Genomic DNA, 232,929 nt, shown 5'->3' with positions numbered 1-232,929 from the left:
AAGGCAACTGTAAGCCTGGCACCAGGTGTGTGTAAATCCCTCCTCCGCAGCCTGCTCATGAGAGATTGTGAGAGCTCTTGCTACACAGAAACTTATATTGGCTAGAGTGACGGCAGCGGGAGAACAGTGGCAAAGCTGCTCACCAGAGTCAAATTTATAAAAATACAGGGGGTGCCTCGTTCCGCTCAGTTTCAAAGGACTTGGGCACTTTCATCCATATTTAAAGAAAGCTGGCCCTTTGTTCATATTATTGCAAACTGCCTAAAAAAATTGCCTTTAAAATAACTATATTGTATAATGGCCTTTGTGGAAAAGATGATGTTTCATCCTATTGTCTTTCGTCTCCACGCCACCAACCCAGACCAGAGGAATGTGTCGGCTCCTTTAATCCAGAATATGTCGACCATCTCAGAGGCACTGCAAGCAGGATCACTTAATTCGGGGCAGGGACAGCCCACAGTTCTGGGCTGGCACACTGAGAAACTGCAGGGCTGTGGCCCAGGAGAGGGCCTCACAGATACCATCACCACCCAATAACCCTGCCATTGTGCCATGAGGCCCCATTGAGCTTAGCACTAGGAACAAGAGCATCAGAGCTGCTGTTATGGTCTTCCAAAGAAGGTACGCGGGTTTACAACCCAACTCTGCCATTTTGGCAAATTTCACCAGTGATAATTCAGTATAAAATACTGCAGCCAGACCAGGCAACCCAGTTTGACCAGGACAGACCTAAAATACTGGTATTGTCCTGACAAAGTCTCAGGTATGGCATTTCTACCAGATTTGAGAGGGGCATTTTTCCACTCTCCTCATCAAAAGTCACAGCCTTAGGAACGAACCTTAGCATCCAACTGCATTGCAGGAGACAAGAAATCGAAGCCCTAAATCTTGCAGAGGGTCACTAAAGGGCATACATTCTGAATCATATTGCCCCACTCCTCACAAAATACTTCCCACCTTAATGTAACAATTTCTCTCCCCTCAAAAATTGAGTGAGAAAGTAAGGTTAGTGTCCCAAGCTGAATACCTAATGTCACTGTATCAGAGGCACAATCACACAGAACAAATTGGGTTCTTGATAACATCTGTTCTTTGCAGATAACATTGCTGTGACACTGGTCTTGCTGCTATTTCAGTCTTGATTTCCACTATAAAGTTTATCCAGAGTCATCAATATAATCTCCACTTGCCCTCTAGCAAAACTGTTAACAGAAACTCATTAATGCAGTCCTGATTTGAAGGAACAGATAATTGTCAACTCCTCACTCTTGCGGATTTTTAGTGGTATTGCTGATTTCATTGATTTCTTTCTGGACTCCACTTGAAAACAAGAAGAATGGTAAAACTGCACGAGATATAAGATGGAAGATGTTAACACAGCAAGCACTGGAAGAGCAGAGTTCATGAAAATGTCACCTTTCAAATTATTATAATGGGTTTCTAGAACTCAGAGAAATGAAACTGGACTAAAGAAGATATTAGACAAGACAGAAAGTCATTTGACTGTAAACACTGTGGTTGTTGGACACACAAGGAGCAGCAATACCCAATGTTAGAAAGAACTGGGAAGCAATGGAGTGGAAAAATTGCATTTGCTAGATTGTGCTTTCCTCTGAGGCAACCCAAAGGAAATGGAAACAGCCACATAGGTAAGAAGGAAGAGCAGGGCAGGATGAGGAATACTCAGCTCAGTAAGTTAACAGAGAGGCAGCACCCCCATGCAATGTCAGCTCAAGTGACAGCCACAGCAGGCCAAGAGTAACTTGTCACTCACAGCCCTTTAACAAGAACAGGATACAAAATCAGATTAGATACCCATGAATAGCTCTTGGGACCTGCAGCACAGCATAAGTCAAACCTTTATATTTTTTTAAAAATCAAAGGCTAATAACCATCTACAAGCAAATTCCAGAACCAACATCACATGAAGAATGGGGAGGGATTTTCTTGGACTCCCAGGCTGGGCTCTGACTTGCCAGGCCAAACAGCAATCTCTTGGGATTTATTTTCTGGGATTTATTTGCTAGTCATGTTTTGCTGTGGGATCTTGTCCCCCTGCCTTTCGCAGGCCTGTCAGAAACATGCCATCCCCTTGCAGACACGCTAAATGTCACAACGTACTGGCCAGACTCAGCAGACTCTGAGTCCCTAACCCCCAAAAATCCAGCTTAACCCAGAGACACAGTTCTGCCCCTGAGGTGGCTGTCCCTGCAGCTTACAGGAGCCTCATGTGCCCTCAGACTACACAATCTCCAGTCTCAGGGGGATAAGAAGGGAAAGAGAAATCTGTAACATGAGGATTTCTAACCTCCAGTGCCGAGGGACAGGGCAAGGAAGGAGGAGGTCTGGTATTATGTGCACACAAGGAACATGCTCCCTCACCTGCATAGTGCTGGAACAGACTATTCCCACTGTACATGATCAAATCAACAGCGTCAGGCCAAATTCATGACCCAGCTTTAGGAAATTTTGATGTGATTCTTTCCTGATGTAATTTTGGTGTAAGTGGGGAAATCAGTTTTTCTTTTCAGGCTCATTTATATAAACCATTGCCTTACGAATATGAAGCAAGACCTGCTTTCCTCCACTGGAGAAAACACATGCTGGCCTATTACTGCAGGATGCCAGCCAAGAGGTGGGTGGATGCCCTGATTTTTTTTTTTTTTTTTTAATACAAAAGCAAATAGTTATTTGTCATGAAAGGAAAGCCCTAAACCCCCAGGGGACAGGCTCTGGGTGCCCAATACAAATGGATTCACTGGAGCCACAAATTAGCTCAGCCCTCAGGTGTGCGCGGGGTGTCTGAGGAAGCAAGAGCAAGGGTCTCATCCAGACATTTCCTGGATGTCGACTGCCATGTCATGATAGATGGGATCCGACTCCTCCAAAATGCCTGAGTCTGTGCTGTGAGCTCTACCTCGCAGGGACACGCTTCAGTACCAAACACACCCGAGCGCAAGACGCAGCATAGGAACAGCACACATGAAGAAACATCCACACGTTTTGCAAAGAAACATAAGATGGTTCATTAAGCTTTCAGACTAACAAGCCCCACGATATCCCTCATTAGCAACCCCATGCACACACTGCGCTGCTGCTACATGAAAGGCAGCTCCAATAACACCACCACTTGTTTACCAAGAGAACAATTCTGCTATTGACTGACACCTGCCCATGACAGTGCGACCACGGGAGGAGCAGGGAGCTGATCAGATGACATTGGCCATTCAAACCAGGCAGCAAAACGCCTGGCACTGGCCGGAGCCTCCGAGCAGCTGCTGAGGACCAGCCATACCACCTCAAACAGAAAGGCTTTCACTGACGTTACTGAGGGCTGCTGAAAATAATGCCATCACACAGCTATGAGATGGCATGCAGCCCTTCTGTTCGAGGACCAGCAGGCTGAACAGAGCAGACACTGAGGAAGAAGAACGCTGGGCTCCATCCAGTCGCTTCTGGTTTATTTAAATTGCTGTGAAGTCAAATGCCATGAACCTGGTGTGAGCTGAGTGTGGTGGGGCAGGGCAGATGAGGCTTATCCAAGTGACAAGAGGACACACTCCTGCTGCACCGTGATGGTTAGGAGGATCCCAAGCAAATCAATGTGACAGCACTGGAGTGTACACAGAAAACACATCTCTAACTTGCTCGCCTCTGTGGGCCTGGTCTGGGCTTCTGAAGTGTCAGCCTCAGGGCTGCCGGCAGACTAGAGCAGATCCAGAGTGTTCGGCTGCTCAGTGGACCTGGAGTCCTTCCCAAGCATGTGCCTGGATTAACTGCCCAGAAAAAGCACCAAGTCCTGTTAAATAACTGTCCTCTCTGATATCCACTTCCCTCATAAATACACAGTCTGCCAAGGGCTCCTTTCAAGGGGAAGAGCTCTCTTTAAAGCAAGCAGACAAGCAGCAAAGGTATTAATCTTAGGAGCAAGACACGAGCAGTTTCCCTTCTGCATGCTCCAGCTAAGGGCTCCAGAGCACTGCTCCGGCTGCGTTGCAGAAACCATCTACGCAGTTGGGACTGTAAGCGTAACTGCTGGGAGACGAGAGATCATCTCACACAGCATCTCTCTTGCTCTCCTGATGACACATTCTTGCTCATCTCGGCACTGTGCAATCACAGCAGCAAGGCTTTGCGGCACACCAGCTGCATCACTTGAAGTGTAACCTCCGCTGCCTTGATTCAGCCCACTGCCTACAAAACAGGGCAAAAAGCAGCTCCTGAAGGCTGGGATGCTTCTTCCATAACTCTCTGATCCTAGCTGGTACCAGCTCCTCTGAGCATCTATAGGATCCTAGAAGTCATAAACCACCCTGACATTTTTTACAGCAGGCCTTGGCCAGAGGGAAATTACTGTCGGTCCAGATGGGCATTTCCAATACTGCTTATCTACATTTCCAGGACTTCACTTAATACCCAATGCAGAGACTCAGGAGAGCTTTATACTAAAAGGAAAGCACAGCCAAGGGGACCACGTACGTAGGGCAGGCAGATAGCAGATGCCTTTGTGACTCATATTTCACCTGAATATATAATTAATGTACTATGTAATTTATTTGAAAATAAAAGTGGATCTAAGACTGCAGGATCTAAAGAGACTTCATGTGTGTACACATCACAGCAAGAATGAGCTCAGTGCGGCAGGCAGGATTAGAATAGTTCCCACACTGAGGAAATAGCCAGGAGACATTACAAAAGGCTGAAAGCAAAGCGACTTGCCTGGGAAGCAATCTTAAAAATAATTGCAATACAAACTAAAGCAGTAAAAGGCCTGGCCTGCGCTCTCATGTGCATTCACATAGCTCCAAACACCAGGGGTCTGCAAGGAAAAATGAAACATAGTCACATAGTCACTGGAGCCCAGACCACATCTGTACTGCCATGGGCTTTGCCCCACAGAAAGCAGGAGGAAGACGTTAAGCCCTTGGAGCCTCTTTTCCCACAAATGGAGCGGATCGTCTTTTCCCCTCCCTTGCTTCTGCACTGAGAATGTCCAGAGGTCAGCGGGACGGGCTCGCTCCCCATGGCCAGTCTCCAGGAGCTAGTACTCATGATCCTGCAGTTTATTTGCTCAGCCTGCGCTCCCAGCTCCTGGTTCCCCTGCCAGGAGTCATTCTGGGAGAACAGCACCAGCTGCCCCGGGTGGGGTCAGGCAGAGACAGGCCATCCCAGCTCCATACGCACACCCTGGACACACTTGATAACGAGCTTCAAAACAAATAGGGCACTCCCAAAGTCCCCAGGAAGAGCAAAGAGCTGAGCTGAACAAAGCTGCCAAGCGAATGACCTCAGCTCTCCTGCTCCTTGGCTCCCAGCAGTGCAGCGACTGCAAGGCACACAGGGACAGGTCAGCAACCGCTGCTCCTCTATCGCCATCAGCTAACTTCAGGGTGAACATTTCAGACCTGGCAACAGCTGAGGTGAGTGAAAAACTGGAGTTAACTTCTATTAAGGGCCTCCCACCTCTGACTGACTTATAACTACACTGGCTCACACCCTACAGTCTCGAGTAGGGTGAACCACAGCCCAAGATCCTCCAGCACACTGCACTTCTCAGCATTAGCCCTGAGCCTCCCTTAGACCTCACCACTATGGCACGGCATCAGGCTGATGCAATCTGAAGGCTGCAAAGCTGCATCCAGAGAGGTTTCTGCCATCTCGAGCATCCCTGCACTGCCCTGCACAGCGTAGCTACATCCCTCTTCTAGAGCTGAATTTCTGCCTCAGCTTCTCTTCTTTCTTTTGACTTCAGGAGTGCACAGCTGTACTAAAGCCTGAAATGAAACCATTCTCCTCCCTCTCTTGGCATTAACACCCTTGCAGATGCTTGTGCAGGGTTTCACTTCCTCTTCAGCTCTTGGCCAACACTTAGCCAAGCTTTGCTCATCAGCAAGCCAGTCCCCGCAGCCCTCCAGTGCGCTCTTCTCCCAGCCACCTCCAGCACGTGGCTGCTGTGACACTGCTGGAGTAACAGCCACGAGGGTAGGGGCTGGGAGTGACAGACAAAGGGAAGGCACAGCAGTCTAGAGCTGAATGTTAGCAAGCCATAATAGGATTTCAATGAATGCACTGGAAAGACACTCACACAATAGAGAAGGAATTAAGAATATTAACCCATTCAGCGCTCAAATCAGAAAGGATCCTTACTGGAGTCAGGAGGGACAGGAAATCTCTCTTTCTGCAGCCCAGCCCCTACAGGCAGCATTGCACATACAAACCCTTCCTCTCGGCACACCCAGTGCCACCTTCCACTATTCATTTTAAGCATGTTTCTGGGATACCAAGTCCTGGATGAACAGCAACACACGTGCTGCTGAGGAGCACGTGTTTTGGGATCTGATCCCAGCTTTTCTGACGCACCACACACAAATCCAGCTCCTGAACACCCTTGTGGGAACAAGATGACTGCAAACCTCTTCACAGCTCCACAGACAACTCTCTGGGAAAAAAGGAATGTGTAACAGCAGACAAACATTTTTTCCTGCGCTTGGAGGCTAACCACATTGTAGACATACACACACACACACAGACAAAATCCAGCCCATGTGGGAATTATTTCAGTGTGCTATGAAAGAACTTGCATACGCTTCACAAAAATTTGAAGTCACACAATGTATTAGAGATGCCACATGTTTCTTTCATGAGTATTAGAGGATTATTCTATGTGGTTTCACTGTCTCAGGGAAATCTTTGCCTTCAGCAAGATGGGGACAAAGTCTTAGTGTTGGTTAGACAAGAAAGCCGTTCAGGTAAGCGAAGAAGGTACTCTCTAGTTTATATTCTGCTATCCAGGAAAAAAAGTAATACAGAAGCCACGTGAACTGGAAGAAAAACAACAGGAGAGAAACCCTCTTGGCTTAGCCAAGAGATATCTCAGCAAGAAGTACTTGAAGTATTAAAGGTGGAACAGAGCTCTCCAGGCACGGTTTCAGCACATGTGGGCAGCAGCTGGAGCATGGTTATCAGAGCCACCACTGTGGGCAGTGGGGTGTCCCAAAGCTGCTAGGGAAACCCCTTGGACTGAATATTTAAAACTAATTTGGCAAAGCTCTAAAGATACACAGCAGAGACCCAACCTGGCCTGGCACAGTGAGCAACCAGCTGGCTGAACGTGGAATCTCCCCTGGATTTCCAAGATGTCCATTTTATTGGGTATTTAGTGAACAGCAACTTAGACTGAAACAGGATGGGCAATAGGGGCTCTAGAAGACACTGAACTCCACCAGCTGTTTCTCTCTCTAGGCTTGCCTTTCCTCAACTTTTGCAGGGAACTGTCACAACCCCCTCACATTTATTGCTAGAACAATCAAATGAAGAATGCATCAGTGTGAAGCCAGTGTCATTTGTGAGAGCATTAAAAGGTTGTAAGAGATTCCTTGACTTCGAAGACTAAAAGCATCCAGGGACTGGGTTTCTCCTTATTTGGATGGCAGCAACATTGTCACTTCTGCAGTTGTGAGCTGCCTGTTGTAATGCTCCAGCAGGCTGCAACCAGCAGCTGAGCAAGTGTCACAAGCATCTCTTGGGGTTAAGTGAAGGTTGTTCCTCCTTCGTTAGCATCGGCAAGGATCAGGCCACAACATCTGTCGCACTTACACATTTGGCTAACACACCTGAAACAGCCCTGCGTAATTCACACAAGAACAACAGAGTTTTGGACTCGCATACAAGTAGCTGAACAGCTCATGGAAATTCAAGGGACAAAAATCCCTGTACAGGAAATGCTTTCTTCTCCTTTTCATAAACTGCAGATTGTTACTCGCACTAAGAGGGCTGAACCTCTCCCCTGCCCTGCACTAACAACCATTTTATCCATTTGGAGCATAAATAATTGAAGAGAGACATCAGCAGCAGCAGGAGGCAGATTCTGTGCCCAGCTCTCCAGCAGTGCTGTTTCACCATGCAGTCCATGTGCTGACCTCCTTTTACAGCCCTTTTCCAAGAAGCCAAGCAGACAAAGAAGGGGGAAAAAAAAACCCAACCCAAAAAAACCTGACCCCACAAACCCAAAAGAAGTCAAAGTGCCCAGCATGGACTTCCCTCGCCAGCCCAGAATAGCCCATCTGTGTGACACAGGGGCCTCCTGCAGTAGGATTGTTTAGACAGATGCACAGCAGAAGGACAGGCAGGGCTGAACCTCTTGACCTGCTGCAGTCCCACCCAGCTCCTGACACACAGTTCTGAGCACTGAGCCTTTGCCCAGTTTGGAGGGCAAGGGACCAACGTTGTCTTTTGAAATGGGCCAAAAAAAATTAACGAACCACACAAGGCTTTTTACAGAGAAGTAAAAGCTTCCACTCCTATGCTACGTCTGGCCAAGATACACTGGGGCATCAGAAAAACAAGCAGAGATGTGCTGCTTTAAGAGCATTTCCAGTATTTACCTCCAGATTCTGTGACTAATTTGCTACTCCCTTTCTGGCAGACACATCTTGGTAGCCAGTATTCAAGACCAGGGTTGGAAAACAGAGAAGTTGGAAGAGACGTTAACATGGGGAGTCAAAGAGAAACAGCCTCACCCAGGGCGATCTGTGACACAGTGAGACTATCCAGCTGTGGTGAAATATCCCACTCGCCAGCTGCAAACATAATTTTGCTTTCTCCTAGCGGAAAAACCCTCACCACAACCACCCTGTCTGAATTGATAGAGAGCACAACACACAGCACAGGAACACTGATCCATATTGCCACTCCCAATGACTCAAAGAATCATGACTATAAAAGAATTGGTGTAAGTCTGAGAAAATTAAAAAAGAAAGTCAGTGGTACTGTGTCTGCCTTCCAAGTTCCATACTTTTCCGTACAAACATAGGCACAAGAAAGAAGAACTTTCCCCTAGTCACAAGATTACAAGAACTGTTAATTTAAGGAAAACAGTTACATGAAAGATGACAATGATGTAAATATATAAAGCAGGTAGAAATCCTCCAAGCTGCTCCAGCACAGACTTTGAGGGGACTCTGTAAAGACCTGGTGTTCATTGTCCTATTGTACAAGGGAACCTGTCATGCACATGGTACCTTTCACAACGTATCTCACAAAACTCAGCTAATCAATTTTCACCACATAGGTATCTACACAGAAATTGAAGGTCACATTAAGGTCATCCTCGACCAGCTCAAGCCACAGGAATCTCCACCCCTTCCTCCTCCTCATCTGCTCTTTCTCATCAGCAGCTGCCTGCCTGGAGTGGTCATCAGTCTGTCAAGGCCAGCATCTAGAAATACCTTGGGTATCTCTGCACTATGCAGGAGGTACTGCCTTTTCAGGAGGTACACATTTCTTATAAGTCCACCTAGGCTTCTTCTCTCCAAATGCGCAGTAGAGAAATGGAGAAGGCAGTTCAGCAGGCATTAACAGGGAATTAGGGGATTTCCACCAGCCAATGTCCTCTGGTAGGCAAGGCTAGGGTTGAAGGTTGACCTTAAAATGATGCTGTATTGGCATGGTTGCCATTTTAGATGGAAGACATCTCTGCTCTTGTAATATCTACTGTTCCAGAAGTGATGGAAATCTCTGCCTCTTTCTTTTTTGCTAAGAAGAAAGCAAAGGAGTTTGAATATAAGTTTTTAAGATATAAACCCCAGATTCTCAAAAACTGAGACACAAATGCAATGAATTCAGGAGTTCTCAATGCCAGAAATCACACCGAAACCATTCCTCCAGCCAAACTAGCTTTTGCACAGCATCTTCTCTATACACAGTACCCACCATATATATTTTTAATGACAAGCAGACCACTTCAAAATACGCTGAAGTAGAAAAAAAGGACCAAGCTGAATGCTAAAAGCACAGCCCTGTAATTTCAAACCCACTGAAAGAACAGGATCCACCAGATAGTCTCTGCTCCCACACCCAAACAACTTTGCAAGTTGATGGGGCGGGGAGAGATCAACTTGGGAAGGAGAGGTTCCCATCCTCCTGATTTAAAAAGGAACAATGACTTCAAAGAACATTAGAGACACGGGCCTCAGTGAGCTGGAGCCAGGTTCAGACACATGGCAAGATAACACCCCAAACAAACACCAACCAGCTAGGAGGCATGTTCTGCGGGAGTGTGCCAGGAGACTCCAGTTTAACTAGGTATTTGGGAGGTTTCACCTGTACTCCTCCCACAGCAACACCTTGGGCTTTGGCAGAGTGTCCATCCGCTGCACTTGCCCTGTTTGGTTCTCAGGTCAATACTCTTTTGACAAATTGCTAGGTTTCCCTTACACGGGGCCTACTCTTCTGCACATGGGACATTAGTCATTGCTTTATTTCCCTACCCAGCTTCACCACGAGAATCCCTCCTAGCACTCCAGCGGTATGTAAATTGCTAGGAGAGAAACCATCCCTCCTTGAGAGGTGCTGAACCGAGTACAGTGAGACTGAGGAGCTTGGTCTCACCAGGCAACCTGCTGTAGAGTGTCAGACCAGAAACTGATCCCCTCCAGCCCACAAGCCTTCCCCTTGGAAAGGTGGATGCTCTGCCCGTGGATACCAGTATCAAACCTCCACTGTCTTCAATGGCACATGAGTTCTGTGCCAAATACACCAATGAAGAGGTCATTCCTTGGAAACCAGCGAGGTGGGGAATCTACCATTATTTTCTCTTCATAAATGGTAGCAATTAGGAGTTCAACCTGCACATCAGAGTCCCCTGGACCCAGACAATGCATCAGCCCTGACTGCACTATGAGGGAAGATGAAGACACTTTCTTTGACACCACGTTCCATTTTTTGGACTCAGCAAGTCATCAATATTATTAAGATATTACTGAAGGCTACCCTACGCTACTTGCATACAATCTATTGTACTGCCCACTCAGACGCTCGATTTGTTTCTCAACTATTTATGAAAAATAGCTTTTATAACAAGTTTCAAAAAATTGGTTCAGGCAAGAATCACAACTTTAGTAAACCTTTTTAATTGTTACCTGCTGCCAGATGCAAGTGGATTGGAACAAGGAGGTACAGGAAGAAAATCCCTGCTCTCAAAGGATGCTAAATAAAGATAATTTGTGTTTTTGTATGCTCACTTTAATTTTAACAGATTGCTTTGTATTCACAGCTTGGTTTCCCTCCACCACAAGTAACATGGCTGGCACAAATTCATAATGAGCTGTGCTCTGTCATGCAAGACCCACTCTACACTCCTAGCATAAGATACGCAGATACGCACACACCTACGCATTTGAGGAAAGACCTCCTTTGCCCCAGCAGAACACTACACTCTCCTGCAGACACGAACTCTTTGGGGTACGGACTCCAGCCCACTCTTGCCTATGCAGTGTGATAAGGGCCTTCAGGAATTATGGTAATATCTACAACAGAATTCTCTGATCTCTACCTCACTTCCTCCCCTGGGGAACAAGTAGAAAGGAGCCTTATGCATAATCTGCTTCCCTCTTTATTTAAAAACAAATGAATTAAAGAACACCATGCTTTTGGGGGGTCACAAAGCTCCTCTCCAGTTCACAGCTTGCACCAAATTTTCTAAAATTTCAGAACACATTCTGGATTGTTTCCCTCTAGAAATAAAAAAAGAATTAACAGCAATACTCACAAATAACTACAAAATACTAGCAAAACTCTAAGTAGCTTGGGAAAAAATGTACCTAATGAGCCCATTGTCCTATTACCCACTGATTTACTTTGTTCCTGTCATCACCACAATCAGCAGCTCACAGAAATGCACAGGTATCTTTTTCACAGTGCCCAAGTCTACATTATATAGAGAATCTGCATTATATAGGGAAACATCATCTCCTGCAGTAGTCAAGTGAATGCCCAAGTTGCTACAAAGCTAGTTTGCTTTTCTGTGGTCCAGAAAGGCTGTGCAGTACCACTGTCTCGGCAGGTAAGGCTGCATAGAATTAGAGCCTCAGAGAAAGACCGGACCCAAAGGCAAGTGCAAGCCAGGCAGGGAAGGGGTGGACTTCTTCCCGCTGCAGGGACCCATCGCAGTGCCCTGCTGTGTTAACCATCGCTTTCATAACTACCTCTATGAGACAGAAAAGCTCTTCCATATACAGCAGACACTGCCTACATCATCATGATGGGTACTAAGGAACATATGGGACTCTGCTGATAACCCCTTACCTAGATGTTCAAGCTCAGCAGAGAACGATTTCTCTTCCTGTCAAACACCCTAAACCCCTCCAAATACCAAACAAAAAAAACCTGTCGATGTCATCTGATTGCATCACCCCCCTCTCTCTCCAGGACTCAAAGGCATGTCTCCAAATAGCTATTTGCTTTGCAAAGCAAAACAGATGTTCCCTAACGCCCAAGTCCTGGCCGCCTGCGAGGTGGTGACCTGCTACACCAACAAGGAGCGGCGAGTGGCAGGACTGGGTCTGTGCCTGCGCATCTGTGCTGCGGAGGGAAGAGAGAGTGATGGGGAGACGTGCTCCTAATACTGAAATGCCTCTGCCAGCCCCTGCGCTGCCTTTCTCCATCCGAACCTACCCGACACACCCAAAGGCACTGAAAAAACCAGAAACCCAACCCAAAATCCACGGAGATGAAGCAGACAAAACACCTATTTCCCGGATGAATCCAGCTAAAAAAGGGCCAGCATGCAAAGCCCCGGGCTGAAACGGCGCTGTTGCCCAGGTAGCCGGACACCACCCCGTTGCCGCATCAGCGCGGGAGAGCTCCGGCCGAGCAGGGCCGGGGCTGCAGCCGGCCGTACCGAGCCGTGCGCGGCGGGGGAGCTCACCTACCTGCTTCTCCTCTGCGGGGCAGATCGACGAGGGCGGGATGCCCGCGGCGGGAGCCGGCAGCGGGGAGAGAAAAGAAGAGAGAGTGAGGCGTGAGGGATGCGCCGGGCCGCGGGGCGGAACGGCCGCGCGTCCCCGCCGCCTCACCTGGGTTGACCAGCTTGCTCTTGTACCGCATGCCGGTGCTCATGGTGTCGCCGGCGGCCCTGCCTTCCCGGGAGCCGACAATACCGCCGTGTGTGTGTGCGTGGGGTGTGTGTGCGTGTGTGTGTGTGTGTGTGTGTGTGTGCGCGCGGCCAGGGCCGCCCCAGCGCCGCCGCGGAGGGGCCGGGGCCGGCCCGGGGCGGCCAATCCCGGGAGCCCGCCCCGCCCCGCGCCCGCCCCGGCCCCGCCGCCCTCCTCTGCCCGTGTGACAGCCGGGCCCGGGGCTGGAGGGGTGACCCCCGCCCGAGCGCATCGCTCGGCGGCTGCAGCACCGCACCAGCGTCTCTCCCGCCCGCCGCTGTCACCGGCTGGGCCCATGGCATGTACAGCAGTAATTGCCCCGAACCCACCCGGCATCATGCCTGCGTACACCTAGCTGAGGGCTTACACGCTGTAAAAGGAAGCACTCCCTACTCTCCAACAGAAAGAAGGAATACACCATTTAAAAAAAATAAACACAAATGGAATAAATAGGAAGTGTGTTTCCAGATTTAGCATCTCAAAATACAGTGGGAAGTCTTGAATCATACTGCAACCGTACTGCACAAAGTAGGAATGTATGCTCGGTTTCCATTAAAACATTTTAAAGAGGTGATATGGAAAGTTATTTTAGGTAAAAGCCACCAGTATAACTTTTTAAGGAAAGGCAGGAGAGAAATGAATTTTAAACAGTCCAAAAGTAGTCGTAGCACACAATTTAAGAACAGCTCATAGGAACCTCAACTCAACAGTAAAGGAGCAAAGAGAGAGGGGTGTGAAGCCTCAGGACACCCAGATCCCTCCCCAAACTTCTGCAGCTGCGGGGAGGGGTCATGCTTTCCACTTTTCAAGGACACATAAATAATCAAACTTGAAAGTCTCCTGAAAACAGGACAGGATCAGCTTGGCATGGTGATGGCCTCACAAGTGCAAGGACACTCCCCTACTTCAGAACAAAAAAACCTGACACTGATGCCACAGTGCAAACTTTTCAAATCCTTGCAGTCATCACAGCATTTATCTTGCCATTTCTTCCAGCTTCTCATTTAAAACATCCCTCAAATCAAAACAAGGAGACACTTCCAAGACTAGAGGTTGGCAATCCCAGGCACGTATGTTTTAAAAACCCATTAACTCATCCTGAGTTCACTTTTAGCCATTGATTCAAAGCATCAGGAAAAAAAAGTAAATAAGGTAATTGTCAGTGTATTTGCTTGTTTTTAAATGCTAGAGAGCCACAGACAATTACAAACTCTACACCACAATTAAAGGCCCCAACAAGCCAATCAACCTTTCATGAGTTGTTTTATCGTCTGCCAGTGTTTTAAATCTAATAAAGACCAAAAGGACTGCAGTCACCTCCTTGATCCTGCTGAACAGTGGTTAAAATAGTTACATGTGGGCATTACATGCTGGAAAGTGTCAGCCCAGAGAAGGCCGGGGTGGAATTCAGAAAAAAGGACTTGTCTTCCATGGCCCTGGCACTGCTGACACAGATGGGAATGGAAATGCAAGGTCAGAAATTAGGCTCTAGCCAGAGTCCTCTCTCCAGAGATCTTCACAGTAGCAAAGACTTAGTTTAACAAATATATGTTCCCATATTAAACTGTGAAATATTTTAACAAAACCGAGTTCAAATGTAACTGACGATTAACATCAGACAACATCAAAGAAATGGTAGAGGGCATAAACACTGAGCCTACGTTGAAAAGAAAGCACTCGGGTATGGTATCAGCAGTACTACAAGCCCTTCTTGGACTATTATTCAATTAGATCTCAAGTTTTGAGCCAAAACGCTCCAGCTGGAATTCACAAGTTAGAAGGAGGCAAAGTGTATTGATCAATAAACAGTATCTGCTAGTGAAAGTCTGTTCATTGCGGCTTCACACACACAAGAATTGACAGTGACTTTAGGTGCCTTGCTTTGAAAAGGGGGAGAAGCTCCATTTTTAATAAAATTAAAAAATTGAAAGTCTGTTTCCCCATTGTCCTAGTTTGCTTTGAAAGATGAAGCTTTCGTGTTACCTTTGTTCAGAGCACTAATCCAGTATGTAACCAAGGTATGTAGTATGTAACCAAAGTCTTGGTTTCTCAGGAGACGTGTGGTTGTCCTGACCTTCACAAACACAAATGGACAACATATCATTTTAAGAAGGTTGCAAAATATGATGCAAAATTCTGGAAGAAAACCAGTAAGAAAGGTGCACACAATTCATGAGCAAGTGTTTACCATTAAATCTCTCACCTTGGCCTGCTCAACAGACATGCTTACAATTCAAATCTTCATAAAACCTGAAGAGACTTTGTAGAAACACAAATCTGTCACTCCATTTCTTCTTTCAAATTCATTATAGCAGCCACTGAGATAACAATGTAATGTCCATTTTATGCAATTCAACAAACAAGCCAAATATGCATCCCTGTAATGCAAATCATTTGTTAATCCTCTCCTGATGAAACACTCATTGCTAGACAGCAAAATTAGGGCTAATCATTACATGAAAGACACTCCAATTTAGTACAGAAGACAAAGAGTCTCAATCCCATATTTGCAAAAGAATTTACGCTTATGCATATATAATACACACAAGACTACAAAAGCATGCAGAAGAGAGCTATGCAATCAGTCAGTAATAACAAAGGAAACAGCAACATTCATGAATTTATAAACTAAGGTGTGCGATCAGATTTTCCAAGATATTCATACACCTAACAGATGTCAGTAGGTGCCTAATGAACTTTGAAAAATAAAAAAATGGATGCAAAGTCTTGCTACCTAACTTCCAGTTAAAACACTTTTAAAGTTGTTTTGAAATTAAATCAAAGCAGTTTGTACGTCTTACAATATCTCACGCATTAGCTTAAAAAAGCCAAAAGCCAAAAAAACCAACAAAAACCACCCCAAAATCCAACATTTTCCACATTCAGACAATTTATTACAAAACTTCAATGAAAATTAGTGTTATGGTATATCAAAAGTTCAGTACATGCCATCGCTCAGCTGACAGATAAAAATGCCTGTGATAAATTCTTGCAATCAATACTTGAGACCCAAAGACAAATCTTCAGAGGCATCCACAAGAAGTTGTTGGCATGCTTAGTGTTTATGGTACGTTAAGGCACGATGATTTAGAAAAGTCAGCTTCTTTGCATCACTGGTGAATCGGTGTTTTGTATGTTTTCTCATACATTACACAAATATAAATCACCAGAGATGAAGCTTCAAAAGTAACCAAAGCACAGAGAAAGTTATGAAAAACCGATAGGATACACAATGACTTAAGATGGCAAGTGAAAGTTATGATACCGTGCAAACACACATACGTCTACTGTAAACAGGCCAAAAAGTCTTTTAGTATCACGAAACTGTCCAGAATAACCTAGCAGATACACGATTAACTCCTTAAACCCATCACAATGACTAGTCCAAACAGTGTACTATATCAGTTTTCGTATAAAAAGGTATAGGAAGAATAATAAAACCACATTTATAAGTATGAAGACAGTGTTACCAAAAGAATCAAAAAAGATACAATATAACTTGATTAACATTGAATATATAAAACAAGCCGTTTTACAACATGATCTTCAGACTTTGTGTTTGTTTTAACGCAGGTCTTGATCTGCGGCATCCAGCTTTTGCATTTGAACGTTACCATTCGGTCAAAGAAAACAGAGCACCCATCCACTTAGAGAACCGTATACTGCTGCGAACAGAAGTGGAAAACAAAGAGCATTAGAAAGGACAAACTCTCATCACTCTCAACACGTCAGAGTGTTTGGGGCAGCCTGAGCCCTTCCGAGCAAAGCAGTGTAATCCTGGGAACAGGGCATTTCAGTTACTGCATTGCAGGGACCTATGTTAGAACTAGATCAGCTGAGTCAGATGCAGTTTGGCTCCAAATATTTATCAGAAATGTCTAATAGAGCACGTAAGTGAGAATCTGTTTTTAGTTACGTACGTACTTAAGCACGAATACAAGGACTGCGTTACAGCTCATCTCAACAGTAATGCACACAAGAAACCAACGTCAGTCAGTCTGGTATACGAAGCGTTACTTCTGGTGAGGAAAATGAAAACCATTTATCTAAACAGGGCTAAAAGTAAGCAGTGAGTTTGATGTCATGCACAAACAACTTTTACAACACTGCTTAGGTAAAACAGGAAAGCAAACAGATTTTTTTCAAGTATTCACGCAGCAGTATTCATATGGCTGAAAGAAGGGATACCGGTTTGTAATTTCAAAAATAACTATCGCTTTTGGATGCCTCTATAGCTACTTGCCAATCAACAAGGCTGCTGCAAAGAAAGCAGAATTCCAGCTTTCCCTGAAAATTAGGCCCTGCTTAAGAAGCCATGTCAGATTTGGAACTCGGGAGACACCTCAAATTCTCCAGTCACAGAAATACTCATTCCCAACAAGAAAAAAATAGCTTAATCTAAGCATTCACCTGGATAGAAAAAAAGAAATATCCTAGAAAACATTGTTGTGTCAACTCATTGTAAAGTACAGTGCACCACTCGTCCAGACTACATTTGAGGTAAGGAGCAAGGGAAGCTGACAACAGGGTCCTTTGCTCTCTGCCATTCTCACAGAGGGAATTCTGTTCAACACAGTTACTTAACATTTTAAGGAGGCCATCACTTCCCATAACCAGAACAAGCGAGCCAGCATTAAGGCTTTAAAGCCAGAGTCCATACATTGCTAATCAAATTCAATATTCAAATTCAAAATTAGCCGGTTGTGCTACACTGCTGCTTCAAGTATGAAAAAGAAACTAGATTTCTGCCACTGCCTGCCTAACTCTAATCTGTTACAGAAGATACCTCAACATGAAACCATAACTGATGTTTCAGACTCACAAAAAGACCGGAATTTCCAATAAACATGAAGGCTCGGGTTATTGGCGCAGCTGTGCACTGATGTTACCAGCATTAGCAACACGATATCGACATTTTATATGCTCTTAGAACATACTTGGGCAAAGTATGTTTTGCATTTTCAGCATGGATTCATTTCACTGCTCTTTCCTCCTAATCTCCTTAGGAGACAATATTTTAGGATGCATTAGATTGATACCGTTCTTTACAAATTTGATCTCCAGTTTTATTAGACTAACCTCACAGTCCCCCATAGTCTTTTCACCAATACCTAGCTTTAATAAATGCCTCCATCTGCACTGTGAATTCATACCACTATTTAAGAAAGACAACACATTTCTCCAGTACGCCATTAAAACAAAGCTTGCTCAGTAACGTAGCTAGCACTACATACGCCTGCACTCTGATGTACATGGTCAGACAGCTCACAATCCTGTATTTGTAAAGGTGTCAAAACCCTTTGGAAGGAATGGGTTTGCCTCCCCCTCAGCTGCTTCCAAGACCACCACTACAATGCAGGGCAACCTGACATCCCTCTATCTACACTTCTGAATTCCTAGCGAGAGAAATTTGTTTTGTTAGCAGTTACATTTTCTCACTGACCTAAATTTTTTTTCTTCAGATAGCACTCATTTTTTGTTGTAGCTACAGCCCTTTGAGTGTCAAATCATTAGCAAGAACTTTGAGAAATGGCATCTTTCAAAAAAGAATGACTACTGGATGACACCAATGTCATGTTGTTGGCTAGTTTTGACTCATTTTATCACTCACACTCCTAATATTTTGGTTTTCTGATATTTCAGTCATTCTGTTGACTTCACTGCTTCAAGTTTGTTCCCCTTCCTTTTGCTTGTCTGTAGCAACACCTTATTCTGCCCCATGGCAAACGTCATCAGTCAAGTGTATACACTAAGTAACAAAACTGGGCTTTGAACTGCTTTCCAATGTTTATTAGTTAATTTAATATGCTAATAGGTTTAATATCCACTGAGTCACACATACACACCAGGCTGCAAGCTCCAGACCTGTAAGAAATGTTTCTCTGAAAACGTTTATTCAGTAAAAGGTGGCCTGAAGCATTTACAGGTCGCCTGTGATGCCACGCCAGGCTCTGGCACGGACCTGGTAGGTCTGTGTACTCCACTCCTCAGGCCCACTAATGCCTGAGAAATTCTGGCAGCAAGCACCTCTCCTCACTCCCTGCATCCCATATGCATCCAACAGCTGTACTGGATTCAGCCATGTGTCACAGCCACAGGAAGAGGTGGAATATGTCACTGTGTCATTCCTGGGTAATCAAGCCTCTCAGAGGCAGAGCGCAAGGTGCCACTGCACGTATTCACAAGAATTGAGAATGCCACTGTAGCCGCTGCACTGCGGACTTCGTTTTTCCCAAGGCATCGACACATTACTGAAAAGCAAATAAATATACTTCCACTCACCCCTGACAATTCCCCACAAAACAAGATTTCTGCAGTGACCCATTAGGAATTTTATATTCTCTGGGATCGCTCAGCAAAAACTGAATCAATTTGCATTAATCCATTTGCTGACAGAATTTATTAAGATACAGTTTGGGCAATTACGTGAAAATATCAGAAAAACTTGCTATTGGGTGTTTCAATACCATTTGTGTATACCATAAAATGGTTTGCAAACATTGTGTCATTCCTTGGAAAGCTTTTAAGTCTGCAAAGTAGAGTGTATTTGGGGGTTTGGGAGGTGGGGGGACCATTTCTCTCTCCTCTATAAGTATAGCAGTTCTGGAAATTGGTCTCAATGGGAATGTGCTTTTCAAGATGCATAAACCCTACAGTGTTAGAAATGGTACACCGCTATTTCTAGGTGAGAAGTACAACAACGTCTTTATTACGTTCTACTTACAATCCAGTAACACAACTGTTTCACCAACTGAGAGCAGTATGAACTAACAGGGAGATGTAAGATACTATTTTTAGATTAACAACGTCAAATGAAAGCATTATTGTTCTATACATCAAGGATTAAAAGCCGTAACATGACTCTGTCATCTGGCTCTCGGCACATTGTACACAAGGGCAGGTGGGCACCAACTACGAGGTGGCTCTTGAGGACTCTGCTAAGACCTTGCTATACAAGTTAATTTCCAGGTCCCATGGAGCCACACAAGTTCAGCACTTCAGTTGTACAGTAGCAGAGGAAAACCAACAATTTTATCAGAAGCCTACTCTTTAAGGGAAACAAAAACTTGTGCTAGCCCATCAAAGCAGGGTTTGCTGAACAACTCCACAGTCAGAAGAGCTGAAAAGAGCTGGAGAACGATGGTGCTCTTCTAGTCTAGTTTCTGGCCATGGAAACATCCACTGGCAGTGCCAGGCAGCTGTTCCAAATGCTACAAATTTGCCCAAACTTCGCATTCTCTAGGCTCTCAATTTTAGCTGCCAAAAACTACAACACGATCTTTACTTCCTCAAATGACATTTCTCATCAGATCAATTCAGCATTCAGCAGCATCGTTTTAGAAAGCTGGTTGCTATGACAATGCTTTGTGTTGTTCTGTTACATGATGTCAATTCATTGGTAGAAAGAACTAGCTGTTTGGTTCCTCTAGTACTGTTCTTATCAAGAATCAGAACTGTCAGTGAGCTCAGGAGGCTTTAAAAATACTTGTGGAAATCATGAGCTGTACTAAAAGAATTTTCAACATCCTACAGATATTAAGTGCAAGATGCTTGGGTTTTTTTTCTGAACACATTTCCCTAACCATAACTACATTTCCAGCTGGCTATATTTGTTTTCCATAGCCTGGCTTCTGTTACTGGTTTGTCCCAGTATGATCTTGATGCTTAGCAGAAGACAGACAATCCAGATTTGTAAGAATAACAAGAGGAAAACAGATTGCAAAGAGCCATGCTTTCAGAAACAGAGAAGGAAAGGGAAGAAACGCCCATCAATAACCATTTCATTTGAAAAAATAATTCCAGCTTTTCATAATAGTTGCTCATCTGAGATGGACAAGTTGAGAAACTAAAAAAATATGCTGTTAGAATTACTGCAGGCTTATTTCAAAAGCATTTTGTATTGGAGTATCCACATAAAACTAAATCTGTTTTAGTTTTTGGTTACTTGTTCCACCCCTCCATCTCCTTCCTCTACAGTCCTTCATTTGAACTGTCAAATATAAGAAGCAATAAGCTCCTACACTTTACAGCAGTGTCTTGCATTTTGGAAGCAAAAAATCTGAAAAATCAAGCTTGTCTTGGAAGTCTTTACCATGCTTCACATGGACCACTACCAACACCTCCAACATGCACTATTTGTACAGAGAAGCTATGAAATGTTTAGAGGAAACAGAAAAGTGTAGGTCAACAAACCTTTGTCAGGGCTGCTCTCAAAAGCTCATAATCACCACCATCATGTAGAGTAAGCCTGTACTCACAGGCTTTTGTCAAAGACTGCAGCTGGCACACTGGTCACTACCATTCCCAAAATCATCTTCCCTTCCTCCCTCTAACCCAGTCCCCACCAACGCCCCTCTTCACTCCCCTTCAGGTTTCTACTTTTCCACAGCAAGAAATCTGTCCATCTTCTTTGGAAACTGAAGATATTCCCTGCATGTAATCTTTGCCTTTGTCACTCCCCTTATGCTTCTTTTTCTCTAGCCTTGAAAGTAAAGGAAACTGCTTGAAGTAAATTCTACCCTTGCTCTTTCTATAAAACCTTTAAAGATGCCCCTATTCAAAAGGGATCAGGCAAACCAGACCTTCCAGTCATCCCATCTGTGTAGCACTTTACAATAATGCAAGCTCGCCAGTCTTTTTGGCAAGGATTTGAGTTTAGCGCTTCTTAATCATTATGCAACGCCAGACTCTTTCCAGAAAACCCCAAAGCATTCTGCAATCTTCTCCCCACTCCGAAATACATCTGAAACCAGAAGTGGTTATTTCACATATTTGGATATCACCACATTTCATTATCCTGCTGTTTACTTTCCAGCTCTTATCTATGAAGGCATTTACACCATACCTCTCTTTTCCCAAAATGTCTGAAAACATCTTTGTATCTGTGCTTTTTGAAAGGGAAAATATTTTATGGTACTTTTGAAGGAAAAAAAAAATATCAGTAAATACATATTTATCCAAAATAAAAAGAGTGAAAGTGTTAATTTTTTACATAAATTACCCATCAAGTTACATATTTTTCTCAGCACAAAGATAAGTAAGGGTGTAAAAGAGCAATTGGAGGAAAGACCATGCTTTCAGGAACAGAGCTGATCCTTTAAAGTTCTTGTAAAACTAGAACCTGAGAGATGCTCAAGATAAGCTGTGATAGAAAAAAAGATTGATATCAAGTATATTTAAATTTGTCGGTAGTTTGGTTCTGTTAACTACTGTGCTAATTACAAGTTTCCTGGCTTCTCTGGAAATAGCAAGTTCAATAAAATACAGCAAATACACCTGACAGGAATGCTGGAGGTTGACATTACCATTCCTCCTGAACTGCAAAGTCCGTTAACATGCGTGAGAGAAACTTCCCTAAGGCTAACTTCTAGGTGAGGATTCACTTCAACATGCTGACAGCATCATACAGCAGCACTCTGGTTTAGCAGGACTGCAATTGCAGTTCTGACTGTGCCTATTAGCCAACAAATTATGCTAAAAGTCTATCAATCAATATCTCAAGGGTAGCAAAAAAGAAGTTCAAAATTCTTTTCTGAAAGCAATCTGTCAAACAATACAATTTCCATAGTAGCTGCAGAAACGTAGTTCAGCAGATTCCAAGGAAACAGCAGGACCTCCACATATGAAGATCTCATTCAAATCCTTCTCAGATTTGTTCACTTTCAATATTTCAGGCCAACTAACTTTAAGCCTTAGTTCAAACTAAATCAAAACAAGATCATGTGGATGCTGAGTTAAATCTGCAAAGCTCTCCTGCTGAACACATTCAGCACTTCAAGATGTATTCCAGATTAGCAATGTAAAGTATCTACAAAATAACATTTCACTTGGATGCACTTGAGCATGCTCAGAAATCTGTTTACTTATGTATCCATGGCTGCAAATTCAGCCTGGGACAAACCATGCTCCAATTTGTTTTTATAAATACCACATCTAGTATTGCCAGAAGCTGTGAAACACAGGGAATTCTGGTGCCATTACTAGCTAACTACTAGTGGAAATACGGCATCCTATTAGCCCTCAGATACTCATTTCACAGCAAATCCAGTATCTAGGAACTGAAGAAAGAGCTCTGAATATATCTGTATCATTTGGCATCCTGTGCTCTGCAAGCAACAACTATGGACAAGCCTGTTAGATTTAGGGTGATTCTTTTTTCTTACCAAGTATCAGTTTTAAAGGATGTCATGTGATTAAATGTGATTTGTAAGCTGCAGAAAGAATTGAGCTCCTTTGCAAAGAACACTAATAATAATTTACACTACATAAGGTTTCCTACATCAAACAGCCATTTTCACAAGTGGTCAGAGTTTGGCCATATGATAACAAAGCCAGCATGAAAACTTGGGACCTTCAGTTCAGACTAAAATATTTAACAGGATGCATAATTACCAGCTCCTGTCTGGGGAAGTAAGAGCTTTATATCAGACACTGCTATCGCATACACTGCATGGTCAGCCACAAAATTATCCTCAGTGTTTAGATTTCCAACTCTGGGAAAATATGTCTTAGTATGGAAGCTGGAAGACATGATGTGAAGACTTCTCTATCTGTAAGACTTGGAATTGTGACAGTAAGAAACCTGAGTTTGAATTACTTTTTTCCCCCCTTAACTACTTCACTCAAAGATCACAGTGCACATACAAGTAAAACTATTAACATCTGCTTAAATAGGAACCCAGTGAATAAGTTTATTCCTTAGGAGATTTTTTTCTGGGGTTGTTTGGGGTTTTCTTGGTTTTTTTCTTGTTTTTTTTCTTTTTTTTTTTTTAAATATAAACAGGAAGACTGAAGGTTCAAATAAAGGCAACAAAAAAAATCTCCTTATTTTAGGCTTGGAATGTTGGCAGCTGCCACAAGGTCATAAGGGATAATATAATCCATTTTATTCAAGCTTTACATTCCAGAAGACCAGCAATCACAACTAGAGTATTAAACTGCAGTATTAAGCAACAAGACTCCTCATATCCTTTTGTTTTTTATTCTTGCATTTAAAAGAGAAATTATGCCAGAAGAGCTGCATTCTGAAGAAAGCATGAATATTTGCCACAAGAATTTTTTTTTTCTTCACTCACTCTGATCCCACCTAACATATCATAGATGATATCAAGGGAGTCTATATTCAGTACCAGTAACCAGTTTGTCTAAAATTTTGTTTGGTTCTTTGAAAAAACTGCTGTACATTCAGCAGCCTACATACCCTCAAACACCCTAACTTTTGTTGATATATAGTCAAATTAATTTTCTCAGCAGCTTTTGCTAACAGAAACAAAGCCAGATGATCCAAAAATAAGGCATTGAAGATAAGCATTTACAGGTCTTAAAAACAGCTGGAAACGTAACATCTGCAGATTTTTTCTACTTTACCCAGAACATCACTCAATTTTTTTCTGTAAGTACTGTAAAAGCAAGTCCAAAGTGCAAAATTAACAATAATCATTGTGAAAATCTTACGTAAGAAGAGTAAACAAGTCAGAAAAGTTGTACCTGATGCATCCAGATGTTAAGCATCTTAATCATCACCAGGCTTCATCCTCATTTGGGCTTGCATCTGTGCAATCATCTCCTGCATGCGGCGCAGCTGTAAGATAAAACCACCCATGTGTTTAAAACAATTTCATAAGGAATCCAAAATCCATGAAACTTTAAATCTTTTTCTTCCATGGTAGAATGCAGATTCAATTTGCCTCTTTATGAATTGGAAATTTTAGATTAATTCACCTGATTGAATACGTTCTTTTACCCATCTCAGATTTTTTAATGCACTACATCTAACTTTCACAAAAGATTTCTAAAAATACTTATAATGGAAATTAAGCAATAAAATACAAATCTTTTGAAGTTTGCAGACCTGTGAGTTAACATTTAATCTACAATAAAGAAAACATGCCCTTTACGTGTGTACAGAAATACACCACTTGAGAGCGCCGAGGCAGCTTTGTCCTGATACAAGTGCTCAAAGCACAATACTCATCTTGTGGCTAACCAGATAGATACTGTTGCTAATAATTTGCAGAGTTAACAGCTGAACATGCAGACGGAATTTAAAAACTACTTCAAAAGCAAAATAGAAAGATGTTTACAACATTTGGAAAGACAGACTAAACATATTAAGCACCAATATTTTTTACATCTAAACAATGACCTTTCTGGAAATAACTGTTTTCTTAAAGGCATTTTTCTTATGACATTTATAAGTTAATTTCCATCTCATAAAAGGCCAGTTATAGAAAATGCTTTTTTTTTCCTCTTTAAAAATTAACATTTATTTTATGTTCCTAAGAAAAAAATAAGAAACACTAATATAGAATTTCAAAATGTATATGCAAATACTTCTGATTTGGTTTACAAATGACTAGGTATTTCCTTCCAGATGCAGGTGGAGAAGCTCCACATACACAATTGCAAGTGCCCTGTCTTGCAAAGTGAAAAGAAATAGGCTGCAACTTCCATGCACATTCCATAAAATACGAGTCCATCTCAAACTAGAGATCATGTAATAATCTCAGGCTTGTATAGCAAGTTTTCATTATTCTAAGAATAATTGTGTAGGTTTTAATATACTGAGCTTTTTTCTCCTTTAGGAAAAAGTAGTTAAGAGAATTGCTCTCATTTATTTTCTGGGGAAAAAACAAACCAACAAAACCTCTTCAACTCAAAAAGAACTGCTACGTTTAAGCAAGTATATTGTATTTTCACCCAGTCAACCACATTAGCTATTGTGATTCAATACAAAAGAATCTGTGATAAATGCTTGACTACATGTATGTGGTGTTGAGCTGTCTGGGCTTTAAAAAAAAAAAGCTGAAAACAGGGAAAAATTAACTGCAAATGCCTATATCACTTTTTCTTGCCTGACCTCAGATACAGATTTGGGAAAGAGAAGAAACTGAAGTGCAGAGCTTGCAGCATAGCCAGAGATAACAGAGCTTGCCTAAAACTAGCTGGCATATATATACTGGTACCTATCCTCTTGCTGCAGCACCACAGGGTTCAGCAGAGGCCAATTCAGGTTCCTGTGACTGCAGCGTAGATACGCTCTGACAAAAGGAGATTCACACAGGAACAGCACGAGATACACCTAAGTCTGTAATGATTATTATATACCCATCTACACCTTCCTGCTGAACACTTAAAAAGCTTCTGATGAAAAAGATGGCATAATGCTGCAGGAAGGAGAGAAAAAAAAAGCAGAAAGTGTCAGAAATGAGAGTTGCATTGATTCCATGGTCAAAGAAAAAAGTTCCAAAGATCAACTTGTAAAAATGTAAGACACCTGGTCTTTTGAACTGCCTCTGCAGATTTACCATCGGAATAAAACTAGCTTTTTGGAAGCTCGCCTACTTGAGCATTCCCAAGAGTACTCCAAGCTGAGCCATGAAACATTCCCAAAATAGAAACCATTCAGTAATCACAGGGGAAGATACTGCTGCACATGTATTATGGTGATTGCTCAAATGTAGCATTCTGCAAATAGCCAACATCATATTTTAAGACTTAAATACAGCATCAAGTCTCATATTTTCTTAACCTTAATTGATAAAAATATGCCCACACCATGAAAGAAATCAGATGCTGCATATGACTCAAATGTAAGGTAGGACAAAAGCACTAGGAGACCTACTCTGCTCTAACATTACGATTGTAAGAAGATTTTCCTTTTCCATTTGATGTGGTATTTTGAGATCTGCTGGTGGAGTGTCAGTCTCATCCATTAGCTAAATAATGACAAGTTTCTAAAGCTATTTTAGCATAATTCAGCAGAAAAACTTTCAGGCACAAAGCCTGTTAAAAAAAAACTAGGCACGTTGCTGTCTCCTATGGCTATTAGTAGGTATGTTGTCATTGAAGCTTCCTTTTCATAAGGAAAGTTGGCAAACAAAGTAAAGAAAACAAAAATAAAAAGGTACTCAAGCACACCTATCTCTTCCACTGCATCCTGGGCTGCATCAGCATTTTATTTTGTTTTTGTTGAACATTTGATATGCAAACAATCCATAATGGTTGCTTTCTGCTGTAAAACTGTGGCTTCTCAGGAGCTCTAAGCAAACTCACAGCTATCAGTTTCGTAACCATATTCTTAGCAGACAACCCATGAGTAATGATAGATATCACACACTAAAACTAACTACAGGGCTAAAGTTAGAGGTAATAACTGAACTTAGGGAGAATGCACACAAATATCTTGGAGAGAAAATCATTTGAACAGTAAGAATCCTGTCAGCTCAAGTGTAAAGTTAAAATTAAAACTAAAAAAAGAAGAATCAAGCTGTATTGTACTCAAAGTGATAACCATGCCAGCCTCTTCCACAATTCCTCTTCAAGTAGAGGACGGGACATAAGAACCATTCCTACACATTACAATACAAGCTAAAAACAACTTGTGTGTCTTCACCTTACTAGACCTACAGCATAGACAGAAATAATCATTCCTCTTAATAAAGGTGAATATAAAAGATCATGCAAAAGACTGAAATTGATATCATATCAACATCCGCGTTCCCTTCACTGTTGGGAATTGCAAGCATCAAGGGCATACCATGACTTTGATCTTGCTCAGCAGTAAACCCTCTTGCTTGTAAGAGCAGTATTAATATATTCTGCAGGGAACTGTCATTCAAGGATACTACAACATGATAGCATAGGGTCAATGCCCATGATGAAAAGGAAGCTAGGAAACAATGTTTGGAAATCTGTTAAGACTAACAATTCCAGTGATGTCCCAGATAACAGAAATCAAAAGACTAAATTTAACCTTGGTATAAATGCTACTTAGTTTACTTATGTCAGGACTAAAATTTACTTCAAACTGTCATGTAACTACTGAGTAGTGACTACACATAACTACTGTAGCAACGCAGAAAGCAAAGAAACATTTAAAACAAGAGTTAAGGTTGCACAGTTAAAAGTGAACCACACAGCTTCCTGATGGCTTCCACACCATTGACAGAAATCACAGATACACAGCATTGCTTTACCTACAAGATTTCATATGTAGTATGGTTTGCCCAGAATACCAACAAGTACTTCTCCTGTCTGAACAGGGTGAGCAGCTTTTCAGTGACAACCCTACAGATGTCACAGGAAAAGCAATGTTCAAAACTGAACAATATCTACTTCCCACTGGCACACTTCCCCTCCTCACACCAAGTACGGTTATTTCTGCCCATGCCTTTACATAAGAAAGTTCATAAGGGAAGAGGCTGCAAGAATAGAGCAAGATCGAAAACTGTAGGCAGTGGATTTTCCATTACACCAGGACGTTCCCACGACAGCGGCTATTGGTTAAAAATACTTCCAATACCACAGAGTACAACCAGTCTTGTTAACTGGAGAAAAATACTCTTGACAAAGTTACTATATTGGAAAAGGGGCTACCATAGACATAAATGTCTTTCATAGGACACATTGATGTTATAAATACCAGAAGTCACTGTGGCCACAGCCTTCACACTACATGGGCAGCAAGCACTGTTCCTTCAAAGAACAACTCAGAAGGACAAAAAAAAATTACTCAAAAAAAGTTATTCTTCATTCCAGCTTCCAAGGGATTCCCATTCCTAATTGCTTATTACAGGTTTTCTTCTCATGATGTTCTCTCAGGACTGAGACTACATCACAGAGGAAGGCTGAAGCAGTCTGCACAAAGCATGCCTCCTTCCCCTGCGCTAGGCAATAGCATTCCACAACACAAACCTTAAAACTGTTTTTATTTCCCTCAGGTCTGCAGACCTTCATCAGCAGTCATGCTGTCGCTCCACATAAAAGTTCTCACCTTATCTTTCAAGAAAACACTTACACAAATACCTGCAATACCAGGCAGCCACCCACACACATAAGCGTTCGTCACATCCTTGCCTACCTGCAGAACTGCTGCTAGACCCCGGTTTGGCAGCCCATCGCTGCAGGCTGTGCCCCCACTGACTCCCACGCTAAACCAGGCTTCTTCATCTCATCAGATAAAGGGTTAAACTCATTCAGAAAGTTGAAAGACAAAGAGAAAACAATTTCAACATTGCAATTAATTCTACCGTATTCAGCCTACTGCTGACCAACCCCACTGAAGAGAGCAGAGCAAAGGGATTTGCCCAAAGCCTCAGGGTAGCTCACTGGAAAAATCAGAGGAAGTTTGTTCCTTGCCATTTCATGTAATCATGGCCTTAACATTTTTCTAGAAGTATTGCCTCTCAAAACTTTGAAAGGCTTTTATTATGAGATTTTTTTCAGAGTAGGAAGAGTATGGCACAACACTACAAACTTTTAAGTTTGTGCCCACAACATCAAAATAATTTGAACCGCGGCATATTTACAGTAAGGAACATGGATAGCTTTTTTCTTATTTTCACTTCCCAGCTCAGAAAAACAGGTCATCACTTGCAAATAAGCAAAGAGCACAACCAGACTGAGCAATAAATCCAAAATGATAGATTAGCAATTCCAAATTGCTGAACTGGGGACCACATCCTTTGGCATAATAAAAGATCATTTAGCAAAAGTGATGCCTTGATAAAGATGATCCTGGCACTAGCCCAAGCATTCATTCCTTCCAAGGTTATATAAACCTCACAAAACTGTAAATAGAACTCCAAGCACCGTTACTGATGGGAATGCAAAACAGGAGGGGAAATGGATATTTGTTTTCTCTGCAAAGGCCATGGAATGCAAGCCCATTTCCTCTGTGCCTCTTTCCTCCCAAGATTTTTCCCAGTCTGAACCTTAGGGATGATATGGAGATGAAGGGATTTCATACCGGCTTATCTACAGAAGATTCAGCAAAGCCTCTTGATCTCTTTGGGACAATAGAATGCAGAAGTTAAAAATCTATTTGTTTTTTCAAGTTCTAACCTAATCTTCTGCAACTTCAGCAGCAGCTATTCAGAGATGATTACTCCCAGAGGAAGCTTCCAGAGACTGTCCTCCAAGAAATTCAGTATTTCATCCCTTAGCCATATTATATATATAAAAAAAATTACATACGTATTTATATATAAAATACTACATATACATTCACACAAGAGTGATCGGAATAGACCAATATATAACAACGTGCCTGTTATATCAACAGTTTCTAGGGGAAACAGTTACAGTAGAATTTTTTCAGACTTAAGTAGTTCTACAAGGATACCCCAGTTTCTACTTAACTACCAGACATGTACAATTTATATAGTTCAAAAACCAGGAGAAACAGTTATGACTTAAATTCTCTAAGTCTACTGCCTGAATCTTGGAAGCATTAAAGAAAAAAAAACCACAAAAAACATTTCCAAACAACACTCTTGACATTTTCAAAGCATGCAGTATTCCTGGCTATCAACTGATGGTCTACTGTTGTTTTACACACACATCAGTAAATGGGAAGCAGTTAATTTGTGTACAGAATTCCTGTAAAAGTTCCACTCTCATAAGTGCATGGCCATCAAGTGTGCTTATGTTGCTGAAACGAAGCTATACAGTAACAAGCACACAGCTCATTTCATGTCCAATAATTCATATTATTAACCAGTAGTTACGGTGATAATCAGTTTTCCTTTTAGGAAAATTTTTTGCTATTTATGTCAATATGCCAGGGTTAGCCAATAGCTAACCAGGGTTAGTTATTTTTAAATATGGATGCTATAAAGGAAAAAGGAAATGCACAGGCTGAAGTAACTGTATTACAAAAATTTCCATGTACGGGAGTCTGAATCTTTCACCTCAGAAACACATAAAACTGCTTGAAGTTTTTTATTTCTTATGCCAAATCACTGCATATATGCATTGATCTTTTAAATCATGCCTTCCTCCATTTATGGACTTGGATTCAGCTGAATTGGATAATAGAAGGATCAACAGAAAAAACACTATCTTCCAATTGGCAGCAAGTCTTAAGTTTTCACAATGCAAGCAGTCATAAGCGTTGGCAGTGTACTACTTGAATTTAAGTACTAGGCTAAAAATCTCTGAATCTTTAGAACTTTAGCATAAAAATGTTAAGTCGAAAGGCCCAGTAATAACTTTAAACCAGGGTAAGAAATGACAGATCAAAAACATCAAATCCATAAGTTGACTGGTACAACAGAAATACTACGAATTTTGCTGCAAGTCAAGATTACGATGCGAAAACATGCACATTAATTATATTATGGGATTTTTAAGACTCAACAACCTTTTTCTACTTCATAGCCGCAAGATGTAAGAAGAAATTTACAGGTGACATGCTTGTAGTAAGCCATGCACATCTGAAATGATGTTAGACTACCCCAACATACTAAGGTTAAAGCAGCATATGTAGTTGACAAACATATATTGATTTCAATACCTAAAAAATAGCAACTATCCTTATGGAAAATTAGCATACAAACTGGAAGTGATAAATACCCTGCCTACAACCAGGAGTCCACATGCTACCTACCATCCACAGTATGCAAGTGACTATCAAAAAAATACTTTGTACAGGCAACTTGTATGTTCAGATTAGGTCTGTCATTTTTCAGAACTCAAATCTTACACTCCATAGGCAGTAGTTGACGTAGAATACTGAAATTGGAACATAGCGTGCTATATTAAAGAACAACAGTTTTAGAAGCTCCCTCTTACCTCAGCCTCTTTCTGCTGGAGGATTCTATCCTTGTCTACCACTTCTTCTTCAACAGGCCTATTAAACAAAAGAATGCATTGATGGTATAAGATACAGAAGTAAAAATCTCCAAGAACAGATTCAAAGCTCATATTTCAGCTAATATAACACGGAAAAAAATCTGCAGTCTGCACAGGGGAAATTAGGACATTCTTAAACCCATGCTTCCCTTCTGCAAAATGCCATTTTTACCTCATAGACTCCTGCTATTCACACTGTTTCTTAAAATTAGATTTCGTGGTACAAAAATCAACCATTAAAGCAGCTATGTAGGCTATTTCCTTCCTTCTTTAAGATCAAAATGCTTGGCTGAATACTTAAAGAACAAGTAAAGTGGAGACAAGAATAAGTTGCTATCAAAAAAGATGCAGCACAGGTAGATGCAGATTTTTTGCATTAATTTGCCAAGGACAGAAATTTTACCAAGGAGAGAAAAAGAAAAAAAAAAAAAAAAAAAAAAAGAGATGCAGCACAAAAAAACCTCACACACATTACCAAAAAAAAAAAAATAGATTGTTCGGTCTAGATTTCTCTCTCTAGCTCTATACAAAGGAGCAAGAGAACAGCCACCATGGCAGTCCTGCAATAACTGGAGAAGGAACATCCTGCCTAATCAGATAGGCTGGGACCTATTTAAAAACATGCCCACTAAAGTTTATTTTTTCCAACTAGGCATCATTAAATAAAAACCTATGTTGCTTGCAGCCAACTATTACTTTATGCACATTGCGACTAAAAGCATTCCCAAAAGGGAATGGATACAAAACCAAGAACAGCTGTTCGTATGCATGGCACTTCACTACATATTACTCCTCTTCAAGAAGAGCATTTCATACAAATTTCAGTAACTCCATAGATTGAAATCTCCTGAGAAACAATTAGTTACAGGTGGGATTAGTTAGGAGGAAGAGAAGTCCAACCTCACAGTGGAAAAACAAGAGATTCATAGGCAGCAGAGCCCAAAGGCACACACGTACTTACTTGCCAGTTCGTTTCAGCCTCTCCGAACGGAAGTTCTCGTAGTGCAAATCTTGGGTCACCTCCTGCAGGTCCTGCATGTGCGTTCTAGAACAAGCAAAGGGCTACTGAACACTTTGTCCTTCTTGTCAAAGGGATGGAAAACACCCTTTTATCTTCTATTTTTGTTTTATATAGAGGATGTATTTACTGGAAGAATAATCCTTACAGACCAGGCCTGCCATAAAGCTAGCCAGAACATCGCTTTCATGTTTATTGGTCTTTAATTCATACTTAAGTGCCCTCCCACCAATATTCTTCAAAGACCCAAAGTATGCTGTCCTCCTCTTGTTCACTATTTACTTTATAGGAGTTATTTATACCAGTCTTTGTAGTGTTAAGAACCTTGCAAAGGCAGTTATTCAGAAAGATACTTTAATTCCTAAAGTATTTTTTTTACTCAAGTGGTATTAAGTATAATTTGTAACTGAGAACTAGGTGGAGCTCCTTGGCTCACATAACAGCTGACATTGCCTAACAATTTTCAATCGTCAAAAAAAAAAAAAAAAAGGAAAAATGCTTGCTGCCAATGACCAGCAGAGGGCAATCCCTGCCCAGGAGAGACCAAAATCAGAAATGCACAACTGAATTCAATTTCCAACAATAGCAAGATGTCATTAAAAAAAAATAAATCACTTAAAACCATCTACACAAGCAGAATATCAGCTGAATTCATAAAGGGGCAGGGTATTGTATTTAACATAGGACTTCCTATACGGCCAAGAAAACCGAGCTCTGCCTTTAGAATACTCTTCACAGTTGAATTAATCACTTAGTATTTTAAAAGCCTCTCTCTACCCCACCCACTGCCCTATAAGAAAACTTCAGTTTATACGTAAAGCCATCAACTCAGTTCACGTAAGGCATAAAAACCATCATGTATATCTGACAATGTAAAATGTAGAATATATTTTCTGAAGTCAGAGATTACAGCAGCAAAACATGCTTGGGAAAGTGCACACAATGAAAAGTCACTCTACACTGCCATCAGAGCTAGTTTTGAATTAAGGTGTTCATGTTCTTGTAACTCTTTAGTCATAGTATCAGTTACGTCACCACAGGAGATGGGATAATTTTATCATTACTCACACCAGCATTGTGCGCAGCTTAAGGAAATCATTGTGCTCTGGATTTTCAACTTCAACAACTCCCCAGGGATACAGACGGCCTCTGATTTTTTTCCCTTTCACCTCAATAAGTTGATTGGATCCAATAACAGCAAAGGGAATGCTAGCCTAGTTGAGAGAGAGAAAACAAGTTACTGTTTTGATTTTTGACTCATTACTTTTTTGTGTTTTGTTTTTCTTTGAAAGAAAGCACAAAGGCTTTTAAGTAACAGACAGGAGAGGGGGAAAAGAAATGTTGACAAATGCACTCTACTAAAATCTTTCCACATCAGAAACCCAACAAATCCTATCCTAGTCAATGCAGCCTTTCATAATTAACACCTGTAGTTTTGTTAGGATCAGTTTGTCTTAACAGAGGCACAAAAGGAAATGACGCTTTGCTTTAGGAACACTTGACTGTTGTTGAAGTACAGTTTGGGCATAATGTGTCATCTGACATAAGATCATACATGGAAAGCAGCCAACAGAAACATACTTCAGATACAGATTAAAGTAGCTAGAGAGAGAATTTCAGATACATTCTTCAGGCACCTTTGCAAGTACCACAGCACAAATTTGACAGGAAATTACTTCAGTAAAACCTTTATTATCTGCTCTAACAAGAGGAAAGCTGTTAATTAGTATAGTAACTATAACACACATTCTCTCTTTGCTTGCATGTTAAAAGGTTGAGTCAGAAAACAGACTGCAAATTACAGTTCTTGGTGAAGAGTTGCTTACATTTAAAAGAGAAAAGAAAAGAGAGTCACAACACACTACATTTGGAATTGTGATGAAGCAGAGACTGGGGAAAAAAAAGGATAATTCAGAGTCAACATCCAAAGAAAACTTGAATTTTCAATATGTTATAAAGGAATAAAGTACCTTTAAACATACTGTAGGCTTGAAGAACTACTGCAGCAAAATAATAAATCAGGAGTGAAACTTGCCTTTAAAACTCTGGTTTGTTCTTTAAACTCCTCATCTTCATCAGAATCTGCATCAGGGAGCTGATAAATCCTAATGCCATGTTCAGAAATCTCATCCAGAACCTGAAGTTTACAAAAAAAGGAAGAATAATAAATTCTTATTTCATTGAGGAGGTATTAGGTTAAAAATATATATAATTGATTTACTAGTCTGTTGCATCTAGAAAACTCAGAGTGTTTTTCCGCTTTAAGTAGTTTGATAATGCTTAGAAAAAATCGTTAGCAGAAATTGCCATTACTTATGCTTTGAGTTTACGTACTACCAAATTAGTTTATGTGCTACAAGACTACCTTACATGGCATTAATTTCATTCTACCTATGAAAAAAAAATCTCCACCATTTTACTTTTTTCTTCATTCAACAGACTGGAAAGAACCATTCAAGGTGTAAAAGCACTCAGCAAGCAACCTACCTGTTTTGAGATGTAAGAAAGAAATATTAAGTGGGAAATCAATCGCATCCTTAAAATGAAGAAATGAAACCTATACTAGACCTGGTTGGATTTTAAAGATTTTGGTTTACTATTGCAAAAAAAGTATCTTAAAAATAATGCTGAGATTCGCTAACTACAGAGGTTCTCTTTTTAAGAGCTTAGTAACGGGCATTTTAAAAAGCCAAAACATTTGCCAAGATTACCTCTGGATTAAGCTGTTTGCAATCTATTGGTGATACAATTTGCAAAATCAGATACAGCTAAACACAAACAGCAGCTCACCTGTCTGTCCACTCAGGGACAGACAGGCTCACTAACTAAATGCATTTTGTGACATTCCTAATATATGTTTCTTTGCATATGACCTTAACTAGCTTATTTTTGTATAGTGATACAGAGATAAAGATTTAAAATAAACATATCAAGATGCCATCAAGACCTTCAGGCAACAATCTGTAGCTGTATGTGGGGAACAAACATCAGAATTAGAACACTATTTGCTACGAAAGTTAGTCGCGTAACTAATAAAATATTTGTAATACAATGCGCTCTTGCAGGGCACTTTTTGAAGACTAACATATATGCACTTGACTCAACATCCAAAGTGCCAAATAACACAGGCTTAAAGATTTTTTAAAAAGCACAAAAGATAAATGCATTTTTAGAAAACATAGCAAGTATATCATTAAAAAACCCAGAAGATTTACATGGAGCACAATACAGAAGCAGACAAAACCAAAGTGAAGTTCATATGAAAAAATAAGTAAAAGCAATGAATTTGTAGAAGGGATTCATTAGTTACAGCATCAAAACCACGCAGCTCGTGTCAAAGTATATTTTTGTGTATTTAATATGTACAAAAAATTAAGACAGTGCCTATTGTCTCTTGAATCAAAAAGATAAAAGCTTATTATCCACTTAAACTGGTGGAAGTTATTCAAAATCCACTAAGAGAAAAGCCATCCATAACCAGTTTTCTTCATTGTCACTAATGTCTCAGATTAACATGTATTGCTGTATACATTCTTTTCCTAATGAAATCACTGCAGGGGTAAGCAGCTAGCATAATTCCAGGCCTCTGGCAGTTTCAGAAGGTGGTACAAGTCAATCCTCTCTTCAAAACTGAAGAGAATGCTTCTATTGCCATACTATTAAAAATATTTAAGTCAGAAATCCCATCAAATGCACTGACAAGATTTTCTTTCACTAAAGAAAGTGTGGTGGTATGAGGAGAGCATGAAGAATGCTGAGATTACACAGTAATTCCTCCAAGGGATCTTGGATGTCTCTGCAGAAAAAGGTTAACCGTGCAAACTTCCCAGATTATTATCCCCTAACGAATAGCAACTGTAACTCCACTACCAGCACATGAACCAAGCAGTAGCACTACTGCCATAGTGAACTCTTACAGTAGACAGAGTTTGGGAAAAAATGGGTGGAAGGTTTTGATGTAATCATAAAAACACTCAGAAAGCCTATGTAAGGACTTGTGTTGTCATTACTACATATATAACTGGACATTAACTTGATAATACAAACACAATCAAACTTCAAATGGACATAGTGGTCCTAATGAGCCTTCTCAGAGGATCAAGGAACCCAACAATACTATGTCGTGATGGCAACCAATAGCTACGGTATAAATAAGACTTGTCCAACCTGAGCTTGATTATTAAACAGCTGTTTAAAATAAAACAATCCTTCACACCATTACAAGTGGAATGACCAAGTATAAGCCACAGTTATTCCCATGACAGTATTTTCCTGCCAGGTATATAAACATCCCCCGCACTCACACACGTGCACACACACTGAATAAAATATGAGCCCACACCAACACAGAAAGCAATATTTTTAAAAGAAAAAAAGACATTTAGGAATAAGTGTTGCAATGAAAAGTTATATTCACACAATCACATTTAATTCAATGCATGTTGTTATTGTTTTGCAAAATGGAAGATAACTAAATTGTCACCAAATGACAATAAAAGATGCACAGCTGGGATAGGTGGAGCAGTGCTGCACTGCGATGCCTTTAAGTAGCTGCATAAAACAAGAAAGGACATTTAACCTGGCTGAGATCTCAAAGATAAAATGCAAGTGAAACAATAACGGGAAAGCCAACAACAAGGGGTGCTAGAATAATATATTACAGCTGTTAAACCTAGTGCTTTCCTGAAAGGAAAAAGAATTGCAATAAAAACAAACTGTATTTTATGGTCCTAACAATGAAACAGCATTTTGCTTCTTCAAATCTGAATTTTATTGGCCTCAGAGGATTCTGTGTTCCTAAAGATTAGCCTTCCCATGGGAAATTTAAAAAAAAGTCAAAATATTAGTTCCCCTCTCATGAAGTCATTCTTTTAAGCAGGTTTCCTTAGCAGCCTTGCATGGCACAGCTTGTGAAACTGCCTTGCATTTCTTCCCACTCAAGAGTTTTAAAAAATAACTTTGAATTCCAGAAAGACCAAACAGGAATTACTCCAAGCTGGGTTTCCTTTGCAAGCACCACAAACTGATCTTGCTGCTTAGTCCAAAGCGGCAAAACAAAAACATTTTACTTTAGATTGATGGCCAAATGGCAGAAACATCTAAAAAAACTAAGACTTCAAGCTGCGTCACCAAAGCAAGATTTTGATTCTTATTCTTGATTAGAGATTCTGTTAGCCAAGATGCTTTGAGTTAGAACAATATACAGTAGCTAGATTTTCAAAGCTTTGGAACCACATTATACATTTGACTTCGTATAAACTCAGTTTGTAGAGTGACCTTTGCCAACAGTACAAAAATAATGAAGATTTGTTTACCTGTTTCCTAACCACTCCCTCAAGCTACAGAATAAGTGCCATTCATCTCGTTATATTTAGCCAATGCGTAAATGTGGTGTCCATCTATGTAAGTCAAGACTGTTTTAAAGACTAGTTAGTTAAAAGTAATTTTGCTCATACTAGAAAGAACTAGACACAGATCAGCACCAAATATGATCAAGACAGGTTGCCTTTAAATTGATCTGTTCATCACAGGATATGTAACCTGTGATTCATCTCCAGCCTCCACAATAAACATACACCATAAACCCTCAATCTAACATCACTTACAGCATTGTACTGAAAATAAGCAATTCAAAATTTACACTGGGAAACACGTTTGCTTGCGCTACTGCCACATTTCAGCTAAAATCCAGTGTTAACAATACACAGAAGCAAATGTCAAACAGCACGTGCACTGTGCTATGCTTCACGCTAAGAGAGGCCACCAAGCAGCAGATAAAAGGAGTGCAGAAGAAAGAGTTCCAACATGATTACAGCAAGTATTAAAACCTGGTAAGAGTATGTTCCTCATCATTTCACCTAAGAACTGCTTTTGTGAAAGATGACTGTAGCTAAAACCTGTTTTCTGTCGGTTTATGTATTTGAACTGGCAAAGCAGAACATTCAGATTCCCAATGAATTATACAGTCAAATAATTAACATTCGACTTAAACACCTGCTACAAATTTTTCAACATCATTCTGCTACCAAATGCTCCATCAAAAAATAAGTACCTATGAAAACTGAGCCTGAAGTACACGGCTCAAAGATCAGATATAATTTCTTTATAAAAAGTAGCAGCTCCACAAACAATATATTTATATATTTTTTATATATATTAGCCTATCTGCCCCGCCTCTATATCAGTGTCTTAGTTTGTATCATGGGTTTTAGTTTGTATCCTGGATGCACTTATTAAGCAAGTTTCCAATTACCCCAACTTAACATTTTGCTACAAACCACGCAGCAGTTACAGTACGCAAACCAAGTTTCTTTTGGATGAAACTAAACCTAAAGATACACTCTCAGGACATACCTAATGCACTCCCATCACTAACAGGCATTCAGTCCACTGGACTAAACGAGAGTTGGTCTGAAACATCTACACTACATGTACTTCAGGATGATTTGAGCCCTCCTTACAAACCGTTTTGCTCAAAACCTGCTCTATTGGGATGCACTGCTTGCTAAGACAGATGAAGCCAAGAATGGCCAGATTCTCAGCAAGTGTAACTGGTAGAGCACATCAGACTTCAGCAAAGATTTCCCACCTCACACTTCCTGAAGATTAGGTCCTTGGCCAATATCATTCACCCCTCTTCAGTTTGAATTTACTTTATATTTGGCTTTAACATTTTACTGGTGGCATTGTTCTCAGGATCAAGTGTTAGACCTACTCTTCTCTTCAGTCTTTCTCTCTCCTTCAGCGTCAGTGTGTCAGCCTTGGCAATCACAGGAACAATGTTGACTTTTCCATGAAGAGCCTTCATGAATTCTACATCTAATGGTTTCAGCCTGCCAAAAAGGGGGTGGGGGGGGGGAGAGAGAGAGAGAGGAAAGAAAGAAAAAATGGGTGGGTTTTTATTTGGGTTGTTTTTTTTAACAGACCAAATGTATTAAAATTTTTTTTTCAAGTATCTACATAAATAGTATCTCCAGAATAAATTAAGCCAGATCACTTGCTTATCAGCTTGGTTGTGTAAAAGCTGAATTGCAATTAAAATTGTCATTATAAGATAAATTGGATATTATAAGCTCTTATGTTTCTGGGTGATAAACAACATAATACTGACTGCTTCAAAACAATATTAAATGCCAAAAAGAGGACAAAGCAGTGGAGAGCATTAATCCCCAAAGACCATTTTAATTGCACTGGCTAACTGACAACGTAGGAAGCAACTCAATTAACATTAAAGTTAAGTTTCCAGTTCAAGTAATGAACAGACTTATGAACACAATATAACACCCTAAAATACAAGAGCTCAAGAGCATTTTCTTACCCATGCCCAAAGGGAGAGATGAAGTAAAAACAGCAATGGACTCTGTTGTCTATAATGTGGCGCCTGTTTAGACCGCTCTCATCATGAAGGTATCTTTCAAACTGGTTGTCAATGTACTGGATAATTGTTTTGAAGCTGTGGTATGGGGGGGTAGAAAGAGAGGCATCTTAGATCAGCTTTAAAATAATGAAAAGAATCATGAAAAGATAAGAACAGAAGGAGGAGAATCACGCTTTTATTAAGAACATTTATGTTACAAAACATTCAGCTTCCTAGCATTGTATCTACTACTGAGGAAAAGTACTTTGATAATGCAAAAAGATATTTTCATGGCAACCACCAAGCGTCTATTTATGCCTGAAGCTACTTTCAAGTGTTGCTCTGTCCACTGGATAAAAAGTTCAAGTGCAAGCTCAGAAAAAAGCACTCAGTGCTGAGACAACACAGACAGGAACAGAAGATTGAGGATTTTTCTTCTTATTTTCTGGGGGTAGAGGGTGAGGACTTGTTTTTAAACCAGCTGACAAATGACATATCCTGGATATCCTCTTGATTTACAACCCTAACCTTAGAGCTAGGTTTCTATAGTTACCTATGAAAATTCTGGTATTCTAGTCTGTCTGAATTAAGTACAAATACATTTGCAAGTCATGCACTAAAGCATCACATGATTTATTAAGCTATTTTTGCTACCTTACAGAATCCTTTTCTGTTGGCAAAGGAAAGTAATTCCTACTTAGTTCAAGGCAATTTAAAATATGCCCTGCAAAGTAGTAAAGCAACACAAAATTTGATCATATAGATTAATCAGATACAACGAGCAGTGACTAGAGAGAGAAAAGAAAACACAATGTGTTACTAAGATTGTTTTAAGAGTTTCCAGAGCATGTAGACACCTGCAAAAAACATTAATATAAAAGGACACTTTATATTAAGTACTGCAGGGGAAAGGAAATGAACACACTGATGAAGATAAGATTAGGCAGATGATTGTCTGTCATGAACATATCTTAAACTACTTGGAGAAAAACTGAGCAGAAAGCTTAACTTGAAAAATAGTATTCCTGTGGTTGAGAAAGTACAAATTTGACTGGAGAAATTTAAGGAGGAAACAAACAAGAGAACACAAACAAAGAATTAGTAATCTGGAAAATGAACAGAGTGACGGCAAGTACTGTGACAGCCAGTGAAGTTTAACCCTGGGCTGTGTGGCTGTAATGAAGATAATGAAAGAATGATGGAAGAGATCCTGGAGGGAATTTGACTTTCCAAAGTTGAGTAAGCTGTTGGATCAAGGAGGAATACATTCATAGTGGAGCAGGTATACATACATTTATATCTTTGGAAGATTTGCACTGTTCTAAGTCATACTACAGAAGACGACACAGCAAAACGTGGAATTTATGGGGTTTTGACCTTAGTGCTGCTTAGGTCTTTAAGAACTAGCATCTTAATACCTAAATACATCAAAAAGGGACAACATGGTTTATGTTCCTGTTGATCTCAGATACTTTCTCCTCTTAGCTGGTGAAAGGTAACGAGACTGAAGACGTACAAATATTGAGACAGAAACCTAGCACAAACAATGGGAAAGCAACTATCACACATTTCTCTGGCAATGTAATTAGTTTACGTGCAGCCTTCTAGCTCTAACAGCTATAATTTTCCCTATAAATATGGCGTTAGTGTCCTGTACCTCCTGACTTCCGGGAAACACCTGGCTTATACCACTGCGCTATCATTACTTCGGAGATAGCACATCCTGTATTGTAACAGCAAACAACACAACAGTTGCATTTAAGCCCACTGGGGGAAAATGAACAATATTACCAAGCTGCCAAAAAATACAAAATACAACTTAACATAAGCCAGTAAAAAAAGAAAGTTAGCAGCAGCCAGAAAGCAGTTATCAAAGAATGACCTGCAACACTTCAACCAAGATGAGAAAAGGTGTACGATCAGCAGTATCTAATAAATTAATCTGTAAACTGTTTCCGTCAATCATCCTTGTGAGATCAGATTTGATCCCAAATCTGTGCATGAAGAAATTTTCTTCTCGCTCTCCTTAGATTCTTTCTGTCTGATGAAAGATGTTAGGTTAAGGACATACTTCTCTCACGATCCCAATATCCTTATGCATGGAAGAGACAATCTACACTTCAAACCTCCCACCATAAAGAATTTTGCTGTTCTCCAAACACACACCTAAACTGATGCCAAGAGCATTCCTAGGTGTAGTTTGATTCTAGAATACAAAACTCCAGCTAGCACTAAAGCTCCACACAGAATCTAAAAAATTATCACTACGGTTAACTGTGGTTAGCATCCACCTTTTTTTACAGGCTGCTTTAAGTATAATAGCATTTGGAAAACAAAAAATAATCTACTATAGAGAATGTGTTGTGCTAAATCTATAACAACTCGTTTCCCAATCCAACACTGTTATTCTTCCAATCCAGGAGACCCCCTGGACAAACTCCTGACAACACAAAATCCTTACTAGCACTTCTTCTGTGATGGAAAATACATAAAAATTGATCCCAGCTCCCATCCTTGAAAGTCAAACTCTAAAATTAAGCCCTTTCACCAATCCAATGACAGAAACCAAAAGCCATTAGGAAACGTACTCAGGAGAAAGATATTTGAAACAGGATCAATGATTGCTGCCTCCTAGGGACATTGTGCCAGTCTGATTTACCTCTGTTCAAAAATAACCATAGTAAAATTAATCACCCTGAAAAGCAGGTAATCTGCATGAATTCCAGCTTTCCAAAAAAAAAAAAAAAAAAAAAAAAAAAGCTTTATAAAACTTGGATCAAGATCAGCACCATCTACCGGTTAACCATAATTGCAGTAAATGCTCCTGAACACAAGCCTAAGTTCAAGAACACAAACTTGCTGCTTCCTCTGAACTAACAAGGAAGGAAGGTAATTGCACTGGGTTAGTCTTGACTGCAGTTTGAAACAAAGAGTCTATCCATCCAAGTCCCTATGACATCCTGTAAAGACAAACAGACTTTGTCAAAGTGACACGGATGGCTCAAAGTCTTTCCATGTGACATAAGTGGCACGAGAGAGAGACAATTTAAATTAACTGCAACTTTCTATTTTATAGTATGAAAGTACTATTTGTTCCCATAATGTATTTTGATGTTTAAGATCTGTCACAGAAAACCAAGTATAAACCAGTAAATTGTTCTACTGGGTCTGAATCATCATGGAATGACTCTATTTAGTAAGTCTCCAAAAAGAAAGGGGAAAAATCTGAACACGTAGGTCCCTAAGAAACATCTTAGCAGAATAAACAAAGGGCATTAGAACACAATCAACAGGAAGAGCTCTATGTAACACAATACACAGGCTGCAGAGCTCTTAGCTCCAGCGGAAGGAAGCTCTAGTCAACAGTGCACAAAATAAGCAAGACCATGCTGCGATCCAGAAAGATGCCTTAGTGTTACTCTAAAAGTTCATTTTTTTCCAACGTAAAAAAGTAGGCAAAGTGGGAGGAAGATAAAAATAAAAATCCCACTACAGCTTTACTTTCAAACTTCCATTTAGTATATTATATAAATTCACTGCCTTCGCTTTTGCTGTGTTTCTACAGTACACCACAGAAAGAAAAACTATGTCTGATAATCACGTTCTTCAAAATCCTCCAGGCAACACAGCATTCTGTCAAGAAAAGATTACAAAACATTCTATTAGCATTACAGAGGTTTATTTTATCAGCTATTTGCTTCCTTCCTGATCTTTAACTTATACTGAAGAACCCAAATCAACCAGTATGAGTTTTATGCTCCCTTTCTCTGCACAGTGACATTTTGTTTGCCTTAGGATTACTACCACCACCACAAAAAAAGTGTCAACAAAAATTAATGGCTAAGCAAAAATAAATATTGTTAGCACTTCTTAAAAGACAACCTTGTGGAAATTCAAAGTTTAGCTTCTACTTGCAATGGAATAATTCAAGCATCCTAGTAAGCACATTAATATATCTCATCTTTATTTGAAAGACATTGTCACAAGACCAGTTTTTTTTAAAGAAAAGTGCATGATGATGATGATTTGGAAATGACATTTATGAACAAACTGTTACAGACTGCCCAATTCCTTCATAGCTATTTTACCATTTTCTTTCTTCATGATCTTCATGCTAAAGTAATTACATATCTTGTACAGCGTATCTGCAGACAATTATTTCAGTCATTAAAGATTATCAGCGATATTTACACAAGAGCCAAGTAGTAACTCCATGATTAAAAAAATGCAGTTCTAACCAAATTTCTAGTAGTACATATAAAGGACAGGGAATGAATAGTACTGTCTTAAGAACAAGGAAACTGGATGGGCCAGAGGCACAGAAAGTAAAAAGACAAACAAAAAATTTCCCTCTGCCAGAATCCTGCCCTATCAGAGCAGCTATGGAGACGGAAAGTTGACAGCAGTTGTCACAGAGAACCTTACTGGAGGAAAGTCCATTAATTTTGAGGAAGAATCATAGATAGCCTAGAGAACACTAACCAAACCTTTTAAAAACATAAAAGTGGTTAGAAAACTGAAACAGAAAGTTGTACAAAGTAATACAGTTTTACTAGAGATGTGTATTTTAGGCAACAAAAATTATAAGAGAAACTTGATTTGAAAGCTCACACAAACCAAATGATCGCATCACTGATGATACGAAGATGAGCACCCAGAACATAGAAGTGCTTTGAAAATTGTGCTTAACTGCAAGGACTCAGAAAAGACCTTGAATTCAAGATAAGACTCCATTAATGTTAAGAATAATGAACCTATTGCATCCTTTTAGTACATCAAAGTTATCCAAAGATCATTAGCTGAATCACTTAAGTTCAGACAGACAAACACACTACAGGAGTGTCTGCATAAGATACAAACTCTATCAAGCAAAGCAGTATTTACACACATACCAGTCCTGGCTGTTAATGGCATCTCCATATCCTGGTGTGTCAACTACTGTTAAACGCAGTTTCACCCCTCGCTCCTCTATCTCTACTGTAGAAGCTTCAATTTGAACTGTTCTCTCTATTTTCTCTAAAATAAAATAATATATTGATTGTTATTATGCCTATCAGTTGCTGCAGAAACCCCTGCAGGAGAGAACAACAGAGGAGGAAATGCAGTCTGAAGTGTATTGTAACCTATATGACAAAAAACAAGCTAGGTAGTCAAAATTTAACACCACATTTTTGTAAATAAACAAGAAGCAATGAACAAAAAAAGGGGGGATTTACTCATGAAAATATGCAAAAATAGAATTATAATACTCAGAAGCATGCAAAATTCTTGTCAAAAGGTATTTACAGCTCTAACCAGGACTGAAGGTATTACAGGCAAAAAACATTAGAGGAAATGGGAGTTAAAGCAAAACCACATTTAGGTATATCGACACCTATAGGGTTTTGGATTGTTTTTTTTAAATAACAATTGATGAAGAACCAACGAAAGCTGAGTCTTTGAAAGGAAGTATAAATGAGAAAAATGACAGCTCAAAAAATTATAATTTGGAGGATTAAAATACATCTAGACATTGTGAAGAAAGAGTCTCATGAGTGAAGTTATCAGCATGAAGCAATGTTAACTGAAAGAACATGAAATTTCATAGGGTATGCGTTGGAGGAACTGCAAAAGCACATTTACCTGCAGCTCCAGGAATATAACGTTCTGGATAAAGATCAGTCAGGAACAGACTGTTAATTAAAGTGGATTTTCCCAAGCCAGACTCACCTACAAACAAAATAATTCAGGTTATTAAGCATATACACCTTTTATTTGAGGCTTTTTAAAGCACCTCCTCTTTCCCCAAGCTCACATTATGGAGGAAAAATAATTTGTTCATCAGGATCCACCCTAGTTTTTGAGATAAAAACATCAAAGGTTCAGCTAAGCACTTTAAAAAACACAGGAAAAACAAGCCTCTAGTGGTTTTTTAATAAATGTTACATGAAAATGCTAAGTTTAATAGATTCATAATAAAAGCTGAAAGGTCATACAGCACTGACTATAGATCTAGAGATAGGTTACTTCAGGGAAATAAAAGCTTTCCCCCCGCCATTTAAACTTACAAAACCAGGAGCTGTAACTCTCCTGCTGAAAATTTCTGAGAGCTTTAAGGTTTTCCTAAGCTAGAAATTGAACCTGGAACACTGCTAGGAGGGAGAACAAATAAAGCAATCCCAAACAGTCGAGCTTTGCACCCTTATAGTTAGGACATACACATCCTATGAAACATGAAGCAGAAAATCTTAAGAAAATTATTCAAAATTCACTTGAGAAGTTCCATAATTCTAGAACTTCAGGTCATACAAATTCTGTCCTATGTCAGAGTAATAGAGTTAAACCTGTAAATGCAATTACTAAATCTGAATTTCAAAAAGGCACTTTTTTCCTAACCCAAGGAATCAAAGGAGTCAGTCAGCATTTAGAACAACTGGCTATGTCATTTTAGATGCTACTAGCCTAATCTTAGAGATGCAGATTTATCACCACAAACTACATGAAATAAAAAATTCTACACTTATCACAAATTACCTATTTATTTTACAGACATTTTTGAACCCTCAGTCACCAAATAATCACAAAGGTTACTACAGAGCACAGGGAATAAGAAGGAAGTGTTATGCATCTCTCTTCATTTTCATTTTTCAGTAACATGTAATTCCAAGGTTAACTACTACAAAAAGGTGATAGTACTGTGGACTCCCTTTGCACTTGTGTAACACTAAACTGATTCAATGCAAGTGTAATTCAATGTGTCACTTAAAACAGCTTTGTGCCTCAAGGACTTTCCAGCAAAGACTCCTACAGGTGCTCGTTCACAGAACAGGCAAATCAAAAATTTAGTTATAATAACAGGGTAAGTCAGTATAGAACAGCAGAAAACACAAGAATAGCATCACCACTCCAACAGCAAGACATTCACTGTGTGCGTTCATGCCTTTAGTTGGGGAAGTGGGAGTCAGACAAAGATTAAGCAACTATCCCTACCATCTGATCATGAGTCAGGAACACAAGAATGTCCTCTTGGCTCAAAGTCATCATCTTTAATCACTACAAATACTCCCTCCCACCAAACATGACAAATAGTAAGAGATTTAATTGGAGAGTATATAGATGTTCAAAACTTTTTCTTCTGCATAACAGTCAATTGCTAAGTAGGAAGATACATACATCTATGTGCGAAAATTTTTTTGTTATTGTTTACCACTCAAAAATACTTAAACAAGTCACTTACCAACCACCATCAGTGTGAATTCAAAGCCCTTCTTCACAGATTTCCTATGAACCTGGTTGGGCAGATTAGCGAACCCCACATAGCCTGCTGAGTCAGAAAACTGACAGGAAAACAAAAGTTGAGTATAAATGAGATCCCCTTCCCCCTAAAAAGTTGAAACAGAGTTCTGTTAATGCTATACAATAAAGTGCAGAGGTATATAAAGCACATGGAAAAATAGAGAATGAAACAATTTTTCGCTGCTATAGCAAGGCAGACCTTGAAACAGGCCCATTTACCAAGCAGTCTGATATAAATAGAAATCTGATAAGTACCTTGGGCTATGCCATAAACAAAAGTCTCTCCTTGGATTAAAAAAATAAATAAAACTGCAAGCTTGCAAGAACACTCTATTATCAGTCTTAAGCTGTAAACATAGCTAAAAATCCCAAACATTTTAAGCTAGCAGTCAAAAGTTTGGTTTCTGCTGCTACTGTATTCTATAAAAATAAATAATGCATACACTCACATGTAGAAAAACAAGAACATTGTATAGAAATGCAGGGATTATAAAGATACATTCACAGAGAGATCTATCTTCTGCTTGTTAAGCTGTTCACCTATCTTCACAATGTTCAACTTCTAACAAAAAAAGCAGGAAAAAGAAGTGTGCCTGCATAACTTATCAGAGAGATGTGGGCTATAAAAAGGGCAGTCTGCTTTACCATCTGTTATCAATTGACTGAAAACCTAATAGGAGCCTAAACAAGAACAGCAGCCACTTGATTTAGGGACCTATGAGCTAGCTGGAACCAAATGTTTTCTTCACAGCTGAGTTCACGATGAGAACAGTTTTTATACAATGCTGTACTTCCAGTGGGGTGGGGGGGATACAGGGGAAATCACTTAAAAGGCAATTAGTTATTTGTTACCAATCCTTTTAAAAGCCACCAAGATGGGCAAAAACATTAGAAATGAAGGTTTGTCAAACGAAATTTCCTTAGGTAAAGGCATCATTCTAAATGTGTAAGCAAACACTGAATGTCTGGCAAACATCTGAGAGCCTATTACTAGAATCACATGCAAGCTCTGTTTCTACTAAACAGTTACTTTTAAGATACGCATCTCAAGCAATAAGGTATTGTTTATTCACTATTTTACCGCTTCAGTAAAGGCACAAGTATTTTCAGAAGCTGAAAAGATTCTAAACAAAATTTTGGCTGTGCAGCCATGTCTTTACCTTTACTTTTTCACCTGATTGAGACATGTTTCGTCACTCCAAGTTTCAGACACTGGAAAATAAAATCCATAGTGCACATTAGCTGTTTTAAAATGGAAAGATTTTTTAAAAACTCAAAATACTAAAATTCAGTATCCTTAAAGATTTTTCATCCATCCTGTCTTTAAAGAAGGAAAAATATGGTTTACAAATAGGTGAATGTAATCTGTTGTCCAAAAAATTATATTTGAGAATTATGACTAGATACAAAAAATATCCCGAGAACAGGAGACCTATGGGATTTCCAGGTAAAGTTTATAACATTATTTTCAGTCACTTCAAAGTACTATTGCTGAATGTGAACACTACACTGAACACTGCAGAACCTTGGCACTTGGCTAACCCACGCTGGACATGAAAATTCACCCTGATCTGAATGAAGGACTACAAAAAAGATTTGTTCTTTAGTTCCAGACACCCAGAACAGCTGGGCTTTGGCAAGCCCTTATCTTTTAGTCAAGGATGTTAGTTGTGCTATAGATTAGTTATCACAGCAATAGCAAGGCCCTTTTATTTAGAGCAGCCACAGAGCACTGACAGGAAACACAGAAGTGGCAGGAGCACTTCACAGCTTGGTTTGTTGACAACACAGCTCTTGGCCTGGGAAAGCGGGGAAGTGACCTATGCAGGCACCTGTGTGTTCAGATAGAAAAGCCTTCCTGTTGGGTAGCAGGAGTCATTCTAGCAGGATACAGTCCAGTTTCTGACACCAGCAGTTTGACAGTCAAATCTTAGCAGAGAAATACTAAGCTTTGGACTAGAGGAAAAGTCGACATTAGCATAATTGCAACTTGGAGTTGTAAAGAAAACATGTCTTCAGCTCAAACAGTATTTCATTTGCCCTGAAGCAGGTATTTCAAATCCTGGCAGCTGTGTAGACACCAGCCACCCGGTCAGCAAGGAAAGAGTTTTTTTCTCCTCCAACTACTTTTCCCCCATATCTAGTTCATTTGCTTACTAGTGATGGCCTAATACATCCATTGCCTGGAAAACAGGGAGGTCCTGATCCTAATCATCTTATGACTGCCTCTAATTGGGTATTCCTCAAATCAGCCTAGGAAACTTCCCTTAAGAATGGTTTTGAAAAAACAGAGCTTATTTTTCTTTGACCAACATGCAAGGGCTCATTCCAGTCTCCAGCCAATCAGTGTTACAGATCCCTAAAGACACTCACAGCCTCACTGACCATGTAACTCACTGCTCTGTCCACATCTTGTTTCTACGTTTGGAAACCTCTGTTGTCACCTTTGTCTATAAATTCAGTAACGTAATTCAAGAGTTTAGAAAAGTTCATAAACAGTCACTGTCTGAGAGCTGATGTAGACAGACCTTTGAGCCCATTTCTCATAGTAATGCCACATGAGAAGCCACCCACAGCAGCTGCCCATAGTTACAGGTGAGAAAGCTGCCTATAGTTAAAGGTGAGAAGGGGGAACAATTCAGATTTAAATATGTATGGCAAGTTGTCCAATTACTCTGCTTTAAACTGACAGTATAGTCACATTCATTGTAATATTACTCAAGCTACCTGATTAAAAAGCGAAGAGTCAAAACTGTCAACTGATTATGGCATATCTGGCTTCAAAATTAGCCTGTCATCTCATAAAAAACTAAACTTACAATAAATCATTCCACAAACATGACTTACAAAGCCCATTTCCTACTGGGCAAACCACATTCACCTTGTGTCTTACTCTGACCAAAAAGTTGCTGTAGCCAAAGCTGCAAGACAGCTGCCCTGATCACACTAAGACTGCAGCACATGCTTAAATGCCTGTGTACAACAAGCATCCTGTTAGTTACTTCCCGCTGTATTTTGCTAGAATAGAAATATGCTAACTAAAAGTTAGCTGGGAAAAAAACAAACAAAACCCACCCTGCTGTTCCACAACACCTAAATAAGGCACTGAGGTTCCAATGAATCCTCAGTTATTCAGCTTCAATGCATTTTGCAATTCATAATGCTGCCCTCATGAGGTTTCCTAGAAAATTATTCAACCAGCCAACTTCCCCAGATGAGCATGAGCCGCCTTTCTGAAGCTTTACTGTATCATTACAAATCAAAACCTTGTAATTAGCAAAATACCGTATGTTACATCTTCTTACAGCACCCAATAACCACAGAGCTTACAGCATTGCTTACAAGTGATAACTTGTCAATGGACCAGACTACGCTACGCATCAATGACTGCTGAAATCCTGAAGTCTGTCTGTGCAAACAGTAAAATAACGTGAAGTTGAGTGTCTGACTAATACTCTGGATAGTGCCGCATCTGGAAACTGTAATGTTTCCTTTTTCATCAGTTTTCCATAATAAAATTAAAAAAAAAACCCAAAACAACCAAAAAACAACTAAGGCAAAACAGAACATGCCATAACTGTTCCATTTTCATTAGATTTTCAAAGGAGTATTTCAATCATTATGAGACAAACAAAGTAGCACATGCAAAATATTCCAAAGAGAAAGGAAGGGATAAGATACAATTGCATTAACTTGCAAAAAGCAGTGAAGCTTTATTTGCAAATAATTGTGGGCCCCATTTAGCAGGTCTAGCAGAAAAAAGGGACACTATGCTACAGTATAGGAATGCTCAAATCGGTTTTTGAACCTCAGATAACGTAACAAAGTTTCATTTTGGATCCCTACAAATTCCTATCCTAAACAAGGGAGCAGATCACCACTAAATTCAGTTATGGTTGCCTCCTCTACAAATACAGAGGCCGGGAACATGCCACCCTACTGCTTTCTGCTAAGAAAAGTATTCCAGTGGGAGAAAGAGAGAGGGGAAGGAAAATGGGTCATTTCCTTTGTTCCTGTCAGGATGCAAGAAGTAAACTGTTAGGAACAGGCAGGCTGGGAGCTTCTTAATAGGAACTAGCACAAAGAAAACGCTATGAAAAATGTACAAAGAGTGTTTCCATATAAGGATATTAAACAACATTTTAAAATAATCACTTCAGAGTGACCTTAACAACCATCTCTACAAGCAGAACAGCCCTCCTGATTTATCAAGTGAGGCCTCTTTCTTTCCATCTGAGATTATATAACTCCAATACTTTTTAAAAAGTTTTTAATAACTTAATAAGTCTTTACTGCCTTCTCTGGTTCCTTACGTAGGTTTCCAAGTGCTGGAAATGGTCTGAACAACACTGGCATTCTGTGTTGTGTCATTTTCAGACTTAAAGCAAACAGAGAAACACCAAGAGTATCTCAGTATAATACCAATATTTGTGGTTTCTCACAAGAACAGCTACAAAACCCCACAAAGAAATGTCAGAGTCAAGTACTGAGACACATAAATAATTTTTAAAAAAGTTTAGAACATCTCCAAGTGTCTTGCATACAGAGTAGCAAGGAAGTTTTGTGAAAATTAAAAATTTCCTCACTAAATTCCAAACTGGATATAGAGGTAGTATTCAAATACAAAGCAGTTAACTTTTTTTTTTTTGGTAGCTTACGCTATCACAAGTTGTATGAATCACCCAACTCTATCAAACAACAGCAGGTCAAGCAGAGCCTGTTCCCTCTGTCATGCTTTGTTCATAGCTAGTCCTCACCTCTGGTTGGAAACCCCCTCCCAGAAGCTCCCACGGAGAAGCATCACTCCCTCCATATCAACAATCCCAGGCAATTCCATTTTCCTCATTAGAAACAGATGTTATCAGTTGAATGAATCCTCTCTTACACATTAACAATTGAATACATTTCTGCATTACACTTATTCAGGAAGATGACTGTACCACTTCCAACAAACACAGAATTTAACAGTAAATGCAACAATAAGAAACCGAGCTGTGGCACCCGCAGGTAGACCAAGCTGAGTGTACGCCACTGCTTTGTCTTTGAATTAGTATGCAGTGTTCGCAAGTTTTACAGACTTAGTTTTGATAATGTATTTGAACCAATGACACACAATATAGATTATTATTGCAAATGCCTTGCTGTTCATCAAAACTAGTCACATTTCTGTGTCCTTAAAAATTCTGTTATACTTTGGTGACGTGACAGCACACATACGCACAGCAAAGGGAGACAAGGACTAAGCAAGTAAGAGAGAAGAATCACATATGAGCACTGTTCTTAAAAGGAAAAGGTCTAAAAAAACCCAATGCATTAATCTAGAGCTCTAATCCTAAATATTTTATTTAAAGTTCCATTTCAACGTTAACATATTACTCTAGACAACTTTCTTACAGTTATTTCAGTTCATACAGTCACAGAAAGCAGATAGGCAGCAGTGATACCATTCATATTAACAATGAGTCTTAGCAATTATGTACTTCCTACCCAAGCAGCTTTAACAGTATTTTCCCAAAGTTACCATATCAGAGAAAAATACTGTAAAACAGACTTGCAAACATGAAAAACAGGGGCTTTCTTTACATTAAAAAGCAAAGCACATTAGCCACGATCAGTCACCAGGAAACAGGCAGCTCTGCCTCACACCCACAAAGCTTAACTATAATTGTGTACATACTGGCAATGCATAGCAAACAGTGCTAAGTTAGTATTTTAAATCACTTCCAAATCATGCTTAAATCCCACGATTCCGTGCAGTCTCTAACCTGCATGTGAATAATAATTTAAGACCTAAAAAAAAAAAAAGTGTAAAGCAATTATTCTGTCTGTTGCCAAGTCAGGTATGCATCATTCTGTGCAGCGGTGGGCTCTGCGTTGCTCCCGCAGCACCCCCTGGTTCCTAACAGCTGCCCACGCTCCGTGTTGCAATTTTAAAAACATCTGAGGAATGCCCACTGGAGACAGAACTTTCCCGCATCTCTGGCTACGCTATGCCGGGCAGACCCCAGCAGCACAGAGGCCTGGTCCCCATCTCAAGAGCAAGGCGTGCTCTTGAGTGCTCAAACGGGTGCGTGAAACGGCCCGAGACCCGGCTGGGGGGTTTCTCGGGTTCTGTCCCGACACGCTTCTCTCCTCCTCACACATCATCTTCAGAAACCGCGCCCCGGGCAGAGGAGGAAGGCCGGAGTCAGGCCGCTGGGCCCGTGCGCGGAGCACACACCGCCACCGCCGCGGGCGAGTTCCGGGACCGAGCCGGGCCGGGCCGAGCCCGTACCGCCGCCCCGCTGGCGGCTGCAGGCAGGGCCGAGCCCGGCCCAGCCACGAAACGCGGGCACCGGCCAGGCGGAGCGGTGTGTGGAGCGGTGTGCGGGGCGGAGGCGCCCGCCGGAGGACCCAGCCCGGCCCCCCCAGTGCTTACCTGAGCCCGCGGCCGCTTCCGCCTGTGCCCTGGCTGCCAGGCCCCAATCCGCCACCTCCCCCGCGGAGCCCTCCCGCATCCCACACGCCACCGCGGCCGAGCACCTACCTGCCTTCCGCACGACTCTATGGTCTAGGCCGCTTCCCAGGCTAGCAAAGAGGCGCGGCTCTGGGACGAGCGAGAGGAGGGATAGAGCGTCGCCCGCCCGCTTGCCTGAGTGGCAGCGGGGGGAGCCGGCCCGTGCCGCGCGGGCGGGTCGTGAGGCGTTGCCATGGCGACCTTCCCCCCCCCTAGGGGCCGCCGTCCCGGTCGGGATGGCGAGACGCGGTGTGGGAGCCGTGACGACACGCGTGGGTCCGGCACAGGGCCGCCGGGAGGGGGAACGGCTCAGCGGCGGGCACTTTTCTGTCGGGCCGTCCCGTAGCTGGGTTCCTAACAGCGAGCGCGGTCCCGGTGGGACGGGCTTGAAACCCCCCGTGCGGGGATGGGCGAGCGCCTGCCCTCCCCAAGGATCCCGGCCGCGCTCGCCGGCCCCTCGTTCCCTCAGGAGGGAGCGGTGCCGCCGCACTGCAGCCTGCCGATGTCCCCGGGCATTCTGCACCCAGCACCCGGAGCCGGTCTCCTGCTTTGGCCGAGTGCCCTGCTCCAAAATATGGAGCATCTCCTGATCCTGCTGACTTCCCAAAGGGAAAAAACGTGGCAAAAGGTTCGTCTGACAGAGCCACCCCTCATGGAGGTCACTGCGCTCTGACTACACTACGTGGTAGCCAGTGCTACGCTGGTAAGACTTAGAAATGATACAAGTCTGTCTCACTACCCCGACATCCCGTCCCGCCAGCAGCATGCTTGGGTATCTGTCCTGTGCTAACAGTCGTGGCCTGGAGGTACGCACACGAGTTAACCTTCCAGAATGAAACACCGTCGGAGCCCGTTCTGCATAAAGTATCCCTTTCTCAAATGGTTTGATCCTTATTTCCTACCCAAATGCTGCTGACCTTTCAGGTTGCCTCCACCTACAGCAGGTTTTAGCAATACTCCTCAGGGTGGAAAAGCTTTTGGTATGATAGGTGTAACAGCCAGGGAGAAATCTAGCTTAAACTTCGGACTGTTTGACTGTAATGGAGTATGTAATATAAACCTGTTTGGTTTTCAGCTGCTCATCCACACAGGAAGCAAATTTCTCTCCCAAACATTGTGCAAAAAGAGCAATGTACTCATTTTATCTACACTATTGCTATTTTCTCTTTCATCACGGCGTTCCCTCTGGTTAAGTGAGAGCTGTTTTGCCTTGGTCAGTGCCATCACTGAAGGGGTGAGTAGGATTCTCGACGGTGAGTTCTCTGAGGTATCAGGGACTCCAGCAGACACAAACCTAGACTGTAAATGATACCTGCAGTCAGATTACAGAACCAGATCACTTTCTCATGGTGAAAGTGTTACATAGCTCAAACACTCCATACAAGGCTGACACAAAGCATTATCAGCAGAAGTTCAGGAAAGGCTTTTTCCAACCTTCCTGCTGCAAGGACTGGGTTCAGGAAATTTCCCAGTAATCCATCCAAACATTTTGCAAAGGGCAGTTTGTATGTGCATTCTAACAGCAAATCTTTTGATGTACAATCTTGAAGCACATTTCTATTTTGTCTGCATTTTCATCCATTAAGCAAACAGGGTTGCAGCTTACAACAGGAAAATGTGGAAGTGAAAACAAATGCCGCTGAAGGCAGGCTGGCATTATTCACTAACTTACATTATCAACCGAGCATTGATGTGATCTGAGTAAGAACAAGATAAAAGCCAATGAAAGCGTAACCAAGTTCCATTTCCTAGGACAAAGTATAATGTTATAACACAAAGTACTATTGTACACTACCTTCTTGGAGGATTTGAAAGATGGCATCCAGTCTTCTGGAGAAATTAAAGTCTTATTTTAAATTATTCCATGGATACCCATATAGGTTTTGTACTATCACCAAAGGAACAACAGTGGCAATTCTTCTTTCTTTCACTAATTTAGAACACTGTGATGCACACAATATTTACACACATAAACCACTATTACAAATAACTATTTAGCACTTGAAGAAATTACAAGAGATTAGTAGGGATGATGCCAAACTACAGAATGGCATCAACACAGAGTCTCATGGAAGTTAGTGCCTTCCCATGACTGTCACGCCTTTCCTTCGGCAGGATTTAGTGCAATAGGTGAAACACCCTCCAGAAATTTCAAATGCCTCACTATTGAGGCATACCAATAATTTTTCCAAGTCATGGGTGAATCAGATGGCTGACCAACTGTTACACAAAGTGTTCAGGGAAGTCACAATCCTCCCAAAACAGTCCCATTATGTCAGAAAGTAACATAAGGAAGGGCACTTCGGGTAAGAGCAAAGGTCAGTTCTAGCCAGTGCCCTGCCTCTGCGGTGCCCAGTAGCAGATGCTTAGGAACAGATAAAAGCAGGACCGTGTCTGTATATCCTCCCAGCTTCCGGCACTCTGGAGCTCAGCAGCTTCCTGAGCCAGAAGTTTTATCTTGATAGTTTTCTCTTCCATGAATTTTTCTCGTTGCTTTTTGAACCCATCTTGACTTTTGGCATTAAGAGCATCCCGTGACAATGAGTTTTACAGTATGTTATGCACTTGGTGCAAATGTACTTCTGTTACTTTCGAAACCTGTTATGAGACTTGTTATGAAACTGCAGTTTGCAGGATCAGCGGGCAGCAGAACTATTTGGTGCACATAACTGAGAAATGCTGCATTGCAGAAACCTACGGAGAATGCATGGCCACAAAAGACATACTGCATATTTATTATTTCTTACATTGGTATTAGCAGTGCAAGTAGTCAAAATTGTTGTATTGAAGAACACTCTTCCTCTTAAATGGTTAAATACTCTAGAAATGTTAATGCAGTGAATGGCAGTCTGACTGTGAATCACTAATTCCCATAATTATTATTTCTGAAAGAATTTTGTTTTATTCTTCCCATGGAAGCTCAAATGCCTTTTATAAAAGTTCCAAGACATCTAGGTTTACATTCTCAAAAGCACAATTAGAGTCCTTCCTTGAATTCAAATCTTAACTTTGTATGGAGTCACGTCTTAGCAAGTTAGAAATACCTCATCCATTCAGCAAAAGACATTATGTATTTTTTGTTCTGCTCCTTAACAGAGAAAATGGTATGATACTGATTATAATAAAATAAATACCACCATACAACTGAAAAACTAAATTCAGTTTTGATAGATAAAACAACCCTGTGTTCCTTGGCATTATTTCTATTAAATTAAAACAAAATAGAAGATATGCTGCTTAGATAAAACTGTCTTTTTTTCAGTTATGAGATCCCTTTAAACTTGATTTTCTTTCAATTGCATCTGTTCCTCACATAGCTGAATATTTGGAATTTGAGCCTAAAATTATGTGTGATTGCTGTAATGGCTACGCTATAAGAGTGTAATTCATGGATATTGGCTCACTACTATAAGACACTGAGCATCTTAAGCTCTCCCAATCTTCCTTGGAGATAAAATTACTCAAGTCCTGATTAAACAACTTATTCTTAAGAATATTCATAAATCCTTTTCATTTCCATAAGATTTAAATTTGTGTTTGATTCAGAAAGCATAAAACAAATAGTATGCTTTGCTAAATTATAGTACATGGCTCCAGGACCAAAACTTTTAGAAATAAATACATCAGAGCTGCACATTGTGGGTGACATCCTCTTTTAAAGGGTTACCAGAGAAAAAAGTACTTTAACTAGTGTGAGTATTGGATATTGTAATTTAGATATTTCCTGGGCTAATTTTTAGTATTTGGGTGTGGTGATAGAAATTTAAGGGCAAACTTCCCATTCTCTGTCAGTATTTGGTAAACTGGTGATTTGATCAAAATACTCTTCTGTGTAGTGCTTTATCTATGGAATCACTAATGGGGTGAACCATTCTAACATCTCATATCTTCTGTGGTTTTGCAGACATACTGCATCAGGAATTGAAAATGTCAGATGCACTGAAAGCTGGACTCACTGCTAAGCCGTGAAAGTGTGCAGCTCAGAGCTGGAGCTCTGGTAGTATACAAACAGTAAGCCAGCGTCTGTGGATGCACCGGGATTTATTGACACAAGCTACTTTACAAGTTATTTAGTAATCCGTAAGAAAATCTGCAACACCGAAATATTTTCCCTTGCTGCAAAAAAGATAAACACATTTTTAGTGACGCACTACAGGAAATTAAGGTTCTGTTTGAATTATAGCAGTCTCAGAGGAATAGAAGTCTTTCTTTTGCATTTACAAGCACACACAAGCCCACCTTTTCAAGATGCTAATTACGGTAATGAAGAAGCAGTAAGAACCTAAAAAGTTTCTCTGGAGTAAGAGAGATTTTGCACCTTTTCACCAATAACAGACATTTTTTCCTCTTACTGGAAACCAGCTTCACTTTGAAGAAGGGAATCAGGATTGACAAAACAGATGCATGCTATTCCCAAAGACAGGGCTTGCCTCAGACGTATCTTGTTAAGAATAGGAACGGCACTGCTGAGAATTAATCACTCGCATAATCAGAGCAGGTGTCCCAAACCTCTCACCTCTCAGGAACGCAAATTTCCTGGGACACTAGAGAAATGTAGTATGTTTCCCATCACTAGCCCTGAACAGTTTTCAGTAACTTTATAGGCATGTCTTTATTAATTACTTTCAACATCTGCAATGTATATTTAAAACAATGGCATTTGTCCTTGTTGACGCTGTTCTGTAATTTCCCAACAATTACATAGGAAAGAGATCTACCAGGATCCTGGTACACCACAATCTGTGGAAGGAGGCTAACTTTGGAATAGGACAAAATTAAACTGCAGTTCTCCTGATAGGAAACATGACATAGAATAGACCCTTAGGCATGAAACAATGTATATTTCCTATACCTTTCCCCCTCTTTGCCTGTCCAAGCTTTAATACATTCTCAAGAGCTGTCCAGAGCATTAAAGAGAAGTATTTGAAGTAACATGGCCTAAGTGTGTATTCAGCGTAGTCTCTTGGCGAGTGGGATGATCAGGCTGTTTAGAAGCTCATCTACAGATGGGACATTCTAAGCTTTGGGAAAGGGCCATCATCCACCATATTAACTGCCCTGAAATGCCATTAACACAGGGTTAGGGCTGTCCAGTGACATCCCAGTATCCTCTTGAAAGCCAAATTCAGAAAACAAGGTGCTGAAGTTAGGTGCACAGCAGCTTGCTAGTGCAGCCCAGCCAGTCCTGACAGCGGTGACTGGAAATATTCCCAGCGGGGGGATGTTTTAAAAAGACAGAGAGTCATGAAGATCAATTCCAACCAAGGGGAAGTTTCAAACCAGAGGTTTGTGTGTAGAGGAATTTGAGCAGGGCGCCATGGAACTCAGTTCTAATGGTGGTTTAGCCCAATTAATTTCCTCATTATGTGAGGAAATCTCGTAACACTGTCTCAGTATTGCCACCATGTGTACGTCAGCCAGAACCCCCAGCTCCTGGTGCCCCCAGTGGGCAGTTCACAACAAGCAGCCCAGGCAGAGGTGTGTGTAAAGTGCAGACTGATAGAGGGCTACAGTAACTTTATTTGGAAAGGGATATACAGCAGAAAATGTACGAAGACTGGAAGCAGATTTGTAACCTTTTTTCACTGGTTTTCCAACTACATATATCCGTTTCCTTCCTTTCTTCTACGTGAGTCTTGTCACATCGCCAGTCAGAGGGAAGAGTAGCGTGGGCATTCATTTCTCAATCCTGAAGGGCAGCAGCAACACTTTTCTTAAAAAAGCTGTTGGATCCTACATCATTAAGACGAGTCATAGAGCATTACTGATTCCTCTTGCAAAATCCTAGTGCTGCTTTTAAATCATTCATTGCTTTGCTTTGTTCAAAAGATAGAGAGGAAGTGATAATTTCATGTTAACCACTTCAGCTTGTTTCCAGAAGAAATGATCTTGAGGTAAATCCTGTGGTGAAATTGTGCACTTTTATTTTGTAATAACCTGTTTATTTGACAAGGACTCATTCCTACATGTCAGTCTTCTGATGTGTCATACTGGTCTGAAGACATGTTGGCACTGCTGACATGGAGGCACTTTGTGGAGGCCTATTGTACTGTGGAAGATGGTATGTGCACTCAAGATCAAACTAAATCTCTTCTCTTGGGAGAAACAGTTGCATTTTAAAGGATAATTCAGAAAGGAGTGATCTTCACTGAGAAAACTCAAGCTTTCTAAATAAAGAAACAGCCCCTGCCTAACAACTCTGTATTTGCAAATCCCCTTGCCTTTATTTCAGCACTAATTAGAAGTCAAAATGTGGCACAAAATCTGTCTCTAATAGGATTCCTGATTCTTCACCTTTGCCTATGTTTGATCACTGGCCTTTTAATTCATCTTTTGACTCATACTCTGTCTTATCCACACAAACAATATTAGGTTTGTGCATAAACTTGCTACCAAATGGCATTTTCCTCTCTGTCTTCCAGATGCTTAACATATTAGGGATGAGAAGGAGCAGAAGCACGTAGGTAAGGAACACTCCACAAGTTATAAACCAAGCATGCTCTGCAGACTACATTTCAGGTCCCAAAAGGAAAATCTATCTAAGCATTGCTAGTGGGACGCTTTGGGGCTGAGCAAAGCCCTAGCAAGCCTGGAAGGCTGGGCACAGCAGTTCTGTGCCATGGTACAGGGCTCATACACCAGGACAAGGATTGCTGGTAAGAGCCTGGACCCCCCCTTAGCAGCCCTCCCAGTAACTCTGTGCCTGCTATTTGTCCTGATTTTGTCAGGAAAAGAGGGAAAATACAATCACCTTTAATCCCAAAGCCCCTCTTGCTATAGTATGGTTTCTGTGCAATTGTTCTCAGCTTGAATACCACTTCCGCCCATTTTCACAGGCTGCAAAGCCCCCCTGTGTATCCCCCCTAGAATAATTTAATAAATACATAGCTGGAGCAGTAATAGATGTAATGACATTAACGGTCATTTGTTACTGACTTACTTTGCTGGAAGAACATCATGCCTTTGAATTGAAAGGAATCTAGACTTTACCAGCAAGGATTTAATTTATTAAATAGCGATTTCTTTACTTATCATCCCAAGAAAAACATCATGCTGATTTGTGTTTCCTTTCAAGACATTAGAACCTTTTCATTTCTGGGAGTTTAAATTAATTCCTGGTGTTGTGACACTAACACCATCAGAAGCCATAATGTGCTGAAGCTGACGGGGTCCTCAGGCCCCCCGGGCAGCTGTGTCAGTCAAGTTACCAGTAAGTCAAGTAAGCAGAGCAGTGAGCACCTTGCATGGATGGGCTCATTAAGGGTAGTCTGTGCAACAAGTGCTCACCTTCAGGATTAATAGAGTAATTAAAAACGGAGGTCATTGCCAGTAGCCAGGATAAAAGCTAATATCTGGTGTAAGGAAAAGAAACAAACAGACGAAGGTGAAATACCAAGAATGGAAATGCCTTTAAGCAGAAAGGTTCATATACTCTGTGATTTTTAAGCATGTGTTTCCCAAGAGAACAAATTGTCTTGGATTAAGTGATTTGTAGGCATCAGTTGCTCAGTAACAGGTAGCAAGGGAAGGTGGGGTGAGGGCTGCAGAGGTAAACCAAGCCATACGCTGGTTTCCCTTCTCAGCCTGAAGCCCTGGGCAGCTGCGCAGGCCCTGTGAGTGCCTCCCAGCTGGCACAGGAGCACACACATGCCATTTATCGGAGGAAATTCAGAGTTCCGTGCTCCTGGGCAAGTGGCAAGGGTGGGGCTTTCCTGTGCTTGTGGGCTAAGATAACTGGCATTTCTCCCCCTTTTTTAATTGTTCTTCTGTGCTGTTTTCTATGTAATCATTATTATCATCATAAATACAGATGTTTTTCAGTTTCAGCCTGCGTTCTGGGTTTCTTCCTGTTCACCTCTGAGATATCTCTGTCTCTGTGCTGGTTCCTTTGCACATTCTCCTCTCCCTGACACCAGGGACTTTTCAGAGTGATTGTAAGCAGCCTCAGTTTGACAGACTGCACAGCCCCAGTCACACATTCTTCCTGGACTTGCACACTGGAATTCACAGTTTTAAATAATTGAAGTAAACTGTACATATTTCATATACAGTTGGAAGAGGAGATAACTCCTCTTAACAGCATTTACCAGGCAGCCTCTGTTAGGAAGACATTTTCCATGCTAGAAATGTTTACATCTCCTCAGGCAGAGATAATCAATGGGACCCTGCAGTCGTCATGTGTCAGCATGTCCACACCATGATGGTCCACAAGCTGCTGATGTTCTTCTATTCCTTTTTTGAGCGTCTTGTGGCTAAAGTTTGTCTTCTGGTTGGAAAAATAAAAGAAGTGAAAGGCCACTACCTTGTTGCCATCCTTCTGCTACCAGGTCCTCTGCAGAAGAGTCATCAGTGCTGCTGTCAGAATGCAAGCAGGGCATTGCTTACTGTTAACCCATCAGTCACGTCCTCAGCTGCCAATGTATGTGATTCCTTTAACCTTTGCTTATCATTTCTTCTGCTGCTTCTGCTTCACACATCGACTTTTCCATTCATGCAGTATTCATATCAGTCTTAATATTTCCATCACAAATCTCTGTATGCCATAATACATGCTGTAAATTACTGTACAACAGAGAAAACTACTTATATAGGGGCAGGAAATGTGTTCTTTTCAACTCTGTGATCTCCTCTACACTAGAAGGATACTTTGTGCTGACACCAAACCTACCCAAACCAGTTCAAAAGTCAGTGTGAACATAACTTTCAATTTTGTCTAAAACATTTAAACCAAAACAATCCCAGTTTAAAACAAGCCTTTCTCAGGGCACCCAGTGGAAAGCCACTGGACTGCAGCTCCTTGTGAGTGCTGTGAGGCAGCTGGTGAGGTCTGTTCTTTCTACTGCAGCTGAAGAGCAGCATTTGCACCACCAACGCTCCTGCATCTGCCAGCTTGGGGGGCTGTGAGCTACTGTTGGCCTGCAGGGGTTTAACCAAGGTTTCCTTGCAAGAACAATCCAAGATGCCAGTGGTCCATGAAGAGAGAGCAGCCATTACAATGTCTGCGTAGCCTGATGACAAAACCTCTTGCAAACACACTCTTTTTGATACAGGCACTTAACTCGTTGACACACAGTCAAAATGTACTTGACAAATTAAACCAGTAAAGTTAATTTTTAAATCTATATGGCAAGGTATTTAAATAGAATGCCTTGCTCTCAGCTCCAAATAGAGTTTCATGCCTGGTGTAACCTAAAAGTGATTATTCTTCCTGGACGAATTAAAGAATCTGTTGGTACTGATAGATGATGTGTAGATCCCACATTCCAAGCGCTTTCTTTTTCAGGGTAGTTCCTAAGGTGTTTAGTGGTGGTTGCTTGCACTTTTGCCTGTCACAACGTGCAAGAGAGAGATGTGCAGGTCGGTTGGTATGCTCAGTCTTTTGAGAAATGATCTGGTCAGTATGCTCAGTCTTTTGGGAAATGATCTGTTAGACTCTGATAATCAGGACGTCCATACTCCTGGGTGCCTGCATTGCCAAGACCTGTCCGAAGGTCTGGCTGTAACTTTATCAGTAAATAGGAAATACACAGATAACGGGACTCCAAGGAAGAAGTCTGAGCGGCCGAAATCCGGGAGGAGATTCCTCCAGCCTCAAGCTTTCCTGGGAGCGGGCAGAGTTCCTGCGAGCTCCTCCCGGAGCAGGGTGCCGGGGCGAACAGATGAACCTTTCGCCAGCTCCAGCGGGAGCCCCCCGGCAGCCGCGAGCAGCGGGGGAGCGGCGCGCCCCCGCCTCCGGCCCCACGCCGCTCCCCCCGCCGCGGGCGGTGCTGCCGCCCACCAGTGGCCGTGTGAGCCCCCCTCCGCGGGAAAGGGCCGGGCCGGGAGGGAGGGAGGAAGGGCGGTGGGAGGGCGCCCTGCGGCTCCTCATATAACGCTGCCCGGCGGCAGCTTTCACAGCCAGCGGCCGCCCGGGAGCGAGTGCTATAGGGCTGTCATTTCTCCAGAGACTTTGGTGGGGCAGTGGCGGCAGCAGCAGCATGACTTCGGCGGCGCTGGAAATTTTGGGGCTGGGGCTGGGCATCCTGGGCTGGGTGGGGGTGATCCTGGCCTGCGGGCTGCCCATGTGGCAGGTGTCGGCCTTCATCGATGTGAACATCGTGGTGGCGCAGACCATCTGGGAAGGGCTGTGGATGAACTGCGTGGTGCAGAGCACGGGGCAGATGCAGTGCAAAGTGTACGACTCCATCCTGGCGCTGCCGCCCGAGGTGCAGGCGGGCCGGGCCCTCACCGTCATCGTGGCTCTGCTGGGGCTGGTGGCGCTGATGGTGACCGTGGTCGGTGCGCAGTGCACCAACTGCATCCGGCCCGGCAAGATGAAATCCCGCATCGTGATCGCCGGCGGGGCCATCTACATCCTCTGCGGGGTCCTGGTCCTCGTCCCGCTCTGCTGGTTCGCCAACATCGTCATCAGCGACTTCTACGACCCCACCGTGCCGCCGTCCAAGAAGCGGGAGATGGGGGCCGCGCTCTACATCGGCTGGGCGGCTACGGCCCTGCTGCTCTTCGGGGGCTGCCTCATCTGCTGCTGCTCCTGCTCCCAGCGCGACGAGACCTCCTTCCCCGTCAAGTACTCGGCGCCGCGGCGGCCCACGTCCAACGGCGAGTACGACAAGAAGAACTATGTCTGAGCGGGGCTGCCCCGCTCCCTCGACCCTGCGGGGACACGGACAGACGGCTGCGAGCCGGCGCTGCCGCGCTCCGCCGGCCGGCACGGGACACCGCGCCGGGAGCGTCTGCGGTGAGCTCCAGCGCTCCCCTGCCTAGAGTCTCTTCTTAACGGTGCCCTCCGTAAAGCGGCAGCCCTAGGCAGGGCAGCGTCCCGCTGCCCGCCAGCTCCGCTCCCCGGCGGGTCTGGCCGCTCCGCTGCGGGCAGCGCCGAGCTCGGCGCCGCCGGGGACCCGGGACGGACTGACCGACCGCGGTGCCGGGGCGAGCAAAGCCCTCCCCGGCCGCACAGCGCAGCCGAACCAGCGTTTCCCCGGCCCGGGGCGGCTGCGGTAACCGAGGAGCCCGGGCGAGCCGCGGCGGCCTCTGCCGGGACGCCCCGTCCGGGCTCCGCCGCCGCCCGCCCGGCTCCCGCCGCAGCTCCCGGCCCTCCCCGACGTTACCGGGAGAGACTTGTGAGTACTTTACCGCCCGCTCTTGCTGCTGGTGCCTCTCGGGGCACCGCGTGGCTGGTGGGACCGGGCCGTCGGGTGTGCACTGTCGCCGAGGAGAAGCTTCCCTTCTTCGTTGTCTCTCCTGAAAATCTGCATCTGGCTGTTCCCGCTGGGACTTTCACTGGTTAGGGGGGTTTTGTTCTTCTATTTGGGCAACTAAACGAGGGATTCTGTCTAACGCATGACACTAATCTTGGTCCTTAATCCCGTAGGCAATAACTGTTTGGAGAAGGGTATTTGATTTTCTTCAGTTGTTTCAGTCCCTCAGAAGTGCATTGGTCTATGTGTCTGAAACCTTTGAAAGAGATTTCAGGTGGTTGCTGTCATGTAGCAGAGTACAAACCAGATTATACTAGGTTTCCCTTTGAGGTTCTTCATCCCTTTTCCTTCATCAGTTTCTGTTCTGTTTTTACTTGAATATGAAGGCTTTGCCAGAATTATTGGAGAATTAGATTCAAGAGACCCAAGAGATCTTTGTATGTCCTGGCTCTGGCAGGGCATCCCTCTGCATCATCTCATCTGCACCACAGGAGACTAGAAACATAAAAATTGCACTGAATATTGGTGGTTGGGGTATGGACAGCTTTCATGGCCGCCTTGCTGAGCCCTGCTTGCTGCAAATTTTGAATTGTGTGTTCAGTTGGATGTGCAGTTGGTTGGCTCTCCACCATAATTTTGTTAACATGTGCTTTCCTTCATTTACCAAATTGGGCAAAGAAATTGCTAGAAGAATTTTACCAAATACATTGACTGAGACTTTGTGCAGGCTAATCAGGAGATGGGAAGTCATGGCTCTTGCAGCTGTCAGCTCCTCCATATTGCCTTGCTAACACTGTGCAGACTGGAAGGAAGATGCTCTGGGCAACATAACTCATTTTCTGAGCTCAACATCTGCTGAACTTCACCACAGCCTGGAATATTAGCATACACCTTTTCATTTTACACTGCAGAAACAAACTTTTTTTGAAGGCGGGTTTAATGGGTGGTGCGATACTCTTCCATGCAAATCACTTGTACTCTTAAATCAACACAGAATTCTGCTACAGACTGTGGCAGCATCTGTGTCGCCATAAGGAGATTTCTGCCAAGAGTTAGTGAGGAAATGCGGTGTTTGTATTCCTCAGAGTCCAATGCTACGACCTTGTGGGTCCCTCACAACCGTGTAGCAATACAGTGCACACCTAACCTGAGCATTAACTCTTAGAAGTTTCTGATAATGCTGAGACTTACAGGCTAACCATAACTGTGGGTTTGTGACAGATTTACATCGACTGTGTTCTTGCTTTGCTTAGCATATTTAAAACCCCAGTGCTATCAATGCATATGCAGACCTGACTGAGAGACTAAAGCCTTGCCTCTGCAAATACTGATATTGAATATTGAGCACATGATTTACCCTTTTAAAGATAACTGCTTTCAGTTTTTAAACATATACCTTGTAGGGTCTGAGCCCATCAGACAATACAAAAGCAGAGCAGTATGTTTAGAACTAGTTTTGTTCTATAAAGAGGTGCAGCTCTTATACCGTCTCAATCTAAATAAAAGCTATAATGTTGTTATGATGTGATACGTAGTTTTGGTACAAGAATGAAATATTCCATATTTCATCATTGCAACTTGTTTTTAAACAGTGTAACCTTGTAAACTGTAAATGTATTTAAATGCATATATTTTGCAAGAAATCTACCCAAGTTGGCTTGTTATGTGGATTGGTGCCTTTATTTGTTTCATGGTTACTTTATTTTTATTTTAAGTGATACTGACCAACTGTATTTGTCACCCAGCCCATAGACACGCTATACCCTCACTCAGCTCTCTTATGTCTAGCAAATGAGTCAACAGATATTAGCCCAAATCCTGGACCTCGCTGTCTTTTGTCTCAAATTACAGAACTAAAAAACAACCCCCACTAACAGACACACCTGCATGTATCTTTACCATCGAGCCTTCAGAAGTGCTGCAGGATTTGGGCTCTGACCAAAAGATGAAATCTTTCTGGGCAGTTCATTGCTAGCCTTTAAAATCAAATCAAAAGTGGTGTCTTGGGGAGAGGGAGGAAAACCCATGCCTTAGAAGGGAAATTTTTTTTAACAAGCTAAACTTCTTGATAGATAGTTTTGTGTCACAGCAGGGCTGGATCCACTTAAAACCAAAATCTGAAACAATTATACAAGACCTCTTGGAAGAAGCCAGTGCTGTGTATGTACTAGTAAACACAGCGTCATCCTACCAAAAACTTGCTGCTGATGTAACAAGGTTTTGCTGAGGTCAGTGGGGCAGCGCCCAACAATATTAGCAGGAAGTGGGGCCCATTTTTAAAAATATTTTTATATTTAATCTCATCCTTCAGTATACTTACTTGTTGCTGTGCTTTAAAAAATAACCCAAGAGAATGCTGTTACTGATCTCACTGGCTTCAGGGTAAAAGTGTAAGCTGGTTTTTGCTATGTTTTGTTTTCCAAGAGCAAAGACCTAGTCCTGAACTTTAAAACTTGGAAGTGCTCAGGATCAGACCTGAACCTCATCCCAATGAAGAGAGAAATCTATAGCACTTGTTTACTATTTTTATTTTGTATTTATGATTTCACATAAAAATAAAACCATCTAAACCAATCCCTGAACAGGGTTACTGTTTTTTGTGGAAGGCACTGGATTGTTTGGGCTCAAGAAGATGGGGTGTGACATTGGTGCCCAAAGGGCAACCTTTACCAGGGCTACCTTTGGAGGGGAGGTGGGGACTTCCCTTGCAGGGCAGTCAGCATCTCAGCTCTCCACTGGAGCCTCAGACAAAAGAGCAAGTAGCAGCAGTTGGTCTTGTGAGCACATTAGGAGGTGGACTCTGAGTCCCAACTATTTTGAGAACAGCTCTAAGCATGAAGCTCTTTAAGCTTTCAATTCCTACACGTTTAAACTAAAAGGAAGAAAAATCCCGCTGCAGCTTGGATCAGCCCCAACCTGACCTGATACCCTAATCCTTTCTGCCACCTAGTTTTTTTAAAAAGTGCATTCAGGCTGGGGGAAAAATGTTTTCACAGTTGCATCAGAACAGAACCTGTGAAAAAAATAGCTGTTAAAGGAAACTGCAGAGGCTAATTGCTAGTGGGGAAATTTGCCTAAGTTACATGAATGCCAGGGAAGTCTTTCAATATTTTTCAGGGTTTTATTTTTTGCAGGATTTTCAAGCTTTTCTGAACAAACTGTTGCTTTAAAAATGAAGAAAAAACATCTTCAAAGACTTCATTTTGCAGCATTCTTGCCAGCTCGGTTGAGATTAACAAAAGCTCCTTGCCACCCTCCCATTGCTATGCACATGCTGAGCTGGAAAAAGGGTGTCTGCTGGCTTGGCCTTTGTCCTGCTAAACGAACCATTTCATAGTTATGAATTTGAAAGTAACCTGCAGTTCATACCCTGCGAATCTGGTTAGATCCTGTCTGTGCAAAGAAGGGAAATGCACCAGGCAGAGGGAAAAGGAAGCTCAATCAGTCACGTTTGCTGCAGGATGTTTAAGGAAGTATTTCCTTTTCCTGCACAAAGACATTTATTGGGCAACTGCTCTTTGGAACATACTGAAACATTTTACACTAGTTTCTCAGTCCCAGAGTAACTCCAGATTTTTATTTATAAATCTATTCTCTGATCAAGTATTATGTAAGGAATTTGGTCTTTTTCCTTGGCCAACTTTCAAACCACAAATGCATATAAAGTAGCCTCTTAAACCTACTTTCCTCAAACTGAGACTGATCCATACATCTGTAATGCTAAATGAGAATCCTGCCAGTCAAAAGCCATACGCTACATATAAGTGACATATTCATGCATATATTCAGCAATATATTAATGCAGTATTCAGCATCAGATGATACCCAGAATGCATCCTTTTTTTTTTGTTTTGGATACTAAAGAAGAAAATCATTAATTACGTATATGTGTTTGAGGATTTACTTTTGTAAGTCTGCTTGGTACGACACAATAAATATTTCTGCTGTATTAATCGGGAGATAGCAGGTGAATTCTCTTTTCAGGTCAAATTTTGCATTTGTTTTACCTGTAGACTGATTGTGATAGGATAAATCATTCCAAAAGCAGAGCTTCAAGGGGGCCTCATAGTTATCTTTTGGAAGTAACTGAGTTCTATCATGCTTATTTTGATCAGACCTTTGTGCATGTCTGTATGTGTGTGACTGCTCCACACTGTTCCTTGCAGATTCTCTGCAGGAACAGGCTCTCTGCCTAGAAAACCCCTTCTTCTTCCTACCACAACCTTCACTTATAAGAAAAGGACAATTTCAACTACTATGTCACTGATAAAACCTCCTATGGCAACAGTGAAGGCTTTACAGTTGCTTAGATACACCAGCCTTGCTTCACCTTTTCTTTTTCTTAAACGCAGATTGAGATGTTCTGCCATGAATCAATTTAACAGTGTCCTTTGTCTGTGGCATTTTGGGATTTTGTTTACAACACTGAGCTTCCTCCTCCTTCCAAAACTCACCATGTAGCTTGAAAAGAAAATCTGGCAAGGAAAGGTAGCAAGTAGTAGGACTTAACATGGAACCACGTGTGTTACGTTAAAGGCATCTGCCTAGGGCTGTGCCAATCTTCTCATCGTGCTTGATTCCATTTGCACCCCAGCCACTTTTATATTGCCCTGAGGTATAGCTTTGCCTCACTCAAACTGGCAGACACTTGAACTGGGTAGATCCTATAGTCACTCTCACCAGTACCACACAAATAAGCTCAGGATAACAGGGGAGCATATCACACAAACTTTACCACTTATAATGTGAAAATACTCATCAGTGTCTGTTTTGAAAGTTCTCTAGGAAAACAAATATATTAATGACCTTGGATGTTAAGCAGCCTGAACATAATTAACTGATGCATTTACTGAACTAGCGGCTTTAGCTTTTTGTTTTGAGAGCAATGGGATCATACAGCAAGGGGAACTGTACATACAACACTGATATTCTTAAAGCAAGAGAAGAGTGAGCCTTGAAATTACTATCTAGCTGTTTTGGTTTCAGTCTACAAAAGGAATAAAAAGAAACACGCCACAGCCAATAGAGTTGTCAACTAGGCGCACCAATCTCATGACCTTAATATAGGAGAATAAATTAAGAGAAGACCTCTCCCAATACCCAGTACAGAACAGTACAAAAGGACTCTGGCCAGCTAGAAAACCAAGCAGAAAATAAAATAAGCTGCATCTTGTACTCTGCTGCTCCTCAGAGCATCTGGAACGGCAAAGGCCATTCACATTGACTAAAGCCCTGGCAGCAGCTGGCAGAGTATTCATAGCAGGTACAAGATTTTCCTGAAGCCCAGCTGAGGTGTCATTCACACCAGTTACTATTTCTTTTGGACAAAAACATGCTTAGTTTAGACAGGCTGAAGTGCCTCAGTGCTACTATGCACAGCAGTAGTGGTGGATCCATTCTTTCCTGCACCTCAGCCCCAAGTCCAGGGAAGTTCCCTTCTGGTAGATCCTCCAGGCTACACCAGCCAGGCTGAAAGTCTGCATGACACAGGGGGGTGCTCTGGTATACACAAACATAACAGATGAGATGAAGCCAGTTCATGTTTATTTACAGTGGAGAACAAAAGTAAATGTTTAAAATAGCTGCTTTTTACAGGCAAACAACAGATAACCCTCTCAAAAGTGACTCCGATCCAATGAGCAAGCTGTGAACATTGTGCCAGCTGTTAACATCACTATGCATCGCCCATTGCTGGCTAAGTCCTCCAAGGAGGTAAGTTACATGTGTGCAAATTTACCAAAAGCTAGGAGATGCACAAAAATAGATCCTACAATGACATTTTTCATCTGGTAGGAAAAATAGTTCGCGATGTTAAATGCGTTTTGGATTTCTGCTGTGTATGTTCCTAAAGTTTCAACGAACCAGGTTAACTGACAGAGATCTGACATTCGTCTCACTCTCACATCAGGCACCACGGCAATTAATCAAACTGTATGTAGGTACCTGTGGGCTCTATTCCCAAACACACTCTGACCTGAATCAATTCCCCTCTGTTACACCCATACATAATTCATTAGCGTTAATGGTACTTGTAATCAGAACACTTCCACAGAAGGTTAAACCTTAAGTGAATTTAGGCTTGGGCACAAAAGACATCACTCAGGAAAGAAAAACAGACACTCCTTGACAAGAGCATATGTGAAATCTCAAAATGGTACGATTCAGCTTCAATATAGCTTCACCTATTTGAAGAATCAGGGAAAACAACAATCACAATTCTTATCAGCTCTAACAAGTGCCTAGCACGGCAGAATTCTTGCTCTATGTATATTTTTAGATTACTCTTCCAGTTATAATGTTCTGTCCTTACTGTATATCTTTTGTTAGAATTAGGATATCTGCTGCAGCAGCCTGGATAACCTTTAGCCTGAGCTGCAAAACCTTTAACAGTTTCCAATTATAACAGCAATCTTTCATTCTATAATACAAATAAACCCAAGTGTTATCTCAACACAGAAGACTCACATGAATACCCAATGACTGCAAAATGATTTCACCATTTTTTTCTCCTCTATAATTTCCTGCTATTATTTCATTGGAGCTGACTGCCAAGATCCAAGCAACATAATACATTTCACTGTTTTACTTCTACTTTATTTTTGTTATACTGCTTACATTTTAAAATGTTGACATGCAAGACTGAAGTTTTAAAAAAATTAACATCTACTCTGAATGCCATTATGTTCTTAGATCCCCAAATTATTTTTTAACTCTCCCATTTCTCCTGATTTTATTGTCTTAGACATTCTCAACTGGATACGTGCCCCATTACCTGCCAATTTTAGAAAAGTCTTAACTCCCACAGCTTTTATATGCAGCACGTACCATGGAAGAGGAGTTTCTATTGCTCCAAAAGGTATAAGACACATTAATAAGAGTAGCTTTTTAGATATATGGAAATAGTATCCCCCTAAATATAATCTTAGTCTACTGCAACAATGTGGATTGAGCACCATTTTAGAGAAAGAGTTAGTTTCATTGGATTGTATAGCAAGAAACTAAACAAAGGCATTGTTAAAACAGTTGTTCTGCAGCAATAGATATTGGATTTTCCCAGAAGCCACTATCATACTAAAAGTGTAGGGGTAAAACACTGGTGTTTGGATAATACGGAAAAGACCTCTTGTCTACGTGGGGTTATTAATGACCACAACTATTCGAGACATCCATATCATGATTCTAGTGTCCCTCCTAAAAGGAAAGCTATTATCCATGGCATCCTGCCCAGATTCCTCCAAAGCTGATTACATTTTTTATAACCTGCACTTTCAGTTCAGTACCACAATCTTGACTTCATACCTGGATGGCTGTATGGGCTCATTTCACGCTCTGAAATGGTTACTGCCATATGTCCTAAAGACTGATCATCAGTGGTGGGAAGAACAATCCCTTTGTTTCCTGCCTTTCTCTCAGGATTGTAGATTTTGCTTGCTTGCTGTCTGCAAAATGCATTCATAGCCTTGCAGAAATGGCCCTTTGGTAGACTTTGGTACACTGGTGTGTAGAAAACAAGTCCACAGCAAAGGCAGGGTGGGAAGGGGCAGTAAACTGTAAGACAAAGTTTTTCCCCCTTAATAGAGTTACTGAAGTCTGAGCCATATCACAATATGGAATTGAGAATTTCAGTTTTAGTATCTGTTGCTACAGCAGAATTTTTATTATGAAAATTAGGAAAAAAGCAAACTGCAATCCTCCTGAACCGAAATGTCTTAGACTTGTCCTGATGTGATACTGCATTTTTCCTTCCTATGAGGAAAGGACAGAGATGGGCATATCGGACACATGTGCAGACCAGGCACCTCAACAACCCTGGAACCACAAGAATGAACAAAGCTACAGAGAAGGCTCCAGACAGAAGTACCATCATCTCAGAAAAGACATAACAACAAGCAAAGCACACAAAGGATGAAACCCAATGTAACAGGTATTTTAGAGATCAGTCATGGATCAGCCACGTGGTTTGGTCCTCTCCCTTGCACTGGCACACATGGTGTGAGGAGTGAACTGGTTAAGGAGACTGAGCTAGCTGAGATCAACCCAGCAAAAAAAATAAGCAATGGTTTTCTTTGTCTAGCTAGCCACCATCTCTCTACTCCACACAGCAACATGGGCAAGCAGGACACTAGAGCATTTAAACTGCTGTGAAACTTCACTTCTTGACCTTGCAATTGAGTTTGAATCAAACAGAAGGGTCTTAACTCAGATGAATAAAAAGAAAAGATATAATGAAAGTGCTTGATAATGAGCAAAGGTGGGGCAAGGATACCACCTTGCTGTGGGCACCAAACTGAGTGAAACCTTCCCCTGAGGTGTCAGTGAAAATAGACGTTATACACTGACAAAAAGTTAACAGAAATGAGAGTCTGGAAATGGAAATGAACATATCCAGGGCAGAAGGAAAAACTAAAGAACTCAATTAATTTAAAATGTAAATGTAGGAGTAAAATTAATCTGTTTCAGAAAGCCTAGAATTCCCTAAGTTGAAGGTAAAGTAGTAAGGTTTTGGTTTTTTTGTAGTTGGGTTTTTGGGGTTTTTTTAAACAAATAGACTAGAAAATAGCATACATAACACTTGCATCCATAAAGTGGTGAGTATCCTGGACAGATAGGGGGCTCTAAGACTGATATCAGCAATGCACAAGTTTTTTGTTCTAAAAACAAAAGGATAGAACTAATATGAGTGATTGGACACTGGATAAAAACCAGCACAAGTTACTAAATATAGACTGCATCCAATGAAACTTGATACTGCTTACCTAATAACTAATTGATCTGTCACAGTAATGTCCTTTTGGGTTTCCCTGGCCATTTGAATTAGAGGCACACTCTCTAACATACACCCTGCTGAAGGGAGAAGGTAAGGCAAGGAGGAAATAAAAACAGTTTGAGGTTTAATGAAATAAAAGACTACAAAAATGTGCTGAATAACAGAAAAATGAGGGCTCATCACATTTTTTTCCGAAGGGCTGTAATCAGGGAGGAGGAGGAGTAGTGATTCTTAAGTAGTTTCTGCCAAGTCAATGCAGTACTCTTGGAGCCATGTACAGTATTGCTATCTGTGAAAGGCTGAGACAAGATACCCTTTCTAAAAAGGAAACATTTATTGGTTATTTGGAGATAACGGAACAGGTGAGTAAGCAGATACATACATATGTGGAGAGACTAGTCAGAATGGGACATTAGCAAGAACACAAACAATATCTATGTTACTGGGAAAAAGTCTCCAAGCAGCAGCATAGAGTTGAGAGTTTATTAGACAATATGAGGGGGGAAAAAAAAAAGTTATGAAGACAAACAATGCTGGCATCAGCTTTGAACCATTCCAAAAAGAAAAATCTCTTCCAGAAAGATCTTGCTGGCTCCTATCATCCATTTGTGCAGAGAGATGAGGATTTTCAGACTGGGTAGATGGCCCCCGGTGCAGCTGTGCTACGTTACATTCCCCTTTTTGTTGCAGGGACAGTTTAGTGGGACACACTCCCATATCCTATTCCCTTTCCTTCGTTATTCACAGCAGAACCTTTCACTTAGCCTTTCTAATAGCACCATGTAGTGCTGTCGTTTCAGGAAATGCCTGGCTGTATTCACTGCTAAATCAAGCAGGAGTCGTGCTGGCAATTCAAGGAACATCTCATCAGAGGAAAAAAAGCAATTGCTGCTGAGCTATTGTTTTCCATTTCATTTCACACACTCAAAAGAGCTCTGGTGACCACCCAGTGGGTGCCCTGAAATACAGATTCCAAGACACCTTCCTGAGCTAGAAAGGCAAACCGGATTTACTGCTCACCCTCTATTGTTACTCAGTCTCTCTTTTCCTGTTAGTTCTTTATTTTCTATTTTTGTACTTCACCCTGTCATTTTCAGTCCTTTTCAGGTTCCCTTCTCAGTTTTGTATGCAACAGTTGGAAAGCTTCCCTTTGACACGGCATGCTACGCTCAGAGAGTTTGCTGAGGGGGATATTCTACAATAGGAGCCAGCAAGACTGAGTCAGAATTCAGTGGCTTTAGCAAGGTAAAAGTCTCATATAGAGGATACGTTCATTAAGTTATTGTTCTAACTACTCTGACCTTAACACTGGTATCAGCTAATCTACTTACATGGCTACATTGCAAGCGGAACCAGCTGAAACAACAATACTGGATTTGCAAAGCAGGTAACCATATACCAACACGCGTGCATGAGCAAATGCTGCTTTTGTGGGTGTGAACAAACAACAGCCAAATAACAGGATAAAGAAACCTAAACACTTGAGGGAGATTCAGACCTCTAGTAGGAACAATGGGAAGCAGTTTAGCTTAACATTAGAGACAGATAATGCATAGGTAGTAAAATCTCACAAGAAGAGAGAACAGGCAGGCAGAGAGGAAAACTGCAGAATGCTTTGTCTTTTCTCTTCCTCAGACTGTTTTAGAGGGGCAATATTTCCCTCCCTAGAACAGACATGTCTGGGAAATTCCACCAGTGCTTTACAATGTGTGCATACAGGTCTTTAAATGATTGTGCTTAATTTTTCAAAATGTAACTTTTACACACTCCAGAAATGGTGCTGTTCTGATAGCATACACTTTCAGAGTGCCATTAACCCTAAAGGGTAATGGATTTTACTGACAACAAGTATAAATAAAGAACCACCTACTGGATTGTATTTTTAAAAGCAGAAAATCTTTTCAGCCATGAAGATTTTGGCAAGTGAGAAAGTAAAGCCAGAAATTATGGATATTGCCTTTAAAGTCTTAAACTTCCTAAGCAAGATATCACTATTAAGTGCTGAACTGGTCTAGTACTAGATAGTTACCTGAATCCTCAATTATAGATAAAATTAAACCTAGATATTGATTTACCCTAGTAAGCAATGAACATCTAATTGAGGCAGTCAAACATGGACAGTGTAAATGCACTAAACAACCTCCAGATTTGTTTAGGAGGCAATTATTCTGAGACAGTGGAGTATGGCACATACCAAATCGCACACCATCAAACACCACAGTTATCACCTAAAGTATCAAGTTGCAGAATTATATTACAGCACAAGTTCTGCAACTGTTAAGATTGAGATCCTGTTTCCATTAATTTACGAATTTTTCCAAGTGCTCTAAGATTTGCAGGACACCATGAATAGCCTGGAGAGCAGGCTTGCAGACTGTAGGACAGCAGTTTTTCAAATTTGAGATCATGTGAACAAGATCTCCCAAGATGTAGTCTGCCCCACAAAGAGTGATTAGCTAGAAGTAACCAAATGTTCTTTTCAGTTTCTTCAAAATGGACAGTTACCACTGGAAAAAAACAGAAGAAAACTGTTTGGAGAGCTTTTTTTTTTTTTTTTTTAACCAGCTTCCACATAATGTAACAAGGCCACTTCCAATTAAACAGGCTTTCCTGAAGGAAACACAGCAGCCTCAGGTAAAAAAAATTATACTGCTTATTTTTTTTTTTAAAGATGATTGTCACCCTGTACAAAAGGGAGAGGAAACTGTGGTCAGCGCATGTGTCTGAGGAGAGTAACGTAGCAGGGGTCCAAGGTGGTCATCTCAGACCTCAGAGTATATTCAACCCCAGTGTGTGCTGCTGGTCACAAAATCTGGTTTGGGGATGTAAGCTACACGTCCTTGCAAAGATCAAGAATGACATACTTTTTAAAGGAAGATTCTTCCCCATTTCTTTAGAGCTTTGTCCTGCAAGCTACCCTAAGCTCTAATTCTGTGACCTCTTCAAAGGTGACCTATTTCTGATAGCAGCAGATACAAAACAAAAGTATCTTAAAAGCACCAATGGGTTCTCACCATCATCCTTTGAAGCAGAATAATTGAAAATGTCTATAAAGCAGGAAAACATTATGAGATAAATTGCTACCTCCTAATATTAAAAATACTCAGCGCTGATCAGACCTATTTAGGCAGTATTTTAAAAATACAGACCAAGTCTCAGAGAAATTACAAAGCAAGGTTTTTGCTTCTTTAAATGTAAAGTCTTGTTTATTGCCCACTCTCCTGAAATCTGTTATTGTAACAACCTCACTCAGCTAAAAGGAGATTTTCCCGAGACACAGAAGGTAGCCATGCCCCTCTCTCCACCTCTACTGATTCTACTCTGTATCAATTTGAAAATGAACTTATTTGGAGGCAAAAAATAATTTTTCCTTCCAGTTCTGCAATGCAATGTGTAACATGATATACAAATATTTAGGAATGCAACAATCCCTTAAAATGAGCTACAGCTTCAAATATTCAGGCAGATTGCTAACAGCTGCCGGAAGACAGCATTAGGAACCTGACGTGTATTCTACAGTCCTGTATCTGAGTCCTGAATTACTACAGCGACCACAACAGTGTTTAAAGAAAATACCATTTTACATGTCCATTCCTTATAGGCTAATGATCCAGCTAGACTTTCAGATCAAACAGGAGATAATTATTAATGGCATACTTATTTTGGGAGCCCCTTGGTGACTTCTTTCAGCAAATAAAAACATACCAAGTGCTGAATATTCTTGTGAATTCTTTCCAATTCAATGGCAGGTGCCTCCGATTTTCCACTGACATGCTGCAAATGAATGATTAAATGAAAGTAAATTCCACTGAGCTAAACAGTGGAAAAAGACACCAACACCACAGGAACTGAAAAAACAGACAAGCTGTATCAACTAGAAGAGGTGACTAAGTCCTTTATCCAGTTAAAAAGACAGCACCTCTTTTTGTAAGGGAGCATTACCTTTTTGCAAGGTCCAGGAAGGTATCATCTCAATTAAAACTGGTTTTGAAAAGAAGACAAAGGATTCAGAATATCACAGTACTTATCTAACACAGGTAACCTAGTTAACATCAACAAATATCTAGAGAAATCATCTACAGTTCTTAAACAAGTGGCAAAGACTTCAGAGAGGAGTGTTGTCAAACTGGGGAATACAAAAAACCCAGATCTCTTAAAATAAACCCAGATCCAGGATTGGAAGGAATTGTGTTGTGAGGTCTTGTGTATACATTTTACCTTAGTTTAATTCATGACACTTGCCCATAAATTCCTATATGGAAGCTCTCTACAGAGCGCTTGATTTTACTTCTGATTTAAGGATGTCTTCTGAACCTTCAGCTCATTGAGAATAGCATGCAGCAGTGACTCTGCTAAATGCTTGTTGCGATATCGAATTACTAGGCAACTCTATCTTCTTCTCTTATTATTGAGATCTTAATATATTGCTCAGATGCACGATTCAGTAACAGGTAGCAAGTCAAAGTAACAAGTGCCAGGGTACCTATCCAGCAGACACAACCGCCTTCAGGGGGCAGGGGAAATAAAAATTATTCTCTCATACAACAGCAGTGACTGGGAAACCTGCATTCTCTGCGCTCTGTCAGACCCAGGACTGTCATGAAGTTGTGTGCAATTGAGTAAAAGATCTCTTGCCTACTTTGAATGTGTTTGACCTTTGGCTTGCTTCTCTAATTCTGCCACCTTCTGAGTGGCAAAAATCAAAACTCAAATGTTTGAAGAGAATGGGAGTCCAGTCTGAAATAAAAGCTCACATCATTTTCTTTCCCTAGTGAATGTTTTGCATTATTTCCTGCTAGGAAAGTGTTTGTAACCCAAATGCTTGTGCATAAAGGTGGCACTGTATTTTAGAGCTCCACCCTGGGCAGCATTTTTTCCTTAGTCCTTGAATCTGTTCCAAAGGGAACTTTCAGTACCACCTTGAAGCCAACAATGGTACACAAGAGGGACTTCAATTTTTCCATTTAAAGAAGCAAACATTTCACTGCTTGCTTTCTGTCTCACAAGCCAGACTTACTCACAAAGTAACTGAATGTTTTCAAGAATATTCCTTCTATGAGGGAATCAAAACCATCATGACTGACAGAGATACACATAAAATCAATGATCAAATGTTGGCCTTGTTTACTGTCCTGAGTGTTTTACATTTTGTTTCTTCCTCAGTTGTGATACTCTATTGATTACTCCACTTACCTTTTTATAAATACTGCTCTGTACTACTCCCATCTTTGCAAGTTAGCAAACCCTCAGTGGCCAATTCAAGTCAACAAAGCCATCTTGAAAGAACTCTTGTACAAAAGAGATGGATTTTAAAAATTTCCTTTTTCAGACCTTAAAACTGGGATACTCCAGACTAGAGATTAGAGCAATCTCTCCTACAAAGAACTAACATTTTATTTTGCTTGTATTTATGGATAACTGAAGCCTGGAAATGCTGTCCTGAAAAAGGGAGTGGAAAAAGTGAAACTGAAGCATGAAAGATGTCTTGAAACATCTCAGAGTTAGTTTTCCTTTTGTAGTCTAAGACACTGGGATCACAGATTCTAAACATGACAATTCTAAGGTACTTCCCCCTCGCCCCATTTATTTACTTATTTCCATAGGAAACCTTATGACTGTAGAAGGAAGAAATATATACCTTTGTAATAACATTTTTGATTGGAAAATTTCAGAAAACAAGGAAGATTAAACCTTGCCGTATATTACTATCTTTTGCTTCCAAAACAAATGACAGAATGCAATGTACAAAGTCAGGCTTTCCAGCATTTCTGTTATGCTTCCCAGGACTTCTCTACTGACAGTTTGGGTCCCATTGAATTTTACTTGCCAGGAAGGCAGTTCCCTACACTCTCTCTAGAGTACATTGGATTTTACTAAACAAATGACAGCTCTCTCACAATCCATTCAGAATTTTAAGACTGCAATGTCTCTCTCAGACCCTGTCAGGTTTAAAAGTGATGATTGTTATCTAATAACATAAAATCACATTGATGGTAGAGCAGATAAAAACATCAGACTGAAATACCTCTGATTTACTGCTTCTGCCATAAAAGCAGTAGGGTCTAAGAGAGTAGTCAGGGTGAGTAGTGGGAAGAAATAGCAGATACTGTAGCTAAATTTAATATGGCTCATGAACTAGAGCCCGTATCATTGTAGTATCAACCATATTTTCATCTAAGTACCAAATCATAAAAGACAGTCTGAGGACAGACATACATACTCCTCTAGATCAAGGCAAAAAAGACCCCAATATCTCCGAATATCCAACGCAGGAATATTTTGTCTTTTATATAACAAGTTTTACAATAGCAAATAAAAATAGTACATATTTGCAAAAGAATTTGCTTAGAAATCATTGTAGAGGTTTTTACTTTCATTAACAAGAACAGAGAAAATAAACTTCCCCAAAAAATTTTTATTCTAAACTTGCAGAGTTTATTTTTTATTTTACCATTAAGCTCTTTCACTGTTTTTTGCCATGTCACCAAATGATCAGAATTTACTCTTTCCATCCACTTATCCATCTTTTAGTGATGGAGAGTCTGGATTTTTTTTTTTTCCTTATATTTTTCCCTACTACCTGTTTTTTAGTGCAGCAGACTAATTGTGCTCTTGCTTTGACTTCGAAAAATAACAACTAGTAGACAGATTGCTTTCTGCATTGATGAGTGTAAAGTAATACATATGGCGAAAACCCAATAATTTGGACCGTTAAGGAGAGAGATACTGATGTTACACCCAGCTAGATCAATTAAATCATCAGATCGGTGTACAACAGCTGTCAAGAGAGCAGAGTGAGTGTTAAGAATTATTAAACAGAGGGACAGAGAACAGTCAGCATTAGAACACTGTTGCATAGACTTGTGCACTCACACCTTGAATATTGTGTCTGGCTTTTGTTCTCCCCTGTCTGAAAATGGTTTAGAGAAGAGCAACGGTGATAATCAAGATGCAGAACAACTCCTGTGAAAGGAAAAATTAGGCTGCTGTTCTTCAGACTGGCAAGAGATGGCTGTAGGGAATATAAAAAAGGTTTACAAAACAATGAATACACAGAAGGGTAGGTACTACAGAGCATCAAATTGGCAAGTTGAAAAAAAATACTGAACAGTTGTAGTTTTTCATACAATATCTAGCTAGGTTGCAGATCTACTCACTAGAGAATATTGCACAGGCTAGAATTTTTACGAGGATTCAGGAGGAAGTTATCCAGGTTCACAGATGACTACTGAGAGTTACCAGATAACACAGAAACCACACCTGGTTCAGGATGTCCTTGAGTACAAGGACTGGGAGAGTACTTGTGTTTGTATGTGGAAGGAAGCATCATATGCAATTGCTTTGTTTCTATACTCTTCCCTAGCACCTGCTTTTGACATTATAGAGGTCAAGATACTGATTAAATAGCTCGCTGGTCTCCCCTCATGGATGTTATTACCATGTTTAAAGTGGTATAGATCCAGTAGCTCATTCATACAGAAAAGTTGTAATAATTTTTCATTTTTTTTTTTCTTAAAAGAAAAGGAAGTAAGAATTAATTCTTAACCACTATGCAACCTTGATGTTGGTAAGTACAACTCTATCAAGTCGCTATGATTCTTCTGGGGAAAGGGATTCTCTTTAACTCCAATCAAACGAGGTCCTTACGGTGCAATTTCAATTATGTCTAAATTTATGACCCCAGCAAGAAAACAGCCATGAATCACTGTGCAGGAATGGTATAATTTAGTCAGCTTGTTCGGCTACTTCAGTACTTTGGTATTTAAGGATTTTCATTATTTTATCTTGCTTAAAAAACGAAAACATTTTAAAGGATTTGTTTCGTACTTCAATTGTTCTCTAAAAGAGATTAGCAGCAGCAGAAATAATTTAAAGAGCTGATTTATGAAGGTACTATTACAGCAAGCAAACACAGCAGAGGAAAAAGAGTTACTGCAGCTCAAATATAATCCTTAGGGAATGTTTCTATTTGTATTCAGACATGGCTAGGTGGAATGTCACCATACATCTAAGAGGGTAAGCCGATTTCTTAGTGCTCTAACTATTTATTTTAAAATGTCTCGTTAGAGCCACATTTTCTGTTTGGGCAAATAAATCAAAAGCATAATAATCTCTTCATGATTCTATGTCAAGAGTTCTTGGCATGGAGTCTTTGTCCAACTCTTAACTGTAAAAGTGACCATTCTAACTAACCTACACAACAGAGTTTCCATGAGCCATTCGAACCACTGATTTACTGCTGCTGAACTGAGCTACTTTTATACCCACACACTGGGGACTCCACAATTTTGGATCTTCCTGTACAATTATTCTTCAAGTAATATTAACATCTTCATCTTCAAACTCTATGGCATAGAATAAACTATGTACGGAGTGTCTGATGCTATTTTACATATTGTAAAATGTTGACATGCGACAGTTTTATCTATTGGCAGACACTTCTTCAGGTTTCCACAGATTTAGTAACTTTCTTTTTACATAGTATTCAGCATTCCTGACTGATTTTGGGCCATATTTGGGTGGCCTTGGGACCAGTTCAACAGCTGACAAAGTCTAAAATTTGCAAAAGCATTCTTGGCACCTCCAGTAGATCTTGGGAAAACCAGAACCGTAAAAACCACTGAAAACCAAAAAAGCAATAAAGGAGGGACAAAGGAAGGTTATTCTCCACATAACAGGTCCACAGCTTCCGGCTTACACATCTGTTTGGAGGACAAAGAACCTGCCAGTAAAGCAATTACCAACACATCCCAGCATAAAAACTAGCTCCCATTTCTCATCCTCCCAAAGAGGCACAATATGCTGAAGCCAAAGGGTGCATGTGCCTGAAAATTTGTCTGTTTTTCAAAACATGACAGTCACCTATTAAATCACACAAACACGCTCCTCCCCCCACAACTTTGTCCTTCATTGCAAGGGGAGATCTGTATTTATCACAACAGCAGGAAAAGGTGGTAGCAGTAGAACCCAAACATGGCCTGGAAGGGGAAGAGAGTAAATACATGAAGGTCCAGGAGAGGGACGAGGGATACAACAGTAATGAGAGAAGTGATGAGGTGAGATGAAGGGATTCACACAGAGCTTCTAATGAGAGGGGGGAGAAAAAACCCGAACAGGAAAACTAAAACCCCAAACAAGAAGATAATAGTAATAGCTTGCTAAGGTACCCATCAAAACTATTCCATGTATTGAAAACAGCACTAAAGGTAACTAAAGATAGAGTAATTAAACTGAGAAGTTTCTTGTCTGCGCTTTTTGATGCCTTCCTCACAAAATGTGTTTCCCTGTCTAAAGGTTTTGTACAGGGAGAAAATTGGGAATTTGGCTGTTTGTTTAGGATTTCCTGATAGATGTCCACTGAACCATGAGTCAGAGATCCAGGATGTGCAAGACCTTTTATGCGTTTACTGAGCAAGCAGACTGTGCAAGTAAAACTTCAGTTTTACCCAGCACATATTATTCATTCATGTAACAAAGGTGGTATCACACACTGAAGCACATTGCATTTACTGCTACACATACCCCTGTTTTTCTCTGATATTTACATCTAGAAGCATGAGAGTCCTAAATATATGATAGGACTGAACTAAAGTTACATTTAATGCTGTGGAAATGGCAGTGATTCATTTGTGACAGATAAGTTTACGATAAATTTAGGAAATTCACTTGACTCAGTAGTTTGCAACTGAAAGATAAAGTGAAAATATTTAGATGCCTAGCTTTTACATTGTAATCATGGCTTGACACTGGTATCAGTGTTCAAAAAAACAACGTAAACTTGTGTGATTCCATTTCCAGACTTAAAGCACAGTAATCTACTTCAGAAATGTAATAAAACTACTGTATGCTATGTACAGGCAAAACCCAAAGTACATTGGTAAGGGGAGGATATTATTTCTTTACAATACTACCTAGTAAACACGCAAACCCAAAAGGTGACATTATGTTTTATCTTAGGAAGCACAATTTTTTGGCCATTGCAATTTGGCATAGGGATTTTACTCAGATAAGATGAAAACATTTGGAAAAAAACCCCAAAACAAACCCAAAATAAAAACCCACTTTTGTTTGAATAAAAATATATAGTTTAATTAGCTTTCTGTTGGCTACATTTAAATCACATTTAATATTAAATTAACCTGTATTAAAAATCTTTACAAAGTGTGATGTAATGATATATAACCTTTACATAGTCATAATACACGAAAACATTAAAGTCACACAGAATTCAAGCAAACATTGCAAGAAGAAGAAGAAGAATTCTAAACATACACATATACATACCCACCCAATGCACAGCAGGTTAAGTCTAACAAGCAATACCATTTCATATAACCAAAGTGAAATGAAATCTCTGGTAAGGAACAGAATTAAGCTAGTCTATCAATATTTATAATGCTACAGTCTACACACAATTATCATAGTATTTTAGACTCTTTCCAGGAAAATTATTCCCAAAGCCAAGCTACAAGTGACAATACAGTATCACAATGCATGACTAAAAATGCTTTATTGATACCAGAATTCCCCAGATTTTTCATTTGGTATTTGGCAGTTACTCAGTACTTGGATTTTAAAAGTCCTAAAAATCTCAAAACTTGTCTCACAAAACAGTTATTTCAATTAAAGTACAAAACCTCAACCTGACAGCGTTAAAAACTAGTTTCAACATTCTAGAGTTTCAAAAAGTTTCTTATAAAAAAATAAATAAAAAGCATTCCAGACAATTTTAAAAGAATATTTGAATGGTAATATAAATACAGCACTTCTTCAAAGTCTATTTTTTTGTTATTAGCCAACAACTACACATCACAGGAGCATGTCCTCTAATAAAAGCAGGTTTGACAAATAAAAGTCCAATTTGTAAATACTGCTAGTTGACACCTTTTGCCATTATGAGGATGGGATCTTTACAAAGAAGCAGTGTTCAATATCTGTGTGCTAAAGTTAGTATCCTTTTGACCTCCCAAGAGGCATAAAAACAACAGTCCAGGCCTGTACTGGTACATTTAAGATAAAGTAAGACAATACATCACAATTGCAGCACCATGAACTTTGGAACATCTGAAATAAGTTCAGAGCATCTGATCCTCAGTTTCCAGCACAAGGAGCCAAAAATCACCACTGTGTAACAAGGGCAGAAGACAAGCTGAAACAATTAGTAGTCAGAGTGTAAAGAAAGAAACAAACAGATGTAAAAAATCTTGGAAGCCATGCATGACTATGCTGTCTAACAAACAACAATTACAGCTATCGACCGACTGCTTCAAACTTCTGAGTGGACAGAAGAAAAAGAAATTGTATCTTTCATACCCATTGAAAAAAGGTAAGTCATACTGTCATTTGGCATATATATACCATAAAAGATTATCTTTTGAGATTACTTCACATGTTAATGCTAAAAACCAAATCTTTATCTAGATGTGAAAATGCCATGAGGGACTTTATATACTTTCCAATAGTCTTACAGGTTGTCTGAACAAACTTTACAAAACAATGTAGAGTTTAGCAGCTTCTCTGGGAGAAAGCAAGCTATCGCCACCCATCACTACAGAATAAATGCACACACAAACCAGTAAAAATAGTTCATCATTGAAAAGCAGTGAATATTTGAAGACAATTGCAACAATTTGACAGTCTCATCAGATCTACAGTAAAACCTGTCTTGCCCTAAAGTAGCTTTAAAACAGACTTCGAGCTAGTGTGACGCTAATAGTCACAACTACAAGTGAAGTCCTATATCCCCCATCTTTGTTCCAGATAAAAACTACACATGAACATAGGCTACAACCTTAACACTGTCAAAGAAAAATGTAAATTCTACATTAACATCAAAGCCAAGAATGGCACTGCCATGGCCAAGATTCCATCCTGATCTCAAAGAAGCTGTCATAATTATAAGGAAAAGTCAGTAACAGCATATCAACTACAATTAGCTAATATCTCCATTTCTCTCACAATGCAAATGGCTGCTTCTTTTCCAGCTGAAGTTAAAAAGCCACAAACAGTTAAGAACAATGGAAGAGAAGCTTATGGATGATGAAACTTAAATAAATCTCTTAAGGAGAAAAAAAAATATTCTGCTTGTACATTGTCTGCCTCCTCCCAAAAAGAAAAGCAATTGTCTTTGTAAAGAAACTCTTATCTTCAATTTATATTTTCACTAGAAGTTGCCACATTTTCTTAGAACATTCTACAGATAATATATGAATATAATTTGGCTACTAACTTGATTTGTAATTAATTTTTTAATTAATCCTCCTTGGACTGTCTTACCATTAGGATAAAAGAGAAATGAGTGCATCCAGAAATTTGCTCCGGTCTTCTGTTTTCAATTCAATTACTAAAATATGAAATATTCTATTACAAGATGCAAATAACTGAAGGATATACCAGATGTCACACTTGAATATTAATTCCAAGTATACTTAGTTATATTCTTAATCAACTTTAAGAAGGAAAAAGAGAAACTATTTATTTGGACAAAAGGCAAAGCACATTGTTTATTTGGCTGTTAGATTTCAGCAAACTCTGATTTCTAGGTGCTCACTACCTGATATTGCAGCCACTTTTTAAATCTAGGAACATTTCTTTGTATGTTCAACATGCATTCATAAGTATGCACTGTTAAAAACTGCCTCTTTTGTAAGCATGTACAAAGATAGGCAAATCTCATTACATAAATATCTCATTTTTCAAACAGACAATAAAGAGTACATCTCATACCATCAATACCACACTTGATTTGGCTCCTAAATATAAAAACCCTCACAGATAACCTCATAGATTTTAAACTGAAGTGCACATATGAAAATCATTACTCCCTGCAAAATGTAGATCGTCTTAAAAAGATATGCAAGCCTCTCCTAGTAGTTTATAACTTCTGCACAACAACATAGCACTTAGAAAAAGATTGACAAATAACGTAGTTTGTGTTTATACTAAACTCAGGAGTAGCTCATCACATACACACCCTTGATGTTTGCATCTAAGACATACACAAATGAGTATATTGTCTGCAGTGATTATGCTTTATGGAGGCTGTGTAAACACTGACCCCTAAAGGACTATTTGGTGAATGAAAGAAGTGATAAGGCAGCATTACTCACTTGACATGTCAAAATGGTTGTGTAAAGTCCTAGAATTGGTGCTGTCTGCAGCTTTCTCAAATGCTCTTCCAAAAAAGCTAGAAGATAAACAGAAATACAAATGAGCATTACAGAAAAGGAAATATTTACTAAGTTAGAAGTATGGAACTTTTTCTTTGCTGAGAGCTGAAAATATCTTCCAGGTGTTTTTCATGTGCCATGTATTCAACACACACCTCACTTACTCAAGTGCAAAAATCTTAACATTGCAGGCTTTAAGAAAAAGTCATGGGTCATACAGTGAACTGTTTCCCTCTTTTAAAATAAAGAAATAGTTAAGAGGAAAGAGAAAAAAAAAAAACCTTGCAAAGAAGCTGGGGAACATCTGTATCCTCTCTCAAAGTATCTCATGCATACCATATGCAAAAGCATGTTTTTAAGAAGGATACAATTCAAGTCAACATATTCAATGTTAAATAGGTACAGGAAAGATATATTTGCTTCGGACACAGGAAAAGTCTATAGATAAGCTTTAGTAAGAACTTTTAAACAATATGCTTACTTCTTTTTGTCAGAGCTTTCTGTCTCCGGAGGAATCCCCACCATGATCACAGTTCCCTGTTCAACATCCATTGGTGCAGCCATTATCAGTGGCAGTAATTTACAACGCTTGCTTCTTGTCTGGAAGTCAAAAAGCCTCTTTGTCAGAGAAAACTCAGGAAACAATTTAGTTTCAGCTCTCCACGTGAGCTAGCATTACAAATATTCATCTAAGGATACAGCTATAATGCAGTTCAACAGAAGGTGGTTTCTTTACGTGATCTCTTAATCCCCTTCTTTCTTACAGTAAAAATCATTTTAAGAACCAATAGAAATTTAAATTCTTCTCCAACCTCACATTCCATTTTAACACAGAAATGATATAGACAGACAAGATATGATTTACAGTAAAGAAAAAAGCTCTTTAAAAAAAGAAACACAAAACCTGCAGGTATGGGTGTCCAAAAACTTGGCCTGGGCTTATTTTTTTTTTGCAATAATCATTTTACATTGAAATACAACAGATAAAATCTTGACAAACACAGTCTTCACTAGAAATTATTTTCCCCTACCATATTGTTTTACAGCAGTATATTACAAAATTTGTTAACATTACAGCTTAATTAAATAAAATAATTCTGAAGATTTTAACATTTTTAGATACTTAAGTAGATGAAACAGAAGTTTGCTTAAAGTGTTCTGTTCTTAAGGTAAATGTTTTGCAGTGAGTTTTAAAAAAGTTGTCCTGCTCCTGGTGGCAGCCAGTTATTCACCGTGTCTAACTTTCAAAATGAGGACAGACAGATGCAATCTGACAGGGATAGACCACCATAACTTTCATTTACAAATTAGGAATTGCTCACTGTGAAGAGAATTCTCAATCCTAAAACCTCATTTTTATCTGAATTGTGTAACTAATAGCTCAAAAGATAAATGCAATTTAATTTCAGTTACATTAGTTGTCAATATCAGAGGATTTTATTTAAACAGACAGAAATCTTCAGATAACAATTACCAGTCCTGCAATATTGCTCTTTTGTGTGTCAGTTTAACTTTTCAAAGTACGTATTTAGTGATATGCTCCCTCAAAACTTATAAAATTACGCAAAGATTTTAGATTTTAAGTATCTTAGTAATGAAAACTCTAGGCAGATATCTTTCTTAGAGCAGCATTCACAGATGTGCTAAAATTATCCAACCAATTAGCAGAAAACCATTATTAAGATTTTCATATAATGTTTTTAATAATGAACTGCAAGTATCCAACAGAACAATAATTACTACATAGGCCAGAAGTTAGTTTGTCAAAAGCTTTTGATTTACTTACAGAGCAAACAAATGATTTGAGTAAGTATTTGCTAAGCAAGCACAGAGACACTGGTTTCGAAAACAGTTTCACGTCTGGTGTGCCCTAGGAAAAGAAAAATTATTTAAATTACAATCCAAGATTATTCTTCCACTTATTTAATTTTAATATCTATTGACAAGTAAAAAAGTTTAGTGGCGCTCAAAGAACACTAATAAGAACCATTACAATAGAGGAGCTTGAGCTCACCCACTAGACTTGAATATGAAGCCCTCCCCACTTTGAAAGGACTGATTCTTCCTTTGGGAAGTTTAGAGTTGATGTCAATATTGACCCATCAGAGGACAGCACAGCATAGATAAATAGGTTCTTTCTGATGGAGTTATTCTTACTGAGTCAAGCAGTTAGGGAAACAGTGTTATTCAACTATGAGACAGCCAAAAACTAGAATTCTGACCTCCATGAGAGAGCAATAGAGAAAAGGCCCCTGAGAAATTACAAGGTTGGTGCAAATACAGCTGGCTACTGTCTGCTGAATTGCACGTAACTGCTTTTTGGCTAGGTCAAGTCCTTGGTGCAGTTTGTCCAGGTTACCCCTGCAAAAGAAAGAATAAAAATAAAACTTTCATATTAAAACAAAACTTTTCACACAAAAGTGAAACCTCTCTAAACACTATTCAGAGGGATATTTTGGGTTTTCTTCAGTGGCTTATGAAGCTCAATGCACCTTTTAGATACGTAACCCATGTTCCCTAAATAAAATTGTAAAAGAATGAAGAGACATATTTTCAGTACCTGGAGAGACTGTCCAAAGCTTTTATGAAATTAGTTGTTTCAGGCTCCTCTTTCTCTATATTCTCCATGAGAGAAGCTGTTGCATAAACTATATCACTTGCTGAGAACTTGTTCTTAAAGCCAAAGTGAATGCTGAAGGTCTGAACTCTTAAATCCTTCATTCTGCAAAATGAAATGTTAATAATCTTTACTGGTTTTATTATCAACTGTATAATCAACATTGACCAGCCATCTCCTCTGTATGTTAACGTTAAGAACATGAAAACAAATCATACCCTAACATTTGCAACAAGCCTAATTACTTTGCCAATCTAAAAACCATATTTTTAGAACAAGATATTACATGCTCTTCATACAAAAATATTTGAACTTAATTGAAAAGTATTTTCAGATAAGGCATTTGTATTTAAAACAATTTACCCAAACTTGTTTGCAGATTCTTCAATCATTTCCCGAAGATTTTCTTTCAAAGACATGTCCATGGAATTAAACTTCTGTTTCACTTGCTTCAAAGGCAAACTAAAAGTGGAAGGAAAAAAATACATTGATAGGTATGCCAGAAGAAACAAATATTTTCCCTTTCTTTCATAGAACTTTCTTAATATTAGATAATTTAGCAAGTTAAGTCTGACAAAGCTTGTTTGCATTCTTTTTTCTTTAGTCATTGAAGAGTGGATGTGAGAAAGCATAGGTTACTTATGAATCTACTATTCCATACAGCTGAAGTATTCCTCACGCACCAAGACACAAGTTGCATAAGTCAACACAAAGAGACTCTGCAACCTACTCAGAGCCCCAAAATCATATTTAAATACTAAGGAGTACTTGCAAGCGATATTCTCAATATTTTCCCATAATTTGTTGCAAAAATGATCCTTTAATCGAGACCCAGATTTTTATAACTCACCCCATGTCAGCCAAAAACTCCTGGAGCCTCTTCTGCCCTTGAACAGACCAAAGCTTCAGGCTAGCAGAGGTATATGAAGTGTTACAGAGACTTTCGTATAGAGACCAGTGCTGATAAAGTGCCAGGCGCAGACTGAACAGGAATTACGGAAAATACTTATAAGCACATATCTCATTTAAAATTACAAATAGTAACAAAACTCCACAACTAATAGGTAAGCCTTCAGTTGCTCTTATATATTGCAGGTCTGTGCTACGTAAGATACAGTTAGAAGCTGCAGATGCATGTAACCCAAGACAAGCAATATTGACTTGTAACTAATTCTGAAAGGTTAAGCTGATATGAAGCTACATGAGCTATTGAAAGAGGGATTCACATTCAACAAAACATTCAAATTTCCATTTCTTTTAATTCCATTCTCAGCAGCAGAGATGGTGCTGGGTATTTTCCCCCCCCCCATAGACAAAAACTCAACTGGAGTTCACTTTCCCCAGATCTTATGCAAGGATACTCATATTCAAATGCTATTCGCATGCAATCAATCGACAAAGAATTTTCTTCATCCTCGTTGCGGTGGTTATGGCGAGACACATGACGCTGTAGGATTCCAATATCAGTCACATACTTCATTCTTAATAAAAACAAATTTGTTACTTCAATTTCTTCCTATATATTTTTGTACTTGATTATGAGAACACAAAACCCACAAAAAGACTACATATCGGCCAGTCAGCAGCAGAGAACTGCAGATATGTCTTAAAAGAACTCAACAAACCACTTGTTAAATAATGTTCTTTCAATATGCAGCAATACAGCCAGGCAATTAAAGCTAAAAAGAGACAGAGACTGACCAATGAAATTAGTTACTTATTACATTTATCTCCTTAAAAACATCCATGTATTAGTAACACTAGAACACCAGAATCAAAGTCTACACATGCACTACTAGAATTCTGATAGTATCCAGTAAGAAATAAGAAGGGGGGGGGGAGAAAATCTGAAACTCCAACTAAAACTGGAAAGGAAGCTACAGGATACAGAACAGATAATATTTTTTCCTTTAATAAAACTGTATCAAGGTAATATTTATGTACTCTACTATTAAACACCATTTGTTCCTGGATCAAAAGTGATTGTTATATAATTTTGTGAAAAATAAAAAGTTAATTTAAAAATTCTAAATAGTAGAAAAGGAAATTATGTACTCTACTATTAAACACCATTTGTTCCTGGATCAAAAGTGATTGTTATATAGTTTTGTGAAAAATAAAAAGTTAATTTAAAAATTCTAAATAGTAGAAAAGGAAAATACATTTTTTTCTGAGGTATATTCCCATTTTTGGAAGGCATCAGATCACATTCAGTTGTTAAGATATTTAATGTCACTGTTTATTAATTACCTTGTATTATATGAATTCCCATGTTTCCTGATCTCTATTAATTGCTATTAGTTACTCCTAAAAATAAGATTTATAATATAGATAAATAAAAGATAATAACAAAGACAAATTAAAAAAAACTTTCTTACTGAGTGATTTTATCTTGGACCCATTGATCTGTTAGGCCAACAATAGCCCACCTAAAATTGGGAGGGGGGAAGAGAAAGGGGAAAAAAGTTAAACCAAAAAATATTCCAATACAGTATATTTAACCCTCTAAGTATGTAAGAGAACAAATCAGAAGCACTGTTCACCAACTGCACATAGAAGATAACAGCAAAGCTGTATACTATTATTCCATCTTTAGCAGACATACGTATATAGTACCATCCTCCCTTTTTCCAGGTAAAATCTATTGGTTGCTTGTAATTAATTTACACAGATGTGTCCTCCAATTCAAGACATACATCCACTCGTGAAATAAACTGGAACCTCATACTGAAATCAAAGTTTGGGGAAATCTTGCCTCTCGTTATTATGGGTTTAAGCTTCTAGCCTCTATGAAAAATAATAATGGAAACATACCACAACATGTCATTCAAGTCTTTAGACATTATCCATGCCAGATCAAACATCACCATCGCAGACTGTATGAGGGAAAAGCAAAACCAGAGGATAAACAAACACGAAACTCTCACCTCATTAAACAAATAGAGCACAGTTAAGGTTGCCAAATCCTAGCATGTTGCTAAAGCTCTAGAAATCACACTTGAGTCTGACAATCTGCCAGTGTCTTATTTCCTAAGACATTAAGTAGAAAGAAAAATATTTTATACAGCTCTACAAAACTGTATTATATATGAAGCAGCACTTAACAAAATACAAAAATAATCAGACAAGAGGCCAAATGACAGAAGGAACAGCTTAATGTCCTCAGAGTTATGTCTGAAATATCCTGACACTTTGAAAACTTTGAAAGGTGAACAAGCTCCCCACATACTAATGTCTTTTTGTGAGAGTATTTTGTGCATAGATATTTTTTTTTTATACCAGCATTAAAGATATCAAGGAACAAAAATGTTAAAGGCTCAGGCTTATCATTTTCCCCCACTGTTAACATTACATTATCCACTGTGACCCAGTTGGCTGCCAGTCTACCGGTATTGTTTCTATGATTTATCTAATTCATCAATGGTAAAATTGGATGTACACAACCAGAGAACAGTAAACTGATAAGTCAAACTGCTTGTACATATATGATGTATGTTATATATAACAATAAGATACAAAAATAACAAGATAGAACATTATTATTATAACATGTAGTATTATTAGATAATTATAACATTGTATTAGATAATTGTAACATTGGGTATTGTCCAATTACCTTTACACTTTGTGTTTTTATAGCAAACGAGTTTATACTTACTGAGGTCCCATGGTATTCATATTGCTCATAATCAAAAAGAATTTCTCGTCTAAAAAGGGAAAAAAACACCCCACATTTGATTAAGTGATGAACGGGTCATTGGATCCAATTAAAAAAAATATAAGCCAGGAATTGTGAAATAATATTTAAAAATTAAACTTGGGCTAGAAATTGTTTTTCTGCAAGGCAGTTAGATTTTAGTAGCAATATGGAAGCCACATTGAAATGTATTCATAAAGCAAAAAGGAAAAAAATATTAAATCATTATTCCTCAAATCCCATTTTCTTATCTGATTTGTTCCTGCTCATTCCTATTGAAAATAGGAAGAAATAAGACAAAAAGAAGAAAACAGAAGCACAAATTTCACCCTAAGATAGACAAGAATACCACACCTACTTAAAAGTGAACCAAGGCACTTGTTGCTACTCATTTAAAATTACTGTTTTACAGCTATCATCCATTTAAACATTTTATTTTTATATAGTAAATGTCTCTCTCCACTTTATTCAGAAAGTTAGAACTACAGCATTTTGCAAATCAAGCAGTATAGTATCATTTTCTGTATTCTCAACAAGATTTTAATCAAAGAATAAGAGAAAGAGATATACAAGCAACATAAAAAAAACCCCAGTTAAACACACCTGCGTGCCTCCCATTCTCGCCTCTGTCGCCTTTTCATTGTTCTCTCTATTACATCCTGTAAATTAATTTGGATGTTAAAAAGCTATAAAAAATACTTTCATGACGAAGTCTTCAATAAAAAGACAATTAAATTCTTCATTAAAAAGAATTATTCCTATTAACAACATCAAACGATAAAAGTATTATTATCAAATATTTTTCCAAGGAACACACTTTATATCAAGTCATGGTATCTTTCTGTGCTAGCATTTATTTAGCTTGTCTTCACAAATAAGAGGCCCAGTACACAGCATTTTCAACACTAGCAACATTGCATCCTACCATTTTATACCATAAAAATGACAGTGATGAAAAATAAAGACTAGATAATTAATGAAGGTCAGAAAAAGAGGGACTGACTGTATATTTAAACTCCATAAATAGCATCATCAGCTTGAAAACTCAAAGAAATAAAAAAGATCTTTGTGGAACGTTTAACAGATTCAAGAATAGTTTTTGTATGTACTATTTACAGATTTTCATTTGAATTTCTAATATCTGCTTTTGCTGAGTTAGTGCTCTTCATAGATTAGTAGGAAAAAATGTACTATGTTAATAGAAAAATAATATGAAATATATATTAAATCTGAGAATGTGTTTACATTTAATTGTCTCTTCACATCACTAGCCTTGTGTCTTTGCTTTCTTGTATATTATAAATAGAAAATATGTTACAAATAACATAGAGCAAATTTAATTTTTTGTGTCTACCATAATATACTTTTGTTAGTTTACTGCTACAAGGACAGGCAAAATGTATTCCTAAATTATTTGTGAGCTTCTATCTTTTCAAACAATTGTTTAAAAAAAAAAAAAAGTTTATATCTAAATAAGTTGTTTTGCTAGACTGAAAAGCCCAGAGCACATTACCAGGGATAGATCTCTTCAGTTCACTGCTTAAACAAAGACAGCATTATGCATAATACAGTATTTTTTGTTTTATAATGAGAAAATATTTCTGTGCAGTTCAGATAAATAAACATTTTCTGTATGTGAAACTCTACTAGTCTTAGTAGATTATTTTTAAATCTTACACTTGAATTTGTGATCTAATGGTACATAATTTTTAAACTTAAATGTCATTATTATGATGGTGTAAAGTATATGTAATAACTGTTTTATTTTCCTTCTTTTCACAACAAAGTAGCAGAAACACACCTCTTCAAAACGCCTGCGTTTCTCTGAAGGTTCTGACCCATCACTTTCATTCTCTGAGTCCTCTTCTTCATCCTCTTCATCTCTGAAGATATCATCATAAGCAGGAACATCAAGATCATCATCTTGTTTAACTAACAGCTTAATCTGCCAAGAAAAAAAAACTATTTTAAATAAAGTATCTTATTTAATGACTGAAAAGCATTTCAAATGACAAATGAGAAAACTTCAGATACTTAGCAAGAGAAACTAAAAATTCATTTTGGTAGTGATGGATTCCTAGCATAACAAAAAACCTGCTTTTTAATACAAAGACCATACTTATTTACACAAAGTAAGAGTAAAAAAATGTATTCCTTGATTACAGCATTACTTAAAGAATTTTCATTTTTTATGCTCGTTAAAGTCATGTTGTCAAACAATTTGTGCTTAATACTCAAATTCTAAGTGTTGCTAGATGCTGAGAGATAATATATGTTACATTCTGGAGGATGTTTATCCTCTGATTTGTAGCAGTTTGATTTATAGCAACAGGATTAACAGGTGCTTACTCCTGACAACTATCACACTGCTAACAGTATATATTCTATTACTGAAAGCAGATTTTTTTTCTGATCATGTACATTACTACTGCAAATATCCATTAATACTGCTTCCTGACCTACTAGCTAACACTGTAAGCAGTTTTGCAAAACGCTGTGCAAAGATTTTTATTATGAATAAAAAGTGTTTACCTGTGTGTCATTGTAAACATTCACTACGTTGATAGGTCTGTGGCTGTCACATACAAAAAAAAAAGTGTCTTCTTCAGGCTGCAAGATCTCCAGAAGGTCAACATTGGCACCACAATTAATAAGAACATAATATTTGAACTGCAAACAAAAAAAAGGAGAAAAAAAATAATGCTTTTTACTTCAGTTAGCAGGAAACATGGAAGACTGAAAACACCTTTACAAAACCTCCAAAGCACTCATTGTTGTCAAAACTTGTATTTACTTTCTGATATTCAATGGAAGAAAAAAATCCATAAGATGAAACACCAAATTCAGGGATGTTGGACATCCAATACCACCACCATCTATATCTCAAAATGTGTGCAAACTTAATTTGAATGTATTCCAATTTTAGCACATTTGTTTGAGCTAATGTAAAAAGCTTGATAAGTTTGTTACTGGTATGTTAAAATTTAAGCACTGTTTTGAGGTAATCTGTAATAATAATTAGCTTAAGAGCTGACATTTTAAGTTGGTGAAAGGGAAGAAGTACATGCCTATATAAGAGGAGATGCAACTTAAAAATTTTCCAGTATTTTTTCACCTGATCTTTATGCTCGAGAAAAGCAGTTTCAAGTTCTTGCCATCCAGATACTGGGACAAGCGTATATTGCACGTGATCACATTGAAACAAGGCCTGAAATCAAGGAAACAGCTGTTGGCAAAGGTGAGCGGAAACAACTTCTTCTACAATGCTATACCATGCTATAACTCTATTTCATACAAATCTTTATCTTGAAGACATCCTAAATGACAAATCTATGTGAACTTTGGGACTATGACTTACCAGTTTTCAGTGTCATAACTCATGGAAAAATTGTTACAAAAGCAGATTTAACCTTCACCCTTTCCCCAGTTCAAACCTATTAAAAGGATCCCAGGGCATTTTTTCTTTTACTGCTAGCCTACAGCGATAACAAACAAAGACTTACTTGGAGTATTTTACAAGCACATAATGCGTCAACATCTGAAGCAACAAGAAGAAGAACACGCTGCAAAAGTAACAGAATAACAGTATTAATATAGGTGTCAAATCTAATGTGCTGGTACATGAAATGTGTAGGTCACTGTGAGACCAGAAAGTGAGAAATTCAGGTGGAGATCATTATAATCATAAACCAGGATTGCTTCTGAACAGACACTGCAACCAAAATGAACCAATTTGGATCCCAGTAAATATGAGCAGTAAATAACTCCACATACCCAAAATACATCAGCTGCTTTGAGGAAATGTAATTATTCAGACTCCTATGAACAGCACATAGTATTGAAGGTTCAAAGCTAGTCAGCCCTACAGCTGTTTTCATTGTGCCTAGAAAGGCCTAAGTATTCAGCATGGAACTTAGAACAGTTTTGAGTAAAGAAAAACTGTAGCAAAAATAGGAACAAGACAACTCCTGCAACACCCTCGATTTAGGCAAAACAGTTTATCTGGTAGGGTTTTTTTGCACCCCCCCCTTTTTTTTTTTGAGATTTTGCTCACAGTTGGAGAAGTTGAGGGAAATGCTTTCATTTGCACAATCCATAATGTAGTTTCACAGGTAGAAATACTAAAAGACTGCCCAACAAAAGCTTTACCCCTTCAGTGTACACACCCACTCTGAACAAAGTTAAGCAAACTGATGGTTAAAAATGAAAGTAGCCAACCAGACCTGCTACAAGAAAGACTACAAGAGAACCTCAAAGAAGACGGAATACAAAATTTAGTGTTTGGGCAAACAATATCAAAACGGTTAAAAAGATTGATAGAAAAAATATTGATCTAGAGATGTCTTGGTTAAACAAAAGATCCACAAGAATACCCAAAGCACTCGCGAGAAAGGAGGGGAACTGTATGTAAAGCCTCTGGCGAGACCTCGCCGCGCTGGCAGCGGCTTTGGGTCGGGTTTCCAACGCCGTAGACACGCTGGGGAAGGATATTTTTACCATCCGGGCTGACTGGCGGACCCGCCGCCCTCAGCGCGGCCCGAGGCGTTACGCCCGCCTGACAGCGGCGCTCCCCGCCGCCGCCCCCCCACGCCGGCAGCCCCGGGGACGTGAGCACCACCGCCCCCAACAACCCTCGAGGCCCTAAGAGGACCGGAGCGCCTCAGCCGCCGCCGCCACAGCCGGGGACACCCCGGCACCATCCCCGCTCCGTGAGGCGGCGGGAACGGCCGCAGCCCCGCGGGAAGTGGCCTGACGGAGACAGCTCCGCCCGCCGCCGGAACGCCCGGGGTGACACCACCCCCTCCCCGGTCGCGGCCCGCCACCCGCACCTGGCTGACAATCACGTCGTAAAATTCCCGGCGGCAGTCGGAGATGAACATGGCGGCAGCGCGAGAGCGGCGGAGAAGCGGCAAAGAAACGGAGGCAGACACGGACCGCCCCCACTCAAACTAGGCGCCAATTCAGTGCCGCTTCCCATTGGTCTTCTCGTCACGGCACGATGGCCAATTGAAAAGCGTTCGTCGCTCGTTCGCAGAGTGGATTGGGCAAGCTGCCCAGCCCATTCCGGGTCTTCAACGATGGGATTGGGAAAAGGGAGTCACCACGCATGCGGTTGACCAATCCAGGGAGTCGCTCGGCCGGAAGCATCGTACTGGCTTTTGTTGCCATGTCTGCCATCTTTGTTGCGGGCCTATTATTTGCTTGGCCATTTCAGTGAGTCTGACGAAGAGGTGGGAGGGGCCATATCAACATTCTGTGACTGAAGAAGGACAAAGCGGCCAGAAAAGTCTTCCACAATGACGACATCGGCGGCTGCGAGATCCCGCCTTCCGCCCTCACACGAAATGGCCGCCCGGGAGGCGGGCGCCGCGCGGCACGCTGGGAGGGGCAGCGCGCCGTGGGAGGGCCGTGGGGTGGGGCCCACGGCGGCGGCCCGAGCCCCGTCAGGCGAGAGAGCGGTTCGGCCCGGCCCGGCCCGGCCCGCTTTCCCGCTCCCCGCCGATTCCCGTGAGAGCTCGAGCGCTGCCGCTCTGCGCCTCAGCGCCGCCGCCATGGTGAGGCCCGGGGGGCGGCCGGGAGAAATGCCGAGTCACGATGGGCGGGCGGCTGGGCCCCGCGTTCTTTCGCCTGCCGCGGCGGTTCCCCCCGCCGGTACCCGCTGGCCAAAGCCCGTTTTCCAAGCCAGCGAGTAGCGACGCTGGTGTGGAGCGCCAGGCTGAGGGCGGGCGGCCGTCCGCGGCCGGCGGGTGTCGGCGTCTCCTCCGCGAAGCGCCGCCGGCGCTCGGGGGCCGGTTGCTCAGCCCAGCCTTGCTTTAAGCGTGATGTGGAACTGCGCTGCTTCCATTTTCTGTCTCCCCACGCAGCGCTTGACGCGCAGATCTTTTCCCCGAGCAGCGCTTAAGCTGCATGAAAACAGAGGGGCGGCTCAGTTGACAGGGCAATGAACAGTACGGCTCCTCAGCGTAGTTTTAGCTAAGCTTCAGGAGACTTCAGTGGGTGCTGTAACCCTTCGGTATGGTGTAGATACCTATTAATACACTCTTTGTGGTTTTTTTTTTTTTCCTCCTCTAGTTCTCTTTTAATATGTTTGATCACCCCATTCCTCGGGTTTTCCAGAACCGCTTCTCAACCCAATACCGCTGCTTCTCGGTATCCATGCTTGCTGGACCTAATGACAGGTCAGATGTGGAGAAAGGCGGGAAGAGTATGTGCATGTTTTATTTTGACTAATAACCTGTTGGAAGAGTGTTTGTGAATAATATCAAGTAATACAGCTTTTGGCCAAGTCTGCAGAAACGCTGTTGAACAGCACGGAGGCGTACCGTTGGCGTTGTGGCTGGAGCTAGAAGAGGACCCTGGGTGGGGCTTTAAGAAGGAAAGAGGAGGGGTTTATTGCATTAGTGTATAATTAAAAAACTTACCGAGTGAGTCCTGGTTTATGAGCATTAGAAGAAGACATTCTTCTCTTTTTAGTCTCTTGTTAAAATCTTAGGCCCCTTATGAGCCATGGAAATTTATGATGAAGGACTTTTTCCCCCTCCTTGTATCTCCCTTAGCTTGAACAAATAGATTGGCGAACTTAATTTTCAGGCTGTCAGACTAATGCTATGTCGTTTTGACTTGGTATTGATTTGAGAGCACCTGTAAGCCCAAACAAATAAAATTACTTTTAGGAAACATTTTCTTTAGGACTAGGTATTGTAAAACCTTGTCTTCTCTCTTATTCTGATTAAATTCTGAAACCTCCATGCTAGCACATACATTTGTCATGACTAATTCTATTGAAATGTCTGGCTCAAAAATGAATTTGCAGGAGATTTTCAGAATCTCCTTTCTTTACAGGAGGTCTTAAAGAAAGGAAGGATAAGATTGTATGTTATGTACTCTTTGTACAGTCATACTTTTCCTAATCTTACATTCTTATTGATTTCTGCAGTAATTATGCCACCATCAGCTTTGGATCAACTCAGTAAGTGAATATTTTATTCTGGAATAACAACATTAGAAATATGAGCAAATGTGTAAGCAAATACTATGGTATTTTAGTTATGTATTGAAATCTGACTTAAATAGAGAATATGAGACTAATTAGTTCAAAAGATGTATTTTAGAAATATTTTGTCTGTCAGAATTAATGGGGCTTGTCTCTCTTCAAGTACAGACATCTGAAGTGTTGGGCTACATGAGGCATGAATCAATATTTATTAACTATTAATAGTGTACTCAGTATAATGGTTACAATCTAGTAAATTCTTAATCTCAACCTGCTTGTTCTGGACGCTGTTGTCTGGGACAAAATTTATTTTAAAGACAAAATAAATGATAATTAACTTTGAAATGGGGAAAGGATAACTGAATAAATGGTCTTTATTGGCCTTTTTAACTAAGGATTTTTCCCCCCTTCTGAGTTCTAGCCTTAATAGAATTTCTTTGACAAATTAGTTTAGTTGGGATTTAATTTTAAAATAGGCAGGGCCTGTTCAAATTCATTAGGTAGGAGCTAACTGATAATAGCACAAGGACATAACAGTAGTAGATTTCTCTGCTAATACCCACTACCTGCTCATCTCTGAGCTTGGGGAAATGTTGGAGGGGCATTTAAAGCTGTAACTGTGATGGCAATACAGTATTCGTCTATCTGCCTTCTCTCCTGGATTTGTAGTTTTGAGCGATTGGGATAAGGGTGTGAGGGGAATCCCCTCCTATAGTCTGGCCCATTCTCTTGCTGATGTTCAATCTCTGAAAGCTTCAGAAATGTATTAGTGGCTTTTAACAAATAAAATTTTTTTCTCCTTTCTCATCAGGCCGACTTAATATTACTTACCCAATGCTGTTTAAGCTGACCAATAAAAATTCAGACCGAATGACACACTGTGGAGTGCTTGAATTTGTGGCTGATGAGGGCATATGTTACCTTCCACACTGGGTGAGTTGTCTCATGCTGAACTGTCAAAACCTGAAGAGTAGGATTATTGAATTGCCAGTTTAATATTAAAGCGGTGAAATGTTTCCTGAAAGTGTGTGTCTTCGCTAGTTGTGTTCCTACAGCAGCTTCCAGTCACAGCTCAGGTTTCCCTCCATGAGAGTTTAACTAAGTAAGCAAGCAGACTGCTTTTTAAGATGCACCTGACTGTTCTTCCTGAACTTAAACCATGGTAAACTGGTGCATTTCAAGGAAGATGGTGGCCCCATTGAAAATAGGTATACGCAAGGGAAGAGAATTAAAAACATTAGTCATGTTGATAGTGGTTTGTATCTTTGTTTTCATTCTTGCAGATGATGCAGAACTTGCTGCTGGAAGAAGGAGGCCTGGTGCAAGTGGAGAGCGTTAATCTTCAAGTTGCTACTTACTCAAAATTTCAGCCACAGAGTCCAGATTTTCTTGACATCACCAATCCCAAAGCTGTGTATCCTTCCTATTCAATTACGGAGCAGGGGACAAAAGTTTTGTCCCAAATTGGAATGATGAAGCAGAGCTAGCTTTTCAGTGTGAATCATGCTCTTCCAGAAGTGGGTAACTACTACTGCTCCTTCTGAAAACAAAAAGGATGGAGAGCATACAGAGATGTTGCCAACTGCTGGCACAAAGTGTAGCCTGGAGTGCAGAAGCATGAACCTTGTCTTAAAGTCCAATGAGTTTGAGTGTCCCTTAGAAGAACTTGTGCACCCTAATGTTTACTAAAAGGCTATCTACAGTACTGATGACTTTTAAACCACTTTGAGAGACCAAGGATCAGAGTTTTATAACATAGTAACTTTAAAGCTTTGATGTTGCATTGAAAACAAATGTTTCATCTTAACATACTCCAAAGATTAGAAAATGCACTGAGAAACTTCGCTTGTCTAACTACTGGGGATGTTATTGCCATCAACTACAATGAAAAGGTACAGTATACAACACCAGTCCGTGCGAGTTTTGTTTGGATGCCATCAGTTTGAGGAAATAAATTTTATCCCATGTGAAAAAAGTCTGCTGTATTTCAGTAGATTGTGACCACGTAAGTACTTTCACTACATCTTGTGAATAGATTTTATAGATGAGTATTTTTGGCAGCACACATGCACATTTGATCACTTGGGGTTGTAGACTAAGTTCAGTTATTGGATGTTGGTGCTAAAACAGTCAACATGGAGCTGTGCGCTATTATTGACAGGTAATCCCAGATCGTAGATTTTGCAATTGGTTTTCTATTGGAGGAAAAAAGGGGTCAGTTAAGTCTTCTCCTGAGTGGCTGTTTAGACTTGGTTTTGACTCGGGAGAAAATGATGTTTTGTGCAGTTGATGTTTTTACAAGTCAAGGGACAAAATTTATCCTAAATTCATAACTTGTTTTCAGAAATACAGATTAAGGTACAGTAAAAGCTAGGTTCTTTAGCTCCAGCATATAGCAGTCTTCTAAGTTAAAAATGTGTGCTCTCAAGTTCTGTAGAGATCCTGCAGTATCCAGTCCTCGACATAAAGTGCACTTACTTCAATTTTCTTCAAGCTATCTGAAGGGAAAGGTTGACATACGCTTTTCTTATACATAAGTTGAGCTCCTTCATGTGCGATCTTAAAATATTCATTGCTATTTCAGATCTACGAGCTTCGGGTAATGGAGACCAAACCGGATAAGGCCGTGTCCATCATAGAATGCGATATGAATGTAAGTTAAAGCTGATGTGGAAAGCCTGTTTTTACTGTGTCCTCCCAAAAGGAGAGGGCATCTCATTCAGTGATAGCGCTGCACACCAGGCACCTCTGATGCTGCAGGAAAGGTAAAATCAGATCGGATAGGGAAGATGACTCATTTGAGAGTACCCCATGTACCTTTGTGACCACAAGTGAGCTGCACTTCACGTACCATCAGGTGACTGTAGTGCTAGAATTTAGTGTTTAGCTTAAATGTGTTTTATAATCTGAGTTTTATTTAACACTTTGGTCTTGATTCAAACTCTAGTGATATTGCGGGGTGCTGTTTTACTGCTCTGTTTCAATTACATGCTAAGACTCATTCCTGGGAGGCTTAGTCTTTTTAGTTCTGAGTTAAAATGTTTAACAAGCAAACCTCAGTTCTTTGTAGATCAAAGAGGAGTGATAGTTTGTGGAGTTTTGAGGAACAGTAGTATAAAGCTTATGATTAAAAGAAAAATATCAATCATGCTTATTTTCATGCTTCTTGTGTAAATAGGTGGATTTTGATGCTCCTTTGGGGTACAAAGAACCAGAAAGAAGTGCACAACATGAAGAGACCACAGTACGTTAAGCTTCTGTTCTTCCAAAGTGTATTCCCTAGAAGTTGGCCTTGATTGTGATAGAGCAGCGAGGGCCAACATAATTTTCTTCTCCTGAAACAATTTCTTAAGACTGAACTTTACTTACGAGACATTTTTGCTTGTGTTACTTAGGATACAGTTGTTTACCAATTGTTGATTTCGGAAAGGGATTGTTCTGAAGTTTTCTTTGGTCAGAAAGATGTGGAACTGTTTTGATGTGTTCTGCATATCACAACATGAACACAATGAACTAGCTTGTTTTTTCCCCTCACAGGATGCTGAAGCAGACCATAGTGGATATGTGAGTGACATAGGATTTCGTGTAAGTCCCCTATTTCTGCTGGTTTCTGAATGTTGTAAAATGGTGAGGGAAAGCTGTCCCAAACAACTGCAAAATGCTGGTACCTGTTCTTAGAGGTGCTCGTCATTTAACTGGCAAGTGTCTGCGAATGTTTTGTGGTGCTTACAGCCAGTAACAGTAGGACTTGCTGTCCTTAAGAGGGCAATCTATAAATGGCAGACCAAAACATGCTCCTACACCCAGGGTTCATCGGCTTATATGTACCAGAAAGAAACATGCTGAATCAAATAATTAACTAAAAAATGATAGTAAGCTTTTACAGAATATAGTATCCCTGTGCAGTCTGCTTTCAAATACAAGATACAGTTAAATTAAAACTCGTTATGTATACATAGGCATTCTCTGGTTCTGGGAACAGATTGGATGGCAAGAAGAAAGGTGTTGAGCCTAGTCCATCGCCAATTAAACCAGGAGACATCCGAAGGTACGTCTGTTTCATTCACTAGTCAGCAAGTGAAGGATCAGTGTTTGACCTGAGGTTTGGGGGGTTTTTTCCCTGCTCCTGCAATATAAACAAGCTAATTTGGTTGTACGTTTGCATTTAGAAAATAAATAGTCTAATCTTCTAGACTGACTGTGATATCACTGACTACTTAAGATGCAGATCCTAAATTAATGTTGCCAAAATTCATTCAATCAACTCTGGTTCTATAGAAGACAAGTAGGGAGGTGTAGGCTGGGCTGGATTGAGTGATGCACTAAAGTGAGATTTGGTGCAGAATGAAATCTTTTTTGAGTTGAGTGAATAACCAAAGCCAAGCTATGTGCGGGTTTGTTGGTTTGGGGGTTTTTTTTCTTAGAAGGAAATTTAGAAAATTCAGACTTAGTGGAAATGTGCAGGGGGGGGTGGTTCCTCTGGTGGTCTGTCATTTACGCCTCTCGCAATAAAACTTGAACCCTTGTGGAAAAGCGTGTCCATGGCCCTGTGGAAACCACAGGCTACGTGGCAATACGCCCACAGCCAAGCTTCTACAGCAGCTCCAGTATCTGATTATTTACTTCATGCAATGTATGCCTAACTTCAGAAAATCATTCAGAGGTTTAACGCTTGTATGATTTGGTAATGAAAATTCGCAGCCAGTGTTGGTACAATACTGACAGACATAGAATAGGTCTTACTCTGTTCAATCGGGTGGCAGGTATAAAACTTCTTTCATAATTATTCGTATGCTTCTTTTCCAGAGGAATACCCAACTATGACTTCAAGATTGGTAGAATCACATTCATTAGAAATTCACGTCCACTGGTTAAGAAAGTTGAAGAGGTAAATAAAGTTAGATCCTTCCCAATTTTGCCCAGAATTAGAACCGCTGTCCAAGTTTGTGGTTCCTCTTGCCATACTTGATTTTTCACAGCACAGTTCTGTTAAAAGTGGTTTGAGTTAGGTGAAAGCAATCTCCGATGTCCTTGCTTACTGATGTAAAAAGATTGGCCTGATATAAGTTTAATAAGCCAGTGCGTACTTGTTTCAGTTGGCTGAAAGGTCACTGAAATGCTCATATTTTATTTTCAGGAAGAAAGTGGTTATTGTGTAGATTAAGGATGTGAAATGTCTACAGTCAGTTGCTGCTCTGATGGAATGTTCTAATAATCATTCAGTTTTCATCACACAAACAGTGAGCAAAGAGGTAACAACCTTTTTTCCCTCTTTCCAGGATGAATCTGGAAGCCGGTTTATTGCATTTTCAGGAGAAGGCCAGTCCCTGCGCAAAAAGGGAAGAAAACCCTAAATTGTGGTACCTTTAGTCAGTTAGGAGGAAAATAAAATAACAATTGCAGCATATTGGATCTTAGTTATTGCAGTTGAGAGGAGAGATCTTTTTGCAACACAGGAACACTTTTACTGGTTTTGGTTTCATATTTAAAACCGGAGCTGTCAGACTGTCTTAATTTTCATTTGAAAATTAAGTTCTAGAAGTTCTGAAGGAGCTTTTTGTATATGTTGTAAAGAGGGACAGTATATTGGATAAACCTGAGAAGTAAAACCAACAATGTCTACCTTACTAAAAGGTCCAGTTCTTAGCCTACATCCTCCCCTCTTAGATCCTGAGTGATGATGGTCTTATGTTGCTCTGTGCTTGATATTTTCCTTCCTCTCTATATATTTTTTGCCACAATTTCAGGTAAGCTTTTTGGTGTGGTGCAAATGAAGGCTAACACTGTGGTGTTCAGGACTTTTGTGCAGGGAGTCTCTTTGATCTTAGCTTCAGGTGTTGGGTTGTAAGTCCTTCTAAGCAATCCCCCTGTAATGGCTTTTTATATCGATAATTAACAACATGCCTTTTAATAGTTCAGATACAATAACATACTGTAGCAATCTACTGGGTGTAGCAGAGGCGAGAGTCAGCTTCTCTGCCTGCTGCCCAAAGCTCCAGTGTCTTGCGTGTTGGAATAGTGATGTCAGTAAGAACCTGTGCGTCCCTTCGAGTGCTGTTGTGTCATCACGGAGCCTTTAGATGGGTAACTGGGTGAACCCCCTCTGCTCCCTCCTGAAAGGCCGAGTAAAGGTTCCTTGGTAACCACCGTGCCTCCCTGGTGTGCTGATTTCAGGAAAAAAACGAAGGTGGGGGGGCTGCCTCGTGGCGCCAGCGCTTCCCCCCCCCCCCCCCGTGGCCGGAGGCTCCCCGGGAAGAGGGGCAGTTTTGGGGAGGTCGGGGTTCAAGTTTTTGTAAGGGTGGTGGTGGGGCGATGGGCGTCACGTGCTGCCCGGGCAGCCCCGCCCCGCAGACAGCCATTGGCTAGCAGGCCCGTGGGCGGGGCGGCAAGGCAGCCGGTCTGTGCCGCCCTTCGCCATTGGCCGGACCCGCGGGTCTCCCCGCAAAGCACGGCGGGGGTTGGTGGCGGGGCGGCGGCCCTCAGGCGGAGGGCAGCATGGCGGGCGGCGAGAGCTGGCGGGTGAGCGGGGCGGGAGGCGGCGGGGGCTGAGGGCGGCGGGCCGTGGGCGGTGGCGCGGCTCAGCCCGGCCTCTTTGTCTGCCCGCAGCCGCCGCGGTCGTGCGAGGACTACTGGTGGGAGTGGAAGCACTGCCGCGGGCTGCGGCACGCCTTCCACCACTACTACGCGCACGGGGAGCTGCCGGCCTGCGGCCGCTGGCAGGACGACTACGAGGCCTGCCGCGCCTGGGAGAGGGGCCGCGCCGCCGCCGCCGCGCAGGTACCGCCCGCGCCCCCCGCCCGGGGCTCTCTGTAGGCCGGTGCTGGTGGGAGAGAGACCCCGTAGCCGCCTGCGGGCGGGCGGTGTCGGCGGACACTCGACGGGGAGGGGCTGCAAAATGAGGCGTCTGCCTGGGGTGGAGGTGGGCAAGTCTTAACATCCAGCGGGAGTATTTCCTGTATTCCGCTGTGAAAGCTCTTGATTTCAATTACTGTGACGTTCCCTTCCTAATAGAAATAATACAAAAAGCTGCCACGTTCCAGGCAAAAGGTATTCCTGGGGTGTCCAGAAACGCTCCTGGCCACAGCCCCATGAACACTGAAAGATGAGAGCCCTTCAGCACAGGCTGCAGCACAACTCATCCTTTCAGCCAACTAGGACAACTTCCGTCAGGGAGGGTAGCACACAAGTGGTAGTTTGCTTCATAGTGAAGGAGTCAGAGGCAAAATCTAAGTGTGCCATAGTTAAAAGCTTGTATCCTGGCTTACTTGGATAGCATTTGGCACTTCTGTTTAAGTGCAATACATTTTATCTCAAATAGTCAATAGCAGGAAGTAAGCTCTGTAAGGCTGGAACATCCAACACTATCATGGTAATATCTTTTTCCTGTATTTCAGGAAGCTTTGTGCAAGAGTGAAAGAGCTCGAGTTATGGAAAAACAGAAATATGCTCCAGTGTGGACGCTCAGGAAGAGCCCACCACCAGACTGGTATCTTCCACTTGATGAAGACAAACCAAATTAGCAAGGCTGTTTTGCTGTGTTTGGTCAGTAATGTAATACACAACACAGAACTATGCTGGTTTTTGTTCTTCCGTGTAATCTTGAAATTATACAACTGTAGCTCTGCCTTGCAATACTTTAGTACTCATTCAAAAATACTGAGAGTTTATTTAAACACCCAGTATTTTTTAAAGTGAGAATTGAGGTGCTTAACTTGATTCTGGTCTCTTACTACTGTCTTACACTTTAGGATTTAATTGCAGCAACTTCACAGGCAACTCCCAAATTAGTGAATACATAATCTAGCTCCTCTTGCTAGACAAGGACCTCTTTCCCTACCAGCCGGTGTTGCACACTTTTGTAACAAGGTACCTGCCCTAAGCCTGCCAAATGGGAAAGCAAAAGCAAGCTGGGACTCTTCACTGCCAGTTCAGGACAATCACAACCACTGGTATTTAAAAGGCATTTTCCAGATTCATGGGTTAAGAGCTTCTCACCTGGTGGGATGATGCTGCAGACCCCGAAACTGCAACCCTGCCCATTTGTGGAACTGTTCTTGGTGGTATGTGTCAATGGCAGTACTCAAAATTGCTACAAAAATAAAGGTTTAAATGAATGAAGAGAGATCTGTTTTGTTTTAGGGCAAACCCTTAGAAACTTAGTTACAATAGTTCCATGGCAATATTAAAAAATATTAAAAAAAATTAAAAAATATTAAAAAAAACCACACCACCACCACCTTAACTTTTGGCTTTGTCACAGTACGTTTTCCATCTGTTTTCCCTCATAGATGCAAAAGTACTTCGCTGAGGTCTGAAAAGAAAGGCAGTAAACAGTCAGCTGCTATCTCCCTTATAGTACAGACTCTGATCTGATGACTGTGACGTTCTTTCCTCATTGCACAGGAATATTTGAAGTTATGCTTTATGCAGAGCAAAAAAATGCTGCTCAGGAGTGCATGGAGGGATGAGAGATAGAAGCCCAGAAAGATAAAATACTCTGAAATACTACTACTTTGTTGTGTTCCAGCACGGCACAAGTGTAAGGTAGTGTAGTTTTGTTGGGCATCTTCCTGCCTAGATAGCCGTTTAAAAACACCCAAACAAACAGATACTTCATATGTTGAGTTTTTTTACAGTCATGCACCTACAGTATTTTAACTTGCAGAAGAAATTGTTTATTCTTATTCCATGCTTTCCTCCTTCGTTTGGCTCAGTAGCTCATGCCAGATGAACAGCAAACTCCTCCATCACTGTGTGTACACTTTGGTGATATCAACACATTTTCCTTCAGGAGGATCGTAACCAGGAAGGGGTGGGGTATAATTAGGTCCATCTCTCTCAAAGGGGAAAAGCCCCTCATCTCGTCTGATTGCTGCCTGGTACAACTCCTCAGATTCAAGGCGCAGTTCCTTTAGTGCCTCTTGCTGAGCTTCCACAAGGCTCTGAATTGCTTTCTTTTCTGCCTTATCTTGTTTCTGCTTAAACAAACACCACTTTTTCAAAAGTAAAACTCTTCTTTCAGTCTCCTCAAATGAGAGAGGTGCAAGGCTTCGCACCCTGATAAAGAATAAGATAACACTGTCATAGAGAAATAGCCTGCACCCCAAAGAGCAAGTTTAAAAACAAAACAACAAAACCCCGAAAACAACAACTCCCCCCAGCCCCAGAGAACACAAGCCATTCATACAATGTCTGTGAGGTTTTCCATGGTCATTCTTACAGGAAATTGATGTTACTATTTTTTCACTACTTTTAGCAGAAGCAAATAAAATTTGCTTTCCACATTTTTGTCCTGGTAGAAGTAGATAAAGTTTTGTACCACAGCTGGCACTACATTGCAAGAGAAGGAAACTAGAAGCGTTCCTACCATGAATGCAAGCACATGGTGAGAGACAGTCTTCCTTACCTGTTGCTACCTGAGTACTTAAGTGGTGTTATAAAATCCTCAATTGGAATCATTTCTGGGGCAGCTTTTTCAAGCTTTTTAATCTTCTTTTTCATACGATCCTTCTGTGCTTGCTCTCTCTTTACATCCACTTTCTTCTTCTTCTTCGGTTGTGCTCTACAAGGGAAATAATTACATGAATGAAAGACGACATTTTGTCATTTAATTCAACAGCAGCAACATTCACTTCCACTTTACTTTTCTAAAGGCTGTTCCTTCCCATTCCTTAATTTAGTCCCTAATAGAAGTCTCAGCCATTAGCTTTATTCAAGTAATGTATTTTCCAGGAGATGGTAATATGTTTTGTGAGATTTTCTGCAGAGAAAACTATACCTGCCTGAGAAAAGCAACCTCCAATTTTGTGCTGAACATCAGAATGATCTGAGGAAGTTCCACAAAAATTGAATTGGAATTGTTTTGCACTAGCTCAGAGTGCAGCAGAGCAAGTAACAGATTTACCTGCAAATACTCCTGTCATCTCATTAAAGAAGAGAGTGAGTGGTTTTACACATGCTTTTAAGACTTCCACATTTGTAACCAAATTCAAGGTGCAGATGTTACTCTCCTGTTGTGCTTCTCCACGCAGATCGAGTATACTCAAGGTAACACAGGCCATACTCCACTAAGTACTCCTCACAGCAGACCTGTGGGATATCATTCCTGCCTTGCAGATTGAACAAACAACCTTTATGGTGAGAAACGGTCTCTCTGATGGTACCTAATAGCTACCAGGACATTTTAAATCTAGTTGCATCAAAACAAAACATGAAGACCAAAATGTAACATATACGTAAATGCGGGCTGTCTAGTATACCACGTTACAGTAAAGTATTTTCAGTTCAGCTAGGCTTTCATTTCCATTGTTGCTCAAAAGGGAATTCTGGAGCACAGCTTAAATCTGAACATCTCCAACCACGTTCTGCGGTTGAGGAAGCAAATACTACACGCAAGCGATAACTGTATAGGTTACCATTGAACTGTCTGTGAGAGGCCAATGGTTCTTAACTACTTTTATGTATAGTTACTTAAAAGCAAACATCTGTAGTTAAAAGTTAATTTGGACTTGGGAAAATTTGCGTTTGCCTAAGGATGAAAACACTTCTATGTAACTTGGTGAAAGTTGCACTCACCTCACAGGGAGAGATGCCCTGAACGCCAGCATGGACGTCTGCCAGTGGCTTCCTCGGAACGGAACCGTCTGGGGCAGCCAAGAACTTAAGAGGAAAACGGAACACAAAGCATGAGAAGAAACTGACTTTGATGACATTGCGCAGAATACAAGAGCTATTTATTGGTCATAAGTTACAATGATGAGTTTCGAATCATTTTTGGCTACTTAATTCATGACAGCGTTTGCCCAGAGATGATAAACTCTTTCCCAAGGTAACTAAACACAAAATTTGGGCTGTTGAGTGTTGCGAATCCACAGGGTACCGAGGGGTGAAGCAGACACGTTCTTTAAGCCTATGAATAGGTTAGAGTAATTTTATTCTTAATCTCCGATAATGGTCCCTTTGAAGCGCTGACTCTGGAGAAGCAAAGCCGCCTCCGTTCCGATTAGGAGAGCGATGCCGTTTTTCAGAGGATGTCACGAGTGAGAGAACCGGCCCAGGTGCCCGCGCACCGGCTTCTCAGGGCGCAGAACCAGGCCCACACACACCGCATCCCGACCCCGGAGCGCAGGCCCAGGCCGCCGAGGGAGCCCCGGGGAGGGGACCAGGCCCAGGGCCCGCCGGGAAAGAGCGAGGCGGGAGCCCCGAGCAAGGGGCGCTTCGCTGGGTTCCCTCCCCGCGGGCCCGGGACAGGGTGGCCGCAACGGACGGACCCGGAAAGCCGCTCCCGCCCGGCTGCCCGCCCTACCTGAGCCGGGCGCCGCCGGGCGCCACCCAGACGCCGCAGAGCCCCCGGCTCGCTCGCGCGGCGGCCGCCAACATGGCTCCCTAGCAGCGCCAGCGGTGCACTCGCACTCCCCGCCGACCACGCGCTGACTGCCCCGTCCCCTGTTCTGACCCACAATCGTTCCGCCCAGGCTCGGCACGCTACTGCAGTCCGGCCGTTAACGGAAGGCCCCGCCCGCGCCCCGCCCCGCCCCGCCGCCATCGCCACGCTCCGCCCAGCAGGGGGCGCCCGGCCGTTCGGCCGCTCCCTCCCGCCCGCCCTGGAGGCGGGGCGGCGGCGCCTCGCGGGATCTCGCCCCCCGCCGGCCGAGGCAGGGGAACGTCGGGGCTCGGGGGTGGCTGTTTCCCGCCGGGCCGGTTAGGCGGTTGCCAGGCGCCGAGTTCCGGCGTTGCCGGGAGCCGCCGGGAGCCGAGCGGGGGATGCGGCCGGGCGGCGGGGGCTGCGGCACGGGCGGCGCCGGGGCATGGAGCGGCGCTGAGGCGGCTCCGGCCGGCGGAGGGGGCGGGCAGAGCGGCGCGCGGCGGGGGCCCATGGTGGCCGGCGGCCGCTGAGATCCGCCGCTCGCTCGGCCGCGGAGGCAGCCCGGGCGGAGCCGCCCTGGGGTCCCGAGGGCGGAGGCCGGCGGGGGCCCCGGGCGGGGAACAATGAAGCTCCTGAAGCCGACCTGGGTCAACCACAATGGTGAGGGCCGGCCGGCCGCGCCGCCGGGCAGCAGGTGCCGCGGGGCCGGGCGGGCAGGTGCGGCAGGGGGTACCGGAGGGGGAGAGCGGGCCGCGAGCGGGGGCCGGCCTGGGGGACGGGAGGCGGCGGCGGCGGGGCCGGGGCGCGGCACACGCGTGGGGCGAGTTTGAACGCGGGCGAGGGGCGGCCGGGGGGGCGGGAGCCGGGGCCGCTGGAGCCGTTCGTAGCTGTCGCCTCGCAGTCTGTGGGGCGGCCGCGGCGTGCTCGGGGTCCCGCCGCTCCGGGGAACGGCCGGCGCGAACGCGGGGCCGGTGGCGGGCAGGTGCCGCGGGGCGGGCGGGAGCGGGGAGCAACAGGTTCTCACCCCCCGGGTGTCCCGGTGGGCTGGTGCGGAGGCAGCGGGCTGCGAGGCTCGCCGGGGGCTGGAGGTGCGAAAACGAAACCGGGATTTCTAGAGAAGCGCGATTTCCAAACGGCGGTTTGTCTGGCGAGGGGGCTCGGCCGCAGTCCGACCTCCAGAAGATGGCTGAAGGGGGCCGCGCCGGAGCGGTGGCGGTGGAGGCAGCCGCCGGGACGGGTCTCGTCTGGCGAAGCGTGTGTTTGCCGGGGAGGGCAGGGGTGCAGGCAGCTGGAGCCCCGGCTTTGCAGGAGGAGTGCGGTGCTGTTAGCTGAACCCCGAGCTGCTTTTACCTGCCCGGCACGAATGTTGGGCAACTAATTTCGTGCTTGTGAAAGCGGAGAGGGATGGTTTGAGTCAAGCCTAGTCTGTGCGAGAGGGACAGGGGCCTTCCGTGCAGCGGTGGAGGTACCCGCTGGCTGGGACGTACGGCCGTCCTGTGCCAGCACGCTGCGTTCGCCACGCTGATCTCACCTTACTCGGGTCCGGTAGTAAAGTCCCCAAACGCAATAAGCTTCAGCGCTGGTCAGCTGTGCTGTCGCTGGCCGTGGGGGGAAAAGATTCTTCCGATAGTACTTTCAGAACAACTCCCTGAATTGTATAGCATTCTGTCTGCCACTGTTCTGATGATTATTAGAGATTTGTGAGCTAAACCACTTTCAGAATGAAGTGTTGATATCTTGACGGAAAGCTCTATGCTTTCCTAGCATGGCGAGTACAGGGATAGCATCACTGTTATGTATTTACACCACTTACGATAAATTTCCGGAGTAATATCTGCGCTGTTCCTGGTGAAGCAGTGAGAAGTCGGATGTGAAGAGCTTACTTCTGTTTCTGCAAGTTTTGTCCTCAAATTCGTGTGTACAGCTTTATTTCAACTGCAAATTTTATACCCTGGTATAAATGTCAATAGTTGGACTCATCTAGCTGATGGGTATCTAGAATAAAACCAAGCTGGAGACTACCTTATTCAAGTAGAAGTGTGCTTTGAGTTAAAAACCACAGATGCAACTTTACAGCTGCCTTCGGCATGTGGTGGTGTCTTTGTAATCATGCTGCAGGTTTTAAGAACAGTAACTTAAGCCTCGAGTTGCAATTTGCATGCGTCTTGTGCTACTCTCCAGGGGCCATAGAGTCAGCAGATGGACCTTTTAACGAAAGGTTGTAGTGAACTGCAAAAACGTGGAAGTACTTTATTTGACATGTTTTTTACGTTTCTGCTTGGTTAATCTAAAAAAATGTAGCATTTACATCTTAATCTCTGGCCGCCTGTGGGCAGACTGTCCTGTGCCTCTCTGGATCTTCAGTGGGAGCACACTTAGGAGCAGCTGAATAAAAACTTTCGGCTTAAATCTTTGCAGATCACAGAGATTAGATCTGTAACTTCTTTCCTTATTTCTTTAAGGGGTGAACCTTTTGGCATGGGTATATATTTGAAATCTGTAGCAATTTAAACTATGTCTAACCATTTTGGTATCGATTTGTGAATTGCAGAAAACAGTCTTCAGCCAAGCAGTTGGCAGCGAGGCTCCGTTTATAACGCCCTGTGATACTTTGCCTAGTGGATAATGCACTACTCAGGGCCCTGATAATCCCAAATTTTATTCCTATTTCTGCTGCTGTCCTGGTGGGATGAGTTTGGGCAAGTTACTTCGTCATAGTTTCACCACCTGCAAAGTGGACATTCATCACTGGCCTTATTTGTAAAACGCTTTAAGGTCTGCTAAGGTATACAGGACTATATAACATTCATGCGTTCTTATCCTTGGGGCAAGGAGCGCAGGACAAAAACTGGTGAGTTTAGTCAGCCTCTTTTAACGTATCCAGGTTCTGGATCCTGCAGGCATTGCGGTGTGCAAGAAGTCTCCATCGCTCTTAATGGGCCTATGTATTTGCTCTGAAACCTCTCCAAAACCAGGGTAAAGATAATTTATACTGTGTGTACTGGAGACTCGCTGTGATGATTTTTACTCCTTTTGTTTTCCCCTTGGGCACAAGAGGCTGCTTCGCTGCTGTTGGTTTGTGAGCGAGAGTCCTGATAGCAAGACTGGCTCTTCCGCACACTAGATTAAGGTGCTGCCATTCCAGCCTTTCCCTCTCCCTGCTCAGTTTTGGGATTTGTACTTAACCAAGCGGGCTAGAATGATTTTAATGATGCTTACAGGCATGCATTCTCCATGAGATAACAGACATTAGAAGTTAGTGTCGTAGCAGGGAAATTCAGTACACCTGGGAACCGTATGCTGCTCAGCCGAGATGCCGTGCATTTACGGTAAAAGCACTTTAACGCATTTTGGCGCAACAGGTTTTTGTCTTGGAGTTCTTAATGTTGCTTTATCTGAGTACTTGTTGGAAATATTTCTTCTTCAGATGCATTTTTTGTAAGCTTTTCACGCTCTTAATGTAGATTTATTAGATTTTGCATGAAGTTCTCATTATAGTTGTGTTCTTCTCTTCCGTATTTCTTTGACTTAGCTTGCACTTTTCAATATTCTTCCTTGCTCTAGTGTTGGAGGCAGGAATGGATGACTGTAAGATACAGATGGTGTGCTTTGCTTCTCCTTCCCAGTTTTCCATTCAGTACCTCTATCAAGATGCATCACGCATCCAACAGTTGCCTACACGTATTTGGCACACAAGGTTTTGAGAGCCCTGGTGCTTAAAGATGGCTAATGCAGGCAAACGCTGAGCCCTGCAGGAAAGGAGGTCCCTTGCCATGCTGAGGAACCTGTGCAAACCCCAAGGTGCTGTTCATGTGTAGCAACTTGTAGAAATTGGAGCCTGTTTTTGCTTAAATATAGGCACGGAGTTTATTGTCTCTCCAAGCTGTAATGGTGGAATGTAAATATTTGAATTGATTTGTGAGTCATGTTGGATGTGATGTATCAGATGGGCTGGAAACACAATTAATAGAAACTCATTCATATTGTGGTAGAAATTTACATAAAACAGTCTTTATATTTCATTGATTATTGCCTAAAGTTAAATAACAAAAATGATGCAATGTTTAAAATTGCTTATTTTCTTCAGCTGATGTATTTCTTTAAAAAAAAAAAAGGGACCTTCTCCTTGAGTTTGAATTATTTTACTGGGAACTTTTTGTTCCAAGCTTGTTTCATTATCAGTATTTCTTTAAGTACATAATGTATTTAAACAAATAATCCAACAGGACATCTGGTCTATCACAAGGTGTTCTGTTTTTAATGAACCTGGTTTGCTTCCTCATGCGATGTGATGCTGGGAGCTTCAGTAATGTAATTTTTTTTTTTTTTTTTTTTTTTTTTTAGAAATTACAAGAGGGCAAAATGCCTTAAAACACACTGTGTTAGATTTTAATGTTACTCCTTAAGTGCCACTTTCATTTTGTTTTGATTCATGATTATTGTTAGGAAATTCAACGCATCTCCAGTTAGGAGCGTGGGAAAGATTCAGTCACTTTGAAACAGGCCCCTTGTGCCTTTTGGCTTGTTTCGACAGGATCTAGCAATGTCATCCGATGAAAACATGGACCTGGGGAAGGAAGTGGTTGCTATCAAATAATGGCTCCTTCTCCATTATTTTGAGAAAATGAAGGAAGTGAGGAAAAACCCAGTGTCTGTCATCAGTTTATAAACCACAAGTAGTATGGAACAAGTCTTATAGCCTTAACCTGTAACAGTTATCCACCACTGTAAATGGTATTCCCTTGATAACAGTACTCTGGAGGAAAGAGTGCCCTGGTAATGACTTAATTTTGCTAAATTTCTGTCCTGTGATCACCTAATCTGGTTTGTTTTTTTTTTTTTAATCATTTGACATCTCTAGATGGATAAAACTGGAAACAAGTATGTCTTAGTTTACTTGGGCAAACAATCTAATGATTATTGAACTTGTTCTGTATTTTAAGGGATAGACGTAAGTGTAGAGAACAAACTTATTAAAAACATAAAGAAATGCCTTCTAGATCGTGAAAGAGTTAATGTACATTCATAAGCAGGTGGCTTTACTAGTGATTCCTTTTTTCAAAGCTAAGTAATCTAATTTAATCATGACAAGCCTCGTGTTTCTCAATAGCCAAGAAAAGCACACGCAGCTCTGGAGCAGGACACTGGGAAGATTTCCCTTTCCAAGTCAGTGCCTTGGCATTTGAATGCCTCCTGCCACTAACGTTGAAACTTTGAACATACCACTGTGAACTCCACGTGTTTCACCTATTTGGTACTTGTGAAACTGAATACGTAACAAAACTGACTTGAAACTTCATGCAGTGTTTGTGCTGGATAGGAACTGAATTGTTTGTGACATTGATATGCTGCTTTCCCATGACTAGTAAAGCTACAACTCCTTTCTGAGGATCGGCCAAAGGGTCCAGGTTAGGTGCTGTCTAGTCTGGATTACACGACCGTGAGTCTCCACGCTTTCTGGTGGTGAAACACGCAGTAGCTCTACTACTGCCTGAACAAATGGATGTGAATGATCTTTTTAGCTGAAGTGGTAGAAGCTCAGGTTCCTCCATCCAGTAGTTACCGTTTCCTGCAGGCATCCAAACAGGGCTGCTGCTGTGCTTGGCTCCACCAGTGAGGCATTGCAGCCAGAGCCAGGACTGAAATCCTGGTGCCCTGTGGTCCTGAGCTAGTTGCTTCTGTCTTTGGTTTGCTCTTGTCATCTTAAGTTTATGCTTTCCTCCACTAATAAAATTACTTCAACTTGCAGTTGAAGAGCACAGTGAAAACGTTGTGAACTGAAAACTGTGGGCCCTAAACAACTGAACAATCCATGTTTAATTTTATTACCTCTGGATCTTGGAATAATATCCAAAGCCATTTGAAATAAAATCCAGACTGACCTGTACATAGGATTTTATCCGGGTTGACTTGTAGGTATTCTGCTGTGCCAGTATGTGACGTGGCATTTTGCAGTTGCTGTTTGTATATTGTTTAATGCAGAATGTCTATTAAGAAGAGGGTGTGACAGGTTGAGGCTGGGTGTAGTTTGACAGATTTCCTGCATATGGAAAATGGAAGACACTTATCTATACAAACTCCTGGAAGTCTGGAACTTGATTTAGTAAACTAATGTTTCTAGGGAGAAAAAGCATGTCTTTAAAGGTTAACCACTGGATGCATCTGGACATTGCTGGTGAGATTGAGATGTATGAAGGTAGTGCAATTTATTGGGAATAATCCATCAGATGGAAACAATATTTACTTGGCTCTTATGGGAGATTAATTTGATGGGCCTCGTTCACAAGTCGTTGGTCATTGTGCTTTAAGCTCATTGGCAAATTCTGTGGAAAAGCCCAAACGTACTGGGTAGATCATCATGTATGATTAGTTAACCTGTGGAGTAAGATCCCTTCCTGGATCATGGTTGAGCCATGTAGGAAACTTGATTTGTTGTTGAGGGCTTCATTTATTACCGATACCTTTCCTGAGTGCAAAGTCCATACCCCTTTTAAACTTCACATATAAAATAATGCCCTGTGACCTGACAACTTCCACTGAGGTCTGAGTTTTTAGGTTTGTAATAATTTATGAAAATATCTGCTCAGTCCTCATTAGATCAAAAACCAAATTTATACTAAGAAAAGAACTAAAAAGAAAACATTATCCTACTGTGTAAATACATGAATAATTTGCGTTTGAAGACTGTCTTCAATGCTAGTTCCCCTCCATGTCATAAAATACAGGAGAACTGAAAGATGCTCATAGGGGAGTGACCAGAATGATCCAAAGTGTGAGACAGCTTTTGTACAGGGAACAACTAAGTAGAGTAGGACTCTTTGGGCTAGGGGTGGGAGGACTGAGCTGGAGACATGATCAATGCGTGTAGAGTTGTGAGCAGCAGAAAAGGGGTGAATGGCAAGTGATTTTCATTCACTATTCTGTACAAGAATTAAGGGGTGTTGGGGCAACAGATAGTGTGTGCAGGGTACGTGAAGTAGGTGGTTGAATCTTCCGAGTCCATGGCTGAGCAGTGGATCTCTCTGTGTTAAGGGCTGTTGATGTTAACTATGGATTTGAGAAATGGCTGATTGAATTTATAGAAGATAAAGTCTGTTAAGGGCCTCTGATTCAAGAAGTCAGAGTTGGAAATTTTTTGGAGCTGGAAGATTATCCTAGGAAGCAGCACTGTGTGCGTACCATTGTACAGATCCCTAGGGAGAAACTAGCGCTGGTTTCTGAACACAGAGGACTGAGCTGGGTGGACGTTTTCCCTGGTGCGGTGTGGCTAATTTTAAGCTTTTATGGTGAATTTGTAGCTAAGTTACCTCTGGCTCCACAAGTAAAATAATTTGCTAAACCATCAACCCCATTTGTGGATCTGTGCAAGACCTTTGCCCGGAAGGAGGAAGAGAGAGCTGATGTAACTGCACCTGTAGAGTTGTGCTCTTAAGATAAGGCAGAAATTGGAGAGGCTATGATAGTTTTAAGCACCTAGTAAAGGAAAAGAAAATTAGATCATGTCAGTAATTTTTGCAAAGCAATGGGTGCAATGACTCATTTCACAATTTTTCAGAACGTATAGCATATCTGTTTTGCTTGAATAATGAGAAGCCAATGTGTCTGTCAGACAAACTTACTAGTGTGTGCTTTGGCCACAGCTACTTCGTTATGCAGACTTTTGGGAAGGAAGAGTGGTGGAATTGGAGCAGAGGAGGAACGAGTCTTCCTCTATGAGTCGGCTGCATCTATTAAACGAATTTTAAATACAGTATTGTTGAACTACAAACCACCTAAACTCTGAAGCCTTGTTCATAGGTGCCATGCTGGCTCTGGAGGCCATAACTCCTCCTGATTATTGATGCCCCTGTGTTGGAGGTTACTGTTCCTTCTGATTTGCTGGGGAACTGTTTCCTGTTGGTGCGAATGATACATAGGCAAAATGAGCCAGGTTAGTACAATTAAAAGTTATCTTTGATAACTGGCTTCCTAGAAGGAGCACTCTTCTCTTCGTGTTTAATGGCAAATTTGAGAGTATAGTAAGTCTTCTTGCCCAAGACTGTTGATGCAGACTGAAAAGGTAGCCTCTTCCACCTATACAGAATGACCTGCTTCCCTAAGTGTCAGTGGGTTAAACTATTTCAAATGATGCACTGGTTTAATTTAAGGGAATTTCCGCATCCTGGGAAGGGCAAAATAAATGTTTCTTGCCTGTGCTTCTCTAAATATTCAGCTTAGCCCTGTATGTTGCATTCAAGTTAATAGAATAAGATCGAATCGGGCACAACAAGCTGAAGAAAAGCCACAGCTAGGTCTCAGCTTATGTGTTTTATGTGGTCTAAAGGGCTTGGAAGGAATGTAAGTTGAGTGCCATCTTACTGTACTTAAGGTCTTTGCTTGGCTGCCTCTAAAAATTTTAAGGGGAATCACATGTCAGAGTTGCAATATAAATCCAAATAAAATAAATGTTAAAACAAGTTAAAATAAAGAAAATAAAAGTTGACATGAAGCAAAATGCACATCCCTCAAAAAGTAAGAAATACTGGATATTTGGATGAGAGTTTTGTTAGCAGTGGAATGTCAAGGAATTCAGATGCTACAGTGGCAACAAAACCTATCGCTGGATAAATTTTCCAGGTTTTATTGTTTATGCCTTAACATATCATGAAGATACAGTGCAAAAATTGACATACATGGGAAATTTATTGAGTAATCTTGGTGCTGTGGGTACTAGTTCTTTTGGCTGTTAGGATAAATTGCCTTATTTTATACTGGCATGTGTGTGATCTTGCTTGCAGAAGCATTCCGGTTTGAAGGGGTTCAGACTGCTGCCAAAAATTACTTGACTGTGGAAATCGCATGTGTATTTCTTCAAGTAATCCTTAGTGGTAGCGCTCTGAGCATCATTGAAAGGCAGAAAGTTTGCTTTTCCCCCTCTTCCTTCTCCTCCTGCAAAGGTTAAAAGAACTATGAACATATAGGAGAGTGCATGTGATCCAGTGGTCGGAGCAGAATAGGCTGAGTATGAGGGTTGTCTGGTTTCCAAAGCTGTTCCCTAACTATCTTTATTATTTCTTATAGGGTTTACATTTTCATAAAACTTAGTTTTCTTCTGAAAGATGTAGCATATGGAGAACTGAAAGCTTTAAGAGTAATATTAGAGTTGGTTAGTCTTCCTTTGTCTATATGGAAGCCATAAAAATAAAAGCTAGGTTTATGGGAGAAGCACTTCATCACAACAGAATTTAAATTTGAGACAGGTAATTGTGTGGCCAACAGATGCAGTCTGAGATTGGGGAGGATTTAAAAAAAACAAAAACAGAAACCAAGCCAAAACTTGCTTCAGGACATCAGCTAATGAAGTGTAGAAACCTGGAGGAAATTCCTTACTCAAATAGAGTTTTGCTTCGTTGGCGCTTGCTTTGTGGTATTATTTTGCTTTGAGGGATTTGGCACATCCTGCTGGATTAAACGTCCTTGGTTATCAGTGGTTTGTTATGGCGTGATGACTTCCATATACACTTTTAATAGGCTGTCATTTCTGTCATCAAATTGCTTTCCACTCTTGTAGTGGGCTGTAATTCTTAAAACTATAGCTTTTAGAAGAAGAAAGTTATTCGCCAACCAGAAGAGTTACGGTTCTTTTGGCGCTACTGCATTCTCTAGACTGTAAAACAATTCAGTATGTTGCTGCTTGTTCTCTAATTCCAGGAAAGCCAATATTTTCAGTGGACATTCACCCAGATGGGACCAAGTTTGCAACAGGAGGACAAGGTATGTCTGCATACTGATAGAAGGCAGAATTTTCGGCTGTAGTAGTAATCTTGTGATTTCACAACACTTTAATCGGTTTGACCCTTTTAAAAGCACATCATGTACGTAATTATCTGTTTCTTGGAGATATAAGTCATTAAAATGTGTTGAAAAGTGCTGCGGTTACTGCAGAAGGCAGGGTTACATTTTCTGATGTCCTCGTCCTCCTGGGCATTTCTTTTTTTATTTGAAGAGGAACTGAATGTGAAGTCGGGCTTTCTGACCTGCTAAATAGTAGAACTATTGGTGCAAAAAAACAAATCCAATTATATAAATGGAATAGCTCAAGAAATACGTGCAAAAATAGTATTTGGATTACAATAGTGAATAATTTTGTGTTGGCTACAATAATTGCAATTTAGGATTTGAATGTATCTTTTATCTTTTAAAATACAATTTTATTATAAATAGTTCATCCTTATAGTTGGTATCATTATGTGTAGTATGATTTTTGAACAAGGCTGTATAAGTTTATTTTTAATAGCTTCAAGAAAAATAAAACACTTCTGACTCAGTGTAATTATATCAGAATGGCATCTGTATTCAAATGTTTCCAAAGTTCCCACTGCCTAAATTTTAGCATCTGTTCTGGAACTGAGATTAAGTTAAAAAGCTTTTTTGCATGTATTTAAAAGGGGTGCTTTTTGTTCTCGTACAGGTCAGGATTCTGGGAAAGTAGTGATCTGGAATATGGCTCCTGTCCTGAAAGAGGAAGATGAAAAGAATGAAAATATTCCCAAGATGCTTTGTCAGATGGACAATCACTTAGGTAACTCAGATTTTTTTTTTTTTTTAACTGACTGTTGGTAATTTGCCAAAACTTAAGCATTACATGGTTGTAATTACAAAAATTATGCCCTGTCCAGTGGTGAATCAATCAATAAAGTACAGCAGAGTGGTCTTATACTTTGGCTATATACTTTTTTTACATATTCAGCAGAAAATGTTCTTAAAATGTGGGAAAATATACAGAGAAATATAGATACCTTTGGAAATCTCCTCCCAGTGAACTTTTTCCAGCTGTGGCCACAAAGTAATTGATAATGCACATTCTGAGAAACTGGGGAGCTCTGAAGGAAAGGGCAAGAGAAGAAATAAGTATAAAGGAAACATCACATGAAGTATGTTGGTTATAGTTCTAAATTACGCTGGATGTATTGCACATCACATTTGAAAGTATAGTTACCTGAACAAGCTGTCTTCTTTCTTTTCTTCAAGATACATCTTTCCTTCTTTGCCCTCTTAATCCCACCTCATTTACTACAAGCAGTTTCCTTTATTAGATGAATATTAATCTCTCTTCTTTTGAGCTACTTTTGGTGAAGCTTTTTCAAATAAGGAATAGGGGTTTTTTTAAAGTGAGAAGTTCCTCAACTGCTACTGAAAGATAAGTACCAATTCATTTATCTAAAGCAGAGTAACTGCTTTGAGTGGAAGAAGCACACTTAAATCCCAAACTACTCCTGTCAAGTTTTGCTTATTATAAACTCCAGTCCAGAACCACTTATTCTTATGTTTCATCTTACAAACTTTCTTTTCTACGTTTCAGCTTGTGTGAACTGTGTGCGATGGTCAAACAATGGAGTTTACTTGGCTTCAGGAGGAGATGACAAGTTGATTATGGTGTGGAAACGAGCTGCGTAAGCATGTTTCTTCCTTCTCAATTTTATATTTTATTTCACATAGGTTACTCTGTCACATCTGTTAGTGTTTCTTCCTCGCGCTGGCCTTTTGTAAGCTCACCGCTTTGCCTGGTGCGTAAGGAGCTGAAACTTGTGACGCCGCATCACTGGTATTGGAGATTTGGTCTCTTCTGTCTCTTCAGCTGGAGTGTGTGTCTACCTGGGCAGTCTCTCTTCGAGGAGCTTAGGCATTTTCTTCTGTCCTTGAAGAATGTCCTTCCTGATGAGATTTGAAGAGTTACCTTAAATGTTATCATTTTTTACTATCCATAGAAATTGTACATTTTATTGAAGCTAATTTTTTAATAACTGGAATTACTTTTTCTAAAAAATACTTTTTTTTTTTTTTTTTCAGTTTTCATTGCAGGAATAACTGATTATAAATTAGAAGTGTACTGTGTAGCTGATTTTCTTTAGAAAGTGAGTTTGAAGAACTTGAGATGGTTCTGTTGATAGCTGTTTCTATTTTAATTAGGTACATTGGACCTAGCACTGTGTTTGGTTCTAGTAGCAAACTTACTAATGTTGAGCAGTGGAGGTGTGTATCAATTCTCAGAAGCCATTCAGGAGGTAAGTTAAGAGATGTTGAATGAACATAGTTTGCATACTTTTGGAAAAAAAAGTTGGGTTTTGGTGTCACATTTTCTTGCTCAAAATGTATATATTTGGTGGCAAGTCAGTAATTACTCTTAAGAGCAACAATGAAAATCTGAAAGAAAATGTCATTTTTAATCAAATCCCAATTTTCATACAAGTAACTTCTGGTAACGTAGGAAACTTCTGGCAACTATCTAGTAGAAAAATTAGCAACTTAGAAACTTATGTTTTGCTATTTGCTAACTTAAAAATGAATCTGGATAAAGGAAGCTAAACTGTATTTTTATTTAAATAAATGTTCACACTTGCGGTGAATAATCTCCTGGTTGGCAAAAGATAAAGTTTTTGTAAACCAAAGAATATTAATGTTTATTTAGAAAAAATAACTGAAGAGCAATGCAAAAGATGAATAAACCAGATAATTTCAAATGTGTTTTGCACCTGCTGACATACTATGATTAAAATCAAGATTGAAATCACTTGGATCGCTCCACGTGTGTTGGAATAAAGCAAGTGCCTTGCAATAGCTGCTGTTGCTTTTTCATTCAAAACAAGACAAAGTATTTTATACAGGCATTAGTACTTCCTGTAATCACCAAACATTGCATTCTCTGTCTTGGATTTTTGTTTTGTTCCCCATTGAACATTGTAAGTTGGAGAATCTCACTCCCAATGAGTGTCGCTATGTTCTTTCTTACCTTCCGCCCTAGTGAGATGATAGTCTTTTCTCAGTGATAGAAAAAATGTTGCCACACAAGTTCTTTTTAAGAAGATTTTTGGATTCTCTGATTACCATCAACATCTTAAATGGAAACTCTTTTTTAAAACAGATGTCATGGATGTAGCGTGGTCTCCGCATGATGCCTGGCTGGCATCCTGTAGCGTGGATAACACTGTTGTCATCTGGAATGCTGTCAAATTTCCAGGTGAGAGTTCTTACATTTCAGATGTGCAAGTATGTAAAACTTTGTGACAAACTCTTCCATCCATGGGTGTTGTCCTGGTTTTGGCTGGGATAGAGTTAATTTTCTTCCTAGTAGTGGGAATAGTGCTGTGTTTTGGATTTAGGATGAGAATAATGTTGATAACGCACTGATGTTTTGGTTATTGCTAGGCAATGTTTACGCCAAGGCAAGGACTTTTCACCTTCTCACGCTGCTCTGCCAGTGGGGAGGCTGGGGGTGCACAAGGAGCTGGGAGGGGACGTGGCCAGGACAGCTGACCCCAACTGGCCAAAGGGATATTCCATACCATATGACGTCACGCTCAGTATATAACCTGGGGGAAGCTGGCTGGGGGTTTGGACCGTGGCTTGGGAACTAGCTGGGCATCAATGGTCTGTGGGTGGTGAGCAATTGTGCATCACCTGTTTTATATATTCTATCATTATTATCTTGCTTTTCTGTCATATTAAACTGTCTTTATCTCAGTCCACGAGTTTTACCTTTTTTTTTTTTATTATTTTTTCCAATTCTCTCCCCTGTCCCACTGGGGGGGAAGCGAGCGAAGGGCTGTGCGGTTGTTTTAGCTGCCAGCTGGGTTAAACCAGAACAGGTGTATTTCACCGACTGTGAAAATCTCTATGTGGGGATGGGTTGTCTGCCTTTTGAGATGACACACTTGCAGTCTGGTGAGTCGGTCCTTCTTCCAAGTTTGGATGGCAATGAGCAGTGGATTCCACTCTGCTATACCCAACAGCTACATTCAGGTTGTGCTGCTGCTTTTACATGAAGATCATTATTGCATGTATTTTCTGTTTCACGTTCACTGCAAAATCCCCAATAGATAGAACTTCAGCTTGATATTACATCTGTATAGGCATATGTTTTTTTCTGTGTTGGCTTTGTACCTACAGGACTTTCCATTCATTTACCTTTGGGGGGGCATTATCTTATTTACCCCATTTTAAATGCTGCTGCTTAATAAGCAGTGTGACTTTACATGATGAAGGAGAGGAAGGAAAGACTAGGGGAGCCTCACAGTAGCAGAAGCTCTCAAGTCTTACATTTGATGGCCATTTGCCTTCTTCATTGCTGCAGTGCTGGCAACTCATGCGGTCCTGAGGCCTCTGTTTCTCAGGGACCGCGCTGCCAGGCGTGCGAGGGTCTGTGGCAGTTAGGGAGCATGTGCCTTTATTTGGCTGCTTCTCACCACGTAACTTGATGCAGGCTAAAACTCCGATAGTGTGTTGCCTAGTCACTGCCATTTATTTTAGGGTTGCTTCCAGTCCTGATATCAGAGTTTTTAGACTTTCAAGCTGGCTGTGTAGCCTGTGCAATAATCTCAGCCTCTCCTCTCGCAGTCTGATAAGCAAGAGATTGACTGAAATTAGGTTACCAGGTCTGCCAGGTTTGCGTGTCTGTTCAGTCACAACTTCGACTTAGTTCACGTTTGGTGCACAAAGCTGAATTTGTTGTGATAATCTTTGGGTGTGGTGGAAAGGGTGAATGTTTAACTGAAGTTCCAGTTAAACTGCTGCTTTCTATAGCTCGAAAGAGCTATTCTGAAGTGCCTGGGCTCTTATCTTCCTGCTCTGATCTATTTCTTATAAGGAGTTTTGCACCCCTTAGTCTGGCCAGAGTTCTTTTTACCACTTTTTTATATAATTTGTAGCTTATGTACAGGTTCCAGTTTGGTTGATAGGTTGTTGTTCATACATTAAAGGAAGTTGTATTTAATGTGCTGTTTCAAAAAGATCATGTAAATCTCTTCAACAGTCTGTCCTAAAGGAGGTATCAGTAACTACTCTCTATTCTCAATTTTTGCGTGCACAGAAATTCTTGCCACTTTGAAGGGGCATTCTGGCTTGGTGAAAGGATTGACCTGGGATCCTGTTGGAAAATATATTGCCTCTCAGGCTGATGATCGAAGTTTGAAGGTGTGGCGGACCATGGACTGGCAGTTGGAAACCAGCATCACAAAACCCTTTGATGAGGTACTTCATGTGTGACTGTTCAAAGTGAATTCCTATAGAATGAATGAAAATTCTAATAACAACTCTGATTCTGCACAAACATTAGTTAATTAACAGTGCCAAATCAAATGAAACTATCAGATGGCAGGTTCAAAAGGGGGACAAAAGAGCTACTTTCTTACACAACGTGATTCAGTTGAGACTCTCGTTGTGGATGCCAAAGGGTTTGCATGGGTTATGTAAACAATTAAGTAAATTCCTGGAAATAGAGAGGTTATTCCAAGGAAGTATTGGCACACTAATTACATTGTTTTTACGTTCTTCCCTATGCATCTTCTATTGGCCGCTATCAGAAATGAGTTAAGTGCTTAGGGAGGTATCTTTGGTCTGGCATCATAGAGCTGTTATCTGATGACTTTAATCAAGAGATCAAATTTCTGGGGACAAAAGCTGGTGCTTAGTGAGTGGAGTGTTTTGCAGTGATGTTCTGGTATTGTGATTAGTGCAGTTACTCTTCATGATAGACTGTAAACACCTAAATTCATGTGTAAGCTGGTGTTGCAAGCTGAATTCTCATTATTAGCAGTTGCTGTGCTGCAGCCTTGTCGCTAACTAGGACTGTGATGTACAGTATCCAAAAAGACTTAAATTTTGTTGCCCTTAAAAAAATTCACTGCATTCCTTTTTCCCCCTTTTGGTATGGCTTCATAAGTTACACTAGATCACCTGTATAAACATGGCTGAAGTGCTGAGAATTGTATGTAACGTCATTCTTTTATATTCACAAAAATACTTGCTTTGTAATCATATTCCCTAAATCTGAAGCTTAAATAGTTTGTATTAAAAATAATTTTTTTGCCAAACACTTTTAAAGCTTGAGTGTATTTGTTGGGTTTTTTTGTCAGTGTGGAGGGACAACTCATGTGTTGCGTCTTAGCTGGTCACCTGATGGTCACTATCTTGTTTCTGCTCATGCCATGAATAATTCTGGACCTACTGCTCAGATCATTGAGAGAGATGGATGGAAAACCAACATGGATTTTGTAGGGCATCGGAAGGCAGTTACCGTAGTGGTGAGTGATATTAATTTATCCCTGAAGTAAAACTTCTAATATGTGTTTTTTGATAATTTTATGCATAAATGGAACAAGAGGTGAAGATAGGGGTTGAGATTAGTAAAGCAGACACATGGCAGTGATTAAAAAATGTCAACTTTACATGTTGGAAGCAATCAGCGTGCTCTTGCGATAAGAGAACTGGATGTAGATGAACAAGATAAGAAGGAGGAGTACAGGAGCATGTTAGGAATGCCAAACAGTAGTTTTTTAGCTGTTCAGTGAGTTGATTAAAGTGACTTAGGTTTCTAGTGGGTTCCTGATTGCTAGTAAAATCAATGTTATTTGCCATTCCTGTTAAGGCATTCAGAAAGCCCCTTAAGAAAGCTTATGCAGCTTTGGTCACTGCTCTTGTAGAGTCTGGTTAGGGACTTTGTTTCTATGAAATGTTTCTCTTTCTCACTTGTTCAGAAATTCAATCCAAAAATCTTCAAGAAGAAACAAAAGAATGGAAGCTCCACCAAGTCAAGTTGTCCCTACTGCTGTTGTGCTGTTGGTAGTAAGGATCGATCTCTTTCTGTCTGGGTAAGTGGGGGTTTTGCTGCCTTTGAACTAATGTGGTCATTTGATAACTTTGGGGTTTAGCACAAAGGTCCTGTGTACAGCATTAGGTCTTATATTTAGATTGATGTTTAGGTTTTTTCCTCTCCGTTGTCACAGGATTAGCTGGGGGAAGGAAGTGAATTGGTATTAGTTCATTTCTCTAAAGCCAAGAGCAGCTAGAAGCCAGTGGCAGAGTATGTTGCCCTGGTGAGGGAGAGGAACTGTTAAGGGACATAATGTGTTACCACAGTTAATAATCATAATTCAACCCTATTTTCTTCCTATGTCTTTTACTCGTTCTCCATGTGAGTCTCTTAAGAAAAAGACTTTACTGTTTCTCCATGTTTAGCTCACCTGTCCATTAATCACTGTTAGAGTCTAGCTTTGTTAGTTTTGCTTTTACGGGTGCGAGGAGAATTATAGCAGGCACACTATAGCTGTTTCTGAGCGTATATATGGCTCGTCTTTCTGCTTTGTTCTGGCTTCAATCCCTGGCTTCTGTCTTTGCTATGGAAGGGAACGTGAAAGTGTTTTAAGTATACTTTCAAGTTTTCAATATCTACTTTGGCTTTTACTTTAAAATCTACACTAAAATTGTTATCCTGGGTAAGAGAAGAGTAGCTATTCTCACATTTATAAATGCAAGATGGGTTGTTTGGCAACTGCAAAGGACAGGGAGTAAATTTAACTGATTTGTAAAGCTTTGTGATGAGAATGTGTGCCAGAATGCACCAATTGCTAACTGCAATGTACTGTTTATAGATTCTAGTGTGATATTTATCCATCAATCGCTAAATGCATAACACTAAATCTGTTTCTGTCAATGCTACCAGTGCATACCCATATCAAAGTATCACTCTCAGTATATTTTACTTTCTATTTATACTATGATTTCATTTAGGGTGCTTCTTGAGGTTATACTAGGTATTATAGAGATGCAAAGTTATAGGCAGTCTTTGCCCTGAAGAGCTTAATAGATATGTATAGAACACAGACCTATGGAAATGTAAAAGAAATAACCACTGAAGATGACTCCTACACTACATCTGTGAACCTGTGAGCATGCAACATCCTGGACCACGTTGACTTCTGCTTCATTTCGGTCGTACTGTATAGTGCAGATATTAAGTCCATTGGTTTAACATTAAAGAGCTTAGAATGTCTGATTTATAACAGGTTACTGGGAATTTTCATATTTGGCTCTTTATTACTAAGCTGATTTCTAAGTGTGGAGGAATCCTTTTTAATTGAGAGTCAAATTCCCTTTGCTCTTGACGGGCTTCACTTAGACAAGTAGTCTGAGTGAGGACATGGAAACCTAATCTGTTTTCTGTCTTCCTCTTGTGCTGGCAGTTTGCAACATTCTTATCTCCATAAAGCTTAGAACAGAAACTGTCTTTAGCATCTACAGAATTACTTTTTGAGTGATAGTGTTCTGTGACTGCAATGTAAAGGTAAAGTTGGTTAAGAAATTCAGTCTGTGTTTCAGAAAGGAGGGGAGGGTTAGATGTCAGCTGTTCTTCCCCAAAGCTTTTCTGTGCCAGTAGTGGAATGGGTAACTAGGTGCTTCAGATACACCACGAGGCATACAGCTGTCCCCTGGACACGTTGGGTTTGGTGAATATTGTTAGACTCTGGGAGAGTGTTAATGTGGTAATATCTGTGGTAGTGTAGAACTTCTAAATTTCTGAGTGTTGTTTCTTCTGTTTTAAGCTCACATGTCTGAAACGACCTTTAGTTGTCATACATGAGCTGTTTGACAAGTCTATCATGGACATCTCCTGGTAAGTTGATTTCTGCTGTTTGTAATGAAAGCCAAAGTGTTGCTGTCAACTAGGTATTCACATTAACTGGAAATTCCTTAAAACAGGACAGATCGTAGCTGTTGCAATAAAAGTAATTGGTTCCTGAAGGTTTTGGTTCTGCTGCAACATCTTTGGTAGTAACAGTAGCAACTACCATGTGGCCACTTGAGATTGTGTAACATCAAAATTAAATAAAAACTAATGCATTTGGAACATGATGCAGTAAAATACCTGTGGAATGAGTTCCTACTTGTTATGATTCTCTAAATTTTTTTCATAGAATATGCATTTTATAACATGACATGGCAGACTTGGTGAGTTTTATAACATCTATGGGAAGTTGTTGCACAGTACAGTTATGAGAAATTCAGGTGAACCTTCTAGGCCAATATTTCCTTCATGCCTAAGGACACAATATACCAAAAGATTTTTTTTTTTCATGTTTTATACATACACTCACACACACATACACGCACTACTCGCTAATCGTTTGAATTGCCTGAAGGATTTTCCCATATAAAAAAAGCAAATGCAATAGCTTTTGGTTTTAGTAAAAATGTAGTTACACCATGTTGTTGCAGCACCATGTGAAGGGTGTAAATTGCTCTGTGTTGAAGAGTTGCAGAGGCTGATCATGTAGCAAGTCTCAGAGAAGGGATAATGAACCTACTACACCCAACCACACCCCATCCACCAACCACAGGACGTAGCAGAAGGGCAAGTGCTGTGCTTTCCCAAAAGACCGCAGGACATCTTCAGTGATTTCGGTTGGGTTGGACAACCTACTTTCCCAGCCGTCTACTGTCCCAAATCTTGTTTTCCTCTTTCTGCAGTCAGTGGTGCTTCCTCCTCTCCTGCTTTCTTCCCAAGGCCTGGTCATAAAAATGCAGAACTTAATAGTGCTTTATTCATTGCAAGACTTGAGTAATAAGCGAGAAGTAACCATGAGACCACTCAGTAAATGGTATTAAAAAGTACTCTGCACTGATGCATCAGGTGATATGCAGAGTTAAAGATTCTTTATAAGAAAAGACTAATATTTTTTTCGTGATAGGCACACAGCACAGTTATCTTTATTCTAGTGCTTTGTATCCTGAAATTCTGCCTTGACAGCTCTCACGATCTTGGTGGGTTTACGCTGTCAATCTTACAATTGTACAACTTCCTTTTTTCTGTGTGCCATGTGAATTTTGCTGTGAAGCACAATAAAAAGTTTTCAAAACCAAAACATTTTTCTTTCATTAACAGACTAAGGCTAGAAAGCCAATAAGTGGAATATTTCATAAGAAGTGCTGCTATTGTTGTAGTACAATAGCTTTGAATAGTTTTGTTTTCCTGTAGTGTTTTTTTATTTCTCCATCTGCAATTTGCACATTTTTCATGGCATAGAGTCATTGGGAGTAATAGCTGGTTAACATTTTGCAATTTCTGAGGAAATGGTTTTGTGAGATATTTGAGAGACAAAGGATCATCAGGAAGCTTGTTATTTTACATCCTGTTTATAAATTGAAATGTATGGCTAAAATGTCAGTAATATGGAATGTTCCCAGAAACATGCTCCATTCTGAAAACAGACTGAGTAAATTCAGAGAAATCTGATACTATTATATTGTTACAGCTATCTCATTTCTATTTTAGAGTTTTAGACTTGAATCCATCATCATAATATCTGAACATGATTATGTTTTCATGGAACAATTGCTTGGATCCAGAGGTCTATTGGAGCTCAGCAATTGCAGAAAACTCTGAACAAGATTTTATAATTTTCTAACTTGGAGTAGTGTTGCTTAACCTATTTGTATGGTACTGAGGCTAACTTCTCTGGATGTGATGCTATCAGGCCAGCAGCCACCTCAATATTTTCAAACACCTGTAGCCATGGTGCATGTAATATATTTTTAAGATTTGCTGGACTAATTTGGATAGGATTTCAGAGTTCTGCCTGCTTCCCTTTTCTGTTCCCTGAAACAAGGCAACTGTAAACCACTGTGTTGCTGTCTCTGTGAGATCTCTAATTGGAAGTTACTGCGTTAGCAGTCAAAACTCATCAAATACTTTTTTTTTTTTCCCAAATGTGCAATAATAGGTTATATATATAGAAGGTTATAATTCCATTAAAACTAGAATGTTTAGTTTCTCCTCTCTCTCTCCTACCAAGAAAACCTTTTGAGACCTCCGGAAGACAGTTACAGTATATCCCCACATACAAAAGCACGTGCAGTTTGCTTAAAAACCCAAATAATGAGCAATAACAAAATCAAACATATGTTCTTGCCTAGTACAGAGATTTTTGGTCTGCTCAGATGTACATCTTGTTTTCTTTTTATTGCTGTCGCTTCAGATAATGATGATAGAGGCATTTACCCAACATATACAGCTCCCCTCTTAAGTCTCATCCCTTCTCCTTCCTATCTTGTTTTTTGGACTGTAAGGTCTTTATAGGAATGGACTACCTGTTACTTGTTTCCCATGTGTGGTGAAGCTTCATCTTCCGTGGGCCCCAGACAACAGTTTATAGGGCCTTCAAAGAAGTGTATCAATTGCTTATCTGCTGAAGGCCCCTTTATTCACCCGGTTCCGTTAGCACACAATTTTTGTACATCTTTTGAAGCAAATACATTTATAATTTTCTCTCATTGTTCATTGTGAGCACTATTCTGTTTTATCCCTACAGCAAAGTTTTCATGGTGCTGATCATGCCATGGGTAGGTGTATTGTTCTACACCACTTTTCTGTGTTCAGTCTCCAAAGGAATATTGGCAGATGGACTCCTGCTGTCCATCACGCTGTCTCCTTGCTGTCCCACTTCTTTGGTTCCATCAGTAGTTACTATGATAACAAATCTTAGGATTTTTATTGAGCAATTTATCGTATTGCCCCTTGGCATCAATGAAAGAGACTGAAACCAAAGATGGACCTTTATTTCCTTCAGGACCCTTAATGGACTTGGTATCCTGGTGTGTTCCATGGATGGATCGGTGGCGTTTTTGGACTTTTCCCAGGATGAACTTGGAGATCCACTCAGCGAGGAGGAAAAGGTACAGTAAGCACTCAGAGAATCTGCGGTCATATTTAAGGGATGTATTGATTCAATTAAAATATTGGACTATTTATAGAAGCATGTAGTGACTGATTTCCATATTACAGAAAAATGTGCTCTCGTCTACAAATCATTAGAAAAGAGTAGTCAAAAATGAATTTGTGATATTAGTTTCTATTCTGGAAAGAAAGTCTGTTTGGAAAACATCCATTTGCTTACACGTCATTATACATTTGAAGTAATTCTTTGGCCAAGGAAACAAGGAGTGGGTGCTTCAAAACACTTTAAAAGTATTCTTTGACCTGCATATATGCAAGTCTTATTAAACTGATTGTTGTTGGCTGTTTTTTCCTCTCACTGCTGTTAGCAACTAAAGCTTTGCATTCCAGTTATTTTGTGTATTGATTTAGTGCTAGCTGAAAATATAAAGAAAAAAAAAAATCTGTTCTGTATAAATGATGCAGAGGGCATTTGCATTTATGGATGCCATTAGATGCGTGTGATGCCATTATATCATAATTAGTGATGTCGTACTAGCAGTTGTAGTTGCTCTTACTGTGTGATACATTTTTAACACCCACAGAGCAACATTCATCAGTCCACCTATGGTAAAAGCCTAGCTATAATGACTGAAGCTCAGTTATCTACCACCATTATTGAGAATCCAGAGATGCTCAAGTATCAACAGAGACAGCAACAGCAGCAGGCGGAGCAGAAGAACGCCTCAATTAGGGAAGCATCTGGGGCAGCGACAGCGGCTCCCAAAGTGGCAAGCATGGTTAATGGGGAGAGTTTGGAAGACATTAGAAAGGTAGGCGTTCTTGGATATTCACTTTATAGTGGACTAAGCCAATAAATATCAAACTGCTTATGATACAACCAATTTCTCCTTCCTTATTCGTGTCAAATGGCACCTTTCAACCCATGAATGGCCCAGTTGGCACTACTGCGACTTGTTGAAAAGTTACAATGCTTTTAAGCAGAAGTAAGACTATGTGGGGAAAAAAAGCTTGTGTGTATTTCTATGATGTGTCCTAAACTCTCAGTGTGCAGAACGGAAACCAAAGGTAACTAGTAGCAGTCCAACTATAGAAATGTGCTTCAGTTTCTCAATGAAGGAGGTTGAAAGCGTTATTTAATTCTCTCCTAAACATAAACCACAACTTTTAATGAAGGATGCAATGCACACAGATGAGAATATTTCGGACTTGATTTTCTAATGTAGAGAGAATCAGAATTCTATTGCACTTTGTACTATATGAACTTCTACTTAATAATGACCTACTGTTGGTCAAAAAAAAGTTGAGGTTTTAAAATACATGCGTATTAATAAAAATGTAGATTGATTCTAATTATGCAATTAGCGTGGTTCAAAGACAATATGGAAAAAATCTTTGTTAACAGATTTTTGAGGAACATCTTTCATCTAATACACCTAGTCTTGTCAGTTCAAAAAAAAAAAAGAAAAAAAAGAAGAAAAGCATTTCCTATTTATCAGATATAACAATGAAATATATTTCCCAACAGAATCTCTTAAAAAAACAAGTTGAAACACGAACAGCAGATGGTCGGAGAAGGATCACACCTCTCTGCATAGCTCAGCTGGACACTGGGTATGTTTGGAAGTTGTCTGTAAAATCCTTCTTTACCTTTTTATATATATATATTTCCCCCCCCCGCCGATGCAAACTCGGAATTCTGACTTATTTTAATCTTATGACATCTTAAAGCACTTGCTGGAAGTACCTTCCGTAAGTGCACTTATGGAATATAGCTTCAACCTATTTTCTCTTAGCTTATAAGATCTCACTTCTAATAGATAAGGCTAATTCTCATAATGTACTGCAGGTTCATTCTACATTAATACTGACTTTAGCGTCCTTTGTATATGAGAAACAACTCTGGAAAGTTAGGTGTTGGTGGTTTATTTAGGTTATATGTGAGTATCCACATGTGGAAAAGGGAAGAATGGAATAAGTAGTTTAGCTAAAATTATTATTTTTCAATTTTTTTAAGTGTTCTTGAGAAATATATTTGTTGTTTGTCTTTTTGCTTAGGGATTTTTCTACAGCATTTTTCAATAGCATCCCAATATCTGGATCTCTGTCTGGCTCAATGATGTCTTCTCAAAGTAACCAGCAGCTCATGTCATTAGATTCTAACGCAGCAAATTCCCTTAATACTTCAAAGCCTTCTGTAGAGCCAACAGCAGCCAGTATAAAACCAACAGATGATGCAGCCAATAAAGATGGGTCAGTATTTGCAGTTTTTTCACTCATATGACTTTGTTTAGGTTTTAATTCTTGTTTACAGTTCTGTAATCAAACAATTATTGAGTGGTTTCCCAACCACCAAACTTCAAGAATCTAACATTCCTGCAAACATCAAGATTTTATTAGTATCTTGTTATTTTAAATAGTGATAAATCGGTAATAAATAATGCACAGTTCTGGAAATGAACCTCAATGCAATGAGGTCTGCAGCTGATTACTAATGCTCCAACAAATTGACTTGCTTACGCAATACTGGGTTGCTATTAGTAAATAATAGAAGGTTTTCTGTCCTGTCCCCTGTAGACCTCCTCTCTTCAAACATGGTAATACTTCTTCCCTGTATAATAACCCTGTCAGAGCACAGTGACATTGACTCGTCAGTGCACATATGCCAGTAGGCCAGTGTATCTTTCAAATTATGGAACAACTAAATTTTACTTGCTTTTCCCTCAGTGGTAACACTGACTTGGTTTCTTCTCCTCAATGTGTGTTTATAGCATTTGTAAGATCACAATGTCATTGGAACCTCTACCACTCCATTAAATTTAGTTGAAATTGGCCACAGATTGAAAAATGAGTGGGTAGACTAGGAGAAATGATTGACAGATGAAACTATTAAGTCTCCTTTTCTTTGGAAACTGGACTTCTAACTGCTTTTTAGTACACACATTAGTTATCTTAGAGCCATTCTTTCTTTCAATTCATTCTCTGAATGAATTGAAAAATCTCTAAAGTAAACAGCTATTCAAATAACAGATCCCTGGAATGCTTTAGTGTGGGGAAACACATTCCTTTGCCTTAGAGTTATGCTTGGAAAGGCCTAATAATTAGTTTGGATTCTTCAGCAACAAAATCAAAAACCTGGCTTGAATTGTTTCAGCCTAAATCAATTGATAAACAGTGGAATATAATCTTGTAATGGAAAGTATTTGGTAACCTGAGCAAGGGGTAAAAATGAGAACCCCAGTCATCATTTAAAATAGTGATTCTTTCCCTTTGGGTATGTAAAAGTACCAGCTGAAAGTATAATTTCATTCCTGAATTAAAAATACATAGGGAATGAATTAGGGTCTTTTTATCTAGATATAGAGCTCTTAGCTCTGAGATATATTATAAACAGCTTTTGAGAGTAGGCAAAACTTGCAAGATACTGACGCATGAAAGGGGAAAAAGCTTATCGTAATTCATGTATGTACTTGAGTGAAAGGTTTTCAGTATGTTTTCTAGGAGTATAATGAATGCTAGCTAGTTGTTATGAGCAATGCAGGTTACCAATACTAAATTTCTTTCAATCCTTGTTTTCCTGTCCCTTTCATTGACAGTGTAAATGCTACCTCTGCCTCAGCTGCTCCTCCTGCATCATCTTCCTCTGTGTTGACAACTCCATCCAAGATTGAACCTATGAAAGCATTTGATTCTAGATTTACAGAACGATCCAAAGCCACCTCAGGGACTGCTGTTGTAACAAATACAAATCAGACTGTTGTGGACAGGTAAGACATAGTGTGGAGGCAAAAAAAAGAGAAGGATTGTAATGTAGAGAACTAAAATGCTAATTCTCTGTGGTGTGGATGTCACAGCACTGGTACTCCAGAAATCATCTTGGGTCTCTTCCACAATTGGAAGGAAGGAGACAGCTGTGAATAGGTAAATTCTTTGTTGGCATTATCCCTCTGCATATTTGTCTCTGGCATTTGGGATCAAGCAGACTCTTCAAAATATTCTGAGTTAAAACTATCGTTGCAAGAGACTATGTGTGTGTGTGCCTCCATGTGTGGCTGCGTGCATCTGTGCTCCTTGGAAGACAAAAACAGCCAGCCTGCATCTCTGTACAAGAGTGAGATTTACTTCAAGATAAATTACCATGCATGTCTCCAGACAGCCCATCATCATAATAGCTGCAGTTGTATTTCAGTTCTGTGCCTTGAAGGCAGGCAGAGAAGACACTTTGATTTTAAGGGGTTTTGGCTCTGGATCCACATGATTTAAAAAAAAAAAAAGAAGAAAGCCTTTGTTTTTGTGACATAGTGTGTTATGGCATAAGTATTCCTGCTTTGCCAAAACAAACAATAGAAAAAATAGCAGTCTTCAGAAAGAAGTATGTAGTTCCCCAGCTTATTATCAATAAAATGTGTTTTTAGGAAATACCTCAATATTTTTATGTCAAAGGGTTTAACCATATGATGCAGAGGAAAGATGTGTTGAATTAGTCTCATAATTGCTTCTAATGTGTCAGTAAAGTATGGATAAAAGTGTATTGTTTGCAATAATTCAGATGCCAGAGAAAAAAGGTTTGGATTATGCAAGGTATTTCTAGGAAGCAGAGTCGTTATAGAAGAAGTGGCAAAACATGGTTGTAAGTTAATTATCAGCTATTGGAGGGAGTGGGAAGAGTATAATTAAATGACCTATTTTAAGGTATAATGGTTGACAAAAGAGTTCACCGGGATTTATACTTTGTCATCTTTAGTTATATTGTATTCCTGAAATGGAAAATGGAGCAGCGAGGTCATTTGTGTGGTTTGCAGATATGCATCTATCTTACAGTAGTCAGAACTGAATAGGACAACTTTTGGGGATAGACAACAGAATGACAAATGAAGTTCTGCATGAGTAAGCAGAAAGTGTAATGTCCATCGGAGGGGAAAAGATGGACTGCTCTTGCATCTTAGAGTGCTGAATTATTGTGTCAACCCAGGGAAGGAGATCTGATTGTAATTGGAACTGAATGCTAAAATTAAATTGTTATTTACAGCTTTATCCAGTTGCTAACTGCTAGTTTGAGTGATTTTTTTTTTTTTTTTTTTTTAAGAATAGAATAGGTATGATCAGCTTATATATATACTGCACATTGTACTTTTGCAGAGGATTTGCAATACCTCTTTGGCTTCCTCCTCTTGCCTTTGTGCATTTTGAAAAACACTCAAACAAGGCTAAGAATGTATCTTCTTACCTACAGGAATGCAGTGCGTAGGATATGTGCCAGCTTTTGGAATCAGCTTATATAAAATTTGAATTTTTTTTTTTTTTACATGCTCAGACTGAAGGATCAGAATTTAATTAAAGATAATAAGCCCAAGGATATTCTGGAGAGCAGCAGTGACAGTGAAGAGAAGATTCCAGCTGCTAAACCACTCAGTGTACCCAAACGGAAACTGGAACTTGAGGGAGAGACGGTAGAAAAGAAGAAAAAAGGAAGGCCTCGAAAAGACTCCAGACTTGTACCAGTAACTTTAACTGTTCAGGTGAAATAAATAAGATTCAATGTTCATTTAATAAAGTCAGTCCCATGTTGACTTGTTCCATCAAGTCAGGGAAACAGGAGTAGTATCAGTCCCTCAGAATTTTTAGCCATCTCTCTTCCTTGCCTTTAAACTTATTCCCTTTAAAATTTACAATTATAAAAAGCAGATGCACATGGTGTGGCAAATGTGTCCATTCTTTGTATAAATATGCAGCTACTTACTAAACAGTACCAGCATGCTAAGTAGTGATAGCCTGCAAATGATTGTATGGAATAAAATGAAACGCCATCTGGTTTTGGTGTTCTCTGATGGAGAGTGGCCCAAACACAAGAGAGCGACTTGGATATGATGACTTAAATGGTTATGAATTTTCTAGGAACCATGAAATAGTAAGTTGCATTAGACTTTCCATCATTTTAGGGCATATAGATCCCTCTGTTTTCAGTATTCAGAGTTTAGCTTTTCTGTGCAATATACCAGAATTTCCATTAATTAGTTGCAGCTGAAAAGGGAGAGGTATTAAAAAAAAACCCAAACCATATCTAGTTTGTTTTGGGTTTTTTTAATTCATAGAAGCTATATTAAAAAATTTGTATTCATACAACTAATTGGAAAAAGATTAACATTTGCAATTGGCATTATTTGGAATTTAAAAAAAAACTTTCAAATCAATATATATTATAGAATATCTTTGGTTTTAACTTTTTTAAAGGAAAAATTTTAACTGCTATTATAATTACTCTATTTTTTCCAGTCCCCAGCTACACTGGCCTCTGAGAAGGATGCTGCTTGCATCTCTGCACCAGCATTAGCACTTAAACTGCCAACACCAATCCCACAGAAATCGTTTACTTTGCAAGTAAGTGGACTATAAGGGAAAAAAAGCTTAATACTTAAAAAAAAAATCCTGCTTTTTCTTTAATATTCTTAGATTATTCAGTTCCTTTGACAAATTAACATTTGAATACGTGTATTTGTTCAAGCGAGCAAGATTATATACTTCAGCTTCTAAGAATATGTCTGTAGGAGAAAAGTTAATGGCAAATCACCTAAAAATAGGACACCTCTGAGCCAGCTAAATTTCAAAGAGGAATACCTCTGGTTCATCAGTCCCTCCTCCTGGTTAGCCAAAATGTGTCGTAAAGATAAGAGTCTCCAACGGGAGTAACGGCTGCATTGTTACTACAGTTGTGTTGGTAGTACGCTGCTGAAGAGAATAAAACAAGTATTTTCTGAGAGCTGTCTGGAGGTGCTCTACATCTGAAGAGACTGACAAATAGTATTACTTTAGGTATTTATGAAATAATTTTTCTGCGTGTTTAAGCTGTGCTAGTCTGGTTATAATTGCAAGATTATAGGGAGACTGGGCACATCTAGACTTGATCTGGTGCCCTTAATTAGGAAGCACAGACTAGCGCAACCTTTCTTTAGTCTTACGGTGTGAATACAAAGAAATTATTTGTGTTCTAGCCAAGGCTGATTTTCAGAGGTCTGCTTCTTTTGAAGTACCACAGTATATTTTGAAGCCACATTTTGAAACCAAGAATGTCATACTTAGATCCACTCTTAAAGATGGCATTATTTTGGATCTAATAGTAGTTGCTGCTTTTTTGAGTAGTTCTTTACCTCTTCCAGAAAGTATATTATTTTTTTGTATTTCAGATAAGTTCAGACCCATCAATGTACCTTGAAGTGGAGAATGAAATGACCACAGTGGGAGGCTCAAAGTTGAGCAGGTTAAAGTGTAATCGAGAAGGAAAGGAATGGGAGACGGTCCTCACCAGTCGAATTCTCACTGCAGCGGGAAGCTGGTAAGAGAATATATTTTCAAGGAAGAGGGTCTTGAAGACCAGAAAACACTTTTAGGGGAACAAAAGTACACTTTACAGAAAGTTAACTATGCCTAAACCCACATATTTACAAATAAGTCAAGGCTCTAAAGGTATTTTTATCTACTTATTTAGAGAAGCTGAATAACTGTATCACTTCTATTGGGATTTTTGTGATTTTTTTTTGTGCTTGGCTCAAGATGTCCAATTCCTCTTCCAGCCAACCTGGTTGCATTTAAGAGCATTGATGCTCTTAAACTCTTATCCTATGGAGTTTTTTGTAGAGATTCTGACCTATTTCTGTTGACTACTGCTATTTGCTGGTTTTATCACCCCCATTGTAATTTTTACACAGTCCTTCATAGTAAGTGTTTTGTGGATAAAAACATGTACTGCTCTTAGTTGTAAGACCAGTTTCACTCCAAGTATTAGCTCTACACAGTCTTAAAGCCTCACAAATTCTCATTAGCCACTTACAACTGTTTTCCTGTATATTTACATTTCTCCTTTAAATTTCTTCATTAAAGTTGACTAAATCATGCTAAGTGGCAGTTGTTCAAGTGCTAAAGAATAAAAAACTTGAAATGGGATGTTTTGTGATGTAGAAGTATCCTCCTGAGTCCTTGCTATTTTTTCTCTTTATTTTTCTCAACTTTGCTTAGTTCCAACCTCAGAGTTTAAACTGAAAGTATATTTCTGAAGCTTGAGCCACGTACCTAAAGGGACCTACAAGAATGCTGGAGAGGGACTGTTTACAAGGGCATGGAATGATAGGACAAGGGGGAATGGCTTTAAGCTGAAGGAGAGTAGATTTAGATTAGATATTAGGAAGAAATTCTTTACTGTGAGGGTGGTGAGGCACTGGAACAGGTTGCCCAGAGAAGCTGTGGATGCCCCATCCCTGGCAGTGTTCAAGGCCAGGTTGGATGGGGCTTTGGGCAACCTGGGCTGGTGGAGGGTGTCCCTGCCCATGGCAGGGGGGTTGGAGGTCGATGATCTTTAAAGGTCCCTTCCAACCTAAACCATTCTATGATTCTGTGTTCAGGTCTGAAAAACAAGCAGCAGATTTTAAAGCTAAATACAATTACAGGACTGAAGAAGAGCTTGTGTATACCCAAAAGCTTTACTGTTACTTCCAACTATGCCCCTTGGTTTAAGAAAAGATACTATCTCTGCCTGCAGGCCTTCTTTTGTCCATCTCCTTAGACCATCATAGTTATAATCATATTAAGGAGGCATGGAATGCACATATAATCTGTCTAGTTTTTGACCTTCCCTTTTGGTACCCAGCATTTTTTTAAAAGCTGTAACAGTTACCTTTTGGGGAATTAGCGCAAGTTGTATGATAACTTAAGAAGAAATGGGTCTGGTTTTATGCTACTTGTATTTGACAAAATGTAAATCTCTGGTTTTGGTTTTCTTTTTTTTTTTTAGTGAGATTGTAAGTGTAGCCTGTGAGAAACGAACATTGTCGGTATTTTCAGCTTGTGGTCGTCGCCTTCTTCCTCCTATAATATTGAATACACCCATTTCCACCCTACATTGCACAGGTTCTTGCATCATGGCTCTCACCACTGCTGCTACACTCTCAGTTTGGTAAGTACCACATTAGGCTGCAGCAGCTGGCTGGACTGGTTTTTATAGGTAACTGTTCAATCATATCGATTGAACTGTTGAAACTGAGGATTAAACCACATCAGGTCTCAACACAAGTCCACTTTTGGATATAATATGAAGAGTTAACTGGGTAGGATTTCAATCCTTTTTCTTCTCTGTTCTAGGATGGTCCATAATAGTGAATTTGATTCTGGAAGGAAGATAAAAGATCAGCTAGAAGTTACTGGTTTAAACAGCCTCTCTAGGGTAGACTTGTCGTGCTTATAGAATGGATTTGGGAGAGAGGGAAGGAGAAGTATGGAAACTTCCATCATACTTAGCCAATAAAGTACATGAGTTTCAGAGTTAGAAGTACTCTAGCCATCTTCAAGATACTAAGACAAAAACTGCGGTACTTGTTTACAGTTACTGAATTTAATCTAATGTCTCATGCAAGTCAGAGCTCCTAGAGGAGTTATTTGGATCCTTAGTGTTTGCTTAGCTTTAATGAGGTTTCCTGATAAAGAGCCATAAAAGTTGTTCTCTGCTATTGACTTCTGTCTTGCCGTAAGGGCTTTGAGTTTGCCAAAATAATTGACTAATTGTCAAAGCAATGAAGAAAAGGTCAAAACAAAAAAAAAACCAACTAAACTCCCCAGAAACCCCCACTTTGTCATGAATTTTGAAGCAGTGCATTTGTTAAATGATTTTGGAGCTTTCAGTTGTTTCTAAACTGCAGACTTGTCCTTTTGTCTTTCAGGGATGTTCACAAGCAGACAGCCATTGTTAGAGATGAGTCTTTGCAAACCATATTTTCAGGTAATAAAGAGGGTCATTTAGTTACCAACCTTTCAGCCCACCTGTACTGTTTAGTGCCATTTATGAATATGGTGATACTTTACGAAACCAGAAGAGCCTAAACAAATAGTTTTTCTTCGTTATTGTGTAATAAAGGGAAGTCATTGGCAATGTTGAAATGCTGTAGAAATAACTGAGATGTGAATATCAGTGAGTAACAAACTTGTACAAGATTCTGTAGCTTATTATAGTCTGGCTTGCTTCTGAATGTGAAAATTCAGTTTTGTGAAGATCACAAAATATTTAATGTAAGTCTGCTATTACAGCAGTTTGTGTGTATTTTGCATGTTTATTATCTTAACAATGAACAACGGATTATCTTCTGATTTGTTATTTCAAAATCTTCAGTTTCTGTCATGCTCAATATCTGGCACAAAACAAATTATCAAAAAAGCAATGTCTCAGAGCATATTGGCTTCTATTTTAGTTTTAATCCATACAGTACTAATCAAAACTATGTAGAGAAGTAGTTGTATTAGCAGTTTGCAAATGTTTTCCTTAGAAGTTACATGCAGAAACTCTGAGCCTGGAATATGCTGGGAAATGAGAGGCTCAGCTATCCCACTTACACTATGTCCTTAGAGAGCACGCTTTTCTAAGCATGCTGGGTTTTAGAATTTTAACTTAAAGGGAAAAAGAAAGATAAAGCCTTCTTGGGTTACAGAAGACACGGCAAAATTGCTGAAAATTGCCCCTAGATATGGAGAACGTTTCCAATTAAGCCCACGTTCTGTATAAATTGCAGCATCAAGATTGATAATGTAGTTTGTAGAAGAGTGATTTTAGTGCTACTGCACTGAGCCTGGTGCTTACCATCATTATATCTTCTATCTTGACCTTCTTATCAGTGCTTGAGAATAACATTGAACCTTTTTCCGTTGGTTGCTATGGCTAATAATTAATGGTGGATAGCATTTTTTACCATTATGAATGTTATGCAAGATTCCAAAAGAAATACTTTGGTCTGATTTGACTTGTAGGAAGTGATGCAACTGTCTCTCAGATCTTGCTGACTCAGCATGGTATACCTGTAATGAGCATGTCTGATGGAAAGGCATACTGTTTTAATCCTTCTCTTTCTACGTGGTAAGTTATAGATTATTTCCTGCTTTTACAACTTAGCTGAACTGGTGTATATTCTGATTTGCTGTTTCACTCCATATTTTGAAGGTTAGCATGAGTAGGACCACGTGCCAGGCTTAGTTTTGTTTTGGTTCACTATTGTATGTCTAGGCTTTACTCTATTATATTCTTATGATTTGTTAGGTTTAAAATTTTAAAAAATGAAAAAGTTAACCTACAGCTTACTTTATCATTTTCCTACACAGTGCATGCTGATTTATTAATATATACCTATGTATACTTTTGCTGATGTACATCAGTTGAATCTGTCAAGCAGTTGGCAATGATTAAAGATAATCTAGCCTTACAATTCACTTTTTTATGTAAAATAATACAGTTCTGGAAAATCTGTCAAAACCATTTTCACAGTTTTGACATGTTAAAATTATTTTGCTCAGTTTCCAGAGAAAATAAGGCCTATGCACTCCAATCCTGAACGTGTATGTGCCTGACTTTGTCAATCCCCATCAATCCTTAATTTTTATTTCTTTTTTTAATCTGATGACCAGTCAAGTTTGAAGAGAGGTCTTTGTCTCCAGGATGTAAAAGTTTAATGAAGATAGGAAGTCAGGTAGAGGAGGAGGGAAGAAATCATTGTACCTCAGAGAATTCCTATTGAAGAGTCATTACTGATGTCCTAAACACAAGGAAGGGCTACATAAGAGTCTGTGCCTTACTGGGTATCAGATAGGCTTTCCCCATAGATTCTCTTACTCCTGTCAAGGCAGAAGTTCCCATTAAAAATGTCCATGGTTAAATTATTTACAGTGTCTTTCCAAAACAGATTCTGTGTTGTCTTTCTAAGCGGAAAAAAATGTTGCAGTCTTAATATAATTGTGGTACTTAGTGGAATGAGCATGTTTGATGGAAGGGCTTATTGTTTTAACTCCTCCTTAGAATAATTGTTATTAGTCAGCTACTTGATGTGAATCCTTTGGAAAAGAACAAAACACCTTCTTTGTTCTTTAGATAAACTGAGAAATTATGCAGAAATTTTCCCAGTCAATAAGGAACAGAGGACAAGCTCTCAGCCATAATTCAGAATTTGCTGTCATTTCTTAGTTTGTTCCACAGCTTTGGAAATATATAAAAGACCAATCCCTTTAGTCATCATACAAATTTAAACATGATAAAGCAGTAAAGGGTATGTTAAATATTTGTGCTGTTCTACCTCTGAGCTGTCTGGAGGTCTAAACTTAGCATTGGTTTGAGCCACCGATTCCCCTGGCATCTTAAACCAGGGAAAATGATATCTTTGATTAGGTGTGGGAATGCCAGCTGTAACTGTCAACTCCCTCCATATGAAGGAATAGCTGTAATGTATGGGAAAGATTGTCAACGTGGGTGATCTGTGACTTGTCTGGTGGGTGGGGGGACCTGGCACGAGGTAGAATCAAGTTCTTAACAAGAAAGTCATTACCTGCGTTCATTCCAGTCTTCATCCTGGGGCATGACTTCTTATTAGATGTAAAATGATAAGTAGAAAGTTAATTTCCTTCAAAACCAATGCTAAATTGTATTATACAATTAATATTGTGAACTTCAGGGGTGGGAGGGACATTTCTGTGACAGCACAAGCAGAATTAGGATGTGGAGTGGGAACAGTTGGGGTCCGTGGAATTCCTGAGTGCCTCGGTGATATTTTTTTGTTATCTGTGAAAATAGCAGTTGGGCTTTGAGGCAGAACAGAGCTGAATCCCCTGCTATCACTGCCTGGTCTCCTCAAACTTGGGTTTTGTTTGTTTGCTTTTTTTCAGGAATCTTGTTTCTGACAAACAGGACTCTCTAGCACAATGTGCAGACTTCAGGAACAGTTTGCCATCCCAAGAAGCCATGCTGTGTTCTGGGCCCTTAGCTGTAATACAGGGACGAACATCGAAGTACGCGCTTAATTGCTTCATTTGATCAGCGTGTTTGTCTTTTTTTTTTTTCCTATTATTTATTCATGTGCTTGAATCAGTGAGTTAATTCTTAAGATGCTAATGACACTGAAAATTATCTGTAGCTCATAGAGTGTTTTTTCTAAAATCTTTGCACATTTATAGTCTGTATCTTAATGTTATTTTGAGACTGTTTGGGATGGCAGGAAAGCATGCTCTAAACTTAATCATTTTAAGGCTGCTCTTTATTGGATGGATAAAGTATTTGTCAATTCTGTACATGTAATATTTTGATTAGCTAAACTGAATTTCTTACATGTTACATTTTAATTTTTAGTTTACCAGCTTTGGAGTAAGCCTACAAATTTTGAGTAGCTCAGTTGTCCTCAAGGGATCTATTTAATGAAGTCTTTGAGAAAGTTGACTGATTAGTCATCTAATGCATATTTTTAACAGCTGAAAATATCACCAGGGAATTGTGTGAGCCAGAGCAGACTCCTGTAGGTAGTTTAATAGCCCATCCTCACCTGGATATGAATTAGCACAGAAATCTGCCTGGAAATTTTTTTTTTTTTTTGGAGAAAATATCAGACTGAAAAATTACCAGTTTTTTTCATAAAGGAGATAATTGGTTACTTTTTTCAAATTAGCCTTCTTATGACAATACATTTATTTGCAAAAAATCCTTTAAATGCTTTAGGCTGACTTTATCTCTTATGTTTGTTTTGTGCCTTTCACCTATAAGCGATGAAGAAAGCTAAAGGCAGTCATCTTAATTTCCTATGAACATTCAGGAGCACTGGGTCACTGAAAAGCATGTCTTTTTAAAGAGAAGACAGATGAAGAGAAAAACAAGAGGAGGCAGAAAACCCTAGACCTTAGTACTTGTAAATGGTCCAGTGGAGGGAAGGCAGTTTGCTATGAAGTGCTGCCTTTGTCATTAAAACCTTGAACTCTGGAAGCACTAGGTGCCTTTGAAAGATAAAAGTAGAATAGCTTGTACTACAAAAATATGTATTCCTTAAACTACCATCTGATATTATGGCTGACATGTTAATTTTTCTTTGGTTTTGCAGTTCAGGAAGGCAAGCTGCAAGATTGTTCTCCATGCCTCATTTAGTGCAACAAGAAACAACGCTTGCATACCTGGAGAACCAGATAGCAGCAGCACTTATGTTACAGTCCAGTCACGAATACCGCCACTGGCTCCTTATCTATGCACGGTACCTAGTTAATGAAGGTGAGACCTGCCATGCTGTATTACTTGTTTGCATAGATTTTTAAGAAACGCTCTATTCACGTCACGTCTATGTACGATTGCACTTAACATTATCCTTTTAGCACTTGGCTTCTGGACTCAGTGTTTACTTAAAACCAAAACAAACTATTGAAGTGCATTTGCTTCCTGTAGTGTTCAGTACTCAGGAATCCTGTTTTGACACACGGACTGTGAACAGATCATGGTCTGGGGAAACAGTGCCATCTGTGGGCTTCAGTAGTAGGAATTGCATTGTAGGAGTCCAGTGGTCTGTCAGGCATACTGTATGTATCCTCTGACAGCAACTACAGATGTTACAGAGGAGCCAGCAACACCTTGTAAAATACGTTAACGTTCCTCAGCCAACTGAGGATCACTGCCTGATGCGAGATGGAAGAGTTGCTCGGTCTCTGACACTTTATAACCAGAGCACACAAAACTGCAGGCAATTTGCTTGTGGAAACAAATCTACAAGAAAGGTTGCCTGTGTATTTTATATTTGAATACGTATTTCTATGCTATTTTGTTAAATAAGGTTAACCAACTGACTTTATGCTTCTTGGATTCTAAAGATCTCTGCTTGTCTGCATTCCAAATTTAGTAGTTCCCTTTGTATTAATTCAGCCTTGTTCTTCACCATGCATAATCATTTTACACAGAGGGAAGCAAAATGGTTCATGTTAGGCCACCTAATAGGTGTTGGCAGAATTAAAATCAAGCTCATTAATTCTTGCCTTTTGACCCCTGCTTTATTTAACAAGAGAGCTTGATGAACTGCGTATGATTCTCTCTGTCCTTCCCAAGTTGAAATTAAAACGTTCATTTTGGGTCATATGTTAGAGAGACGGTTATACTTTTAAAAGTCTTCACTAATTGACCACCTCTCTATTGTGTGTGCAGGGTTCACCTTGCACTGCGCAAGCATCACTGCCTTGTGTGTGTATACACACTGGATGTCACTGCAAAGTCTGCTTTGCCATATGTGTATTACTACTCCACTACTCTTTTAGGTCTGCTAAATTTTGAAAATTGCACATCCTACTATTGACCCTTTATTCCTATAACGATTTCAACATGGAATGAATTCTAATTCATTAAAGCATTCAATCTATTATACCTTGATTGGCAAGTTACTCTCTAACAGATGACTTTGTTACTTGCAAGGGGATTCCATCCTCTGATTCTTGGGTGAATAAAGCTGGCCTGGAAACTCTGTGCAGTTTTATTAAAGGTTTTGTTTTGGGTTGTTGGGGGTTTTTTTAACTCTCGTGCATATTAATTGGATCCCTTTAAATTTTGTTATAAACTCTTTTGCTAAGGATCTGAGAGATCTCTTCTAGTTTAGTAATATTTTGATGTTTCAGAAAGATGCCTGATTTTTCTTTTTTTTTTACTACTGACTCCATTTTTCCAAATTCATATATTGCCATTAAACGCAACCTAACAATTCTTCCCCTTCACTGGTTTCCATCTTGTGGCTTTCCGCCTTGTGATATCTCTTTTGTATTAGTTCTCTGGCTGTTGAAGTTCGTCAGTTTTCCAATGGTTTTTGGTCTGTTTTTTTAAAAGCTGGTATCTTTATGTAGGAGAGGGGAGCGAGGTTGAGATCATGGCAGCTCAGAACAAACTGGAATAACTACTTCAATTTTCCTCCTTATCGTAGATCATCTTCAGTAGAGTTTTTGGTTTTGAGAACTTAAAATAAAACGCTTTGGAACTCGAAAGTAAATCCTTATCAAATCATCTTCTCTTTCCAAAGATTTGGTGTTAGAGGAATAATATACTTTTTCAGGAATAAATGGTTTTGGCTTGATTTTATTATAGATACTTTTAACTCTTTCCTGAATGTTGTCAGTTACATTGTGAAGTGGTTATATATAGTGAAATACTTATGAATGTGACTTTATTTTCTGATAATATTCAGGGTTTGAATATCGTTTGCGAGAATTATGCAAGGATTTACTGGGTCCAGTCCATTACTCAGCTGGAAGTCAGTGGGAATCAACAGTTATGGTGAGTCCTGACAATAGTTTAATGAAGAACGAGGAAGAGTTTCCCATGAAAATTACAGAACATGGATAGACAATAGAACTTAAAATATGATGAAACTTAGTGGTAAAAAAGCAATCGCAAATTATTTTTGCTGACCCTGGAACCCTTTCCATACTCTGCTCTAACGTCATAAGCAGGCTTCCTCCCATGGCACTTCTATTTATTTCACGTGAAACTGTAGACGAATGTTTCTTGCCACAGTCTCGGCTCTGGTGCTGTCTTGAGTATCACACAGATGGAGCGGAGTTGCATGTTCAGGTCTCCACATTCTTCAGACAGCGACTTTGAAATAGTGACATGCCAATGAAATGTCTGCCCTTCTCAGAGCAGGCCTGGAACTGCGTCTGTAACTGCAGAGGCTGCACCAGCTTCATGAGTATATAAATGTAAAGACAGTTTTTATTCTGGGAGTCATGTAAGCAGAATAAGAACATAAAATAGACAGCTCTCTCCAGGCAGGAAAAAGGGCATGAATCTTAAACAGCTCTATAGAATATATTCGTGATATCAAGTCGTGTATTCTGAGGATGCTGTTGTGTTTTTTATGCAGGGTTTACGAAAGAGAGAACTATTGAAAGAGCTTCTTCCTGTTATTGGACAGAATCTCCGCTTCCAGAGGCTTTTCACAGAATATCAAGAGCAGCTAGACATCTTGAGAGACAAGTAGCATTTCCCCAGATTTTCCCTGCGGGCCTGGTCCCAGAGAAACTGCTGAACAGCATTAACCAGACAGAGACAGAAGAGGAGCCGAGAGCCCAGTCAGTAGGGACACTCCTGAAGAGAGCAGTGCTGTAAGGGTCCCAGATGCTTCAGGAGTGACCTGCTTTAATTCTTAAAGAAGCTTGCAAGTGGATTTGTGAAAATGAGTGGATGAGACAGTTTCCCAAGTGAAACATGACCATCGATGCTGTGGCCTCTGTTTCTACGGAAAGTTGTGGATATGTACTTCAGGGGGGTCCTTTTGGATCTGGATCTCATTTTAATATCAAAACTAGCTGAGAACTGTTTGTGGGGTTTCTTGGATGTCCTGTGAAAAGCACAGTACTTCAGAGTACACTGAACAGCATATTTAACCCTGTTTAGGGGTTTTTGCCTGAGGATTTATTGAGGCTCAACACTATATTAAATTAGATGAATGAGCCACATAAAAAGAAATTTCATAAATATTAAGGTATTATGCAGCCAATAGACTCTTTCCTGTGAATATAATAATAATAATAAGAGGCTGTTCTAACACATGGACTATTTTTGTACTAGAATTTGCTAACTTGTAATACGGAATTTTATTTGGCCGATAATCAGGCTGTCTCTACAAAGTCATCTTGTAGGAAATTTAACTCTAATTACAAAAGCTATGTTTCAAAATAATTCTACCAAATTAACATGTCATCATCTGGTTTTTAATTTTTAAATGTTTGTAAAAGGCATTTTGGGGGGAGGGGGAGGGATACAACAGGGTGGCTCTTTTTGTAAGTACAAAAATAAATGAACATTGCATTGGTTTAAAAAACAAAAAGCAAAAACATAGTCTTGAATTATTACAAAGGGCATAGGCATCTCCAGAAATGTCAGCACAGGCTGAATCATGTTAATATGCCTAGAAATAAATAATGCCGTCTGGGTGATCTTTCCTCTGAAAGCGAGATCAGACAAGTACTTGTGATCTCCCTAGAGCAGCTACATTTTCTCTTGGAGCCCCATCTCAGCTGAGGGAGCAGGAGCTGTGTGGGAGTGCTCATTATTTCAGGCAACACAAAGCAAAATGGGCTCCCCTGACCACGGCTGAAAGAGTCAGCACTGCAACAAGAAATGAGCTTCATGCAGTTATGGCTGTGTTCCATTTTTTAATAACAAAATAGTGCTGGTGGCCTGCCAGCAGTTCACTTGTGGAGCGGTTTTGGAATTCCACTGAAACCAAATCAATCAACTTGTTTTCTTCCCCAAAGTATGCTTGGTGCTGGGAAAGAAGCCAGTGTATGTGTTGGTTCTTTCTGGGACGCAACTGTTCAGGTGTGCAATTTATTGCCTTTCTTGGAGATGTTATTGAGAAAGAAAATTAGTATTGAAATGGGTAAGTGTATTTAAACCCTTATGAAAGGGCAGTTTCTCCCCTAAATTTCGATCGGAAACAAACTCTATCCTTCACCCTCAGCCAGGACCAGGATTAGCTGTCCTACTGTGGACTTTGGCTGAAGGGGACTGACCCTGTTCAGGCAGGCGGCTTTGCAGTTACGTGGTTGTCACAACCCCAGGAAGGAAGGATGTGTTCTTTAAGGCAACAAAACCCCACATTTGGAGGGTTTCATTGCTTCCAGTATTCAACTGCCAGACCCAACAGACACCGCGTTACTGCTTTGTACAGTACTCTCATGTGCACACTGACTTGAAGTGTCTTGAAGAGCAATATAAACAACTGACTTGGCAGCTATTCTTCGGTATGGCTTCAGTGAGTTTTCAGCACGCAGTGGGAAATGTAGTGACAGCACAGCTTGGTTCTGCGTGTACCTGGTGGGAAAATGAAGGTGATAAGGAGAGCCATCCAACAAGTTTAATAGGACTGCGACAACCAGTTGCGGTAGAGCTGTGAATGTTGATATGCTATTGCCTAGTAGTCTACAGTTATGGGATCGGGCATTGTATTCCTCGTAGAATTCAGTCATAGACTGATGGAATGGTTTGGATTGGAAGGGACCTTTAAAGGTCATCTAGTCTCACCCCCTGCAATGAGCAGGGACATCTGCAGCTACACCAGGTTGTGCTCACCTTGTGGTTGTGCGCGCATGCAAGCACACACTGAAATGATTAAACCAGGACATCAATGCCATGTTCTGGGGAAAAGGTGGGTCCAGTCCAAAGCCTGGTGCAGTCTGTGGGAGTCTGGCTATCAGATTCCATGGATTTTGACTCTTGACTGTTCTGTGTAGGCAGCTGCCAGGATGGTGGTTTAAGGAGTAAAGACCAAACAAGCATGGATAGTTTTGAAAGTGATAAATGAAAGCCCTGAGACAGGTGGCTGTTTCCTCCTGTTAAAAGCAAGATGTTTGGATTCCGGCCATCTTCTGTCAGCCTTGCACTGTTCATACCAGGCTTGTAATGAATGCTGTTTAATAGGGGTTAAAGGTAATTAGCTAAGGGAAAGTAAGTTCTTCTTTGTCATTAAGTGTTTGAAGAGATGCTGAAATACTTTTTATGAAGAGCTGTTTCCATATTAGACACTATGTAGGTTTTTCTATTAATTTTTTCTTGAAAGGTTCTGTCACTGCCTGACAGACCAGGAATATTATGATTTTGAATTCCATGCAACAAGATATATCTAAGTGAAGATGACCATTTTTCTTAAATTGGATATAATTTCCTGCTTATGTTCAGCACCTTTTTTTCTGATGAGGGCTATGAAAACTCTGTTTGAGGTTGCGTTATCAAAGGAAGCCTGCAGCAAAACCCACGAGGAACGCTTTCAGTGCAGGAGTGGGGGCAGGTTGCTTTGAACAACTTAGGAGCTTTTATTAATTAATGGTTGGGAAATGGGGAAGGTCACGGGGGCGGGGGGGGGGTGTGTCCAGACGTTCTCGCTACACCATGGCTGAAAACACCCGCCAAAACTCCCTCCTTGGGGCCGGTGAGGGAGGACCCAGCCGGAGCTACAACCAAAACTGAAATAAAATTAGATTTACCTGGGCGCCAAGTACTGGAGCACAAGCTCGTCTTCAGCCAGTGGAAAGGCCGCACGTACGGGTTATGTCTGTGCTCCATCCTTCCAGCGGCTGGGCCTCCACCGCCGCCCTCCCCTCAGCGCTCCCGCGCTCCCCGCCCTCCTCAGGCCGGAACGCTGCTCGCCGCCCGTGTTTCCGCACCGCGGCCTTTCGCCGCCGCACCCGCACCGGAAGGGCGCCGCGGCCACAACCGTCCGGGCACAGGCGGCTCGGCGGGGCTCAGGGAGTCGCGTCCCCGAGGGCCGGGCCGGGCCGGGCCGGGCCGGGTCGAGCCGCCGCCATGGGGAAGCGGCAGCACCAGAAGGACAAGATGTGAGCGGGAACGTGCGCGGGGGCCGGCCCGGCGGGGCCGGGGGCGCCTCGGGGCCTCCCGGGGCGTGCGGACAGGCGGGCTGTGGGGAGGGCGCGGGTGCGCTGTGGCTGTCTGGTGAGTGACGCCGCTGTCTCGGCAGGTACATCACGTGCGCGGAGTACACGCAGTTCTACGGGGGCAAGAAAGCAGGTAAAGGCGTGAGGGGTGCAGGTAAAGGCGTGAGGGGTGCAGATAAAGGCGTGAGGGGTGCCCCGCTGCTCTCGTGGCGGCATGGGCTCGTTTAACTGGGGGCGGCTGCTGAAGCGACCTCCCTGAGGGCTGCCCGAGCTCCTCCCGGGCTGCCCCCGCCCCCGGGCTGTGCAGCTGCGGGGGGCTAAACCTCGCGGTGCCCGTCGGCGTGAGGGCGGTGGACAGGGGAGGTTCAACGCCCAGATGAGCTGGCCCTGCCTTCAACAGGTTCTGTGCCCACTGGTGGGGCAGGGCTTGAAGGTGGTTACAGTGTTAATCATTGAATTTTAACTCGGTGCTGTCGGTCTGTCAGAGCTCTGGTTTGATTTTTTTTTTTTTTTTCTGATTGTGTAATTTCAGTTGAGGAGCTGTACTTGTGCTCTGTAGAAGTCCAGTTTTAGTTGCAGTTTTGCAGGGTTCAGGGTATTTATCCTTGTCATCAGTAAATTGCCACCATGTATATAGCAAAACGTACCTTTCAAATGTTTGTTACCTAGAATACAATATATTTATTAATATCCTGTTCTTTTGTTTTGTTTTTCATAAACAGACCTTCCACGAACTAATTTTAGACGTTTGTCATTTGATCACTGCAGGTAAGACAACAAATTAATGTTATTGTTATTAAATGACGCATCTGTTCATCAGGATGTTGACGTTGAACTATGACTGAAGCCACGTTCTTCCGAGGTAGTTGCTTTCATTGACTCGTGCCTGATATGACAGTAATGCAGCAAGAAAAAAATCAATAAGAACTGAAACATTATATGTACCTCCCATGATTAGTATCTGCAGAGGTTGAATCTGATGGCTAAAAGAATACACAAGTGAAAAAATAATTCAGAACAACTATCACGTACATTCCAGTCTTTAAAATCTGTGTAATCAGGACTTGAATCTACTTTTCCCTGGTCAGAACATGCTTGGACAATTATTAATTTTTCTGAGGCAGTGATTTGATAGATTGAAGCAATATTTATGCTGATTTTTTGTGTTTAGAGTTTACTGCTTGAAGTGCTAGAGTGAAAGAAGGGAGTTAGAGGTGGGTTACAAATCCTCTTGTAAATCACATAGTTCAAGAAGTTACCGTCCACATCTGCAAACCACCGCTACTTGGGTAAAAGCTGGGTGGATTATGGAAGCGTCCCTGATGGGGGATGCTGAATGTGATTGCCAATCACTCCCTAACCTGTTTCAGCGCAAAGACAGTGAGCTTTTCTGCGTGAACCATGTTTTGTGCTGGTAGGGTCTGACGTGGCGATGGAAGCAGGTTGGGGAGTATTACAGCATCTGCCCCTGTGGCTGTATGGCTGTGAATGCTGGCAGCTAGAAGTTACTGAAACTGCACCAGTTTCTTTCAGTTTCTTTCACAGATTTTATTGTTAACCTAATTTATGAAGAATCAGGTAGTGGGTATTGGCAGCCGCTCAGTGTTTTTATTGGTATAGGCCTTACTTTAATGTGTAAGTTAATCAGCAAAATGTTATTTGCTTCTGTCATCATGATTTCCAGCTGGTTTTGCTAAAAAGAATGTGTACTTTTTCTTCTAGTTTGTCTCTGCAGCCATTTGAATACCCAGTTTGCACACCAGATGGGACGGTCTTTGACATACTGTAAGTTACTGTCTTTACTTAGCTTTACTTCTGTGTTGCCAAACTGCTTGGTTACAGCTATGTAACCATCATTTGGTCTTAGCAAGTTGACAAAAATATTCATGCCCGTCAAAAATTAAGGTTTCTGATGGCACTTGTCTCTTATTACTTTATCCCTTCTTTTTTCAGGAGCATTGTTCCTTGGATAAAGAAATATGGAACCAATCCAATCACAGGAGAAGTAAGTAATGATGGGTGTATTCACATGATGTGTTTGCTTTCCTTATGTTCAGTTTCCTATTTAATGTGTGGGAGAAACAAAAACGCCTTAATGAAAGCAAAAGAAGTTGAATGGGAGGGCTGTTTTGAATTATGACATCTGTAAGATCAGCTTTGCTGAAATTAGTGTACAGACTTATTAGGGATCTCTTTTTAGCTTTTAAAAAAAAAAAGAGGGGGCTTTTAGATTTGAGACCTGGTATCCCCTCACTGTCATCCTGCTCATGATCTTTGTAGTAGAAAATAATCAGCCTCGGACTGCATGTGCGGAAGAAAGAGGAAAGCTTTTTTTTCTTTTTTGCATTGGATTGGATTGTAAATACTATGGTGGAGGAAATGTGCAGTTCATTTATTTAAATCCCAGGGTATCTTGTCTTTCTTACAGGTATGGCGTAATTAAAATCTGTGTAGATGGAAATATGAGCTCTTTCGTTACTGCTAGTGATGCCCAGAGAGCCTGGCTGGTCAGTGATGGAAAAGGCTCTGTACTGCTGCCTTGTATAAGCAGAACTCTAGTCCATACAGGGCAGGGTGCTGGCAAGCTCACCTCTCCATCTGTGATTAAACTTGCAGTGGTGTTTCCTAACCAAAATATGTTTGGCTTTATGCAGATTGAAGAGATTATAGGTGATATTATAAATGGTAAGCTTAAGCTACAAAATCTTTTGAGTTATCTTGACAATATATTTCAGAAAGCTTCTGACTTGCCTCTGTTGTGACAGTTCACTGTGAGACGGGTTCACACTGTGATCAGCACCTCAGTGGTTTTTCTCCCCTCTTTTTCTGCGTAAATGATAATTATGAAGGGATACTCTCTGTAGTAGTGTGAAGTTGTAAAGCACCAGATAAATATGAAATACTGGCAATGTTTCCTTGTTGGAATTTTTTTTTCTGGTGTGTTAAAAGAGAGCGCATAGTTTGTGAAGGCATAGAGGAAAACTTGAAACAGAAATTGTTGCTTCATCTACTGAAACTTGTAATTTCCTTCAGTAAGTGCAGTTACTTTCCTGAGCATCAGGTGGCAGTCATTGCACAGGATTGTTGGTTGGTTTGCAGATGGCTTTGTGGTATGAGATTACCTTTGAAACATCTTGTGTTTGATTAGATTTTCCCAGCAGAGAGATACGAGGAGAAGCTAAATACAGATGCAGCATTCCAAACTCTAAACATGAACAGGCTGTCTGAGACTCGATATCTTCAGTTATAGCAAACTGCAGGTGTGTTTGTGCGATGGAGAGATGATTGAAGGTCTGTCCTCAAACATGAAGAGGCCAATGTATTGTTGAGAAGGAAGGGAATTACAGCTATTTCATTTGTTTTCACCAGCCTCCCACCATCTTGCTGCTCTGTGCATATGCTGGGGGTTTTGGGGTGTTGCCAGATCCATTTTTTTCACTCAGAGCAGCCCCGTGGCACCTGTTCTCATTTCAGACTGTGAACCATGATGTGGTTTAAAATTACTTTGGGTAAATGCTAAGCAAGAATTGTAATGTGTCTAGTGGTGACGCTGGGGAGATTGTGCAGAATATACATGGTGAACCATGAATGCTCAAATAAAGTCTGACTTTGAGATCTGTTCATTTACCCAGACTTGTGCTTCTGTAGTTGATCTGCAGTGTACCTCCAGCTCTCCTCAATATGCATCCCCTTTTCCTCTGTATTGCTCTGTTTGGGGAGCCCTTTCTTCTTCCCTTTTATTTCATGGTGGACTTGTGCTGTACAGCTCTGTCCTTCACAGGACCAAGGTGTTCCAAACCACTCAGAAGAAAAAGGAGATGCTTGCTCTCCAGAACAGCACACAGCCCTGCTGAACCCAGCCCTGTGGAGCCATAAGTTGAAGAGTGGGGTTGAAGGAAATGTCATAATTTGGCCTTTGTTTCCTGGAGGGCCAGCTCCGGTTTTTGGAAGGGGAGGATGGTGTTGGGTAGGGAGGGGATGGAGGTGCTGGTACAAGGCAGGGTAGGTGGCAGAGGAAGTCAGTGAGTTGAGCTTGGACGTCTATAGACTGTACTGCCCTCTCTTTAATCTATCGTTGTGCATGCACCTTCTGTTATTTGTACAGCTTGCTCATTGTAGAAACTAGAAAATATTTTCTGTAATGAGATGGTGACTTACAGAAACTTAAGACTTCAGGTTTGTTTAAAAAGGAATTGAGCCAGATTAGCTGCAATGGCATGTTTTGTATGGTGACTTATGAAGTTACTTTGCACAGATTGATGATTCGTCATTGGCGATGAGGCTCTGGAGAATTTTCCCACTTTTTTGTCCTGAAGTTAAAAATGATGATGAAATCCTTCGTGGCTTGTACTTCTGTTGTTATGGTTTGCTACAGGCCAAACATTTTAGAGAAGTCAATAGGCTGCTTGGAAACGGTGTTGTTAATGGTGCACTCTTGATACTTACTAATTCTGTCTGGCTGTCTTATTTCTGAAGTGGACCCCTCAGTGGAGAATTAGAGAGCCTTGCAATCATTAATATATTTATCTTCCAGTGCTCCCAGGGGGTAGGACTGTGCTAGTCTTTTATTAATTGGATGTTTGGGAACTGATCTACAAGTGACTTCTCTGATTCTTCCGAGTCCTAAGCTATTGGACCAGCCCTCCTTTTTAAAGAAATTTTGCAGTGCCAAGATTGCCGTTATTCTTTGATATGTTTAAAATATTTTTAATCTTTTTTTCCTTCCTTATACTACTTCATGGTTTATGGTTTATTGTTTCTTGCTTTTTCTGAATGTTCTCCTGAGGTGCAGTATGGACACCAATATCCATTTAGGAGAAACAAATCATCAATGACCTTTGTCTAGAGTTTCCCCATTAGCTATTCCAGAAAGTAACTTTAGAATTCCCCCCCCGCCCCTTTTTAATAATGCATTGTGGTAAAAAAATACTCCTGTCACTACACCAATAATTTTGGAAGAAACAGTGCATCTCTTGCAGCTGAACTACAGCCTGTCAGATGGCATTGGCTCACTTACTTTTTTTGTCAGCTTTGTCAGGACACTGCCTTAGCTTATGTTTACACTAAAATGGCATGAAATAAAGAGGAAAGTCATAGTTGGCTCATTCCGTTTCACTGAGAACAGCACTTTGGCTTCTTGAGCTTGCAAATAGTTGCAAGCTTGCCAGAACATTTCACGTAGCGGCGGTATGACAGCAGTGACCAGCATGCCCACACAAGTCAGCCAGCTGGGCTCAGGAGTACCTGTTTCCAAGAAGTGAGATTGGTCAGAGCATGTCTGGTTTGTTGGAATCTCAAATATGAACAGATGATAGATCAGCATGCCTTTTGACAGGAATTTCAAGGAAATTGTTCTTTGTTGCATGGATATGTTATGTGTGGGCTGAGCTATTTTTTTCCTTTGCATTGTAATGTTTCTGATGTAAATACCTATTTTTCCATTCTGGTTCAGTGACATTCTAACTGCATGTGGGCAGGCCAGATTATTGTGGTTGTAATTCAGCCCCATTCAAGGCTCTGTAACCTTGGGCAAATATCTCTCTTCCACTGTATCGGAAATAGCTACAGTCTTTGTCCCTTGTTCCCCCATTTCTGTGGGAGTTTAGTTCTTTTGGACAGGAGAAAGTCAGTTAATCTCTGGTGTTTGCATCTAAGGCTTTGTTCCAAAGTCAATTTTGTGACCATTTTAAGTGCATCTGCTTTTAAACTCATATAGAGGGCTCACCTATGTGAATTCTTTCTGCACTGCTCAGAGCAAACTAAAATCCGTGTGTCTGCTGATCCTGCATAACCCAAAGAGGCAATCCTCATGTTAAGGGCCACGTGCAGCTGTGAGGTTGTTGCGTATGTACGTCTTGAAGGGCAAACAGGATTCAGTCAAGTTAATTTAGCCTGGGCTTAACATATGCCTAAGAGTCAGGTTAAGAGACCTGAAGATGCCGTGCAGTGGATGTATGAGATGAGGAGATACATTTCTGGTCTGAATGAGGCAGAGCACAATTTGTGTTGTGCCCTGTCTCAAGCAAGGTTAGGATCCAGACCTACAGGGCAGAGAGAGCTTTTTCCTTAAATGTCACAAGATTTTAGCTTCTTACTAGGTTAAATAGGAAAACTTTTATAAATTCTGAGGATTTTTTTTTTTTAGGGTTGGGAAAGCCTTTTGCTTGGGCTGCCTCTGAAGATAACCATAAAAAGGAGTCTGGGGCATATAAAGAAATAGTAGAAGGCAGAGCCACTGGCATAGAAAATGAGGACTAACTTTGGAGTCGGAAGGCTGAAAATCTGACTTTTCCCAGTAGGACATCTGCCTTCTTAAAAGAGAGAACTGTACCCAGAGTTTTGCTCTGTATACAAGATAAACATTTGCTATTGTTCTCCCACACTCTTAATCCTGTATTTACCAAATAAAAATGACTTGGGGTGAGATTATGACTAATATGATCAAATAATTGTGGCAGTACAGGTGCCTGCCTCCTGCAGTAAGCCTGTCTGATCCACGCTTTGAAAGCACCCAGAGATGCCCATCTTGTACCTGCAATGCCCTGCAGCAATGACAGAGCCTGTAGCAGCCACCTCCTTGCTCCAGCACTGCTCACACAGGAATGTAAGCAGTCGCCTTTTTTTTTTTTTAATCATTTGTTTGAAATAAGGTTGGTAGGATGATGCTTGCCTGAATAATGACAGGCACTTTCAAAACTAATAACTTCTTACCCTCAAAAGAAAAAATTGCAACCAAGTCTGTTATTTCAAAACTTTGGAAAGACATTCTCAAATACATTCTTTAAATATGTTTATTAGCTAATTCCTCTGCCAAATGCTGGTGGCTATTGTTGTTTCATTTTATTGTGAAAGCATGGTTTCTTTTTAGTTTGATCAGCTAGATTTCAGTCAGTCTCAGAAATCAGTTGCTGGTCTTGTGGTGAGAGGAGCTTGCTGACCAGGTTAATGGAGAGGATATGGAGAAGATTGCTTTTTTACCACTGAATTTATTAATCCCACTTTAAAAATGAACAAACAACCTTACAGCACTTTTATTTTTTATGCACTAAAGTCTTTGGCTGTCTAAATAAGGGAAATCCTGGCTGAAAAGGATCCAGAAATTAGAGCAAAGGTGAAACTTCCTTAAATATAAAAGTATTTTTTACTGTGTACGTATTCTGAAAGCACGGATACAGAAATAGAAACCACTGACGATTGTTTCTTCACCGGAGCGGTGAACATAATGAGAAAAAGGGCTTAGGTATTTTTTTCTTCTTTTGAAATATTCTGAATAAAGAAACTGCAGCCTGTCAGGAGTGTGAGAAATATCAAGTACTGTAGGAACAGGTGTTAAAGTGCAGGTTAAATTCCAGCCAGGGCTTTATAGTTCACTACAAATTGCTCTCCACCTCTATCAAATAATCAGTGCAGAGCCCGTGTGTTTCAGGAATGGATTCCTGTAAGTGGGTTGCAGGAGCTTCACACGTTGCTGAGTCAGAGGTGTCAAGATCAAGATCACAAACAAAACTCATCCGAAGATGAGCTGAGTGGAACAGGTCTCCGGCCTGAACAGGGGAAGAGGACAAGTTCAAGTTTCATGTAACCTGTATTGGCTAAATCAACAGTGGTGATGCCTTTTAACTCAGTTCATATGGTCTGTGTGGTAATTCACTGCAGATTGCTGCTTTAATTGTGTTATTCCAGGTGTGTTTCTAGATAATAAGCAGCAAATAATGGATGTCACCAGACAAGGATCTGTGGTTGAAGGTGACCTCTTTCACGCCAGCCTAGCAGTAGCTGCCGTTGGAATACATTGTCAGGAAAATGTAACAGCTGTAGATAATGTTTAGTGTGATGCACTTTCAAAGCACTTGTCTAGACCTTTCTGCAACATGCTGGTAATACTATCTTAGGATTTTGATGGTCTTCTAGAGATGGCTCACTGCGTCAGGAATCAGATTTTCCTTGCGACTTTTCATTCTTTTCCTCTTGAAAAGTTTCCTTCACCCCTACTGTTTCCAAAGGGATTGTGCTCACCGTGAGCATTTTCATGCTTTGTCTAGATACAAAATATTGAGAGGAAAATGCTGTGCAGCCCTTCATAGGCAGGCTCTCTCTGCATCAGTTTTCCATATCTAGAGCGCTGTGACTATCTAATTAAGAGGAAAATAGTTTGACCAACTGAGATATTTTTCATTATGTAGAAAAATTTGGGAGTAAGACATATCCACCTCTCATTGGGGTTTTTTTCCCCTGAACATCAGAGAGCAGCACCTGAAATCCAAGTAGTCTGCTACGTTTTCGCCTTGGGGCTTTGGAAATGAGCGATCATTTAGGTGGATCAGTAACTTCAGGTCTCATTTGGCTGTGGCGTAACTGATGTATAAATGAGAATTTTAATCCTTCTCTAGAGAACGCTTTTCACATACGTGTCAGAAGAAGTCAGCACATCCTCAGCTTTGAAATTCAAAGTACATTTCTTAATTTGTCTTATGCAACTCAGTCAAGTCTTCAGATATTGCATAGGTTTAAATGTCACTTGTCCCCTTTTTTTCTCTTTTGTTAAACTTACCATATTTTTTCCTGTATGTTTGAAGTGAAGGACAGAGGGTTTTTTCTTGTTTATTTGTAAGAAAAGTTTCAGTGGGGAGTGGGAATACAGTTTTGTTCTGGGTGAGTAATAGCTTATTACAGAGCAGAGAACAAAGCTTACAGAAATAAAACCAAGGGGAGCTTTGTTGTTGAAAAATGATTCAGACAAATCCAGTTTAGTTGGTTTTCATGCGTTGCAGAAAGAAGGGTGAAATGATCAGGAACAGAAAACTGGAAGACTCTCTGAGCTCTTCGGCTCTCTTGCAATCTGCTTTGCAAACTGCATGCTCTGTCTTGAACTGGTGTTTGCTTTCTTCCTGCTATGACTACTGAGAGGTTCTTCTGATGGTTTTTCATCTGATAGATATCTTCTCTAAATTTTGGGTTTGACCAGCTTAGTCTCGTTTGTATTTGTGCCAAAACTGTGCTTCTCTCTGTTAGTGTTTACAGCTGTGTATTTGGTACAGAGGAATTTAATGCTTTCTTGACATTTTCTTGTTGAGACTTGTATTTTCCTGTCAGTGGTGTTCTTGCCTTTAAGTTTTCTATACCCTAAATGGTCACAGTTGTCCTTCTCTGCATCTGTTTAATTTTAATTTATCTTCTTTGAACAGAGTTAATCTTAATCATACACAGTAAATGCTGGGTGCATGCCTGGTACACTGGTGGGAATGTTTTCTAATCTCTTCTTGCAATACTTTGATAATACTTTGATATATTACAGATGACAGTGTAAGACACAAAACAGTTTTAGTATATATGTTGAGACATGACAGGTGCTGTCAGAATATGATAATTTGCCGCATTTTCTCTTGATAGCTTGGGTCATTTCAGAAGCAGGTACTTATTTATAAATAAGAGTTAGCCAGGATGAGCAGTGGTTCTTCCTTTTCTCTTTTGGGGTTTTTTTTGTTTGTTTCCAGTTGAGTGTTGCTGCCTGTATTTCTGTGGCCTGTAGCAGTCTTTCAGGCTCGGGTGGTTACAGCCAGCATCTCTCCAGGTGCATTTTTGTCTGGGGGCAGCAGACACAGACTGATGCTCAAATGCCTAGAATCCACTTTGAACGAGATGAACTCTTCAATATGCAGCAACTGAACCGTGTCGTCTTACCTCATTTGCTTCAGAAATTATTAGCTTTTAGTCAACAGTCTAAATGAGTTAATATTTGACTAGCGACCATAAATTTTCAAGGCCCCTGGATAGAAACATATGAGGACATAATTCCTGCCCAGAGGAACAACCAGAAAATCATGACTGGAAATGGTCATAAAACACAGGGGGGACAAGGGGATGAAGGTCCCAGTAAGGCTGATGACCTGGGAGATGACTTCTTTTTTTGCTGGGTTTTCTGAAACTTTCCCACTCTCCTTTGTTACTGATGAACATGTGGATAGTTGGTTGTTTCTCTTCCAAAGTTGTATCTGTGACTTTTACAGTAGTGCACCAGCACCACTAAGAGTTAACCTTAAAAGGGGGAATTATTTTTCAATTCCCTAAATCTTTGGGAAACGGTGAGATCAAAGAAGATGAGATTTGCCTAGACTTACTGTTCAAGTGCTTTGTCAAAAGGAGCTGTTTAAAACCCTCCAGTGTCATGAGTCACTGGCCAAGCTGCTGTGATTCCTTCACACCTTGCTGATGGGGATTGTGCTGGTGATGGGAGGTGTTTTTTCCAGTAAGGCAGCTCTGGACACAGGCAGATAAATGTATCTAGCATTATTCCTAATGCATTATTTCCATTACAGCAGAAAAGTATTTACATCTAGGTTTTACAGACTGAACAGATGGTCTCTTTTTTTTTCCTTTTCCATGTTTTGGTGGAAGTGTGCACATTGGATGGGGTTTTGTGATTGTGACACTTGAAAAACTAGCAGCTGTGAAATGCTCTAGCCTTAAATGAGATGCAGCATGAGGTTTCCCACAGATTCTTACTTGCCTGTTTTTCACTAAAATTGGAGACTAGCTTTTTAATGCTTCTGCAAAGCTTTATTTTCCATGAACCGTGTTGTATTTGGCTGTGGATCTCTGGATTGATAGACTTCTGACTGCATTAAGACTGCAGGTTTAATCTTGCACATGAAACTACACATCTTTGTTTCTCATGGTAATTTCTGTTAATGTGCTCTTCGATACAGCAACATTATTGCTAGTATCTGTGAGCCATGTGTGTTATCAAGCATATCTTTATGATTCTCTGGACAAGGCTTTGGTGACCATATGGTGTGAGTTTAATTAAAATTTAAATATGGAAATACAGTGGTCTGGAAGTGGGTAATGAAGGATCTTTTGTCAATCAGTTCGGACATGACACATTAATTTTTTCCCCATGATAGCTTCACTGGATTACTGGGTGTTCCTGCCAGAGGCCATTCAGAAGGGTGTCTGATCCCCAAGTGTTGAACATTTTAATGCTAACTCAATTACTGTTGATAGAGTGGGAAAGTCTGTATTTTCTAAATACAACTCTTGCTGCACATCACCAACTCTACCCATGTGTGGGTAGAGAATCAAATGAGCCCATTTTGATTGCTTTTCAGGCTGGTGCATATCCAACAGGGTCAGAGCCTCATTAACAAGAAGAACATGCAGCCACAGACCAAAGGGATTCAGAGAGTGTAACTAATTGATGTGCGGGGATTGTAGGTCATATCTTCATGAGACGCAGCAATGGCAGAGAATGATTTAATTCGAAACAATCGGCATGCTTCATCTGCGAGCTGCCACAGTGCCCCACTAACCTACGCGTCGTAATAACCTTTGCTTTGGCTATCAATAAAGGATGCTGCCCTTTGGGATCCCGCAGGAACGAGCGCTGTCAGCTGACAGATGAGAACGCGCGGGGCGGTGGGGCTTCTCACTGCTGCAGGAAAGTAGGTCATGGCCAAAAGTAGCCTTGGCTGCCTTTGTGGAACTGTGCCTACGAGAGGAGTCAGCTGAGAAAAAAGCTTGCACGTTTTTTGGGTTTGGTTTTTTTAGCCCTTCCTTGCTGTGGAGCAGCTGGCACTACGTGCCTTGAAATGCATCTGCTTTCCAGTATTCTTGCATAAAATATTTTTAGAAGTGAATATGCAGCTCTTATTTCTGCTTAGGGGAAGTGGCGGATGCTTGTGGCCTTTTGTTTTCATTAAGATTTTAGAATTTTAATTAGATCAAGTGGTTTTAATAAACATTTTTTTTCTTGGTTGCTTCACTGGAGGTTGGCTGAAACTGGATGGTAGGTGTGTGTCAGGGAAGCTCAGATTGGAAATAGTTTTGAACTTGAGCTTTGTGTGCAATGTTTGAGGTTTCTTATGCTTTATTAGTGATAAGAAATACATTAAAACAAGTACTTTAACGCATTTTAGGACTCATTCACTCCTGCTGTCTCTTCCTGCGAAGACTGGCACTTGGTTGTGGCATAATGGTCATTTCTATGGCAACAAACTGTGTGATGGTGCTTGGAAAGCTTTGACTTTTGATGGAGAATAAATAAAAGCAGATTCACCCACACACAAGATAGCCCTGTTTTCATGTGAAATGAAGAACTTCAGAGGAAAAAAAGTATCATACAGCTTTCCTATATCATGTTCTTTCATAGTTTCCTGTGTAACGTGTAGGTCTTTCAAAACTGGACCTACTGGAAGTCTGGGCGTGTGGGCTGGACTCCCTCCTCTGCGGTTGCTCAGTGTACAGTTACTCGATGCTGCAGCCTGGTCTCAGTCACTGAGCAGCCTTTGTAGGCCATGGCAATCCTTTGTAGCAGATCATCTCCTGGTTTTGCTGTTCTGCTGCTCCAAAGGTTTCCTTTGACAAACACTAAATCCCCTCTTGTCTTGCCATGCATTGAAACATGTAAATCAACTTCTCAAAATACTTTTGAGGTGGTGTCCTAATTATATTTCCCCCACCTGTTTTCTCATATACAACTCTCAATCCATTTCCATCACTTTTCATAAATACATTGCACAAACAACGTCCTTTATCAGTAGTGGGAAGTTCCCTCGATACAGTGTGGGAGTGCTCGGGCACGAAGCTGTTGCCAGCTGACCCAAAGCCCAGAGCCGCTCCGAAGGGCGTGAACTGACATGCCAAGGTCACTTCTTCAACACAAGCTTGATAGGAGGCCAGTCCGTGGCAATAAAAGTTTATAACGTTTATACAGTGCTTCAGTATAGAGTTCTCATCCTGGAAGAAGACTCCAGGCAGTGTGTGTATTTCAACTCATATATGAAAATCACTGTTTTTTTATTTACTGTTGACATATAGAGCTGTATAAGTGCTAGTCTCAGTGGGGAGCAGCTGCCAACACGAGCAGCTGATGCACCATCAGTATCCAATGCTGAAAACTAACCTCTTTCCATATTATGGAAAGATGTGACCTGAAATACCATACTGTTTCCCTGGGTACAGAGTAGGAGTCCAAGGACTTGGCAGAACTTCTAACAATATGGCATACGTTGACAGATGAAACAGTGTACTGCAGTTTTTGCTACCTTTAAAGTCTGTGCAGCAGTTTAGTCCGTCTTTTCCGCTAAATTTCTGTCAAGGTATAAATTTGAATCTTCAGTCATGCTAAACTGTTTCTTAGGGAACTGTTTCCATTTTGGTTTAAAGATGATCTGGTCATATGTTTTGGGGATAGCTCAAGTCTGCCAGGAAGATAATTTAAAGGCCTTCCTTCAAATTATCAATGTTTCCAGCGGTCATATTTCTAAAGAAGCTTTTTCTGGAACATAATTTTTTGGGCTGTTGCACAATATGTGCACAGATGGATGCTGCTTTGTGCTAATAAGTTGTTTAGGTTGAACAGATCTGTCCAGGATCATATGTTCATTTTGGCAACTCTGCTGTTCCCCTACTACTTCTTTGACAATTTTATTCTAGTAAGAAGATAAATAAATGAATAAAGCTCTGCACTCACTTGGTCATTGCAGAAGCTGCCATCGCCTTTCCTGTCTTTCTTTGTACCCCAGCAGTGTGCAGGTGTTGGGGTTTTGGGGTTTCTTTTGAGAATCCACTTAAGGAAAAACAGCAGCACTGGTCTTCCATTGCCTAACTAAATATAACCTAACTTGTCCTCTTTCTTCCCTTCCCATCTTATTCCTACTAGCCCCCATTGCTCTTCTTGCTAATAAATTAGAGAGATGGTTACCTTTCTGGCAGCAAATGAGCCTGCCAGTTGGCTGAAAACAATTCGAGAAGTGCCTTCCTATAAACAAATGAGTCCAGCTGTCATAACGTGTACTCTCTGAACGCAGAATATGAATTTTGATTAGGCAGAAAAAGCCCACTGACTTAGTTTCACATGATTTTGTTGTCGCTCTTTGCCATAATGATTGAACTAGCAGCGTCGGCACCATGGCTGGCAGATCTCCACTCGAAGCTGTTTAGAAAGAGCTGTCTGGGTTATAAAAACCTCCCTAATCTGTTCAGGTGCGTGTTTTGAGAAGAGAACCGATTGTTTCTTTTAAGAGGCCTGTGCTCTGTGTGCTTTTAATGATCAATTTGGTGGTGAAACTGTCTCTGACAAGCTGATACAATCAAAGGGTTGGTTTGGTGGGGGTTTTTTTCCTATATCTGAGATCCTGACTCAGCCTTGCAGCTTGCTGGGCTGGACTTTGTCTCTAGCTGGGCGCCCCAGCCGAGCGCTGCCTAACTGTCCCGGTGGGCTGTGCCGGTGGGCAACCCCCGTCGAGGTATGCCCTGTCATGCCAGCAATGTGCCCAAATCACATACTGACCCTGTGAAATGACTGGCGTACATGGGCCTGTCCTGTCGCGTTACTGAAGACATGCTGTTATTTTGGGTGTGCTTGCAGCTTTTGTGTCTTAGGCTGCGGGGAAGGAGCTTAGTTTGTGGTGTCCTCTCTGGAGTCAGAGAACATTACCCCAACCTCGGCCACCATCTTGGTTCCCTCTTCCATGGAATGCCTCCTTGGGGATTAAGTGGCCGAAGATCCCTCCTGGGACTGCCTTCGTGGCCCCAAGTGCCTCTCCACTGAAATTGTGCTTCTGTTTCTCTTTGTTATTGCTAATTATCATGTGGGCTCTGCTACACATTTCCTGAAGTAGAAGAAAAATTACAGTTATTTCAGAAAAGGTAGCGAGCTTGATTGCCAAAATAGTTTGCTGGCTTTATGACTTTCATCAGAGGTCCCTTCTGAATTGTCGCTTCTGATCAGCAGCAATGATTTTTGCCTCAGCTTTTCATGCAAACTCCCCTTTCAGTTTGTGCTACAACAGTTGTGCAACTTCTCAAGTTTATTCACTCTGGTTAGCACTGTACTGTGTCAAACTACAGCCCTGTAAATAAATGTATCCCAGTTCTCAGGCTCGGTGAGCCTTGTTTTTGTGGGCTGTCTGTGACTTAAATTCCCAGGGTTCTGATGATTCAGACAACTTGCAATATATTATTAATAAATTATGTGCTATTAAAGTCCTAACACTGATGTTACAGTTGCCTTTTATTTTCATGGTTAGATTCTGTTGTGATTAATTTTTTGAATGCTTCATTTTCTTTAGAAACTAGATGCCAAATCACTTATAAAGCTGAATTTTGCTAAAAACAGTGAAGGTAAGTGCAGTAATTTTCTGTGGTTTTTATTTTCTTAATGAGTGGCGTAATAAATCCTGGTTTGTCTGACTCATGGTAAAGTTATGTAGTTTGTGTTCTCTATCATGGTTTTTATTTTTTGAGTAGAATAACTGCTTCTTCTGAGTGACGTGTTTACCTTTAAAGTTCCATTTCTGTTTTTCTTTATGCTGGGGAGCTGTAAATTATTCAGCAATTTATCTTTACTATAGCTGCTACTGCAGTAAGGTACTGTTTACTTTAAGGAAAAATTTCAGAAAAGGCTAAATTTTTACAATATGTTATCTTTTTTCTAACTTGCCTATGGCATTATTTGCTACTCACTTCATTTTGAGCAACTTTTTGTTTATAAAATAAATTAGACTTAAATGAACACGTGGGATTTTATGAATAGCAGCACACAAGAAAGCAGCCTCGAGTTTTATTTCTGCAGGGTTAAAGATATAAAATCTGCCATCTAAGAGAGGATGCTAGGAATAAAAGAGTGGAGATTAATTCATCTTCTACAAGGCAGATAATGATTTCTTTGAAATGAGAGTGCCAAGGATTAGGTGGGAATAAAATCCTGGAGCATCTTGTCTCCTTATCTCACTGAAGTCCGTAGACTACAAGGTTTTTTCTCTAGCTGATGGATTTCTTCTGCATTTTGTTTTCCATCTGTCTCAAGAGCAGGGTGTTAAAAAATGATCAATAGTCACTGTGGCCAAGGTTTTTGAAAGATACTATGATATTGTGCTTTCCTTAAAGAGGTCCAGTTCATAATGCTGGGGTGGAATGACAGCAGCCACATAGTCTCAGAAGCCTTTTCCTTAAAAAGGTGCAAGTTGTGTCATTAGTAGATCAAGGGAAGATGCAACAAAAGAAGAGTAAAATATTGCATTTCTGTCAGCAAACTCTTCTTTAATTCTTAACATGCAGAATGGTTGCTATGTATCTAGGATCTTCTCTGTTCACACCTATACAATAAAAATGGTCTTCAGATATTGCAGTTTCTTCCATTTAATGATCCCTCCTTAGCTGAGTACCTTCTATCCAGATCAACAGGTGTGTGCCCTCAGCAGCTCTGCTTTTGCTAGAACTGAAAATACGGTGATTTGCTCTTTTTTATGCAGCTAGAGTGAGGCTTCACATTTTACCAGCATGTTTCTGTATCCATCAGTTGGGCCATGCCCTGATGCCACTTCCAAAAATCCCTTTCTAAACTTCCTCTTGAATTTCAGTCCCTTGTGGTAATGGCTTTCCTTCAACTCTGGTGGCATTACCAGAAACAGTCCTCAGCTTTTACTTGCATCTGTGTGCTGGAGGTCAGGGTGCCTCCTCGGGCTGATCGGTTAACAGTAAATATTCTGTAGGTGCTTGCCTCTCCTATCTGCAGGCGCTGTGAGCAGTCTCTGTTCTGGTCTCCCTGCTGGTTTTGATTTTCAGATGGTAATTAGGGAAAAAAAAAAAAGAACCAAATAGGCCCAACCTATTTCAAAAATCTCACCCAAGCCCCTGGGTCTAGCAGACTGATCAAGTATTAATAACCTTCTTCTAATTGCTTTCTGCTGAGATCATCCAGACATTTTTCTTTTTTCCTCTTACATTGCCTTCTATCAGTTTGCTTGTTGTTGACATGCTTAATATTTATGCTGACCCTCCTGGGAAAATTCACAGCTTGATTAGAGCAGAAGCTGGGTTCCTTATTGAATAACGTGTTCAGATTTAATGGCATTCTGCTTGCCACATTGGAATACAAAATGCTCTCTTCTCCTAAAAGCACGACAGCTGCTGTGAACTTTTTTGTAGGATATAAGCTAAACTTTTATTCCTGGCAACAACACTGAAAATAGAGCACTGGACACATTACAAGGTACAGGCTTATGTTATCAATAGAGCTTTGATTACAACAGTTACAATTATATTGTGGTACTTCATAGACACCAAACCAGCTGGACAGAGTTCTATGTTGGGGGATTGAAGGCAGTAGATTTCAAAACTGCGTTTTCATGGCTTGCTTTATAATTCTCTTAAGTGTTATTTTTTCTATTTGGCATTGAAGAATCAAAGCATAGTTAAAACACCATTAAATACACACTGAAGTTACACTTTGTATTAAAAATTCATGTAAATATCCTTCACACAGATTACAGAAATTAGCTATTTCAAAACAGTTGCAGGCACTTCATGCCAAATTTAAACTTTTTTCCTCTCCATCAGGTAAATACCACTGTCCAGTGCTGTTTACTGTATTCACCAATAATTCCCATATTGTGGCCATCAAGACAACTGGAAATGTGTTTGCCTATGAGGTAGGTTCTCTGCTGCATTTCATTATTAATATTTTATACTCGATGCATTCCATTCAAGATCACAAAATGCTTTAGAAAGGTAGGTATGTTTTATTCTTGTTCTGTAGCCAGGGAAATTAAAGTACAAGGAGATGAACTGACTTCACAAATTGCCTTCAAAAATGTACAACTCTAGAATGTGATTTCAAAGATATTTTTAAAACTTTTTCCTAAGTTAATCTGCATCCACTGAATCTTGTAGACCAAAATGAGTAGCTTTTATATACTCCTCAGTTGAATTAATAGACAAATCTTCAGTTGTCTTCTTTCTGATACCGTCATCACCAAAACACAAATTGCTTCATTTCTATTCATATCAATGAATAAAAAAGAATATTTTAACTGGAGCTGGGGAGAGAGCAGAGAGAATGCCCTAATGGACACTTGAACTGTATTTTTATTTGTGTTTTGTGAACATTTGTATAAACCCGGGTGGAATTTTAGTTGAGACTTGTTTGCATAATCCTTACTGTAAAAGGAAGGTTTATTTATTTTTCAGTAGCAAATAAATCCTTCAATTAATGGATCCATATCCAGTGTTGTAACAAGTCTGAACACTGGAACATCTGCTTTTGTAAATCTGTTGATGGGAAATTCCAGTAGGACTTTCAGATACTGAGGAAGGACCAAGCTGAAACCAGTGCAATCAAGGAAAAGGCTGGATTCATCACATTTTTGAAAACTTGCTCTGTTGTAGTTGAACTCTCTTCGTTCCAGCTGTGCGAGCAGTCAAGATTAGGTTAAAATAGAAAGTATTTTCTGTTCCTTCTGGAAGCAAGGTGCTTTGATTGCTGTCGTTAAAAGGCAAGAATGAGTTTAAGAGCAGTCTTTGTTAAATGCTTGTTGATATTGTAAAACTATTGCTCTGTTTGCTACAATTTATAATACCAGGCTTCCTAAACAAGCTGTGCCAAGAGGGTCTGTTTCTCCTGTGGTGTACCACTTGAAGCAATAGCATTTATTGGTTTGTTATAAGCACAGAATTAATTTACAGACTTGTGGAGGTACTAGAAAAATATTATCACTTTCATCTGACAAGAATAGAGGACATTTGGGTGAATAAGACAGATTCAGTCTTTTTGCAGGTAGACCTCCATAGTTGTGTCTCTGCATGATATATTTGTTCATAAAGACAAAGCATTTATTCCACATTGATTCTCACTACGAAATAACACACTGCTGCTGTGTTGAGCATCATTTAATTTTCTCAGGTGAACAGAAGGGTAGCTGCAGGCTAGGTGCAGCATTTGGGGTGGACAGAGTGTGAGGGGCTGATGCAACTCTGCTGTTGTATGAGCTGGCCTGGGACACACATCTCCCTGATGGGTGCTGACGGTGGGGGAGATAGGGAGCCCTTGTTACAGCTGCCTGTCTTATACCATCTGTAAAATACTTAGAAAACTGCAAGTGAGATGTTTTTTTTTATTATTTTGGCAGTACTTTTAGGATGAATTTGGTTAAAGTGATATGCATAACTATGGAATGGAGACTGCAAGGTTCCTTTTTTAAAAAAAACAAACCACACAAAACTGGCAAGTTTTGTGGGGATGAAAAACAAAAGCTTCTCATCTGTTAAAGCACACAATGGTAATATTGCAGCTGCCAGTTGAGAATGAAGGGTGAAACTGTTTTCTTTATCATTTGTACTTTAAGGTTTTATTGATATCACATATTTACTTGTAGTATTTACACATTACAATCCAATTTTTAATATCTGTATCTTTTGCCTGGCTGTTAGGCAGTTGAGCAGCTGAACATAAAACCAAAGAGCTACAAGGATCTTTTGACAGATGAGCCCTTCACTCGGCAAGACATTGTGACACTGCAGGTAAACTTTTGTCTCTGTTACGTGTCTTACTATGCAGCTTTTTTGCAGAGGATGAAATGTTGCTATGTACACTATTAAAGCAGGAATCTAGAATAATAGAACAAAGAAACATTGTGTGTGTGTCTTGGAGATGGGTAGAAGGGGAACCACAAAGATACCACATAACAGAGCTTGACAAATCTCTAGAGTGATTATTGCGTGTCTTGTGGATAAGAACATTGTTCAACTTTGTAAATTGAAGGAGGAAAAAAAAAAGATGCGCAGAATGGGTCAAGGATACTGTGTAAAAATGTGAATTTTGACAAATGTATTTGCGGTTGCTCACTATTTCACTGTATCTGACCGAATATAAGATAATTGTAAGTTTTAGATATGAAACTACACATAAGATTTTGTGGGTTTATTTATTTATTATTTATTATTGATCTTACCTGAAAATATGCTGTGATATCTCCAATTTATTGAGAGACTTAACAGAAGTGCATTGAGAAAAGACTGGGTAGAGGAAAGGTAAAGATACGTCCAGAATCATGTTCAGCTCTAGACAGCCAACAGTATGTGGTCTGTGTTATCAGAAGAAATGTGTTTTTTAGAATGTAAAGTGTATAAACTTTTAGGAAGTCGACATGTTACGTTAAGACTGAAGTTGGTTGTCTACCTTACTCTTTTGAAGATGCCTAAAAGAGTCAAAGCTTCAGAAAAGCATTTTTTATAGAATGTTTCTCTAAATGTAGAGTAAAATAAGCAGCAAACCAGAGGATCTTCTTTAAATGCTTGCTTAGAATGGTTTTCTTCTGAATAGATACCAATGTTGGTCTTTTACTGATTTTAACAGAATTAAAACAGCATTGTAACTTTCAGAGTATAAAAGATACTTATTTGCAGATGAAGTTTAGTATCAAAAGATCTAAAACTTTTGTTTAAAAGTAGGCATTTTTAAGCTTGCATGATTTCAAAATAGGGGAAAAAAGATTCAAGGATCATTATTATTGGAGTCATGAGTTAGTATGCATCTCGCGAACAGTTAATTGCCACTAACCAAGACTAATACAGTCTAATTTGAAAAGAAAATATTTTTCATTTATGTCTAAATTTAAATTAAATGTATTCCTTTTTCCCTACTCCCCAGTGCTGAACAGCATGTTTATAAATATTTTTCTTCTGTTCCTTTGGGCTTGTGGCTCTTCAAGCTAATGCAACAAAGTAAAATGTTTTTAATCCAATGGAAGCAAAAAACCAGCTTTTTCAGATCGAAAGCTCCCAACAGAATGTTATTTGAATGTAACTGCATGATTGCTAATGGATTTGGAACGGTAAAAAAAGACAACATGAATGACTAAAAATGTTTCTGTGCGTCAGTATGGAAAACCAAATTATTTTGAACAAATAATTGAAATGTGCAGTCATTTAAAAATATTTTGGTATGCTTTGTAGATTTTGAATTGAATGTATGTATAAAGAGTGTGTTCCTGTTACACACTTAGCTTTGATTTTTTTCATAAAAGCAAACAGACGCTATAGTCCCCTACATCTCAAAATGCAACGGCTAGCATTTTAGATGTTCCCTAAGTGGATTTTCATCAATATTTTTCATCTTCATTCTGTTGACATGGTGGGTTTCTGTCTTGCTTGGAGGAATATGTCCGTTAACAGAAACTAAGTAGATTATGATAGTTGTCCAGTCACTGGTACAGTCATCCTGTCAGCTATATGGAGATCACAGTCATATATCGCCTGTACCTGTCTCACGTCCATTTAGGATGATGTTCATAATGCGTGAATGGATTTGTTCCTCTTAAGTAAACAACTCATTATGGATTGGTGTTAAATGAACTTGTGTAGTGTACAATCTTGTGGTATACTCTTCTCAGATAAATTTAGAAGTAGCAAAGCTACCCCCATGTTGGGATTCGACTGGAAGACATTTTGACCATTGTTAACCAGCTGAAGTTTGACCCTTCACCCAATTAGCTTTTAAGTATCTTTTTCAAAAAAGGATTTTCAACAAACAGGCTAAAATGGCTTCAGGGTGTTGAATGAGAAGTAAGAGCCATTTAATGCACTGCACAACAACCACTGCAAACTTGCAAGTATACCTTGATTTCTCCTATTCAAATGCTGCCCTACCCCGACTTGCTTTGTTGAGGCCAGAACGTGACCTAAAGTGGTATGACTAGCCTGGGTATTAAAATTGCTTATGTATATGCGGTATAGGAATCTGTTGTTATTTTCTCATAGTATTTTCTTCATGTAAATTGTTAAAAGACAGACCAATGTGTCCTCTATAAGCTGTCTTATTGACAAGACTGCAGGCAGCATGGTGGCTTAACACTGCCAAGCTCTACCACCTGTGGCTTTGTTTCTTAGCCAGAGTTCATGACTGCAATCTGTTGTGTTTCAATTTGTGCCTCTAGAGCTCTATCCCAAATCCTGCTTCTCTTAAAAACCTTTCAATTCTGTGTTGAAATTTATCACTTTGTTGTTTTCCCATTGCCTCGTGTAAATTGAGTACTGTGGTATCTGAGAGAGCTGGAAATGAGAGTGAATTGGTAACGCTGACCCTGCTGTTTGGCAAAAAGGTAGATATGAAGGAAGTTGCTATTAAAAACATTCTTTGCTTTGCAAATAACAGCTGAATAGGACTGTCTGTATTAGCTGTGTTTATCAATAGAAAATAGTGTTTCCAGAGGCTTACTCTGAATGTCCTAGGAAGCAGATGGACTACCTGTGTTTGGTAGTGAAATACATCATGATAAATGGAAAATTTGAATAATGTATGTTTACAGATTATTTCTGTGATCACATTTTGCCTTATTGATACACAAAGGGCAATCCTACAGCTGCTAGGGATGTTCTTTTACCAGAATAGCAATTGACCTCAAACTTGGCCTCTCTCTCCCTAATGTATATAATTAAAAACAAAACAAAAAAAAATTACTCTTTCCAGAAGAGAGAAAATTGCATAAAATTCTTTGTTCTGTTCTCAGTGCTAAACATTATTCAAACACTAGTCATAATCCATCCCGGTTCTCTTTTCTGGTGAGCACCATCTCAGCTCGTCACTTTGATTTTAGTGATAGTTATTTGTGTTCTATTGCTATTAAGTTTACTTGTTAAAAAGGACAAATTATTTTGGATCTGGAATTTAAAAAAAAGGCAAAATCACAACTTTAGTTGTTAATAATGCTATCTTAGATCTGTGGTGTGCCTCTCTTTGTAAAGGAATCCACAGTGCTTCCTGCACTTACGTATACAGAAATTGCTTTTTTTCCCTGTTGAAATGCAAAAGTCCTGGGGTAGAGCATAGCAGACTTTCATCAAAATATGGCAATATTATCCAGCCCCTCAGGGCAGGAAGTAAAGAATAATACCATATCCTGGTATGCAAGATACATTACCAAAACTGGAATGTAGTTATTCAGACAAAAGATGTCGTGGATTCTGGTTTAATATCTTGCTGGTAACGACATAAATACACGTGATGTTATTCCACGTGAAACCCTTCCTAGACACCAGCAGTCTTAGTATGACTGGATTTTTTAGACTGTAGCTCTTTACCCCCAAGTTGGAATTTCCTTTTCTTAGCTGCATAATCTTGCCACAAACTCAAGTCAAGCTTTTCCTCTTCTACAGTGCTGGTATTACTTTTTTCGAAGTTTCTCTCTCCTTACAGTTTATCATTAGTTCAGATAATTTTCCTCTCACCTGTACTGTTTTGTATCTCTTCTAAATGCAATATTGCTGTTTTATTTTGTCTGTTTCTCATAGTTCTAAACCCACTTTTATTCTTTTACCTTGAATGATGATCAGCTCAGCCTAACAAAGCATCCCTTGCAAATGTCATGAATGTGCTTCCAGCACAAGTACTTCAAGATTTATTAGTTATACTTAATGGGTAAGGTATGATGTAAAGCACTTAGAGATCTGTGGGGACAGAGTTTCTGTAATAGGAAGGTTGGTATTGTTGAAGCTTGTTTGCAGTGTTCTTACCTCCCTTTCCTGCTTCCCATTCTGGTGCATTGCTGTTCATCATTTCACTTGGCAAATGTTTTAAAGGTAGCATTCAGTATAGCTGTGGAAGAGTTTTGGCATAATAAGATTACATTAGACTCTGATTGAGGACTAGGTGATCCTTTCAGTCCTATATTTTACAGGTTTTCAGCTAGTTTTCAGTCTAAATGGCTAACCTTGTTTAACGTAATTTGAAGTAATCATCCCAGTATGTTTTTTAGGGGTGAAATTTAGTGTTAGATCTCAAGGTCTGCTGTCCAGCATTTAATTTTTGTGACAAAATCTGTTCAAAACAGTCTGGTAGAAATTACTATTAATTAGTGTTACTCTAAATTCCATGTGTGTTTCAATCTTATACTTTGCAAATTATTCTTTGTGTAATGATGTGGAACTTAATAGCAAACACATAAATAAGTGTAATCTAGATACCCTCATATAACAGTGGGCAGGCTGAAGCAAGTGCCTGCCCCAGCTCAAGATGCACAGAGAGGAACAGGGTCAGGTAGTGCCTTGCTGGACACGGTGGTGGGCTCTGACAGTCCCGTGGACTTCTTCCCATCGCAACGAGTGTGAGAGGGTCCCAAGGAGAGCAAAATAAGAACGCTGTGATACCCTGCTTTCACGTCCCATTTGGTAGGAAGTGTTCAGAGAAAATAAGAACAATTTCCCCTTTAGCCCCCTGTCAGTTCTTCATCCTCCACTGTGTCTCTGTTCACAAACCAGAAACCACGGCTCTCAAATTTGTGAAGATACAGAAGAAAATACTCCTGCTCTTGGAAATTCTTAGAAGCTGTTGCTGGGCTGTGTGCTGTCAGGAGTGGAGTTAGCGAGAAGTGTGGCTCCACTCAACAGCAGTGCTTGCATGTAAAGTAGAGGCAGAGGTGGGCTGTTCCTCATAGCTGGAAGAATTGCAGTGAACCCCCAAAGCCTGTTGTGCTAGTGGTAATAGGCACAGCGATGGCAGCCTGCTGAGAGCTTTCCTTGATAGATGCACATTAGCAGATGCATCTGCTTTGCACAACAGAAATGGAGGGGGGTTCCTGGGAGAAATAAATAAATAAAAGATGTCTGGGTAGAATGCAAACAGATTTGCTGCCATTAAAGGAAAAAAAAAGGCTTATTCTGTAATGTGCTTCCTTATGTCAATTTTATTGTTTCTGTACAACCTAATCAGCCATGGACAAGACATGGTTCCCGACAAGCTGTTAAATACCATTGGCATTTGTGGCAGGAAGCATAACTAATGAGCTAAGTTGGAGGTAGCTGAGCTGCACACTGTTAATTGATATTTCACTCCTCAGCTACTTCTCGTTTGCTCTTTGTGTGACAGAAGGTCAGAGCAGATTTTCTCTCAGTTGTGGGTGAGGGCTCTTTGAGGGTGAATCCTCCACCAATGTATGTGCAGAGTGGCTGGTTGAGAAGTGGTGCAGTGGGACGTGGTCACTGTATGAGCCCAAGCTTGAAACTTAACGTGCCCAGGCTCAGGCTTTATTATGGGAGGTAATATGGGTTTTATACCTCTAAATTTTGTCATTTGAAGGTAACATTCATGAAGGTAATTAGAGATGCAGCATGGCTGACCAAATGGTAAGAGAGGAATCATGCCTCAAAGAAATCACGCAGTCTAAAACTGTGCTGGTTTTAACCTGCTCTTTGCGGGGGTTGTGTGTATGGTGCTTAAGATTAATGAGATTTAAGCTGTTTCCCTAAGTAGGTGAAACTGGGAAATTATAGGGAGAAAAAAAGTGGAATAAAACTTGAGATTAATTGTTTTCAGAGCTCAGCTTTCAGGAGAACATCAAATAAAAAATTTTTAATAGTTGTGATAGTTAGCAACCCTTTGAAGTCTGTATCTGTGTTAGTAATTTGCTAAACTTTAGTTTATGGTTTGACTCTGAGACCACTACCTGTGGTAATTTGAATACATATTTTTAAACATGCTAAGACAAACAAAAATAGGCCAACTTAATCTTCATGATTTGTCTTCCTTTTTGGTTTCTGTGCGCTTACACAGAACTTATTTCTTTAGGCCTTTGGGCTTTAGGCCTTTATCTTAACAGGTGTGGGAGCATCCCCATGAGCCCAGCCTTTCTCTGACTGGGAGAAGCTGTTAATTCATTAGAGCTCAAGGCTTTGATAAAGCAAGTATGTCCGTCTGCCCGTCCCTGCGGTGTCTTCATCAGACTGCTCTGATTCTGTGCCCAGTAGCTGTCATGGATGCAACAAGAGGAACTTGGCAAGCTAATTATTAATGTTTAGATAGTTTTCTTCCTGAAGCGATATGTCTAAAGAATGTGTGCACTTTTTAAATTTACATAGACCTACCTTAAAAAAATGTGTATCTTGTGTTGTAGGACTCATTACTATCAGTAAGGAAACGATTTGTGTCCTCTGCAGCACAGGTTGGACTGGTCAGATGTGTTTCTGCTCTGGGGGACCATAGAAGCAAATGGTGTCTTGTGTTTAAGTTAATATTCACCACGGTACTGTCACACTTAGTGTGCGCATATGTCTAATTCTAATCAAACTAATTCTAATTAAACTTCTCCTAGTGTATCGTGATGCTGTATTTGAGAGGGAGGAGTCAATCTGTTGATTACTTGTCCTAGTTGTCCTGTGTAAGACAACACTCACGTTTCAACCTGAGGAACCATTTTTGAGGGGTTTTTCCCACTGACAGAGGGAAACTGGTTTTGGAGTAGGCACGAATCAAACCTTTGTTGAGGTTTCCGTTTGAACAAATGGCCCACCTGAATGTGATGAAGGATCTTGTACATAGGACCTTGGTCTCAGTTCTGGGGTTTGGTGTTGTCTGGGGTCTCTCAGAAAGCAAATGGATGGATGTGGTCTGCGAGAAGAGAGGGAGGAGAGGCCTCTGCTGTCCATCACACCATAATGGATGCGTTGCCTGTGGGGAGGTTAGCAGTGATTTGGAGAACCCTGAGAAATCCCTTGCAGGGAAAGGAGACTGTAAACGTTGTTGCCAGAGTTGCTCAATGACTGCAGTTAGGCTGGGTAAGCCAGGAAAGATTTGAATGACCTGTGGCTGTCAAACAGCGTGAACTAATCTGCGTCATGGTACCCCTAGCACAAAACACTTGGTTTCATAAAGCACTGGCAGTTGTGATGTCCTTTTATTTATTTTTAAACAATCAATAAATCAGTAAACCAAGAAGCTTTATTTAGGGGAATATCGTGAAGGTGTTTTCTGGTTCATCTTTACTGCTGTCTCCTGCCCTCCCTCCCATCCATGAAAAGTTGGTTTCAGGAGTCAGTCTTGCCCTTCAAACATGTGGATTGCTATAAATCCATTTGTCTCTATTAATATTAATACACAGATTATTTTTTTCCTTTCCTGGAAAGGGTAAGCAGTCTTACTTCCTTCACCTTTTGAGATGGTACATTTATGTGCAAGGTGATGATTTCTGTCTGGGAAAGCTGCAGCTCATGATTACTGAAGAGTGTTTGGAAGGAGGCAACCTGCGTCTTCTGGAAACATGCTGAGCCCTTTCTCCAGACTTTCTCCATGCATTTTGTTGACTGTCAGAGAGCAAGGCTGAAATTATCTCTATTCATACATTCATAAATATGTATGTGAGCTTGTTCATAATAAAAAATAATAAATACACCTGAGTGTCGGTGTCAGAGAATACAAAAATGGTTAAAAAACTGGTCCAAATTTCCCATTCCTTAGTAGCTTTATTTAAAGATTATCTGTTCTCTTCTAATGCAAGACATTAAAACCAAAAATACCTTTCCTTTTTTTTTTTTTTTTTTTTTTTTTTTTGGCAGTCCATGGCTTGACGAAGATCTGTCGGAGGGGTGTAGTGGGGCAGGAAGCAATAGAAAATGATGATGTAGTGGTTGGGAAAGACGACAGCAGAAAGCCAGGAGGTCACCATTAGGGTGCAGAATCACACAGCTTGATTTCATAAATGTGTTTTGGTTTTACTGTCAGCAGTAAAACTAAAAATGCACTCTCTGGTGAAAGTATACCATTTTAGGGATGAATAAAAAGCATAATTAGATCATTTAATAAGTGATGGAGCTACCAGTTCTGGTTGTATTAATCATTACTTTTAGCAGAGATGGAATTGTCGGAACTTCTTGCCAACAGTGGTGGTCTGAGAAGCTTTGTTAAATTTATTCAGGATAATACTATTCATGTCGGTGTCATAGCTCTGGGCATAATATGTTGCATTATTTTTATCCTGAACTTGAAACTATTGCATATTATTAAGATATTTTGGTATTTTAGATTCTGAATTGTTTTCTGTAAGATAGATTTACAAAAATGGCTGGTTGTCCTGGGCTGATGTTTTGACCTTTCTGTGCTGCAGAGGAGCTTGAGGAAAAAACCTTGAAATCACTGTAAGAAGCAGATTAAGGGCTGTTTAATAATACTATAACGTAACCTAGATCACCAGCAGGCATTCCTTGTCTGACTCTCTAACAAAAGGTCAAAGTTATGCAGAAAGTTGCCTAGAGATAGTATAAAGACTCACAGTTAATGGACTGTGTATTTTTTCTGTTTTCCTTGAGTGGTCACTCAATAGAGTTTTCATAACACCACTTTTTGTTGCTTTTTTTATTATTATTTTTTAAACATAATTCTGTAAGCACAGATTTCACTATTAAAAAAACAAACAAAACAGTTCTGACTGCAAAGACTTGCTCTGAGGTTTATTTGTATTTTGAAATGCATTACAAAAGTTCACAGCATGTGCAAATCAGGCACGCTGTTACAAATAGGAAGGAAGCAGGGGATGGCAGCTCCTTATTCTTTCTTCTCACTAGGATAGGGTAGCCTCAGCTTAGTTCTGTTGGTAACTTCGGCAGGCAAAATAGGTGTGATAGTATGTTTAGGACTAAATTCTAGATCCTTAAGGAGCCTACTGTGAGCAGGCTCATTACTGATGTTGGTTGAGATCGATTGCTTTATATTTTTTTCATCTTTCTGTGGTTTGAGGAGTATGGAAGTTGTTCTCTCTCCCTATTCATTTACTATGGTGGTGTCTGCACCTCAGACTAGTCTGTTGTATGGAATGGGTGCCTACCTCGCTCTCTGATATTTGGGTTTTCATTATTATTTTCAGGATCCAACAAACCTGGATAAGTTCAATGTCTCGAACTTCTTTCATGTTAAGAACAACATAAAAGTAATTGATCCAGGTAAGGATGAATTACCTGAAAGGTAGGCTGAGAAAACACCAACCAAAATATGCAAATTCTAAAGACAACGTTACGGAATTGACACTGTTTTCTGGATGGACAGCCCTCAGTGGCTAGTGGTAACTTTGACAGCTTCTTGGTAACATGAATAACTTGTTGAAACTGTCCCTTTCACATCAAAAGGTGTTAACAGATTTTGAAGCAAGGATGTGATTCTTTGAGAAATCATGAACCGTCTCTATTGAGTGCTATGCAAACACAGAAAGCTTTCCATATCCATTAAGAATAGGCGGATGAGAGAGAAGTGAGGAGGAAAAATAATTTGCCAAAATGTCCATTAGCCTTCTACCAGAACTAAGACAAGGAAACCTACATCTTCTCATACATGTCTGCGAGGCTCTCTTTCATGTGTATCAACAATGTATTGCCTGTCCTTCTGTCTGGATAACAATGGGCATCTTCCAAGTTAAAGATTGATGTAGGTTTTTCTAAAATAGTCCCCAAATTATTTTAATACTAAAAAATAAAATGCTTTTTTTTTCTTTCTAGATATCACAAGAAATTTGCTTCTCAATTCTTCTGTGATTCTTTGATATCGAAATGCTTAGTAATAACTGCTAATATTAAATTGCTGAAGGAAAAAAATTCTCTTTTGCCCTTGTGGTTTCCTTAAGAACTGTTTCTCATGAGGTGTAATTGCTGATTCTAAGCATGGTGGGCGTTTTTTCTGGGTGTTGTTATACTCATCTCTTTTTTTCTTCTTTTTCTTTTTTCTTATTTTCTTTTTTCTCTTTTCCCTTTTTTTCCCTTTTTTTCCCTTTTTTTTTTTTTTAAGCTACTAGTTCTGCAAGCAAGCATCTCTCTGTTTACCCACTAAAAATAAGTGGGTATTATCTCAGAGATAGTAGGCATACCAAGACAGAGAACAAGTAAAATAAGTAAAAGTAAAAAATTAATTTAAAAAAAAGATAGTAAAATTCTACAGTCCAGTTCACCAGCCTCCTCCTCCTGGTATCACATTAAAGATCTGATCTCGGGATTTTTACATCACAGGCCTTGCCATTCAGTGAGGAAACAAAGGACAGAAGTTTATATTGTACCCAACTGTATCTTGTCTTTATTGTTTTATAAAAATTTTACAAGACTTGCATGAATTTAGATAATTTCTAGTGGTTTCAAAGAAATTTTTGAGGTAATTGAAGTTGTTTTTTCTTTTGTTATACTTCATATTGGCATTTATTGCACTATATTTCAATTTATACTGTTGTTAGTGTTATGCATTGCTATTTTTTACTGTTTCTGCAGGAATAAATATAGTTACTAGACCTTTTTACTTAAAAAAAGTAGAAATAATATTTGGAAGATTTTTGTGTAACTAGATATGTAATAAACTGAGGGAAAACAAAATAGAATTTTTCTTTTAACTCTGAATGATTTAACTTTGTCTTACCTAGATGAAGAAAAAGCAAAATTAGATCCATCTTACTATTTGAAAAATACAAATACAGAGACCCGAGAGACTTTACTGGAGCTTTATAAGGAGTTCAAAGGCGATGATATTCTAGCAGCTACTATGAAGGCTCCTGAAAAGAAGAAAGTGGATAAGCTAAATGCAGTAAGTTGACTTAATTTGTACATTGGCACCGACTGACTTCTTCAAGAATGGTAATATATGTTTTTCAGCTTAGAGGCCATATCGCAATATAAACAGACACTACTCCTTATGTTTTCTGTTACATGGAAATTTGTCATAGATGAGAATATGAGAATCATATCGGGATTCCTTAGAAATACATTGTATATGTTAGTGAGTTTCTCTTTGTTAAATCATTGTAAATGAACCTAAACATTTTAGAAATGGAGCGCGTTAAGGAAGAGGAATCTTTATGATGTGCCTGTGATGTATATGTTGGCAGAACCTTTTTTCCCAGGTTGTAATCTCTTGCTTTGAATTTGTTTATCATTGCTTCCTGCAGTTATTAGCAGAGAGAACACACCTTAAGGGCAGTGCAAGTGAATCATTTCTGGTGTGGGCAAATATATAAATAATCCACAGCTGCTTCTCCATTTTTTTTCCACTGGAATGCAGATTTTTAGTGGAATATTTAAAGGATATTCTTCCAGGTGCATGTTGCTGTGTGTTCATGGTTGTCAAGAGAAACAATTCATCTGCATCTAGATTTCCTACATCAAAGGCTGTTTGAAATGAGCAAGACAGGGTATTCTTCTTTCCTTTAATAATTCTGGGATGTATGCATCTTGGTGCTTTGATTACACTTACATGAAAACGAATAGCAAGGCAGCATATGGCTTTTAATGAGGAGGCTTAGTGACAGATTAGGGAGTGTATGTGACCAAGGAGTAGGATCACATTTGCCCCTTTTTCAGGGCATTATAGTGTTACAAGAAAACAAAAGATGTAGGGAGAAAAAAAAAGAGGTGAGAGACAATGACGAGCCCTACACGTGTTGGAGAGTCAGACTGTCAGCTAATGACCTAACTGTAAACTTGCACAGGGTGCCGTGTTAACCTTACGGATAGAGCATTGGCCTGACCTGTATTCTTTACAGGCATTGCCTCAGAGCCGCTAAACGTATCTCTGGGTTTATTAGATCTTTGTAATTTAGTACAAAATCCATGTGTGACGTTCACATTTCCTTTCTACAGGAGAATTGCAAAGCTCAAAATAGGCACTGGGAACCATGGGACAGTGCCTCTGCACACAGAAGGGCCGGGGGGGGGGGGGTTTGCTTTCCTCCACAGCGTCTCCATGGTTCACTGGATTTTCCTTCCACTTACTCAGCAACATTGGAGAATTTTACAGATGTCTTGCCAGCAGTACTCCTTTCCTATCTCCACCTGTGGATGTACAAATAAATTCTGATATTAGAATCTTTACATAATGATGTATTAAACTGTAAGGGAAGCAATAAGCCCCTTCAGCTCAGCACATGGACAGCCTTAACTAGAGTTTCATCAGAGCCAAATGTTATGGACAACAGATGGAGAATTATCACTGCATTGTGCATTTGTTTGTTTCTATAGGAGCTGGATCGGAAAGTCTGCCTTCAGAAGGATGACATTTGTGTGTTTCTAGTGCTTATATAGTACCTTTAGTAGATAAATTCTGAGATCTAATGTCTTTTTCTCTTGCTTTTTCCTCTGCAAACAGGCTCACTATTCCACTGGAGCAGTAAGCGCTTCCTTCACCTCCACTGCAATGGTGCCTGAAACTACCCACGAAGCAGGTACCAGAAGCTACCTAGCTACAAGCTGTTTATTTACTTTCCAGTTTCAAAGTGTGCTCCCTAGCACGCACATTTATGGGGACTGAAGGAATGCATTGATAATTGGTCAGTAATGATACCTTGGAAATGTATTCCCTGAGCAGATATATCCATACTTTACAGTGAGCTCATTCTGAAAATAATGGAGCAATTATGAATTAGCTTTGGCTTTGAATGACAGTTACTTACATTGAACTGAAATTAATGAGGTATTTTCTATGCCCGGGGACCACAAAATGGGATATCCACTTATGTAAGTTAGGAATGAAGTATACCCTCTCCTCAAACAGCATACAAAATCTTTACCACCTTTTTGGCCTAACTCAGTATTGGTTAGAATGACAGCAAATTTTGTGGTGATAACTTTTGATTTACTGCTTTTCAAGATTACACAGAATTGCATTTTAGCACAATAAAGTTTTCCTTTCATTCTTCAGCCTAAACACAAATGTATAGCATTTATTTAATTTTAATATTGATTAAATAGCTGAGTGATTCGTATTCCCAGTTGAAGAGAAAGGTCTGGCATTTGGCACTAAAGTTTAGAAGTATGTCACACACTTACGCAAAGATTGAATACATTGCTAAAACTATGTTTACCAAGTTCTCTTCCTTTACTTGGTGGATTACAGTGATTTACAGGTGAATTTTTTGAGTGTTGAAAATATCTAACTGGACATTTTGACAAAATGGAAGTGGAAACATCCTAGATTGATCCTTTGGTTTGACTTTCCAGTAATGTTTCCAGTAATTTAGCTTCATTTGTTTTCAGAACTGGGTAGGTTCTCATATGTCAGCAATTTGTGGTTGACTGATGACTACCTGCTTGGCTTCCAAGTTTGACAAACAATTTGGTTTCAAAGAAACATTTGTGATTGGTAGACATTACTCGAAAATTACAGTTTGTAATATTGAATGCTTCTGTGACTTAAAAATATAGATGATATTGTTGGCTCTCGAGGAGTTGGTGGCTTTCTATAATGGAAACTGTTTTGCACAGAGATTAATGTGAGGTTATCATAGATGAATTGCAGAGTGCAATCCCTGAAGACCCAGCACCCCAGGGGAAGAGGTCAGACAGTAGAATCTAGCAATTTGTTTTCTGATGATTTCTAAAGATCAAGGAGTAAGCTTCCAGAGAGCTAATTATTGTCTTTTGCTTTGATACAGCTGCTATTGAAGAAGATGTTGTGAGATACAAATACGTGAAGAAGAAGGGCTACGTGCGACTTCACACTAATAAAGGGGACCTAAACTTGGAGCTGCATTGTGACATGGTACTGTGTTCCCCATAAGATGAATCTCTCTAGATAACAGAATAGGAGCTGGCAATGGAAATGTCCAAAGAAAGGAATAATGTGTAGTTGTAATAGATACAGATAAATAACTAGCTTTCAGTTGTTTTGGTGTGTTTTCATACATACACAAAACTCCACTGTAAAATGTATATATATTATTTTATATATTATACTACTATATGTATAAATGTTCTCCGTGAGTACTTCCATACATTTTAGTGGTCTACTTGTAACATGTCAAGGTACATGCTTAGAGCTTCAAAGGGTCAGGATTATAGTGACCCAAACAGTGACAAGGAAGGTAGAAAGAAAAAAGAAGGAAGAGCACAGAGAAGAGAGAACAACCCAAGGTTACACAGCAGGTTACTGGCGGAACCAGGAAAAGAACTTCAGTGAAACTGAGAACAGCCTGTCAGCCTGAGTGCGTGTAGTTAAGATGCCCAGAAATAGTTAGATTTCCTTCTAAATCCTCAGCTTTACAGAGGAAACATAAATGAAAACCTTAGAATATGTTTTTTACTTCCTGTTGTTTTAGTTTTTAAGGTTCACGTGTTCAAACATCGTCCCTTTGCCATTAAGAGGCAAATGTTCATTTTAAAAAACAACGGACTAGAAGGTTTTTTTATAGTCAATAGAGTCTGATTCTGGGGAAGATATGTGGCTCTTAAAATAATAAACATGGCAAGACTTACGATGGACAGATGAGTTGTGGTGACACTGATGTCTCAGACGTCACTGCTTGCTAGTGTGCTTGCTTATTTATTTTGTATGACCACATCTATAAAAGGAAAAAAGTTTTCAATGTAAAAAGACCAAACCTTCTGATGTTTACTGACATTTTTATCTCAGGGGATGATATGCCTGAAGGTAGATGTTTTAGGAAGTTGAAGGATGTGAATAGGGGTCAAAATGGTAAAACTTCTGCTTGTTGCGACCCTCACAGAATTTAAGAACAGTGGTGCTAGCTAGGAGCTGGGGTGCCTGGTGTGAAATGCAGAGATGCAGTGGGAGAATTCATCCTTTTTTGCCTGGGAGAAAGAAAAAGGAGCAAACAGGACAAGGCTGCTAGCTTTCCCTTCTCTTCCTTTCTCTCACGCAAGTAAGGAGCAAGTTATGTGTAAACATCTCGAGCTGATCTGTGGAACAGTATAGGAATCTCTACAGCAGTGTATCATGCTAGTAATTCTGTAGGTCCCTGTCATCCCTACAGGTGTTTTCCATGCTCTTAAATAGTAACACTGTGTAATAAGGCAAAAAGCAGAGGATGTTAGTACAGCAATATTTGGGGGAAGCAGCAGAATGAACAGATTGCATTGAATCATTTGTTTTGCCATATGTTCTCAAACTGGCTCCTGGCTAATGCAGGCTGACTGCAGCTATTCTTATTAGCGTGGGTTTTTTGGCCACATGTGTGACCAGTGTCACTCAGTCCTGAGGACCCAGTCTCAACTGCCCATTATAAACTTCCTGTATGATACCCATTGTGTTTCCTTTTTCCCAGATGAATTCCTATTCATCTCCCTTTCACACACGCCGCTTCCTCATGTACGCTTTGGAAGTGTGCGCTGTTTTACACAACCAGACCTGCTTGAACACTGGCCTCGAGCCATCTGTTTCTTTCATTTCTGTGTGTCAATTAAATCTGTGTGAATTAAGCAGACCTCTGGCACTGCAGAGGGGAAAAAGATACATATTTAGAATAAGTAGGAAAAACTTGCTGCTTTAAGGAGGCTTTCACAACATCCACTTTAGGTCATCATCCTAGGTCTATTAAATCAGTTCCTCCAGGAGGTGCTTGTTTTTCTCCCTTTACTATATAAGGAGTTTGTGCTTCTAACTTTGGTTTTCCTGAATCACACTGAGGTTAGGCACGTAAGGTAGCTCAGTGCAGGAAGTGCAAACATTTTATAAATATGTAACACATTTATGGGTCACAAACATATACTCAGATGAGCTACAATGGATCTATTGAGATTGCAAAGACAGACACAGAAAATGGGGAAATGCCAAAATCAAGGCTTTCTAAACATGTCCAGTTTACCCTGCTTGTGAATATGCATGGTAATAATCTTAATTAATCATATGCTGAGGTTTTTATCAGCTGTCCTGGCTTATTCAGTACATAAGCTGAACCAGTTCTGGGAGCTATTTGGAACTGTATAGTGAAATGGTTTATATGCAGGATTTGGTTTTCCTGCAAGAGCGTAGAATGTGGGTATAGTTCTTGAATACAGTCAGGGGAGACCGGCCTGCATCATAATGTTCGCCCAAATTAATGTTGCACAAGCTTTTTGGTGCCTGACTTTTCAGTCTTTGTGATTTTTTAACATAGTTGTCATGGGTAATACCTCAGCTTTTCAGAAAGAAAGGGAGAAACAAATTTCAGCCCAAAGCTCTGTATTGATACCCACTGAGACCACTAGCAGATTTAGGACCCCTGGATTCAACACACAGATCTGTTCTACTTGAGTGCGTGAGAACCCATAGCAGAGTTAGGCTGTCATTGCTGTATGAATTCAGACAAAATATCTGTGATTTGGGGAATTCATACATCTACTCTCTCAAGCAGTGCAACTGCATGAGCAAGTATATGATTTATAAGCCATATTACAGTGGTGCTTAGCTTCTCTTTTTAAAGACTGAACACTGCCTGCCTGGTTGTTGTCTTGACCTGACCACAGGCTACTTTTTTTAATTGCTGAGTGATATCCTGTGCTCTGGTTATTATGGAAGCCACCCTAGCAGTGGCTGTATTTGCACAATACTGCAAATACGTGATTGTGAAATGCTTTAGGAAGCTTGAGGATGAAGTTGCTATATAAATATGACAAATGAATACCTGTGTCCGGAGGTACGACTTGCAACATTCAAATTACATTTTAAAATAGTCTTATGGGTTAGATTTCAATATACACTTTGAGGTGAAGTCGTCTTGCTGAAATAGAGAACAGCAAGTGACATGCTGTCTTCGAGTGTATGTCTACTGAGTCTTCGATTGTATTTTCATGCCTATGGGATATATTTAAGCAAAACATCCTTGCAGTTGTGCTCTCAGTAGTCTGCACTGCTTCTGAAGTCTACCCAGTATCTCTTTGCCTTCAGTACCTTCCCTGGGTTCTTACTCCTTCTCCCTTCACAGCTCTTCTGTCTCCTGTTCTTTCTTTCCCGTTTTTTGTGAGCTATCTGGCAATATGGATTGTTCAGAGTTCAGTCCTCTGTACGTGTGGAAACTTTTGTTTAAAAATAAATCTAAGGATCTTCATATACTAGTACTTTAAGGTGCCAATCAATAAGATTGATAGTGATGAGATTCTTCCTAGCACCAAAAACCTAATCAAGAAGTGTTTTGTATTGATCCAGGGCAGGAAATCAGTGCTGCAGTGTGATTGAAGTCATCAATTACTTTGTGACAGGATTCAGAAGGAGAGCATGAAATAGGGCTAGAATCCAGATATTTTCTGTGTTTGAAATCACTTGTTCAGAGCACCAGAAAACTTCACTTAGGTTCTAGAAAGATGATGTATGGTTTAAGTCATCGACCTGAGAAAAGGTAGTAAAAAGACTTTGGAAGATAAGCTGGAATTTTTTTTCACCCTTTTGAATTTGTGCCTTAAATGAGCAAAGGTGCACTGCTGTGCTCTCTTTGCTTCTTAGCGGTGTGCCTATTGCTCTTTGTTGCCATTTGTTTTTCTCCCAGTATTCTTATTCAGATACAGTATGTTCCTCCTGATGGGGACTAATCAGATGGCCATTTGCTAGGGACATTTTCCAGGAAGCTGAGTTCAGCTGGGCATAAGCAACATTTGTTGTATATACTAATTGGAAACAAATTTACAAAAATTCTACTTGCCAGAAGTAATTCTGGCAAGTGTAGAAGATTAACTACATCCAACAAGTGTTATTCTTTCAGGTCTAGTCTCATGCATCGCCAAACAGATAAATTATGAAAAAAATAACTGATGAAAGGCAATGAGCGTCACTGGCTTTCTTGTATTTTATTTACTGTGATTTTTCTAGTCTCCTCAAGTTCTTTTAGCTGCTTTAATCAGGATGCTGCTGGGACCAACTGTCTATGTCATCTGTGTGTATTCTGCTGTATACGTGACTATAGTGATGCAGTTATAGCTTGTTAGGTGGTGGAGCAGCTTCCTAATGGCAGGGTGGAGGCTTTACCTTGTGCAAAAAGTCAAATTGCCTTGGGTTTGGAAGTAGAAAAGCAGTGTGGTGTAATGAATGGAGTGGAAAACTAGGAGCTGGTAAACCCTTAATTCTGTGCTTTTGCCATGAACTTGCTGTACGATGTGGCTATGTCATTTGGTTATGGATTTTTTTAAGTCACTGGCATCTCCCTTTTTTTTTCCCCACAATGAGCAATAAATATGGGCATAATTTTTAATTCCCAGGCAATAACATGTATCATAGATGCCTGATTGCTGGAGTGCAGCTATGCAAATAACAGGCTGCCTGTTGGAATCAGCAGCCCCGCATAAGAATAGACAGGGTAGCAAACTCCCAGTCTCTGCACCTGTGAAAGGGAGTAAAAATTTCTGCTTTTGCCTCTAGGTTGCTTTGAGGCTTTCTTGTTTGGTGCTTGTACATTTTATTTTTATTGTGCCGTGGAAAAAAAATAATATATATGTAAAAAATTTAACACTCCAGAAGACCCTGTCAAAATGATGAACAGGTGGTTTGGTGTGCTCTCTCCCTTCTCTCCTTTGTGAGTTCTCCTCATACAAGTGGTCACTGTGGGGTGATGATCTGGTGGTTAGACACGTGCTGATAGTGGTAATTGAATACTAATCCGTAACTGCCATGGCAGTTTTTGTAAATTCGCCTGTCTCGCTTGGGTTTAATACTTGAAGGTTTAAGGGCAAGTTGGCATAACAAAGAAGAATGTGAGATGGATTTCAAAGCTCCATCTAGTACTCCACAAATGCTTTTTGAGGTTTTAGGACCTGGCAAACTCTGCTTAACGATGATGTCTTGGCATAACTATCTGAAGGAGCCATTATTCTGCAAACACTGATGTTTTAATCTTTTGAGGCCCTCTGACCTGTTAAATATGCCTGTGATCTATAAATGTGTAATCCAGCCCCTGGTCTTTGAAATCATCTCTCCTTTTGTGTGAGGGACTGTTCTGAAGATCAGAAGCCTGTAAACTTCTTATCCATTTCCAGTGAGAAAGTAGTGAGTCGCTGAAAAAATCCTTTGACCTCCTGGCATGACGAGGTTCCTCAGTCTTCCTGAACCTCTCATTTTCTTTCTGATTTAAACATCCATTCTACTCACTTTCAGTCAGCATCGTTGTGGCACTGTCTGGCAAATAACTGGCTGATGTTTTACCAGTGCCTGTTCACTCAGTAATATGGTGGTAGGGATGAAGTATGGTGGTGTTTGCAGGGTTGTAAATGGATTAGTTCATCTTTTTTTTCAAAATAGGTCATTGTAGGAAGAGCTGCAACTTTCAACTTTGAAAGTTCTTGTAAACAGATACTGAAACCACCCAAACAAACCTGTCCTTTTCCAGTAGGAGATATCCAGCTGGATAAAAATGTTTGTTAGAGAGGATGTTGTTATTTCTTGCTGTGTTTTTTCCTCAAAGCGCTACAATGGCAGACAGATCTATTGCTTTTTCTGTTTGGGAGTAGAATGGCTCTGTGCAGCCATATTGATTAACAGGTCGCTTCTTAAGTTGTTCTTAAGTGACTAGAAGTTAATATTTTAAATATCTTTAACTCTGGGGGCATAACACCCATGCTTGAGAAAGGAGAAACATTTTAATGCAAGATGTTAGTAGGAAATGCCTTATCTGGATGCTGCCATCATGTGCTTGTCCTTGGTGCCATTCTGCAGCAGTGAAGGGGCAGTGGGAGGCCCCGATGTCCCCCACTGCCCATGCCTGAATGGCACATTCAACGTGGGGTTCAGGAAGGTGCAGGAAGGTGCTCGGCCGCCTCCCTGTGAACCTGACCCTGCACCCTGGGGCTTGCTGCCCTTGGCTGTCTCTGCACAGTTTCCTGGCAGCCTTTGGCCTTAGGTAATCGGTGGGAAGGTGCACATTTGGACCTTTATACCTCCCCAGCCCCCCTGACAAGCTGGATCTGGGGAGGGAATCGATTGTTACTGGATTGTGTTGATTGTTTTTTGACATTTGATGGTGCAGGCATCCCGTACCAGCTGCGTCTGCCACTTAGTGATCCCAAACCCGAGGATGAGGTGGGCGGTTTGGAGTTACACAGCTGCTGCTCTTCATCTTTCTCTGACATGTTTCTTGTTTGTACCTTGGCTCCTCTGATGAGAGCGGGGTGACCTTGGGAGGCTGACAGCTACCAGAGCTTCGCTATCTAGCGTGGAAGTGCTTACAGGTTGCATCTTCTGAAAAGGTGGAATTTATGTGCCAGTTGCAGACTGACGAAAGGCCAGGGAGCCACCGTGGGACCTGCAATACTCCCAAGTTTTACAGCTGTTGGAGGTTGCTCAGGCTATTAAAGTTGTGTCCTCATTTAGACTGTACCTAGTGGTGCTATGTTGTGCTTGTCAGCCTCATCCTCATCAGCACCCAGCGCTGCACCACACTGTCTGACAAGCTCCTCAACCCTTGTGTGACTGACAAATTTGAGACGGGGGGGAGAGGATTGTTTTCTTTTCTGCTGCTGCAATAAATAAAAGTTAGAGACTGCAGCTAGGGATGATGACTGCCTCTGGAGAGCTAGTAGTTAACATTGACAAATTAGATGAGTGAATTAGATGCCTTGTTTAACTTCAGTTGTGCTCAGCTAAACTGATTGATTGTCCCTGTATTTGCAAAAAAGTGAAAAATAAAACTAGAGTATGTCAATTTTTTATTGGCATCTTGTCTAAGCTGAGCATCTTGTTTAGTCTTTGAAAAAGTTTTTGGTAGCATCGTTAATGTCAGTACTGTGGAAGAAATGCCTTTGAAAAGTGAAATTTAGCTATCTGCTGCAATCTTTGCTAAATAGCTAATTAAATTATAGTGGGTTTCTGTGTAATGAGAATGCAGTAATTCTGCTCTTTGTTCTGAGCAAACTTTGAGGCTTTGAGGTAGCAAAATAGGCAAATGTTTGCTATCAAGTCAGCAATCTATTACCTGAGGCATAGTTTGCTTGTTCTGATTCTTTTTTAATATCAGTAAGAGTCTGGCCAAGTGTTTCACCCCACAATGCCTGATGCTTTCATCTCTCCCAGCACTCTCTCACTGGAACTGTGCTCTTCTGATCACAGGTCACAAATTGACCTGAGCGCGTTTGCTCACTGTAAGACCAGATTAAGAATGGTGTCCCTTACATGAACTGTGTCTTATTTGAACCGAACCACCCTCAGCAGCTGTTGTTTGCCACCATAACCTGTCACCGGCTCAACCCTTCTCGCACATAGGGGAACTGTTAGCAGGAAAGTGTTGCTGGCAGGGGTGACGTTCAGGTCTGTAAAAAATATTTCTCCAGCGGGAAACGTCATGGGCTTTCTGTAGTGAAATTCTCCCTGTGGTTTCGTGGTGGGCTTTGTGGAGTTTTGGATTTTCTTATCCCTCTTGCTCTGGAACAAGTGGAGTGTGTTCCTAGTCCATTGGTGCAAAGTGAAGTAGGGTAGCTTAAATTGCCTTCCAGTACAGTATTATGCATTGAAATGCACTAGAAGCATTTATATGTCCAGTTTCTTTCCATGGCTTAGTGGAGGGAACAGATGTTTGCACCTGATAGATGGTGATTCCTGAAACTGCTCCATTACAATTGTTTGAGTCCTACATAAAGCCAAGCTTTTACTAGGGCAAGTTCTTTCCTGTGGGGTGCGTAGGTACGAGGATTGCAGATTGAAAGGGATGGGGAGAACTGAGTTTAAACCTTACCAAATCACCTCTCTATGGACTCACACATTAGAAGAGTTGCTAGAATGAACAATTACAGGATTGAAAATGCTCTATGTAAAATGGACTAAAGCAAAACAAAATCCACCTTACATTTTAAAGGAGATCTATGTTAAAAAAATTGCAGGCTTCATTTGAAGCTTTAGAAATTCCCATCACTAGTTCATGCCTCTTAGTAGCAGGATTCTGGCGTTTGTGTGATAAGATGAAGGCTGTAGAATGCAATTTTAATTTGTGAGGAACAAGCTTTTCATTATTTCAGATTAATTCTACTTTGAAACATAGGGTTAATGAGCATATATAAAGGCACTGTAGTTTAGTGCAACTACTACAGTTCATCCAATTTAGAGAGACAAAAAGAAATAAAAAGGAAGTGGAATTAGCACAAGGAAATTATACAGATGTGCGACTGACAGCTTCTGAATGCTTAGTGTGAAATTTCTCTTCAAGGTTCATGCAGATCCTCAAGGGATGGAGCATTTTGAAATTATTAGCTCTTCACATAGTAAAGCCTTCTTCCTTGCAGTCATGGCAACGACTCAGAAGCTCCTCTCTTTTCCCATCTCCTGTACCTTGGCAACAGGAGTGCAGCAGGTTTTTAATCTATGTCTGGTTGGCTCTTCAGCTGCCCAATTCCAATTCTGAGTTAAAGTAACTTTTACAAATGTAATGACCCAATTTAACTGATGAGAAAGGAGAGATGCAAACTGAGAAATGAGATAGTGACCTGGCTTGGTAAATCTTACCCCTCAGGTCTCAGGATGCAGCAAGAGAGATGAATTTTGCCTGATTTGGAGTCACCCTTGCTGTCAAAAAGGAAACTAAAATTGGCTTGGTTAATACTTAAAAGTGGAACAAGATAAAATCTGCATTTCTCCTAGACCTTCATAGTAAGGAGTCAGGATTTTTTTCTGTTTTTGCTTTGGCTTTCTAAATTGTGTATTACTTTCTTCAGTGTTTTCCTAGTATCCATGATTTCACAAGCAGTCTCTTGTCACTGTTGTGTTTGCATGGTCATTCTTAGTAGCAATCTCTCTTTAATTTTGAAATTTGTCTGGGCCTAGTAACTGGTAGGGTGTTGGTATTTCCATGTAGAGTTACCTACTAAGCATATTAGCTAAATGGAGACTTAAACATAATTAGAAAACCATTGGACTGTTGCCCCATTAAATATATATATCTGTGAGCCAAGCAAAGCACTTGTGTCATCTTCTGGGATAAGTATTCTTCTGGATTCCTGTCTCAGACTGTTTATTAAAATGTTACCACTTGTATTGGGTGTGAATTTTCAACAGTTGAAAGACAGTTATTTGGCATCTAAAAAATAAATAGGGAGCATAGTTGGAGCAGGAGACTAGACTCACTTTTGGTATAAATAAGATTTATTTTATTCTTACTGTTTGTCATTTGGAGCATCTTTAAGTTGAAGGACATCATTCAGAGACACTGCAATCACTTACAAGGTCCCAACTTGACTGAAGAAAAGGAAGATTTCTCAGGGCTGTCCTACCACACTCTTCGGAGAAAAAAGCCTTCCACAATTTTTAAATTTTACTTCTTAAGATTATCACTGCATCCTTCCAAGAAGATATTGCAGTAGATTGAAAACGTCTTTCTTAAATGCCTTATGAGACATCTTTCTTAAAGACATTTTTCTGTCAGTGGCTTTCAGATCAACAGGTTAACAAATTAAGGTGGCATTTTTCTCTTGACTTTCTTACAGATATGTCTAAGTCATAGTCAGCAGGTTAAAATAATTTAAATCATTTCCAGCTTAATGTAAAAGGAGTAAGGAGGGGAAAGGTAGCTGCTGCTGTTGAGGTCAATTTGAGACAAAACCAGCCAGAAATAAAGAGAGAGCCTGCAGCCCATTGTCAATAATGAGGCAACAAGAAACCGGCATTGCCTCCTGCACTTCTGCGTTTCCAGGTGCCTTGACTATCCCTTCCTCCTTCAGAAATGGTGTGAGGCAGGTGGTGTGGAGGAAGTTTCTGAAGTCGTAGACAGTTTTGCATTCCAAGACTGCAAGTCTGACATCTTCCACAAGATCTTACACTCAAATAACAAAGACAGGTTTGTTTATATGTATTTCTCATCAGACTTTGTAGTTTGAACAAAGACTTCAAAGACTGGCTATGTTTGTATGGTCAATGCAGAACATAACTTCATTACTGAGGATCTACACCTTCCCTATAAACCTCAAACCTTTTTCTCCTGCTTTGGACAGGATGCTGCTTTAAAGAGTCCCTGAAATGTGCTTGGGTGTTGGATGTTGCAGGGTGAGATTTGGCAAGAACGTTAACTGCTTTGAATAAATCAGATAATTGGAGCCAGATATTCTAGATCAACTGCATGACTGAAACTGGGGTTTATTACTGATTGAATGTAAACCTTATCATTTGCATCTACTAAAAAGCACTATGAAAGGTAATGGTAATGTTGCTAAGGAACTGTTTACCTGCCAAATGTATCTGTATGATGCATGAGGTGACCATGGGAACCAAGAAAACCTTGCAGTGAAATGATTATTGCATGTATAATAAATATTTCTGCAGTTGCATTTGAAAAGCTTGTTTCTGGGAAAAGATATAATAACTAGAAACGAATTTAGAGAGAAGGGTCAGCATAGGTCCTGCATAAAAAATACATTACTAGAGCCAGTTTTTTTGATGCATATTTTACAAATCATGTTTTGAAAATAAATAGGAAATCTGTATTGGGTTATCAACGTTGTTGCAACGTTTGTGCAAATTTAAAATGGTTTGGTATGTATTCCTAAGGGACTCAGTCTTTCGCCTGATTTCATTTTTCTTAAAAAATTAATTACAGGTTGCTGTATTCCCCCTAGAGAACTTATTAACTATGTCACTCTCTCCAAAGAGTGCTTGGTTCTCATGAGATAAAGTACCTTAGGCTAAAAGCTGTTGTTTCCATTTCTGATTCATAAAGATTTTTTTTAAACCTATTTTTATCCCTACCGACATTTTTCATGAGTGATAACTAATAGCACTACGTTAGGCTGTTATGATATTGTCTTATAAAGGAAGCATACGCTGCACAAATGATTCTTCAGGGGTTGAATTTTACTTGAAAGATTATGTACAAAGATTATTTTCAGGCATGTATGTCCAATTCAAAGAAAAAAATTTGAATTTGCTATAAACATTAAAATTGTAGGAAACCCTCCTATTGCTTGAAACAATTTTTATGGAATATATGTAGTTACAAGTTTCCCTCTGTATGCTACCAAAATACATGTCCTAGTGACATTCTACCATAAACCCATTATGGTGCCATTACCATTTTAACTTCATAATGAATCATATAGGAAATCTGAGATAATAGGTGGTGTAAGATTGCATTAGAATTTGTTTATTTTTCCAGTTATGGCCCAGCAGACAACCGTCATCTATATCTGTGTAGAGTAATTAAAAAGGAATCATTATAAAGGATTTATAATGGCAGGTAGTTTGTTTGGATAATTAAGCGAGATTTCAGTGTAAATAAAGAGGGATGGGAATGATTGTTTCAGATGAGAAAATATTTAAGAAAATTAAAGTTCTATATGGTTCAGGATGAATACTTGTATGGATCTGCTTTTAAAAAGATCATTTCATCCATAAATGATTGTAATTGGGCTTGCCTTATTTTTTTTGCTTTGAAGTCACTTCAGGTTGCATAGCTCAATCTCACTCTGTCTGTCTGCAGATTTCAGACCAAGAATGATGTCATACCAATGCAAAGTGAATCAGTGTCTTTCAGAAAAAGGCTTCAAGTCTTTTGTGTGTTCGTTTACAGGCATTGCGACTCATGCTGGGACTTTATGTGCAAGCACATACTACAATAAGGATATTTTCAACGCCTGTAACAACTAAAATTAGTTAGGTGTATTCTTTTGTAAAACTGGAATATATTTATGCACATAATCCACAGAGGGACTGGAAAACATGTCCAAGTATAGAAAATTGGCTGTTTCTGTACTTGTATTGGTACATGTGAAGGTATTTTAGTATTGCAGAGAAGAGAATCCCTACAATGACAGTGGAAGGATAATTAGGTAGGCAGTAAAGTTTTTCAGTAGGTATCGTTCGAATGCCATGGCTCATAAGTTAAAATAAATAGCTTTAATTTGCACTGTAAAAGCAAATTAGAAGTTGGCAATATATTTAGCTTTTTAGATTTTTGAAAACAAGTTGTCTTTTTTATTTCTCCTATGGTCTGGTGACCATATTTCTCCTATGGTCTGTGGGGTCAGTCCAATTTTTAGTTCCAGGTAGGGAAGAGGACCAAATGCTTCTCTCCCAGTTACCTTCAATGTGCTCATTTTGAAATAGTGGAGCAGAGAAGTCAGGTTTTTTTCTTACTCTGGGAAATTAACTCTTTTCAGTTCTAGAAGTTCCCCTTTGGAACTAGATTATGATACACTGCTGGAACTAAGTTACTTGAAAGTCTCTGAGCTTACCCACTTTCACCATCGTGTCTACTGGGAGTTCATGTTATCTGAGCTAGGGTTCAGCACTTCTTTGTGCTAATTGGAAGGTCTGGGTTTAATTTATTTAACAGAGTATGTGTCTCTCCAGTATACTTTAAAAGAGCATATATTATATCTTTTTTTCTGTAGACAGAGACTCATTCCTCTTCGAGTCCTGCATGATTGTTTCTTTGCAAGGCACAAATGAAGAGTGATTCTTGTAAACAGTGTAGTGACCAATTTGATTATCTAAAGGTATTGCTTAATTAAAACTTCTGTTTGTCTTTCAGACACCCCGAACATGTGAAAATTTTATCAAATTGTGCAAGAAGAACTATTATGATGGAACAATTTTTCACAGATCAATTCGTAATTTTGTGGTGAGTATTGAACAAATTCTGTGTAACGCATAGTATGTGATGTCCTCAAAACATTCATTTAGCTTAATTCAGTTTTAGCTTCTTCCATGCATGACAACTTGCAATAGATGTATATTAAATATACCATCAGAACTAGGATTGTCCTAACTTACTAAATTTGTACTTACTAGTCTTACTAACAACTGACTCTGACTAATATTGTCACTTGGAGCATCACTGCATTTAGTAGTGCTTTTGCTGGTGTTCTAGACAAAGCCATTTGAGAGTCATTGCCTTGGCAAGGCTCTTGTTATCTTCCCTAAGCTGTGGGTGGGTGGTTAATGAACAGAAGGAGAGAGAGAGGAGGGGGGGAATGCTAATTTGGATAAGTAATACTGTGGCCTGTTGAAATCCCATTCAGATGAAACTTTAGAAAGCAGCTGAATTTCTGTTTCAGGTTGTGGTACTTGGATACTATCAGATCATCCTTTCCTGTGTGTGCTCCGTGACTAGGTGCCCAGGTTTTCTTTGTGAAGGAGTTAAAGAGCACCTAGTGAACCAGAAAGTCGACGCTGGTAGTCAAAGATTTATATAGGTACAGTCCAGGCAGCTTAGGATATTGTAGCTGTCCTCTTAATTTCCTTTCAGAAGAATTAACAACCAGATCCTGAAGGCAGTATGCATCTTTCATCACTGAATGTTACATTCCATCCTGTCATCCTAAAAAAAAAAAAAGCTTTTTTTCTTTCAACAGCACTGTGTATATCAGTTCATAGTGAAACTCACAATTAAAATTGTGCTTGTGTGTTATTACTGTGAAGCTAGTCATGGCATGCTCCCTTCTACTGGCATTAGAATATAGAATATTATTTCTGTAGATCCTGTATATATTCAGTGATTTATTTTGTTGCTGAAAGATTGGTTTCACATAGGGATTTTTCCTGCTGCAGATAGTGAGGGGGATACTGGGAAATACAAATTCAGATACAGAAAATATTCCATATTCCCTTATTTCTTGCCTTCCTATTGTGTGGAGGATTGGTAGCAAAATGTAAAGCCTTTTCAGTTCCAAAAGCAATGCATCATCAGTTAAAAAGCAGGTTATGACCCAGCACATAATAAAAAGGATGATCTGGTTAACCCATTTGAGACTGTTTATTTTTCCCTGTTTACCCACAAGAGACTTATTATTTTTATAAAAATGTCATTTTGCTCTTCGATAAGTAATGTAGGAGATGACAGCCAGCTGATAAAAGAAGCTCCAAATAAGTAGTAATGGTTTCCTTGTTGCTAACTTGTCAACGTGACACAATACAGAAGGAAGAAAATTGAGCACAATTGGCTTTTATGGCTTGTATTTAATGTCTTTCACACAGATATATATGTAACCTATTGATTTTATTTAAATTCTGCAGATCCAAGGAGGTGATCCGACTGGAACAGGAACAGGTAGGGTTGAGTTTGAATCAAGTATGCTGTGTTGTTACATTTATTTCCAGACACCTTGTAGATTAAACTTCTCTAAATGATATGTGGCACTTTGTATTTCTATTTTAAAGCAGAGGGTTTATCTCTATATTTTATGACCATTTTAACTATGCTTAAAATTTCATCTGATATATTCTCAGCCTAAAACTTGGGCACTCTTCCATGTAGAATTCTTTTGGGGTCTTTGCTTCCTTTTTGTTCCAGAAAATAAATAAATAAAAATTATAATCATTTTACAGCTGGCCTTCCAGGGCAAAGAACAAAGGAAGAAACACATTCATGCAAAGTTGCTTTCAAATTCAGTGTTAATGAAATACTTGAGACCTGCCTCAGAATTGGTGAATGGCCAGATACCATCTGTTCTCCCAGCTAGTTGCCTTCTAAAGCCCAAGCTGCTCTTTTTCTAACTTGTAGGGATGACTTACTAAATTCTTCTGCCTGTTCTTTCTCTCCTTAGTTGGAGATCTGCATTACAGTTGTATCAGAAATGGTCAGGAGACATAACAACTGAAGGGTCCTCAGGGCATTGCCCACCACAGTAGATAAGGCACGCAATATCTCTAGTTGCTGCTGTAAATTTGCTCATTTTCCCCTTGCACCTTTTATCTACCCACTTGTAGATGTCACCAGCCTCCACAGCTCCTCGCCTGGTCCTGTGGGCTTCTGTGCATTTTTATTCTAGTTCATACATGTGTCACTTGTATATGGCAAGCACTATGTTTTTCTGTGTGTGCTCACAGGTCATCCAAAAAAAAGATGTCCTTGTAGTTGTTAAATACTTTAGCTCTATTTACTTTGTAAATAATGTAACTGTGAGTTGCCCAAGAGCTTTTCTTCTACTGCATGCGATAATCAACAGTTGCATACTCTAAGATTTGAGACTAGTTAAAAGTTCTGTGTTTTGATTGCAAAAGCCTGTTAACAAGATCTGTTACCGTATATGCTTGGACTGTCAAAAGAAATGTGATTTGATTTTGTTATAAGGAAAATTTCGGTTCAAATCCCAAAAGACATAATTAAGAACATAGTTTAAAATGAGGCATTAAAGATGTGTCAGGAGACGGGAGAAATTTAATGGGTTGATTCAGACACCTTTCACCTCTATAGGGTGGAGTTCAGATCCTGCTGTGGAATGAAAATTAACTTGCTGGTGTCACTCTTGTCTCTATTTGTGCAAATTGTAGAAGTATTGTAAGACACCACAATTAACAGTTGGCAGAGGACTGACAGTGCAGCTGCATTGAAGGTCAAGACTCAGCTCTACTGGCAAAGCAAGTAGGAAATAAAATGCAAATAAGACCATAGGAGAGAGAACCTCCTATGTATACTCTTTTATTTAAAAAAAAAAGGAGTTTGATGACCTCTAGTCTTTTCCATTTTGTTTCTCTCTCTATCTTTCGTAATGAAATATGAATATATTGCAGGCAAGATGTCTTGCAAATGTCTGTCAAGACTATCAAAGTTGAACAAAATGAACAGCGTACACTCAAATAGAGGAGTGTTGCAGATTTTTAGACACTGTTTGCAATTATTGTAGACTCCAAATGATGCAACTATCGTCTTTGCAATTGAATGGTTTTTATTTTTTGAAGACAACTCAATTTTAGATATTCTTACTTAATCACTTACTGAATATGATAAAATCACAAGAAAATGTTGTAAATGGACAGCCTGGTGGGCTACTACATTTCTCTTGAACTGTCATGCTTGTGTGTTTAATACTTACTTAAATGAAGCCACTTAGTTCACAGAGTGCAAGTAGTTTGTCAGGATTTGTTCCTGACTACCTGATAGATTCTGGGCATTTGAATGTGAGGCAGAAATGTCATTTGTATATTTCGAGCCACATGCTGTGAGAAGGTGGCAAAGACCTCAGGTGCCTGTTTGGCTTTATGTTCTCTCCGCAGCAGCATGGCCAGAGGAAGGTACAGCTCGGCAGCAGTGTCAGACCATGGTAAACATAGTGATGCTCTCCTAGGCTCCCATGGTGTAAAAAGTTTGGTCCATCGGTTTGCATGTTACTAATGTGATCACAAGCATTCGTGTTAGGAAAGCTTTGAAGTAAAGCACTGAGATTCAGTACTTTGTACCTTTGTTACCCGGGTCTTGTATGTTATTTGTAGTATAAATTCCCTTTTTTGTTTCTTCTGGCAGCTGGAAGGAATTTCAGTATTCCTTTGACTCGCTGCTGCTTAGAAAAAAAATCAAAAGATACATCTCTGCAAGCTAAGAACTCCATAAGATTTAATGGCCTTTAGAGGTTTACTGGGAAAGTAAACAACTTGACTTCTGTAATATCAGGGAAGCATATGAGAATAGAACAGGGCTTTCTTCCCAGATATTTCAATTGGCAATAGGGAGGACTATTTAGAGGTCACGTTCTAAACGTCAATATTTTAAACTGCCAGAATTGTTTCTGTTAGAGCCTTTTGTAGGGAGACTTTGGGGAAAAAAAGAACATCCTTTCTTTCCTTTTCCACACAGAACCTTCTGCTTTAACTGAAATTTTCTAGCTAAGAGATTTGGGATGTTTTTTCATTTTTTTGTTTGTTTGTTTAAAAAAAAAACACACCACCTTTTCCAAACTGATATATGAAAGGTGCATTAAACCTGCATATATTTTTGTTTTGTTATATTTATTTAATTATTCCTGTTCAGCAGCTTGGGAACTAGAACAGACTTGTTCAAAAATCCTCCCACCGTTTGGTTTCTGTCATTTGACTTTCATCCCATGTTCAGCAACAGGTGTCAGGTTTATAGTTGCAACACCCAAATGCTTAGATGATCACCCACTCCATTGCTAACTAAGCCCAGGACTGTTTGGCTTCTTGGTGGATTTGGGCACATTGAGTACAACATGACGTAACGTTACATGTCATATGTACAGATACTGCAACTGTGCTCTTGGCTCACCTAGATAAGCATGCTTGTTTTTTGGAAGCATTTCACAGATGTAAAATGCCAAGCTGGTTGTCTCTGTCCACTTCCACGGCTACTCTGGCTGAACAGTCCTATCTGTAAGAAGCACTGATCTTTATTTCTTTTTTATTTGTTCTTCAGCACCCCAATGTGTCCATTTTGAGTCTCTTGCTAGGCTGTCATAAAAGTAACTGTGACCCAGCAGATGTGTGAAAGACAACTGATTCCTGGTACTCAGCAATTATCCTTGGGATGGAGGAGGGTGGAAATTAGGATTATGGCATCTAGAAGTTGAGATGCCACACTGGGAAAAGAGTGGGGAATAGAGTTTTACCTTAGCTTAGCTGGCAGACCTGCATTGCCAAAGCAGTTGGATATACAGTCCTGTAAGGCTTACGCTGATTTAGAGGACCAAACTAATTTTCTACAGCCTTCAACTTAATGTTTCATAAGACTACTGGGAGAAATTTTATTGTGCTGCAGCAGCTTATTTCTTTTCTAACAAAATAACCACCCATAGAGGCAGTATTCAGAGCAATAACCTGAGTCATGGTCATTCTTTGTAATGATTAATTATTTGAAAATGAATTTTAGATTTGTGATGTATCTCTTTTCCTGCTGTTCATAACAACTAAGTGGTTGAACATTGTGAGTAATTCTGCCTAACTCATCCTAGTGCAAGTGGAGCAGCTGCTCTGTATTTTCAGCGTTCCAAATAATAGAAGAAAATTTGCATGTAAGAAAAATAGGTTTAATATCCTAAACTCTTTGAATGAAAAAGAGAAAAATATACACAAAGCATTACATTTTCAAAGTGGCACAGGCATTTTTCAGCTACTCTTGTGTATACCTCTGTCCATTTATGAATGCAGGAGGGCACCAAGGTGGCATATAATACCTGTAAACGTCCAAGATAAAATACCACTGGTAGATGGGAATTACATTTGGGATGGCAATCAGCAGAGCGGAGCACTTTTTTTCTTTTTCGCCTCCTGAACTGTCAATAGCAAAGGGACTGTGGACAAACTTGGTTGGTTGTCAGTTCTGGAATGTGATTTCCTAACAAGGAAAACAAGGCAAGCTCCTAAAATGTAACCAGTTTTAGAGCCCCTTTTCTTGCATGATTGAAGTTGAGCAAAAGGACAAGAGCAAGACCTTTTTATCTAGCAATACACCTCTTTTAGATTGCAGCCCCTCTGAAAATCCACCCTCTGGTATGTGGGGTTAGAAGTACCGTGTCCTCTTATCTGAAGGGAGAGAAGCACTTACTGGCTGAGTTAAGGCTTTCATATTTGCAAAATGATTCAAGAATCGCACTTGGAAAGCTCTATAGAAGTGTCAGATGTTATTATGTACCTCGTTGTTCCAAATGACAAGACGAAAATTACAGAAAGTAAGCCATCATTTTTGTGAATCAGAGCCCTCCCACTTCCTTACCACTGCTAAGCAATTTTTATGCCAGAAAAAGGAAGGATTTATTTAAAATCACAACTGTCATAAATGATGATTTTCAGCCCACACCTGGCTTTTGGAATGCTACATTTCTGAAGCTTTAGGTGCATCTCTCAGCTCTTTGCAAGTAAGTTGTACAACTTCTATAATCGTACCCCAAAAAATTACTTTCTGAAAAAAAATGCCTTTAGAAGGAACAAAGACTACCAAAGAGTAAGCTGGTTTGGTCAAAAGAATCTGAAGATGTGGCTTTTTTCTGTATAGTTGCTTATGTGTGATTGCTTCAGATGTCAGTTTAGATCTATTCACCTTTTCACTATCAGCACAAGATGCAGATACAGGACCGAATAACTAACCGTGCTTCAGTCACAAGCTAAATAGATCTTGCCACTCTGGATAGCCATAGAAATGATGAATACAGTCTCATTTTTTTTTTCTGTGTTCTGTGTGGTCTGTTTGGTTTCATCTCTGTGTGACAATTAGGTAAACACCTCTTTAAGAGAATTTTTCTGTTTTATTAAAAATGTCAGGAAGTGGCTCCCAGCTGCCTTCCACTTTGAACCTCGGGTATCCGGGTAGGCATGTGATTTTTATTTTACAACCTTGTGAAAAAACTCTTTCTGGCTCCTGAAGGGTTAAATGCTGTTAGAAGGCCAGTATATTTCCAAGTACATTTCCAGCTTTGTGCAAAGAGGAGACCCCCACATGCAGGGTTATAGGTACTGCTCCCTTTCGCGCTCTCAGCACCAATCCAGCCAGTGGCAGCACCCGTCTGCTGCCATGGGAACCCCTCTGATTTTTAGCACAGAATCTTTTTCCCAGCACTTTTTGTAATAGGATCTCAGAAACATTTGCAAGTCCGGTAGGCACGCAGCTCCACTGTGACAGAAGATAATCTTATCAGGGAGTAAGCTGAGAGGAAGGTGAAGTGACAGGCAGCGCTGCCCCCAGAGTCAATTCTTGTTTTCCACGGGCTTTGCTCGTAGGCTGGTACGTCAGCTTCAAGGTGAGGTTTTTGCATCATTGTGACTCCATATATAGTCAGCGGTGATCTGTGTGCTTTCAGAGGAGGATTTGGGGAATATAAGGAGGAGCTTCCTCTCTTTATGGCATATACCGGGAGTGTAAGATGAGCAGGCCAGAGCTAGACAGTGTGACAGTCCCACCTCCTCTGCATCCGTTCTGCTTTCAGAAAATGAGGAAGATGGCACAGCCACACCTCCCAACCATGTCGAGAATAAACACAGTAAAATCTGCTAGGTACTTCCGATTGCCTGCTAATTATTAGTAGTAGGTTTGGAGCCTGTGAGTTATTTCTCCAAGTTTACATTGAGCTCTACCAAGGAGAGCAAAATGTAAGGATCTAAAATCCTGTTCCAGACCCCTCTGGCTGAGTGTTGTGCTGTCATGGCAGTAGACTTAACGAGGGATCTGTACCTAATCTTCACAGAGAAGGTGATTCTGGTTTTCAGTAATTAAAAAAATGCATACATTTAACTTGCCATCTTCTGGCTTGCTCTGCCTGGTCCTGCTTCAAGCAGATACTTGAAGCCTGGACCAATTCCAGAGGTTAGCAGAAGTTCGACAAACAGCACATTCAGGCTATTTTTGATTTAAGGAGAATATATTTTGGTTTATTCTCTTTTTATTTTTTTTTAAAGTATTCTTAAATTAAAAATTGTGGTTTTTCTTTAATAGCAACAAAAAATCCCAAACTGTTCCTGTACTGCTGTCTCGCTGCCTTTGCAGCGTCTCCACCGCCCTTTGCCAGTCCACGCTGCCAGGCTTCTGCAGACACTTCAGCTATGTCCTTTATAGGACATCTGGCCTTTTAGGCGAATGCTGCACAGGCCATTCTCTGTTCCTGCCTGCAGCTCCGAGGCAGACAGAATTAGCCTTGGAAACAGCTGTATGGCAGACAGAGAGGGAGGCAGGGACTGGATCTCATGCTGTAACTATCTACTAAAATATTAGCACTTATTTCCAGAGAACTGGAATCAAGCGAAGTTAGCCTTTGTACATATGAGATTAATTCTGACCTGCAGTGTATGATCTGAAATGAAATCATACAAAAATAAATATTGCAAAACCTATAGATCATGGCTCATTGCTCCTGTCTGCAAGCTCTTGCGTCTGGTTGCTGCTTGTGCCAGAAAGAGACTCTGTCATTCACAGTTTTTCTCTTTCCTTTTGAATTATTTTTCTGACCAGCAAAGGCTTCAGGGTTGATTCCACCCTCTTTCAACATCTTGGCAAAGCTGTAATTCCAGCATCAGCTGAAAGCATAAGAAGAGTGTAACGGACTCAAGGGTTTGGCCACTTGCTGCTATGTACCATCTCAATGGGATGTGTTCGTGTTTGCCTATCATCTGAAAATTTCTAGACAGCAAACACTCCTCTAGGTTAGGACTCTTAGCAAGTGCATCTGCTTTACAAATAATTAGGACTTCCTTCAAGAGGTCCTTTGAAGCAAAAATATGTATTTCTCTAAGGGAAGTCCAAGTGAAGTTTATTACTCCGGCCGTGGCAGAGAACAGAAGTGCAGGGCCTGAAGCAATGGCACCACAGCGGTGTCATGGTGCGGGCAGGGAGCCCGTCCCCGATGCTGCCCTGCCAGGCCGGATCCAAGTGGAAAGGTGAAAACTGTGAAAGGCAAAGAGGGAAAAAGAAGTTGTGCACAGAGCACAGTGCTGTTGACGGGCAGTGGGTCTGCAGGCTTTGCAGGTGTGTTTCTGGTTTCGGGTAGCACCTGTTGCTGTGGAGCCTCACTATGTTCCATGTGTAGCTTGTTTATTTACTAACCTACAAGAACTTTGTTTTTCTGAACAAGGCAGGTGACTAAGGCACTGCAGAAGTAACCTCTCATAGCAAATAGGAACACGCAGGAAGATTCATTAGCAAAGAAAATTACTGGCTTCTGGTAAGACAATTTCTAATAGGTCGAACACTTTGGATTTGGCTAGAATAGGTGGGGTTTGGATCCATCTTCAAGACAGTCAAGCTGGCTGCAGCTGTACCATATCCCTTTCACCCACTACTGGAAGAAATTGGCATATGGGATCAAGCTGATGTAATTTAGCTGATCTTAAAATATTCAATAGCCAAAGATTGCTGAAGTAATCACTCCTCCTCTACTCCTGATTACAGAAAATCCCTACAGGGTTTGTCCCCTTTTGCTGCCTCTTGTCAAATTGCAGAGCAGGCAACACTCAACTCTATTAATAGGTCTTTTGAACACGATTAATTGGGGTTTTAAGTGGGTCAGTTTCTTCCAAAATTTCTTGCTTACTTAGTTCCACTTGCACTTGCAGCTGTCCACCTGTGATGCTTTGTTTTTGTTTCAAACTCTTTTCTCATTCCATGCACTTGTGATTTTCTGTGTAAGGTTTTTAGTAGGAGCCTGGTTTATTCCTCAGTTTTATTTGCTACTTTCCTGTGCAGCCGTATCATCAAATTGCTTTTCTGTATTAACATCTGCAAATAGCCATTGAGCACTACAGATCCTTTACTGACCTCCTGCTTCGCTAGTGATACAGTTACTCTGGAGGATTCTTAAGCCAGTTCGGCAGATGGACCAGTCTTGCTGCCTGTTTGGATAGTTTTGTTTGTTTTATTTTTAATGCTATCCTAAGGTGAAATATTTTTTTCATGGTTTGTCAAACAAGATTATGGATTTGACTGTAAAACTATGACTCATCTCAGCCTTCGTTTTTCTTATTAAGAATGATCCTGGAGGAAAGTGCAAATGAAAATGTCAGATCTGTCATAAATAATGTAAAAATGACAGCCAGTAGAAGAGGTCTTCCCGACCCTCTTTCTGTCCACAGGCACAGAAAACACATCAGTTTTGGAGGGCTGGGTCTGTGGTTTGTGCAAAGTTTTATCATCCTTTTGACTTCATTATATTTAAGTGTTCACATCATTCACGTATCTAGGCCAAATATCTAATTATTGCCTTTTATTTTGGAGGAGTATGTATCGTCATTCTTCATTGTTTAGCCAGGAATTAAGCATTTGAGCCTATAGTTCTTATTCTTAGTTGATTCTATGAATGTATTTCATCTCCCTGATGTTTTCTTTCCAGAAGCAATGCTATATCCAGAGTGCAATTAAATTAGTAATTCTTTGCTCTGTGTTTTGTCAGGAAGCCACTTTTAAAGATTTAATGTCTCAAAAAAGAAAAATTATGGTGGGCCAGCAGTAAAAAATTAAATCCTTGACAGTTCTTCAGCACACAATATATAATGCTGTTGATAAACAGTCTGGTCTGTTGCAGTTGATAGTGTGGGGGCACAGAATTGTGTTGCCAGTTATAAACATCTGATTTCTAGGACATGCTCAAATACTAGCTAGTGATAGAGATAAGGTAAGAATATATTATGCACGTAGTGATCAGAAGTGCCAGAAACCTTGGATTTAATGCCAGTGCCTGTTATAAAATGTAGTGGGAAACTAATGAAAACAAACATTTCTTCTATCATCTTTTCTTTTTCAAGGAGGAGAATCTTACTGGGGAAAACCTTTCAAAGATGAATTTAAGCCCAATTTGTCCCACACAGGACGTGGTGTTCTTAGTATGGCCAATTCAGGACCTAACACAAACAAATCACAGTTGTAAGTAGTCACTTGCTTTTTGTCTTTTATTGTTTCCCTCTAGACATTGTGTCTTACTCTGTTAAGAAAACAAATGACATGTTACGAGCTACTCTTTAAAGTTCAGTCAAGTGAAATACTCTGTCGAGTGCTGCATATTGAAATCAGGGTAGCTACAGCTGCTGTTACCCAATCTAAGAGCAAAGTGAAGTATGGCAAGAAGACCTGTAGGTTTATTATATCATCATTAATTTGTCTTTTCTGGTTTTATGATTTGAAGTTTTTGTTAATTTTTGTCAGTGTCCCCCACTGTTATGCTTGTAAGATTGTTATACCTCTCCACTCTGTTTAAATTTAGTCCCATATTGAACTTACTGAAAGGGCTTAATGAAGTGAAGCATATACTGTATGGAAATGTTGCTTCTTTTTACTCACCTGATTTTAAATAAGCGAGAACGGTTATGCACTGTTGGAACGTGTAGAGAGACGTGGCAGAGTGCAGAATCTCAGGTTGAGAATGACTTGTTTTTCAATGTACAAAAGCAGAATGAAGACTAAAATGAGGACAAAATGAATGAAGAGGCAGGAAGAACAACAAAAGAAATTTAAAGATATTGAAGTTGTAATAACCCTTATGTGTAACATTAATATGGGTGTTTGCCTGCAGTCTTTTGAAAATGTTCTGTGTCACTTTGAGCCAACTGTTTATTGGCTGCTCTCTAAGTACTGCAACAGAAAAAAGTTGTACTTTTATTGGGAGCCCCAGGAAAGAGAGTGTGTGTGTGTGTACAGTACTGCCTGTTGGGAAGGGGGAGGGAGAGAGGGGCCTCTTGGTGTTGGTCTTCATGACGATAAGTATTATGGCTTGTAAACTATGCAGCAGTGTGGTTAGCTCTGTAATTATACACAAGTGCTTGTCTCGGGGCCTTTAAGAGGCTTACTCACGTACTTTAGGCTAAGCACGTGCTGGGCAGTTTGCAGGATTGAGTTGCTGTAGAGCTTATTTTGGATTTGAATGTTATTGCCAGCACTCAGGTGCTAAATTAGGGGAGAGTAGAGGTGCTTTTTTTTTTTTTAAAGGGGGTTCTGGAAACAGAAGTTATAGACAGTTCATGCGTGATGTGCCATATTGCGTCACATCGTCTGTTGCTGTCAATGTGATTGTATATTTCCCTAAAATTTTCAAATGAAATATGAAATACTTTTAAATGTGAAGTCCTTGAGAGACTCCAGCAGCCCATATTTATAAAACTTCTGGCAGCATTTGGACGCTTCTGGCAACTGTCGTGACCTTAGGAACTGGGTGAATAGCTCTCCCCATAGGTGAAAGGCACTGCAGTGCGGAGTGAGCTGGGTTCCCTGTGTAAGGTGATGCTCAAATAACACTCAGGACTTCTCCTCCAGGAGTCATCCTGAGTTATGTTAATTCCATTGTCCTTAGTTTTATTTTGACTGCAGTGATGGCTGAGAAACTTTCTCTGTATATTTGCTACTGCTCAGATTTTTTTTTTTTTTATTGCAATGCTACATAATTGACCACTTGGTAATCTTAAGTATTGGATATCTGGGAATAAAGTGGTGCAAAGAACCTATGCACAAGGCTAAGTTGTAATGTTTGCTCTGTGTAGGAGTTTGCATTCTGCACAGCATCTCAAAGCTTTCCTAGGGCAGGCTACGTCTTAATAGATTGTCTGGTAGATTGCAGCCCCTCCTATTTGCAATCATATAACTTCCTCAGGCAGTTGCTTATATGGAAAAGTGCTTTTGGAATGCTTATATATTTTTAGCTGTCTCTAATGTAGTGTAACAGATGGAGACAGGGAGGAGAGCCAGTACTGCATGTCCAGCCAAGATGGGCCATCGTGATCTGCAGACCACGGTGTGGAAACCTCTGTCTCATACGCTTGTAGTCCAAGTCTTCCAAAGAAACGTTAAGCTTCAGAGAAAAGTTTTAGTAGTAAAGGTTACTTTGGATTTAGTATTTTAGTTCCCATGTTTAAGTTTAAAAATACAACCCCCAAAATTAAAAGTCCAATTAATTAAAAATTAAAAATCCAAGTTTCACAGGTTTTCGTTACTTTTGACACTTTGTTCTTCTGCCGTGTTTGTATCTGAAGCACAAATTTGCTCTGTCCAGAGGAGAAATGGATCACCAGCAAGCCAATTTAATGGAAGAAAAATGCAAAAAGTAAATATTCTAAGAGATAGAAGTTTACATTTGCGGAGACTGTTGCTTTATGTGACTGTATTAGCTCCCAGTCGTGCACAAGAAATGTACTTCTCAAGCAGGATACACGTCTCCCTGTCCTGCATGAACTTCCCAGGACCTGCCTGGCCAAGAGGCAGATAATTTTGGATTTTGTGCAAGTCACCATGCTTGGAATACTGTTTAGGGATGTTAGTATGGTATAAAAATGAGAAGTCAAACCTCCAGAGATTCAAGATGAAGCCCACAAAACAGAGGAGTTAAAGGATGTTTGGCCAGCAGGCCTCCCAGAGAGGAACCAGGGAGAGAGAGAGAGCTTTTGCATACCCTTTCTGTTTTTAAGCATTACTGGCTGTTGTTGGGTGTCAATGAGATAATATGCTAACTGTTATGTCTGTGTTCCTTTCAGCTTCATCACATTCCGCTCTTGTGCATATCTGGACAGGAAGCATACAGTTTTTGGAAGGTGAGTGAAGGCTATTATGAGCAGCGGTATAGCTGATGTACTGTCCTGTGTGTCTGAAGCCTAAAGAGAAGCATCTAGTGACTCTTGAAATTGAACTGGAGCAAAATCCTAGCTCACAGTCCAGTTCTCCTGGTCGTGAATAGGTAGCCAACATCACATCAGTGCCAGTCATCAAACTCTGCCTTGTTTTCTCTTTCCATCACTGTAAGTTGCCTTACTTCCCTTCTGTGGGTGGCCCTCCAGGGAGTCATGAACAAAGTAATCATCGTCCTGTAACCAACCATGTTAATATCTGTGCGTGCTAATTGCTGGGACACAAGAGATTACCTCTGCAACACTGCTTTCATCCTCTTATGAGCTGTCAACCAGGAAATTAGTCAAGATAAGGCTGCATCATGGCATAGAATATAGAGCTTCTGCATAGGTTAGGTCTTTTGCCCCCTTTTATTCTTTGTTATTCTATTCTTCTTTTATTCCTGACAATTATCATCAGTATAAAATCTGTGTGTTTGCATGTGTGTGTACATATATAGATGTTCATGTGTGTGTATATAAAGATATTACCAATGTCAAGACAGCAAGGGAATTTTGTTCTTTATAAATAAGTCATTTCCAAAAGTCTTTTCCAGTCAAGCCCTCACATGATAAAGATCAAGGTATTTATTACAGGAGATATTACAAAATCTTTATGTTACAGTTTGTTCTTTGCTTCCTTTGCTGCAGGTACATGGTATTTACCAAGTCAGGCATAGCTGTGCTAACAAATGCCTCGGTGCAAATGGCAGGAATTTTACCAGCCTGCTTCATTGGTAGTTCCTGAGGACGTTACAGTCTTTTTTTATATGAAGATTTGTTTTTTATTCTTTTCATAGTTTTATCTGTTTGAAAGGCAGCAATTGAAAATAAATGCATGTGCTGCTTACTTTGATTGGATGTCATACAATAGTGCTGTACAATGAAAGTGATATATTTAATCCATGTTCTCTGCCTGTGAGTTCTTGAGGCAGAAGCTGGCTTCATTTTAAACAATTATTTTAGTGCTCTTAGTTCCGATACTGATTCTGCAGTAATTGCACCCTTTGAAATATATTTATTTTTCTTGTCTCAGGTCTGTCCTAGAAAAATTTAAAGTTCTCTCGTCATTTTGTGAAAGCAAATAAATAAAGCAGATTCTAATACAGAAATTGAGAGCGAGTATATTCTTGGAGGAGTTACGGTACCCATATCTTAAGACTATTTCACTTGAGCCACAATTTGAATCCTGCGCAAAAATCCCACTAAATCCCATACAGTAATGCTGTTAACCTGAGCTTGCCACCTCATGAAGTAGTATTTGGGTTAGGACGGCTCAGCTCAAAATGTGACTGTTCCTCAGTTCTGGATGCAACCTGGCTTCAGCGAGCAGCATCCTGTATAGTCCTCCAGTGTCTTTGCTGTGTTTCCCCAGTGTGCTCCAGTTTTACCATAATTCACCAAGAAAAAATTGGGAGAGTAGCTGAGCTTACTGCGGTGCAGGGAGCGTGCTCCCAGAAGCCCTCGCACCATGCATAACATCTCAAGTATCTTATGAGTAAAATGGCTCAAATGATGTTTTGCGCTGTACATTGCCCTTTAGAGAGGAATTACTTCAGTCCAGGTAACTCTGGTTAAGTGTATAGTAGAGATTTATGCAGTGGCAGTTTTAGGAAAGACTCTTAATTTTTGAATTGTCCTTGCTACTACGGAAATCTGAACTTGGTTGCCAGAGTCAAGAAGTGATGCTGCTTTCTGAGCCCTGCAAATACTCTTAGCTGAAATACAAAGGAACAACTTTAAATTTATTTTAGAATCGTGTTTGGCTCCCTGCATGAAAACTGAGTGACATCTTCATCTGAACACAGAACAGGGGAATTTTACCCTGGACTTTCTTGCATGTAAATGAAGATTAATTCAAAGAATGTAAAAAATGAAGATGCTGGAATAGATGCATTCCAGTCACTCTGTATTTATCTACAAACTGAATACTTGAATAATTGAGTTTACCTACAAATTTAATATAAAAAGCTGATGTGTGCAGCTCTTGAGATCTGTACTCTGTCATCAAAGTCCTTCAGCTGTTTTTACCTGCATTTGTTTTTAAAAGCCATAAAAGCCAAAAGATTCAAGAGATTGTACCTCTAGTGAAACTCCAGCTTCAGTTTGCTATTTTAGATCCTGGGTGTTTCCAGGATTTGCTGACTATATCTGATCTTAGACTCTATAGTACAATAATATCTGGGAAGCATATCTAGGAATAATATCTAGGTTTAAGAATAGAATGAACCCATGAAATAAGAATTCTTTGTCTCCATGAATGTTAAATTAGATTGTCCTAATTGGATGCTTACTGGCCTGTTGTGACTTTCATATAGATTTGAGGATTGCTTATTTCAGTTAATATACAAACTTAAATACTCTGATCTCATCTGTAGCCTCAGCTATTTCTGTGCGGCTCTGCTTCATGTTAGTGAGTGTCACATATGTATCTTTGACAGCAGAATTATCCTGTTTGTAATTTGTATAGAACTTTTTAGCAGACTTTCCATACTTTGGAGAACAAGAAAGAGTGAAAGAGCAACCGTTCCCACCCCTTCATTCTTTTTTGGTCCTGTGTGGGATGGAACACTGAAAAGTTCCTTCTCTGGAGAGCTGGATCTTATTCATGTCCCCACTGGTTTGAAACATAATTTTTGCATAGTAGCAGCTATTAAGAGTTGGATGTTTGGCTGTTAAGTATGTTTGGAAAACACACCAGCTGCAGACAGTGGGACTGTGAAGAGGTGGCACGTGTCTGGCTTGGTGCACTGGAATTTTCAAGTCTCAGCAGGCGGCTGCCACTGGAGGACAGGGAGGGCATCTTGTCATAGTTGTGCTGCCCACCATGGCAATAATGAGGATGGATGTTACTGAAAATAAAGGAGATAATTTGGCAAGGATGGGGAACAAAAACAAAGGCAGAGAGTGAGAGAAGAATGCCTTCCCTTGGAGGTGTGTTGCAGGCTGCACAGATTTCCTGCTCCAGCAGAGCTGCCTAGATTAAATTAGTAATTACCATTTCTAGTAATTACCATTTCTCCTAACTTAGAGAATGCTGTAATTAACGTGAAAACTAACTGGTGGCTTTTGTTGGCTTCTAGCTGGCTGGTAAGAGGTTTAATTTAGAAACACAAATAATGTAAACCAACTGACATGCACGGAGTGGATGAGAAGCATTTGCAGGTGACTGCTGCATGGGGAAGGTCCCGTCTGCTGCTGTTGTGGGCTGTGTGTGACGGAGCTCCCTCTTATCCATGCTACAACTGGGACGTCAACAGCATGAGCTGCAAGGATGTTATGGCCAAAACACAAGGATAAGCTCATGTTCCTGTCTGGCATGCTTTATGAAATTTAGATGCAAGCACATCACATCCAGGTTGCTAATATATTTTCTATTACTCCGATGGCTCACAGCTACTGTGGATCAGGGACCTGGCACGTTTGCCCTTTATAAGCAGAAATAGAAATGTAATCTCTGTCCCAGAGAGCTGTGGAAGTAGAAAGGAGACTGCCTCTAGGTACAGGGAAGTCACAGTAGTGACCCCTTTCAGACTACCTTCCACCGACAGTTTGCACTTTTTTCAGAACCAAGGGAAAAGAAAGACCCAGGAAAAACGAAATGGCTTTGTGGATGTTTTTGGTGAGCCTGTTCCAAAGCCAAAGGGACACTTGAAAAAATGCATGTTTAAAATAATAATGGAAGGTGGTCAAGCCATGATGATCAGCCGAAGGGGAGAAATGCTCTCTGTGAATTTTGGGTGAGATTTTTAGGACAAGCAAAGCATAGTGGGCTTGAAAGTGAGGACAGGTTGCAGGTATGTGATGTGATAAAAGGAAGGGCAATAGAGGGAACGGAGAGAAAAGTGTTGTGGTCAGAGTTGCAAAGCTGGAAATTATCTGTGCAACAGTTCGGTGTGTTTATTAGAGTATCACTTGTGTTTGTCAAGAATTGAGAAAAGGATGTGGCAACTGAGACAGGAGATGAGTATATGGAGGTCAGTTTTCCCCTTTGTACATGGCTGCCTGTATCTGCTTACGCAGATCTTTTAACTGTCTCTTGAGGTTTTCTGCTGGAAATAATGAACAAGGTGGTTTGGGAAACCTCAGACTTGGTCAAACTGGAGGCATCATTCAGTAGCTGACATGCACTCAGCTTAGTCTTTTCTTCCCTCCTCCCCTTGCCAGATGCTTTTGTGGAAGACAGCTTGCTTTCCTTGGATAAGCATCACTGTATTAAATATGCCTTGGCCTGTTTAATGCTTTCCACTGCAATTCCGTAGAATGGGGCAATGAAAGTAACTCTTGTGCTCTAAAGTGATTAGCTACATAAAATGACTACAAGGCATTACTCAGCTGCCCGGGTACGGTTAAATAATGCACAGTGTCTGTTTCCACTTGTAACGTTCCCTGTATGATTTGAATCCGTGAACCCCAATGGCTTCTAAGCTGGGAAGCTCCTGTTCTTGTTGCTCTTCTGCTTTAGTATATCTGAAGAATGGAGAAATGGTGTGACAGCAGAAGAAAAGCTGATATTGTTATTGAATCTGTGTAGGGAGCCTGACCTAATTTTGCACTGCAGAGTCTGCTCTCCAGACACCAGGACAGGAGAGAGGAGCCAGGTGGGGAAGTAAAGCAGGCCTCCCTGTGGAAACCACGGCTGTGTTGTCCTGTAGCGCACGAGGACTGGGCCGTGGGAGCTGCACGAGGGCTGGTATCGTTTCCAAAACAGTTGTAAGATCTCTGAAGAGGAAGTCTGTGCCAAAGCTGAGAAGTCCTTACGTGCCAGGTTCATCTGTTGAGTCTAGTTCCAAAATGCTTTTTTCCAAGTTGTTTTATTTTTTCGGCACCCTTCATCCCTGTGTCTTGCCTGCTAGATTAAGCCCTTATGAGAGATTGAGATGTTTTGACTGTATCCTTGTTGGGAGTTCGAATTGCTTGCTCCATTTCAGATTGAGTGTATACATAGAAAACATTTTGTCCTGAGTGTACTTGTTTGTGCATGTATATATTGTTCTCTCTGCGTGTGTATATAAATATATGTACTCCTTTTTATAAAAATAACCTTGAGGGCAGAATGTGTTTACAAAACAGCAATGTTTCTTTCTGGTTTCTGTTTCTAGTTTAAAGCATTTTTTTGAAAAAGTGCAGACATTGTTCTTGTATCGTCTTCTGACCAGGAAACTATCGTCTTGGACCGCTGCCATCCCCAGCATTGCACGAGGCTTAATTCCTATAATTCTGCTAAACAAAAATATGAGAAATAGGAAGTCCTTGTGTGAATGTCTGTGGGCCTGCTAGGGAGCTGCAGTTTTCTTTAGGAGCAGCGCTCACTAACGTAGCAGTGAGATTTTCATTGGCATATTGCATTAAGCTGAAGGAGGGTTGATTTAGATGAGATGTTAGAAAGAAATTCTTTACTGTTAGAGTGGTGAGGTACTGGAACAGGTTGCCCAAAGAGGTTGTGGATGCCCCATCCCTGGAAGTGTTTAAGACCAGGTTGGATGAGGCTTTGGGCAACGTGGTCTAGTGGGGGGTGTCCCTGCCCGCAGCAGGGGGGTTGGAACTAGATGATCTTTAAGGTCCCTTCCAACCCAAACCATTCTATGATTCTATGAAATAGATCAAGCTTGCTCCAGATATTTCACTTATACTTCATGCAAAGACATTGGCAGTGGTTATGAAGCAAGGTTACTAGTTTCCATAAAGGAGCCTTAACAGGAAGTGTGATTCTAAATAACATCTCTAAATTTGAAATGCGAAGATTTTCCAGTGCTAACTTAGTTCAGTTTTCAAGAAAATAGTATTGCACGAGTAAGGGCACATTTTTGTTTTCATTACTATGCTAACAGAAAAAAACTTAAATGTACCAACCTTGTCGTCCGTGCTTAAATGTAATGCAACATTTATCAAGTTCCTCTAAAAATACAACAAGCTGTCTCAGGGATGCTGAGCTAAATATATAGTTGAGATCATCATTTCTCTGTTCAACATCTACTGGAAGTACACAGCAAACCCTCGGTTGCACTGGTTGTTCTAATGTAAATGGTGTCTTGAAGGTATCATCCTTTTCCCTGTAGGATGTCATCTGAACGTCTGTTTAAACCTCACTTGGTCAATTTAGGACAAAGCATGCGTGGCACCTTATAACAGGAATAGAGCCAGAAACAGTGGAAAAGGTTAAACTTGTTTCTGCCCTTCTCCCTTCCCTTCTCGGCTGTGCTCCCAACTTAGCACAAGTGACGCTGAAGGAGAAAGGCTAACGCAGTGTGACCTGTCACCGTCAGCGTAACGCACTTAGCACATGTAAAGGGTATAGAGGGATATTAGTTTGAACTTCTGGAGTTTGCATTTTGTTTTAATGAAAACCATGTAGAGTTCCTTATGCTGAGACTCAGATTTATTCATAGAACAGGTTTTATTTCTTTTTGTTCAAAGGTAGTGGATATTAGAATAATATTAAGTAGTGGCTCTCTCTTTAGAGTTTTTAATGCTTTAATGTTCTGATCTGATGGTCTTTTCTATGTATAACTTGTATGGGCGTTTTTCTTGGCAACATGTCTGGGCTTTTCTTCTTGCATCCAGAATATGTGTAGTGGGACGGGCAAAGAATCCCCCAAACCACTCCAGCATGTTGGTTTCCTCATTGAGTGCGGAGCAATTGCTGTAACGGATGCCAGTGCATGGGATTACACACATTATATCTTGTCAAACTGATTTTAGCGCAGCAATGTAACATCATGAAATTTGACAATAACAACATGTAATGTTTTGAGAGCCTGCATGTACATCCTGTCTCTACGTAGAAAAATCAGAGGAAAGTTTGCAAAATCCAACTGTTTGAGACCTTAAGTTGGAATATTCCATTTTTTTTGCATCCAGCCATGACTGCCCTGATTAGTGTGTAGTTCATTTTTTACTGGATGGGTGATGTTTGCAATCAGATCTTGTCTTTTTTGGATTTTAATGTTTACTGATGAAACACCAGCCTCTGCTGGGCCTGATCCTTGACAAGGCTCCCTGAACAAAAGTGACTAGTAAATTATTTCCAGTTCCTCTGGTCTGTCGTCTGAGCTGGTGGTTTGTATCCAAATTCATTTTTATTTTTGATTGGTATTATGGCTTTGTCTAAAGACATAAACCTGTAGTGAGAGCTTACTCTGCTGACACTGTATATGCATAGAAATACTCGCTGTGCAAAATGTTAGAGAAGGCAGGGGTGTAAAAGAAAGCAATTTTCCATTTTAGAGACAAGAAGCTAAGAAGAAAAGAGAATGACATGTTCTGCAGGCATAACAACTTTGTCTTCTTCCCCCCTTAGCCTTTTATAATCATGCCAAAATAGGCTATTTAGGTCATTTACTGATGACCTGTGAATGCCATGTCTATCACAGCCTTTTAAAATGTACAAGTGACAAAGTATTCCCAATAACGTTTAATTAGCATAGCGACTGAAGATTCGTGAGCATCACCAAAGTGCATTAGGGCTAATATTGTGGGAGGTCTAGCTATGGGCTAAGGGATTACTTAGTTGAGATTGCCAGTGCGTAGCTGATCTGGCTATTTCAAATTATCAGAACCTAATTAAATGAAAACATACGAGCAGATAATGAGTGGAGCTGTTGGCTAGAAAATCCTTCGATATTAAATCAGAAGTTTCCTTTAGGGGCAATTAAAATACAGTGAATATATCTTGGGCTGTGTGTTAATCATCAGTATTATAAGTGAATCTCATATTGGCCTGGAGGAGGATTTTAAAATTGAGTTTTTGTTACGAACTTTCCAAAGTTCATGCAGGGTCTTCAAGCCCTGTGCCGCTTCCCCCAGTGTGCTACCTCCAGTTGCAAATGAATGAGGCTGCTCCAGCCTGCATACATGTTTTTTAATTTCTCTTAAAAGTCACAACCTGATTACAGAGTATCAACAGGCCCTTGAGGAATAAAGGGGAGAAGTTTGGAGCAGCGCAGCAGCAACGAAATGTTCACAAGGATGGCTCTGCTCAAGGCAGGTGCTGAGCAGCATCCTCTCTCACTTGCACGGTTTTATTTGCTGTGATGAGGTGTCCTTTGGGTCACATTTAGTGCCTGTCCCAGCCCGTGGGGCCGCACTGAGGAGCAGCGGTGCTGTGCTAAGCACGAGGGGCGTGGAATGAGAAGGACCCACTCGCCTCTCAAACCACAATGGTCAGCCTGTTTCATTTGGTTAATGTGGCTCTTGGGGGGGGAGTGTGTGAGGTGTGTAAATAGTGTGGGGAGGAGTGGTAGCAGGAGGTGTATTTCTCTGTTGGATCAGCTGAGACCATCACACGTGATAGCCAGGGGCCTCTCCTGGTGCTGGCCGGGCAAACTGGAGTGCCGGGACTGGAGAGGGCTACCTGGCTGTGAAACACCTGCAAGAGTGAGATCTCGTAGTAGAAGTAAATGTGTCAAATACCTGTGAATATGATGTGTCTTTTGGTTGAGGTATTGCTCATTTCTCTGATATGAAAGCAGAGTTAGGTGATAAAACACTCTACATATTCCACCAGTTTCATTTTAATTTTTTTTCCCCACTAGTTTCATTTAATTTGATTTTCCTCCACCTCATCTGCCCAGCCCTTGACAGCCTACTTGTGCTGGTACCAGAGTCCCAGTAATCCCAGCAATCAGGCTTCAAAACGGTTGCCACCCCGCGAAGGCTGGAGGATTGCTGGCTGTCGGATTGCCCCATCCCACAGGCAGCCCTGGGCTCCTCGACGGCCGGCTCCTGCCCTCGCTGCTGAGCTCCTGGCCCCAAACTCCTCTGGCTCCAGGAACTGTGGTTTTGAGAATTATGGCTGCTTCTCGTTGTCCCACAGCCATTAATATGGGCTGTATTTTTGGTTCCAGGCCATGTGGCTTGGCTCTGTTAAAACAGATGTTGTCCAGCTACAGCCTGCTTTTCTAAGAGATCTGGATCGCTCGGCATCAACGGCCTGTCTTCATCTTTATTTACTGCTCTTCTAAGTATAGCTGTTTTCAAATTTAATTGGGGATGATGATGATGTGGATAAAAGTGTTAAATACCCTGGGACCAAGATCTGATCCCAGCAGGACCCCTCTGGAAACGTACTGACTCAGTGGTTCCTATTTAAAATTAGATTTTGACACCTGTCAGCCAATTTTTTTATTTAATGTGTGCTGTGTTCACTTCGTATCGTTCTGGTTTCTCAATCAAAATATCAGCCGCCTTCCAGAAGTCTGTTCCATGGACACTGTTATCCCTGTTAACCACATCTGTCGTCTCAAAGATAGAAGATTGTTTGACAGACTCTGTTTTCCACAAAACCTTGTTGATTGCCGTTACTTACTTCCTTTCTTTCTTAATCATGTCCTGTCTCCACTATTCCATTATTTTGCTGGGATATATGCCATGATGACAGGCTTATAATTATCTGGGTCACCCTATTTATCCTTTCTAAATATCCTTTTCTGGAACTTTCCCATTGTTCCACACTTTTTTTGAAAATGAACATACAGCAGTCCAGAAAGTCTTCAGCCTTTCTTAAACATTTTGAAGCAAGTATTTGGATACGTTGACTTGAAAAATGAGAGGCTGGGGATCTAACGTCCTCGTAAATAAAAACTACGATGAAAAGTGTCCCGGCATTATCTCATGGCTGTGACTTGATGCTCTGCTGCTTTCCCAGAGGCCTCAAGAGCTCACAGTCGTGATGTGCTTTTGGAGCAGTCCAGCACTTTCTGCATTTACTGGTGTTGCTACGGACAACTCTGTCACTGCTCTCCAGTAGTCCTGCAGTTACGATTCCCTTTTTTCCTAATATTACTCTTTGGTTTGATATACAATTTAAAGAAAAAAAGGTAAAAAATGAGAAGTTAATTAAAACATTTGCTTTCTTGACCAAATCTGTTGGGTTATTTTTCAAGGGTTATGAGAGTAACAAATGAGCTCCAAATTTATGGATGTAGCATTAGCAAGTGAACCCATTTTGGAATGGGTTTGTGTCTTTCTGCACAGATGGCTGTCCACAGTCACTCATTCTCCATCTGGCTGGTTTGTGTGGCTACTGGGTTTTTGGACAAATGGCTTTGCTTTGCCTCTGTTTGACTTTTCCATGTTCTGTTTAAATTCTAACCCCAAATTTGAGAAAAAATTCTTACTTTCCACACTGAATGACATTATCTTAGGTCTTCCAAATACAGTTGCTGATTCCCCTTCCCCCAAACACAAGGGTTTAAAAAAATCTGCTGGAGTAATGGGCATAAATTAGATATATTAGGTGTAAGGGTGCAGGAGTATTTTGAGTGTGTTGTGACAGCTGGAAATGGTATTCTTCCTCTTTTAGAGTGGTTGGTGGCTTTGAGACTCTGACTGCTATGGAGAATGTGGAAAGTGACCCAAAAACAGACCGTCCCAAGGTACGTGTGAGGCACCAGGGGCTGTGCAGGAGGGAGCGAACGCGTATGGCCTCGCGTGGCACTGCGGTTCACCCCGCTGTTGCTTCTCTCAAAACCAAACTTGGGGTAGATGGCACAACTTAATCAGCAGATTGAATTGCTCTTCTTCTCTTCTGCTCCCAGGAGGAAATACGAATTCAGACAACAACTGTTTTTGTAGATCCATATGAAGAGGCAGATGCCCAGGTGAGGATAGTTGGTTAGTTGTTTTTTCTTGAAAGGCCAAAGCTCTTGTTTGGAGAACTTTGTAGCTTAATGTCTTGTCTTTTAACATGGGCAACCCCCTGGCCCATATGGTTGCAAGTTAAGATTAAACAGCTGCCGTTCAGCATTGCCTTGCGTGCCAGGATCATCGCCACTCTTTCAGCGGAGAGGTCTTTCAACTGAGTCTGGCACGGCTCCCAGCTCATCACGCTTCTGATGGTCTCCTTTCCAAATTCCCACAGTAGCGATGGGTAGCTGCAGGTGAGAAGAGAGGAGTCTTGTTATAATGGCTGCAGACAGTGTAGTGGCCCTTGAGGTCTGCTTCCTAAAGCCTGCCCTGTAATCACAGCAGTGCTGATTGCTGGTTTAGAGTGCATTAAAGCTTCAAAGAATTGTAGACATTTTCTCCTGATTCTGGACTAGCTTTTACAACAGATCGCACTCTTTGCTTCCCACAGGTTGCTGCTGAAAGAGAGAAGGTCCAGCTAGAAGAAGAAGCAGCCAAAACAAAAGCTGAGGTGGTTCCACCAAAGAAAGAGGTCCAGGCTCCTAAAACTTACCGGCAGGGGATTGGAAAATACATTAACATGGCTGCAACGTGAGTTCTCTGCCGACCTAATCTTTGTTGAATGTTTTAGTTGCCTTTCCTGCTGGACCCTGACCCTGTCCGGTGCTGTGTTTGGTTTGTGCCAGCAGGCTTTGCAAAGACACCTTCATGCAGTCTTAACAGTCAAGAGTTTCCTCTACGTCCCTTGTTTTTCAAGATTACAAGTTAGCTGAGCTTTTCTTTTAGCTCTTGAACATGACCAAGTTGGTCTTTAGTAGTGTATGCTGACTTCAGAACTGTAGTTACATTTCCACAACTCAGGCATCCTTGAGGAACTGTACTGTGTTACTTCCTACACCATCTTCTCTTCCTGTTCTGCAGCTATTTCTGAAGGCCACGGTCCCACAGATGTTTGTCTTTCAGCAGCTTCTCCCCTGCACAAAGTAGTTGCCTTAAACCTCTATCAGTCTGCTGATCTGGTTCCCTGTTCAGCCACGCAAACAGTTGTACCAGCACAATGAAATGGCTGGAAAGGGGAGCAGGTTCCCAGGCTTGCTGTGGGAGCACAGTGCATCTGGCAAGTAGCTCCAGGATACCTGGCTGGTTGTACGGGCTTGTCCTAAAGCATCCTCTCCCAGACACTCTTTGTACACCCGTTGGGATTGGCAGCATCGCTTGCTTTCCTAAGGACAGTACAGAATCCCACCTGAACAGCAGCTTAGCATGAGTTTTGGTAAAATTAAAATAAATGCCTTCCACTTGAGTTTTAGCAGACTTCTCTAAAAGCATTTGCAAAAATGCTGTTGTCTGTCAGCTGCGTAAAGGCATGTATTTATGCATACACAGATCTGGACAGCTATTTAATCAGCTTGTATGTGCCTCCGTGACTTACAGGCATTTGCGTAACTGTGAGAACAAAAATATGTTAGCCCTTGTAGGTCAGTTTGGTGTGTCAGTAAAATGTTTCAGTTACAAAATATTGCTTGTCTCTTAAAATAGTATGTTCAACATAAAACTTCTGCCATTCTGCACTGTACTTGCAAAGGAAACCCAAGCGGAGTTTGCAGCTCTGTGGAAAGGGCCAAGTAGTATAGAAAGGACTTTTCTTTCCTAGTCTGTCACTCATTGCAGCCTGCCTTGAAACTGGGAGTTTGGTCTGGAGCAGGAGTTTGGCAGGTTCAGGGTTCTCAGTCCTCCCTATCGACTACTGATATCTGACAAAAAAACCACAGTACGTGACCTGGCTGCGTAGTGTTTCCATGGGGTTGCAAACTCTGCTCTAAAGAGCCTGAGGATAGCAGCAGCGACTGCAACAGGCTGTGCTCGAGAAACAGGAAAGGATCTGAAAAAACTTGCCCAGCTGCTTTACACCTAATTCCCCATAAATCCTTTTGCTGCCACAAACGCAAGTGAGAAGGTGGGGAGAGAACTTGTGGTTCAAATTTGCGTCGTGACTGTGCTAAAAAAGTACAGCTGTTAAATCTTCAGCTCTGGCCTGGAGAACTTGTTGGGTTTTGAACACATTCATGGAAGTGTTCAAAGCCTGACCCAAACCATCCCCACAAACTGACACAGTCTCCCTCTTTTTGGGTAAGCCAAAGGCCCTCATCCCTACCCCCCCTGCAGTCCCCACGCTGGCACAGAGAGTGCACTCCTTCCTAATTTATAAGGGATGGGCTGGCTCCAGCGTAGCTGTTGCTGGGAGAGGAAGGGCATCCAGCTGCCCTGGTCCCACTGAACAGTAAATAGTCCCTGAGAGTTGTTTTTCTTTTGGCTCCAGGAAGCGCAGCGTGGAAGATGACGGGCCCTCAACCAGCACAGCTGTGAAGAAAGAGAAAAAGAGCACAGGCTTTGGGGACTTCAGCTCCTGGTAGCAGCGTGGGGAGCCTAGCACTGGAGCAGCACAGCAAAAAAAAGAAAAGGCGGCTTCCCACATGTCCCCAAGAGCCCGAAAGACAGTTTGTCCTGGGGAGGGAAGGCACCAGCCTCCCCTTCCACTGCAGAAGAAAACTGTTGCTTTGTTAAGGCTGGTTAATGTGGCTTTGTTTTCTAGAGAGCTGTGTTCCCCCCACTGCATCTTCCTCGAAGGCCTTTTTGTTGTTGTTTTGCTAAGCAGGGAGCAGGCAGCCCAGCTCCGCTGGGGGTTAGCTACAGCCTTTCTCTGCTTGGCTGGCAGCAGACCAGGCAGAGCCCAGCCTTGCAGGACGCTACTTCAGTGAACAGCTACGTTGGTGAAAGAGCTCCTTTTACAGGTAATCGTTTCCAGACAAGCCGAGTCTGCCAAATGAACGAATGAATTAATGTGCTGGGGAAGCGCCTGTGCTGCTGTAGCACTTTGCGGAGGGGAGGAGAGGGCTCCAGCCCGTCCTGCCCTTCCCTTCCAGCTGCCTTTTGCTCATCCTCGATAAGGACCAATTTTGTCTCTTGCTCTTTGTGGCCCTGCCACGTTCCTGGCTGGACTGACTGCTGTCAGTCTCCATAGGGCCTTGCTCCCTCCGAAATGAGCTCTCTCTGTGCCCGTTAAAGTCTCTGACAGCCTGGGAAGCAGCGGATCCCAGCCTGGGTAGCTGCACCACTTGTTCCTCCCAGCGGCTGGCCTTCCCGGAGCCACTGGGCAGCCAGAGGGGCCAGGATGCACCAGTTCAAACCTGCCCTCGGGTCCCAGAACCGTGGGAGCAGCCATGTTTAACCATCCCTAAAGCCTTCTCCTTGCAGGGAAAAACACGCCGTAGTCTGTCCTGACATCAGTCTTCCCATCATTAGGGAAAACCATATAATATAGCTGACAGGCATCTCGGGTATTTCTGTTGCATACCCACAAATTATTAGGATGCTTAATAAAGGCCTTATGAGGTAAAGATATATCAGCCTGTGAAGTTTTAATCCAAAAACATACGTGTGTTACCATCACTTAGATGTAGCAGGCTAGATCCTGAACATTAATTTTCAGTTCATCTTCAGTGTTTTCAGGTGACAGAAATACCGTCCCTACCTCTCTGTGTGGCTGAGGAGACAGTTTTGTAATCAGCTTTGTAACAATACATTTATATTGGTGGTTTCACGTTTTAAGAGAAGACTCCATTTATATGAAATTGCTGTACAAACTTTTGGTAAAATGTTTTGCATTAAATGCTTTTATTTTCTTTTGAGTGCTTGCCTTTGACTCTTCAGCTGTCATTTCCAAGATCGTGGTATTGCAGAGTTAATTGTCATACAAGGAAATGATTCATTCCTACTTTTTAAGATGCTCGTGAGGAACTCTGGGATCTTTGCGGATATGATTACATCTTTGTTAAATCATAGGAAGTTCAAACTAGTTTGAAAGAATAATAGGGGGGAATTTGGTTTGCAACATTTTGCAGTGTGTAAGTTTGAAATAACACGTGTTTGATTCCTGGAACAGGGGATATGATGGTACTTTCCTCAAGCTGAGTTTCTTGTGTCTTACTGAAACCTCTTGCTTCTCCTGGGCTGGCCTTTTCCTGATAAATTGTTACTGATCCCTTCTACCTAACTTCTACTCCAGCACATTTTTGAGTTGTCAAGTTCACAGTATTGCTAGAGCTGGAATAGGCAGTTTAATGAAGTCCGTAAATGCTTTTTTGTACTAGGTTAAAATGGAGATTATTATGAAAGAAAAGAGCTTTTGATTACAAGGAAGGCAACAGAGGTGTGGCAAGGACTCCCTTGTCAGCAAGAGTCCTTGTTACAGATTGATACAAGGGGCAGTTTCCTTTCGCGGCAGCAGGCTGCAGAGATAACTACCCGCTTTCCCTTTCTACTCCAAGTTTTTGGCAGAGCTCACTGCAGTCCATGCAGGACCACTGCCGTGCAGAGTGCAGAAGAGACTGCTGCCCTTCCAAGCACTGCCTTTGCACTGCCTGTTTTGCTACAATTTCCCACCATAACATCGGACACGAAGAATTTCCTGGCTTTTAGAAAGGGCTGAGCGTAACCCTTTTAGTTTTGCCCTAAGCAGGAGTGAAGCTCTTCAGCCTCTGTTCACCACTCGACCCGAATCCAGTTCTCAGGCTGCCCTGCTGCTGCTCCCTGCTGTTGTTGGGACCTCCCGGGCTGGGAGAAGCTGGCTCTGGCCCGTCCCCAGGGTGCCGCAGCGAGGTGCGGAGGTTGAGCTGTTTGGCCAAGGCCGTGTGCCGAGTCAGCAGCTGGGCTGGGGTTTGTACCGAGAGCCTCTGCAGGGCAGTGAGCACTGTCGCTGCTTGGGCAGCAAATTTTCGTTCTGAATTCCCACCTCTCTGCTCCCTCCTGCACCTGTACTTTTGCACTTGTTTGGGTTTTTTTAACTTCAGCTTTTCTTCCGATTGGCAGAATCCACAGGGACAACGTGACACGAGCTCTTCTCTAAAAGATGACTGAAAATGTTGAGTCGTATTGACAGGGGCAAAAGGTGGGTGCCTGGAGAGCGGGGCAGTGTGGTGTATCGTTCATTTTTACAAAACCTGACTCTTTGCAGGGTGACTGGCAGAGTTCCCACTACTTGAGTCAGGAAAGGAGAGGAAGGAGGCTTTGCTGGAACCTTTTCTGCCCCTTTCATTGCTTGGTTCTCCAGCAAGGATGGTGTGTCAAGGGAGTACCCAAACCAGCTCCTGCCGTGGCTGGAGGGATTGGCAGGAATTGTGCAGCCTTACTACAGAAACTCACTCCTGGGAACTGCTATGCTATTTGTAGGGACATTTCTGCATTCTTTGTCTTTGACACTTTTCCAGTAAATGCGCTTAGAGCGAAAAAGTAGGATTTTAACCAGAGGCTGAAATAGCTTTTGTCTGGCCTTGGCTAGAATAACAATAGCACTCTCTTACTTTGCATTGCTCCATACCTGAGTCATTTTGCTGAAAAGCAGAGGCACTGGGTGACCAGTAAATTCATCGTTTCCTGAGATCTGGCACGGTGGCAGCAAACACCACGAGCACAAAACATCCTCAAGAAGGCAGTGGTGTGCGGTGGGGCTGGCAGCCGTGACCACTCGTTTCCATACAGCCGCACAAAGACGTGGGGCTCGTGGGAGACTCAGCTATTCACCTCTGCTTTTTCTGGCATGAATTCAGCCTGGCCCCTCAAGGACTATAGTATTGTCTGTGTGGGAAACAGCACTGATTGAATAGTTTTCAAGCTAAATAGCTGCAGCTCTGTTTCCATATTTACCAGGAGAAAAAGCCCAAAATATTGTTCAGTTTAATTTTGCCTGTTCCCCATTGGTTTGAATTGCTACAGCCCACTCTCTTGGAAACAGGAGCTCATGCAAGCAATTGCTCTGCTTCAGCATCACATGGTAGATCGTAGCGGCACCCATCTCATGTGGGGCTATGAATTGTGAGTAGTCAAACTGTGTTTCAAGGTCTCCAAGAAAATCCTGCTTCTCCCTCCAGCCCCTTTCAAGACAGGGACCAGGCAATGTGTTCCCCAGAGCCCAAGCCACCCTGGGCCATAAAGGTGAGGGGCTCGGTGGGGTGGAGTAGAGAAGCACATGCAGAATTCAGTCCAGCACAGCTTAGCTTATTTCCCATCTGTGCTAAATTTACTCCAATTTACTTCTTACCGTGAATTAAAAACCACCCAGAACATACATCTACTTGGTGTATCTTCTTGAGCCTGAACAGTGGGCACAGGGAAGATGTTTGGGCCCTGGACCAGCAGCTGTTGGGATGCTGTTGGTACCAGAAGCAGAGCAGAGCAGATCACAGGCAGAGATGAATGGACAGAGACAACCTGGAGTAGCCTGTGATGGTCAGTAGGATGGGGATGGGGGGAGGAAGGGCTGCTGGGTGTGCCAGGACTTCTAACGGGAGCTTGGCATGCAGGTTGCAGCTACCAGACCCTGAGGCAGCTGCCATACCTGTGGGGCAGAGGAGGTGAGAAGCACGCAGGACTGCCTCCCAGAGCACAACCCACCCCACAGGTTTGGGGACCCCCGTAGGGCACATCATGGAGGTGGTGCATCCCTGCCCCGAGGCAGCTGCCTGCGCTGGTGCCTCCACCTGCACAGGCGTCCCTGGGAACCTTGCAGAGGGGGACCAAATACCTGAAGGGATCCCTTTTGCTCTCTGGGTCCTTCCAGGCCAATTCCTGGCAGTTTTTTGGCAGAGGTTTCTCAACCCTTAATGCCTCTGTGTGCCCCTGCCACTGGGCTGTGCCTGTCCCCGTGGGACATGGGGTGGCATGTGCCTGTATGTTGGCTCCAATATAGACCTACCAACCCCAGCCTCTGCTGGGTCTGCTGTGCTGCATTTCTGTATTTTCCAGCCCTAGTTGGCCCCAGAGACCTCAAGGGGAGAAGCCAGGGTGAGCACCTGCTCTCCTGCCCAGGTGAGGGGCATTTGTGACCCTTTGGTCCCCTGGGCTTTGACCCAATCTGAGCTTCCACGTGGCTTTGGTTCAAGAACAGTGGTCAACCACTCCTCGGCTGGCTGCAAAGCTGCTGGCAGTAAAAAATCCATTTCTCAGGTCGTGGCGGGGCTCCTGCGGGTGCTGGGCATTCCTCCAGGCGAGCTGCTCGCCGGTGGCTCTGGGTCAGCTGCATCCCCGCTGCCCGGGCACGTGGGTCTGCACCAAAGGCTGTCTTGTCGAAAGCAAGGGACCGTGCTAAGGCTTTGTGTCCCTCGCTGAGCAGGAAAAGCAGAATTAATAGCAGAAATAATAGCAGCAAAAGCTGGTGTTTATCTGCCCAGTTCCCTACGGAAGAGGCCGTGGTCCTACAGGAGACGTGCAGCAGCAGTGCCGTGTGGTGCAGCTGCCTGGGAGATCTGCTCTGAGTTGATGCAGTTTGTGCCATCGGCACCGAGGCTTTAAGGGCAGCGAGGTCTTTAGAGCTATAGAAATAGTCTAGGGCAGCTGCAGATTTTGTGGTTGCATGTGGATGGGCTTGCAGGGAAGCATGGGGCTTTGGTTCAAAAGCAGCAGCGTGTTGGTTTAACGCTGCCTACGAGGACTGGTCTTTGCTGCCTGAACCCTGCATGGGGGTGGCAGATGCCCGCACCACAACCAGGGGTTAAGCAAAAGCAGTGAAGGGCTCAAGTGCTAAATGGCCAAGCCCTTCGAAGGAAGGGAGAGCCCAAGAGCGCTGGAGCTGACGGGTGCCGCTGGCTCCGCGCTGTTGCACACGCAGCCAGGCAGGCGCAGCATTGCTGGGTGCGGAGGGCTCTCGCAGCCCCCGCTGGGCACAGGTGACCCCAGCACGGGCTACGTCAGTCCCCTCGGCTGGTGGTGGAGCCGCAGGCATGGCCATGGCCACCCTGCAGCCGGTGGGAGCAGCTGGCAGATAAAGCCAGCGCTCAGACGCTGGGTTATAAGTATCACATATTTCTGGGATCCCCCCGCCGCCCCTCGCCAGCAGTGTTTGGAAGGAACAGGATGCCGGAAACCTTGTGCCAGGAAGCAGCTTTTATAAGCAAGGGAGGGGATTTGCCAAACACCCCCCAAGTTTCAACACTGTTTGCTTTGGAGAAGGCAAACAAACTAAATCAGACTGCGCAGGAAAGAGGCGGGCAGCTGTCTGCCCCGGCCGGCAATGGGTTATGCTGCATCGTGCGGCCGGGGATTTCTTGCTTCCTCTCTTTCTTTGGAAAGCATATTTGTTACCATGGCCGTGGCGGAGGGTTTAACCACCCTGTGCTGTGACTGCAGGGAAGGGGCCCGAGCTGAGGCTGTGCTCAGAGCTCACCCGCCTCCATGGCAGCGACATCCAACCCCATCAGCTCAGACCTCGGTGTCCCCATCCCTGCCACCCACAGGGACCAGGACCCCCGCTGCAGTGCAAGGCTGTGACCAGGCTGCGGTGCTGGGGGGGACAACGGGGTGGCATCACACCATGCAGCCACCGGCGTCCACCCAGCCATCCCATGCGCTGCTTTAGCTCACAGACCTGGCACAAACAGCCAGCCACGGGTTTGCTTCTCGGGCCTTAAACCCTGCAGCAGGAAACACCTCTCAAAAAGCAAAAGGAGCTTGATGGGTGAATCGGAGGGGAGAGGGGTTCCCAGTGGCATCAGCCCTGCTGGTGTGAAAGCCGCCATGGCAGCTCAGTCCTTTCCTCACTCCCACAGCCCCCACCTCCTGCACGGCAGCCCGGGCGGGTTTTGGGAGGCTCCAGCCATGGCTGCTGGTGCCCAGCGAGCAGCAGTTGTGGCCATGCAGTGTCTGGGCCAACCACGGTGTGTGTGTCCCATGCTGGACACCTTTGTCGGGAGGCAGCGGTAGCCGGTGAGCTGCGGTGCTGCGTTGTGGCCGATGGCCGCAGCACGACTCTTCACAGCCGAGAGTGTGCATGAAAGTGTGCACAGGGATTTTTAAACAAAAAGCACATTGTGACCGCAGGCTGGGGCACCCCATGGCTCCGGGAGGGACGTTCCCACTGAAGGGACATGCGGCTGTTTGGGAGAAATGCCGAGGTAACTGAAAAGCAGCTCCTCGGTGCTGCCTGAAGCTGGTGGTGGTGGGACTGTGGGGGGAGAGCTGAGCCCAAGGGGCATCCTGCAGCGAAGCCGCTGGGGGGCCTGACACCGCTTTGCTGCAAAGCCTGAACCCGCTGGCCTCGGCCCTCATGCATCACAGCACTGCTGCGTTAGCGTGGGGCACAGCGGGCTGCCGCGCAGTGGGGCCACGGGGGCTGCACGCAGCACCTCGGCGAGGCTGGCACTGACGCACCCTCCGCTGAGCTCAGGCACCACAGCCTGGTGACTTCATCCACTGGAAATAGCAACCAAGGAGGAACTGTCTCTCTGTCACCGCCATACCCATATAGACACGCAGACACTCGCTGCTGCCTGCACGGCTGCCTGCACCGCTGCCTGCACCCCAGCCCAGCTGTGGGAGCTGGTTGAGCCCCAAGGGAGGAGCAGGCCTCCGATCTCACCCCCAGCCCGGACGCATGCTGGAGCTGCTCTGCATGGGATGGGACAGGATGAGGCCCCGTTGCTGCACGGAGCCGACAGCATCTGACAGCCGAGGTGCCGCTGGCCTCAGCAGGGACGGTGCAGGATGCTGCTGCAGGAGTCGGTGAAGTCAAAGGGTTTCAAGGCCAGAGAGATCACAGCTTTATCACCTGCTTGTACAGCACAGACAGTACAATTTGCACTCAAGCCAATAACGTCTTCTTGGCTAAAATGTGTCTTCCTGAAAGGTACTGGGCTCTCTGCGAAGGCTTCAAGGGAAAATTAATCCTGCAGTTTCCCCGGTAGCAAAGCAAAGCCATCGCCGCAGCCTGCAGTGACTGTAGCAGATAACGAGGCCCCTCTGCCCGCTCCCCGCCTCACAGCGCTCTTGCTCTTATCACGGGTGAGCAGAGCTGTCCTGGGGTTTCTACAGGCAATGCGCTGCTGGGGCTGCTCACAGCTCAACTATGGTTCTGCTACCACAGCCAGGGCTGGCTGAGTTCCCACAGGAGCACCCTGCAGGTCTCCACCCTGGTCTTTCCCAGGGGAACGGTGCAGGGATGGGGCTCGTGGAGTCAGGGCCAGGGTGGAGGGCTGACCTGGGTGCAAGGCAGGTGTCCTGCCCGCGCTGGTCCCTGTGTCCGGGACAGGGCTGTGCCGCCTGCCTTGACGGCTCTGCCACGGGGCACGCAGGAG

At 40.8% G+C, this 232,929-nt stretch overlaps 8 protein-coding genes across 16 annotated transcripts; 5 read left to right on the top strand and 3 right to left on the bottom strand.

Annotated features, from left to right (window-relative positions):
* Positions 1-15,804: 15,804 nt before the first annotated feature.
* LOC129213989 (septin-2) lies at positions 15,805-53,875 on the bottom strand. 5 transcript variants are annotated; one of them, XM_054844955.1, is made up of 14 exons: positions 53,637-53,718; positions 52,984-53,008; positions 48,379-48,430; positions 47,160-47,259; positions 45,566-45,652; positions 44,836-44,959; positions 39,905-40,039; positions 39,302-39,419; positions 34,622-34,723; positions 33,655-33,800; positions 32,530-32,613; positions 31,509-31,566; positions 24,420-24,513; positions 15,805-16,597 (listed from the first exon to the last, which is right to left on the bottom strand). In XM_054844955.1, the coding sequence occupies exons 3-13, from the start codon at positions 48,403-48,405 to the stop codon at positions 24,445-24,447; spliced, it is 1,050 nt and encodes a 349-aa protein (XP_054700930.1). In that variant the 5' UTR covers positions 48,406-48,430; positions 52,984-53,008; positions 53,637-53,718; the 3' UTR covers positions 15,805-16,597; positions 24,420-24,444. The 5 variants fall into 5 exon arrangements, with proteins under 5 accessions (XP_054700930.1, XP_054700928.1, XP_054700927.1 ...); XM_054844953.1 differs by having other exon boundaries at positions 15,805-16,594; positions 53,637-53,701; XM_054844952.1 differs by lacking the exons at positions 52,984-53,008; positions 53,637-53,718 and adding an exon at positions 53,745-53,875.
* A 9,737-nt stretch (positions 53,876-63,612) lies between these two features.
* Positions 63,613-67,486, top strand: CLDN5 (claudin 5). The gene has a single exon (XM_054844604.1). The coding sequence runs from the start codon at positions 63,692-63,694 to the stop codon at positions 64,340-64,342; it is 651 nt and encodes a 216-aa protein (XP_054700579.1). The 5' UTR covers positions 63,613-63,691; the 3' UTR covers positions 64,343-67,486.
* A 16,322-nt stretch (positions 67,487-83,808) lies between these two features.
* On the bottom strand, positions 83,809-98,439 carry CDC45 (cell division cycle 45). 3 transcript variants are annotated; one of them, XM_054843863.1, is made up of 19 exons: positions 97,992-98,439; positions 96,666-96,725; positions 96,278-96,370; positions 95,695-95,832; positions 94,964-95,107; positions 93,766-93,821; positions 93,124-93,172; positions 92,280-92,341; positions 91,844-91,894; positions 90,827-90,946; positions 90,316-90,447; positions 89,829-89,927; positions 89,409-89,570; positions 89,071-89,209; positions 88,635-88,718; positions 87,330-87,448; positions 86,789-86,865; positions 85,956-86,022; positions 83,809-84,828 (listed from the first exon to the last, which is right to left on the bottom strand). In XM_054843863.1, the coding sequence occupies exons 1-18, from the start codon at positions 98,040-98,042 to the stop codon at positions 85,958-85,960; spliced, it is 1,701 nt and encodes a 566-aa protein (XP_054699838.1). In that variant the 5' UTR covers positions 98,043-98,439; the 3' UTR covers positions 83,809-84,828; positions 85,956-85,957. The 3 variants fall into 3 exon arrangements, with proteins under 3 accessions (XP_054699838.1, XP_054699836.1, XP_054699837.1); XM_054843861.1 differs by having other exon boundaries at positions 83,809-84,803; XM_054843862.1 differs by having other exon boundaries at positions 83,809-86,022.
* A 98-nt stretch (positions 98,440-98,537) lies between these two features.
* Positions 98,538-106,302, top strand: UFD1 (ubiquitin recognition factor in ER associated degradation 1). 2 transcript variants are annotated; one of them, XM_054843864.1, is made up of 12 exons: positions 98,538-98,717; positions 99,235-99,367; positions 100,100-100,132; positions 100,968-101,089; positions 101,440-101,570; positions 101,976-102,048; positions 102,741-102,809; positions 103,335-103,400; positions 103,694-103,741; positions 104,116-104,204; positions 104,963-105,044; positions 105,436-106,302. In XM_054843864.1, exons 1-12 carry the CDS (start codon positions 98,715-98,717, stop codon positions 105,508-105,510), a joined length of 924 nt encoding a protein of 307 aa, XP_054699839.1. In that variant the 5' UTR covers positions 98,538-98,714; the 3' UTR covers positions 105,511-106,302. The 2 variants fall into 2 exon arrangements, with proteins under 2 accessions (XP_054699839.1, XP_054699840.1); XM_054843865.1 differs by lacking the exon at positions 99,235-99,367 and having other exon boundaries at positions 98,591-98,717.
* Positions 106,303-106,368: 66 nt separating this feature from the next.
* On the top strand, positions 106,369-108,270 carry C16H22orf39 (chromosome 16 C22orf39 homolog). The gene is made up of 3 exons (XM_054843868.1): positions 106,369-106,675; positions 106,763-106,933; positions 107,551-108,270. The coding sequence occupies exons 1-3, from the start codon at positions 106,652-106,654 to the stop codon at positions 107,674-107,676; spliced, it is 321 nt and encodes a 106-aa protein (XP_054699843.1). The 5' UTR covers positions 106,369-106,651; the 3' UTR covers positions 107,677-108,270.
* Positions 108,271-108,808: 538 nt separating this feature from the next.
* On the bottom strand, positions 108,809-111,672 carry MRPL40 (mitochondrial ribosomal protein L40). The gene is made up of 4 exons (XM_054843867.1): positions 111,462-111,672; positions 110,732-110,815; positions 109,563-109,718; positions 108,809-109,213 (listed from the first exon to the last, which is right to left on the bottom strand). The coding sequence occupies exons 1-4, from the start codon at positions 111,533-111,535 to the stop codon at positions 108,904-108,906; spliced, it is 624 nt and encodes a 207-aa protein (XP_054699842.1). The 5' UTR covers positions 111,536-111,672; the 3' UTR covers positions 108,809-108,903.
* Positions 111,673-111,805: 133 nt separating this feature from the next.
* On the top strand, positions 111,806-149,812 carry LOC129213572 (protein HIRA). The gene is made up of 25 exons (XM_054843860.1): positions 111,806-112,181; positions 121,212-121,274; positions 121,972-122,082; positions 122,863-122,953; positions 123,471-123,565; positions 124,423-124,518; positions 126,367-126,527; positions 127,412-127,579; positions 128,033-128,146; positions 129,878-129,948; positions 132,902-133,007; positions 133,593-133,820; positions 134,537-134,622; positions 135,067-135,261; positions 136,605-136,775; positions 138,323-138,527; positions 139,282-139,386; positions 140,190-140,338; positions 141,791-141,952; positions 142,713-142,771; positions 143,791-143,896; positions 145,690-145,812; positions 146,889-147,052; positions 148,995-149,083; positions 149,673-149,812. The coding sequence occupies exons 1-25, from the start codon at positions 112,145-112,147 to the stop codon at positions 149,787-149,789; spliced, it is 3,072 nt and encodes a 1,023-aa protein (XP_054699835.1). The 5' UTR covers positions 111,806-112,144; the 3' UTR covers positions 149,790-149,812.
* Positions 149,813-153,003: 3,191 nt separating this feature from the next.
* Positions 153,004-226,508, top strand: PPIL2 (peptidylprolyl isomerase like 2). Of its 2 annotated transcripts, XM_054844373.1 has the most exons (20): positions 153,004-153,147; positions 153,288-153,337; positions 153,927-153,972; positions 154,927-154,989; positions 155,158-155,209; positions 168,276-168,327; positions 170,545-170,636; positions 172,414-172,503; positions 181,611-181,686; positions 183,141-183,301; positions 184,859-184,934; positions 186,144-186,250; positions 198,915-199,004; positions 200,399-200,432; positions 209,339-209,456; positions 212,051-212,107; positions 222,483-222,555; positions 222,718-222,780; positions 223,257-223,396; positions 225,126-226,508. In XM_054844373.1, the coding sequence occupies exons 1-20, from the start codon at positions 153,116-153,118 to the stop codon at positions 225,217-225,219; spliced, it is 1,566 nt and encodes a 521-aa protein (XP_054700348.1). In that variant the 5' UTR covers positions 153,004-153,115; the 3' UTR covers positions 225,220-226,508. The 2 variants fall into 2 exon arrangements, with proteins under 2 accessions (XP_054700348.1, XP_054700349.1); XM_054844374.1 differs by lacking the exons at positions 222,483-222,555; positions 222,718-222,780; positions 223,257-223,396; positions 225,126-226,508 and adding an exon at positions 212,831-213,231.
* The last annotated feature ends 6,421 nt before the right edge of the window (positions 226,509-232,929 follow it).

This window comes from Grus americana, chromosome 16 (genome assembly GCF_028858705.1).
Source record: "Grus americana isolate bGruAme1 chromosome 16, bGruAme1.mat, whole genome shotgun sequence".
Lineage (NCBI taxonomy): Eukaryota > Metazoa > Chordata > Aves > Gruiformes > Gruidae > Grus > Grus americana.
The sequence above is the reverse complement of the archived record's forward strand: the minus strand, read 5'-3'. Positions and strand labels throughout refer to the sequence as shown.

Excerpts from the sequence above, each read along its gene's own strand:
- LOC129213989 (XM_054844952.1), bottom strand. The coding sequence starts at position 48,405 with ATGTCTCAATCAGGTGAAAAAGTAAAG. Across the intron at positions 47,260-48,378 it reads AATCAGGTGAAAAAGTAAAG|TTTTCTGACTCAGCAGGCTA; the intron begins GTAAAGACATGG and ends TTTTCCTGTCAG. Across the intron at positions 32,614-33,654 it reads AAGCTGCGCACAATGCTGGT|AACGCACATGCAGGACCTGC; the intron begins GTGAGTAATGAT and ends TGCTTGTTCTAG.
- CLDN5 (XM_054844604.1), top strand. The coding sequence starts at position 63,692 with ATGACTTCGGCGGCGCTGGAAATTTTGGGGCTGGGGCTGGGCATCCTG.
- CDC45 (XM_054843862.1), bottom strand. The coding sequence starts at position 98,042 with ATGTTCATCTCCGACTGCCGCCGGGAATTTTACGACGTGATTGTCAGC. Across the intron at positions 95,108-95,694 it reads ATGTTTACAATGACACACAG|ATTAAGCTGTTAGTTAAACA; the intron begins GTAAACACTTTT and ends TTTTCTTGGCAG. Across the intron at positions 93,173-93,765 it reads CGAGAATGGGAGGCACGCAG|ACGAGAAATTCTTTTTGATT; the intron begins GTGTGTTTAACT and ends TTCCCTTTTTAG.
- UFD1 (XM_054843864.1), top strand. Across the intron at positions 102,810-103,334 it reads TCATAGAATGCGATATGAAT|GTGGATTTTGATGCTCCTTT; the intron begins GTAAGTTAAAGC and ends TTGTGTAAATAG. Across the intron at positions 105,045-105,435 it reads TGGTTAAGAAAGTTGAAGAG|GATGAATCTGGAAGCCGGTT; the intron begins GTAAATAAAGTT and ends CCCTCTTTCCAG.
- C16H22orf39 (XM_054843868.1), top strand. The coding sequence starts at position 106,652 with ATGGCGGGCGGCGAGAGCTGGCGG. Across the intron at positions 106,676-106,762 it reads CGGGCGGCGAGAGCTGGCGG|CCGCCGCGGTCGTGCGAGGA; the intron begins GTGAGCGGGGCG and ends GTCTGCCCGCAG. Across the intron at positions 106,934-107,550 it reads GCGCCGCCGCCGCCGCGCAG|GAAGCTTTGTGCAAGAGTGA; the intron begins GTACCGCCCGCG and ends CCTGTATTTCAG.
- MRPL40 (XM_054843867.1), bottom strand. The coding sequence starts at position 111,535 with ATGTTGGCGGCCGCCGCGCGAGCGAGCCGGGGGCTCTGCGGCGTCTGG. Across the intron at positions 109,719-110,731 it reads AGGGCATCTCTCCCTGTGAG|AGCACAACCGAAGAAGAAGA; the intron begins GTGAGTGCAACT and ends TTTCCCTTGTAG. Across the intron at positions 109,214-109,562 it reads AAGTACTCAGGTAGCAACAG|GGTGCGAAGCCTTGCACCTC; the intron begins GTAAGGAAGACT and ends ATTCTTTATCAG.
- LOC129213572 (XM_054843860.1), top strand. The coding sequence starts at position 112,145 with ATGAAGCTCCTGAAGCCGACCTGGGTCAACCACAATG. Across the intron at positions 128,147-129,877 it reads ATCGATCTCTTTCTGTCTGG|CTCACATGTCTGAAACGACC; the intron begins GTAAGTGGGGGT and ends TTCTGTTTTAAG. Across the intron at positions 145,813-146,888 it reads ATACAGGGACGAACATCGAA|TTCAGGAAGGCAAGCTGCAA; the intron begins GTACGCGCTTAA and ends TTGGTTTTGCAG.
- PPIL2 (XM_054844373.1), top strand. The coding sequence starts at position 153,116 with ATGGGGAAGCGGCAGCACCAGAAGGACAAGAT. Across the intron at positions 172,504-181,610 it reads AAGACATTGTGACACTGCAG|GATCCAACAAACCTGGATAA; the intron begins GTAAACTTTTGT and ends TATTATTTTCAG. Across the intron at positions 199,005-200,398 it reads GATCAATTCGTAATTTTGTG|ATCCAAGGAGGTGATCCGAC; the intron begins GTGAGTATTGAA and ends TAAATTCTGCAG.